A 288,358-nucleotide genomic window follows, 5' to 3' on the forward strand; every position below is an offset into this window, starting at 1 on the left:
GTTCATACCTAAGGTTAAAATGCAGAATAAAGGAGGCTGGGAGAACTAAACCATATTGTGTGTGTGTGTGTGTGTGTGTGTGTGTGTGTGTAAAGATGGAACTAGGAACATGGAAAGGACGGGTGGTGGTGGAGAGGTCGGAAAGAATGATGAAAGGGACGATCAAAGTGCACGGTCCTCAAGAGCTGAAACCTTTCTGCACACCCGAAGACAATAAAAGGAAACTTGAAAGAAGCGCAGGATGCGCGTTGACTAAGCATAAAGTCTTGCAAATGGAAACAGTGCCAGGGGAAAGTGGGAGTTCTCTCTCTCTGTCTCTCACCTCTTCTGCTCCCCTCCAGGGCTTGCTGAGCTCGGGAGGGCGTATCCGAGGCCCCATGGGGGTGGCTCTGGCCAAGTCGGCCCAGTGGAAGGCAGCCGCATTGGGGACTGGAACCCTGGAGATCACCCCACTGAATGAGTCGATATTGAAAGAGGTTATTAAGTTTGTGGAGACGTTTGCTTATAAACATCCCCAGGAGGCCAACTTTGTTTTCGTGGAACCACTTGAGTGGAAAACCAATTTGGAGCCCTCCGCATTTGATGCGGGCTACATTGTCAGGTAAGCCACCCCGTTGTTTCTAGAATTGAACATGGTCATTGTGCATGTTTTCCTGAGTTGCTGGTGGGTTTGGGGTGGGTCACTTAGCCTCTCTGAATCTCAGCTGTCCTCCACCCTGCGTTGAACTCAGGAACTTGAAAACTGGAGGCGATCGGATGAAATCTGAGGGGGCTGCACTGGGTCAACCCAGCTAATGTGGAAATTTAAGCTCCCTTTCCCTTGGAGGAGGCCACCCTTCCCAGCATTCTTTGCTGCCTCACACGCGGCCTTCCTCCATCCACAGGACCTTGCAGATAACCAGTCGTCTGGTATGGTGACTTCCGAAGTAGCTCAAGGCTAGTGTTCTGCCACTTGAACCACAGCTTCACTTTGGGTTTTTCTGGTAGTTAATTGGAACTAAGCATCTAATGGACGCTTAGAGTGCCGGACTGGAGCAGAAAAGGCTAAGGGACAGCACTCAGGCCCAGAGTTCAAGCCTCGTTACAGGGACACCACACACACGCACACACACACACGCACACACACACACGCACACACATGCATGCGTGCATGTGCACCGTCTGACCTCATCAAAAACAATTCCCGAGGGGCTGGGGATATAGCCTAGTGGCAAGAGTGCCTGCCTCGGTATACCCGAGGCCCTAGGTTCGATTCCCCAGCACCACATATACAGAAAATGGCCAGAAGTGGCGCTGTGGCTCAAGTGGCAGAGTGCTAGCCTTGAGCGGGAAGAAGCCAGGGACAGTGCTCAGGCCCTGAGTCCAAGGCCCAGGACTGGCCAAAAAAAAAAAACAAAAAAAAAAAAAAAACAATTCCCGAAGGAAGTCTCCTCTTGAGACCGATAAAATGATTCTCGAACTCCATCTAAGAGCTGATTCGTTCTTTCCCTGGGCTCTCCTCACTCTGAATTGTGGAAGCATTTTTAATGGTCCGCTTTCTGCGTCACTCTGCTGAGGGTCACTTTCCCCCAGTGGTGGTTCTTTCGGGGTGACTACCCCAGTCTTCACAGCTTCTACCTCTTCAGGCTTTCTCTCTCTCTTTTTTTTAAACCTTTGAAAGATGATCTCATCTGCAAAATCAGTTAGAAACGTATTAACTATTTTGCACAAAGATGACATTAAAGCAGATGACAGGAAAGAAAATCGAGGTTGTCACTGTATCTGGCTTCTGGACAAATTTTATGTTCCAAGTACAAACATGACCACATCTGCTGTCTCGGGAGGCGGGGCCACTCCTTGTGTGTGTCAGGTTTTCTTTTTCTACATTTGCCCAAATGCTCTTTCGTTCTCCTTCTCTTTCACGCTCTCTCTTTGTCCAGACCTGGGCTTGAAATCCAGGGCGCAGGCGTAAGTACTGTTGGGGATTTTCTGCCCATGGCTGTTCCTCTACCACTTGACCCATCATTCGAATCGTGAAGACTTTTTTGGGCCAGATTGGCTTCACCGTGTGATCTTTCACATCGCAGTTTCCTAAGCAACTAGGATTACAGGCGTGAGTCACTGGGGCTCGGCTACTTTTTGAAAACTATTTTGCTTTATTTCTATCTGTAATATCTACATGGAGTGGCTCTCCCTCCCTCCTTCCCCGCCCCTTCCCTCCTTCTCTGTCTCTGTCTGTCTCTGTCTCTCCCTCTCTTCTCTCTGTGCCAGTCCTGGGGCTTGAACTCAGCACCTTGGTGCCGTCACTGAGCATTTTTGCTCAAGGCTAGTGCTCTACTACTTTGAGCCACAGCCCCACTCCTGCCTTTGTCAGATTTGCCTGCCCTTTCTGGCTTTGAACTGAGATCCTCACATGTCGGGCTCCTCACTAGCTCGGATTACAGGCGTGAGTCACGGGCATGGCCTCTGGCCCGGATTACATTTAAAAAATAAAAAGGCAAAGGCTGCCGTTGAAATTCAGGTCATAATAGAAAATTACAAGTGTTTCCACTCTCATCAGACCAAAGAAGGTTCAGCAGCCTCTGGCCATTTTGTGTTTATTCCGTCTAGAATGTCAACCATCTTTCTGCCACGAATTAGATGCGACGATCAATTTAAAGGGAGGAAAGGGGTTCTACTCCTTCACAGTGTACTCGGGTGTTTTGGAATGAAAGTGGACAGCTCTTCTTGTGTAAATACTTGACCTCACACCTTCTTGATTCAGAGGAAGTTAGCATTACCTACCCTGACTCTGTGAAGTCGTTCAGCTACCCCTTGTGTTGGTCTCTGCCCACATGGATGGAAATCCAAGTATATTTGGGATCTCACTTAGGCTGTATGTCACTACACGATTCTCCGCAGAGCCCATGGAAGTTTGATCAGCCTTCTTCTAGATTAGGTCAATTCGCATCTGATACTTGAAACCTCTCCTTTAGTCTCGTACGGCAAAGGTTTTCTCTTTCATTAACCCCCTTCTTTCCTTTGTGTAGAGTGTTATTAACCCAGTAGACCGGCACAACACTTTCCACATGTTCTATGATTGACCCGTAGCGAGAAGGGCTCACCTGTGTGATTCCTAAGATCCCATGCAAACATCTTTCATGCATCTTCGTTGGCAACTTAGTGAATTATGAAAGGGGACAGAAATACAGACCTAGAAGACTCAATAATTTCTGTTCAGGAGAAGTCCATTTAGAAAAAACTGCTCTTATTATCCTAATTTTATCCAAGTTAGAGAACCCAGGGTGGGGCAAATAATCCACAGAGAATATCTAGTTTTTATAACGTTTTGGTTCCTAAATACAGTGTAGCCCAGAAAACCCCTAAACACTAATTACTGTGGTGTAAAGCTTTTTGTGATCAAAATATCAACTTCCTGCACCCCAGAATGAAAGTTGCACAGAACTCGTGATGTGTGAAAAAACAAAGAGAGGTATCAGAAACCAATGCACTGTTAAAGAACCCGAACTGATTAGCTGAGTCCGGTTGTGAATTCTAGAAACCACTTAATACGTTCTTCCTGGTTATGGCCCACCACTCATAGACTGACTGCAGGTGAGCCTGACTGACGGGGTCAAGTTTGCATGGAAGCAGGAGAGAGTACTGAGCTTCCAGGTAGAGGGATTTACATTTTTGTGTGTTTTATAATGAAATAGGGGAACACGTTGTGTGAGATCTTACATTTAACTTCCATGACATCTTGGTAGATGAACTTCCCCTCTCCTCCTCCACCCTTCCTTAGTGAAACAACAGTCCAATCAGAAGAAGTTGATCCGCATACACAGCCTTTATTAGAGCTGTGTGGACCACAGATCAAGGTGAGAAGCTTTGGCCAACTGTCACAAGTGTTGCGCATCGCCCAAGGTACACAGCTGGAGGAAGCCCAAGCATGTATTGAAGGTAATACTTACCCTCCACTCTGGAATGTGAACGTTTAGAAATATGATCTTGGGTAAGACCATTTATTGCAGTCTCTTGACAAAATATCCACAAGGCTGAAAGGTGAAACACAGGTACCCGGTTCATGAAAATGTAATTCATGTTCCTTGGCTGAACTGTTAGACTCATATCAAATTTCCACTTGCAAGTGAAAAGACTAGTCCCTTGCCATTCGTAGGAGTTCTAATTTTAGCCTGTATTTCAAGAAAACCTTCTCAGCTTTGCGAAAACCCGGCAGCCGGTAGCCTGCAGAATCACAAGAAATACCTAATTATAGGTAATGTGTGCATGCATTTTGTGCTGTTAGGATAACTTGACTAGTGGATTGTAGGCGTGAAGTACCCGAATTCTACCCATTTCTCCTGTGAGGACCGAAGATGTTCATTTTTTTTTTAAAGGTGTCAATTTTAGAAGGGCAGCTTCTCTTTAGCTCCTGACTCCTTTTCATGGTTTGGAAACAGGGTCTTACCATGTAGTCCAGGCCAGCCTCAAACTTGTGATCTTCTTGCACCTGCTTCTGGTGCTAGGATTATAAGCAGGCGCGACCATAGCTCTTCAGCTGTCTGTGCGTTAAAGCTGCTTTCCTGAGGAGGGCAGACACCTGAGCACAAAGCGGGATTCGTGATGGGAGTTATGAGGCGTCATACGCCCACCGGCTGCTCTAAACCCTTGTGTTGTGCTTGCCCTTCCTGGAAGAGGTAAGACTCAGCTGTAGCACTCAGGCCCACTCTGCACGTGATCTACATAAGGCCATGTGGTAATCAGGGTTTTTTTTGTCTTACCTTAGAATGTATCCACTTTGTTTTTTTGTTTCCTTTTTTTGCTGGTCTTGAGGCTCAAACTCTGGGCCTGCGTGCTGTGCTGTCCCTGACCCGCGTTTTGCTCAAGGCTGGCACTCTTCTACCTGAGCCACAGCACCACTTTTGGCTTTTTCTGTAATTAATTGGAGATAAGAGTCTCACAGACTTTCCTACCCTGGCTGGCTTTGAACCACGCTCCTCAGATCTCAGCCTCCTGGGTAGCTGGGATTCTAGGCGTGGCCCACTATGCATTTTTTTTTTATAAAGACTTGAGGTCACATCCATGAAGTTGAGAGCAAAGCTCCGGGAACAATGGCTGGTTCTGTGGGCTGCTTCCCCTCCCGCTCAGCAGCTCGTTCTTGCAGAAAGAGCTTGGAGAAAACTCTGGGGCCATAACCCATTCCAGCGAGAGAATTAACACCATCGTGTCAGTCATGTCACACTTCCTGAATTAGTCCCGTGGGCATTTGTCCCTCCCTGTCCAGTCAATACAATACGTGGTTTCAGTTTCTTGTATTGTTCCATTCCAAGATTCTTTCCCCCTGCTTCAACTGTAGTCACTGTGACACTGGCCGCATGCTCTTTTCAGTATCTTTAGGTTCGGATATCACAGGTACTTGAATATTCTGGTTCAAGTGTAACAGTGATTAAGTTTCCCAGTGGCAGCATCAGAGAGGCCTTGAGAATGCAGATTGCGGGTGGTAGGGAGGCTGGAGAGGCCCGGAGGCCGTGAGCGGCCTGCTGCCCAGGAAAGGAAGCCTGCCTGAGCTTGGAGCACCCGCGCGCGCGCGCGCACACACACACACACACACACAGACACACACACACACACAGACACACACACACAGATGTGTACAGTTTGAGTGATGGTTCCTCTAATGTGATGGGTATTTCTCTCTCTTCAATTTTGCATATATTAATTGAATGTCTATTATGAATAATACTCTGTAGAGAGTGGAAGGGAGGAAAGGGGGAAGGAAGGAAATGAAGGAAGAAAGGAAAGGAAAGGAAAGAAGGATGGAGAGAGGGAAGAAGGGAGGGGGAGAGAGGGAGGAGGGGTGGAGAAAAGGAAGGGAGGAAGGGGAGGAAGGAAAGAAGGAAGGAAGGAAAGGACGGAAGGAGAGAGAAGAAAAGAGGTATAATCCTAACTATTCAGGAAGGAAAGGAAAGGAAAAAGAGAGGGAGAGAGAGAGAGGTGGGAGGGTTGTAAGGAAGGAGGGAAGGAGGGAGGGAGGAAAGGTAGGCGGGTCCCTCTTGGTCTTGATCCTTTTGGGTAGGTGCAGCATACAGATAACATTCAGGGACCACTAAGGAAGTTTCCTAAGGACAGTAGACTCTCAGGAGTAGAGATGAATTGGCATTGGGTCAATCAAAGGGAGTGAATGAAAGAAACGCCTTTAAGGCACTATGATAGATGTCTTGGTCTTTGTGTTTGTCCCACTAGAAGACAAGAGATGAATGATTATGGTTTTCTGTTTGTTTGTTGCCAGCTAACAGAGATCCTGTAGTAAAGATTCTGGGTGCAGAATATGGTACAGGAAAAGAAGAATCCATGGCTCTGAGTATTCTTGGTTCCATTACTGGCGACGATGAGGAAAGTCAGATTAAGATGAGTCTTGCCATCCTACTGAAGCAACTTGATCTGCACCTGCTCAATCACTCCCTCAAACACATTGAGCTGTGAGTCTTCGTACAGGAAACCTTTCACACTTAGTGACAAAAATTGCTCTCAAGCGTTGAGAGAACAGAAAAACAAAACCTGAAGCTGGGCACCAGTGGCTCCCACCTGTAATCCTAACTGCTTGGTAGGCCGAGAGCAGATCTGAGGACTGCAGTTTGGAGCCAGCCCAGGCAAGAAAGTCCTTGAGACTTTTATCTCCAATTAACCACCAAGAGAAACCAGAAGTGGAGCTGGTGCTAGAGAGCCTTGAACAACAAGGCCAAAAAAGCTCAGGAATAGCACCCAGGCCTTGAGTTCAAGTCCCAGGACAATTCAACAGTTGCTACTACATTATCACACTACATTGTAATAGAACATTTACATTTTACTGGAACAAAACATTTGATTTTTGACAGATTTATTTGTTCTCAGTGCTACAAACGAGAACTTGCAGCTAACATTGCTTAAAGGGTGTAATGAGATTTCATCTAACCCTGGAGCAAGAGGATTTTCACACTCAATGTCATTACAAAAGCTTTTAAATTAAGGTCAAATATCATGTAAGAGTCTGAGTAATCCAAAATAGGTTCCTGTTTTTCTAGTGTGGGGAGTAGGATATTATCATTAATCAAGGATATGAATGGTTGAGCATTCCTAATGTTACATTCACCAGGAATCCCTTTACATTTTGACAATAGTTAAAAGTTTATAACAAATGCTGAACAATCTTGATTTTTTTTTTAAAAGAAACACTTTTTCCCTGGTATGGTGGAATAGGTTTATTTATTCCTGTAGGTTTTGTTTTCAAGCACTTAAACTCATTTTAAACATACATTTCAGAGAAATACACTTAAACCCTGGAACTGTTAAGGAAGATATAGAACTGCTGAGGAGCTGTTCAGGGAAAGGAGACCATACGGCCTTGGAATCTATCGAATATACCTCAGGTGTGCATCTTCTCAGATGTGTTTTGTATCGTTTATATTTTTATGATTATAATTAGGTTGCACTAATCCCTTTAGAATCTCAACAAATAAGCTTGCTGTGGTGGTATACGCCTCTAATCCAGCTAGGGGAAGGCTTAGGTAAAAGGATTGTGATCTGAGGCTGGGCTTGGGCAAAAACACGGGGCCCTACCTTAAAAGTAACTAAGGCAGAAATTAGCCAAGGGCATGCATGGCTCAAGCGGTAGAGCGCCTCGCCTACCACCTGTGAGACCCTGAGTTCAAAGCCCCAAGCTGCATGCTCTCCGCAGGTGACATTTTGACACTATTGATTTTGTTGAAACCCACGCATTTTACGGAACTCTTAAGTTGACTCCTATTGGCCCTTGATGATTGGTTTCAGATTATGAATATTCAAATGGATGTCGCGCTCCACCTTGGAGGCAAATTCACGGGGAAATGTGCTACGTGCTAGTCAAGCCACACGATGCGGAAATTTTGTGCATTACTTGCAGCGCAGAAGGAGTATTCTTAAATGGCGTAAGTAGGTTTTGGGTTGTTTACTATTACAAATGTTCCTAAGGAATGTACCTCAAATAAATACGGCACCTGCCCACTCAGATTCATGGCACCGCCATGCACAATTAGCCAAGCTATGGAAATAGTACACCTGCCTCACCGCCGATGAACGGGCTAAGAACCTGTGGTGTGTATGCACAGTGGAACAGTATTCAGTCATAAAGAAGAATGAAATGATGTCGTTTGCAGGGAAATGGATGCATGTGGAACCAGTAAACCAGGTTCAGAAAGATGATGGTCACATGTCCTCTCTCATGTGTGGATGCTAGACCTAAAATAGAAACATAAGCACAGACAGGGTCATGTGTGGGTATATGTGTGTATGTATAATCATCCACTGGCCTGAATACAGTGTGTACATGCACGTGTGGCACACCATGATAAGCATGTATAGGGACTCGTGGAAGGGGTGCAGAAGAATGGTGAGGGCGTAGTCCTGTTAATCTATGCATTTATGACAATGGGATGAGGCCGCTTGATGAGCGTGGAACCATCGAGCGCCACTGCTCCAGGTACACTGCCTGCAGAAATGAACGTGGCAACATGAATTCCTCTTGTACAGCTGATGATGCTAATTAAAAATAACTATGTAAGAAAACTTGTGTTTTGCACCGTCGTTGCTGATTTGTGTTTTAGTGACCATTCGAGACGGTGGCTGTTTATGAAACAGACACAGATTTCTTTGCTGCGTATTTTCCGGGCAAATCCTACAGTGTGAGGATCAGCTTTGCTGTTGATGGTCCCAGGTCATTAAACCAGCCTTCTAGGAAATGGGCGTGCTGGGGGCCAGTGGCTCACACCTGTAATCCTAGCTACTCAGGACTCTCACATCTGGGATCATGGCTTTAACACCACCCTGGACAGGAAAGCTCATGAGACTCATCTCCAATTAACCACCAGAAAGTCAGGAGTGGAGCTGTGGCTCGAGTGGTAAAGTGGCAGCTTTGAGAAAAACCACCCAAGTAAAGACTAGAGTTCAAGCCCTTGTACTAGCACACACACACACACACACACACACACACACACGAGACAGAAAGACAGAGATAGAGACAGAGACAGAGAGAGGAGAGAGAGAAAGAGAGAAAACAGAAAAGGGCTTTAAACAAGTCACCTGTTCCACTCTGTACAACTAAAGCATCAGCCAGGCATGGTTGGCTACTCAGGAGGCTGAGATCTGAGGCTCATGGTTCCAAGCCAATCCCACCCGGAAAGTCCTTGAGACTCTTATCTCCAATTAACCACCGAAAGGCCGGACGTGGAGGCGGCTCAAGTGGCAGAGCACACCTGCCTTGGGTACCACAGCTCAGGGACAGCCCCCGGGCCCTGAGCTCAAGCCCACTGAAAACCAGGGAGAAAAAAAGAAAACTGAAACATCTTCAACGTCATTTATGATTAATTCAAGGATGTGTTCTAGGAATGGAAGGAAAGAAAAGCAAGGGTCCAGAGGCCTGCAGAATCCCTCCCTGAGACCCGAGGGGGTGGGCATCTGTGCTAGACGCACAGGGAGGCAGGGCGTGGGGTAGGGAGAGGGTGGAGTGGATGCTGCCCAGGGTTGGTACCTCAGGAGCCCAGAGAAGGATCCTGGTAGAGTGGACAGAACCTTAGAAGATGGAGCCTTAGAAGAGGGGCCTGGTCTGGGCTTGGGGAATTGGAACCCACTGTAGCTATTGGGAGTCTTGGCACTGCCAGTGTTGTGGGGTGGCTTAGTGGGAGTTGGCAAACACAAGTATGCCCTTTCTCCATCTGCCAGCCTTTAGTCCTCCTTCAGCTTCCTGTTGACCCGGCCTAACCTGAGCTGGCAAAGGAGAAATTCTGTTTGCAGGTCCCCGGCCCGAAGGTCCCCAAGCAGTGGCTAACTGGGTGGTCTTCCAGCTGAGGGCTCTGCGACCCACAGCCAGAGTCTCTGGGATTCCTGGTGTTAGAGAGGAGGCGCTTAGCCGTCTCCTCTGCCACCTCGGCCCCCGCAACGTTCACGGTAACCTTGGGACTCAAGCAAATTCCCAGCAGGGATTCTAGCTGACATCTTGGTTGTTTGGGGAGAGCCCCCATTTTTGGCGTGTGTCCCTCTCCAAATGCTGTCTCCATGTTGACTGGCAGGCATCTTTCCCTGCACAGATCAAGTTTTGTTTCCATCAAAGGCTATTGTTTTATATGCACACAACTTGGTAGAGAGACTTCTAAAAACTAAAAGATGAAGATGATAAAAAGATTTGATCATTGCAAAGGAAGTTGAAAGCACAACAGTGTGTGTGTGTGTGTGTGTGTGTGTGTGTGTGTGTCTGTGTGTGTGTGATCTCTCTCATGGTAGATTAATGAGGTAGAGGTCTGATGCCTATCTCATAATAACCAGATCAAAAAAGGGCTGAAGGTGAGCTTTAAGTGCTGGAGCTCCTGTTTGACAAGTGAGAATCAAACTCCAGTGCAACCCAACAAAATTAAACATTCTAAAAAGTTAAAAGAACCAGGCCCTGCTGACTCATCTCTGTAACCCTAGCTACTCAGGAGGCTGAGATCCGAGGTTCGAGGTCTGAAGTCAACTGGGTGGAAACGTCTGTGAGATTCTTATCTCCAATTAACCACCAGAAAACCATACATGGAGCTGTGGCTCAAAGTGGTAGACTGTTTGCCTTGACTGCAAAACCTCAGGGGCAGTGCCCAGGCTCTGAGTTCAAGGCCCATGAGTGAGAGGAACAAAAGCTAAAAGAATAAAGGGACAAGGATGAGAAGGAAATGAGTAAGCAGGAATTGGGCTAGAGGTAGAGGGGCAGATGAATACCTGATGGGCAGAGATGGTCACTGTAGAAAATGAGCCGATCGCAACCACACTGCCCAGAGCGCAAGCGTGGAGTGCAGTGCACAGAAGTAGGCGTTTCTCCGGTGAGATTCCAATCTTGAGACCTTTTGTGATGTCACTAACCGAGGCTCTTCATGAAGCCATGATGCATTTTCACAGTAGAGGAGAAGGGAAGGAAAGGAGTTCCCATTTCTCTGCTGAGTAGCAGAGCTCTGTGTGCCTGTGGCAGGTACTTCTGTGCTGGATGGATGGATGGATGGATGAAAGGAGCGGCGGGGGAGGGAATGGGTGGATGAATGTAAGGAAGAATGGATGGGTAGGTAGAGGAAGGGATGGACGGGGCATGTATGTAGGTATGTGTAGATGAAGGAATGGATGGATGGATGGATAAAGGGTTAGCCTGTGCATCTCATTGACAAACATTCATCAATTCATCGATGACAGGCTTGAGGAACATGTTTCTTTCCAAGGGCCATTGGGGTATTGATAACTCCCTTTGAGGGCCATACAGAGTCACAGATGGGCCCTGGGCAGCTGACGAGAGCTTACGTGTCTGTCCTGTCATGTGACAAATGATTTCTAGAGCCTCTCTGCCAGGAGATACCCTGCTTCTGCTAGAGAAGAAGCTAATATGTATGCTTGATTTGTTATCAGTGGTCAAGTTCTCACCTTGCTATTATTTTAATCACATCACCAAACTTTTTCTCCCGAAAGGGCAAAACAGAAGATGAGGGAGAAATTGATTATGAGAGAAAAGGTGAAATTTACAAAGACCTTGTTGAAATTTTAAGAGACAAATCATCAGTATTTTCAGAAAACATGTCTAAACAGGTAAGTTTTATAGTCTCTTTTGGAGTTCTGCCATTTGATTTTTAACTTGACCATAACTTCATGTAATCTGAATATTTGAGAGTGATGTTTTCTTTTTATTTTTGGACACTCATTTTAATGTAAGATAATTGATATTGTAAAGGTAGTATTGTTTTAGGTTTTTTTTCTTTCAAAATCTTACTTTCAGGGGCTGGGGATATAGCCTAGTGGCAAGAGTGCCTGCCTCGGATACACGAGGCTCTAGGTTCGATTCCCCAGCACCACATATACAGAAAACGGCCAGAAGCGGCGCTGTGGCTCAAGTGGCAGAGTGCTAGCCTTGAGCGGGAAGAAGCCAGGGACAGTGCTCAGGCCCTGAGTCCAAGGCCCAGGACTGGCCAAAAAAAAAAAAAAAAATCTTACTTTCACAAGCTAGGAGCTGGGAAAACACGCCTATGAATTCTAGCTGCTCAAGAGGCTGAGATCTGAGAATCATGGTTCAAAGCCAGCCTAGGCAGGAAAATCGGTTACAATCTTAGCTCCAGTTAAGTACCAAAAAGCCAGAAATGGAGCTATGACCCTGTGGCCTAGGACTAGGAAGGAAGGAAGAATAAAGAGGAGGGAGGGAGAGAGGGAGAAAGAAAGAACAAAGAAAGGAGAGAAAGAGAAAAGGGAGAGAGAAGAAGGAAGGAAAGAAACAGGGGAAGAATGGAAGGAAGGAAGAAGGAAAGAAAGAAAAACAATGAGGTAGGGAGGAAAGGAAGGAGGGAGGGAAGGAGGAAGGGAGGGAGGGAGGCTGGTTGCCTTTAGGCATCTGAGACTTTCCTGGCAGGTAAGTCAGAAGTGACACCATTGTTAAAATGCTGTTTATGCTTTTATACAGGAGAGTAAACTCAGCGAAGAACAACAAAGTAACACCAATGAAACCTCGCAGAAGGATGAAACATCTACCTCCCAGAAAACTGCAGCTAGTTCAGACATCAGTAAACTAGAGAAGACCCAAATGGACTTTGAGAAGAGTCAAATGACTAAGAGATTGCAGCCAAGCTTAAACTGGAAGACCTCTGTGGATTTAAAAGAGTACGTGAGCTTTTGCATGGCGGCGGGGGGTGGGGTGGGGGGGTGGGGGTTCTGATTCCTCTGTGACCATCTCCCGTTGGCCTAGTTGTTCCTGGAACTTTATGTCATGGGAGAAGAATGTAAGGCACATCTTGACAGGTCCCTCCAGGGCACCCTGTCCCCTCTGCCCCCCTCTGCCCCCTCTGACGGCAGATTTCCTATCCATACCTCCACCTGACCACAGCAGTGCTGGTGTCCACGGAGGGAGGAGAGCATGGGAGAGAGTAGCTTGTGAGTCGGGACAAGTAAGCCATGGGGAAGGGATGCCAAGCCTGGAGAATTAACACTGAAATGCAAGCCTAGTCGATGACAGTTCCATGGAGTTAGTTATTCAGAGAAAAGTCTGTGGAGGACGTTCTACGGAGTTCTTCAGAGCAACTTTCCGAGTGGCAGTGTCTCTCCATCGGCACCATTTTCATACTATGGAAAAGGTAGTCTCCACAGCGTTGACAGGCCTAGGAGTTGATGAATGTATGATCTAAGGACTTCTAATACTGACCCATTCTAACAATGGTACCTCAGGGCTCAAACACTTAACATGTGGGCCTTTGGAAGAACACTCTAGATCCAAACTATAGCAAACACTTTTTAAAACTTGGCCAATAGCTTGCAAATTTTAGTTTATGTTTTTTTGGGGGAGCGGGGGCGGGGAGTGGGGAGTCCTGGGGCTTGAACTCGGGGCCTGGGTGCTGTCCCTGAGCTTGTGCTCAGAGCTAGAGGTCTACAACTTGAGCCACACCTGTTCTGGCTTTTCGGGTTGTTAATTGGAGACAAGAGTCTCACAGACTTTCCTGACTGGGATGGCTTTGAACCCCAGTCCTCAGATCTCAGCCTCCTGAGTAGCTAGGATTACAGATATGTACCCCTGGCTGTAGTTAATGTTTCCTATTGCTTTATGGTTGGGGTTGTAACTGATCCCAGTTGGTGACATGGAGAGCCCTACCTGCTGGAATTCCAAGACTCCCCGGCCAGTTCTGCTTTAGGAGTAATTTCCATGAGCTGCCAGGAAGAAGAGCTGCGGAGCTTTTCTGATTCTCATTGATTTTGCTGTTTGATCTTTGTGACTCTGTAAGAAATTGACTGACAATGATCAGCCTCTGGATCACTCTGCTAACCAGGATGTGAATTAAAATACTGCCTTCTCTGCTTACTCGTGTTTTCAATTATGCATTGCCAATATGAATATTGAATGAAAGCTAAGTGTGTACTGAAGACTGTGGAAATCCTCCCAGTACCTGGAAACCAGGTGCTCGCTGGGGAAAAGAATCCATAGGCAACTGGAAAGGAGAGAAGTCAGTACTCAGAACAGACATGGTGAAGAGCCCACCCAATAGCAGCTGGTGAAGGCCTCTTGCCATTACACGCACGGGACAAAGTGCTTCTTCAGTGTATGATATGCAGAGCTGTACTCGAGAACAGAGGTAAGGCTAGAGCTCACCCTTCTTGTGTCAGGAAAACCCAAGATGATGGACCATTTGTATCCACTTCCCTGTTATTTCTTACACAGTGGCGTAAAGTAATAAATGATACTCTATATGATAGGTATGCAAATATGTGCTATTTATTTTTATTATTTTTATTTTTATTAGACACAGAGGCTCTTTAAAAGACACTCAGGAGGAAAAACATGGAAAGGCTCGTGCATCCGTGTCCCTTGGAAGAGCACAGTTACTTCGGTATGTTTCTGTTGATTAGTACCTTTGAACAATGGGCTAATTATGCCGTCACAATGAAATGATAATATTGAATTTCTTTAAATACATGTGCTGGGTTTCTTTCTAAGGTAGGGTTATTTGCAACGGAGGGTCTGAGGGTAATTAGTTGACTCCAGGGAAAGAATTGCATTTAATAGAAAGGCCAGAGCAGTACGTGTTAGAGATAGGGGACTCCATGCTGATCCCTGTCTCAGCGTAGTCTTCACCTGCGGAATGATGTCGTCTCTCTGCACCTCCCGTGGCTCACCAGGAACCACGCTGGGAACATTGCATACCAGGCTAGTCTATGGCCTTGGAACAGTCAGGATGCACTGACTCCCAAAGCGACATCTTCTGTCTGCGCCTCCCTCGCGCACCGCGAAGTATTCTTCCAATTCTAAAGAACCATATATGATTGGTGGTTTAAAGAGTCAACATGAGACCAGTTAGCAAATATCTTACTTGATTTTCAGTTCAACAAAAAGTGCTATGTCTGTTGGCCGCCTCGATTAGAGTTTCATGGTGGTATTGGTAGAAATGGCAGATCCCAAATTGCAAAATGTGTGTATACCTGGGGGAAAAAAAGACTTTAAGGTGTTTGTGTTATTTTTACTTTATGGTTCGCTGTTATTAAAGTATTTACTTTGTTCTTTAAACTCTGTGTTTTGAAATAATTGTGGATAGGGAGAGTGCGAGAGTGATCTCATATTTGTCACCAATTTCCCCAAAGCATGGGGGTTAACCTTGGTATAATGCATGTCTTTTACCACATGGGTAGATTTGTACGATGAACATCACCAAATGGAACTTCTTCATGTTATTTCTCCTTTATACCCACTTGTGGGGCTTGAACTCAGGGCCTGGGCACTGTCCTTGAGCTTTTTGCTAAAGGTAGCACTCTACCACTTTGAGCCACAGCTCCATTTCCAGTTTCTAGGTGGTTACTTGCAGATGAGTCTCATAGCTTTCCATGCCTGGGCTGGCTTTGAACTGTGATCTACAGATCTGAGCGTCCTGAGTGGCAAGAAGTACAGGGGTGAGCCACCAGGTCCTGGTAATCTTACCCCTTCATTAACAAACCTATCTGCCTTTACTAAGCCATTTCTAACTCCCAGCAACTGCTAATCTCTTTTCCATGTCTATAATTTTGTCACTTTGAGACTGTCATACAAATAGTACCATGAATTTTTCATCACCATAATACCTTGGGATGTATCCAAGCGTTGTATGGATCAATACCTACCTCTTCTTTTTGCTGATGACTGGTCCCTGGAATGGGTGGACTGTAATTGTCTTAGCCATTCCCCACTGGAAGGATATTTTTGTTGTGGAAAGTTTTTGTTTTTGTTCTGCTCTTTTCTTTTGTGCCAGGCCTGGGGCATGAACTCAGGGCTGTGTACTGAGCCTGAGCTTTTACCACTCAAAGCTAGTACTCTATCACCTAAATCACAACTCCACTTCTGGATTTTTTTTTGTTAGTTAACTCAAGATAAGCGTCTCATAGACCTTCCTTCCCAGGTTGGCTTTGAACTGTGAGCCTCAGTGTCCTGAGTAGCTAGGATTACAGGTGTGAGCCACAAGTGCCGGGCCTTATTGGAAGTTTTTTAATTCTACAAATAAAGCTTCCATGAATAATCATATGCAGGTCTTTGTCTGAGTTTAAATCCCTAGAGTTGGTGCCTACCTCTTTTTATACCATATAAATTTAATTTTAGGTTAACTAATTTATTTACTTTTTAGTTGTATGGGGGTTTAAGTTCAGGGCCTCATGCTTGCTGGGCAGCCATTGTACCATTGAACAACACTCTCAGCCCTTTCCTTCCTTTTAAAATCCTCTTCGTCAAACATCTTTTGAATTGGCATATTTAGGTCATTTGCTGTTAATGTAATTATTGATATCTTAGGGCCTAAGCTTGCCATTTCATAATTGTTTTTTAATTTCTTCCATTTTTCCTTGTTGCTTTGTCTCTGTATTTCTGCGGAATTCTTGGATCCTTCTTAGAATTACACTCTAACTTGGTGATGCTTTTTGTGGGATTTCCCCTCCCCCCTGCCTTTTTCTGTATAACCATTTCCAGTGTATGCCCTAAGTATTATGTAACTGATACATAACTTACCAAAATTTACTAGTGTTGATGTTATCGAACAGAATGAGTTATGGAAACTTTGACTCCCTTGTAGAACTCTGTAGCCTGTCTGTTGCTTACATATGTGCTACAACATATGCGCCACACTGCAGATTGTATGTGGTGATTTCTTGTTCTCAGCAAGAGCATTGACAAGATCGAGGAGACCATCAGCGAGAGCTCTTCAGAGAGCGAGGAAGACGAAGAACCTGCAGATCATCGCCAGGAAGCCAATGCAGATTTGCCATCGGAATACTGGCAAATCCAGAAGTTGGTGAAATATCTAAAGGTAAGAAAGACCTCTTGTTTTTTTAAAAATTTTTATTGTCAAACTGATATACAGAGCAGTTACAGTTTCATACATTAGGCATTGGATACATTTCTTGTACTGTTTGTTACTTCCTCCCTCATTCCCCCCTCCCCCCTTCCCCTTTCGCTTCCCCACCATGAGTTGTTCAGTTCATTTACACTAAACAGTTTTGCAAGTATTGCTTTTGTAATCATTTGTCTTTTTTACCCTCTGTCTCTCTCTTTTTTTTTTTTTTTTGCCAGTCCTGGGCCTTGGACTCAGGGCCTGAGCACTGTCCCTGACTTCTTTTTGCTCAAGGCTAGCACTCTGCCACTTGAGTCACAGCGCCACTTCTGGCCATTTTCTGTATATGTGGTGCTGGGGAATCAAACCCAGGGCTTCAAGTATACGAGGCAAGTGCTCTTGCCACTAGGCTATATCCCCAGCCCCACCCTCTGTCTCTTGATTTTGGTATTCCCTTACAGTTTCTTAGTTCTAATACCTGTATACATGGTTTCCAGTGTACTCAGATAAGATACAGAGATAGTGCAGGTACAACCACAGAAAGGGGATACAAGAGGATCATCAACAATAGAAGCTACGGTTTCACATGGCATGTTGAAAGTAATTACAACAGTGATATAACAGTCGTTTCCATAACATGGAGTTCATTTCATTTAGCATCATCTTTTGTGTTCATAAGTGTATAGCTATTAGGCTCTTGTGATCCTCTGCTGTGACTAGCCTAAACCTGTGCTAATTATTCCCAATAAGGGAGACCATAGAGTCCATGTTTTTTTGGGTCTGGCTCACTTCACTTAGTATAATTTTTTCCAAGTCCTTCCATTTCCTTACAAATGGGGCAATGTCATTCTTTCTGATGGAGGCATAAAATTCCATTGTGTATATGTACCACATTTTCCTGATCCATTTGTCTATTGAGGGGCATCTGGGTTGGTTCCAAATTCTAGCTATGACAAATTGTACTGCGATGAACATTGTTGTGCTGGTGGCTTTAGTGTGTTCTTGTTTGTAGACCTCTTGTTTTGTACAGTGTCTATCTGAGTCTTTTCCTCAACATATATAGTATGTATACATATGTAATTTTTTTCTACGAACTTTATTACATTTCACTTTCAGATATGAATGAGAAGTCGTCTTTTTATTTGTCTGTCATGGGGCTTGAATTCAGGGCCTTGGGACTGTCTCTGAAGTTTTCATTCAAGGCGAGTGCTCTACTACTTTGACCCACAGCACCACTTCTGGTTTTCTGGTGGTTAATTGGAGTTAAGAGTCTCATGGACTTTCCTGCCTGGACTGGCTTCACACTGTGATCCTCAGATCTCAGCCTCCTGAGTAGCTAGGGTTACAGGCGTGAGCCACCAGTGTCTGGCTTCTTTGTTGAGAAGCAACGGGAAAGGTCTTAGAGTGAGGCTCCCGGGGCCCAGCCCTTTCTCCTGACATGGCAGATAGCATGCATTGTGATGTACCACCATTTTATAATTCGCAGTACCATGTGATGAAAAGAGCATAGATTTTGGAAGATGGACTTAGGATAAATTTTAACTGATATCACATTTGTTGCAAAGTTAACAACATTTTTGTCGTCGTTGTGTGTGTGCCGAACTTAGGGCTTCTTGCTTTCCCTTGGCTTTTGCGAATGAATTTACAAATGTGAAAGCAAACAGGCAAAGGGATTTTATGCAAATGTACACAAATGTATGAATCAAAATAGGGTATTTGCAGGGGAGAATTCAAATGGTGTAATTCCTTAGAAAAACAGACAGTCTGACGAAATGAATGCAGTTACAATATTCAATGCATATCCTACAAACTTAAGAAAATCGAGGGGACCATTTGAGTTGAGAGGGATGGGGAGAATGATGAAAGGAGAGGCATCAATCAAGATGCACATTGTATTAATAAATGGGTTTGTTGAGTGGTAACTCCTTTGGACAATGACGTAACAACAACAATGACAGTAATAGAACCAAATCTAAAAAAAAAAATATTTTTCTGTAACTTCAGTAAAATTAGCCAGAGCATTTTCCAGTAAGTTTGCATATTCAAAGATACTTCTGTGACTCAGACTGCAAAGAGCCATCACCACGTTCAACGTAGCATGCAAAAATAGCTTGTGTGCACAGGTTTTGAGAATGTTATAAAGGGCCGCTGCATTCACGCAGTCTCAGATGCATAAAATTGCTGGAGAAACTTCTCTTGCAAGAAAAATATACTCCTTTCCTCTCATGGACATGGTTTCAATTTGAATTCCAAGCATATTCCTCAAGGAAAAACAATAATAATTTTCCTGAATTCTAATCCTAAGAAAAATTAGGGAAATTGGGAAAATGGGAAGAAGTTTTTGAATCTTCCCTGGTGACCTCCAGGTCAGTAATAATCATAAGGACATGACTGACTCAACGGAATCTGCGGCCATCATGAAAGGGGAGAAAATCGAGTGGGTAGAGGGCCGAGTCACAGGCACACACATTAGGACAGGAGCTACAGGGCTATGGCTCTACCTGTCACTGTTTCTGTACCCTCAGTGTGTGTCTGCTACTAAGGTAACTTATTCTTGCAGACACTTTAATGTTTTTATAGTAGCACAGTTTATATAAACCCCATGAGTGATGTTTCAAGAGTTAAGTCTTTGCATTTGAAATTTGGGCTCAGGTGTCTGGTTTCAACCTGTAATTTATGGTGCACTTATTAAACTTGCTGGAAGCCCTGAATGTCCTGTTATACGGATCTCCCCAGTGTTTGCCACCATTTTGGTGTTTACCTACTTGCCACTTACTTTACACTGTATATTGCAAATCAGGCTTTGTGAGTAATTTGGTAGGAGATGCAGAGAGAAGAGGTGTGCTGTTGGAGTCCATTCTACCGTGAAATGAGTAACTGATTTACAGTCTGAACTAACAAAACAGATATAAAAATCTAATGATCTGAATTAGAGTAAAAGTGCTAAACCAAAGGCAAGGCAAGCAGATTAAAGAAGGGGCTTTTCTTTTGTTGTTGTTTGTGGTATTGTGGGCGGCACTTCAGGCCCTTGTGCTTGAAATTTTCTACCACTTGCATCAGACCCCAAGTCTTTTTAGTTTGCTTTCCAGTCTTATGCTAAGTTTTCCTTGGCTGGTCTCACACCATGACCTTTCTGCGTCTGCCTACCAAGTAGTTGGGATTATAGGTATACATCACCACTCTGGTCATTTCATTTCATTACCTGACTTCAATGTCTATTTCAAAAGTACACTTATCAAAACAGCATAACACTAGCACAGAATAGATACACTGAATGATAGAACAGGAGAGAGACAGAGACAGACAGGGAGACAGAGACAGACAGAGAGACAGAGAAGGAGACTGAGAGAACACCAAAAAAAAGAACCAAGTATGTATAATCAATTGATTTTTAACAGAGAAGCAAAGAATATACAACAGAGAAAGGATAATCTCTTTAATAATTGGTGTTGAGAAAACCAGAGACTCACTACAGCAAGAAACTGTGCCATTATCTCACACCATATACAAAGGTCAACTAAAAATGAATTAATGACTTAAAGTACAATTCTTTTTTTTTTTTTTGCCAGTCCTGGGCCTTGGACTCAGGGCCTGAGCACTGTCCCTGGCTTTCCTTTTGCTCAAGGCTAGCACTCTGCCACTTGAGCCACAGCGCCACTTCTGGCCGTTTTCTGTATATGTGGTGCTGGGGAATCGAACCCAGGGCCTCATGTATACGAGGCAAGCTCTCTTGCCACTAGGCCATATCCCCAGCCCTAAAGTACAATTCTTGAAATGGTAAAAATACTAGATGAGAAAAAAAGGAAAACTTTCTAGGACAATGCTAAATTTGGGGGGGTGGGTTGGGATATTACTGAAAAAGCCCAAGAACGAAAGAACTGATCAAGCAAAAAACCTCTCCACTGCAAGAGAAATAACAAAAAATGTTGAAGACATTCCATAGATCAGGAGGAAATATTTGCAAACCATGCACCTGATAAGAAGCTAGAATCCTGGGCTGGGGATATAGCCTAGTGGCAAGAGTGCCTGCCTTGGTATACCCGAGGCCCTAGGTTCGATTCCCCAGCACCACATATACAGAAAACGGCCAGAAGCGGCGCTGTGGCTCAAGAGGCAGAGTGCTAGCCTTGAGCGGGAAGAAGCCAGGGACAGTGCTCAGGCCCTGAGTCCAAGGCCCAGGACTGGCCAAAAAAAAAAAAAAAAAGAAGCTAGAATCCAAAGATACGAGGAACTCAAATAACAGCAAGAAAACAAACAACCCAATTTAAAAATAGGCAAAAAGATCTAAGCAGCCATTTCTCAAGAGAAGAACCATATTTGGGACGTAGCTTAGTGGTCAAGCACTTGCCTAGTATACCCAAGGTTCTGAATTCCATTTGTAGCACCATTATTCAATCAACCAGTCAATTCATCAGTAAAACTAATTTAAATAAGGGTTACAAATGGCCAGGAAGTCTATGAATAGGTGGTCATCATTACAAAGTCATGGATAAATGCAAATTTAAACCTATCATGAGGTATTGCCTCACTCAATTAACATAGTGACGCTATAAAAAGTTGAAAGCTAACAATTGACAACAAGGATACATGCACTGTTGCCGAACAGGAAAATTAATACGGCAATTATGAAAAACTCAAGCTAGAGTTCCAGATCATTTGACTGTCCTCCTATTGCTCATCTACCCAGAGGAAATGAAATCAGGAGATGGGTGAGACAGTTAGCTTCCTACTGTTCACCGACACGCTCATCCTGAGAGCCAACAGGCGGAGGAAACACCTAAGTGTTCAGAGATGAATGAGGGCCAGAAGAAAGTGTGATGTGCACAGAGAGTGGAATCCCATTCAGCTTCTAAAAAGAGGGGCACTCTGTCACTGGTGATTCTGGGGAGGGTCCCGGAGGGTTTTATATTACATAATGTTAAGACAAGCACAGAAAGGTAAGGGTTCCATGATGGCACTTTTCTGTAGACTCGAAAACAGTTGAAGCCGAAGTAGAGAGAGGAATGATGGTTAGGCCGGGAGGGAAGCTAGGACTTGATCAAAGCGTATAAAACTTCAGTGAGCTCAGAGGCCCGAGCTTTAGTGATGGAAAGCGCAGAATGCTATCCGTGTACTTAATAATAGTGCATTGCAGGCTTCAAAATTAAAGAGTAGAGTTTACAGAAAAATTAGGCATATAAAGTGACGAATTTGTTCATTTGCTTAATTTAATCACTCTATGAAAGTATACTATTTAACATTGATTATCAATAAGAAACAAAATAAGATTAAAACATTTTTATAATTAAAGGACATAGGCAACCTGGGCTCATATGGGAAATAATGCTTAATTCTATGTTCCTTTTAGACGCATTCTAAAGATTTAATCAACATCAATGCTAAGTGAACTAGACATACACACACACACACACATTTTATTCATATATATTTTTTCATCTAGACGATTAGTCATAAAGCAAAGTTCTAGACTATTAAATCACATAATTAATGATTTTGTGTGTTTTTAAATCTTAGGAGTATTTTTTAAATGTGTAACATTTTGTATCCTCCTTCAATGATGTTTACTTCACATTTGTCTTGTGTGAATGCTCCCTTGTTTAGTATCTTCTATTATCAAATATTATAAGAAGAGATCCTTTTTGCATATTATTGCAGTATACAATTGGCTCATGTGTTTCTACAGTTTGGAAATGGAATGTCTCTCACTGGTCTATTAGAGGCTTGGTCCCTACGGTGGTACTCTGAAGGTGTGTGCTCTCTGTGGGCCACTGGGAGACCTTTAGGTCATTGTGGGGTCTGTCCTTGGTGGGAATTGTATGAGATACCAGGCTGCTTCCTCTATACTTTTGCTTCCTAACCCTGAGATAAGTGAGTTTTACCCGAGCCTTTGTTCCATTCATAGCCTTAAAGAAATAGAGTCAATGATCATGGACAGAAACCACTAAAACTATGAGCCAATATAATACTTGTGTTTATGGGTTGATCATCCCAAATATGTGTTGGAGTAACAGAAGCTGATTGACACATCTATGCTGTTTACTACTACTACTACTACTACTAAACAATAATAAATGTTTTACTGATTTGTTTTGTGCCAAGAGTAGAACTCGGGACTTGACACGTACCCATCAACTTTTCTGTTCTTGGCTGGGGTTTACCACTTGGTGCCATACTTTTAGATCAGTTTTATGCTGGTTATTTTGGAGGGAATATTGCTAATTTTTCTGCCTGGGCTGGCTTTGAGTGGTGAACCTCAGATCTCATCCCCGGAGTAGCTAGGATTACAGATATGAGCTGCCAACGTCTAATAGTGATGTAGATTTTTTTTTTTTTTTTTTGGCCAGTCCTGGGCCTTGGACTCAGGGCCTGAGCACTGTCCCTGGCTTCTTCCCGCTCAAGGCTAGCACTCTGCCACTTGAGCCACAGCGCCGCTTCTGGCCGTTTTCTGTATATGTGGTGCTGGGGAATCGAACCTAGGGCCTCGTGTATCCGAGGCAGGCACTCTTGCCACTAGGCTATATCCCCAGCCCAGATGTTTTTGTTTTTAACAGAAGACCTACAACATTTTCAGCACTAACTCTACCACCAGTAAAATGACCCACTATTTATTATTAAAGAAATGATTTATTATTACTATGGACACTACCTTTTAAATTATGTAAGTAAAATGATAGGAAAAAACATGTAATAACATGATTTGAGGAACACCTGAGAATTTCTAGAAATTCAGAATTTTGACTCCTGAGTCTTGAAGGTGCATAGCTATTGGGAATCCAGAATCACGAGCCCAGAGTACAGCGGATTCGAGCTGTGTATTCCTTCACACCTCTTTGTAGGTGTCTTCATGCATAAATTGCACAGTTTCAGCACCGTGGCCCAACCTGGCCCGTACGGTAGCAATGGCCCAGCTTGGGGGCATTCGGGATAGACCTTGACAGTGTGCTTGCTCCTTGGCTAAGCCACAAAGGTTCCGTGTCTGCCTCTCCCTACCCCTTGCCAGGACATGAGCGGAGGAAAAACTGGCATCAAGGAATCTTGCCTCCTCCCACTCTGAGGTGAGGAGCTGAAGGGCCCAGACACTGTCTTCATTAATAACATGAAACAGAACCAGATGTAGAAGCATAACTTGGGCCAGGAAGCAGAGCACTGGGTAATTACTCCATTGATGTTGGAAAGCTATTAGTTGGATTGGAACTCTGCTACTTAGTAACGTGGTGGCTACTTAACAGCTCAGTGCCCTTGAGTGGATTGCATCCCATGTCTAAGCGTCTGTTTCCTCATTACTGAAGATAGAAAATTAACAGATTAGGAGTATTCTGCATTTTAAAACAACTATAACATTGGTAATGTACCGAGCACAAAGTCCTCAATAACTGTCAGGAATACTAATTATCCCTTCTTGCAAATGATTATTATCATAGAAGGTGAGTGGGGTGGACTCTTACTAACGTGCCCAAGTAGCCTCCAGTTTTTGCTTGACGTTTTCAAGCAACCAACAAAACGAGGAAAAGGCAATGAGTTAATACAGTGAACAAAACATAAGTAAAAATATAAACTAGTTTCTAACGAGTATAACTGGTCGTAGTGCTAAGAGCAGAAAGGATTTTTCTCCCTTATTGTTGAACAGGGCACACAGTCTCATAAGTAAACAGGCTGGGTGGTATGCAAGCGTATACGAAGATGTGAATGTATTAACTGAAATCCTGTGGCTTAAAGGGAGATCTCAACGAGCCTAAGTCCTTAGAGTGTCAAAATCCAAGTTCAGCAAAATAAAACACAAGGAAGTGGGTTCTTGGAAAGCGTGGGATGAGGGTCAAGGAGAAAGGAGTAGGTGGATGAAGAGGAGAAGGAGGAAAGGATCCAATGTGTACCCTAGAAAAGGAAAAAGGGGTGTTTAGGGCGGCGGTGGGTGGGAATGTTGAAAGGGGTGACGTTGATCAAAATATATTGTATTCATAAATCGCTGTTAAATGGAGACTCCTTTGTACAACTACCTAAAGGTAACAATAAATTTTTAAAACAAAAGAGAACTGGAAGGGGCAGGCAGCAATGGAAGGACTAAATGACACCCTACGCAACACCCTCCCAGTGACCGCAGCAATGAAAGTGTCTCATAATTGCCTGGTTATTGAGTAACTGTCTGAAGTTATCCAATTATTGAGGGTAAATTCATGTAGTATTAGGCCAAAAAGGGATTCACTATTTCTGTCTCAGGACAGCTAAGGAAAACATTTTATTGATGAAGTGCTACTTAAGCGTGCACAAGTTATTCATTAATAAATCATGTGCAAATGTGATACTTTTGGCCAGACAGTAAATTGCTTGGAATTCTTATAGTTCCCACAGGTAAACAGTCTTAACATAGCCAATAAAAGAAAAAAAGCGTATCTACAAATGATCTCAAGGTTTTTGACACAGGTAAATGTCTTTTATGGAGACACAAAAGGACATTGAAAGTCTCTGAAATGCAAAAATTGAATGTCTCTTAGGAATCTCAAAATACACACACCTGACATTTTAATTTATGGAATGATGGCTTCGAGGTAGACTTCAAGTAGCTGAGAAATGTGAATTTTGACTTGACTTTCTATACATCACTTTCCAAGTAGAGCAATGTCTGTGATTGTTGAAAAAAAGGTTTGATGGGCTCATTAATACCCAAACAGGTCAATGAGCCATAGCTTATTATTTATCCAAGAATGTGAGCTCAGATCTTGGCACATAAGTAAAGGGAGTTTGTGTTTAATTATTTGGCTTGGTATATGCTCTCTTTAACTTAAAGTCTTATGTATGTATATATTGTATCCATCTGGGATTTTAGAACACAATTTCGTTTTTAAATTAATGACCCCATTACATTTTTATTCATCAACCTTCCACTTTCTTTAATCCCCAAAGCTGTCCCCTAATTTTAAAGGAAGTACCCCCTTTCAGCTATGTCACCAATAAGTCCTTCTGATATCTGATAGGTTGTGTTGTCTGTTCTATCAGCTGTTCCTTGATGAGAGAGATCTGTTAAATTCATTTCTGCACTTGCTAATGAGCACAGACTTGATCTTTCAGCCCCCACTAGTCTAAAGGAGGCGGAGGGTCCCCAAAGGGCAGCTTATCTCAGCTCTTCTCAAGCTCAGCACTGAGAGCAGCTCTTCCTACCCTTACGCCAGAATTCTGCTGAAGAAAGAAGAATCCTACCTTCTTTCGTCTCTCTTTTTCTTCCTTCTCTTTTTCTTTCCCAGTTTCCTTTGTCCTTAGGGATCTACAATTTTATTAATGAATTTGATACACACACACTCTCTTTCTATGCACAAACTATATATGTATATGTATATCTCGAATGTATATACACATGCACGTGTATATATAAACATACACACATATGTATATATAAACATACATATACACACATATACACATGTTTATACACGTATGGGCATATATGTACTACATGATTACATACATATATGCACATATACAATATACAAACATTTATACGCATATGTGAGTATATATACATACACATACATATGTAAGTATATACATATAAACACATATAAAGTATGTATACACATACATATATACATATGCATACAACTATACATATATACATACACATATATGCATGTATGTGTATGTGTATACATGTATGTATTCATACATTTTCTCCCAGCTCTCGATGGCTTTAAAATCTTGCAAAGCATAGATAAATAAAATATGAAAAAAATTTGTAAGGAAGATACTTTGCTTTTTATCATTTCTAGTAATTAGAATGATTGTTTATTCTCTGTGCCAATTCTATGAGTCTCTAAAACTATAGTGAAGGTCCAGTAATATCTAAACAAGGTGTGGGAAGAACTGTTTCTGAAATAAGAGAATTGTGAGATACTTCATTTGTTTGGAAATGTGGATTTATTAGTCACAAGTATTATAATTTTAGAAAGTGATACAAATGGGTCGTATTTGATAATGTCTGATAAGATAAAGTATCTTTAAACTGAAGAGTAAATTGTTAGACCCAAGACTGAAAGTCTGAGAGAATCCAGTTCCATTTGGACTGAAGGTAGATGGAATTTAGTGTTGTCGAATCTATAAATTCAAAAGAAAACAAAACAAGAACTGAAGGAGGGAAGGCTATCAACAGCCTTGCTGGCTGGCTTCTTGGTAGCTGGAGGGCCCAGCGAGGCCGGGCCTGCGGTCGGTCATGCTTTGTGTCCTCTGTTGGTGGAAGGGCTGTCTCAGGGGCGGAGTAGCCTGGCTCTTCGTCCTGGCTCAGCTCGGGAGACAGCATGGCAGGCTGAAGACATCCGCACTCAGCTGGCCTTACTCCTGGTACATGTAACAGCAGAAGAATCTAGGCTTAATTCCCAAGGCCATTTCCCGTGTGTGTCTCCTCCCTCAGGATGCCTTTTTACGGCACCTGGAAGTTTTCACCGAAGCCCACCTGGGAGAATAGACAGACAGACGATGAGAGGCTCAAGACTCGTGCCTGGTGTACGTTGTGCTCTGCAACACGCATGCGAACCACAGTGAAGGAGAGGGCTCCGCGTGACCACACACCTAGCCTCCGCTTCCACCCGCGGTGGGCTGGCAAGCAGGCCCTGAATTTGCTCATTGTCTGTGATGCGATTCAGAAATGCTGGTCTCAGCTTCGCTTCTCTGATTTTGTGCGGGTCCTGGGGTTGGAACTCGCAGCCTGGGCACTAGCCCTGAAGTTTTGCTCAAGGATAGCATTCTGCCACTTGAGCCACAACTCCACTTCTGGCTCTCTTGGTAGTTAATTGGAGAGCAGAATCTTTCTGCCTGGGCTGGCTTCGAACTGTGGTCCTCAGATCTCAGCCTCCTGAGTAGCTAGGATGACAGGGTCCATGAGCCTCTTGTTTGTGAGGCTCTTATCTTCAAATAATCATCAAAAACTGCAAGTGGAGCTGTGGCTCAAGTGGTAGAGCTTCAGCTTGAGCACAACAGCTCAGATACAGTGCCCAGGCCTTCATTTCAAGCCCTGGGTCTCTCTCTCTCTCTCTCTCTCTCTCTCTCTCTCTCTCACACACACACACACACAAACATAAAAAATAAAGATTACTTTGTAGGGCCTAATCCCCCAATAATTTTACACAACTGATTCAAACACAAGCGCACACATTAGCCAGTTAAAGAGTTCTTCTAAGTGGTAATTGGGAGTTAAATGATTTTTTCATTGCAAGAATTTGATGTACTTTGCAATCAATTACAGTTAATTAAATTCCTTTCCCATTACTTGCCTGTTGGGGTATGGAGTGGCAGGAGGTTTGATCCTTGCTTCCCTGGTGGAAAAGCTGAGAAATACTTTGCTGCGGGCCACACAGGAGGCGGCCGCGGGCTGGACCTCCTCCAGGCTTCTATCTTTATTTCCTACCACTTGCCTGCTTACTCTGTCCCTTTGACAAAAAATCCAGGACCCAGGAGTCCTGTAGACCTTGCTCGAGTGGCTCCCTGCTCTCTCTCTCTCCTGTTCACATTGCTTTATTTGAGTAAGAGACTAGATGGCAAGCCCTTCCCGTAAAACAACTCAAGACTCAATCTTGGAAGGCAATGTTTGGCTCGTTCCTCGGATGTTACTTTTGGAGATGGAGAAAAATTGTGATAGCACGATTATTCTTGTTGGAAAGCATTTTTGAAACTGGGGAACAGCAGTCCCCTGTTCTTTGTATCCACTTTACCTCTGGGAGTGAGAGGGACAGCTCAGCTCCATTTTCTGGAGAATCTTTACGTTTACACCTGCCTCGTACGTTGAGGTGGGTTAACATTAAACAACCACGAAATATCTCAATGACGACATGAGTAGGACTTTGGTGCCTTAAAAAAAATCATATTTAAATGTCATTATTTATCAAAACCTCTGTTCTTTCTTTCTTTATTTTTATTTTGTGAGTCGTGGGGCTTGAACTCAGGGCCTGGATACCGAGCCTCCTGAGCCCTTAGAGTCAAGGCTAGCCTTCTACCTACTTTGAGCCACAGCACCACTTTCCTTTTTCCGGTGGTTCATTGGAGATAACAGTCTCACGGACTTTGCTGCCTGAGCTGGCTTTGAACCATGGTTCTCAGATCTCATCCTCGTGAGTAGCTAGGATTACTGGTGCGATCCACCGGCCTCCAGTCTCCCGTTGTTTTGCTGAATGATGAGAGACTCCACGCCGTCAGTGGGCAATCCCAATTCCCAGCCAGCCATCACCTTCACCGTTTTGAGCTTCACACTCCCTTTGCTTCTTGGCTGTGGTAGATAACGGTGAAGAAATGCAGTGTAATTAGATGAGCTTACTTATCCAGTGTGACTGACGCATCACGGTTCATGCTACCAGTAGCTACTTTTATGTGCCCACATCAACTTAGTTACTGAAAAATGGCAACATTAAACATTTGGGGATAGTGCTGGTGGCTCACACCTGTAATCCTAGCTAGTTAGAAGGCTAAGATCTCGGTTCAAAGCCAGCTCGGGGCAGAAAAATCCCCGGGAGACTTACCTCCAAATTTACCACTCAAACGCCAGGAGTGGAACTGTGGCTCAAAGTGGTAGCGCTCAGGGACCATGTCCAGGCCCCGAGTTCTTGCCCCTAACCACCACCACCTACAACAAATCTTGGGCTGGTCTAGGAGCCATTGACTCACACCTGTAATTCTAGCTTCTCAGGAGGTGGAGACTTGGAGGAACGCTAGCCTAGATAGAAAAATTTCTGAGACTCTAGCTCTAACTTACCAGCAAAATCTCAGAGTGGAGGCATGGTTCAAATGGCAGACACCCAGCCGTGAACAGGAAAGCCAAGGAGAGTTCAAATCTCTGACTTCAAGCCCTGCTACTGGCACAGAATAAAATAAAATAATTAAATCAAGAAAGTATTAGGCCAGGCATGGTGATGTATGCCTGTAATCCCAACAACTCAGGGTTGACAGTGTAGCTCTGTAGTGGAATGGATACTTAGCACTGCCCACAGTCCTGTGTTCAATACTTAGCTGCCCTTCAAAGCAAAATCAATAGTAGTAACAACAACAACAACAACAATAATAATAATGCCAATCAACTCAAAGGAGGCCTTTAGCTTTGCCTCATTCACTGATTTATCTATACTTCATTTATTCCTGAGTGGATACCATGAGCTGGGGCTTGATTAACGTAATTCACATGCATGCTGTAGTTACTCAGGGTATTTTTTGATAGGAAGGAATTTTGATGTCTAATGTAACAATGTGAAAATGTGAGAGATCTTGCCTGGTGTATTTAGAAGGGTACATTCATTTTTTTATTCCTCATGGTATGATTCCCACACCCCACACTTTTATTTAATGAAGTCGAATTGATTGAAGGAAAGTAGCTCTGCCTCGTTCACAGATTATCTACCGTGCAGTGCTGCTCGGCTTCTTGTTTCCAAATAGATGTATTCGTGTCCAGTTCCAAAGGTTTCCACGCTGCACAACTTCTCGTGTGTGAGCTAAGGGTGAGAGTAAAGACGTACCGGCTTTGGCTCAGCTCCTCGTTAGCCCTCCCCTGAATACCATCTGTTGTCATCAGGACTAGAACCTGTGTGTGTGTGTGTTGGGAAAATGTGGACGTCCTCCTTGCTCTCCCGTCCCCTCGCCTTTGAGATTCCTGCTGGCGAGGGCCGCCACTCGCTTTCCAGCTTTGCCGTCTGCACGGGTGTGGCTGTGTGGCGTAGGACGTGCAGGGGTGGGCATGCCTGTCCCTGTCTGACTCAAGTTCTTGAGGACGATAGGAAGGATGTGCTAGCAGTGCTTACGGTAGAAACGCAAGCTAGGTAGAAAGCAAGCAGTAAGGCCTCTTTCCAGATGTCTCCATTTGTGTTCGTAGACGTGCATAATTTGTATGTACAGGTGAAGTCATACTTTCTCATTCTGCATCTTGCTTTTCATGTTTGAGGATGTATCTCGGTGATAATATTAATCACAAAACTCATATTTGCCTCAGTACTTTTATTTACCATGTGGTATTTCACTATCAATATCATGAAATGAACATGTCATTAATGTATGCCATAGTTCCCTTATTGAGAACTTATTTGTGTGTATGCTTCAACTGGGGCTTGAGTTCTGGGCTTCTTATTCTAACTCAGCTTTTGTGCTCCAGCTGGTGTATTATCCCTCGAATCACACCTCCAGTCTGTCATTTTGTTGGTTGATTGGAGATGTATTATTTTCCCAGGCTGGCTTTTTAGATAGTTCCAAATCAACTTTTGTCACAACAACCATTACAGTACTAGAGCAAATATTTTTATGTACTCCTTGGATGTATAGACTTTTTTCTGTAGGATGGATTCTTCAAAATGCAGTGTAAGAATGAGGAAGAAGAAAGCCAAATTTGAATCTCTGATAGTTCTACTGAGGAGTTGTTTCTGGGTACAAAGTTTCATTTAGGCAACATCACTAAATTCTAGCAATCTTCTTTGCAGTTTAGAACCCTAACTATCTGTATGGTGTACTTAAATAATTTAAGAAGTTGCTGTCATATTAAATATGCCTAGCTGCAAAGAACTTGGTGCAGTGGTGATTTGATTTGAAGGGTATTTGTGCATGTCTAACTTCACCAAATTATACATATTAAATAGATCTGCATATCAACTATACCTCAATAACTTTTTTTTTAAAGAAGGATATATATGCACTAAAGCTGAAGAAGACTTACCTTAAAATTATTTTCACTTAAAGGGAAATAGAGAAGAGTAATCCCAAGACTGTTTTATATAAATAAATGTTGATAGTGTCTTACTGAACGCGTATGTCGGGGAACATTGCACCAATGCGGAATACTGAAGCAATGGATTTCATGTTTGGATATGGAGTGAAATCAACCAGAGGTCAGAAACATGAACACAAAAAAAGGATACCCTGATGCCCAGGAGTCACGTAGGTTGAATTAGCCTGGAAGTTTAGACATGCAGAGGTTTTAAAAATCGTCCTCAGCTGTTAACCTTATTTTAGGATTAGCATCAATTGCTGTCAATTGTCATGATGTTATAGCTCTTTCCATTTATCTTGGCTAATTTTGATAGAGGGAAAATGTATCTTGTTTGAATTTGCATATTCCTGATTAGAAATACAGCTGTTAATTTTTTTTCTCTCCTACAGATCGAATGACCATTGCTTTTGTATTCTTTCCTCCTTTTTCTGTGGAGTTGTATTGTTTTGTATTTTGCTGTGCTAGGGTTGGAGCCCAAGGCTGAACATGCTAAGCAACAGTGCTCTACCACCCCAGGCATGTCCAGCTGTGTCGTGGTTCCTAATGTAAATAATGGCTACTATATTAATGACAGACTTTTCTCAATTTGTCACATTTTCTTATGTACTAGATTGTACACCAATAACTATTTCTTCATTTTGTGTCTTTTTAGTGTGTATATGCTCATCCTCAGGCTTGAACTCAAGGCCTGCCTCTGTCCCCGAGCTTTTCTGCTCAAGGCTAGAACTCTACCACTGGAGCTATAGCTCCACTTCTGGTTTTTTTTTTTTTTTTTTTTTTGGTGGTTACTTGGACATAAGAGTCTCACGGACTTTCCTTCCCTGGCTTCAAACGGCAATCCTCAGATCTGTCTCTTGAGCAACTAGAATTACAGGCATTGGCTACTGGTGCCAGCGTTTTTTTTCTTTTTAAAAATTACCTTGAAGTAGCTGTACAGCGGGGCTTGAGGCATGTCAGTTTCTTAATAGAATGCCCTTTGATCTCTGCGTCACCCTTTCCATCATTTTGCCCCTCCCATCGCTTCCATACTCACGGGTCCCGTTTCCATTTTTACATAGGCATATTGAATATTGCCCGCCTTGCTTCTGTGTTCCTTTATTTGAGTTTTGACATTTCTAGTGCGCATTTGTGTGTGTTTCACTGGGTTCTCATGCAGGAAATGGTTGTTAAAGACTCCTCACAGGTATGTTTTGTTATTAGCTTGCTAACATTGCTGTTGGAATTTCTTCACACCTACTGCCGTCGGCCATTCTTCGGCAACGGAGAGCCGATTGGTCGTAATGGTCACTGCTGTATGAAACCACTTTACACAGCTATTATATTATCATAGTTATTCAGTTCTCACCTTTATTTTATTATCACACTTATTCAGTTCATGCTTCTTGCTCTTCATACAAGGCTATATTATGTTTGCTACAGATTTCCCTCATTGCGATGACTGGACCATTCCAGCAAATTGTCATTCTCTATAAATGTTCCAAGGCCGTTTAGAACATGTATGTTTCTTTGCATTGTTCCTTACCAATTTCTGATAAATACAGAAAAGAGCTTTGTAAGTTTGTCAGATGAAATCTTTAATTTCTGTAAAGACACACACACACACACACACACTCATACACACACGCACACCCCTTCTGGGAACAGTATTTTCTCTTTCCTTGGGGTTCTGTCGAGTCTTGGCTTCATGGAAGCTGAATCATCAGTATAAAATAGCTTCGCAAATAAACAGAAGGCAAAGCAATGTCTTTTACTACTCTTGACTCACGCGGCTCGGTGCCACTCTGAGCATCTTTTACCACTTCTGATCCTGGAAGAAGAGGTGTCTAGGGAGGCTTAGCCAGGCTCGCCTGGGCCCTGGCCTCTGCCATCATTAACCAACAGTCCCTGGCAGGGGCTCAGCTTTCTTGCTCTCTGAGTGCCATGTGTGGAGGAAAAAATTCTGAGAGTGTCCAAAACCAGCTGGATGGCGGTGTGGCGGCCGTGTCCCTTCCCAGGTCTCACTGGCTGCTCCTTGACTGCAGAGGATGGGGAAGGGGATCGATCTTGACGCCCATCATGCCTTTGCTACCCCCTCGTCTCCTGATGGTTGGTGTGGGCCTTGGACAAGGAGTACCAGGGAGGGCCCTGCACGTATGTGGCCCCCATTTTCAACTACCAGCTTTCAGTATCCATTCCTGAACAAGGAACACAAAGAAGGGAAAAATGAGCAACCTTTCAGTTCTCAAGTGCCTTTCTGGTGCCCGGTGAGTCATCTGGACTCGTGCTCCAAGTCCTCCTCCTTCCTCTGGGTCTCCTCGGTGAGCCGTGGTTTCTGCACGTCCGCACGTCTGCCTTCCAGCCAGGAGCCTCTGCAGCCCGAGGGATCTTTGAGAAATGTCACTGGCTCCTGTTAGCTGGGCTTGACATACAGGCTAAGATCTTCAGCCTCTATTTAGGGCCTCGCCACTGCGGTAGCTGCCTAAGTTTTAGCTCATCTCGTCCCCCTGTCCCAGCCTGGCTTTGTCCACAATAGCTGCTTTGAGCTCTTAGCCATGTTCTGCGTGCAGCGCGAAAGCCTCTCCCCGACAGCCACAGGGCTTCAGGAAAGGGCCCTGTTTGGCTTTGTTTTGTTTCAGGATCTCAGATCCGAGGGAAGTCCTTTCTCCAGGAACGGTGGCCCGGGTTAGGTTCACATTCTGTTTCCCACATCTCACACCATTCTAACACTCTTCAGCCTTTGTTTTCATTTCCTTGTATGCATTTGGAAAGTTGAAACGTTTCTCCTCTCTGTGGGCCCTAAGCTAAGAAGGCAGGGGTCTTGTCTATTTTGCTTTCTGTTTCTTCTAGAATCTGTCACCAGGCTTGGTAAATAGCAAGGGTGCAATACATTTATTGGATGAGAGCAACAAAAGAGATTTGATGCCATGGGAATATACTGTTTCTATCTCAACTTAGTAAAGCTTTATGTCTTCCTCTTTATAGTAAGAGAGGGACATTGCTAGCTAGGGGCAGTAGATTATAGACTCACACCTATAATCCTGGCTACTCAAAAGACTAAGATCTGGAAGATCAAAGTTCAAAGCTAGCCTGGACAGAAAATCCCTCAAGACTCCATTTCCAACTAGCCAGTAAAAATCTGGCCTGGAGGAATGGCTCAAAGTGAGCACCAGCCCAGCAGGCATGCTGAGTGAGCTCAAAACCTAGATTTAAAAAAAAGAGAGGGACATTATTCTCTGTTACCAAATAGTGTAATATTTCCTGAAGTCAAAAATTGCATTTAAAGAAATACATCATTATTTAAAAAAATCCTTGAGAGAGTGAGGGAAGGGTGGCATTATCCAAAAAGAAATGTTCTCATTACCTAACTTACGTAACAGTAACCAACCCTCTGTACATCGCCTGTATAATAACAATAAAAATTTCTCTGGTATCTTGCCTTTCAAAAATAATCTTTTAAAGTTATTGGAAGGAGAACTCCACTCCCATTCAATCTCTGCATGTTTGCAACTGGTAGTTGCAGTGAACTAACCCTTCCCGATTGTGGACAGGACTATATACTGCATAAAATGGAGATGTCTACCAGAAGCAGGAGCCGGAAGACAACTAGCAAAAAGAATTGCCTTGATTTCAGAAATGGAAAAGTTCCTTGGAAACATTTTTTTTTTCAAAACCCTTTAGGAGCTAGTAAAATAATATTTTATTATGTTTTCTCCAGCTCTTAAAATCTCACAAATGCAAATGTGCGACAAAATGTAAAAAAAAAAAGTATTGGAATTTAATTATGTTCTTGGGAGATTTAATTGAAAATGGAGTATATTTATGCTGCTTCTCCTTGGTTAGATGTTTATTGTGTCTGGTCAAAGTAGAAGGAGCATTCAAAACCCTTTGACATAGTTGGTATTTAAAGAATAGCAATTGGCTAACATTTGTGGCTCTGTATGTTGAATATTTTGGCTCCTACCTTCTGGTATTCATTCTGAAAGATTTATAGTCCTTTTGGGAGCGTGGTCAGTGACAAGAGTAGAACTAAATCCTGAAATGTGGAAAAACTAACTTTTCCTAATATAAAACTGTTCTAAAAAAATCCCTCAAGTCTGTGAATATGTTTCCAGATTTTCAAAAAAAAAAAAAAAAAAAAAAAAAAGAAGGCTGATTTACAGAATTTTTTTCTATAAGGATCTAAACGTAAAGTGTCAGTCTTGATTGCAAAATTTGTCTAGAAACAAAAAAAAATTTAAGAAAAAAAATAAACTCTTAGCTTTTGGGCAACTGCTACCATGAAGTGACTTTCAAAAATGACTACATGTTACTGATTATAGTATAAATAAAATAGAAATTTTTAGAAGTGAAAGACTAAGTCACCTTGGAAAAGGTGTAAGAAAATGGTTACTGAAGAAAGAATTATTATGAAGCAAGAATAGCAATGAAGAATGTCCCTGGCCTTGCACAAGTCAGAGTGTGGCAGTGCGTGTGTCCTTGACGAAGAAGTCTTGTGGGGATGAGGAGAGGATTTCTGGTCTGACTGAGGCCCGCTTCTTAGCCATGCTTACGCCTGGGTCTTCCCTCTACCGGAAGTACTTAATGTAAGTCTTCCCTCTACTGGATGTCTCCCCGCTGCCTGAAGCTCTTGGTTGAATCTTCCTCCCTCTTAGTACAGGAACCCAGCTCTGTTCCTTCAGAACACCCTGAGGGCCAGCTGGCTCCTTGTGCTCGTTTATTTGCTTTGCTTTTATAGAAGTTTATTGAAATTGGTTTTCTTCTCTCTCTCTGTCTCTTTCTCTCTCTCTTTCCCTTTTTGTGTCATTTCATTTTCCATTAGTTATTTACAGTTAGCATGTATACTTTTCTTTATGGTTCACAAAATAGATGCCTTTTATTTTTCTGGAGGATAAATGGACACTGGGATTCTAAGCTGATATGTTGAATTGAAGTTCCTTTGTACAACTACATAAAGGCAATTAAAAACATTTAGAACAAGGATATTGAAACAGGAGAGAGAGAGAGAGAAAGAGAGAGGGAGAAAGAGAGGAGAGAGGGAAGTGCTAACACGTGAGTCATGTGCTCCCAAGCAAGAGACAGTAATTAATACACAGAAGATTTATTATCTTAAATTTTGATATCAACAGTAGGAAAATGGTAATGTGGAGCAGGAAGACAGTCCTGAACCGCTCAGAGAGGGGTCGGCCCGCGAGGTCGCCCGGGGTTGATATTCTAGCACCTGGAGGAGTGGAAGAGAACGGCTCAAAAGGAACGCAAGGAAAGGCTCGTGACTGAAGATTTCTTTCTTCATGCGTCAGCGCAGAGTCCCGAATACTTCCCTTTCTGCTTCTTGTTTTAAAAATAATAAGTCATATTGAATTCACAGAGGATTTGCATATATGCCTGAGTGATCTAAGGAGAGAAGGCGGCAGCTTAGATGTGGCAGGCAAGGTGTACATATTATGTAGTATAAAAGTACAGTGTTAACTTTTATTTATACATATATATATATATATACACCAAAATACTACTCACATGGTATAACATGATTTAAAAATACGTAAAGATTATGAACTAGATAATGACAACAGAAAATGATCAGTGAGGAAAATAAATACAGTTTGAAGGTGTCTGCCTTTTAAATGAAAAAGAAGAGATTTGGAGTGCTTGATGTGGTTTGAAAGCAAGGAACCAAAGCTCCCTTTCCAAATGAGTTCATCGTTAACCCCACCCGGCCTCTGTTTCTTCTGCCAGAATTCCCACTGGAGTAGCAGCAGATCTCATGGGCACTCGGCCATGATCTTCAGAGGACTTGCAAAGCAATAATGACCAGTGGACATGGTATCAAAATGCCTGGAGTGAATTCTGCGTTTATCTCCCAGCTCCGGTTCATAGATCATTCAGTCATCTTTTTGTTGTTGTTATTGGTGATGTTATCTTCACTCTTAAAGGAACAGCTCACCTGTGCTTACCAGGTGCCCCGGTGAATCATGGGATTGATTGTGTTGGGCTAGCTTATCAAAACTGTGACGTTTGCTTCTTTCTTCATCCCACCTAGCCCCAGGTGTTAGTGGACCTATTTTCCCACAGTCTCCATTCTCGGCTGCCTTCCACACCGTTTCCCTTCCTCCAGGTTTTCTGCCGCCACTTTGGTGTTCATCTACATAGGAGGTGATAGCTAGGGCCTCGTCCTCCAACACTCAACCCAGAGACGACTTCTCAGAAGGCATGGTGATTGTTCCACAACACTTGCAGTTCTGTCTAGCCATTGCCCACCTGGATATCCTGTTACATGCCACACATCGGTGGCTCCGTCACCAAGACTGCCTTTCTCTTTCACGCTAACTGCCCAGCAGAAGCCCCCGTGCTCCTCACTGGCTGGCTGGGAGTTGAGCTTTTCACAACCGCCCTCAGGCTTGACTCCATGGCTAGAGCAGCTCACAGGACCTAGGGAAATACATTTTCGGTTGATCATAACCATCCTTCCACGGAGTGCTAGTGAAGAAGTTGGGTAAACTAGTGGGGGGCATGTCCTGTCTGGGACTATTACCCTCCAGGAATCTCCAAGAGTTCAGCAATCCAGCCAACCACGAGCCAACTTATCACGGTACAAAAGAGATGGACTACCTTGAGGATTATGGAAGGCTTTTAGGAGTTACATGCCAAGAGCCAGGGACAAAGACCAAATGCACATGGTTTTCAATATGACATGTAAGGATAATTTTCCGATGTGATCGCATTGAACAAGAACTGGGGGGCCATCTGGTTACCGGGACAGCTTCCATTCTGCAGCCCCTGTGGAGGCCTGCCCTTTGACTCTCGTTTAATATATTAATATCACTGCAGCTGTTTGAAAGAGACAGACCACCTTTAACTCCGGACTCTTAATTGGCAGAGCGTTTTATGATGTTCTGCACAGCTTTTCCATGCTTCAGCTCAACGTGATTCATCTCACAAATTAGAGCCCACTCAGAGGACTTAAAAAACAAAACTCAGTGTGCACAGTACATTAAACGTTTCCCAGTGTCACGCAGTCCCAAGCATCTAGGTAGTAGATTTCTATAGGAAGCTATTTTCTTGTACCCACCCTTTGGTCTTGCCTGTTTGTAGGGTGGAAACCAGACAGCCACAGTGATTGCTTTGTGTTCAATGAGGGATTTCAACCTATCCCAAGAGACCTGTCAGCTGGCCATCCGAGATGTTGGAGGCCTCGAAGTTTTAATCAATTTGCTTGATACAGACGAAGTCAAATGTAAGGTGAGGAGTTTTGGCCTCAGCGCATGTCTGGCTGTGTTCCAAGCGCTGGGCAACAGCACGGTGTATTGTCAGTTTCTCCTCTCCCTCTCCGCCTCTCTCCCCTCCCCTTCTCTTCCTTCCCTTCCTCCTTTCCTTTCCCATCCCATCCTTCCCCTCTTTCCTCTCTTTTCTCCTCTGCCTTTTCCCTCTCCCTCCCCTTCTGTTGCCTTTCTGTTCTCTCCCTCCCCCCTCTCCCCTTCTCCTTTTCCCTCTCCTTCCCCCCTCTCATCTTTCTCTTCCTCCTGTTATTTTTCCTTTCCCTTAATCTCTTCCACTAGTTCCTTGTGTTTCTGGACCCATGGTGTTTGTTTACACAAATGAAGGAAAATGTGGAGGATGTGTGCAAGCCCCAGGGGTGGAAACTACTTCTTTTTTCTTTCTTTTTTTTTTTTTTTTGCCAGTCCTGGGCCTTGGACTCAGGGCCTGAGCACTGTCCCTGGCTTCTTCTTGCTCAAGGCTAGCACTCTGCCACTTGAGCCACAGCGCGACTTCTGGCTGTTTTCTATATATGTGGTGCTGGGGAATCGAACCCAGGGCTTCATGTATACGAGGCAAGCACTCTTGCCACTAGGCCATATCCCCACGTCACTGAGGAAGAGTTGTAGGTAGGCTTAGGCTGTTTACAATCGCTGGCCTGGCTGTGTGTTCAGCTCATTCCTCTATCACGTTTTTTCCCATGTAGATCGGTTCATTAAAAATCCTGAAGGAAATCAGTCATAATCCTCAAATCAGACGTAATATTGTTGACCTTGGGGGATTACCAATCATGGTTAGTATCCTCGATTCCCCGCACAAGAGTCTGAAGTGTCTGGCGGCTGAAACCATTGCGAACGTTGCCAAGTTCAAGAGAGCACGGCGGGTGGTGCGGCAGCATGGCGGCATTAACAAGCTGGTAAGTAGGGATGGACGGGGCCGGCGGGCTTGAGCGGCCGTCCACAGGGCCCTCGCCTTCCGGGCCTTGGGGTTGCTTCAGAGGTTGCTTTAGAGACGCCACATCTCTAGAGTCCTCTTTGACTGTGGGACGTCGATAAGAATTGTTTTTGTGCACTTCCATTAGCAAGTGGCCATAAGGGCATGTTCAACCTCATTTCCAATGATAGAGAAATTAGGGCATTGGTAGGGATCTACTTGTGTGTGTGGACTGACATGGTGAGAAACGGCAATTCCAGGACTGGGGATATAATCAGTAGTGTGGTGATTGTCTACTGTGCACAAGGCCCTGAGTTCGATCCCCAGCACCACCAAAGTAAAAAGAAAAAATGAAAGAAAGAAAAGAGGAGGGAGGGAACGGGTGGGGGGGGCGACAAGATCGATCTTTGAAAAGTAGGAAGTGAGATGGTCACTCTGAAACTACTGATGTGGTCTCCGGGTGGGGGTCCCTTCCCCAGGGGACAGTCAGACCGAAAGCCCTCATTCAATGCATTGTAAGTTGCGATGGAGTCGGGCAAACAGCCTGGGTGTTCATAGCAGTGTGCCCATAAAAATAGTCTGAAAAGCTGGACGCCAGGGGCTCACGCCTGTAATCCTAGCAACTCAGGAGGTTGAGATCTGAGGATCATGGCTTGAAGCCAGCTCAGGCAAATAAAGTCCGCGAGACTCTTCTGTCCAATTAACCACAAGAAAACTGGTGGTGGTGCTGTTGGTTCAGAGTGGAAATGGTAGAGCACTAGCTTTGAGGGAAAAGCTCAGGGACAGAGCCCAGGGCCTGAGTTCAAGCCCCACAACTGACAAAAATAAACAGCCGTCTGTAGTCAACTGTCACTATTGTGTTTGGGAAGGACTAAAATGCATCTTATTTAATATATAAAATGGTAACAGGATTCCAACTGTAATCATGATCTTCAGTATTTTTGTGGTAGTGGAGTTCGCATCAGAGCTTTGTGCTTGCTGGGCAAAAATTTTACCACCTAAGCCACGTGTTTCCCCAGCCAGTGAGCCTAATTTTTAAGGAGTTTTCCACCCATCTAGAAACATATGCACAAATTAGAGATGCAGTCCAGAAATACACAAAATTGATCACAGGTGTTGTCACTAACATGATGACTGATATTTTGGTAAAAAAAAATCTAGAAATGCATTTTTCTACATATACAAATTTGTCTGTCTTACTTTTGTAATCATAAAAAGGTTATTTTAAGAACAACCAGCAAAAGAAAACAATTCTGCATTCTCCTCATCTTTGCTATGCCTGCAAAAATGCTGAAAAAGTCAATGTAATTAGAAATATAGCTTCCTCCTCCTTAGTCAGGGTCACTGGTTCTCAGGTTTCTCCTGCAGCCTTTGTCTTACAGATTGTCTCTACTTCGGTCCTTCCATTTCTTAACATGAGTGACAAGTCTTCTCCACAGTCCTTACCCCCATGAAGAAGTAACAAACATTTAGTAAATGAATATGGATTTTAGCGTGTGTGTGTGTGTGTGTGTGTGTGTGTGTGTGTGTGTGTGTGTGTGTGTCCTGGAGCTTGAACTCAGGGCCTGGGAGCTGTCCTTGAGCTGTTCTGCTCAAGGCTAGTGCTCTACCACTTGAGCCACAGCTCCACTTCTGGCTTTTTGGTACTTACTTGGAGTGTCTCCTGGTCTTTCCTGCCCAGGCTGCTAGCTTTGAAGTGTGATCCTCAGATCGCCCGTGTAGCAAGAATTACACGTGTGAGCCACCAGCACCCTGCTAAGCTATGTGTTTAAGTTTTTTTCTTTAAGTAACTATATAAAGGAGTTGCCAAACGACGAGGATGTTTATGAAGACACTGCATCTTGTTCAATGTCATCCTTTCCCAGGGTGAGTTTTGTTTGACCGCTGCCCATGTACATGCTATCTATCTATTCTAGGTGGCTCTGTTAGACTGTGGACAGAATTCAACTGAGACCTCTCTGCCAAGTTTGTATGAAACTAGAGATGTGGAAGTGGCTCGCTGCGGGGCCCTGGCCTTGTGGAGCTGCAGCAAGAGTCACTCGAGCAAGGAGGCCATCCGCAAGGCTGGGGGCATCCCTTTGTTGGCACGGTTGCTGAAGACGTCTCACGAGAACATGCTCATCCCGGTGGTGGGCACCTTGCAAGAATGTGCATCTGAGGTATGCCAACCACGGGAGGGTTTCCTTGCTTTCTTAGACAAAGAACAGGGAACCAATAGGACCTTTTTATGAAATCAGTATCTGTGTAATTGTTTTTCCACCGCTGATGGATTCTGACTGCTGTGTTAGATGTCTTCAGCGTTGACTTCTGTGTCTAAACCAAGAATGGTTGTTCTTCATAATGACGAAGAAATGTAACTTTCTGTACATTAGGTGCACATAAATATTTACGTTTATATGCCTAGGAAAACTATCGCGCTGCCATCAAAGCAGAAAGGATCATTGAAAACCTTGTGAAGAACCTGAATAGTGAGAATGAGCAACTTCAGGAGCACTGCGCGATGGCCATCTACCAGGTGGGAGCACCTGCCCTCGTGGCGGCTTCTCCTTCTCCTTCAATCCAGAACCGTATTCTGAACACATGATCGAGTCCTTCTCTGGGGGAGGGAGGGGGCACAGGGTCTTCAGCTACATATCCCCAGAACGTTCATGTCCATAAAGATCTAAGAACCATTATCACTTAGAGTAATAATAACAGCAGGGTTGGTTTCATCTGCGGCCTCTCTCCTGGGCTCATCGCCATCTTTTAGTGTCTTCCTGTGGATGTCTGCATCTTAAGTTCTTCTCCTTCTTATATAAGAAGGGCAGCCAAATTGGATTAAGGCCCATCCGAGTGATCTTATTTAATCTTTAATTTCCTGTACAAAGACCCAGTCTTCAAATACAGTTATATTTAGAGGTGTTAGGACTTTTAACATATGAATTTTGAGAAGGCACAGTTTAGAAAGAATATATAGCCTTTACACACACACACACACACACACACACACACACACACACACTTGTACAGGAGTAACCATTAAGAGTTGGCTAGACTGGGCTGGGATGTAGCTCAGTGGCAAAGCGCTTGCCTAGCAAGTGAAATGTCCTGGGTTTGATCCCCAGTACCAAAAAAGAAAAGACGAAAAAAAAGAGTTGGCTAGAAATTGTATTTAACTTTTATATTTTGCCATTCAATACAAATAAAATATTATACTCAGAGGGTAGAAAAGGCAGACTTACCTCTGTGGTGCATGGTGATAAGGAATTCTAGGGGCCTTCACCAGGCATTTGAAAACAACAACAACAACAACAATAGCAAAAATAATGTATATTGGGCTGGGGATATGGCCTAGTGGCAAGAGAGCTTGCCTCCTATACATGAGGCCCTGGGTTCGATTCCCCAGCACCACATATACAGAAAACGGCCAGAAGTGGCGCTGTGGCTCAAGTAGCAGAGTGCTAGCCTTGAGCGGGAAGAAGCCAGGGACAGTGCTCAGGCTCTGAGTCCAAGGCCCAGGACTGGCCAAAAAAACAAACAAACAAACAAACAAAAATAATGTATATTAACTTTATAACTTTATCATGTGCTGGCTCTATAGCCTGAGAAGATGGATCAGTTAGGAGTGTGTATATAAAGTCATATATGTGTGTGTGTGATAATATGTATATGTATGCAATATAAATAATATGTATATAATATATTCTAAATTAAATATATATTATACACACATATGTATATAATATGTTATATACATATATGTGTAATTATTTCAAAGAATGACACAAAGATGGGTAAGCAAGTTTGAATAAAATGCTAGACACTATTGGCAGAACCCAAGGCCACAAGAGTCTTTGTTGAGAACATTTTTCATCTCTAGACGAAGGATCAGAGTTTTTCTCGACATCTCTACTACATTTCCCAGGACTCTAGTTGTCTTACTGCAGACATCCGCACTCACATACAGGCTACTGTGGGCTTGTTACTGACTTGTCTCTGTCTCAGTGGGAGTCCAGGCTACCTCAGAAGCAGCTTGGGAGAATTACCAAATAGGTAGAAACTTCTACTCTTCCCAGAATCATGCAGGGGGAGAGAAGTATTGTCATACTGCTGCCAGCGCAGGGAAGAATTCTCTTCTACTCGGAGGCACCTTCCGAAAATACTAGTCTTTGAGAATGTGTTTGGTAGTTACCACAGACACACCTCAAAGTTTGATGAGGTGGCATTCTGGTGGACCCACGGTAAACTGAAAATATTGTGACTCACAAATTCTTTGTGGGGCTAAATAGTGGGGCTCGGAGATTTAGTACACCGAAGGGTGTTGATTGGTTGTTTATCATTGTAATCTCACACGATTATAAGCACCTGTGTGCACTTGTATACCTGGGATGCTGCCTCCAGCTGGCTTCGTGAGAGATTGAGCCATCTGTGATCCAGGAAGAGGTCAGAGTTCAATACTGTTAACATGAATTCTAATGTGTATCTGTAGCTTTTGTGCCATCCAGAAACTGGCAAATCCATAGTAAGTTGAGGACTATCTGTAGAATGCCAGACTCTTTAGCAATCATGGGAAACTCAAGATGTATGTATGTATGTATTTATCTATTGGTCTTGGGGCTTGAACTCTGGGCCTGGGCGCTGTCTCTGAGCTCTTCAGCTCAAGCCTAGCACTCTACCACTTTGAGCCACAGCGCCACTTACAGTTTTCTGTTGGTTTATTGGAGCTACGAGTCTCATGGACTTTTCTGCCCAGGCTGGTTTTGAACCACCTCAGATCTCAGCTTCCCGAGTAGCATGAGCCCCTAGCACCTGGCATTCAATGTGTTTTTACTTCTGACATCTCTGGTTCTCCTTCTGCACAGTGTGCTGAAGATGAGGAAACACGTGACCTGGTTAGGCTGCATGGAGGACTGAAACCGCTGGCCAGTCTACTGAAGAAGACAGACAATAAAGAACGGCTAGCTGCTGTCACGGGGGCAATATGGAAATGCTCCATCAGCAAGGAGAATGTAACCAAGTAAGAGAAGGCATTCCCGGCCAGGAAACACTGCCTATAATTTCATCTTGTTTTCATAAAGAGTTGACTCTACTGTTGCTCACAGATGCATATTCTGTGTTAAGTTGGAGGAGTGAAGGGCTTCTTAAGAATGGAAGCTCACTCTTCAGCATACAACTTAGACGTGTGTGTGCGTGTGTGCATGCGTGTGTGTGTGTGTGTGTGTGTGTGTGTGTGTGTGTGTGTGCTTGTCTTGGGGCTTGAACTCAGGGCCTGGGCACTGTTCCTGAGTTTTTATTTTCTCAAGGCTAGCACTCTACCACTTGAGCCAAGCTCTACTTCTGTTTTTTGTTTGTTTGTTTGCAGTTATTTGGAGATAAGTGTCTCACAGACTTCCCTGGCCAGGCTGTCTTTGACTTGCAATCCTCAGCTCTCAGTGTCCTGAGTAGCTAGGATTACAGGCGTGAGCCACCAGTGCCCAGCTTGCCAATGTCTTTTATAAGCCTCAGTAGAGCTTACTGATGTGTGATCTTCCTGTGAATAGGCTGTTCTGCACATAGACAGGTATTTAACCTAGACATTTCTGGTTTCAGAGTGAAGGGATGAATGGTTCACTGACCCTTTAGACACAGAAGTAGTTTCATTATTTTTTCTTTCCTAAGAAAAAGAGATGAGTCATCTGAATGCTAACCAACCACTCTTACAGGGTAGTCATTTTTACGAGGCAAGCACTCTACCACTAGGCCGTTATTCCCAGCCCCAGAGTAGTCATTTTTAGCTGGGTCTGGTGGCACACACTTGTAATCTCAGTACTCGGGAAGCTGAGGCATGAGGAGGATCATGAATTTAAGTCCAGGGCTGGATGAGCTACCTTGTTGAAATCCTGTCTCAAAAGAAAAGTCAAACAAGAGTTACCTTCAAATAAGACTGCATCAAATTTTATTGTAAATTCTATTTTAATCTTCAGATTGATCTCATCTATAGAGGCCACGTACTCCATGAGTATTCTGAGACAACATCTGCTTTTGTCTCTACCCGACGCATTCCTATAAAAAAAATTCACATGTGCTCACACAAAGTAAATTTGTTTAAGACTGTTTGGTAAAAGGATGAATAGATGAAAAAGGACAATTCATTTTCATCAAGGATTTAATATTCTTCTTGTAAAATGGTCTCTGTGAGACAGTGCACAGCTAGCCGATTGGAATCACAGGTGCTTAGACTTGTTGGAGGAAGCCGCAGCTGTTTGGAGCCTGTGGCGTTTAGTGACCCAGGGTGCCTGCCTCCCTGCATGGCTACGTATGGAGCTTCACGTTAGCCACTGAACAGTGAGATTACGCGGTCTCTACGCTACAGGGTTGCTGTAGGAGCATGTGGCATTTAGTCATTCTTAGCTGCTAATTTTATTAGTACTGATGTCACCAACTAACTTCCCCTTCCCTCTCTCTCTGTCTCTCTCTCTGTCTCTCTCTCTCTCTGTCTCTCTCTCTTCTCTCTCTCTCTCTCTCTCTCTCTCTCTCTCTCTCTCTCTCTCTCTGAATTCAGGTTTCGGGAATACAAAGCCATCGAAACCTTGGTGGGACTCTTAACGGATCAGCCCGAGGAAGTGCTTATCAACGTGGTCGGGGCTCTGGGGGAATGCTGCCAGGAGCACGAGAACCGAGTCCTGGTCCGGAAGTGCGGTGGCATCCAGCCACTGGTCAACCTCCTGGTGGGGATAAACCAGGCTCTCCTGGTGAATGTCACCAAGGCAGTGGGCGCCTGCGCGGTAGAGCCGGAAAGTATGATGTAAGCAGCCCAGGGGGTGGAGAGATCTTCCCTGAGAGGGGTGAAGGAGACATTTGGCCATACCTTAGTGGTCATAGACCAGTGTCAGCTCCTAGAACTGACAAATGCCACTGAAAAAGCCACGGGTTGTCCTATTAATCACCACAAGTAGTCACTAGAGCATGCGTTCGTATTGATGAGCCGTAGAGCCGAATTGGACATTCCGGAGGCTTTACAATAACCAGTCATCATGGGCCAATGTGGAAACGTTTATGCAATCAGCCCATCTTCTCTCTGCCTCGTAGAGGGCAATTACCTAGTGTTCGGTGTGCCTGGGCTTCTCGGCAGTTTGATGGGGTCTCGTGGGGTCTCCTCCTATTTCGTGCCAAGTCAGCACACACACACTTGGAACCCCAAACCGAGCTGATGAGGAAAAGAGACCATGTTGTAAGTTGTGATTGTAATGCTTCACATTTTTGTCCATAAAGAAGGTAGAATTTAAATCCAGACTGAAAATATTCAGGAAAACACTGTCTGTGTATTGAATATATATATATATATATAAATATAGATAGATAGATAGATATATTTCTTGTCATTCTTATACAATATAGAAGAATGACTATTACATTTATATTCCATTAGATATTATATAAAAAATCTAGATGACAGTCTACAGGAGCATGTGCAGAGGTAATATGCAAATGGTCTAGGGTTTAATAGAAGGAACTTGAAAATCTGCATATTTGGGAGTCTATAGAAGATTCTGGAACGAATTCTTCATGGATACTGAAGGACAACCGTATATTTTATCCACATGTTTACATAACTCTATTTACCTATCTACTTACATTCGTATAATATACACATATACATATTATATGCACATAGACATATTATATACATAGAATACACACACACACACACACACACACACACACACACACGAATCTGTCTAGGAAGGAGCAGTTTAAGCAGTTGGTTCACGGAGTTGTGAATGCTTGGCAAGCATCAATACTGAGAGAGGACAAACTGGTAGACTCTAGACTCGGACAGCTTCAGTGTGAGCCCCAGGCAGTCTGCTGGCAGAATTCCCTCTTGTCAGGGGAGGTCAGTCCTCATCTTTTCAGGCTTTCGAATAGATGATTCTCACTTACATTATGAGGTATCAACTGCCTTTGTCAATGTTTGGCCACTCTGAGTATTAATCTCACACAGTGCTAATCTCATGTCTCTTAGAAACATTCTGAAGAATATTTACCAAATACAGGGGCACTGGGCCCTAACCAACTTCACACTTAAATGTACCCATCACAAGCCAATCCAGTCCCTTGTCAATTTGGCACTCAGATACTCTAAATGATGATTCATATGGAAGTGAAGGCAACAGCAATCTCATACTTGTGTCTTACATTTTGTAACTATCCTATCCATACTGAACAATGCATTCATTATTTCCCGGGCATTTGTTCTTCCCTTCCATATCCCTTACCTAAACTACTGTTACATAAAGTGAATAATAATAAAAGGCAAAGATGTAAAGTTGACAAATTTCATTTTATATGGTGATAAGGGGTAAAGGAAGGAAGAACAACCAAGGCTATACATAAGCACACATAAAACAATAAAAGGAGACAGAAATTTTCTTGATAATTACAGTCCCCACTGTGGTCTCTGGTCACCTGGTCATGGCTGGCGTTTATAACCATGGCCAATCCTCGAGCACTCTTTCCTCTTCCCTTTGCCAGAACTTCATCTGGGTGTAGTTCTTTACCTGCTGAGCGACTCGACCCTTCATTCCTAAACAGTCTGAGCCTTTGGGAGGCATTGGGTGGTTGTTTTTCCATGGATGTTGTAATCATGGTATCACTAAGAGACACCTTCAGGGCCTCCTGGATTCCACACATTCTCTTCCTTACCCCTTGTAGGCACTAGGGTAAGTCTCTTCAGAGGTAGGCACCAGTCACTCCGGTCAGCCACTAAACCCCTTCTCTGTCTATTGAGTTCGAGGTAGGAATCCAGCTGTAACTTCCAATCCAACAGAACCACAGTCCTGTGTCCTGGTGGGCGGCTTCCTCCCTGTGGAACGAAGATCTCTACATCCTGGGGGCAAATGCAGTGCTGCAACTCCTCTGACTGCTGAGGCTTTAGATAAAAGGCTGAATGACTTAGACAATGTGCAACAGTAGAAACTTTCATATGGCAAGAAAATAGTTTCAAGTCATAATGTACATTTAAGAAATGGTGTGGAGTATAGAGACAGGGTAGCCATAGAGAGGTACTATATTTCTAGCAGATTCCATCTTTGTGAGTTACTTACTATTTTGTTTTTTAAGTATGTATCTAATCTCTATCATTTTATTCTGGTTCCCTTTGTTAACATGTGCGGCCGAACTCTTAAGGCTGCCGTGCGCAGATGTGCTCTGCACAACTCTACTGAGTGCCGTTCACACAGGCTGCTACAGACAGAACACTGTGCTGAGTGGCCGCAAGGAGAAGCGGCCAGGAATGGGTTGTACTGTTTGCTTCAGCATTTGATCACCACAGGAGATATACGCTATGCGCTCATACTCTGTTGGTACCTTCCTTCTTTCAGCCTCCCTTCTAGCATTTGGAATCAAGAACTGTATGTATTCTGTCACTCTCTCTCTTCAGCAGAAGCTCGAAACTCTAATCATCGAACTTGTTGAATCAGATTCGTGTCTGGGTCTTCACAGCTATGTCTAGTTGTGTGCCTTGATCATAGTTTTCAGTGATGCTGTAACTTTCTTCCAGTTTGATGTCTGCATCCTTAAGCTCAGATGCTTCAAGCACCGAGGGATCTAAATTGTCCACATAGTAACTTGAAGGGAGGCATCAAATTAATTAGGCTTATAAACAGTTAAGGTATTTTTCTTTTAGGCATGGAATTCATTAAATCCCGATAGGTCCTAGTCAGAAATGGCTTCATGAACTTTTTCATTTTTGTCTATTCATATGTACTCAATGCCATTTGCCTGGATGTGTTGGGTTTTTTGGAACAATTTTCTTTTCTCTGCTCTCGGTTCTGGTCTTTTATCTAGAAGAGATCCTATTGAAATAGGTCCTGTTGGATAACACTCTTAGGCTCCTCCCTCTCTTTCAATATCTGCTTACACAGCTATAAAGATTATTTCCCCAAAGCATATAACTGATCATTTTGCTCCTTTACAAAGAACCTTCAGTTACTTCTCAGTGCTATCAACACCAAATTGAAGTTCCTAAGCTTGGTACCCAATGTATTTGCCTTTCCGTTCTAATCCTCCAACTCATTAGTCAGCTTTTCATCACTGTGACAAAACACTTGAGGAAATCAATTTAAAGGGAGGAAAGGTTTATTTTGGCTTATACTTGTACAAGTTTCAGTGTTGGGTTCACTGTCTTGGGCTTTCAACAAGGCAGAACATCATAACCTACATATCTAAAAGAGCAAAGCAGAGCACTTCATGGTGGCCACAAAGCAGAGAGAGATAGAAGAAGGGGCTGGAGAAAAGAAATACACCCTCAAGGGTACAGCCTTTGATTTCCTTTCTCTCCCTAGCTGTGCATTCATGAATAAATTAATTCATTAATGAGGTCAGAGCCCTTGTGTCCAATCACTCCTAAAGGCCCCGCCTCTGAGCAAGGCTTGCAAATCAAGCAGGTTTGGGGGAGGCTGGTGTTAACACGTAAATTGACAATTGTAATTCAGATCTTTGTACTTAGGCTAAGTTTGGATTTTGTTTCACAGTCAGCTGAGAGGCACTGAAGGGTTTTAAGGATGAGTGGAAATAGGAAAACCCATGATCTTGGCAGGCCAGAGGCGAAGGTCGCTTACATGAAGCTCATTGGAATAAGATGCAATGAGAAATTAAGACAGACTAAAGAGCTACGAAGAATCCTATTGGTCCTAGGTACTCATGCTTGCTAGGCAGATTCTCCACCACTTGAAACCTGCCTGCAGTCCGTCTTTGCTTTAGTTGTTTTTCAAGTAGATGCTCACTTTTTGCCTTGGGCCGGCCTCCGATACCTGCTCTAACAAAGCTGGGATTACAAACCTGAGCTACCACACACCACACAGAGCTTGTTTTTTGTTTTGTTTTGTTTTTTTCAAATTTTTATTATCAAACTGATGTACAGAGAGGTTACAGTTTCATACGTTAGGCATTGGATACATTTCTTGTACTGTTTGTTACCTTGTTTTTTTTTTTAAGAAGGAATTTTGCTAATGTTTCCCCCCACTAGCCTAAAATTTCAATCCTCCTGATCTCTGCCTCTTGAGTGGCTGGAATTGCATGTGTGAGCCAGGAAAGCCAGTCTTGAACCAAGTTTTTAAGGGAACTACATGTACAGACACACAGACACACACAGACACACAGAGACCCAAGATAACTGTGGAGATAGTAAGCCGAATCATCTATGAAGTTGTGAGGGAAACTACAAAAGTGAGTAATTTTAAGGGAAAAAGAAAAAGAGAGTGTTTAAAGGGGAGAATCATTCAAATGTGTCAAATTCTATAGACAAGCATTTAGTATGCTAAAACTACCCTTTCTCATACAACATCCTTTTGTCCATATACTGTACACCATGTGTTTTTCCCACAAATAGTATTTATAAATACACTCAGGCAAGCTCAGAAAACAGCATTTTCAGTTTGGTGAGAATCCGAATAATACTTGTGGTTTTATATTTCAGACTTGGCTATTATGGCTAGCAGTTTAGGATTTATTGCATCTTGGGATTTTAAGTTAGATGTAAGGAAATGATAACTATCTCTCCTCTATGGAATCATCACACAATCCCTAGGTTAGAACTTGTGCTGATGATATTTGTAGCTGAGGCTAAAACTTCGGTTTCATATCAGGATCAGCATGCAAACTCACTGCAGTTTTATTAACTTTGTGCAATGGAAAACACAAGCAACTCTTATCCCTAATGTGTTTCTCACTAAGAGTGAGAACTATCATCCTTATAATAATAATTGAGCTACCGACACGAGTGATTTTTTTAATGACTTTGTAAAAATTTATTGGCTTCTTACAGTACTCTGGACGACTGCTTTGAAAAACAATGTAAATATTTTCATATTAATGATGCCCTTGGCTTTTAACTGTATTTTTTTGTCCTTTTTTTTTTTGGTACTGGGGATCGAACCCAGGACATTGTACTTGCTAGGCAAGTGCTTTGCCACTGAGCTATATCCCAGCCCCACCCTTAGCTTCTAAAGTAGGATAATAGTTATTTCCTAAATGTTAACTTTGCAAGAAGGTAGAAATTTTTTCCTTGTTGAATTTTCCTTGTTGACTTGGAATGTCTTCATTCAGTATGTACCCAATTCATCTGGAGGTAATTTGGCCTTCAAGTATATAAAAATCACAGCAATATTTCAAAAAAAAAAAGGTAACACTTGTGTTTGGGGGAACATAATTTTCTAATAAAATATGATACATTTCAAATAATCTAAATATACTGCAGATAAATACTCCAGAAATAGTTATGATTTATTTTCCACATCTCAAGTTCTTAAAAAAAATTCTTGTTAACTTTTCCTTTGAAATAGCATTAGACTTACTTAGAGTTGCAACTGTAAGTGCCAGAGGCTTTCTACACTCCTCCCAACCCTCAGTCTCCTCATCCAACAGCGCCATAGGTAGGGAAAGGTAGACACGGATAGATTTTCCTTCAATGGATGCCTCCCTGTTGGCTGAATAGTAGTTTAACAAGATTTTGGGTTTTTTTTTGTTTTTTTGACATGGATTTTTTTTTGTTTATTTCATTCTTAATTAATGAATCATCCTTGTTGATAGTGTAAATGGTTTAGACTTTTTCTACCATTAGAGGTCAAAAGAGTTTAGTCACTTTTCCATTACTGTAACAAATACTTGAGCAAATGGATTTATAAAGAGAAAAGGTTTTCTTGGGGAGACTTCCCAGTTTGGGAGGCTTCATTTTATGACTGGTGGCATTGGCTTTTGGACCTTGGAGTAAGGCAGAATATCACAGCAGAAGCATCTGGTGGAGGAGCTCCTGTCAGCAAACAGCCCCGTGCGGAAGAGGGGGCAGGGAGAGAATGAGATCAGGCTCTTCCGGTTCCTTTCAATGTCACACCCTCCAGAACCTATGGTCTTTCTTCCCAATACACCATGGGGTAGGTAGGGACCAGAGCCTCATACAAGGAACTTTAAGGCCATTCCAGATCCAGACTATAGAAATCATTGTGTTCTGCAGTTCAAAAGCAGAGAAACCATAATGTTTTGTTGTTCAAACTTGTTTTGAACCTCCATCCATGTGAGCTAGGATTGCAGACGTGAGCCACCAGTGGGAAGCCATCCTAGTCTTGTCTCCGTGTCCCTCTCTCTCTTCTTCTTTTGGCAGCACTGGGATTTAAACTCAGCAGCTCATGCTTGCTTAAACCATGCCCTCAGCACTCATTATTTAATTTCAGTGGCTGTCTCCTTTCTAGCAGAGAAGTAATTTAACAGAATGTTTTAATTCTCCAACTTAGATATTTTTTGTTAGATATTGCGTTTGAGCCGTAGTGTATAGGTTATCTTATTTCCATTTTAAGGTACATTGATGCTTTCTTTATGATGTACAAGGTACTAGGGGCTGAATATTTGTGAATGCATTCCTTGAACTGAGTTAAGCAATTGAACTATTCTTCTTAAAGATATATTCTTTAAATATATACGTGTATATGTATATATATAGTAAAGGTGATATGCAGACAGATTATAGTTTCATAAGTCAGGTAATGAGTACATTTCTTTTGGACAGTGTCACCCCTTCTCTCAATCTCTCCCAACGTTTCCCTCCCATCCACGCCCACAAGTTGTGTGGCTCATTTTCCACATAGTATCCAGTGAGGGCCATTTCTGCATCTGTTCACACGTTCTCCCTCCATCTCTGTGTCCTCTTCCATCCTCCAAAACATAAAGAAGCTTACAAACAAGAAAGAAGGTGAAGAAAACAAAAACAGCAACAAAGAAAAGCAAACCTCTTGTAGATCCTTTCCATAAGTGTTATTTTATATGATCCTCTGCACATAGCTATTGAGCCTGTGTGATTCTCTTATGTTAGGTCTCTCTCTCTCCATATTATTTTTATCTGTTTGATACTTCAAATGCTGCAATACAAATCTCTTAATGCACTTTTACCCATGTCTTCTCACATAGCATGCAGGGTCCTTTGCTTCAAATCACTCCTCACTTTAAAAGACAGGAGCTGTTGTTTTCCAGTACAGAAATACTAATACTCCAAGTGCTGTGCTTTATCCTATTTAATTCAGTCTATCTGATTTCTGCTTAGTGTAGCATCCACATGTTTACTCCAGCTCCCCTACTGTTGCCATTGACTTACTCAGTCTGGAGTGACCCTTTTATTTTTTAATCTTTGTGAATCCCTTCAACCACGGGTACAAAGCCAATGTAAGCATCCTTTTTAGTCAAACAAGTACTAATGGGTTAAACTCTTTTATGAGTATTTATTGGTGTTGCTAAATAGTTCGGTATTAACAATGTCATGATAGTACAAACTTTATTTTGTTGAATTTGCCGATCCTTTAACTAGATTTGCTGTCTTTGATCAGAACTTTCATTTAAAAGCTCTGTATTTTTTTTCTAGTGATTGTCTGCTTTTGTACCTACAAACATTTCTCATGCCTACATTTTTCTGTCTGCTTATATTGTCATTTGCTGTTAAATTTCTTCATTTCCATTGGTATCTTTATTTTTATCTTTTGACACTAATGATGATTGAACTTAGTGCCTCTTACTTTGAAGACAGGAGCTGAACCACACATTGTATCTTCTAACTTGTAGCTTTTTTCTATGTTGTGGGTTTCTCTTTCGTTCTTCCTTTTCTTTACATGTTTGTAAATGCATCATTTCTATTTTTCCATGATAATTAACCCTCAGGCATTATTTTCACCTAATGCCCTGCTTTTTAATCTTCGATCAACAATGACATGTGTGTATGTATGTGTGTATATGCATACATTTATGTGTGTAATCATCGAGTTTAATGCTTTGTGGCTCTTGAATGCATAGAAGTTCTTATAGGTTGAGACCGTTTTCCACACACACCTAGGGGAAACCTTCGTAGATGTAATATCTTTGATTCTAACTTTATTTCACTGAGTTAAAAAAAGAACACAAAACACATAACAACATTGCTCCAAGCCAGGTGCTGTGTCTTTCCACTACAATGTTAGCTACTCAGGAATTTGAGCTATGATGATGGAAGTTCAAAGCCAGCCTGGGCAGGATAGTCTGTGAGGCTTTTTATCTCCACTTAATGACCACAGAGTCAGGAGTGGAGCTGTGGTTCAAGTGGTAGAGTGCTAGACTTGAGTAAAACAAGTTCAGCAACAGGGCCCAGGCCCTGAGTAAAAGCCCGAAACAGCGTGTGTGTGTGTGTGTGTGTGTGTGTGTGTGTGTGTGTGTGTATGCACGTGCGTGCGCACCCCCCCCACACCACCACCACCACCACCACCACCAGACAAAATGCTGTCGCAGCATTGCCTTGCTTTATAACATTGAAAAATAATATGATTCTAATTTAATTTTTTCTTTGTAGGTTATTTGATCTTTTTTTTTCCTGAGGGTATTAAAGGATTTTATTCTATAATTTAATCATTTTACAATGTTGTCCTAGAACTGATAGCTCTGATATTTCAATCTTGGTGATTCTAAAATATAGCTAATATAGAAAAGTCAGGATTGATGTGTTTTTCTTTCTTTACCTGCTTAAAAAATCAATTTTGAAACATACCACTTGTCAAAGACCCAATAGTGATGAATGCTTTTGTTGAAAAAGAGCTTGAACTCATGTACCTTCATGATTTATTCAATCTCCAATGTTCTATTATAGTGTGTGTGTGTGTGTGTGTGTGCACCAATATTGAGCTTGAACTCAGGGCCTACACTCTGCCCCTTTGTCTTTTCACTCAAGGCTGGCAATCTACTACTTAAACCACTCCTCTACTTTTGGCTTTTTGGTGATTAGTTAGAGATAAGAGTCTCATGGCTTTGACTGCCCGGGTTGGCTTTGAACTGTAATCCTCTGATGTCTGCCTCCCAAGTACCTAGGATGACAGATGTGAGCTACCAGTCCCCAGCTCCAGTGTTCTTTTATACAAAGTCTGTGTACACAACTTAAAACATGCTGAAATCCTAATGCTGTAAGCTCTCTGTGTTATAAAAATAACCTTCGGATTGAAAGGTCAGCTTCCAAACATATTTTCTGTAAAGGTTCAATTTCATGTGCTTTTGGAGAGAACGATGGCAGCATGGTTTGATTAATATTTGGGAGTTCCTGGGAATCTAGGAAATTTTATGTAACCATTTACTTAAATGGTACACTAATTTCCCACAATTTATGCAATAAAATATTTTCCCTCCACACACTGTAAAATAAATGTTTGTGAACTGATTGTTACACAGTGCAGTGTTACGTGATCATGTAATTAAAGGCTCTTCTACAAATTAGACACACAAGGACACATGAAAACTTACTATGGGATCTATAACTTCCAACTGCCTGTCCTTTGTGGGTCAAACATAGATAATGCTGCATTTAGGCAGTTTTTAAAAGATGTTTTATATCGAGTTTATTTGTTCTTTCTAAAAGGAAGAGAAGTGAAGCGATGCTTGTATATGGAAGAGATCTCATCTCTGTGGCTTCCCGGATAACTTCTTTTGCCACAGAGCCCGTGTTTATACAGGGTTTGTACAGGACACGACGTATGTGTTTTACACGTTTGTAGAACGGCGCTGTTCCGCCACATTTACTTCCCATCTGCATATGTTTAAGGCAGTTAGTTGTAAACTGAGATACCAAACTGAAAAGTGAAAAGTAATTGAATTGTTTACTCTTACAGATCCCATTAACAACAACAACAACAGAGCGGTGGGCATTTCTTCCTTGAGGATTACTAGATTTTAATTCACCACGTTATGTATCCTACCTAACCAAGTGTACTATGTGCTTGATGTGAGAGCTGAATAAATGGGCTTGTTGAATGTTATTTGCTGTGTGTCCGAATATGTGGGTTTTAAAGTGAACCCAAAGCAATATTAAGCTTCGAATGTATATAATATCATCCATCCATACATATAATGTCAGTGAACATACTAGGACTGAGGATGTCTTTATCTGTCATCAAGTCAAAGATTAGAACATTTTCATTACCTCAGACACGGTTGGTGCCTCTCTTTATCAAGCCCCGTGGAAACAGGCTTGAGTAGAGCACACTTTGGAGGTTGTTCCTTTCTTGCCTTCTGTAGTTATTAGTATCTTCTTTTGTTTTCATTACTTTAAACTTTTAAAAAGCATCCTAAGTAAGGTTGGTGATAGTGGCTCATGTCTGCAATCCTAGCTACTCAGGAGCCAGAGGTTCAAAGCCAGCCTGGTCTGGAATATCTGTAAGACTCGTATCTCCAATAAACCACCAAAAAGCCAGAAGCAGAGCAGTGGCTCAAGTGATAGGTTGCTAGCCTGGAACAAAAAAGCTAAGAGATATATATGTGTATCCTGAGTTCAAGCTCCAATACAAGCTTCTTTCTCTTTTTCTCCCTCCTTTTCCCCCTCCCCTCCCCTCCCCTCCCCTCCCCTCCCCTCCCCTCCCCTCCCCTCCCCTCCCCTCCCCTCCCCTCCCCTCCCCTCCCCTCCCCTCCCCTCCCTCCCCTCCCCTCCCCTCCCCTCCCCTCCCCTCCCCTCCCCTCCCCTCCCCTCCCCTCCCCTCCCCTCCCCTCCCCTCCCCTCCCCTCCCCTCCCCTCCCCTCCCCTCCCCTCCCCTCCCCTCCCCTCCCCTCCCCTCCCCTCCCCTCCCTTCTGTCTTTTTTCCTTTCTGGATTGGCCCTGGGGCTTGATTCCAGGGCCTCGTACTGTTTCTTTGTGAGCTTGTTTTGCTTTTTCCCCTCTCTCTTACTCAAGGCTAGGGCTCTAGGGCTTCTACCACGTAAGCCACAGCTCTACTTCTGGCATTTTTGGTGGAGATAAGAGACTCATGGACTTTTCTGCTTAGGCTGACTTTGAACCATGATTGTCATATTTCAGCCCCCTGAGAAGCTAGGATTACAGGAGTGAGCCACCAGCTCCTGTCTTAAATTCGTGTGTGTGTGTGTGTGTGTGTGTGTGTGTGTGTGTTTTCTGTCATTGATTTTTTTCACCAGGTAATTCTATAGCTTCAAAAATCTTCCCTTCAAAATTAAGACCAGAAAAAACAAAGTTTAGATAGGGATCGCGTGGCCTTTCTCTTCTTGCCTCCTCCCAGTTCAAAATGGCTGCTTCTCTTAATGGCCAGCATCCTGTTGGATCTTCAGCTAGGCTCAACACATTCCAGCCTCCGCATGGCCTTCTCGGTGGTTCTACGCCTTCTTTTGGAATATTGGCTTTGCCTCCCACCGCTGCTGTGCTTCCGATCATGGCGCCTCTTCCCTCGGGCACGCAGGGAATCTGTGCCCTTCTGGCACCTGCCACACTTCTCACAGGAAGTGCTTTGGGTCTGGGGCACCTCGACCATCTTTGCAGTAGAGCTGTCGGGAGACTTGGAGACAATGACACCACTTAAATTCCTATTTTCTAGGAAGAGTTTGAGGGGCCTTTAGGCTGGTTGATTTTGTTTTCCTACCCGTGGGGAATGATTGCATGTGCCTAATGCAACCGGAGAGGAAAAGCCAGCAGAATTTTGATGTTCTTTTTTCTCCCCCAATCTGTTTAGGGCTGGATGTCTGTGTCTGCGACATAGCCATGTTTGTGGAATATATTAGGTTTTGTTCTGCTACCTTTACTTTGAACATTGTGTGGGCCTCACTACAAGGTTGTGCTACCACAAGGGTACATAAACAGAGGGCAGAGTGATTACTCTGACAAGATTCATTTTTCAGCTAGTGAAGCTATTTTGATTACAGTGTGTGTAAGTAATTACGACACTGTCTGCCGTGTTAGGCTTTCTGGGAAAGGAGCTTGCAGAAAACAAGTTCTGTGTTATTTGTGCCCAACAATGGATGCACTGTGGTGTAATGATTCTAATTTCTAATCCTAGACTAAGATAACTCAATTAAACATAGACAATTTTTTAAACACAGGTAACTAACTGCACAGATGTGAGGCATAAATATTTGTTTTGGAGTGTACTTAGGTGCTATTATAGGAAAGAAACCAGTGTTTCATTTCTTTTCTTTTTTTTACACTTAGGTAACTGTGTACAGCTAATTAAAAAGTTATGGGGCTTAGTGTTCAGTTGAGGGGAACTGTTAATGACCAGGTAGCTTGCTTTCTGAATCATGAACATTTCAAAGTGAAGTCAGAGTACAGGAGTCTCAGCCCCGTGGTATTAAATCCTGCTCTCCTCAAAGTTTGACACAAATCAAAGTCAATTGAAAGAGCTACAGCACACAGGGGGGGAAAAAAAAGCACAAAAGCAATGAAATAAATGTGAAGAAGAAAAACAAATAGGTAGAGGGGCTATTTAAAGTTCCATTTGGCTTGGGAATGACCACTCAGGTCACTTCTGTTTTGCCTTCACCACAGAATAATTGATCGCTTGGACGGAGTTCGTTTGCTGTGGTCCTTGTTGAAAAACCCCCACCCGGACGTGAAGGCCTCGGCAGCGTGGGCGCTGTGCCCCTGCATCCAGAACGCCAAGGTAGGAAGCAGGGGGCAGGAGGAGACGGCTTCCCGGTGCTCTGTTGGATGGTGGTACCCGAGGCTGCTGGCTGCTAGGGAGGCATTTCGGCCTGATTGATCGGGTGGAAGAAAATGGGAAATGATGTTGATGTCAGAATCATTTCCTTCCTTCCTTCCTTCCTTCCTTCCTTCCTTCCTTCCTTCCTTCCTTCCTTCCTTCCTTCCTTCCTTCCTTCCTCCCTTCCTTCCTTCCTTCCTTCCTTCCTTCTTTCCTTTTTCCTTTCCTAGGCTGGCCTTGAACTCACCATGTAGCGCACACAACCTCAAACTTGTGATCCTCCTACCTCAGCCCCCCCCAAGGGATGACAGTTCTGTGCCATCAACACTAGCCTGTTTCTTTAATCTTGACAACATTTTTCTATGTTTATATTTCCCTTTAAAGCTCTTTATTACCAAGGCTATTTCTACCTGTTTTTATCTGAATAATTTTATTTCTATAATAAATTTAACATAACTCTAGCTATCATCCTAAATATAAAAAGTGACATGGCATATGCTAGGGGTAGAAGAATCTGATTATGAAAACATTAAATGAACTACTTATATCAAAAAATTTAGATCTCAAATGTTTACCTACAAGAAAATGGACAATAGGTTTAGTAGTCTGTTTATACTGTATCCTGTAATTCAGATGTAAAAAGGAATCATTTAAGCAATGTATTCATCAACAAGATAAATCTCACATATTAAGCAAAAAAGGACCAAGTTTCAGGAGCACATATCCATTGTTATTCCTATTAAGATGTATAAAAAAGTTTAAGTGTAAAATGTAATGGACACTATTTAGGAAGCATTATAAGCCTGTAAGACAAAGATGAATGTGCTTAACTTGAAGCATAACTCTTATTGTTTTTCTCAACTAGCAGCCTCATCTTTTGTTCAAACCAAATACCAATACCAATACCAACCAATACCAAATATTTAAGAAACATGAGTAGTATAAAACAGACTAAGTTTGATAAGCATAATTAACTCCAAAGGAAATGAAGATAATGGGAGGAACAGAATATACCACTCAGTTTTAAAAATTAACATCTCCAGAGAGATAGAAGGAATAGTGTGGACAAATAGGCTATTTGTTAAAACAAAGTGTCTTTACTAGCATACACAAAAGGACAAGGGCTTTGCTTTCTTGTGTTGATTCTGTAGATGGAGACAGTGAACTTGGGACAAATTCAACCCCCCTAATAAAGTTCCACCATGCCCTTTTTTGTTAAAATTATAAAAACATTTAAGTATAGGGTCATACTGTCTATAAATAGGGATGATGAAGCTTCTTCCTTCCCTATCTGAATTATTTTTATTTCCCTCTCTTGCCTTATTGCTATGTTGAATAAGAGCAGGAAGGGTGGCGACCATTACTTCTTATTTACCATGATGTTGACCATAACTTTTTTCCTACATAGCTTTTATTATGTTGAGGTCTGTTCCTTCCATTCTTAGGTCCTTCAGAATTTTCACCATGCAAGGATGTTGAAACTCACCAAAGGCCTTTCTACATTGAGATAGTCATGTGATTTTTTTGTACTTGATTCTATTTGTATGATGTCCTATGCTTGTTGATTTACCTATGTTGAGTGCAGAGCCATACTTAAGCATCCCTGGAATAAAACCAACTTGATTACAATGTATGTTCTTTGTAATATGTCATTGAATTTGGTGTGTCAGTATTTTATTGAGATTTTTTTGTATCTATATTCGCCAAAGAAATGGGCCTATAATTTTCTTTGTTGTTGTATCCTATTGCATTTAAGTATTAGGGCAGTTCTGCTTTTATAGAATGAGTTTGGGAGTACCTCCTTTCTATTTCTTGGAATAGATTGTGGAGTAGTAGCATTAGGGCTTCTTCAAAGGTGTGCTAAAATTTGGACACGAATCCATCCAGACTCTTCTTTGTTTTGGAATCTCTTTATAACTGTTTCAACCTCATTGTTTTTTTTTTTTAATAGATCTGTTTGAATAGTTTAACTATCTTATTGATTCCATTTTGTGGGTCAAATGTATCCAGAAATGTATCTGTTCCTTCTAGAAGTTCCAGTTCATTAGAATACATACTTTCAATCTATTCTCTAATGACTTTTGGATTTCCTTGGTATTTGTTGTGGTATCCTCCTTTTCATACCTAATTTTATTAGTTTGGGTCTTTTTCCCTTCCTTTTGGTCCATTGGGCTAAAGGCTTGTCAATGTTACTTATCTTTTCAAAGAATCAACTCCTAGGTATTTCTTGAGAATTAAAAAAAGGAATATTTACAGAATAAGACAAGTTTTTAAAATTAAAAGTTATCTGATAGAATAATAAATTTAGTTAAAAAAAAAAGATCAAGGGTTGACATGGCCAAACATTTATCAGCAAGATAAAGCCTAGTTGATAACTAAAAATGTCAACACAGGAAGAAAGAAAATAGGATATGAAGACAGGTAAGAAGGAAGAGAGTTAATGAAGGCAAACGTACTATTTTTAATTTTTTTCTGTATTGTCAAAGTGAAGTACAGAGGGGTTGCAGTTTCATATGTAAGGCAGTGAGTATGTTTCTTATCCAACTTGTTACCTCCCTCATTTTTCCCCTGCCTCCCCTCCCCCTCCCCCCTCCCCCCATGAGTTGTACAGTTGGTTTACACCATATGGTTTTTTAAGTACTACTGTTGCATGGTTTGTCTTTTTATCCTCTGTCTCTTGATTTTGATATTCCTGTTCCCTTCCCTAGTTCCAATACATGTATATACAATATCCAGGGTACTAAAATCAGTTACAGTGATATCAGGGGTACAAACCATGGGAAAGAAATACGAAAAAATAGGGGAGGCACAGTTTCACATGGCATGTTGAAAATAACAACAACAATGAGATACCACTTGTTTCCATAACTCGAAGTTCATTTCACTTAGCATCATCTTATATGTTCATATGGACATAGCTATTGAGCTATTGTGATCTTTTGCTAGGACTATCCTAGACATGTACTAATTATTCGCAATGAGGGAAACCATAGAGTCCATGTTTCTTTGGGTCTGGCTTACTTCACTTAGTACTCTGGAAAGCAGTATGGAGGTTGCTCAGAAGGCTAAACATAGAGCTCCCCTACAACCCAGCAGCCCCACTTTTGGGCATCTATCCAAAAGATTATAAGCAAGACCACACCAAAGCCGCCAGCACAACAGTGTTCATCGCGGCACAATTTGTCATTGCTAAAATATGGAACCCACCCAAATGCCCCTCAGTAGACGAGTGGATCAGGAAAATGTGGTACATATACACAGTGGAATTCTATGCCTCTATCAGAAAGAATGACACTGCCCCCTAAACAGCTGTGGTAACCTGGCACACTTAGGATGCTTTTGCCCATATGAATCACGTGAGCATTTTAAAATAATCAAGTTCTTTTGTTTGTCCAGATGGTAATGCTGTAGAAATTGGACACTGTGGCTCACTGCCGAGAGCAACAAGAAAGCAGAGGAGGCACAAACCTGGCATCTAGCTCAGTCATCGCTAGTCCTGGTTCCTGCCACATCTGCAGGAAGCGTGTGGATACACCTGTTGCCCTTGTGGTGTGGGCCTGGTAAAATGTAACCTGCTGAGACAGGCAGTCTCCATTTTCACACTTTTGCCAGCACCTACACTAGCACACAGTTTCACATCCTTTGATTCGGAAAATGAGATGTGAAATTTGCTTCCAGTGAATGACGTTTTAGGGCAAGCGCGATGGTGCACACCTGTAATCCCAGCTACTTAGGAGGAGGAGATTGGTTAAAAAGTTAGCGAGACCTTTGTTTCAATAAATAAGCCAGGCATGGTGAGTGTGTCCCAGTTCTATGAGCGGTAGAGGTGGGAGAATCACATTCAAGGCTGATGCCTGGAGAGACTTGTCTGGGAAGACCAACAGACAAAAATGTTTTCAGCAGGAGACCAGTGCCTTCATTAGAGAGTTCAAAGTTTAACTTCATGCAGAAAAAGACATCTATAATAACTTAGTTATCCCTAAGTTATATACTTACACTAAGTGAAAAATATGATATACTAGGTGAAAAAAGGCTTTAGTAATAATAATCCATTCATTCCTTATGTAATTAGAAAACCAGAATGTGAAATGTGGATCTGAAAACTTGACAGAATATTTAAGCAGAAATAACCATCTTTGGTTAGACAGTTATTGTTTATTTCTCTCTCCCTTCCTCCCTCCCTCTCCTGCTTCTGCTTCCCTCTCTCCTTCCTTCCCTCCCTGCTTCCCTCCCTGCTTCCCTCCCTCCCTGTCTTCTTTCCTTCCTCCCCCCATCCCTTCCTTCCTTTCTCTTTTCTCTTCTTTCTCTCTCTCTTTTTTTTTTTTTTGGGCCAGTCCTAGGCCGTGAACTCAGGGCCTGAGCACTGTCCCTGGCTTCGTTTTTGCTCAAGGCTAGCACTCTGCCACTTGAGCCACAGCGCCACTTCTGGCCATTTTCTGTATATGTGGTGCTGAGGAATCGAACCCAGGGCCTCATGTATACGAGGCAAGCACTCTTGCCACTAGGCCATATTCCCAGCCCTCTTCTTCCTCTTTTTTCTTCCTTTCTTCTTTCCTGGTCTTTTTTTTTTCTGGGTGCCTGTCTAGGTGCTTGAACTCAGGTCCTGTGTGTTGTCCTTTACCTTTTTTTGCTCAAAGTTAGTGCTCTACCACAGCTCCACCTTTGTCTTTTTCTAAGATAGAGTCTCACTAACTTTCCTTCCCAGACAGGCTTTGAACTGCAATCCTCAACCTCCTGAATAGCTACAATCATAGATGTGAGCCATCAGCACCTGGCTTATTCTGTGCTCTTTAACAACTGAAGCACTGAAGGTCAAATTGTGGTTACTTAGTTACAGAAAAAAAATGCACTGGACATTTTTCTTTAAGTTTACCATTGAAGGTATTTTCAACATTAGGCTTTGGGAAAATATATTTTTCCAATGATGATTACAAACAGTAACAACATATCCTGGGATTTGACCCCCAATATGTTGGTGTTTAGTATGTTTCATGATCCACAAGTCTGGTCAGACTAATAACCGTTTCTCAAAAAATGTGAGCTATTTGCAGATGGGAGTGGAAAACCATTGCTTTCAAGCTCAGTGATCAAACACATTTTTGGAGGAAGCCGGTGGTGGAGCAGGTGTTCAGTATTAAGAAGTAGCACTGTAAAGAAGGCAGCCACCAAACCTGGCTAAGGCCCTGCCGTAAATTCTTTGTTCTTGAGAAGCGAAACGCTCTGCTGCAGAAAGTCAGCTCAAATTTGTGCTCCACAAGTAATAAGATGTTGAAAAATAACAGGAGTCATGTAAAGAATGTGGAATTGCAAATACTTTCATGTCTTCTGCCAGCCTTTGTAAGAGCTATGTTTCTGTACTCAAATATCATCGCATTTTTCATTTTATTTCTTTCTGTGAATGTCACTGAACAGAAAATTTCTGAATGCGGTTTCTTTCCATGAATGAGTTCTTCAAATGATTTTATGAAGAAAAAACAGCTTAAATATATATATGGCTTAAAAAAGAAATTAAAAAGTAATTCGTATCAATTTTGAATTGAATAATTGATATTAATTTATCACAGCCAATTCCTTATGCATTAGCTAGGACAGCCATTCTCCATTCTCATTGCAGAGTTAGTCACAGGTTTAGGAAGCAAACATTCTGTCATCTAAATCAGTCCTATATCTGCGAGACCATTTGACTTTGTGACCTTTTTATTTGTTCAGAAAATAATGTTTGGTTTTGATTTTTGATCTTGGTGGGAAAAAAAAAACCTGTGAAGTAAGTTAAAAAGCAGTGATGTTGTAAGGATCTGCTAACAAATAAACCACCACCACAGAAATCTCCAGGGAAGGGGAGGGGAGGGGAGGGGAGGGGAGGGGAGGGGAGGGAAGGGGGAAGGGGAGGGGAGGAGAGAGGAGGGGAGGGGAAGAGGAGGAGGGTGAAAGAAAGGGAGAGTACCTTACTGAAGAAGAGTAGAGTAGGGGGGAGGAGGTGGGAGAGAACAGAGGAGAGGGGAGTGGGAGGTGAGAGGGGGAGGGAAAGAGAGGGTGAAGAGAAAAGAAAAGGGAAGAAGTAAGGAATGAAGGGGAGAGAAGATAGGGTAGAGAGGGGAAAGGAGGGAAGAAGAGGAGAGGAAAGGAGGGACAGGGAGGGGGAGGGTAGTGGAGAGGGAAGTAGGTAGAGGAGAGGAGGCTGGAAAGGGAGGGGAGGGGAGGAGGGGGGGATTTCTGTGAGGGGCAGTTTGGGGCTGGAATGTTGGGCCCTGCGTGTGGAGAAGGCCAACTCCCTGACCACAGGTGTGGCGGACGCAGCTGACCAAACAGGGCAGGCATTTGACATCACTCTCTGAAACCTCAGCTGCCCAATGGGCCGTGCGGCCCCGTCCCACGGCCGGAGGACCAAGGCGTGTGGAGGCTTGAGTTTCACTCCGAGGACACCACTATAAACTCAGTTTATGGGTTTCAGCTTGGCCATGCTTGGGTTGTATAACATTGTGGCAAAAAAAAAAAAATAATGTAGTTCAGAAAAATATCCACCTAAACCTTCTTTAGAATGTAGTCCATGCTTGGGTTCCGTTGTCTGGGGTTTGCTGTCAGTTTTAGTTACAAAATGCAGTTCTAAGTCATTTTCTCATACATCCTCCAGTTCTAGAATCCTAAAAGACAGAAGTAAAGAACTACACTATCAACTTCTTTGCATGCCAGCTTTCCAAGTGGGCACATGCATGTTTAAAATAAAACATCTTGAGGATGTTAAAAAGTCTATCCCCCACAATGAATGTACATTTATAATAAGTGTGTGTGGTGTGTGTGTGTGTGTGTGTGTGTGTGTGTGTGTGTGTGTGTGTGCTGGTACTGGGTCTGGTAGCTGTCCTTTAGCATTTGTTTTTTTGCTCAAGGCTGGCACTCTACCTCTTGAGCTATCTATACCTTCCTTTCCCGCTTCCTGCTGGTGAATTGGAGGTGAGTGTCACAGACTTTTCTGCCCAGGCCGATTTCCACCTGAGATGAGGAGAGATCTCAGCCTCCTGACTAGCAAGGACCAGACAGGTGTGAGCCACCGGTGCCTGGTAGTTATGGATTTTTAAAAAGCTATTTTCTAAACGCAGCTGGGGATGCCACTCGCTGCATGTCCCTGTCTGTGGCTTTCACTCGGATTCCCACCCCCGAGCAGGCCCTGCTCCCCAGCACCCCTCCATCCACAACACCTGCAGTGGAAGTGCCCCATATAGAAAGTGCGCGCCTGACGAGGAAGAACCCATAAAACAGACGGTTACAACTGAACGTATACCTCATTCTAAACAAGTACCATATGTGAGAAGCTGCGCACTGATCATTTGCTATTTTTGAAGCATGATTAATATTCTTTGTCCGTGTGTGCATATGTGTTCATGCGTGTGCCAGTACTGGGGCTTGCGGCTTGAACTCATGGCCTTGCACTCTCTCCTGGCTGTTTTGCTCATACTTTGCCACTTGAGCTACTTCTCCACTCCCATGTTTTTGTTTTTTTCTGGTACTTTGACACGAATCTGGGCCTGGGCACTACCCTTTAGCTTTTTCACTCAAGCCTAGCACTCTACCACTTGAGCCACAGCTCTACTTCTGGCTTCTTGCTGGTTAATTGGAGAGAAGGAGGGAAAGGGAAGGAGAGGGTAGTGGAGATAGCTACTCACTAACTTTCCTGCCCAGGCTGGCTGTCAACCTTTATCTCTGACCTCAGCCTCTTGAGTAGCTGGGATTACAGGCATCTGCCAACAGCACCTGACATCCAGGTGATAAATCCAGGTGATAAATTGCTGATAAGTTGAGATGGAGTTTTTCAAACTTTTCTGCTCAGCATGGCTTTGAACTAATATATCTCAGTCTCCCAGGCAGCTAGGTGTACAGGTAGGAGTCATTAGTGCCCAGCTTTCGTTTAATTTGGTTATCTGTTAGCAGTTAATTCAGCTAAATTATGCATTGCATCTATCTCAGTTCCAAACACCTGCCTCACACTGTACTTTGTCTTGATGGAAATTGTGCCATGTTAACATGTACCACCTCTGCCTACAACCCCCTTCCTGCCCATTGTACCTGCTTGGCCAAGTCTCAGCCCCGAATGAAGACTCTCGTCCATCTTGTCCAGAACTATGGTCAAGTGACTGAATGTTGCTGGGGGAAAAGCATGTAAGCCCAATGTTTACCATCACTACCCTCTCAGGGTCTCCCTTCTCAGGTTGATAAGGACCTGGTTCTCTGGGGAACTTGCCTCCATCTGCAGGACTGCTTTCCTAGTCTCTTAAAACCCATACCTGTCCCTCCTCTGTGTAGGATTCCAGTTTGCAGCTTATTAAGAGTGTGGCACCCAAAGTGTGGGACCATCTTTGTTTTCACATCTATAAGCCTTCCTGAATCTGTACTTTCATCCTCTATTTCAGCATTTTAAGAGAGTTTTGTTGTTCTATACCCTTCACCATATCTTCATAAGAAATGATGATCAGAAGTAACTATTCTTTTTTTTTTATTATTTTGGTGCCAGTCCTGGGGCTTGGACTCTGGGCCTAAGCACTGTCCCTGATCTTCTTTTGCTCAAGATTGGCACTCTACCACTTGTGCCACAGAACCATTTCCAGATTTTTCTGCATCGTTATTGGAGACAAGACTATCACAGACTTTTCTGCCTGGGCTGGCTTTGAACCTTGATCCTCAGATCTCAGCCTCCTGAGTAGCTAGGATTACAGGCATAAATCACCAGCGCTGGGCCACTAATTGCCACTCTTATATTTCATTCCCCATGTCATCATCCCTTTTTAGTTTCTTCTAAGGCTTCCATCTTTATTTTCAGCTTTCAGAAACTGTGGTACGTCTGTTTCTGCTTCAGCAAGTTACTCTGCTCATGGTTCAGAACTTTCCAAATCTATGGGATGCTGATTGATTATAATTTGGAGAAAGTTTAGGTCATTTATGTTCAAAGAATGGTCTCCAATTTTTCCCCCTTGGATTTCAATTCCATTTATGTCTTCAAACATCTTATTGGTTTTAATTTTTTATATGTGTGTCTGTGCACACGTGTGCATGTTTGGCAATTATATATTTTTTAAATTACATGCATGACATATTAATATATACTATATTAATGCATATATTACACATATCCCTATTTAAGTGGGGGTAACCATCTTTCCTTAATCAGGCAGCAGAAGAAAGGGGTTAATCGGTTTGATGAAATAAAAATTGAATTTGTTGGGAGCAGGATTACAATTTAAACCATACAACCAAGACTTTAGAAATCGCATTTGTATTTTCAGATCACCCTCAACTACCTAAGTGTAGCCCAAGTTGACCCGAGGAGGGGAATGGTTGTACTCTTGGTTACATTCACGTTACCTTTCCCTCCAGATAGTTTGTAGGTAAATTGAGATAGGTCATTCCACTAGCCAGACCAAATGCAGCAAAACCTGAAGATTACACGACTGCAAGCTCTGCAAACCACGGGGCTATGGGGCGCTAGACTGGGAGAGGCAGCCATGGGCCAGGGACTCAGGTTGGAAAAGGATTGGTAGGATCAGAGAGTGAGGAGATGTCCACCGGTGCGGCTTCGCTAGGGGACAGCAGCATGCAGTCAGGGCCTAGGACAGGGGACTGGGACAGGACATAGCAGCAGGTGACACTTCAGAGTTGTAGTACTAGAAAGCCAGCCACCATGAGACTTCAACGACTTCATGCAGGGAGACAGGGAGATAGGTGCCCCCCCCTCCTTTTCCAGCCTGGCCTGTAGGATTCGATGAAAAGCAACTTCTGGGAACTTTGGATTTTTAATATAAATTCAAATTTGATATGCAAGGTTCATAAGAAAAAAATGTGATAGATTTCTGGTGTTCTGTGTAAAACTGTTTACTTCGCTTCCCAACAGCCTTTGCCTTTGCAGCTGACCCAAGTGTAAAATACAATTTTCTTCTGTCCCTTGTGTCACGTCGGATAGCCAGTACTATGCTGGATTAAGCCAGAGGTGAAATCTGTCCATAGTCCTGGTCTTAGAGACAAAGATTTCCATCCTTTTCTATCGAGAATGATGTGAGCTGTTGAGTTTTCATAGCTTTTATTTCCAAATTTTGAAATTGTTTTCCTCTGTATCGTTTGCTGAGCTTTCTTTTGATCATGACGAGATGTTGAATTTGGTCCTTGGCTTTTTCTGTGTCCACTGAGACAGTCATGTGTTTTTTAACTTTCATTTTGTTTATGGGATGTATTATCCAGCTTCATTTTCGTATGATGAAACGGCCTGAATTCAGGAATAATCTCACTGTGTTGTGTTGTGTTGTACAACTCTTTTAATATGCTGTCGACTTTGGTGGGCTAGTCATTTGGAGATTGTTTTCCCCATCAGCATTCATAAAATGATTGGGTTGTAGAATTCTTGTTCTTTCATATTTTTGGCTTTAACATTAGAGGGATGCTGGCCTTATATAAGAAAGTTGACAGGGACAGAGCCCAGGCTGTGAGTTCAAGCCTAATGATCAACAATAAATAAATAATAAACAAATAAAACTAAAAGTTGTCCAAAAGAAAAGAAATTTGAGAGTGTTAACTACCTTTATTTCTTTGGAAGAGATTGGGAGGAGTTGATATTAATCCTTTCTTCCTCCCTCCCTCCCTCCCTCCCTCCCTCCCTCCCTCCCTCCTTCCTCTCTCTCTCTCTCTCTCTCTCTCTCTCTCTCTCTCTCTCTCTCTCTCCCTCTTTCTCTTTCTCTCCCTTTCTGTCCTGAAGCTTGAACTCAGGGCCCGGGCACTGTCCCTGATCTTCTTTTGCTCAATGCTAGCTCTGTACCACTTGAACTCCTTTCCAGCTAGGATTACAGGTAGGAGCCTGTAGTGTCTATTTCCCTTGTGATTTCTTTATTGATTGTTTACAAACATGTTGTTTCATCTATTTCTGAATTTTTATCATTCTACCATAGATTTATAGCTTCATTCCACAGCAATTAGGACAAAAAGACTTTATATGGAATCTATTTTTTAAAAAAATTTAAGACTTGCTTTGTGGCCTAACAGATAGTCCAACCACAAAAATCTGCAATATACACTTGGGGAAAATATGTATTATGCTCATATTGGGTCTAGTGTTTTGTGTATATGTATGTGGTCTGATTGGCCCATGGTGCAGTTCAGGTCCTCTGTTTCCTTATTTGTCTGGTTGTTCTAGTCATGACTAAACATGGAATATTGGTTGCCCATTGTTACTGTAGGGAGCTATATTCTTTCAGTTCCTTCATTGTTGGCTTTATATAATTTGGAGCTGTTATATGCATATTTGCAATTATTATAATTATGAACTAACATTTTTCCTCTTCTGTCTCTTATGACATGTTTTGATTTAATCTATTTTATTATTTACATGGAATTTCTTTACTTAGACGGAATATACTTTTCTGTCGGTCTACTTTTACACTACACATATTCTTAGTGAATATCATTAAGTGAATTTCTTGTAGGCAGTACATTGTTGGATCCAGATTTTTTTTTAATTTTTTATTATCAAACTGATGTACAGAGAGGTTACAGTTTCATACGTTAGGCATTGGGTACATTACTTGTACTGTTTGTTACCTTGTCCCTCATACACCCCCTCCCACCTCCCCCTTTCCCTTCCCCCCATGAGGTGTTCAGTTCACTTAAACCAAACAGTTTTGCTGATCCAGATTTTTTAAGTTCTGTAATATTTAATACAGAGTTCAATAAAACATTGCTTTCATATATATCACATGATATATCTATATGCAACTATTAACACACATGGATGCACAAAATACATGTCTACTGGGTTAAAGTAAAAAATAAATCCTTCTATAAATTGTGAGTTATAATTCAAGCTATTTATTTATTTATTTTTAATTGTTATTGTAAAGGTGATGTGCAGAAAATGAGGAAAAATGTGGGAAGAGGTGATACTGTTCCAAAAGATACACACGTATTAGCTGATTTATGTAAATAGATTCCGATTTTTAATCCATTTTCCAGTCTGTGTGTTGATTGTGAGTTTGTTCCATTTACATTTAAAGTAATTGCTGATAAGGATGTACATACTTTAGTTGTTTTGACTTTTAAATAAAGTGTTTCTTTGCTTGAGAAGATTATCATAATTTTACTTCGGTTTTTGCCCATTAACATCTGCTTTGTGGGAGATATATTTTCACCAGACCAAGGGCAGCAAAACACTCAACAGATTACATAACTATCTGATGATAACATGGGCATCACCTGCGCCACATAATGGGTCTGCAGGTATTTAAAATTATTGGTTTCAAAGTTGATTTTTATTTTCCTGTTTTTGACGGTGGTTGGCCAATCTGCATACTGTCAATAAACAATTGGGGCATGACTGTAGTTACACCCTTTCTAAAACTGGGGACACGTCCAGCCATGAATTCTTCAAACAATGTCTTGGTCCTTGTCTTATATTCCTGGTTTTTCTTTCTTCTTTGGCTTGATTGCTTCAAATATTCATATTTATTGATTCTTTCACCTATGTAAGTCTACTATTTCACTATTGTAGTAAATGTTTCCACTCAGGCATTAACAGTTTCAGAATTTCGGTTTGATTCTCTTATTTTTAATGTAGAAAGTTAATTTTTCCTTGTTGACATTCTCTTTTTGTTAGTATGTCATTTTTCTGGTCTCCTTTAATTCTTTAAACTGCTGTAGCTCTTTGAGTTTACTTGAGATAATTATTCTTAAAGTATTTGTCTATGAAGTCTGATGCACTTTAATTCAAGTTTATTTTCTGGGAGCTCATTTTGTCCTTTTAGTCGATCAAGGCCTTTCTGTTTCTTTGTATGTCTTCAGATATTTGTTGACAGCTGGGTAATTGAGAAAATAATCATCTCTCCAGTGTTTATAGAAAGACTTGGATGATATGTACTAGTTAATAGGCTCTTGGACCTTTGACATCATTCTAGGTTTCTTTGGGTCTTTTCTGGGCATGTATACTATTTAAGCCTGTATACATCCTTTTGTTTTGTTTTGTTTAAAGCTCCTCATACATAGCTCCTTACAATGTCCTAATTTTCCAAAAGGGCTGCACTAGAGCTTCTTCTTGGGGTCTTAGAAGCTCTTTTGTGTCCCTATGCCTATGATATCTTGCCTTAAGATGTCCAGGTGTCTGTAAGTCTCTCTGTAGCTTTCGTGAGCCAACATCATCATCTACAGCTTCTGCAGCCTGGTTTTCTGATGGCGACCACGTCCTGTCTGAACTCTGATTGGGGCAAGGCAGAACCAGTCCCTCAGGCATCCTGCGGCCGGAGTATAGAAAATGACTTCGACTCTGCTCTTTTCAGCTCCTTGGGAAGCGAGCTGCTACCTCTGGGTGTGAGATGCTCATCTAGGAAAGGGGTGAGATAAGCAAAAGTGACAACATCAGGAAAATTCCTAATGGCTGACGTTCCCCTTGGTTGTTCAGCATTTACTTGTTTGTTTTGCATTAATTTCCAAAGCTCTGAGACATTGTTTTTGGTTATCCTATAGTTGTTTCATGGGAGAATCGGGGTCCGCAGCATCAAAATCATCATCCTAGTAACATCCAGGCTTTCTGGTGAGAAGTCAGCTGTTGACCTTCGTGAGGCTTCCTGGTTTTGGTCGTTTCCTCTTGTTGTTGTTGTTGTTGTTGTTTTGTTTTGTATGTCTTGGCTTGATCTCAGCGCCTAGGCACTGTCTCTAGTTTCTCTTTGTAAAAGGCTAGCACTCTACCACTTGAGCCACAGCTCCATTTCTGGAATTGCTGATAATTTATTGGAGATAAGAGTCTCATAGATCCAGGTGTGAGTGGCTCACTCCTGTAATTGTAGCTACTCAGGAGGCTGAGATCTGAGGATCACAGTTCCCAGCAAGCCCTGGCCAGAAAGTCTGTGACACTCTTTTCTCCAATTAACCACCAGAAAACCAGAAATGGTGCTGTGACTCAAAGTGGTAGAATGCCAGCCTTTAGTGAAAAAGCTCAGGGACAGCACCCAGGCCCTGAGTTCAAGCTGCAGGATCAACAAAAAAAGAAGAGAGTCTCATGGACTTTCCTAATCTGGCTGACTTTGAACTGTGATCCTCAGATCTCAGCCTTCTGAGTAGCTAGAATTACAAGTGTGAGCCACCAGAGTCCAGCTTCCTCTTGGAATTTTTAAGATTCGTTGTCTTTCAACAGTTTGCTTATGTGTTTAAGTATGGTTTTCTTCAGTATTATCCTATGTGGAATTTGTTAAGATGTTTGACCAAGTAGATTAAAGATTTTCATCAAACAGAAGGTGCTATTGACAAATATTTTTAAAATATTTCTTCTACTTATTTCTCTTCTCTTTTCTGAAACTGCCATATGTGTATCAAGGTGTACTTAATGGTGTCCCTCAGTTTCTGAGGCCATGTTACTAAAAAAAATCGTTTTCTTTTGACACTTAGACTGGATAACCTAAATTGACCTGTCTTCAGATTCACTGTGTCCCTCTTCTGCTTGTTCAGTGATGCTGTCCAGCTAACTAATGGATTTTCCATTTCAGTTATTATTCTTTCAACTGCACTGAAGAAATTCAACTCCAAAATTTCTACCTAATTCTTTTAAAAATAAAATTCAAATCCCTTTATAGATATTTTTTCTTCTGAGACACTGTTGTCAAAATTTAGTGTATAGATAATGGTTTCCTTCAGTTTCTTGAATATATTTATAATAGCTAATTTTAAATCTTTGTCTGAGAAGTCTGCCATTGCACAGACTTCCTTAGAGACAGATTCTATTGACTTATTTCCCCCCTGGGAAAAAGTTTACCTTGAATCATACTCATCTCTTTATATATGTTTGTCTCTCACTTTTACTCTTGCTGAGAACAATATTTTAAATAGTACAAGATGAGATCTCTGTAAATCAGGATTCTTTGTAGAGGTTGTGTCCTTGCCTTTGTTGTTTGTCACTGTGTTTTTCTTTTTTAATTTCTTGGACTATTTCAGTACACATTCTTTATCATGTACTGCTCTTGAGGTCACTGATTAGAAAGTGAATCAACCGGTATTTTTTTTTTTAATCAATTGCCTTGTCCAACTGGATCCCCTGCCCTTTGAAGAGAGTCACTCTTTATAGTTTATGGTATAGAGTCAACATCGGTTTCAAAGTCTGTCTTAGGTTCCACATCTCTTGCTTGCACAGAGCCCTACTCAGACTGACATGAGAGATTAAGACCATGCACGTACTTCCGTGCATGTGCGTGGTGATTAAGATTCCCAGCAATATACTGGTGTTATGCAAGGCTGTCTGTGGAGATCTTAGTTCCAAGGTTTATTTCTTCACTTTCTTTTTGCTAGCTTTTTGTTTATGGTGGTGGGCATTGCCACCCTAAGCAGTTACCATACAGCTCAAATGGTGACCAGTCACTTTACATGGTATTTTGAGAGACATTCAAATACACCTGTCCTACCTGTGGATGCTATGCTATGCTACAGATTTTCTCTGACAACATATTTGTAAAGTTTATGTTTTTCAAGGTTCGAGTGAGGAGTTGGGTAATAGGGAAAGTTAAAATGCCACAGAACTGTTCTTGATGACACCTAGTCATTTTTCTTGAAGACATGATCCTTGTTACAAGCTGAGGATTCTACCAAAAAGGAAAGAAAAGAAACAAAAGAAAAGAGTTGATTTTGCTGACTTTTGTCAGTGTTCCTGCTATTTTGGAGAATCTTATGTTTGAAAGGCCTTACTTTAGCCTTCTAAATGTGGTCCTTTTAGTTAATTATGTAGATAATGATGTTTCAATTTGGAAAAAGTGGTAACAAATGTTGGTAATTACCAGTTTAGGTGATTCTTCACCTAGGGTACACATTAAAATAGGTTCACAAAATACGGTAATTCAAGAGTTCACCCCTATTCAGATAAATGTGTAGAACTGAAATTATGATCTGAGCATTCACGTTTCTAAAATCCCCCCAAATGGGATGAGTATAATATGAAACCAAGTGTGAAAACCACTAATGGAGATCTTATTTTTGAATCCCACAACCTAACACATATGAATTACGCTTCTGAGGCTTCCTAATTTAACAAATGACTAATGTGTGAATGAAAGTGGCTTTGATAATTAAGTAAACACAAAATTATCTAATAACAGTCAAATATGTCTTTTTTCAACTCATTCTAATTTAGGTGTTAAACTAGCATTGAATATATAGTAAACTATTGCTGAGTTATGTATTTTGAACTAGTTTATGAAAGTGAATGATGAATGGAATCAAATTTCGGATGGCTACTTGATAGAGTGACAATGATTGCTAATAAGTACATTCCTAAAATAATTAAAAAATAAGAACTCTACCAACAGCTATTACCATCTTCTAATCACCTTGCTATAATATTCATACACACATAGTCTTTTAACAGTTCTGAAGACATAATATTCTTAGCTTCGTTTTCACATGAAATTAAAACTTGATGTTAGCAGTGAAAGCAGGATCTATTCACAGGTATTCTGACCAGGGGATTTCAACTCTTAATCCAGTGATTCTCAAACATTGAAATCACTTTAAATCTGATGGTGCTGTCTACCACGCCCATACATCCTTATCCAATCGGTAATGGATCACTACAACTTGAGTGCCTCAGTCTGTGTCTTCTGCTATAGCCAATACTTTATAGACTGAGAATTCATGAAGAATAGAAATGTATTGCTTACAGCTCTGGAGGCTGATAAGTTCAAGATTAAAACACTGGCATTGTTTGTGGTAAGGCTGGCACGGCTGGCTGTTTCTGCTTCTCGAATGATGCTTTGTGGGCTCATTTGCACATGGCAGAAGACAGGAGGGCTGAACACGGAGTTCTTCTAAGAAAGAACTATGCAGGGGAGCATTCCAACAACGTAACTCCTAATAGAATGATACCAGGAAGCTGGAACTTAAAGTGGAGGGTGGAGTGGGGTGGATTAAGGTCAAGGAAAGAGGGCAGATGAAGGAGGATGAATGGTAGGGGTACTCAGTCATAGTATTCAATTTATGGATGTAAAAGTAGAACTAATAAAATGGAGGGGGTAGGTGTTGTTAGGGGCCATGGAGCGAGAATGAGGACGCATTGTACTCAAAAACTGACACGCTGAATGGAAATCTCTTTGTACAACGACTTAAAGGTAATCCATCAATCAATCAACCTTGCTCTGACTCATTATGAGTCTACCTTTCTGTCATAATCATTGCCTAAAGGCTCTCCCTCTTCCTACCATCACACTGACACTCAAGGGTCACCACTTGAGTTCTGGAACCCAAACCAATGGATAGGGCTTAGGGAGCTTTAAGAATTCCCTAAGTAGTTCCGATATGTGAAGTTCGAGAACCACTATCTTAAAAAAAAAAAAATTGCTTCTCCAAAGAGCTTTTCAACCTGAGAATCACTGGATAAATTAAGGTATTCCAATAACTCGCTTGTTTTTAGTGTGTCACACACAAAATGATAAATTCCACAAAGAGAAATTCCCATGAAAAAGTGTATCGCCATTATAGGAAAAGCTTTTCATGCAGTAAAGGGTAGCTAGAAATCCCAAAACTGCAAAACAGAGGATCCTGCCTATAGGGTAAATTCACTGTAAAAGGGACAGGGATTTCAAACTAATGTTCGAGATCAACTGTGACCAAATCCAATAACATCACTGCTGCACTAATTTATGCAGCTGGTTGCACAAACACTATTATCTTGATGATGGATATAAGTATGCTACTGTACCATGCTGTGGCCACATCTGGCCATTTGGAAGTCTCTCTTTAAGTCTTTAGCCCACTTATTAGTTGGGTGGTTGCTGCGTTGAGCATTTATTTTGGGGGAGGGGTTACTTTTTTGAGCTCTAAGCATATTTTAGTTATGAGGCCCTTGTCTAATGTATAGCTGACAAAATCTTCTCCCATTCTGTGGGCTTTCTATTTATCTTGTTAGCTGTATCCTTTGCCATGCAGAAACTCTTCAGTTTGATGCAATCCTTTTAATCCAATTTTTCTTTGACTTGCTGTGGTTTTAAATCTTTACTTAGGAAGTTTCAGCCTGTACCTAAGAGCACTAGTGTTTCCCCTACGCCTTCCTGTAACATTTTCGTGATATCGGGCCTTATATTGAGGTCTCTGATCTATTTTCAATTGATTCTGGTGCAGGGTGATACATAAGCATCTAACTTTATCTTCTGTATGTAGACAGCCAATTTTGCCAGCACCATTTGTTGAAGAGGCTGTCTGATGCTGTAATAGGGAAAGCAATTCCATTTGTAGTAGCCTCAAGAAACAAAACTAGCAATTAATCCAAATTATGAAGGACCTCTATTGTGAAAACTTTAAAAATCTTAAAAAAAAAAAGAAATTGAAGCAGATTTAAGGAAATGGAAAAACCTTCCATGTTCCTGAATTGCAAGCATTAACTTCATGAAAATGACAATACTGCCCAAAGCTATTTACAAATTCAGTGTGATACCCCTCAAAATCCCAACAACATTTTTCAATGTAATAGAGAAAACAATCCAAAAATTCATATGAAATAATAAAATGCCCTGAGTAGTAAAAGCAATTCTTATCAAGGAGAACGGTGTTGGAGGAATAGCAAGCCTCCAACTCTATTACAAAGCCATAGTAATAAAAACAGCTTGGTACTGGCACAAGAGTAGGCCTGAGGACCAATGGAACAAAAATAAAAGATGCAGAAATGAAACCACAAACCTACAGCCACCTAATATTTGATAAGGGGGCAAAAAACACAGGTTGGAAGACAGTCTCTGGTTGTGTTTTAGGAGGAACTTTGGTAAATGAGGGAAGAGATTTACGAACACTTTTAAGATGGAAATTGGTTAGAGACATGCATCTTAGAAGAAGAGGGGGATCAGATATCATCCTTCAAATATTAGGATATCATTCATGAAGAAAGGATTAATGACAGTTAATACAATGTTATTCCACATTTATTATGAGTATCTTGATCACATATGTATAGAACAATAATGTATCATAAAATGTTTACCCAAAAAGTAGAGTTTGGTAAAACAATCTCTCCATTAATTGAAGACCTCTTAGTTTGGAGCACAATATTTCATATAATTATATATTTTTTTCTGCTAAGAATGATCATTTCAAGTGTTGTTCTTAATCTGATCCATTCACCTTCCACTTAGAAGCACCTATCTGAACCTAAGTAGGAATTTGCAGTGGTCATCTTAATCTGCAGATTGCCAAACACAAGCAGTGAAAGAACATCATATATATGTATGTATATATGTATATATCATATATATGTGTATACACACATATTTATATATATACATACACATATATATTCAGATGTGTACACATGTAGTTTGTAAGTACCAGCTACTTTATGGTAACATGAGTTTGACATATTTACTTAGCATCTTGTAGTTATAGTTATTTCCAATGCATCATTGGTTAAGAATGTCTAGTAATTAACTCTCTAAGCCTCTGGGTACACAATGGAGTGGAGCTTCTCAACGCAGACCTTTTTATCCGAGAAACATTGGGTCTGAGGCAGTGAACAGGGCCTGACTAAAGGGAAGAGCCGTAGTTTTCTGTGACATTTAAGCAAATCCTCTTGAGTTAGGTTAGGGAAACAGAGCAAAATCAGAATCATTAAATTACATTTTTCATTATTTTCAAAACCAATTGGATAAAAAGTACCTCAAAGGAAAATTCGTTGTTGCTGTTGTTGTTGTTTTGGTATATAATTTGGCACTAGAAGGAATGTATCACTTCTTCTATCTGAAATTGATTTATACTTCCTTCAGTTCTTGAGGGAAAAGGATAAAAATATTTTATTATTTGGGGAAAAAACTACCTTTGAAAATATAAGGTAATTCTAATTCAGTACTATTTTTTATAAGCTGTAGGGCTTGTTAACTACTGGGAACAGAACAAGGATCTTATTGTGACAGAGGACAGACAAACTCTGTTTTCTTTGGGCATGTACAGGTTATATTCAGGATTTGAAAAGGATTTAGCTTGTTGAATATAGTTGAAGGGTTAGATTTGCCTGTGCAGTCTTTGCTTTCTCTGACATGCTGTTCTAATGTGCATGTAGGATTTAAAGTTTAAACTTGTTTTATATGCAGTGTGGTGTTTTCAAGTCTTTTTCGAGTACTATATCATCCATCCCTTGGTCGCTATGTAGAAGTAGAGCAGTGTTTTTATAGCTCTTCTGGTTCAGACTTTTTGTCTTAAGTCATGTTATGCTTGCCTTGTATGTACTTTAAAGTTGTATTATGTATATATCACCTCATCAGAACACTGCCAGTTCTTTGTGCTGGAGGCAAAAGACAGAATTTCATACCCATTAATTTAATTGCTCTATGCCAAAGCACCCCGTTTTCTGTTTTATTCATTAGTCTGTAAATAATGTCTTAATGTTTTCCTATTACACAAATTTTCACCTAAGGTTAGTATTTTGCTATTTTATATTTTTCACTTTATTTGTGTCTTGGGCTTTGATTCTGCTTGATTAAAACTCAACACCTTTTCTTAATTATTCAACCATTTTGACTTCAGTTTAATAGCATTATGAAAGTGTTTCATATTCCTTTTTCCAGTGAGTGCTTTTGTCAGGATATATCAGAGGCAAAATAACTTTATATATTTTCAAGTTATTAATCTCTTACATTGTGAAAATTCTTCTGATTATCTACAAAGCAGACTGAATCTGATAAATATCATTTTAAGAAATCACATATAGGACGTGTTCATTACATCGGGTGAAAAGACTTGCTATAAAAAAAAATCAAGGAACTTTAGATTCTTTTTTTGCTAATTATTCATAAGCCTTGAGCTTTTTTTTTTTTGTCTATAAGATGAGAACATCATTCTTCCTTAAGGCAGTTTTGTGAGAATCAAACAGAATCGTGTGGAATTGAAACCCTTTGTCAACTGCAAAAAAGTAAGTCAGGCAATCATGATCATTACTACTATTATTACTAATAAGTTTCTCATTATATAGGTGGACATTTTCATGGTGCATAACCAATATTCTACCAGTGGTGCAATTGGCAGAGACAAGCCTTTAAGACATGCGAGAAGGTGGAAAAAGTGGTGAATTTGCCCAGGCGTTGAGCATTAGTGAAAGACGGTTTGGCAGAGTCATTATTTTTTCCATCCTCAAATATACTGTCTCCCTTTCCATAGAAGCTATGTGAAAGCAAGACGTCATGTATTTAAAAGTTTTAACTCTGAAAAGAGAAAAAAAGAGGGGGGGGGAGAGAAAGAAGTCTCACCTTCAAAACAAATAAACGGTGGAGGGGCAGTTGGCGCCGGAGGCTAACATTTCAGTGTCTCTTGCCTGTGAATGTTACAAGACCTTGGTGAGCTGGGCCCATGATCTCACAGAGAGACTTTGGCTCCCGGGATCTCATACCATGTACCTTAGGAAGTTCTTGGACCAGAGATAGCTGTGATCACATGAGTCATTTTTCCCAGTGCAGGGCCCCGGGGGCTGTGGTTTGCAGTCTCTAGTGATAAAGTAGGATGGTGAAGTCAGTGGATCTCCAAGTGTGTTGCCATCTTAACTATTTTCAGTTCCAGGTGATTCTTCTGGATTATTCTTAAGTCCCATTTGCCCACAACAATTGCCTGCCAAGATTTAAAGCCTGAAGGACTGACTGTCTCAGACCTGCCCAGATTTGCCCACCAAGATGTAAATGTTAGTCTCTTCTGGGCAGGTATCAGATTTTAACCAATCACAAGCTGATTGTGAACCCGAGCTCAGGCAATCTGACTGGAGAGATGGAATCAGCTTCCTGCCCTACCCAGGGTGCTTGTTCTATTTGAATTCTTTCCAGTGCCAGGCCCTTCTGCAGAAGTAAGCTTTGTTTTGCCAAGTTTCCTTCAAGTTACTGTCTTTATTCCTACCTCCATCTGAATATCCTGAGGCATTTCTAGCAAGGTTGATTCTACTCAAGAGGAGGGAGACTGATTCGAAATTTGGCCTTGATATTATCAATTCATGTCAACTCATATTCGATGATGGAGAGCCAATATTCTTTCTTGTGTATATGTGTGACTATGGTTATGTATTTAAAAATTGTAATCCTGGTCTTTTTTCTTTCGTTCATAATTCAATGAGCATTCTTATTAAGTTTCTTATTAGCATACATTAGTTGTATAATGGGGATTCATCATATTTCAGTGCCTGTATATAGTGCACCTGTCAGTATCGCCCTTTTCACCATTCCTTTATTTCTCCTTACCCACTTTTTAAAACAATGTCAACAGGTTTTATTGTTCTATCTTCACCCTCATTTCACACCTTCTTTGGTTCACCTTTCCTCCTCCTCCTGGTATCAGTATGGTAGATTACTTTGGCATCTAACAGGTCTGTGTTCAAACCCTACCTTTGTCACTTCTTATCTTACTACTGCTTTTCAGCGCTGGGGTTTAAACTTGGGGCCTTATACACTACTGCTTGAGCCACTGAACCCTATTGTCTTTTTGTATTTTGAGTATTTTTTCAGATAGCGTCTCATACTTTTTGGTTAGTCTGGCCTTGGACCATAATCCTCCTGTCTTTGCTTCCCAAGTAGCTGGGATTACAGGCCTATGTCAGTATTCCCATTCATCTTACTTTTTTTTCATATTAATTCCTCTGAAGTTTTTCTCCTCTCTTACATGAAAATAGTCCTACTATAATACCACTACTGTCTCAAGAGTAATTTGGATAAATTATGTTGATTCTTTGAAGGTTGATAAATTTATATCTGTAATCTAGGGTTACTAATACATAGAAGGCTGATAAAGGAAACAAAATAGGTGCGCTATGTTTATTTTTATATAACACAAATTAACTTATTTGTATTACATAAAATTCTTTCCTGTAGAAGTTTAGAAAAAGAGAGCAGTGAAATCCTTTCAAAACAACTAGACGTATTTTTCTATCCGAAATTGTGCAAATTTGGCGTTGAGAGCTAAGCCTCTCGTATTGTTCAAATCCACCGCCACAGCAACCAGAGAGACCATGTGAGGAGAAGCCTGCTCCTGCATTTGAGTTGCACCTGGCTGATGTCCTACCTTGGCTTTTTATTAGGAACTTTCTTTGGTCTGTACGCCTGCAGCCAAAGGTCCCTGTTGTAGCTGTAAGTTTGCAGTTCAATTAGTTGAACATGGACTAACTGCTATAACCAGACACAGTCATTAGGCATAGAGCAATGGACAAGACAATAAGAGCCTGTGCCCTCCTGGAATCCATACTTCCAGGTCAAGGACAAGCATACCATCACTACATTGGTAACCTCTGCCAAGGATTAGGGGAGAATCTGCTTAGCCCAGACTCAAGGCTCAGGAAAGAGAATGTCTATTTTCCTGTGACGCCCAAATGGCAAAGCACTTGTCTGGTATGTTTAATGCCCAGAGTCCAAGCCTCAATAACACACACACACACACTCACATACACACACACACACACACACACACACAGTATGGCTCCCAGTATAGTGTTAAAACACTCTCTAAGATTCTTAAGTGCAAGAAGACTTATGCAAACATGTGGGTTAGATAAGCTTCATTGCTTGAACCATAACACCATAGGCTATGAGTTAAATGTTAATAAATTAAGAATGTACATGAAATAAGGTAGCTCCAAACAGAAACGCACACCATTGTGATATATCGATCAGGTATTATGCACTAGGCTTACAAAGACTCAACTCCATAGTTACCCCAAAGCAGTGGCTCAGTGTCTACAATGACAGTATAGAACAAAATGATAGTGATCTCAAGAACCAACTGTATTTTATTAACTTGAATGTTTTCAGCAATTCCCATGGTGACTCTCATCTAATACTGAAACTGCAACTTGTAGATGTGTGTTGGGTATGTGTATGTGTGTATGTGTGTGTATACACTCATATTAAACACATCATGCAAATATAACACATAATATACACATGAAACCTCATACATGATATAGGACATGCATGTAATGCATATATAATACACTGCACACATAACATATAACATGTGTAATATAATGTACATGGTGCACCTACAGATTATATGCATTGCAAATATATATTTGCACTATATATACACATTTGTTATCATATTTACATAGAAATAATTTAAATTTACAGCTGAATTTGTCTTTCATTCCAAAACTATGCCTCAGAGACGTCTTACTTTCTCCCTTTTCTAAAGGCAGCCTTCCGTTGGTTACTGTGCTAGCACTATGTTCTGTTTTTACCCAGGATGCTGGAGAAATGGTCCGTTCCTTTGTTGGTGGTCTGGAACTTGTTGTCAATTTGCTGAAATCGGATAACAAGGAAGTGTTGGCAAGTGTGTGTGCCGCCATCACCAACATAGCGAAAGATCAAGAAAACTTAGCAGTTATTACCGATCATGGAGTTGTCCCTCTACTGTCAAAGCTGGCAAACACGGTGAGCTGCACTCGTGCTTCCTCTCAGTGCATGGTGTCAGATCGTGGGTAACGGGAAAACAAACATAAACTGGGACTATCGAAGACCCTTGTAAAGTAGGGGCTGGTTTTTATTTGTTGCTGATGCACAAACATGAGGCAAATGTTTGCAGGATTATGCCTTAACTATTGTCTTCACCACGGCTCTTGTTCATCATGACCCCAGCTGTTGGGGCTAACCTGAGGTGTTGGTCTGTACCTCCCCCAGCTCAGCAAGCTTGGGTTGGTGGCCTTCTTGAGCTAGAGGGCTTTGGCAATGTCTGCTGTGTTTATGTAGAGCAGTGCCAGATCGAACAGGCAACCTCAAGAAACAATGACTTCACCGTCACCAGAGGCAAGGGGGCATCGCTTGAACTACTATTTGGCAGAAGAGAGTCATAGTGCAGAAATTCAAACACTGGAAGAACAAATGGCTGAGGAGGCTTTGAGTTGCTAAGAGGATCAGGAAGATTCAATAAAGGACACCAAGTTATTAAATCAAAAGAACAGTACAGACTCGGGCTTCTAATCCGAGCCACTCAGGAGGCTGAGATCTGAGGGTCACAGTTTGAAGCCAGTGGATGCAGCAAATCAATGAGATTCTTATCTTTGATTAACCACCAAAATTTCAGAATTGGAGGTGTGGCTTAAGTGGCAGAGTGCCAACCTTGAGTGAAAAAAACACTAAGGAATAACATCAGACCCTGAGTTCAAGCCCCAGTACTGGCAGACAGACAAACACAGAGATAGATAGACAGACAGACAGATGATAGATAGAGAGGAGAGAGAGAGAAACAGTACAATTTGAAAAAAACAAACACAACATATTCTTTTCTGGTATACCTATATGTGGTAGGATCTAGTCTGCATAAAGAATGTAAGAAGAAACATGGAGACCTCGTATAGGTCATTGTACTTGTTGCACTGTTTTTTCTCCCTCTTGGAAACTCAGAGGTTACCATACCAAGATCCAGAAGACTGAAAGAAGTAGAGTGAATCCACATTTTCCAGTTTAGTGAAGCAGTCTTTGTAGCTGATCCAATAGTCTGTAAATATTTTGATTACCAAGCAACTCACTGATTTGGAATTTTTAGTTGTAAGTAGTTTTACTCAAAGGAAATGAAGCTTTGTCCATCACCAATATCAAGTGCCTATCTCACTGGCAAAAACACTGGCTACATTCAGGTCCTAGGAAGGAACCCCAGAATGGAATCTGCCCAGCGGGGGAGCGCAAACCATTTTAGTCTCACTGGCATCTGGCTGGCCAATCCATACACAGTGCCCGGACACCACCTGAAGGACGGGTGCACTCCATGCTCTGCTCCTCAACTCGCTTTTCCTTTGTGCAGAATAATGACAAATTGAGGCGTCACCTGGCCGAGGCGATTTCCCGTTGCTGCACCTGGGGTAAAAACAGAGTGGCTTTTGGGGAGCACAAGGCAGTGGCCCCGCTGGTGCGCTACCTGAAGTCCAGTGACACCAATGTCCACCGGGCCACGGCGCAGGCCCTGTACCAGCTGTCAGAAGACGCGGATAACTGTGTCACCATGCATGAGAACGGCGCGGTGAAGGTACCGTGGGCTGAGTGCGTTGGGGGTTTAGTCTGAGTGTGCAAAGAGAGGCTGGAAAGATTCGGAAGTTTCCGAAAAGAGGTTCTCGGGCTCACAGAACTGCTTCCTTTCTGGCTCCTGGCCACGTGTTATGATGAAGCAGTCTGCGGAAATAGAATTTGCTCAGATCAAAACATAGAAGTGGGCGTGGTACATAGGTACTCATCCCATAATTTGAGTTAGCTTCCATAACGTGTCCAGGACACGGGCCGTCAGCATTCAGAATTGCATCTCATACAAGGTTGACACAAATCGTGAAGAATAGACATGGCCGTAGGCACCAAAGCAACAGCAAAAACATCCTAAGAATGGCTAGGCTGAAAGTTTGATGACCTTAACCATTTTATCCAAGAGTCAAGTAAAGATAGTTATTTTGCTTTGTTTTGTTTTAAATATGGACATGGGATATTAGTTGCTTTTAACCAATATATAGTTAGCAGAGTCTCCACACATAGATCTAAGTGTATCTACCCTTCAGAAACCACCTAGAATAGGATGGTGGCAATAAATTAAAAAACAAACAAACACTTATAGCCAAACAACAACTTACATGTCTTAAAAACATATGATTGAAATATTAGTGTTTTTGCTCTTTCCTTGTTTTTTTTTTCCTTTCTTTTTCTCTTCTGTTTTAATTTTATTGCAGAGCTGAGGATTGAACTCAAAGTCTTGCACTTCCATTGAGCTAAATCCTCAGGCCCTTAGTTCTTTTTATTTTTCTTTTCTTTTTAAAAATTTTTATGTGTTTTTTGTTGTTGTTGTTGTTGTTGGTTGCGGGGCTTGAACTCAGGGTCTGGGCGCTATCCCCGAGCTTTTGTGTTCAAGGCTAGGGCCCTACTACTTGAGCCACAGAGCCCCTTCTGGCTTTTGGCTGGTTCATTGGAGATAAGAGTCTCACAGACCTGACTGTCCAGGCTGGCTTCAAACTGCGATCCTCAGATATCAGCCTCCTGGGTAGCTAGGATGACAGGCCTGAGTCACCAGTTTTTTTTCTATTGCTATTTCCATGTATGATGTAATTTTACCATTTATTATTTTAATTTGGAGTTTATGATAACCAGATGTATTTACGTATTTGAAATGTATGTCAAAAATCAACCCTTGGAGACAAGAGTTTAAATCTCTGGTTAATCATTTCTGTACTAATCTAGATACACCAAATATGTAACATCTTAGGGGGAATAATGCTCTTAAAATGTCAACTAGTAATCTTTTAAGCAATTATTTTAATCTATGCCTCAGACTTAGTTGAAAGATTTGATGTTGGTTTTCTGAAATTAAACCCAATTTACACTTGGAAATGTCAATCTTTCCACTATAAATCTGTTTTAATGGCACATAAAGTAGGTTTTTGTGTGTTCCTTCAAGCAAAAATTTTGCACGAAGAGTATCTTTTAAAGCAAGAATGTTAAAAAGTAAAATTTAAAAACATATGGAAATGCCAACCTCAAATTGCTGATGAATGATAAAAAATGCTGTCACTTCGATAGGAGCATGTTCACACTTGAAAAATAGAAGGGATGTCTAATTTAAAATGCTCCATTCTGCAGTTGAACAGGCTTGGGCAGACGAAGATGTCGGAAATATACACCCTTTGAAAACATGGAAACCAGAGTGAGACAAGGAGCAACATTATTCAGAAAGAAATGTACTCTTTACCTGACTTAGGGAACTAACCCCTCTCTACATCACCTTTATAATAACAATAAAAAATGACAACCCCCCAAAAAGTGAAGTAGCCTAGCTAAGCTACTGACATACAGCACAGACGGAGACAATTGCCAGTCAGTTTACAAGGAGTATTTCTAGACTGCTCTAGCAGGTTTTGAATTTCATGAGGCTCCCGTATCATCTTTCCGCTGACGTGGGCTGGCTCTCAATGCAAATCTGTGATTTCTTCTCCTGCTAATCAATAGATAATTCAATCACGCATGCATGGTATCCGAGTGTTGAAGTGTGAAACAGTTCACTCACTCTCACAGCTGGGATTTGTTAGAACAACAAGGCAATAAAAATAAAGAAGACAAGGAAGCCAGGCGCTGGTGGCTCACACCATAATCTCAGCTACTGACGATTGCAGTTTGAAGCCAGCCATGGCAGGAGAGTCCATGAGACACCTATCTCCAATTCCTCATCAAAAATAACCTGCAAGGAGAATGGTGGCTCATGTTTAGGTCTCTGAGGGTCTTTTATGTCCCATCTTCTTTTCTTCCAAACTGTTATTTCTACGGGAGGACAGCTGTCCAGTTCATCTAAAAATGATCTACAAACAGACCTTAGGGTTGGAGGTATGACTTGGTGGGTAGAGCACTAGCCAATGAGCAAAAGCATCGGGTTCTGAGTTTGAGTCCTGGTCTTACACCATGGCGTATTTCCAGCACCGAGGATGTGACATGGAGGTGAGTTTGCCCTTCTTCTTTCCCTCCCATACCTCATGGGGCCATGGGAGAAGTATGTTGTCTCAATTCTCTGACAGTCTGAAAGAAGGAAAGCAATGTCAGGGTGGTAGACTAGGTGTTGATAAGAAAAGAATAATAGTTGCTTACATAGAGGAAATAGAGAGTGGAGAAGAAATGACTCCAGACTTGAGGCTCATGAAGAACATTCTTCCACCCAAATAATGCCAGCAAATGCCTGGCACATTCAAATGGTTCCGTGACCTGCCATGAGCATGTCGCGTCACAAGTGTGCAACTACTAACACCTCTTAACTCGAATGCACTCACCCTGTTGGCTTTCTCTTTTGACACATTCTTGGCGATGGTGTTCCCAGTTGCTACTGCTCTGCTTGAGTCAAATACTTCATGTGTTACTGCCCAATCTTGCAACCATTGCTGTCCAACTGCCAAGGAACAAAGGTGGACAAGCTCCTCTCCCAGTTACCAGAGTTGCCCGCCACCCTGTTGATAGGTTGATAGGTTCATTCTAGGTTCATCTTCTGTCCTGCAAGTTCCTTTACTGCAGTGACTGGCACTGTGACATGAATCTGCCTCATGCCAACTGAGGTTTATCCCGTGGTAACTAGGAAGGAGCAGTTGTGAGGAGCTGACAGGGAATGGAGTTTGGATTCCAATGTGCTCAGCTTGGATGGTGGGCATTTGATGGTGGGCATTGAGGAATACTGTCCTGGAGAAATGTCTTGTAAGCCACTTAACAAAATATTAAATTAGCTAGTAGTCATTTTTTTAAATGATAAAAAAGAAATAGATGGGGGCTGGGAATATGGCCTAGTGGCAAGAGTGCTTGCCTCATATACATGAGGCCCTGGGTTCGATTCCTCAGCACCACATATACAGAAAATGGCCAGAAGTGGCGCTGTGGCTCAAGTGGCAGAGTGCTAGCCTTGAGCAAAAAAGAAGCCAGGGACAGTGCTCAGGCCCTGAGTTCACACCCTAGCACTGGCCAAAAAGAAAAAAAAAATCAGAAAAAGAAATAGATGAAATCAGCCTTAGGAATATGTTTTATTTATCCAGTTTATGTAAAATATTATTTCAACATATAATTATTGTAAAAAAATTTACCTTGGTTTTATACTGTTTTAAAATATAATGCGTATTTCACAAGACCTATTAGTACAGAGTAGCCATATTTTACGGCTTACGTACCAGACAGTTTAAGTCTAGAGATGTGGGAAGTTTCATCAGACAGGTCTGAAGCCAAAAATGAGAGCAAATGGGAGGTGAGGGGCAGAGTTTAGAGAAGCCTGGGGAATGTCTCCATTTTCACTTTGGGGGCATGTAAACGAGGAAGAAGAGCTGTCAAAGTAAACTTGAGAAGTTAACAGGTTAGCCAGGATTTCTAGAAGCCAAAAGAAGAGTGAGTTTCAAATGGCTTTGTGTTTAAAGGCTGCCAACAGGTCAACGAGGATTTCCTGATTCAATTATTTTGAAAGCGAATCTTGCACGAGAGGCTTTCCAGGTTAAGAGACTTTGGTGAGTAGACAGATCACTTCCTTGCGCTCCATGGAGTGGGAGTCACTCCTTCCTAGCAGCTCTGACTTCTCACACTGTCTTTTCCAAATGCATCAGCTCAGGGACTGTGTGGACACAGAGTTGTTGAAAACAATTTTGGAAATGCAAGAAGTCTGTGAGATATTTAATTCAAGACAGGAATTTAAAAAGCAGGAAAAAATGAGCAATGCACCCAGTGCCAATGGTTCCTAGCCATTCAGGAGGCTGAGACCTAAGAATCATGGTTCAAAACCAACCCAGGCAGGAAAGTCTGTGAGACTATCTCCAATAAATTACCCCCCAAAAAACCCACAAGTGGAGGTATGGCTCAAGTGGTAGAGTGCCAGCCTTGAGCAAAAAAGCTCAGGAGTAGCACCCAGGTCCTGCGTTCAAGCCCTAGGACCCTGCACTGCGCCCCCCCCCTCCGCCGCCAACAATGTAAGTCCTTTCTTGAGGCAAAAAAGAGTGAAAAATAATGAAGAACATCTATAAAAGTTATTAAGTTCCTTTCCCATGGTGATGTTGGGTTTGTTTGTGCAAATGGCTATACCAGGCAAGTGACAGCTACATTGCGGACATAACTTTTAGAAAGGCAGGAAACGGATGAGATTGCAGCAAATACAACCAGAATATGTGCCTGGGGTTGGCAGAGGGAGAAGAGATCCAGTTCAGTTTGGGCAGAGCCAAAGGGATGGTCTTGGCAGCCTCCAAGGCCCAGTTCATGTAGTGGCGAGAGACAGAAAGAAGAATTCAGAACGCATCCTCTACTCTGCTGAAGGCTGGCTAGCACAGGAAAGGAAAATGTGATCGATGTTTGTGAGTCAAGTGAATGGATTTTAGAGACCAGAGTCACCTAGGAACTCTGTGTGAAGTTGCACAGTGTTTCATCTATAAATGTATTTTCTGTTAAGTGAGAGTCTTAACTTGGAAGTTTCAGGTCATTTTCTCACATTGCACCTATTCTCTGGAACACTTGGGATAATCCAATTGATCATGTGATGCTAAATACAACTCATGAGTGTTAGTGAGTATATAAAATATAGAGAGTAATTTCATTATTGCTTCTTCTTTTCCTTTTTGTTTTTTTTGTTTTTGCTGGTGCTAGGGTTTTGAATTCAGGACTTCCCATTTACTTACTGGTGGCTGTTGCTTTACTGCTTGAACCATGCTTCCAGTCCTGCTTTTTGTTCCTTATCTTAGAAGTCTCACTCATTATCTTTTCTGCCTTGGCTGATTTCAGATTGCTGTCCTTTGATGTTAGTCTCCTGAGTGGCTCGGATGATGGGTGTGTGTCACTAGTTCCTAGATGACTTTAAAAAAAATTCTCTTTTAAAGTGAGAAGGAAAATTATGATTAAGGAGTATTCAGTAATATTATAATTCAACGTGTTTAATACCGCACATCTATCAAATGTTTCCATTATTTCCCTTTTGTTGTTTAAGAGATCTTAATAGCTTTGTAAAGGGATATTGACTTTGCACGTACATCAACTTTACAATTTGGTAAGTTTTGATACCCGTGATTGTAGATACACACACGTGTGAAATCATTACTAAGCTGATTGTCCCCTAACGTCTTCTGGTCCCCTCTCTGTTCTGGGACCTAATTTCTGTCACTTTGTGTTAGCGTCCACTTTCTAGAACTTACTACACGTGAGGTTATACAGTACTTCTTCGTTTGGCTTCTACTCAGCTCCGTTTCTTTCTTATTCACCTGTGTTTATAGATAGATGATAGGTAGACAGATAGACAGACAGATCAATATTCTTCCTTATGCTTCCACTGCATGGATATGTTCTTGAATCCTTCCTTGCACACAGACCCAGCTGATGCCTGTGCCTCTAAGAGCACATCCTAGGGTTCCCCTGAAATAGGTGGGGAGCATTTGGGAGCAGTTGTGTGCTAGTGGAATACTTCTCTCCTTCTCAGTTGTCTATGCCTACCAGGGCTACTTCACGGTAATAAGGACGCCATCACCGCCACTCCAACCCAGCCAAAGAGAAGCAGACAGGAGAGCTGCGTGGCCTGGGAGCCGGGAGCCGGGTAATGAAGGCATGGCTTTTCCCCTTATTCAGCTTCCTCTGAGCCAGACCCTAGTTGAACATCCCATGTACATGCAGCCTTTTATTCCTTCTTCTCCATAGTCCAGCGAGTTGGGAACTGTCTTTATCTTAGTCTTACAGAAAGAAATCAGCGTTCAGAGTCGCAATGACTTGCCACAGATCTCCTTGGGCATTAGGAAAGCACACAGGAAATCTGGTTCTAGCAACTTCCAGGAAACTTGAGGAGGGGGACTCGGTGCACGCGTGTGCCTGTGGGCGCAGGCTTTATGGTTAGTGCAACTGGACAGAACCTGGCTGAGAAATGAACTCTGCTTTCTGAGGCAGGGCAGGAAGGGGCGGGGACTTGGCCGGGAGACTTGCTTTCCCTTGTCCTCTCTTCCTCCGGACCCAGCGTCAAATCCTCTCTCAGAGGTCCTTCCCTGGGGTTCTGTTTGCTCTTTCATTTGAACAATTTTGCACCTCCTTTTGCTGTTCTTGTAACTTGTATATGTGTGTATGTGTGTGTGTGTGCGTGTGTGTGTGCATGTGTGTGTGTGTGTGTGTGTGTGTGTGTACCAGTACTGGGGTTTGAACTCTGGGCCTCACACTCTTGCTTGGTTCTTCTGCTCAGTCATGGTGCTGTACCATTTGAGCCATACCGCCAGTTTCAGCCTTTTGATGGTTAATTGACAATAATATTCTCATAAACTTTTCTGGCCAGATCGACTTTGAACTATAATCCTTTGATCTCAGCTTCCTGAACTAGCTAGGATTACAGGCATGAACCATAGGGGCCCACCTTCTATATTCTTAATTTATACTAAATAAACTTATTTGACATCAAGGTAGTGATATGTTAGTTAACAGTCATGACATTTTAAGTTGACCATGCTTCTTTGTGTATGTGTATATGCATGCAGTGTGTATATATGTATGTATGTATATACACCTATGCATATACATATATGTATACATACTTACATGATTATTTATCTGTTTATTTTTAGGTCCAAGACTTGAACTGGTACCTGACACTTTCACTCTGACTAGTGTCTACCAACTAAGCCAGGCCTCTAACCAAGCCCAATCTTTTTAAAATTAAGAAAGTTCAAGCTCCAAAACCTAAATGCAGGGCTGGTAGAGTGTTTGCCTTGCATTCATGAAGCCCTGGGTTCAATTCCTCAGCACCACAGGAAACATAAAAAGCCAGAAGTGGCGCTGTGGCTCAAGTGGCAGAGTGCTAGCCGTGAGCAAAAAGAAGCCAGGGACAGTGCTCAGGCCCTGAGTTCAAGCCCCAGGACTGGGAAGAAAAACAAACCTAAATGCATAGTTTGGGATTACTTTAATTATTTAAGAAGTTTAAAAGTCTACTGCTTCAATGAGCTATATTCTAGATCCTTCTTTCCAATCTCCTTTTAATTATCGTTTTTGCCTTTCTCTTTTAAAACATCTCTCACCAGCAAAGTCACACTTTGAGCCATTCTAAATGGCCGCAATGCTATTATAAAAAGGAAAATTCCCTAGTCAAAGAAATTTAGTAGAAAAATCTGAATTCAGACTGGATACACATAGCTCCCTGTGCCACTTCGAATATTGACAGCAACAACATCATTCTCAGAATGCTCCTCGTGGCTTGAAACACTCTGGAGTATTGTGGAGTCATTCCACTATTACTCATAGGTTGGGTTAATGTCCCGTTGCTCCTTGCAGCACAGTTTCCCAAAGTGTGATCTTTGATCTACCTGTCTAGAATCAAAATGGGACTTGTTGAAAAGTCTGCAGCGCCTGGCTCACGCCTGAAATGCTGGCTTCCCAGGAGGCTGAGGTCTGAGGGCTGCGATTCCATGGCAGCCCATGCAGGGACGCCTGGGAGACTCTTGTCTCCAATTAACCACTGGAAAATCGGAAGGGGTGCTGTGGTTCACAGTGGTAGATTGAGCAGGAAAAGCTCAGGCACAGAGACCAGGCCCTGAGCTCAAGCCCCATGACCAACAACAACAGCAAAAAGTACACAGGTTGCTATCCCGACCCAAGACCCACTGGTGTCGTCTGGTATACTCCCCATGAATAGCACCGGGAATGTGCATGTTAACCTACCCAGTGTGCCAGTCCTCGGGAGTCACTGACGCACGGGCATTCCGAGGTGAGCGTGCGGACCATCCTCTCCATCAGTCACCCACACGCTGACCACACGGAAACCCAGCCGACCCCTTCCAAGGGAAAAGCTAGAGAGGCCCGGGCGATGAGGAAGCCACTGAGGAGGATGGAGATCGGCTCAGCAGACACGGCCAGTGTGCTCAGCAAGTCCCGCACGCAGGACTGGCGATGGCGCCAGCCCGCGGGGAGCTAGAGGCAAGGAGTAGCGCGGAATTTTAAGACAGTCTGTCTAGGACATTTTACATTTTCTCAGCACAAAGCGAAGCAGAAACCAGGCCTGGTGGCACATACTTCTAATCCCAGTTTTGTAAGAGACTGGCCGCCGGGCAAAGAGTAAGAGACCACGTTCAAACAAACCAACAAAAGCAAACGCGAACGCATCCGAGTGGTGGTGCTCACACCTGTAATCCTAGCTACTCAAGAGGCGGAGATCCCAGAATCTAGGTTTGAAGCCAGCCTGGGCAGAAAAGTCCTTGCGGGGGGGGGGGGGGTCGTATCTCCAAATAATAAATACAAAGCTGATGTGGTTCAAGTGATAGAGTACCAGCCTTGAATGACAAAGTTAAACAAGAGTGTAAGGCCCTGTGTTCAAACCCCCAAAACTGACATCAAAATAAACCAACCAACCCAAAGCAAGAAGGGCTTTGGAGTGTAAGGAGGATTGCAGCATGGCCCAGGTAAGAGAGCAGTTCTCCAACAAACACAAGGTCCTAAGTTCAAAACTGCAGTACACACACACACACACACACACACACACACACACACACACTCACACACACACACTCACACGAAGACATGAAAAAGGACAGTCTTAAACCTGGGAGAAAACTGTATTTTCATATTACCTAGTTTTAAATGCTGTGTTCAAAGATTACAGCTTTGAAAGTAGGAAGTGCAGGTCTAAAACAGGGTACTGGATCTCTGGTATCCAATTTATGTTATTCTCTTTTAAAACTATGTCCAAGGAGTCCGTGGCCGCCTTCTAGAATGTCAGACCCTTCCTCCTCCAGAGGAGAAGCAAGCACTGCTTGTTTGGCAACCTGGGGCAAATGGACAGGAGCCCTGTGCTGGGGCAGCTGGATGTGCTTTCCTAGCTTTCCAGCTTCGCAGGCTGCTCCAACAGCAAGTCAACAAAACCCTGATTGGCCTAGTTGAGGAGACGTGCTCACTCCTTGGCCAGTCAGCTGCGAGAGTATGGAAAATGGTGGGCTAGGGGTGGAGCACCAAGAGCCTTTCCCGGAGCTCAGAGATACTTTGTCAGGTGTCTACCAATCGGAAACGCAGGTATTGAATTTCTAAACTGACTGGAGTGAGGCATCTGTCTTTTGTCATGCTGTTGTTTCGAGTGTGTTCAGAGTTTTTATGAGCTTGCTGCAGTCTTAAGAAAATGCACAGAAGGAATTTAGCCTAATACTTAACCTGTAAAATGTTCTGCCCTATTTGTTAAAATGGCAAATTCTTACTAATAGCTTTGGCCAGTTGTATTTATTGTTGTTACTGTATTCTGATGAAAGAACTTTCCTAAGGCAAGCTTGGTTAAGTTAAATGGATGTAAATGATAAAATGTGAAAGATAATTACTTATAACTTTTGCTAAGATTTCACCACACTGAGTCGCTGCCAGCTGCTAGTATAGACTTAACAGTCTAACAGAGTAGCATTTGGTTCTTTTTCCTCTTCTTCATTTCTTGTCAGATATGTTGTGATTATATAAAGTATACTATTATTCTGTCAGCTTAAGAGAGATACTCTTTCACCATTTTAAATATATGCAAATGAGTCAGTTCATGAACACATCATGTTGTAAGGCATTTGCATGTTGTTTGGGGGGTTAAAACTTGGAAAATTGCAGAAGCTTATTTTTATATCTGTCACTATGGGCTCTACATTTTTGGTTGAATTCACAGGGTTTGTCTGGCACTTGGACAAGCTAAGAGACTCTTCCCCTTGCTGTCAATTAGCGGCTACTTAATGATGAGGGAAGGGCAATGGATAGCAAGATCAACACTAATGACACGCACAAATGATCATCACTGACACAAAACCTGCTTGCACTTGATGCTTTCCAAAATCTAGCTGGGCTCTGGTGGCTCATCTCTGTCATCCCTGCTATTCAGGACATAGGATTTTGCACTGGAGATTTATCTTTTTTTCTTAACATCCTCATGTTAAACAAGATTAAGATTGCAGGGTAGTAGGGCAGGTTTTAATCAAAAACAGAAGCCAGGTAAAAGCCTTAGTAGCTGATCTTGTCCAGGATGGCTTAGGCTTAAATAGGCTTGAATACTAAGACATTAAGTCGGCAGGAAAGGGTGCTGTCACCTATCAAAGAGATATCTTTCAGTCTTAAAGAAAGACATTCCAAAGCTGGAATGCCTTGCAGTTCCTTTGGTAGTGTTCAACAGTAGCTATGTCTTATGGTTGTTCCTGTTTTTGTGTTTTGAGAAAAATGAGTTGTTTTAAGCAAACGAACTAGTAGCCAGCATTGCAGAAAGAATCACTTTGGGAAGCTCAGAGAGAAGCCATTTTAGAGGGTCAAAATGCACCGACGGGAAGGTAAAACATAGCTAATGCTCCTATAATGGCTACTCGTGCCAAATTCAATCAGAAGGCCAGAAAGTCGAGGAATCTGGCAGACACTATGAAGAACCGCTCCATCTTTCATCTGAATTTCATTCCTGTATTTATCTAGCTTTCGAAAATGTTGGGAATGTCTTTTCCTTCCGACTTGGCCCTTTTGCTAAACCACAGAAACACACCCGCAGCTTCTCGTAATTGTTTGGTTATTGAGCGCAGTCGGTATTTAAGCTTCAGAGAAAAAGTATATTCTATCCACTGAAACTGGCAAAAATGCACCAACTGCTTTTTCTTTTCATCTTCTGAAATTTATCTCAAGAATGAGAAGAAATCACTTTTATTAACTGACAGCTGTTTCACTCGATACACAAAGGCAAGATGCCTGCTCATTATTTTCGGCCTTAAGTTGACCCAAAATAGTTTTCTCATAGAAGCAGCTATTCACAGATGCTAAATGTGAGAATTACTACTACTAATGATCGTTCAGCATTCAGGAAGAAGTAGTTTTGGGCACTCAGAAAATCTCTTCTGTTTTCCCTTTGAATACAGAAATACTGTTATGTATATAAAAGTAAACAGTGCTTGACTTACTAGTTGGAATCTTTAATAGACCAAAATATGCATGCATTAGCATTCTTCTAAGGCTCCTTTTTGTGTTTTGCTGTGTTTGGGCTCAATCAGATCTCATTACTAAAAAAATACAAAATATACATTTACATGCTGTCCTTAGAGCTCTGTAGATAAGTGTTCTCTGTATTTCCTAGGCCATTGCTGTGTATAAGATGTTTGTCTGTAGGTATGTGTCAGTAAGTTTTACCTGTAATCCTGTCTACTCGGGAGGCTAAGATCCGGAGGATGGTGGTTTGAAGCCAGCCTGGGCAGGAAAGTCCATGAGACTCCACGTCCAATGAAGTGGCAGGAAGCTGGACTACAAGAGTGGTTCAAGTGGTAGGGCACCAGCTAGCAAGAAAGCTGAGCAGGAACATTTTTTGAGGCCCTGAGTTCAAACCCTGGTACCACAGAAAACAAAACAAACAAAAAAGCAACGTTTTTCTTTGAAATATCCTTAGATACAAATTTAAAAGTAGACATGCTAACCAAAGGATATATTTGAAAAATTTAGCTAATTCTAACATTGGAATTTAAATTTAAATGCTTCAGACTCAGAACTGATCAAACCCAAAGGTTTATTCTTAAGAACATGTTTTTATACTACCTTAGTTTGCAACATGTTTATAGAACAAATCACTTAAGTTTCTGTGTATTTGCTTACCCATTAGCACAAGCAAGGAAAATATTTCTAAAGTTTATATTGTCATTCTTTATCATCTGAGTTTAAGGTTTGAATCCTTGAAGGGGAGAATAATAAGAAAAATACCCCTAATATGTTGTATACTGCAATGAAAAATAGGATTCAGTTTGATGGCTTAGTCTGTATTTATTACCTTTGAGTATTGTAATAAGTTGAACTATGCATACAAACTACTGCAAATGCTGGTATTTTTCACTAAACCATGATTTTCTGATTGTGGGAAATCTGATCAGATTTCTGTGAAAACAAATTTCTATGGTATTTTCCCTTAGATGGTCATTTGCCAGGGAAACTACTTGCCAGAAATATCAACCCCGTGTTTTTCATTCCATTTTTTTTTCACACAGAGAAATAAAAATGAAAATCTCGGGGCTGGGGATATGGCCTAGTGGCAAGAGCACTTGCCTCGTATACATGAAGCCCTGGGTTCAATTCCCCAGCACCACATATACAGAAAACGGCCAGAAGTGGCGCTATGGCTCAAGTAGCAGAGTGCTAGCCTTGAGCAAGAAGAAGCCAGGGACAGTGTTCAGGCCCTGAGTCCAAGGCCCAGGACTGGCCAAATAAAAAAAGAAAAGAAAAGAAAAGAAAATCTCTTTGAAAATCACTTATCTTTGCCAACAAGGGGTAGAAATACTCGTCGGAGATATGCAGTAAGCCGGGGCCCTGGGGTGTCATTCTGAGAGGGCGGCCAGTCACAGCGGAAGGGTCAGGGGCAGCAAAGACGGCATCCTCTCGGTGGCTGTTTCAACGAGGGGGCAGCAGGGGGTACTGGTTTGTGCTCAGGTGAAATTGTGTTGACAACTAATTATTCCTCTAGCTGAATATGCCTGGCGCCAAAGTCAGCTGTCAGAGATGCTGAGCTAAGTCCCAGACATTCTCAGAGTCGCTAGCTCGCGAGAGCCTGGCTTAAACCATGTATCAGTCTGTTTTCAGTGGCTGTAACAAAATATACCTGAGACTGTATAAAGGGAAAATATTTATCTGGCTCTAGGTATGAGAAACTGGAAATGCACCTGAGTAGCTGACGGGAGGCCGGAACCACCACGATGGGGGGCGGAGGTGGGGGGGGGCAGCTGCCCTTGCACCTGTCCTAGCTAGAGAGCAGAGCAGGGATGGCTGGCACTGCCGTGTTCCCCGCTGTGAGCCGTGGACCCTCGCCACTGGCCCACGGGAGGCCTCTACTCTTCCCTTCCCTACACGGCACCCTGAGCAGGCATGTTCTGCTCTCCGGTTCCAGGTCTGCGCTTGTTTTCAAGGATGGCACCTCCCCCTCCCCCCCCCCCGTAGCCTCCATCCACGACCTTGAATGTGTGTACACCTCTCTCTCCTTCCCTAGTGTCAAGTTAGGATTGTGCATTTCAGTGAACAAGCGAGACCCCCGTCCTCCTGCGTCTGTTTCCCTGGCGTCCAGGGTCTGCCGCTGAGCCGCACGTCCCATTTACTTATTGAACACAGCAGTGAATTGTTTCCTCTTGCCACACAGCCATGATATCTCAATGCCAAGGACTCTGCAAGTGTGACGACAAAATAGAAAGGCTTTGAGGAGAGATAGATGCTCACAACGTGTTTTTCTTCTGCATAGCCACCAAGGCCACAGGGTTTAAGTTGTTTAATTTTTCCACAATCAAGCGGGGGGTGAGGGTGGGGCTAAATTCCTCTAAATTGATTTTTCAACTCTGTATTTTGCCTGGAGAATTTTAATTTCATATATGTGCACATGCATATATGTACCTACATGTATGCGTGTGCATGCACACTTGTGTGCACACATGTACCGTATATGTGCATGTGTATGCCCATATATGCATCTGTATATACGTATATATCTCTATATAAGGACATATGAGTACACCCATACATAGATACATATATACATGTATTATACATATGAGAAGTTTATGCTTTGGAATTCCAAAGTAAGGTTGATAAATAGGGACAAGCATTTGTTTTATGATGTCTGGCTACTGCCAGGTACTAATGTTTTCAAATTGCTGATGATTTTTAGGGACACCACAAACTGGCCACAATGTCAGAAGCATTTGGCAGTCATAACTGGCAGCCAGAAGACAAGCTGTAAATTGAGAAAATGTTGCACCATACTTTAGAATGCACCCTAACGTCACCTCTAAATATCTCGTGATACTGCAGCTGAGTTATGAGGAAACTGAATTACCTTTATTAAGCATTTTGTGATATAGGAACAATTTTAGAAAGCATGGCTGGACAAGGGAGAAAAACCAATGTTTTGGATCAAGGTAACAATTCCATTGCAGATTCCACCTGTCACTGCCAAGTTGGAAAAGCTATTACTGTGCCAATCCTACCTTATTTTTTCATTTAAAAAATTGTCCTTAAGTACTTGTACAAAGGAGTTGTCATTTAACAAAGCAGTGTATAAATACAATATGTCTTGTCTTCTTGTGCCCTTAGACATCATGAAAATGTTGTGTGTCTGCCAGTACTGGGTCTTGAACTCAGGACCTTGCTCTCTTACTTGCATTTTTCACTCAAGGTTAGCTCTATCACTTTAACTATGCCTGCACTTTCAGATTTTTGCTAGTTAATTGGGAATAAGAGCCTCTTGGTGTTGTCTGTCCAGGCTGATTTTGAACTATAATCCTGAGACCTTAGCTTCCCGAATCACTGAGATTACAAATGGTTGCCACCAGCACCCACCAGGAAAGGATTTTAAAATTATTTCTGCAGTGATTCCAAGATAAGTTTCTCAGCAATTGCTTGTGTCAGAATAAATTGGAATGCAGAGAGCTGTTAGCACTATACAAGAACATCACCATTATTTCTTGGCATGATGGGTAAAATTTGGTGACTGGATCTTGGCAGAATGCAGCCTTAAGTCCTTCTGGCCTATGTATTAGGGAGTAAAGCATAAGGAGAAAATGGCATCGCAGGTTATGTGCATTCTGACATACAATAATGAATAATTCAGTCTCCTGTAGTGCTATAGCTCACAGGCGCATGCAGGCTACCGTGCAGATTTCCGGGGTGGTTCTGACAAAGATCTGTGTGTAGCAAAGCAGTAAGGAAGAAACTATGCAGCGATCCACTGCTAGGTATATACCCAAAGGAATGTTAAGTCAGACACCTGCACTGCCACCTGCTTCTGTTTTCTGGCTCCTCTGCCCTCCCCCGAGCCACCTGTCTGCTCACGCTGGTCCTTCAGCTCTCCTGGGGAGGCTGGGCCACGTCTGCCCGGTGGTGCCTTTGATACTGAATCACGCATGGTCAGCCCCATCTTACGTGATTTCCTTCACTCGGTGGAAAGGGCGACGGATCTGTTTACTCGTCCTAGCCCCAGAAGACATAATGCCAACAGATAATTAAAAACAAATTTCAGCTATGTAAGGCTTGCATGGCAGACAGCTACACTGGCCCCAAATAAATAGCGACATAAGCAAGTGACTTGAGTTAGCTGGGGCAGGAAAGTCTGTGAGACTCATATCCAAGTGGTAGATCCGTCGCTTTGAGTAAAAGAAGCTTAGACAGTGCCCAGGCCCTGAGTTCAAGCCACAGGACCACCACCACCACCACAACAACAACAACAACAGAAAAAGTTGAAAGATGACTTTATAAAGTCTTTGATGAGATGCTCCAAGTCAGTTCTGGCCTATGTTAAAAGGACAGGATTCACTCCTGTGTGTGTGTGTGTGTGTGTATCTATCTATCTATCTATCTATCTATCTATCTATCTATCTATATATCTGTATATACATATGTGTATATGTATATACACATATATCTGTATATATGTATATACATATGTGTGATAGGTATATATAATCTGAAAATATTTCCCTTCAAAACATAGCTTGCTTGGCTCCAGCTCTGAAGTTCTTGGATATTAATTGGCAAAAGTCAATCAAGACCAGGTCCAAAATGAACAGTTTTGCCAGAGAAGAAAGAAGGACCATTCTATTCTAGAGTTCATGAACTGTGAAGTCCTTCTTTAGGTGAAATTGAGGAGCATTATTGTATACAATTTTAGAAAAAAGACTAAAAATTATTTAAAACTTTTAGGGAGTTATCAGTATTCTTCAGTTAATGGAAATATTGCTTTGTAAAATTTTGCTGTAATATTTTTTGGGTTCTATTTTGAAAGATTCTAGACAAGCTCCATTAGGAATAAGCTTTTTAAAGGTAACTCTGGCTGGGAATATGGCTTAGTGGCAAGAGTGCTTGACTCGCATACATGAAGCCCTGAGTTTGATTCTCCAGAGCCACATATATAGAAAACGGCCAGAAGTGGTGCTGTGGCTCAAGGGGTAGAATGCTAGCCCTGAGCAAAAGGAAACCAGGGACAGTGCTCAGGCCCTGAGTCCAAGGCCCAGGACTGGCAAAAAAAAAAAAAAAAAGTAACTGACGACATTTGATATCTTCAGTCAATTCTTTCTTTTGAGAGAAATAAATTACAAGATAAATTTCTAAAAGAGATAAAATGGCACAATCTATAGCTAAGATCCACTTGATACTAAAGATTGCAATGAAAGGAGGGAAATGTCCAGCCTGGAGGATGAGTATAAATGAGAAAAGTATCTATTGTACCCATACACAGTGAACAATTTTTATCTGTATGAGCTCAGTTCTAATTTAGTAGGAGCAGTGGAAGTTATTTCCTTGACATTGAAGAAAAATTATTGCATTTCTTTTCTCTCTAGCTATGGGTTTCTTGTTTTGTGGGTGCTTTTTTTTTAATTCCAAAGCTGAAATGGATTGAAAGCTGAAATTAAAAGAAAGCAGAAATGAAATCAAAGTACAATGAGGAAAAGAGGCCCATTAACTCGAGGGTTTTATTCTTTTCAGTTTTTCTTTTCTTCATCCTTTCTGGATATTTATTTTTCTACCCCTGTGAGGGCAGAATTCTACATTAGCAGTGTAATAAATGCCATTTTTATATCCAAGCAGAGGTAACAGGTAGGCAGTTTAAGGTTGGAGATGCATATTTTGGCCCCACAGTTAAATCTAGTTTTTCTCATTATGATCATTTGCTTTGTACTATACCACCTTCTCCAAGAAATTTCGTTCTCATTATTCTCTCACAAAACATCTAAAAATAGGGACAGACAACATGTAGACTTTTAACCTCTCACTAGTGGGTGAAAACTCGAGTCAAATGCGGGCACTGCAATCACAGTTGATATTGAGAGAACATTTTTCTTAGAGTTTGGAAGAAAAACCTATGGATTGTTCCAGTTAGATGGGAGATCAAACTTCTGAATGCAATTTCGCTTCCTTCTCAAATATCACATTCCATCCAAGAGACTGAAAGGAATAAATAAGGAATTTTTAAAAATGTATAGACTGAAAGGGAGATTGGAGAGAAGACAAAAGCCACATCCATTTTGTAAAGTGAGTTAGCCGTACATGAGTGGCTGTTAGCTAGCAGACCTGAGGAATCAAAGCCCGCCGTCCGCAGAGGGGAATGCTCAGAACAAACCCGGTTTGCCCGTTGAATCCTTCAAGCACACCGCGCCTAGCGGTGCCTGGTAATTCCGGAACTGGTGGGTGGGGTGAAGGGTGAAGGCGACAGTAAGGAAAATCAAGTGCAGGCCAGAGGCCCTTCCCCAACTCCACACGGCCCACTCGCTAGCCTTTTCTAGAGATGTCTAGAGGAAGGAAAGCACGCTGTCTAGGCTAAGGACCAAAGCCATCGTGAGGAGAGAACTGTTCACCTTGCTGGGTTGACAGGCCTCAGCACCTGCCTGCATACAACCGCTACAAACAGACCTGGATCTGGTATAATCATTTGAGTGCAGAATGTTCCCCACAGTTGCATGCGCTGAGGTCTTGATCCTTGGCTTGGGGGGATGTTTAAGGGGAACATTCTGGAAGCCTCATGAGGTAGAGCAGAATGGAGGGCATGTTTTAGAGAGACAGATCTTGAACTTGGCCACTGCTGCCTCTTCTCCCTTTTCCTCCCTCTCTTCTTCCTCCTCCCTCCTTCCCCCTCATGCTTCTCCTCCTCTTGCCTCTTCCTCCTCCTCCTCCTCCTCTTTCTTCTAGTTCTTCTTCTTTCTCTGTTCTGCTGTCTGTCTCGATTCTTATCACATGCTCTCTCCTCTTTCTCTCCCTCTCTGCCCCGCTCTCGTTTCTCCCTGTCACTCTCCTCTTCTCCACTGGCTTTCTCTCCCTCCTTCCTGACCATCAAGAGATGATTCGCTTCCACCACTTGCCACGATGCTTTGCCTCACTGTGGCAGCCCAGAGGCAATGGAAGCAATAACTATGGCCTGAATTCAATGACACTGTGAGCCCAAATTCACAGTTCCTTTTTATGTCAGGCATTTGGTCATAGTTGCAATAGACTGACTAAATTGACATCGTGAAATTTTAAAACATACGCACCGAGAACAAAGATTTTATAATATTCAAAAATACTAGAGAGGGGCTATCACAGCTACACATCAAGAGTCAGAACGACTCTGGACTTTGTAATGGCAACACTGAAAAGCAAGGCAACAATGAAGTAATCCTTTCCAAACTCTAAAGAAAAGTGACTCTGACTAGAATACTCAACCCAGAAAGACTTGATCTTGGGGATGAGAGCTGACATATGAATCTCAAGTTTTCCTCGCTTGCACAGTTTTTAAAGACAGGCCTCGCTGGTGGTGTTCTGTGTGCCTGGGTACTAATGCCCTCCTGTGGAAGGCGCACGAAAAGAACATTGTGGAGAGAAACCCACAAGACAGACGTCCCCAGTAATTAGAACCCACTTTCAACCTCTGTGGAGGTGAACCTTAGATCCCATGCACATGGTGTCTTAGCCCAGTCTGTTGTTGTAATGGAAGGCCGCAGATGGAGTGGATTCTAGAAGGTATACCACCACGTGGCAGCCCCGGGGTGAGATTCGCCGACTGGAGAGACTCCAGAGAAGCCTGAGGCAGACAGGACATGGCGTGGAGAGACGCCCCAGCTCCTGCCACGCCTCTCTTCTTAGAAAGCCCAGTGGGATTTGCTGCCGGTGCCTCACGCCTGCGAGCCCAGCTCCTCATGAGGCTGACATCTGAGGATAGAGGTTCCAAGCCAATCAGGGGGAAAAAAAAGTTCCCCCAACTCTTATCTCCAATTAACCAGAAGAAAGCCAGAAGTGGAGGCGTGGATCAAGTGGTAGAGAACTAGCCTTGAATGAAAAGGGCAAGCAGAAGCACAAAGCCCCAAGTTCAAGCCCCAGTACCCACATGAAAATAAAAAAGAAAGAGGGAGAGGGGACGAGAAATAGATAAAGAGACCGAGGGGGAGAGAGAGAGACAGAGAGAGACAGAGAGACGGGGAGGGAGAGGGAGAGCCCAGTCCTACTTGATTTGGACAGCCTTTATGGCCTCTTTAACTGAAATTATCCCCCCCCCCACTCCTGAGGTTCCACCTCCAGATTTCATAGTTAGATAAGTTTCCACCCTCTTATTACCTCTCCATACAGATTGTATTTCGACATGCGTTTTGGTGGTGGTGGCAGTCATTCAAACATTAGCATAAAACATGCTCTTCTGTCAGCTGCAGAACAGACACCACTCGAGACTCCTTCCAGTGACCAAACACAAGCAGAGATTTTGCCCCAACCAGCAAAAGTGGTTCTGGTGCAATGTGTCATATGAAGCGAATTACTGGGGCTCAGAGTCTGGATGCGAAGGAAACCGCAGTGGCGTTTCCCTTGGAACAGTAGCCGAGGCCCAGCCAAGCGGAGTGGTTGGGAAGTGGCTCTGCAGGCAGATAGTCCAAACCCATCTCTTGTTACTGCGCTGGGCCTCCCTGCTACAATCACACCGTGCCTTGCAAATAGGAAAATAGCAGAAGCCTTTCCAGTTCACATCAACTCTGGGAATTTAGGATCGTTTTTTTGGAAAACACCCCGAGCTGACTTTGCACACGTATCCTTCCCAAGTTCATCCATCTCTAATTAAAACTCCTATTTCCAGCCTCTGCCCACTCAGCGTGGAGTCAAACCACAAGAAAATCCGTTATCACCCCAATTGGAAACACATTTTCCTTACAACTGAAATGTATAAAATCATGAGCTGTTAAATACATAAAAGTAAGAGCTCCCTGCAGATAGCAGTTCCCATGGTAGGAATGGGCCCCCTTCTGGGAGATTGGAGCCCTGGGTAGCAGCTGCGTGTTGAGGGTTCGGGCCTGAAGATCAAAGGCTTGTGATCTGGAGGAAGTGTTCCTGTGAGTCCAACCCACAAACCTCCCAGTGTGCCCTTCCCCGTGTCCTTGTTCACGCCAACATTGTAAAAAGTTATTTGTTTGAATGATGTCTTAAAGTGCTCTGTGCAATTAAGTTTTAAAGCAAGGGGACTCGTTTTCTTTCAATGTATATATGAAACTCCCAATAAATTTCAAGTCCTTGGGTGTGTTTGGGGGCAGGGGACGATTAAAAGGAGGAAAGTCTTTCAAAAGACCAAACACTTCAAAAAGTTAAACCTGAGGTGTTTTTCCCCCTTATAATATTAAAAGTGTCTTTATAGTCGGAAAAAGCTGATAGATCAAATATACATCTACGCCCACTAGAAAGTGTCTACAGATCCACATTTCCTTGTTCCCAATTTGCATCTTAGTTTCCCAAGGAGACCACTCCTTTGAGGTGTAATTAACACAAAAGATTATAAGCTGCTTTCACCTGGCTCTGGGTTTTAGGCATTGAAAAACATGTGCTGCTCTTGGTCTGTGAAGTGCTCACCAAATTCCGGATTCTGTACCAAGTTTCTGTTGTGTGGATGTTTATGTTCCTTTTGAAGCATTCCTCAGAGTGGCCTAGTTTGCTTGTGAAGCTCTTAGAAAAGTAGAAACATATTCTCGAGTCTGATTCCTCACCAAGACACAGATTGTGCAGATGGTGGTTTGGGAGCACCTCCTATCCTTATTCAATTTGTGAAATAACATTAGATGCATAGCCGCTGGGTGGTGAACAAAGCAGAAAGTTAACATTCATTGACAATAAAATAAAAGTCAAGAAAAACAATGGGTTGGGGGGTGGGGTGGAGGAAGAGAAAGAAACCAGAGAGAGAGAGAGTCGTGGGAGAGCTTCTCAAATATCAAACCGTTCATACCCTGAGCCCACAGAAAATTCTACACTTCCAGCTCTGTATCCTTGATTGAGAATGTTCCTGGCTAGGTAGAAGGGGCAGAGCAGGCTACGTTCACCGGCAAGGAGGGAATAAATCACAGTACCTGGCACTTGGTACGCTTGGTAGCTAATCAAGTCATGTCACGTTCTGCAAGCATTAGGTCACCTGCAGGCTCCAGGCCAGTGGGAGACGAGGTAAATCTCAGCAAGCCGCGCTCGGGACGCACCGCGGGCACTGTGTTAGACCACACACTTCCTCCTTTTTTTTCTATTCATTTCCTAAACTGTTTCTACATGCCCAAGCACTGGCTTTTTAAATGCTACACTGCTGAGTTCTGTGGGTCTAAGTTTTGGGCTAAGGGGAAAGGGGAACCTGTGCTAATGAAAGTGAAATGCCTGAAGGCTCCGAGAGTTTCTCTTCCAAGCTCCACCTGACTGACTTCGAAGGCGGCCAACGCACTGCAGGCTCCCACGCACCCACCGTTCCTTGGATTCTGTGAGGTGGAATTATATAACTGACATCTAGGTTTGGGTTTAAAGACTATTGGAAAGCTCAAGGTGGCGGGGGGCGGGGGGGGGGGGAGAATCACAGTACAACTCAACACAACACACAACAAGCAACACTCATTTGATAGACATCAGATCCCGGGGCATTGAAACAGGGCCTTGGAGCAAGTGCTAAACAGGACCTAGACTGACCTCAGGGCCCACACTACTTCTTCATTCTTCCCAGCCTAACCAGGACTGGCCTCCAGAACGAAAGAAAGAACCAGACAGACAGTCACCAGGAGCATGAATGCCATTTATGGTGTGCTTGTTTGGTATTCGCATAGGGCTACTCAATTCAAATACATAACCTATAGAATGCCAAACTACTTCGTGGTCCGGTCCTGTCCTGGACATGTAGCCAGAGAAACAAAAGTCTGAGCATATATAGCAACTAAACACAATTTTAATTCTAGTTTAATAGTGCAACAATTGTGCCCTATTCATCTGCTTTAAGATGTTTTTGTTTTCTTTGTGTATATGTTTATACCTCTCACCCCAGGCTTGCTTCCAAAATAGTCTTCCTAGTCTAAGACGTTCAAATTCTCGTTTCCAAATAAGATGGGAATTTCCCCTACTCTTTCTCTTTTCTTCCTCCTTTTCTCTTCTTTTCCACAAGGGAGTCTATGCCCTTAGAGGTATAGAATCTCCCTCCCTGGGCTGCTTCAGGCTTTTCTCTCACAGCAGACTTGTGTGGATTAGCATAACGCTGGGGGGAATAATCAGACAGAAGAGGAAGGGGGAAGATCAAAGGATGTGACCGAAATGGGATGTAAGTGCAGGTGTTCAAACAGGTATTCAAGGTATACACTGCTGCCTCCTTCTTCACAGGGATCTCCGAGGTAGGTAATCCCATTAAAGCTATCAGAAGGTAAGGGTAAAGAGTTCAGGATACAAGTCCAAACGTCCTCAAAGCCCAAACTTTTGACTTTTGATTGACATGGATTTTTCTAGAAAGGAGCTGGATGGAATAAAGCAAGTATAGTATCTTTCCCAGCTAGCTGAGATTTCTAATAGGGACTCCTTTTTCATCTCTTCCAGGCTTAAACAAATGACAGAAATTTTCATGAGGGAGTAACAGCCATGCAGGCTGGCCCTGTAGATAGACAGTAGGTAGAACTGTTTATAGCCACCTGTGTATTTTTCTAAAATTAACAAGAAAGATTGGACAACTAGAAATGAGATTCTGCCTGCCTCTCATTTGCTTGTGGAATATCAAGCTGTCGGTGTGGCATCAGAACTTTTAAACCCACGGCCTGAAGAAGCTACCACATTCATTTTGGCAAGAATACTGGAATTTACACAATCACAAATAGTGTCGACTAAAGCAATTTTAACTATGGGAGAGTTTTGCTGCCATATTCATAAGACAGTGGAATCAATGGAGGGAATCATACACTATGGATGGTCTACTCAGGAAAAGGAGTGAGAATATAACTCATATGCAGGGAAATGATTAGCAACTTTGTAAAAGTCCTCAAGAGTTTATATAATTTACCCAGAAAGTGATTAGTGTGTGTTGGGTTTTGTTGTTATCGTCGCTGTTGATGATGATGGTGAAGAAGATAGATTGAACCCAGGGCTTGATGAATGCTAAGACAGGCTCTACCACTGAGCTGTACCCTTGGCCATGGGATATCTTTTCCTTCCCTCCCTCCCTTCCTTTTCTCCCTCCCTCCCTTTCTCCCTTCCTCCTCCACTCCCCACCTCCTTTTTCCCTGAGGTAGGTATGTAGCCTTGTGTGGCCAGGCACTCAAAATCCTTCCGCCTCATCTCTGAGTGCTGAAATGACATGTGTGCCCAGAGGAGCACTGTAGAATATTCAAGAAATAGCTTGACAATTGGAAAGGAGAAATGATGAATCTTTAAGTAGTGCTCATTTCCAACTCCCATAGCATCAAGGCCTTCTTAAAGATCAATAATGACATGGAGAGATGAAATTAGCACTTAGTATCCAATGACACTGCAGATTACCATGGTGGTGGGGGTAAGATTGGGAAGGCTGTGTAAATGTGAACAGAGCAGAGGATAAGCTGTGTGAGAAGTGTATTCAGAAGAAAAAAATACTTCAGACTTCATAGAGTTGAATCTGCTTTAAAATCTATATTATACTATATATGTATATATACACGTATATGTGTATACATATATATGAGACATAAACCTATTAGCAGAAATACTGAAAACAGAGGAATACACTGAATTGTGGGTTCAAAGGTACGAGCCACGAAAGGAGCTTAAGTACAAGTTGCTTTACAAAGACAAGTCATGTGATGGGAAACCAAGGAGATGAATATACTTTTCTTCCCATATTTCCTCCCCCCGATTTATGCAGAGAAAGAGGAAAATATATAAATGTATGTGCATGGTGTGTGTAGTATGTATGTGTAATTCCGTAATTATCTTATTTCAACCTCATTGCCATAGGTACACTCTGAATCTTGACAATACTGAAAACATTTTAACTATGAAATCTTAAATTCCACATTTTCAGGTTAGAATCTTCCGGTTTCACCTTTGTCCTATGCTCCTATTCCATGAAAACCACTTTTCCTGCTTCTTTGAGGTCTTGATTAGTACTTCCAGCTTATTAGTACATTCCTCTACTTTCTTTCAAGCCCAACACAGCCCATGTGGCTGTTCAAATAAAGTATAATCCTAGAACCAAAGTTTGTTGAATAATGCTGGGGAAATTCAAGGGCATAAAACTGAGTTGACATGAGTCTCTTCAGCCTGCCCTGTTTTCTCGGGAGATGAAGAATCCCTGCGCACTGGGCTCCAGGACCCCAGCTGGGTCAATCCACGAGCTTGCTTTGATAGCATAATGTAGTAATGTCAGCTTCTTGGGATGCTGAGATTTGAAATTTTCAGTTTAAAATCAGACTGGGCTGAAAACTCTATGAAACTCTTATCTCCAATATACTACTTTAAAAAACAAAGCCAGAAGTAGATCTGTGGCTCAAGTGCTAGTGTGCTAGCCTTGACCAAAAGAAGCCCCAGGACTGGCAAAAAGAAAGAAAGAAAAGGGTAGTATTTAATTTTTAAATGACCCAGCATGTGATTGTGCCTAGATGACTTTTAATTCTTAACATGATATGAATGTTATTTAAATAGTTCTACTGTACTGTGTCGACAATAAAGACCAGAACCATGTGTCTGTACATGTTCACATAGACACACTGTTTTTCAAATACTTTTGATCTGCAGCTCGTTGAATCCACATGGATTTAGAAGACTGATCAAATTCCCTTCCCTTTTGCCTCTTTAGATTTTACGTCCCTCTTATTGGTGTAATTCTGCTATCTGGGAAATCCCACTGGATGTAGTATGACTAATTGAGGCAAATAATTTACCAAGATAAGGCACAAGGGCACTGTGAGATGGCTGAAGGTCCTCCAGGGCCGGTGACAATGGCACGGCAATAGACACGAATGCCTCTGAAAACTAGGCAGGCAGCTGAGTGGCAGGGTCTGAAGTGGGTGGGCGAAGGAGAGAGGAGGTTGTGTGGAGAGGGGTATGAGGCCCAAGATTTCTGGTTTGAGCAAATAAGTGATGATGTCTCTTATTGGTGCTGACACAGGAAAGTACTAGAGGGGCATGATGACCAAGGAAAATTAGATTCAATTCGGAACATATCAGATTTGAGATGCCTCTGCTGCTTCAACATAGATCTGAGAAGCATGGCGTATGAAGTGTGCCATTCCAAAGAAGTGAGTGTAGGGGTGCCCGTGGCTCAGTCCTGTCATCCTAGCTACGCAGGAGGCTGAGATCTGAGGAGTGGGGTTCCAAGCCAGCCTGAGCGGGAAAGTCTAGAAGACTCTATCTCCAATTAACCACCAGAAAACTGAGCTGTGGCTCAAAGTGGTGAGTGCTAGCCTTGAGCAAAAAGAGCTCAAGGACAGTGCCCAGGCCCTGAGTTCAAGCCCCATCACACACACACACACACACACACACACACACACACACACACGCAACTGATCTGGAGAGATCAATTTTAAAGAGGGCTTTCTATAAGTGACATGGGAATTCAAGTCGTAAGAGCAATTGGCCCTAGAAGGAAAAAGGAAAAGGGGAGAAGAATTTGTTCTGAGATTGTGAACAAGTGGTGGGTGGGAGAAAGAGGAGGAGAGCCATTGAGGAGCCTTGAGAAGAAGACACAGGAGCAGAGGCAAAACAGGAGGGGATTGCAGATGAAGGCAGTGGAGGGAGAGGAGGAGGGTCAGGGGAGGGAGAGGAAGAGGGTCAGGGGAGGGAGAGGAGGAAGGTCAGGGGAGGGAGAGGAGGAGGGAGAGGAGGAAGGTCGGGGGTAAAGCACGCGCTTCCCGGGGCACAGGAGGCTCTGAATAAGAAACACTTATAAACAGAGTGTTGTCAATGCTATCGAAGTCTGTTAAGGAGTCAAATGAGTGCCCGTTGCTCGGGCAACTGGGAAGTTGGTGCTGAGCTCTGGAGAGCTGAGAGCGGGAGCCGGCCTGGGGCAGGTTGAATGGAGCCTAAGGTTGGAGACAGTATTGGGTCCAGACAATACCCCATTCAAAAATTAACTGCAAAGAGGGGAAAAAAGAACTCCACTTGGAGTCTTCTTGTGTGTGTGTGTGCATATACCACTACTGGAGCTAGAACTGAGGGCCTGGCACTGTCCCTAAACTATTTTGGCCAAAGATAGTGCTCTACCACTGGAGCCACAACTCTACTTCCAGTTTGTGTGTTTGGTTATGGTGTTGCTTTTGGAGGTGAGAGTCTCATGGGGAACTTTTCTACTCAGGCTGATTCCAAACTGAGACCCTCAGATCTTAGCCTCCCGAGTAGCTAAAATTCTAGACATGAGCCACCAGCAGCTGGTGGTACCATCTTATTTTTAATGTGAAAAATATGATGATGGTAAAGAACCATTGAAAAGGAAGAGGTTAAAGATAAAGAACTGGAAGGCTTGGTAGTAAACTATTCAGAGAGGAGACGGGAAAGATCAAAGTGGAATGGCAGGCTTTGCACAGAAGAAGGAACATCTAGGGAAGGGCAGAGAAGGAGGAAAGATGTGCTAAAATGCTGTGGTTTTAGAGTAGTTCTTCTTTTAGAATAAATAGTTCAGGGTTGTGATTTTAGAGTAGTTCTTGTCTACTGGCTTCTAGAAAGCTAGTAGACTGGGCTCTTGAAGGAGCCCAGTCAGGTTACCTGCTAAGAACAGCGTACAGAAGAAAGCAGGAAAGAATAGAGAAGATTTAAAAGAGGTGCCCAGGGGACAGACCCATGACTCACACCTGCAATCTCAGCTCCTCGGGATGCTGAGATCAAGAGCATGTCTGTTTGAAGCCAGCCCAGGTAGAAAAGTCTGGAGATTTCACTTTTAATCAAGCAGCACAAAGCCATGCTATAGATATGACTCAAGTGGTAGAGTATCATCTACACAGTCACACCAGCCAAGCAAGTGCGAGGCACTGTGCTCAAGCCCTAGTACTAGCAAGAAAATAAAAGAGAGAAAGAGAGAGAGACAGAGAGGGGGGAGAGAGAGACAGAGAGAGAGGAGGAGAGGGAAGAAGGAAGGAAAGGAAGGAAGGAAGGAAGGAAGGAAGGAAGGAAGGAAGGAAGGAAGGAAGGAAGGAGGAAGGAAGGAAGGAAAGAAGGAAGGAAGGAAAGAAAGAAGGAAAGAAGGAAGGAAGGAAAGAAAGAAGGAAAGAAGGAAGAAAGGGAAGGAAAAGAAAAGAAACTAAAGAGTGAAAATGCATAAAGAAAGGCATATTTAGGTTTCTGGGCGGTGAGGAGAATATAGTTGTGGTAGAACTTATAAGTGATTCACTCCTTTATTGTTTATGTACCATAAGCAGGACTCAGAAATAGGGGAAGGCCTGGGAAGACAGAGGTGGATTGTAAGCCATTGTGGCTTTCTTGGATGATGTCATATGAGGTTTAAGAAACTGGTTTTTAAAAAAAACAAGAGTGGCTGCAAAGATGGATTATGGAACCGTAAACTGCGGGAAAAGAAGACAGACACTATTGAGGGAAAAGCATCGGGGCCAAGGGGTATGGTAATGATGAGAACCAACAGGAGTTGTGAGCGGTCACGTGGGCAGAAAAGACCTCATGCTCAGACTGGACTGGAGGTGGATTAATGGGGATGATAACTGAGCGGGGTGTAAAGGGCGAAGTCAGACATGAGAGACCAGACATCAGTCCAGAGCCCGAGTTGATCTAAATGGCCTTCTGCACAATTTTCTAAAGGTTTTGTGGTTTTGCTTTCTTATTTAACCCACTTGGAGCTGGTATTTATGCATGGTATGAGAATACTCTGTTTATACCCTTCTGTTGCGTAACCAGTGATTTGTAAGTCAGTTGTTACGGTTCTGTAGCCTCCAATAGCCTGTGGATTCCTTCCACCCTCATGGCTCCTGTCTTTTATTCAATCCTTATCACCTCTAGTGTGAACTAACGCAGTGCCTTTCTGCCTCTTTGTCCTATAGCTCTTATGTTGCAAGTTGCCTTTCTAAATATGAACGAACTATGGCCCAGAACTCCCCTAACTAAAGGGCGTCTGTAATTTTGCTAGTAGATTTGAATTCAGGGGCCTTTGGCTCTTCAGCTTTACTCGCGGCTAGCACTCTACCACTTGAGCCAAGCATCGAGTCCAGCATTTTGCTGGTTCATTAGAAATGGAGTTCCTCAAACTTTCCTGCTTAGGCTAGCTTTGAACTTCAGTCCTCCAGATTGTGGCTTCCTGAGTAGCTAAGATTACAGGTCTGAGGCACCATTGGTGGTCATTTTTTTTTATTGCCTAGAGAATAAAAACCAAAGTCCCAAGTACAACAAATCTAGGACTTCACGGTAGTTCCCTTTGTGTTATTTCTTTTTTTTTTTTTTTGCCAGTCCTGGGCCTTGGACTCAGGGCCTGAGCACTGTCCCTGGCTTCTTCTTGCTCAAGGCTAGCACTCTGCCACTTGAGCCACAGCGCCACTTCTGGCCGTTTTCTGTATATGTGGTGCTGGGGAATTGAACCCAGGGCCTCATGTATACGAGGCAAGCACTCTTGCCACTAGGCCATATCCCCAGCCCCTTTGTGTTATTTCTTTACTCATTTCTTTGCTCCTCGTTGTCTGGTATTATCCACATTTGTACTCAAATACTGTTGTATTGATGAAACTATATGATGCAAGTTCACTTGAACAGAACTATTCCTTAGAATCATATTGGTAGATATGAGATAGGTTCTGATTATTTACTGGATAATGTTGGCATCTGTCTATGTTCCAGGCACTGGGTAGTGTTTGAAGTTTACTTGAGCACTTCCAGTCTATTGGGCACAAAGCTTTAGCCCATGCATTTGTCGCTGCGGACTTGTAAATGGCTAGGAAGACCCCGCCAAGGTCACTGAAGGGAATCCGTGAGTGGCAGCTTTCCAGGAAAGCCAGCTGGATCCATCTTGAACGATGGATAGAATTGACCGGGTCAGAAGAAGGGAATAGTGGGGCATTTGAAGTAGAGAGTTGGAAAAGTGCGACCCCACAGTACTTGATAGAGCAAGAGACAAGCAAATGGCAGGAAAGGTAAACTGAGGCCAGAGACTACAGATCTTCCAAGAATGGGTTAATAGATTGAAGTCCAGTTGTTTTATATCAGGAGTCACTGAGAGTGTCTGAGACATGATTCATATCAAGAGGAAGTGGATGATTAGCTGGGTGGGAACTGATGGAGATGCAACTTAAGGGGATGCCCTACTGGACTACGGGTGGTATGGTGTTGGTTTGCTTGAGAAGGTGGAAAAGCCAGAAAGGGTGCAAGAGAAATTCCAGGGCAGACCCTGAGCAATCAATGCCCATAGAAAGTGGTGGTTTTACTTCAGGTCCCCAAATAAAAAGGTAAGAAGTACATAAAGAATTCCACATCTGCCTAATGATCATTTATATTTGCCTCATGCTTTTTTTAGTGACTTTTAAAAGTACATGTTTGGCTGGAAATGTGGCTTAGTGGTCGAGTGCTTGCCTAGCACACATGAAGCCCTGGGTTCGATTCCTCAGCACCACATACACAGAAAAAGCTGGAAGTGGCGCTGTGGCTCAGGAGGTAGAGTGCTAGCTAGCCTTGAGCAAAAAGGAAGCCACGGACAGTGCTCAGGTCCTGAGTTCAAGGCCCAGGACTGGGAAAAAATAAAATAAAAGTATATATTCTATTGCTGGATGTCAGTTCCTCCCACCTGTAATCCTAGCTGTAATCAAGAGTCTGAGATCTCAGGATCTCGATTCAAAGCCAATCCAGGAAGGAAAGTGCAAGTGACACTTATCTCCATGTAGCCACTGAGAAGCAGGAAGTGGAGGGGTGGCTCCCGGCTTGAGCAAAAATACTATGGAACAGTGAACAGGCCTTGAGTTCAAGTCCAAGTATAGCACACATATGTGTATTTTAAAATATATTTTAATATGTATATGAATGTATTAATATATTATTTATATATAATACAACATATAAATTATTGTATATGAATATAATTATAAATATAAACATTTATATAATATATACAATATAATGTAACAATAATATGTAGACAAATATTTATATAGTATATAAAACATATTAATATATTTAAAATATATACTTGATCTATATTCGAAATGGTTGCCGTTGTGTCTTCAGCTGAACGGTCTTTTCTTGCTCTTCCTCTCCGTGTGTGACAGCTTCTCCTCGACATGGTTGGGTCCCCAGATGAGGTGCTCCAGGAGGCAGCTGCCGGCTGTATATCCAACATCCGCAGGCTGGCCCTCGCGACAGAGAAGGCCAAATACAACTGACTCTCACCTAGATCCTCACCACCTGCCAGATCTTGCCTGACACGGCACGCGCCACTCCCAAGGCCAGGGGGCCTACGTTGGGAAAACATGGATTCATGGATCAGTTCAAAGGTGTCGATGGAAATCGAAGGACTGAACATGCAAATGCTACTTTTTGTCTGAAAATGACTCGTACAATTGTGTCCTAGAAAATGTTTTGGGGGTGGGGGGGTGGTAAGCCATATGATGAGATGTAAAGCCAATCAGTCTGGGATTGTGTTTTCGAGCATTTCAGAATATTTGTGTGCGGGATGCTTTTGTATTCATGGAGATTTTAATAAAGGCTATGGCTTTCGCCAGCGTGCTGGTTCAAAGTTGCTCGTGAATGTCTGTAGAATTCCCTTTCTGTTAAACCTATCTGCCGGGTCTGTCATTAGGCTTCGGCTCTGTGATCAGCTGCAACCCACGGGAGAGTTCTGCAGAGATGGGCTGATTTCACAAACAGTGTTTAAATAGAATTTAGAGCTCAGCAGCTGGATTTCAGGAGATCAACCTGGGGTCACCCCCAATTTCTGCCAAATACTATCAAACATCTGAGAAGATGACATCTAACTAGCACCACACCAGATAATGCAAAAAACAAACACGTAAGCCCTAAGTTTTCTTTTCCCTTTTTCTTCATATATTTTTTTACTCTTGGACACACAGAGTATAAACACTTTTGTTTCATCTGCCTTGTAAGGATCTCCCAAACACTTTTATAGAAAGAAATTAATTTATATTGAAGTAAAGGCTATTATTTCACAGAACATTGAATTTCTGAATTTACTTTCAGCACATAGCGTGCTTTTAAAAAAGTGTCTACGAAGGATTAATAGCATTTTATCGGGTTAAGAAGCTTAGAATCCACTTAAAAGAATCACAGATGTAACCCTTGTGTGCCGAAATGTTTGGGAACCAACTGTCCTGAGCATCTAATACCAGCCAGAAAAATAGTTTTGTATGCATCAGCTTGGTAAGCCAAAGATCTCGTTTGTGCATTAAAGGAGAGGCAAGGCAGTTTTATTAGAAAATATTAGGTACTGTATATGTTTGTCATAATTTAGAGAAGACCATAAACTTAATTGAATTAAATGTAAATAATTTGTACAAAATGAAAAGCCTGTACAGGATAAAAAATTAGACCAGTAACAGAAACTCCAATAAAAAGATGAAGTACTTCTGAGAATTTTAAGGTTTCATAAAACACCCTTTGGTCTTCACTATTTTGCAAAGGACAGTACAAATGCAGAGACTGTTACAAAAATGGTATTAATGCTGGGAATCGAACGTGAAGAATGGAGGGAGAATGGCAGTAATAATATTCAAGGCATAACTTATGAACTAGAAAAATCGAGGGGAGGGGTTGGCAGAGATGGAGGAAATGATAGGGAAGAATGAAGAAAAGGGTAATCTATAGCAAGATGCATTGTATTTATAAACTAACCTGTTGAGGGGCAACCCCTTTGCACAACTACTTAAACATAATAAGACTGGATACAAAATTAAAGAATAGAATAAAACCGATAGCTTCCAACCATTGCTGTTGCTCAACTGTGGTTCTCTCCATTTCACCTTGTTTCACAACATTCAAAAACACATCAAGAAGCCACAGAATCCGATGATGACCATCATATTGCCATCTGACGGCTAGAAAGGGACATTTCCCACAGTTGTCTTGGAATTTGAAAATAGCCTGGAGTTAGTCGTTCCTGGGAGTGAAGGGAAGGAACAGACTAAAGAACAAACAACAGGAGACCCACGTGGGTGAGGAGATGGAAGAGGTGTGTGTGTGTGTGTGTGTGTGTGTGTGTGTGTGTGTGTGTGTGTGTGTGTGTTCCTATGTGTTCAGGATAGGAGATTTGGCATTTCTGTTTTGATGGTTAGCAAGTGCATGAAATAAAAGTAACGCTGCCATTTGAAAATAACAAAGGACTCTGAAGACTCAGAAACAGAGAAACCTGAAGTGAAGATTGCCGTGAATATTACTAAGACATTTGCGTAACCTTTTTCAACACCGGCAATGAGAAATTGACTTTAAGGATCAATTTTTTGGCTTTTTTTTTTTTTGGTGAAATGTCCTAATGAAAAATTGTTCTTACTAGAAAAATGGCAATGCTGGTGAAAGTCCTCCCATCTTGAGGACCACAGAGACGGCTCACACCACTGCTAGCCACTAAGGGATAGGAGAGAACTCTTCTTTCTTTTTCAAATTAATTTTGTGTGTGAGTTTTTGTTTGGTTTATTTTGTGCTATGTAAGGCTAAAGACTTGATTGTTTTGTTTTTTTACATTTTCAGGGACATTTCTTTCTTAGGCTTGCTTCTTCAGGGTACCTTCTAAGAATGCAGGATGCTCTGTGGTAATAGATTGGTGCAGTTTTGAAAGGTGGAAGGAACTTTCAGGAGACTTCTTTGATCTTGCAATTTTTTTTTGCAACTTTGCCTTTCCGATGTCTATCCTTCCTGTAACCTTTCTGGTGTTCTCTGGCAATGTGCTTTTGCTACTGAGATAACTTGTATTGAGGCCATTTCTTAAAACAAAACCTTTTCTAGCCTCTGAAAGTCAGTGGAAAGTTCCCAAGGCCTGGCATTATGGATTCTGTTATCCTGATGGGCTCTGGCATTGCTAGCCAACATTTCTAATGCATTCACATGCAAATGACAGATTAGGATTTAAAATATTTGGACAGTTTCCCCTTAGGCAAAGGAGAATCTCAACTGTTGAGAAACAGGCAAGCCAAAGCTACCTGTAATTTTTTTTCTTTTCAATAAGAGGATTAGGTGGACAAGATACTTAAAAACTTAAAATGTTTAATTTTATTGCATAAAGATTTGGGGTTAGAATAAGCATCCTGGTAATTTAAAGAAAATCTACTTATTTTTAAAAGCCTATCTCAAATGTTCAACAAACCAGTCGGCCAGCATGCTCTTCAGCATAAAAAAATGGAACTCTCTTTCTAAACAAGAATGGACTGAAAAAAAGGAAACCAATTTCATAAGTGCAGGCACGGTATTCAGTGCTTTTGATTTTGTTCAAAATTTTAAAGCTTTATAATTATGTATGCCTTTCAGATTGTGTCCAGGAATTTGTCTCTAGCGGGGGCTCTGCTGCTGTCGTTTGGAAGCTGAAAGTCCCAAAGAATGTGTTCAAAGCTTGGTCCCTAGATTGGCAATATGGGGAGAGGGCAGGGGAGTGTAAAAACTTTCAGAGGTGGAGCCTAAAGAGAGGTCTTTTGGTCATTGGGAACATGTCTTCAAAAGGCATTGTGGGGCTGTGGCCTCTTCTTCTCCCTCCCTTGCTGCGTAGGGATGAAGTGAGTGATTTTGCTCTGTCCCCATCATGATATCGTGCCCTGCCGCAATGCCCAAAGCAATTGGTCAACAGACTATGAACTAGAACTTTCAAAACTATGAGCCCAAAGAAGCCTGTTCTCTTTACGAAGTCTACTAACATACTCAGTACACCTTAGAGATAGAAATGCTAGAAATACTTTGGCAAAGTCAGTCGTGGCTCAACCACACAGGGAAAGCATGGTTTGAAATAATGACACAGCTTTTCAAAGCGCACTCTGTTAAACTGAAAACAGGTTCTGAAACAACATATAAAGGGCGAGCATATTTGCAAAATTATATGCAATTAGCTCGGTAATTACAATTAGAAAATGACCTGTCATGTTTAAGCAGACAGTAAACAAGTGATTATTGCTAATTGAGTAGAAATAAACTGTTACTTATTTTTCAACATTATTTTCTAATTTATTTTGCAGTGGATACAAATTGCTTAAAAATAAAAACAAAATACTACCAATTTTACCTTTTATCGTTTGGAAACATTGAAAGCTGACATCCTTCCCTAATACTGTAGGATCTTTAAAAAGAGATCTTCCGCTTAGAACTAGAATCCAGAACATACACCGAGGATAACAGATTTCCAAACAGGAGAGAGGTTACATCAAGAATATCCTTAATCTACAAAATACACGTTTGAAATGGGTTTGAATGACAACTAATAATGTTACAGTATAATTGAGACATCCGGTGGTGACTCATTTTGTAAGTTCTGACCATTTGCTTACTCAGATTCTGTGTTTGTACATGAGAAACCCGTCCTTGGTCTTTCTCTCTCTCTCTCTCTTTCCCTTGCTGATCCTGGGGCTTGAACTCGGGGCCTGGCCACTGTCCCTAAGCTCCTTTTCGTCAAGGTTAGCACTATACCACTTGAACCACAGCACCACTGCTGGCCTTTTTTCTGTGATTAATTGCAGACTTTTCTGCCTGGGCTGGCTTGGAACCACAATCCTTAGATCTCAGCCTTCTGATAGCTAGGTTTTATAGGTGTGAGGCCCTGGCCCTGGTGTGTCTCATTATTATAAGTACCCCAGGCCTGTTGGAATAGGACCCTGCCTGTAAGACCTCATGTAACCTTAACCATCTCCGTGAGAATCCTGTGTTCAAATATGCCACATTGGAAGCTAGTGCTTTAAGACAGGGATTTGATCAAAATGGTTCTGTAGATCAGACATGGCCCTTGGTTCACGAGTCAGAAATGTCATCATGTTTTATTATTAGAGTGAGAGTATTGATGAAATCCTGATATATTACCAGCTGGTCAACACGTCACTGAAGAAATAATTTGTGCAAACTATCACATCAAACTATCTTGGCTAATACAAATTTAAATTATGATCTCCACACTATAAAATGCAGCACTGAACGGATTGACAGTCTTGTGTCCAGGCAGAGGGCTGAAAGTGTACATAACTGTAATGAAATATTTCAGTTGATAGGACAATAGAGCTGGTGAGAGCTAACTCCCTGCTGTCGATCAGGAATGAACCGAACTGCTCAGAGCAAAGGCCTGTTTTCTTCCAGGTGTCTTCTCAGGACTGCTGATCCGATCCTCCCTCAGATAAACAGGACCAAAGCTAAATATGAAAGTGGAAAAGAAAAGAAAAGTTCCTTGAAAATTATTTGGAGGAAGTGCTTTGTGGCCGTGGTACTGGCTTGTGCCTGTAAGGCAAGTGTCCGCCCTCGGAGCTCTGTCCTCAGCTCTGCTTTGGGGATTTCTCCATTTAGTCTTACAAACCTCTGCTTAACACCTGTCTGAGTACCTGGTCAGATGCAAAGACCAGGACCCACCTGGACCTTCTGAGTTAGAATCTCTCAGGACCCTGATCTGTAAATCCCCCGGGATACAGCCACTGGGGTTTGAACATGGAGTTTGTATATGAAGGTTTTCTAAAAGCTATTCTGGTAGAGATCGATTGGAAGGGAGTTCATAGAGATAGATTGGAAGGGAGGAAATGAGATCACTAATGAACATTGGATGAGGATAAAGTTGAAGGCCAAAACAAGGGACGAGGAAGAGCAATAAGTATGAAGAACAATGTTAAGAAAATAATTGGTACTGCTAATGAAGTCGTAGAAATAACCAGTAGTGTTGGCCTTCTGCTTTTGTGGATGAATTTGCAGCTAAGAAATGACCTCTGTTTTTATACTGTGACTCCCAAGAAATACCCTGGCCCCTTTACAGATCAATTGCCCAACAGAAGTAGAAAATGGTCCACTATTTCCATGTAGTAGAAATGTTCTTTACTACCCATGTTGACAAATCAAAAAGAAAACAAATAGAATCAATATGTCTAATCCCATGCATTTATCGTTTTGTCTTGTGGTTAGAAGCTTGGCTCAGGTGCTAGAGAGCCAGCCATTGAGCAAATGTGTCAGACACCAAGTTTAAATCCAGGCCTCGGACAAAGAAAAATAAAATAAAAAAGACTCTCTTTATAAATTTAATCAATAAAAAATTATTAGTGAGATATCCCATGTTTTATTTTTTCACTATGTCCTGGAAACTTACACAATCCAACTAAACTAGCTGCATTTCAGGTGGTGGGCAGTCATGTGTGTGTAATGGGTACCGTGTTGGACAAATCTTAGTCTATCCATGTGGTTAAATGGTTTCCTCGTTAGCACAATTGCTTCCATTTACATGAGTTCTTATTTCTCCAGGTTCGAACAAGTCATTAGCCTTTTGTTTCAGTGCCATTTTCCTTCCTGGCAAATCTCTCAGGGTCATGTTCTAGAACAATGGCTTATTGAGTTCAAATCTGTATGAAATTGTCAAATTTATACTGAGGGTAAGTTGACATTTTTTATGGTGATAAAACATACATACGTGCAATTTGCCACTTTATTTTAAAGTGTACAATTTAATTGCATCAAGTACCTTCAAATTATTATGAAACCGTCATCCAACTCCAAAATTTTCATCCTCTCAACTTGAAATTCCATGCCCATTAATTAAATAACTTCCCAGTGCCCCTCCTCCTGGCTTCTGGTAGCCATTATTCTACTTTCTCTTGATGTCTATGATTTAGCTTAGTCCCAGCGACTCAAAGTGAAATCATATATTTTTTGTGTGTCTAGCTTTGTTCACTAAATACAATGTCTTTAAGATTTCCCCATGTTACAATGTGTAGATTTTTCTATTTGTACCTGTATGTATGCGGCACATTATCTGTTTACCTGGTAAAAGACACAGAGGTAGTTGCCACCATTGGGTATTGTGAACATTGGTGCAATGAACATGGGTGTGCAAATGCCTAAACAATACTCTGCCTTCAGTTCTTCGCAGGTACATAGCCAGAAGTGCAAATTGGGGACATTTGTATTACTTTTTGCTCTAGTGGCATTTTTACTTACAAGCAGCAATTTCCACTGACGTTGCACCACAAAAAGCCATTTGTAAGCAGGAAACAAGAATTCAGGAACAAAATTAAGCAGCACTGAAATATTCATGCCACAAATCTAAAACAAAATGAACATGAGAGTAAAATATCATTTGAATGAACAGCCTTAACCCCATGCTATGAAATGATCCTTAATGACAAGTTACTAGTTGATACAGCATCTGCTTAGCTAACTTCCTTTAGTTCTCATGGCAATGAAGTGTGGGGTTGTTCTATTACAAGATAATGACAAGGTGTTAAGCCATTCACCTTGCTCCCTCATTTATAATGGAGAACAGTGTTAGCCCTACCGACACAGTGGTTGAGAGAGTCGGTTTTCACATTAGAAAAATGGTTATTTTCAAACAAATTATGTCTACCTCTTAATCTAGCCAGAGGTGTGGGTCACAAGTCCAAAGGTGGAATTCAGAGCATCCTTGTCACCGTGGGGCTGCCAGAGGTCTTGTTTCGTGACTCTGCCATACAGAGCCCCAAGGCCACAAAGTCGACTCTGGGACTCGATGAAGAACTACAGTAGCCCTGCCCGGCCCCTCCAGGCCCCGGAGAGAGCCACGCTGAGAAGCTGAGCACCAGGCAGAACCCGAGGGACCACTCCCGCATATCCTAAAGAAGACACCTGTGAAGTGGGAACAAGTATTTGAAAATCTAAGGAAAACTTTTATTACCTGTAAGGTCAGTGAAGCTGAGCTAAACACATCGTTTCTAGAAGCAACTCTATGAAGTGCTTCAAAGGACAAGAGTTCCCGGCTAGCGTCTGAATGTTTGTGTCCCTCCACGATGCACCTGTTGAAACTTAACCCCTTGGAAGAGATGAGAAGGAAAGCCTTGGCAAAGGAGGCTGTGGAAACGTCGTGTTGCTTTGCCCTGTGGCCTCGCGGGCAGGCAGGGGCAGCATCTGTGACGATGGAGTCCTAACAGGCCATCCGTCTCCTTGGATTTCCCAGTCTCCAGAACTGTGAGCAATACTTTCTGATTGTTTATAAATTAACCCAGCCTAAGCATTTTGTTATGGCAGCTTGCATGGACTAAGACACCCCTTCAAGTTACTTCCGTCAATTGAGTCCATGTTTTCCTCTTTGTTTTTGGGCAGCATTTCACTATGGAGACCAGATCTCAAATTGATGATTTTCCTACCTCAGCCTCCTAAATATTAAGATTACAGCCATGTGCCACAATATTCAGCTCTTTAATTCCGAATGAGGCTCATCTATCAGAGTATTATTCAACAGGTAAAAGTTGGGGACTTAAGAAAGAGTGCTCTTATTTTTGGAACCATGGTAAGGTATTGCAACTGGGCCATTAAAAGTACCAAGAAGGCCTGAAAAACGACCGCTTCTCCCCCAAGCTCTACTGGGATATATGGATTGTGCTAGAAGGTCAACGCACGGTTTCGGTAACTCCTATGTGTAACCTGGTGATTTTTAGAAAGGAAAGGAAGCTGAGGTTTGTGCTGGAAGAGCATCTGGGGTAGGATGCTGCTGTGTGTATTTGCTCAGTTTGCATTGTGAATGTAATCCAGGCTCACACAAAAAGGTGGTGAGACATTTGCCTTAGCTGTTTACAAATGCAGCTGTGGCTGCTCTGTGTCTTCCTCTTCTGGATCTTACACACATACCTATCTGCAGAGGAACTGTGCCCCAGTTACACTTCAAAGTTGTACACACATGCCGAGCATCGAACAGTCGGACCTGGGTTTTGCTTTGAAGGAGACGTGCGTCTTTTCTCGAGCTTTGATGGTTGTTCCTAATCTTCAGTGGCAAGGAGTAAAACATTAAGGGATCACTGTAATTATTCTGTCCTGTAGGAAGCCATAAACAGCTGCTGACACTGATGTAAAACAGAAGACAAGCTAGTGCACATTTTAATCTGGGAGGTCAATTTGTTTTGGGTTATTCCCTAAACTGAAGTAATTATGAGCTAAAGCAACAAGCTGAAAGGTGTCGAGCAAAGGGTAGTTTTGTCATCTCTGAGCAAGTGTGGTGCATGTGCAAGACAGATGTTTGAGACAGATGTGCTGAACCGGGAATCATCTATCTACACAGAATTCCAATGCACAGCCTCTTTAAGAGCCCATCAGAGCCTAAACTGACTTTGCCTGTGTTGTGGTAGTATGGGGGTTCCTTCTCTTGGACAATATTGTTAATAATTTCCTCAAAAAAGAAGAAAATTTCTTATTTATGCCCTGTAGGCAGATGAGTTTCAGAGAAGGAAGGAGACATTTTTTTAATGAGCACTAGAGTTTCCATTTATTCTTGGTTTATCAAACACAGTTCTGATCCTTCTATTGAAAGAAAAATCAACAAAATTAGCACGCATGTCGATCCTTCCTCTCTCCTCAATTTAATTCACTCTAATTTTAACCTACCTCCCAGTCTTACCTCCCACTATTTTCTTTCAAATATATTCTGCATGGACTCCAGTAAAATAAATAATAAATAAATCACATATGTTGACTCAGATGTGAACAAATTTACGTAACTTCCTTTAATTTTTACATGTCTTTCCAGTGGTGAGTTTAAAAAAAAAAAAAGTCCTTGACTGCCAATTAAAAGTGTTTTGACTTGAAATAGCTCTTTTGAGTTAACTGCTACTTCCTTTGGAGATGTTTCCCTTCTAGAGTATTCTGCTGTTCCTTCCCTCCTCGGCCTCTGTGTGTTCTGTTGAGGAAAGTGGAAATCTCTGAGCACTTATGCAGATCAGCATGGAAGTCACCAGCCTAATTCTTGTTCCTGGTGTCACCTTGGCTCTCCTGGTCACCAGGCTTTCAGTGGCAGCAGATGCTGCCTGATGGTACTGCCACTGTGCTGATACTTGGCGTCTCTCTCATGGCTCCTGATCAAGAGATCCCTACCTGCTGGGTGCAGTGGTACACACCTGTAATCCCAGCAGACTGGAGGCTGAGGTAGAAAGGATCACGAGTTTGAGGCTATCCTGAACTATGGAGGGAGTTACAGGCTTGTCTGGGCTGCATAGAGGAAATCCTTCTGGAAAGAAAAAAAAAAAAAGCAAAACAACAACAAAAAGAGGCTCCTACCACTGCAGCCTCTCTAGAACCCACCCCAGTGGGTCTGTGTCTGGGCCTTCCCGGGAGGCTGGGAGCCGCTGGCTACTTTCCCTTGCTCGGGAGATCACGAGTGAGGGTTTGTGAGCTGCTTTGAGCTCAAGAGCTTAGCAGCTTCCCTCCGCCCAGCCAGACTTGGTGCTGTGCAACAATTAGGTTTCTCTGAGATGTCTACACCCCTCCAGACTCCTCTCCTAGTTTCATTTCTTCCACCTCCAGAGGAGCCTAAGCTCTCACGCCCTTGTCTTCCTGCACGCCGGCATTTCCCCCTCAACAGAGCATTCTGACTCTTCTTCGTGGAAGGAACTTTTTCTCTGGCAATCTCCTTCAGCCGTCTCTGAGGCCAGGCCTGCAAACTTCGGTTCTTCACATAACAACTCTCCTCTGAGAAGACTGAGAAAACGATTGCTGCTGCCCGGTAGTCCACTTAGAAGGACGATTATTTGCAGACACGATTTTGTAAATGTAGTTTGTAACTCTGAGCTGAGCAAGGACTTCTTTTGTTCTGGGTGGCAGACTATCTTCCTGTCTTCCTTTCCCTGAAAAACATTGTTTTCTGGCCTCTTGGCTTCAATTGAATATAGTATGATTTTCAAACCAGACAACTAACCAAGCAAATACACAACAACAAAAGCAAAATCAACCCTGGAAATACTAAGGAGGAGAAACACATCATATGGTATTTCAAAATATTGCCTCCTACCATCAGCAAAATTAAACCACTTTCTTTCTAGAATATGCTGGATCTTCACTTGCTTCTACTTCTTGCCTGGATGGCTCCTATTAAATCTTGGTTTTTTTTTTCCTCACTTCTTTAACTTTATATTTTATTGTAAAGGTGATGTGTAGAGGGGTAAACATTACATAAGTCAGGAAGTGAGTACATCTTGTCTAACGTTGTTACCCCCTCCCTCATTTTCTCCCGCTTTCCCTCTCCATGATTCCCCTCCCACCCAAATTGTAAAGTTCATATCCAACATAGTGACTTTGAGTATCGCTGTTGTACTGGTTCACCCTTTGTCCTTTGTCTCACTATTTCTGTGATTCTCCTTCCCATTCCCAAATCAGATACTTGCTTTGCCATTGCTTGGCTTAGTACATTGGTAGAGGTAGACCATTCCTCCATCGGCTTCAAGTTTATTAAAAGGTAAAATAAGCAAAGACATGAACTGTTTCTTTTTACTGATGTCACCTCAGAATTTGGGTAGCTCTTGTTTGCTTGAGCATCTGCCTTCCACTGAGAAACAAATGAAAATATGAAACATTCTGCACGGCAGATGGACATTTTGTACCACCTGATGCCAGCTCCCCGTTATGGAACGTTCTCTGGCTTGGGGAGTAACTTTATGCACTAGGATTTTGATTATAAAATTGGCTTGGACCAAATAGATTGAAAAACTTAGCCCTCTCTACAGTATGTCCAAGAATTCTTGAGTGGGCCATAGCTTTCCATGTTACCTCATAATTCTGATTATTGTCTAGTCATAAATTACCAACTAGTCTCTCTCTTCTCATCACCTCTTTAAGCTATAAAGTTACTGTCATTTCCTTCCTCCATTCACCCCCTTGACATTTCAGACATAACACAGTCCTGCACACAATGTGTATGTGTGCGTGCGTGTGCACACACGCACCAGTCCTAGGGTCTGAACTCAGGGCCTGGGATTGGTCCCTTAGCTTTTTTTTTGGCTGCCTTTGAATTGTGATCCTCAGTTCCCAGCCTCCTAAGTAGCTAGGTAAGGCACAGCTGTTAGCCACTAGCACCCAGCCTCTCCTATTTTTTTTTTTAATTGTGAAAAATACCTCTTGCCCAAGGCAATCTTGTGTGGGAAACATTTACTAATGAGAGCAGGCCTGAGGAAAGGATTACTCTGCAATCCCACACCTTGCTTTGGGCCATTTTCAAAATAAGAGCCTCTCAGGGTCACCACCTGCCTTTTCCGACTCTTTACCTTCCTCACCATGAGTCTTTTGTCCTCAGTGTCTCCTCATTCCCAGCACCCTCTTCTCGACAATGCCATCCTCCTGTAATTAATTTTTACTCTGTCAGTAAGCCTTTTCTGCTTCAACAAACCATGGCTATCAGCTGTTTGGTTGGCACAGAGCTTGGCTCCTCAGCAAGTAGGACTGGATTAAGTGGACACCTTTGTGAACCTGGTGGGCTTTGCTCTTTTTGATTGGGCTGTCACATAGTCTCAGCTGGGACAATGCTCACCTGAACCTGTTTGATGCCGTCTTTTGTCCTCTAGTAGGCTATCCTGGGCATATGGAGATTGGGCTGGGTTCCAAGAGAATAACCAGAAGCACACAAGGATTACAAGGACAAGTCCAGAAACATTATCCAAGGAAGCATACAAAGATTAAGCCAGAAGTGATACAAGGATTCTTCACTGCCAAGGACAACTGGTCGACCAGATCCTTTGCTCTCTTCCGTTGGCCTCCACTTGGGAATAGCTGCAAAAATATATTACAAATGGTGACACTATAGTGGGGTTGAGAAGGGAGACTCACAGGACAGAGCCTAGGGGCTGATTTTTTACTAAGAACACAGCTCTCTCCATTCAGAAGAATTTTGCAGCCACCTGTTCAATTTAGATTCTTTTTCTTTTAAAAACACACATGGAAACAATGTCAGTGTGTGAAGAGGGCTCATGGGGAGAGACTGTAAAAAAGAAATACGTTTTGCTTCTGAAATTGTGGTGGTAATTTCATATATATGTATATATACATATATATGTATTCTTTTTGTGTGTATGCCAGTATTGAAGCTAGAACTCAGGGCCTAGACATTGTCCCTGAGTTGTTTGTTTTTTCCTCAAGGCTGTCACTCAACCATTGAGCCACATCTCCACTTCTTTTCTGATTAAGTGGAGTCTCACAGATTTTCCTCTTGGGCTGGCTTCCAAACTACATCCTCAGATTTTAGCATTTTAAGATTATAGGTATAAACCACCAACCAGTGCCTGGCTCATTTTTTTTAATCATTAACCCTTGATATTATAGTGTTCTTAAAAATATCAAACAGTACACATGCATATTTATTTCCAATTTATTCTGGTTTGTTGCATGTAGAATTAGGTTAGGATATATATCCTAACACTCTAATGTAGAGATGAGGCAGGCTTCTAATTACCCAGATATTTGCTGGAGAAAATGGATGGATCAGCCACAAATGGACATAAATTTTCAAGTACACTAGAGAGATCATTGTTTTATACAAAATGTACCATAAGTTAGAAATAATTTATAATGTGATTTTCAAGGATAGTAGAGTTAATAAAGAACTCAAAGAGGATTGAACCTTCTGTGAAAGTAATAATAATAAAAGCAGCATAGCCTTCTTTTCCTAAGAAAAAGGAGAGAATTGATGAAGAAAAAAGAATCTGTTCTGGGAAAGCAAATTTCATCAAGTGTAGTGTACACTGGCAAGAAAAAGAAAGACAGAAGAAGGAGGAAGAAAAGAAGTTCAGAGAGTTGGATACTCTTTAAACAAACAATTTTGGCAGGTAAACAAACTCGATGGGAAGTGCAGGACCGGGAACAGGGTGCCAAGTTAGCAACACAGAACTGGGCAAAGTTCTAAAAGGCAAATTATAGGAACACAAAAGGATGGATTGCCAGATCACCAAGGAAGAACAAAAAGAGACACCATAGAGAGATGTAGGGACTACAGCAAGGTGGGAAGATAATGTAGTGTGGGGTGAACATAAAAGACACCAGGAAGCCATTAATCAAATGCATTAATAAAATCCAAATTATTACTGACAACCCAACTAAGTAACCAGCTCTGGATTTCATATATTTCTCTTGAGGTCTGTTGTCTGGATCTATAATCAAACCCAACAAAGATTCTTTTTAGTTTCATATAATAGGAATCTTAACTGAAAGTGGATTAATTGTGTGTGTGTGTGCGCTTGTGTGCATGCATGCACGTGTATGCACATACCTACTGAGTTTTGTAAAGATTGAAAGTTTGTGATAACCCTGCATCAAGCAAGAGTACCAGGCCTATTTTTCCAATAGCTCAGGTGACTCATTAGCACTTTAGCAATCGTGTGTCTTCTAGTGAATTTATATTCGTTATTTTGTAGACATAATGCACCCTCACTAGACTGTAGTGTAGTATAAATAAAATTTCTCTGTGCACTGAGAAATCAAAACAGTGACTTATGAGACTCACTTTATTGTGATTTGGGGGATGGCCTGGAACTGAACTTACCACTTCTTCCAGGTATAATACACTTGTACATTGGTTTTGTTCTCAGGTTGTCTTCCTTTGTGATTGCAAACTGGCTGCTGAAATTCCAGTTCTCATATCTTCACACTATTCAGAGACATTTCGCCTCCCCCAACCACAGAGCAAACCAATTCAGCTTCACCCAAACTTGAGCTGAAACAGAGCATTTTCCAAATAGGTTGGGTTAGGTTTCCCTGTATCAAACCATCCCTGAGGACCCAGGGACACAAGCCATGGGAGTCCATCTCCTTGGGTCGTGCAGAGACTAAGGCTCCCTCAGGCCCAACCAACATGGCTGATTCTTAGTGGGATAGTGTTCAGAAGAGGGAGCCAGTCAAATGTCTCTCCCTGGAGGAATTTGGGCTCTGGAGGTGACACCAAAATTGAGTCCCCTTTACCAGCTAGCTCTGGGTTGAGTGAATAGTCAAGGAGTCAGAAACAAGATTATCAGGTAGCCAGCTATGACAGGTTACAAAACCTGCCATGTGTTGAATCCCTACCCTGGATTCCTCCCCCTTCTGTCATGAGGAAGTGACATTTATTTGTTAGCAAGCAGCTGCTAGGTAGCCATCTAATCTACCTCTTTATTTTCTGTTGATACTAAATTTTGGCGGATGTGACAGCTGTCTCTCACCTAAGGTCCTTTTCATTTTCCATTCTTCCATTCTTCTTCCTTCCTCCCTTCCCTTCTCCTTCCTTCCTTTCTTTCCTTCCTTCCTTCCTTCTTTCTTTCCTTCCTTCCTTCTTTCCTTCCTTCCTTCCTTCCTTCCTCTTTCTTTCTTTCTTTTCTTTCTTTCTTTCTTTCTTTCTTTCTTTCTTTCTTTCTTTCTTCCTTTCTTTCTTTCTTTCTTCCTTTCTTTCTCCCATTCTGTCTGTCTGTCTTTCTCTTTCTTCCACTCTTTCTGTAATAGGGCTTGAACTCAGGGCCTGCCTGGAAGTGTCCCTTAGATTTTTTTTCTCAAGGCTGGTGCTCTAAGCCACACCTCCAATTCTGGCTTTTTTTTTTCTGATTAATTGGAAATAAGAGTTTCACGGACTTTCATGCCCAGGTTGGCTTCCAATTGCTATCCTCGAATCGCAACCTCCTAAGGAACTAAGAGAGGGCCAGCTGAGCCACGGAAGCCCGGCTTCACGTGAAGTCCTTGAGCTGTCAATCTTGTGCTTACAACTCACTTTGTAATAAAGCTAAAAACATGCCAAGGCAAATTCAGTTCTTCCAATTGTAATCATGGTCAGAATAAATCCTTATTCAGAAAAAATTAATTGTGGAGTATACATATGTGGGATATTTTGTGCTCTTGAGTAAAAGTGAATTTTTTGCTCTATTTTCTGTACTATTTTTATAATTACTACCCTGAGGTCTTTGAAATATCTAAACAAACATTTCTACCTTTGAGACACGTCTCAAGTGAATCTCTAGACCTCTTTTGTAAAATTAGAATTATTATACCTACTTTATTAGCAAGACTCCATCCCCAAAACAAAACAAAATACAGGGGGAAAAAAGTAAGAATGGGACTTGACTTAAGTTATTGAACTTAGCATCCAGAATACTTTAGGTTCAATCTCCAATAAAACACACACACACACACACACACACACACACACACACACACACACTACAACACACAAAAATAAAACCATAGCTAATAACATTGGATTCACCCTTTGACCAGTCAAACCTTCTTAGCTATGGCTACTTTATCAAAACCGAAGTTCTACTAGGAGTTGGTGGTTCAAGCCTGTAATCCTAGGTACGCAGGAAACTGAGATCTGAGGATCGCAGTTCAAAGCCAGCCCAGGCAGGAAAGTCTGTGAGACTCATATCTCCAATAAACTACGGAGAAAAAAATCGGGAAGTGGTGTTTGTGGCTCAAGTGGTGAAGTTCTAGCCTTGAGCACAAAGAGGCTTAGGGATAGTGCCCAGGCCCTGAGTTCAAGCCTCAGGACTGTCAAACAACACAAAGTTCTACTGGAGAGAAGATGGGTGGATGATTTTGAGTTGGAATTTAGTGGTGAGCACAATACCAGCAGATCAATGTTGACCAAGAAGATGCCGCTATTGTTTTAACTATAATTGTTCCTAAAAACACAGCTTCAGATCATCTAAAGCAAAATGTAAGTGGAACTACAGGGGACAGGAACAATCTACCATTACAGTTCACAATGAAAGAATTTTTAGCATATTTTTCACAAAGAGAAATTGAGCAGAGCAAATTTGGTAAGAATTAAGAAAATATTTTGAACAACAGAATTATTACTCTTGATATATGTATACATATATATGCACATACTCAGAATGCATGTAGTTCTATAAACAAAAAAATAGTGAATACATTATTTCAAGTGCATACTGGCCATCTTTAAAGATGAACATATATCTGACCATAAAGTTGAATAATAAAGCAATAAAATTACAAATGCAATCAATATCTACAGATAGCCTCAAATTAAAAAAAATTTAAAACCCACTTCTAAATGATTCATTAATCAAAAAAGAAACGGCAGAACATAGCTGATTGCTATGTAGACCGTGCCTATTACAAAATTTACATGGGATTCTTTGCAAGGATAATTCATTCTGAGACAAGTTGGGCCAGCCTTTCTTTCAAACTGGCCATCCAAAATGTTGACAGAGAAAAAAAAAATTGATAGGGAAATTCACTTCTTCCATACATATCAGGAGAATTACTTTTTTCTCTCTTTCTTGGGGTGTTTTCATGAAGTCCCAACCCCAATCCATATGCTGACCACTCACTTTTATCAACCATTCTGTAACAATTGGAAACACACAGTGCGTCCCCATTGCCTTTCTATCCGAGCCCCAGAGACTCGGTTTGCCTTATGCTAATCAGATGACCACCAAAAAAATGTCCAAATGCTCATGAAGAAATTTAAATTGCTCCGAGTATTGTCCCCTTGACCTTCTCCTGGTGGAGCTCATTGTTCCTTTAGCCACGGTGCATGTGGGTAACCTTCCCTTTCTAGAACACTCTCCCATGTGAGTTTAAATATCCACACCAAGGCGATAACTGTGAGGAATGGCTAGTCTGAGAGCTGTGTGCGTCCTGCAAAATCATTTGGTGCTCAGTGAGGCCGACATATGCTTCTCGTATGCTTCTCATCGCTGCTCATGGCTGTCTGCCTCGATCGATAATTTTGTATGGCCCACGAATGATGCTATAAATATCCGAATGGTCCTTGGCAGAGGAAAAGGTCCCCACCCTTTGCATGACTTCCCTTCTCGAAGTAACTGAAATGAATTGCATGCGTCACCTGATTCCAAGAAGGGAGAAGGAAGAAATTAACATTTCATTTCACTGTCTGCCCAGGAGAGACAGTGTTGGCAGAAAGCCTTCCACCTGACTTCTCTGATAGAGATGATAATAAACCCAAATAAGAAAGACAAATACAATGATTGCAGCTTCCAGGTATGTTATAAAAAAGAACACATTACTATTTCATCTAAAATGGGGCTTTTCTCCTGGGCATTTAACAAAGCACAAATATTGTTACAGGTCGTCCGTTATAGCAAAGAATGATTTTGCACATGGTCGCATTAAGGAAAACCAATTTTCGTTTTCTTTGACTTCATTTTAAGATCACAACTGTTAGCACTCTTAACCGAACAAAGCAGGGACTTCCTTAAACATGTCTCAGGATAATAGCTTTCATTTTGTTTGGATTGGCTAGACATATATTGCCTCTTGGAGACCTCAATTATATAACCTGGGATTTCCACATTGTTTTTGACAGAAAAGTAGAACAAAAATAAGTTATGCAGACAAAATTTGAAACACATGATATGGAATTGAAAAGACTTAAGCGGTGAAAAAGTTGTCTGAGTTTGTGGTAATCAAATCTTGAAATAGAGTGCTTAAACAAGCAAATGGTTCAAACTATTTGGCTATACGTCGCAGTTGCTTTAAGTCTCAAAAGATGATATTGCTCTCTCCTTCAGCTATGGTGTATGTACAGCTGAAATGGAGACAGTAAACATCAAACCCATACTCTGGTCTTAAGTTATATTTGTACCAAGCAGCACTGGCTTGAGTATCATGATGAGCAAGCAAGAGTTTGCAAAACTGAGGGACAACAACAGGTATTGCATCAAGTGCACTGTTGTACCAGCTGTTCAACTTCTACCGTTTCCGTTGGGTTAAGATACTTTCGTCTAATGCTGTCCTAAGCTTATATTTACCACTTATAATTCAGTACTTTAGAGACAGTCTATTTGAAGGCTCATAGATCCTTAGGTGCATCTAGTGGAAACAATGGATCTTTATCAAATTATAAGAATCCTAACCACAGAATTTTGACTATCATTTTAGTAGACTTGAGGGCCAATAAATCTGCTCATGGATCCAAAGTAAGAACTGAGAATCTGAGAATATAAACCCTGGTGGAAAGATCATTTAAAGTAATTTATCTTTTCGAGGAAGATCTCCTCTTATTGAAGAGTTGGTATGGGGCTAGGGATATGGCCTAGTGGCAAGAGTGCCTGCTTCATATACGTGAAGCCCTGGGTTCGATTCCCCAGCACCACATATACAGAAAATGGCCAGAAGGGGCGCTGTGACTCAAGTGGCAGAGTGCTAGCCTTGAGCAAAAAGAAGCCAGGGACAGTGCTCAGGCCCTGAGTCCAAGCCCCAGGACTGGCCACAAAAAAAAAAAAAAAAAAAAAAAAGAGTTGGTATACATAGACAACCATCTACTTTGGGTAAAGTTTTTAGAAAACATGATTCACGAACATTTTTAAAGAAAGAAACTTGAGGCAACTGTTAGAAGAATTTAAACATTTGTAATTTTGTAACCAGAAATCCATGTTTATGTCTAAAACGGATAGTGTCAGGTCAATTTTTATGTCCAAATGATTTTTTTAAAATTGTTTCTTCTTTATTCTACTAGATAAGAAAATTCTAATTTTTAGTTAGAAATCATCACCACTAGAAGAAAATATTTTGTGGCTCTAATGAATTACTGTAGAAATTTGGATAGAAATTATGGAAATGTTTTCAAGTGAAGACTACTTTTAGCATACTGCAGAGATGACACTGGGGAGAACAAAGTAGGGGCTTGGCATCTGAAGGTCTATGATTCCAAGACCACCACTGCCAAACAACTCCTCATACTCGGATGCATAGACTTTCATATTGTAGTTAAGATCCAAAACTTTCTCCTGGATTCAAGTCCTGAGAGAAGACTCTACAGGTCAGCACTGTGAGCTGAAATGTCTCCTTCAATTCCTGCATTAGGATCTTAGCCCCACTATCCCAGAATACAACTATATTCGGACACGGGTCTTTGTAGAAGTTATTAAACTCAAATGAAATTATGAGGGTAGGTATCCTCATAGGGAGGAAGCAGTTTTTACAAGGCAAAAAATTATAGAGTAAGAAGGCCATATGTGCACAAAGACGACCAGTTAGAAGCCAAGGAAATGGGTTTGAGAAAAAAAAAAAGAGAAACCTGTGAACACCTTGATCTTAGACTTCTAGACTGATTTTAACCACCAATGCTATGTCACTCGCAGACAGCAAACTATGACATTTGGTTATCAATTGTCATCAAGTTGCATGTAATAAAGCAGGTAGAGTTTGCCAAATAATAGAGAAAGAAGGAAGAGGGAAATGTGTAAAATAGAAACTGTGGTACTTGGTAAGGGGTATATAGCATAGTGATTCTACGTTTACCTAGCATATACAAAACCCTGAGTTTATTCCCCAGTCTAAAAAAGAAAAGAGAGGGAAGGAAAGAAGAGAAAGATATTAAATTTATTACATATTACTCAAGAAAAAATTAGCAAAAATTGCAAAAATACATGCTATAAAATAAGCTACTGCACATTGACTAGAATGGAATTATATAATGTAATTGAAATGGTTATTATGATGAATATAGCTCACATTTATTGAGTGAGACTACATTCCACAAACTCTGAGGGTACTCAGAGATTTTTAATATACTCAAGAACCTCATAAGCAAGTGACCACCCATTTTTGTGCCTGTCCTGGGGCTTGAACTCAAGGCCTGAGCAATGTCTCTGAGCTTCTTTAACTTTCTCAAGGCTAGTGCTCTACTCCTCGAGCCACAGCTCGACTTCTGGCCTTTTGGGTGTTTAATTGGAGATCAGACTCTCACAAACTTTCCTGCTGGGAGAGTTCCCAAGCTACTAAATTTGAGTATGTCCCTGCTCACGCTGGAGGGAAAAGCCCTAGAGACAGGCATTCACGTGCTTCATACTTTAAACCATTAGGTTCTGCACCAGGTTGGACTCAGGGTGGGAGTTTCTGAAGAAGCCTGAATTGTGAGAGAGTCCAGTTGAAACCAGCTCCTCTGTAAAGCAGCCATTCCTCTTAAGACAGCATTTGGAGCCCAGGCTATGTGTGGAACACCTGGGAAAGCAGTTAGTAGAATATAAGCCTGGGCCGTCCTCCCGTTGAAATTAATTCAGTTGGTCTGGGATGGAAGCGAGACACATTTTTAGAATACTCCCCACTGCTTCCAATCAACAACTAGCATTGGGAAGCACTACCTATGAGCTAGATGATCCAACTGTCCTTTAAACTAACAATGGATCTATTTTTCTATATGTCTTGCCTGGATTCCTTTCTTTTGAAGACCAAAGCATCAAATTCTGCCCTGTCTTTGGTTCTTTTGGGTCTTATTGTCTTAATAAATCCATCTTATCAAACAATGTGTATGAAACATTTTCTTGTTCCCTACCAATAGTGCAGGGCATTCATGATATAGTCATACACACAAAAAAAGACAAAATCGTGTCTATGCCTTTTAGTGCTACATGACTTTATTTTTCAGTATTTTTTTTTTTTTTTTTGCCAGTCCTGGGCCTTGGACTCAGGGCCTGAGCACTGTCCCTGGCTTCTTTTTGCTCAAGGCTAGCACTCTGCCACTTGAGCCGCAGCGCCACTTCTGGCCATTTTCTGTATATGTGGTGCTGGGGAATCGAACCCAGGGCTTCAAGTATATGATAAGGCAAGTGCTCTTGCCACTAGGCCATATCCCCAGCCCCATGACTTTATTTTTGTTACAGATGGTCCCTGGTTTATGATGATTGATCTTAGGAGTTTTTCAACTTTCTGGGTGCAAAAGTGTTTAGTAGGAATCCTACTTGAAGTTTAGTTTTGATGTGTGTATGTGTGTGTGTGTGCATGCATGCACAGATGTGTGTGTGTGTGTGTGTGTGTGTGCCTCTCTGTGTATACCAGTCCTGTGATTTGAACTCAGAGCTTGGCCACTGTCTGTGAGCTTCTTTTGCTCAAGGCTATCATTCTCCCATTTTAACCCACTTAGGGATTTTTGCTTGTTAATTGGAGATAAGTCTCATGGACTCTCCTGCCCCAGCTGACTTTCAACAAAATCCTCAGATCTCAGCCTCCTGAGTAGCTAGGATTATTGGCATGAGCCACTAGCTCCCAGCTCTATACTCTGACTTTTGAATCTTGATCTTTACCAGAGCTAGCATAGGTGATATGATACTCAAGATGAATCTGGGTAACTGCAGCAAGCTACAGCTCTCAGTTAACCACATAATCAGAAGCGTAAACAATGACACTCTACGGAACACTGTGTTACTAAATATGATGCTGGGTAAGCTTCATGTATTAAATGCAGTTTCAATTTATGATATTTCCAACGTATTTAAACTCCTGGGTTTAGCAGGGTATAACTCCAGCAGAAGCCAAGAAGAATCTGTATTTTGTATTGTTACTATTTTTTTTTTTTTTATACATGGGGCTTTAGTTAACATGCCTGGTGGATCACCACAATCTCACTGCCTAACAGTCTCAAACACTCACTGGTGGAGAATGTTAAGTGTTTACTGCTTATGCATCTGGAATGAATTGAGGATTGGCTTAAAGGCCCTGCTGATCTTGGCTGGACTAATTCTAGTTTGCACAACTGGGAGTCAGCAACCATTGTCTGGTCTGGGTAACGAGGCAAGATGGGAGTGGCGGGATCCAGCTCACATTTCTCACGCGCTCTACAAGGCTAGCTCAAAGGTGTTCTCGTGGTACTGGCAGAGGGGGCAGAGAGAGTCCCCTAGGCAGGCCCTTTGAACAACTTTGCTTGTGCCAGGTCAAGGGGAATTCCGCTCACTAGCGAAAGCCAGCCACGTGGCTGAGCACTGGAGTAAGAGTCTGGCAGTCATCACATCTACTTGCAGCAGGAGAACAGAAGATAGAAATCCAGGAGGAAAAAAACCTGGAGCCATCCTCCTCCTAATCCATAATGGTTAGGAAAACAACATAGCATCATGAAGCCCTGCAATGGATTATGGGAGCTAAGGGAAGATGATGATTTGGTGGGGCAAAACATTGGAAAGACAACATGTTTAAACAGAAAAGTGTGACGCTGTCAACAACAAACTTGCTAATGGCCAGAATATGAAAGAAGGGAGCAGCTCCCACTTTTCTCTACCCTCTTTCCACCCCAAATGTGACTGGACCCCCCAGAGTGTGGCTAAGTTATGATGTAATCAAGGAAAATTGAATATGTGTAACCATGGGTAGATTGTAAATTAATCCATTTTATAGTATCAGAGATTATTAAGGTCCTGTAATTCTTTTTTTATTAAAGTTTTTTCTTTATTGTCAAAGTGTGGTACAGAGCGGTTACAGATTCATATGTAAGGCAGTGAGTACATTTCTTGCTCAACTTGTTAGAGAATAAGTATGTATTTGAGTCAGAAATATATTTGTTAGATAAACGAGCTACATTCTTAAGTATCTTGAGGATTTGAAAACACAACTTTGAGCTACTATTTTATCAAATGTCATCTCATTTGATTACCTGATTTTAGAGAATAAAATAAATGTTCTGGAAAATGTCATTAAAATAAAAATGCTGTCATCTTCTTAATTAAACCATGTCACAGTTCCTTGAAGTAAATTTCATATTAATGCAAATATAAATAAAACTGGTTCTTGGACCTTTAGCCATGCTTTGATCTGGGTCTGGTCTGAATAACCAGACACAATCTTTTTACTTTACAAAAGTACCTCATGTTATTCAGAAGTTTGGGAATACAAAGGATGCGTTTCTATGCAAATGTAAAACAATGTTTCCAACTTTGGATGCAATTAATTGCAGAAACAAAAGACGTATCAGTAACAACCTTCACATGAGATCCAGAAAATAGATATCTGTGGCATAATTATAAATTTTGGCATAGCTAAGCTAATAATGAAAGGTAGTATTTTTAAGTTTACCATATCTCTACATTAAAGAGTATTTTTCTGCAAATGTGTCATACATACAAATACATGTGTATATGTATACCTATATGTCATATTGCAGGAGAATACTTTTAAACAACACTTTTTGTATTTCAAGAGAACTTAGTCACGTTATTTAGCCCTTCAGTTTTTAAAACTGGAAAGGAAATTGTGAATAAGTTGTGATAGTGTTTTATCCCTGAATATACAGCACCCCCATGACAATACCTAATAGTCATATAGCAATTTATATCAATGATGTCTATTAATTTTAGCAACTATGCTCAAAGAAATGGGGTACAGATGTATACAACTTAGGCTATACCTCTAGTCCCTTTGTTCATTGGTTATTTTCAAGGTGGCATCTGTCTTTAGCTCCTGGCCAGCCTGGGCTGCAGTCTTTCTTCTTATACCACCCTCGTCACTAGGGGTAACGGGCATCTTGCCACTGTGCCCAGCCATTGTTAAGATGGAGTCTCCCCATCTTTTATGCCTTGGCTGGCCTTTAATCACTATCGCTTCATCTCTGCCCCCAAGTGGTTAAGATTACAATCGTGAGCCTTTGTGCTCAGTTTTGATATGATTTTTAAGAAAGGGCTTCACTGTGGTACCCAGGCTACTTTTGGATGCCTTGGTGGCTCAAGTGAGCCTTCTGCTACCACAACAGCATGATATAGTATGATTTTTGTCATCTTTGTTTTTGCGCCCTTACTGAGACTTGAACTCAACACTAGGCACTGTCCTTTAGCTCTTTCACAGAAGGCTGGTGCTCTTCCACTTGAGCCATAGCTCTGCTTCATATTTTTGCCAGATAACTGGAGAGAACAGTCTCATGGACTTTCCTGCCTGAGCTGGCTTCAAACCACGGATCTTCAGGTCTCAGCCTCTGAGTAGCTAAGATTACAGGTGTGAGCCAACAGTGCCCAGCCATCTTTATTTTTGAGGTGAATAGACCAAGGCACAGAGAAGTTTTAAATAATTTATCCCAAATGCACAAAAGTAGAAAGGGATACAGTTTAGTTGGCTTCTTTCAGGTCAAACTGGCCCAGTTGGAAATACAGTGAAAGCCCTAATATGTCAGTGCTTGTCTTTTAGAATCAGAATGTCTGTATGCAAAGACACACAGCATGTCCAACACAGGTAAGTTGGTGAGGAAATAGATGAAAATTGAACCTTACTGGTGTGGGGGAAGGAGGACATGGCACAGCACTTCAGAAAACATGTGGCTAGTTTCTTTAGGAAGTCAGACATACAGGCTGGGAATGTGGCCTAGTGGTAAAGTGCTTGCCTAGCATGCATGAAGCCCTGGGTTCGATTCCTCAGCACCACATATATAGAGAAAGCTAGAAGTGGCGCTGTGGGTCAAGTGGCAGAGGGCTAGCCTTGAGCAAAAAGAAGCCAGGGACAGTGCTCAGGCCCTGAGTTCAAGCCCCAGGACTGTCCAGACAAAGAAAGTAAAACATATGTCTACCACTAGTAGGTCCTCATCAAAGAGAAGAGAAAGGTTACATTCATACAAATCTGCCACAAATACCCATGTCAACTTTCTTAAAATGACACCAAACTAGGAATGCAGCAAGACAGGTGATAATTACGCTTGTTAAAACACAACAATAACATACACAGAAAGAGGGGTATATACTTTATAATTTCACAGATTAAAATACTCTAGAAAGTTTAAATTACCCAATAATGATAAACAAACAAGTTTAGGTGATGGAAAGGTAGGAAGGGTCTGGAAGGATTAGAAGGGCCAGGAGGGAAATTTCAGTGGTGAGGGAATTTCCATTCTTTTTCATTACAAGAATCATTTCAAACAAAATATGTGTGTGTAAACATTCATCAAATTTTGCACTTTAAGATACTGAAATCAGGCTGGGTGCTGGTGGCTAATGCTTATCATCCTAGCTACCCAGGAGGCTGACATCTGAGGATCCTGGTTTGAAGCCAGCCCAGGCAAGAAACGCCATGAGACTCTTATCTCCAATAAACTACTCATGAAAGTCAGAAGTGGCGCTGTGGCTCAAGTGGTAGAGCACTCGCCTTGAGCAAAAGAAGCTCAGGGACAGTGCTCAGGCCCAGAGCTCAAGTCCCAGGACTGGCCAAAAAAACAAAAAAATAAAATAAATGAAATAAAATATTGAAATCAGCCAGGCACTGGTGGCTTAGCTACTCAGGAGACTGAGCTCTGAGGATCGTGGTTCAAAGCCAGCCGGGGCATGAAAATTTGTGGGATTATTATCGCCATTAAACTACCAAAAAAGCTGCAAGTGGTGCTATGCGCAATTGGTACAGCATTAGCCCTGAGTAAAAGAAGCTTAGGGACAGTGCCCAGGCTCTTGACTTTAGACCCCAGGACCAGCAAAAACTAAAGAAATAATTGAGGTCAATATTGAGATCATATTATATCAACATATTGTGTTTTTGTATTACTTATCCCTTGATAAAGCTATTGCAAACAAACACTCGTCCAGCTAAAGCCAAGATTCTGAACTGTACTCTAACTCAGCTTTTGTCTAGGTTTGGATTGAAATAAACCCTAAGAATCAGAAAGTACACAGCTTGTTTTATTTTATTTTTTTCCAAAGATACCAAAAGCATTGTCACACCTGTATGTTTTTAAAGGCAACTTCATTGACTTTTGTGCTCTTTCTAACCATCAATACTCTAAATGCTGTAAACAAGAAGTTAGTTGTATGCGAGGGTTTTGTTGTTGTTTGTTTTTTGTCAGTCTTAACTCTGTCCCTGATCATTTTGATCAAAGCTAGTGTTCTACCACTTTGATCCACAGACTCACTTCTGTTTTCTTTTTTTTTTTTCTTTCTTTTCTCAAATTTTTATTATCAAACTGACGTACAGAGAGTGTTTTCTTAAGTGGTGAATTAGAGTTAAGAGTCTCATGGACTTTCCTGCCCAGGCTAGCTTTGGACCATGATCTTCAGATCTCAGCCTCCTGAGTGACTAGGATTACAGGCTGAGGTACCAGCACCTGGCTGGCTAGTTATGTGTTTTGTTGATTTGTTTTCTATTAGTAAGAGTGTGTCCCCTGACACACCCCATGCTAATGATATGCAAATTCAGATTCTCTTTTGGACACACGGTTTATGACAGATGCTTCTAACACTATAAAATCATCCTATCCCATGTCTGGTAGTTTAATCTGAAGGGAAAATCTCAAAACAACATAAGCAGCAAAAGTCTTCCCCAAAATTGCTTCTCCCAGCATTATTTATGATAGTCACAAATGGAAACAAATTCAATGTCCAAAAATAGGGACGAGTTCTTAAATAAATGATGTTATGGTCACTCAGTGGACTATTACATAGCAGTTAAATAAGTAATTTGTAACCAGTTATTGGAAAATCACTTGAAGACTATTCCGGAAAGAGTGGAAGCAAATCACAAAGTAGTTTTCTCTTAAAATTAATAGAATGAATAGCAATAGGTAAGAAGGAAAAGAGGGCACCCTAGTGCTCAGAAAGACAATGTCCCGTAATGATCATTGAAAAGTGTCAGTCAGGGCTGAGAAATAATGTACTTGCATGGGCTGAGAGATAAGAAGAGAGGACTGGGGGCAGCTGAAATCCTGACATTTCCAGTAAACTTGCTCAATTTACAGAAGAGAAGGGAAAGAAGATGGGGAGCGCAGAGCAGGAAACCCCTACAATGCTTTTAGCAACGGCGGCCAATGGCCATAGCTCACTCTGCTTGTTTTTTTTCTGAATCAGGAGATCACTGGAGGCCACAGTGAAAGAATCCACGGTGAAACAAAGAATCACTCAGAAACGAAGCAAGGTTTGACCAGCACAGAACCTAAAGGAAAAAAGAAAGAGGAGACATGGTTCTTTGAATAGGAAAACAGAGCAGAGAGGCCAAGAAGAATCTTAAGAATCCCCTGCCTCTTTGTTACAGGCCTAGAGCCCTGCTGCTGGCTCACACCTGTCATCCTAGCTACTAGGAAGCTGAGAGCTGAGGATCGTAGTTCAAGGCCAGCCTGGGCAGGAAAGCCTGTGAGACTCTTATTTCCAATTAACCACCAAAAAGCCAGAAGTGATGCTGTAGCTCAAATGGTAGAGCGCTAGCCTCGGGCAAAATAAGCACAAGGACTGGCACCAAAAATAAAGAAATAAATGAAAAGAATGCCTAGACCCAAATCATTGTGATTTTCCCTCTCTTAAAACTCCTGAGCCATCACAGCCATTCAATATAGCCAGTGTACAAACATTTCAGAAGTTCATTATCTGATGACTAAATAATATAGTACATATAGTACACTATTGTTTGGAAACACAGTCACGGATCTCATCTATCTCAGACATAATATGGACAATAATTGTCCATAGAATATGATGGAGCTGACAAGTTCCTACCACGCAGCAATGCTTTGGACATCATAGCATCATAACACAATACGCTATTTATATATCCGTGGTACAAACAAGTCCATGGCACTGCCAAGCATGTAAAAATCATGGCACAGCTAATTATGCCCTCAGCAAAATACCCGATGGTGATAATAACACGTAGTTCTTAGTTTATGTATTGATTCTATTGTACACTTCATCTTTCTTTTTGAAGATTTGACTAGCACATGTTAGTTATACAAGCGTGATTTCTCTGTGACATTTTCCTATATGCACGTAATACATCCCTATTAAATTCACCTCCTCCATCTCTCTCCCTCGATGCACTTCACCTTTTAAAAACAATTTCCACAGGCTTCGCTGTTCTAGTTTCATACTTACACATGAAGTAGTTTGGCCAGACTCATCCTTTTTCAGACTCTGCTGGCCGGCCCCCTGCCCCCCCCCCGTTCTGTCGCTCATTTATTCCTGCTTTATTAACTGCACCCAGGAAGCTCATCGTAGCAGTTCACATGCACATATGCTATAAATTAGCCACATTAACCTCCTCTATTGCTCTCTTCTTCCCTGCTCTCCCTTCCTCCTTATTTTTCAACACCATTCAGTGAGTTTCCTTATACTATGTTCATATACAAAACAATGTATTTCAGGGTTATTCTTCATTCATTATTATTTTTCACTCTACCCAAAGTTCACTGACTCCAGAGAAAATTCTTACACTAATCACCTCTTGTGGCCATAACAAAATATCATGCATTAAGGAGCTTACACAACAGAAGTTTGTCTCTCAGCTAGATGACAGTGGCTCACACCTGTAATCCTAGCTACTCAGCAAGCAGAGATCTGAAGATCACAGTTCAAACCCAGCCCGGGGAGGAAAGCCCATGGGACTCTTTATCTCCAATTAAACACAGAAAGCCAGAAATAGAGCTGTGGTAGTGGTAGAGCACTAGCCTTCAGCACAAAAGCATATCGACAGCTCCCAAACCCTGAGTTCAAGCCCTGGGACCTGAAGGAAGGAGAGAGAGAGAGAGAGAGAGAGAGAGAGAGAGAGAGAGAGAGAGAGAGAGAGAGAGAGAGAGAGAGAGAGACAAAGAAAGAAAGAGAGAAGGAAAGACATACTCTTGCTTTCTACTGTCCTCTTGGAAAATGACCGCTGTGGTCGCCATGGCCCCATCTGGACAGACAGACAGACAGACAGGTTGGGAGGAGCTGGGCTGTCTGAGGTTGGCCATCGGTTCCCATCAGAAGGTGGCGGTGATTAAGGGCTCAGACCCTCAATCCTCATCCTCCCCAACAGACCCCAGGGCTCCCAGCGGCCTGGCTCGTGGATGTTTTATGAAAACCACCCTAAGAAGCTTGTGAGAGTTTCTTCCATTTTTAAAGGGCCTGTTAACACTGAGCCACATGAAAAAATAATACTCGGAGGATTTTCCCTCCCTCCATAATGCGACTAACATCTGAAAGCACTCAAATGATTCTCCGATGAGGAAAACTTAAGCAAATCAGCTCTCTTGGACATTAAAAGAATCTACTTGTTTTGTAATCTGTACTTTCATTTCTAACAGTTCTTCCATTCCAGGTCTAATTCTGAGGGGGGCCTTTCACCACAGCCTTTCTTCTTTTCCTTTTTTTGTTCAGGCCGCACACTTTGATGTGAGTATCAGTCTTATGGCTGGATGGTCACAAGTTTTTGAAGTGTTTTGAAGGCAGACTTCTACTAACAGCGGAGACATCTGACTTTGCATGTCGATCCTTTGATGGAGAAAAAGCCTAACAGGATTTGGACAGGACAGCTTTGCTTACAGTTCTTCTGCCAAGCTTCAGCGTCTACATTTGGCAATTTATCTATTTTTTCCCATTTTCCTTTTCCTTCTTTAATTTTTTTTCCTCTTTCCTTTCATCTCTGAATGAAGCTATCTCAGATTTTAATTTAGCTGTTATCTACACCAAAGAAGAGCTATTTAAAGCTTTAAAAACAAAAAAGAGGTACCTATGCACTTGGACAGTGCAGAAACCTTCCTATTTCAGGCAGCAGAACAAATCAGACTCTAGGGTTTGAAGACACCACCAAACTCCCTAGCCACAAATTGTGGTTAATCTCAACTAGAGAAGAAAACATAAAACTTCCTCACCTTAACTGGTTCCTGAGCTACCTCACCAGCCACTCACATTTCTTATTACAGTTCTTCATTCCAGTGCTACGAAAACAGTGCTGCCTAACTGAAATCTTCCCAACACTTGCAAATGCAAAGCAGGATTTGTGTTTCCTAGTGGCACAAGCAGATTCTACTCCCTGTGTCTCCGTTCTGGGATCGGTGACTCAATGAACTGTGTGTGGCTCCACTCTGTTGGTAATGACACATTACAAGATGGCAGAAGCCAAATCAGCCTGTAACTGTCACTTTCAAGCCTCTTTTTGTGTGATGCTTGATAAGAGTCTAGCCAAGGCCAGCCTTGGTGGGGCAGGGGAAATTCACTCTGCTCATACTGGTGAACGCTTAGCAAAGTCCCCTGGCTAAGGGCATGGAGGCAGAAAAGAACTGGCAACAATAGTTCAGCCTACCACAATTTCTTTTAGGTCCGGATGATCCCCTTTGTTCCCATACAGAAGCACAAAGTTATCTCTCATCTTTGCGAGGTGCCCCAAAGCCGCATCTAATCGACACTGGAGACGGGTAGGGATCTTCTTCCTTCAGATATCCTTAAAAATAAAAAAAAGATGAGGGCCAGGCGCTGGTGGCTCACACCTGTGATCCTAGCTGCTCAGGAGGCTGAGGTCTGAGGTTTGCAGCTGGAAGCCAGCTTGGGCAGAACAGTCCATAAAGCTCCTATCTCCAGTTAACCACCCAAAAGCCAGAAGCGGAGCCGGGACTCAAGTGGTAGTGTAGTAGTCTTGAAGAAAAACCATCAGGGATGGTGCCCCAGCCCTGACTTCAAACCCAGGCCTGGTGTAACAATAATGCATTCATTCATCATTGCTTTCAAATGATGAGGAGTGTGTTACCCTGTATGCCCAGCACACGACCGTGAGACGGAGAGCGGTAAAAGGGAGAAGCCTGGGAATGCATGCTGGTCACTGGGCCATCGGAATTCCGAAATCCTATTATAAGAGAGGGGTTGGCCCGCTTCTCCACTGGGGTTGAGAACAGCCCTGTATTAGGCTCAGACTGGACCTCTTTCCCACTTCATGGTTCTCCGTGGTGCAGCCCTGTCCCTAAACTAGTCGGAAAAAAATAATAGAGAATATGAGAGGAGCTCATATTCCTGGAGAATGAGCTTAGAAGCTTTTCTTCTTTGATTTGGAAGTCAATGTCTTCTCATCCAGTGCTTCTGCAAACCTAGCTCTCTCAGCCCTGTCAGGTGTTGATGCATGTAGTTGTGCACAATTCCATTTGCAAAAAGGCTCGCTTGCGCTGGGCTCCAGTGATACACATCTGCAGTCTTAGCTGGTTAGGCGGTTAGATCTGAGCCTAACAGGTCAAAGCCAGAATCAGCAGAAAATCCCACGAGACTCATCTCCAATTAAGCATCAAAAAGCTGGAAGTGGAGATGCGACTCAAGTGAGAGAGTTCCAGTCTAGATCAAGAAAACCAAAGCCCAGCATCTGTCTTGTGTTCAAGCTCTAGTACCAACACACACACACACACACACACACACACACACACACGTCTTTGTGAGGCATGCCCCTTGTTTCTACACTTCATTGAAAGTACTTCCAGTGCATCAGCAATCGCGCCTTAGTAAGCCCATGAACTCAGCCGCTTTTCTACAAGTCGCTTTGTCCAAGTAAATGTATCTATCTACTTTGGGCTTTGCCTTACTAAGATTGCACCTGGCTTTTGTCATTTTCCTGGGGCTCTTTTAGCAGTCCTCTCAAAGGTAAAGTACTTTTCAATTTTTTACCTTTTGCTGATTGGAAATTAGAAGCCAATTTATTTATCGCTGCTAAGCTTCTGGAACTTCTAGGCTCTCTGCCTTCCTTACACAATTTGCTTGCAAGCTGGCTGATTCTTGTCTGAGTTTATCTCTTACCCTTGCTTTTCAAAGAACTATTCACACCACCAGCACTCATTCAGAACTTCTTTGTCTAATGCCACAGCTCACCAGGCAGCCTTTTTGCCTTCTGTGTAACTGAAAATGACAGTCCTACTAATTTTACTACCACATGATATAGGCATCTGTCCAGCCTCCAAAAGCATCATATCTTCTCTCATGAGACACACCTCTGAATCTCAGGACAAAAGTATTGGCTGCAGAATTCTAGAACAGAGAGGGAGTGAAGAATTTAGAAGAATACTGAAATTTACTAAGACCTTTAAATCCAAGGAAATGTATAAGTAAACACTATTCTAGAGACAATCAAGCTCAGGAATGGATGGGGCGGCATGGTTTAGATGGTAGAGTGCTTGAAAATGTGATACCTTGAGTTCAAGCCCCACTACTGCCCAACAAAGAGAAGAAACGCAAAGAAATATTTCAGAGTGATGATATTTTCTTACATCAAACCTATATCTCAAAGTATGAGTAGACCACCACTCTAATGCTTGTCTGTGGAATATCATTGCTGCCATATACTAGGTGATGACTTAACTATCGTAGCTACCATCCAAAATTGAATACTTGGCAACCCATCCTTCATTCCTACACCATGTGGTCCTTTGGCCTGGACTTGGTGTTCATGTCACTAACACACTAAAATGCCTTTGTCCCTTCTCTCTTAGTCTACTTCCCCTAAAGTAGCCCAAAGGCTACTGCGAGTGACTCTCCGATGGCAAGTGTTTTAATTATAAACGCGTCTTCCCCTTGCATATTATTCCTGACACAAAATGTAAGCGTTTTAATACCAGTCTGCTTTTACATTGCTCAAGACCCCCAAGCTGAGAAGAGTGTCAGAGGTTTACTGGCACTTTTAAAAGACATGACACTGTTTGAAGAGCTAACCACAAGAGTTGAGTAAGTGTTCAATGGTTTCCTTCCCTTCTCTTTCCACTTTATAGATTAGCTTTTCGTGGTCCACTGTGAACACTAATTCTTTCGCTCTGCCTCCAGGTGGAACAGCTGTGTAAGTCCAGCGTGGTGAGTATTTTTAAACGTCAGGATTTTCCATCTGTTTCGGAGTTATAGCAGCCCACATTATCCTCACTTGAGCCCTTAATGATATGGATGTGATGGAAACAAGACGTTTTAAAATGTAACCGCTTATAGCCTCCCTCAGTCCTGTCTGTGCCGACTCCACCCCACCCCCCGCCACCCTAGGAATTCCTTCTTTGCCAGGCTGGCTGCTTCTTGGTATTTTTGTAATACAATATTTGGAGACAGAGAGAGCCACAGGGCCAGAAGTGTAGGAAGAAGGGGAGAAGGATTTTTTAGCTTTGTGGGTCAGCCTAGTCCGGGGTTCTCTCTTGTGGTGAATCCAAGTAATGAACGAAGCAGAAATGAAGCAATGAAAAGAAGCCCCAATTTTAAATCAATATGAATAAGCAAGTGTTTCAGGGGAGGGCGTGAGGGAGAAGACGGAAAAGCCATGGTGGACCGACGTGAGAAGCTGGGGTTCTGAGGAGACATTGGGCAAATGTGGAGGTGGAAAAGTGTGAAAAGGAGGACTTTGTGTTAGGGGGAGGAACTGGGGCTTGAAATCAGGATCTCACACTTGCTAAGCAAGCAGGAAAACCCTGGAGCCACGCCTTCGGCAAGCTCTTTGATATTACTTGGCAAATGCATATAAGATATTAAAATCCATGGTCATTTGCTTTTGGCTGTCGGAGTGTGAATTTCTCTAAATGGGACATTGCTGAAACGGATTCGTGTGAACCAGGCACAAATATACACATATACACAAATATACACACATACACACACACACACTTGATATTTGGGACATATATAGTCTTTTCTAAGTACAGAATCAACATCATAATGACATATGAATTACTCACTAAAGCTCAACTAAATTACTACAGTTCATTATTTAGTTGAATATAGTTAGTGTAAGGTCTCCATTCTCCACTTCAATGTATGATTGAGGAATAATTATTAATAATAATATTACTTATTTTGCTGTGTGCATGTGCGTGTGTGTGTGTGTGTGTGTGTGTGTGTGTGTGTGTGAATTCAGGGCCTGGACATTGCCCCTAAGTTTATTGCCCAAGGCTAATACACTACCATTTGAGCCACAACTCCACTTGTGGCTTTTTTGGTAGTTAAGTTGATATAAGAGTTTCAGAGACTTCCCTTCTTAAGCTGGCTTTGAACCTCAACCCTCAAATCTCAGGCGTGAGCTGCTGTCACCTGCCTTGTGTTTGGCTTTTTATCTGACTTCAAAGTAAGACTTGTATACATATAGAGTTCTGTGGTGTTGAGATAATTAATTGATTCTCCAACTGTTCTTCCCTTGTCTAGTCACACAGTTAGAAACTAAATCTCCCAGTCCTCCCTTGTAGCGGCTGGGCCACTGGACTAAGTTTTGTGTCTGGGAGTGGACAGAGGTAAATGTGAACATTCTAAATCAGATACTTATAAGAGAAATCTTGTTCTCTGGGTTTCCTGTGTCCCTTTCTTGTAGTCCCAATTGTAGGTAAGTATTGACACAATTTCAACCACTTACATGGCTACAACAACACAGGAACAACAACACTAAAGCAACCCAGGGTTGCTATTGAACACTATTGATCACTGCATTTGTTAGTTGGTTGTTTGACATTGTAACAAATATTGTAAGTGGAAAAGGTTTATTTAGGTTCTCAGTTTTATTCCTTGATTGAGTGGCTTTATTGCTTTGGGGCATATGGTGGGGCAATTCACCATGGCAGAAATGTTCATCTCCTAGGCAGGACACAATGGACAAGGAAAGAAGGCACACACCCAATAACCTAAAAACCTACCATCAGGCCTTACCCTTAAAGGCTCCACACCCAGCGTGACAAGAGCACCCAGCTGACACTAGTGTATTTTATAGCCTACCCCAATGTTGTAGTAGAGCTTAACTGATCGGGAGGAAGCCCACACCAGCTCATAATCTTCTTCTCCTCCTAAAAAGCAGGAAGAACACTGAGAAGTCCCAGATATAGGCCCACTGAAAGACATCTATTTCAAGGTATAGAGAAAACCCCCTCCTCCACTCCTTACCCCTTCATCAATGGGATTCTATCAATTGGGGCATACAACTGACAGAAGTGTGCATTTATAGTGTTTACAAATAGTCCTATTAAAAACATAGTAATACTAAGTCCTTATTACATACTGGGCAATAGTCTATTTTTTGAAGACACAGGGCTGTTAAACAAGAATGCTTTTTATCAAAGAGCTTCTATGCCCATAGAGAAAAGAAGAGAAATGAGACCATTTCCATTAGTGATAAGTGACAAGAAAAAAAAATAAGGTCAGGCACCAGTGTCTCACACCTATAACTCTAGCCCACGCAGAAAAGTCTGTGAGATCTTATTTCCAGTTAGCCAACAAACAGCCAGAAGTGGAGCTGTGGCTCAAGTGGCAGAGCACCAGCCTTGAGAGAAAAAGCTAGGCAAGAATGTAAGGCCCTGAGTCGAAGCCTCACAACTGACACTAAAGTTAAAAAGAAGGATGAGAAGAAAGAGAAGAAGGAAGAAGAAAACGCAGAGGAGGAGGAAGAAGAAGAGGAGGAGGCAGAGGAAGAGGAGAACAAGAGGAGGAGGGAGAAGAGGAGGAGGGAGAGGAGGGGGAGGAAGAGGAGGAAAAGGCTGCTTCTTGTGCAAGTGACATCAGCCCCAGGCCTGAATGCGTTCAGCAGTTCGCCTTCCACCTTGGGTTCCTGATCTCGGAGGCTTGCATGAACAAGCACTGACCTCAGAAGAGCTGGGAGCGACCGAATGAAACCAAATCCAGTGTGGCAGGAAGGTCAGTCCTTGCCCCAGGACTACGGGGAAGGTAGATGAGAGACTTGGGGAGCCCCGCCAAACAGCTGGGACCCTACTGCCCCCAAAGGGCTCATCAACTTTTTTCTGAAGCAATTCCATGTGAATTTTGTGCCCTCTTCTTCCAGTTTACTTTACATAGAGGGGTGGTTGGTTTCTTACGGTGTATTTTAGTAATGCTCTCTTTTTGAAACAAAGGATGCATGTAAATTATAAACACATTTGGAAGTGACTCACAGGGTCATATGCACATATACACAAAAGCATGGTGTACACCAGAAAGGAATCCCCTAGTGTTACTCATTGGAACAACTAGCTTATAGCTTAACAAAATGAAATCCAGGAAGCTGAAACGTGTTGGCCGTGGAGGAGTAAAGGAGGGGGAGGGCAGATGAAGGACGAGAAGAAGGGTGGGTGAATGCAGTCATAATATGTGTTATTAATATGTATTAACTATATATATAATTACATATATGAAAATGGGATCAGGTACCTTGAAGGTGGGATTAGGAAGATGGGGGAGAATGATGGAAGGGTGACAGTGATCAAAGTGCGCCCTTTGTACATCTACTTAAGATCATTCTAAATAGAAGAATGGTCCCCTTTCCACAAAATGTTCTGCAACGTATTCATCCACTTTCCTGTTGATCTGAGTTGTGTGACTCAAGTGATTTCTCTGTGCTAATCACATAGTCTATTTCTAGCTGACTAAACATGGCATCTATACTAATTTTATTTCAGGAGCTATGCTTTCCGTCAGCAGCCTTAGTCTCCATTTTAACAGTGTTTGTATGGAAAATTCAGATCCAAGCAATATCAAATTATATCACTGACAAGTAGTGTCCTTTTTAGAAAAACGAACCTGGAAAAATATATATATATATACCTACATATATAATCATCTAAAGGTCTGGAAACAATGGTTTTCATACTCCTTCCTAGTGGTAGGCATACCATAGGTAAAATATAAACTCAGCAGAACTGTTCTCAATGACTTATGGTGAGAGGTTAGCACCCCTCCCCCATCTCCATCTCCAATGAGTAGCAATCATTCCTGGGTTTCTATTTCATTCGTTTCATATACAATTCACTGGAGGCTTAATAGCCTCCTATACTGGTTTACGAATGGTTCTCCTTAGATATAGTTGTCTGAAGTTGCCCTAGAAGGTGGGAAGAAAGGAGAGAGAGAGAGAGAGAGAGAGAGAGAGAGAGAGAGAGAGAGAGGGAGGGAGGGAGAGGGAAAGAGAGGAGAGAGAGATACCAGAGAGAGAGAGAGAGATGGAGAGAGAGGGAGAGAGAGAGTGTGAGAGAGAGAGAAAGAGAGGACACAGAATGTATGACCAAACCCATATTTGCCAACAGAGCTACGTATGTGTCATTCCATAATGTGACTTCCCATTCCACAAACACCAGTGCAGATGAAAATCCAGGGCCCTGCTGCCATCGGCAGTTGATGTCACTCTGTCGCTACAAAAAGTCCATCCATACTCGCTGCAATAGGAAAGCAAGAAATAGGGGCCAGCTTAGAAATGACACGTTTCATGGGTCAGAATGCAGTCAACATGAGCACCTCTTACATTCAAGACAGGCCAGGAGACGTAAAAGTTCCTGGAGTGTCCACAATCTTCCTGCCACAAAGCCTGACTGGTACACCATGACAACACCTACGTCCATTCACCCGTTTATAATAATTCTGAAAAAGCTAAGATAAAATTATGAAATCCTTGAGCTAATGACAAACAACTATTTTGAATCTAAGATGGACCAATTTGAGTATCCTGAGAATGTAGAACTTTCATGATTCCAGCACGTTGAAGGAGAATTTCTTTTCTATTTTGTGGTACTGGGATTTGAACATAGGGCCTCATGCTTCCTAGCCATGGAGCCTACCAGGTGTGCCCAGTCCTCGAACACTTTTTGCATTACTTATTTTCAGAGAGGACCTTCACATTTTTGCCCACAGCGGGCCTCTGATAGCGAGCCTCCTAGTTAAGGTTTCCAATGGATCTGGGATTCTGACTCACACCACCGTGCCAAGCCGAAGGGGAAACGTGGATCACCGTAATGTCCTGGCTTGTGGAATCAAGACCTGCAGCGCACGGTGGTCACAGCTCCAGGAGAGAGACGGGAGTCTTTGTGGTGTTGGGCTCTGTCGTATGCTTTGAGTTGTGAAAACTACCATAGAAGAATTGACTTGCTTAGTACCTCTCTTTTCCTAAGATTTTACTTTTATTTGTCCTTTCATACTAATTCCTTGCCTGACTAAACCAGCTAGAATGGATTCCGGTAACCTTTGGCTGCTCCGTAATAGGAGACGATGGTAGAGTACAGAAGAAGTCACGCGTGGGTCGTGTTGTACTCGAATGCTCTCCTAACGTCGTTCGGAGGATCGGGGCAACTGTTGTGGAACCACTGGCATTTCTTCCATTTTGTGGGAGCCCTTGCATTTAATAACCGAGTTGAGCCTCACTGAAGAGGAGAAAGGAGGGGGGAAAATAATCCCAAGAAATATGACAGAGGCTGCCGGCTGCCTTTCCTTCCCGTTCAAGACAGGAATCAGCAAATATTTTCTATAAGTGGCCCAGAAAAAAATACTTTAAGCTTTTAGAGCCGTATTTTCACTTTTGCAACTACTTAGGTGGTAATTTTAGTGTATAGCAATTACAGCCAAAGATTTTACATAAATGAATGGTGTGATGCTGTCTTAACAAAACTTCATCCGTAAAGAGAGATGAGTCAGTAGGCCAAATCTGGCTTACTGATCCTTCTTCCTTGGGAATAGCATCTGCAAATTTAGAACAGCCCCAAGCCCACTGGAAGGAAAGCTACATTTCCCAGAGTTCCTTGTAACTAACTACTGTGATCATGTGTTCAGAGACGACCTATGGAATGCAAGAAGTCACTTGGGCAGCTTCCAGGAAGGGCCACTGAAGGAATGGTGAGGACGAGGAGAACCTGCTTCTCTCTCTCCTGCTCCCCTTTCTACTGGTGAAATGTGGGGGTCATGATGTCGGAAACTCCAGCTGCAATTTGAAACCAATAGTGATGTCAAACTGACGGCCAAGAATTAAAGAATGTGAGTACAGACAGAGGGGTGGCTAGATTCTTGACATCAGGAATGTCAGGTAGACTTCTTAAATAAGGGAAATAAACTTCTCGCTTGCTTCACACCATTTTTGAATCGCCATGAATCTAAGTACTCACTACATGAGATGAAGTAATTGTGAGTTGGCCCCCCAAAATGTAATTATGAACTTGAGGTAGAAAGTACAAAGTTGCATTTGATTTATGGTACTTGCGATGCCACGTTTTCGTACACAAACTTCCCTAGTAGAAAGTTACTTGGTTCTTTCATGATATAAAATAGAAGACAAATTCCATTAAAAGGAAGTAAAAGAAGTGTAAATCTGGATGCGAAGGGTAGATTAAAATTTATAACTGAGTCACTGGACAATTATACAGAAAACTGCCTCTGTATGTAGAGATCCTATTTGTATCCCTCTTGTAGTCACAGGGCTGCAGAAATAGCTTTCTTAACCAGACTTACAAATATTACTCTGTGCCATATAAAAGAAGAAAAAGAGTATTGCCCTTCTATACCTCCGTCCCTACTCTTCCCTATGATGAAACTAAATCATTGGTGCTATTTGCTTTTCTAGGTTACGAAGAAAAAGACTAAAGTTCCTCACAGCAGTGCTATTTAGAGAACGGTCCTTTGACCATCAGCCCAACCTAGAGCTTGTTGGGAATGTAGAATCTCAGGCCACACAAATATTAGCATCTGACTTGAACAAGGTCCCTGAGGCAAACTGCCTTGCAATTCTTTGTTACTGGCATCAAGAAACAAATACTGGGAGCTGCTGGTGGCTCACGCCTGTAATTTTACCTATTCAGGAGGCTGAGGTGGGAGAATCTATGTTCAAAGCCAGCCCAGGCAAATCCAATTAACAAGCAAAAAAACCCACAACAGAGGCATGGTTCAAGAGGTAGAATGTCGGGCTGGGGATATAGCCTAGTGGCAAGAGTGCCTGCCTCAGATACACGAGGCCCTAGGTTCGATTCCCCAGCACCACATATACAGAAAACGGCCAGAAGCGGCGCTGTGGCTCAAGTGGCAGAGTGCTAGCCTTGAGTGGGAAGAAGCCAGGGACAGTGCTCAGGCCCTGAGTCCAAGGCCCAGGACTGGCCAAAAAAAAAAAAAAAAAAAAAAAGAGGTAGAATGTCACCCGTGAGCAAAAATAAGCTGAGCGAGAGCATGAGGCTCAGAGTTGAAGTCCCAATACCCAGAGCCAGCACAGAAGGTGGGGGGGATGTGAACACCTCAATAAAATTCTTCAGTATTCTTAACCACCAAAACTAAACCAGAAGGAAGCCTAAAAATATATGTCCCAAAACATCATCTCTTTCACTTTTACAAGCTCTCAAAGCACCTTAGATGAGGTTCATCTCTGCTCCTGCAGATAGAGGATGATATTTGAGTCCCAAATCCTAGCAGTAATACATCATGCCGGGAGAACCCTTTGGGGATTCTGCAGCGTCTATTAGATGTTGATACACAAAAGTAATCATTTTCTCTTTGAGGCATCAAGAACCTCTAATAGTACAATACATTATTATTGAATACCATGCTTGACTTCATACAAAGCAGTTTCATGAGTGCTACGAAGGCAATGAAAATTGGCCCAGGTGCCGGTGGCTCACACCTGTAATCCCACCTACTTGGGAGGTTGATATCAGGAGGGCCACAATTTCAGGCTTACCTGGGTAGAAAAGTCTGCAAGACCCTCTCCATAGAGATACTCGGCGCTATGGGGGACGCTTATCATTCCACCTCTGCTGTGAAGCCGAACTTAGGTCAATCAGCGTCCAGCAAGAGGGAGACCCCATCTCCACATAAGCAGAGCAAAAAAGAGGCTGGAGGAGAGGCTTAGCAGCAGAGCACCTACTGAGTGCAAACCTCAGTACTGCACCATAAAGAAAGAAAATTGCAAAAAGAAAGAAAACTATTACAAAGCACAACTCGTTTCTCTCCCAAAGTCCTACTTGCTTGTGGAGAGAGGGAGGAGAGCCAAGGATGTAACAGAATGTCCAGGTACAAACTTTGAGGAAAAGCTTGAAATTTCTAGAATGAAAATCCTCAAAGGGGATGTAAAAAAAAATCATCTCTCATCTTTGTCAAAGAATGATGCCCAGCTCTTCACGGTTTCTAAGACCAGCTTGGAATAAGAGAAAAACTTCCATAGAAAGCATGGGACTGTTAAGTGAGAGGTAAAATCAACGGAAGATTCGCTTGAAAATCTATGAAGGAGCTGGGTATCTGGGGCTCACCTTTGCAGTCCTTAGGAGGGTGACATTTGAGGATCCTGGTTCAAAGCCAGCCCTGGGCTGAAAAGTCGTGTGTGACTCCATTTCCCAAACTTGCCAGGCTGGAAGCATGGCTTACGTGATACGGCTCCAAAGGAAGAAACGAACGCAGTGAGCGCCAGGCCCAATACTAGCAATGGCCTTGACTCTCTGTATAAGTAGTACTTACTGCCGTAAGGATCTCTCCCCTCCTCACTCTCCCCCGCCTCTCCCTTTCTTGCCCTTTCTCCTCTCTCTCTCTCTCTCTCTCTCTCTCTCTCTCTGTCTCTCTCCCATTCTCTTCCTCTGCAGGACTGGCAGGATCACAGACTAGAACCTCTGAAACTACGACCCCCCACACACTGTGAGCAGTCACAGAAACGTTGGCAAGCCCACTTCCTTTTTGGAAGAAGAGGCAGGCAGAAGCTTCCTGGGCCCTTCTACACTGGCAGTTTGCAATGCATTTTATTGCATCCCCATTAGCATCTTAGAATTCCTATCCTTAGGTGCTTAAAACATTATTTTCCTGTCAGTTTGACACCCCCACTAGTGTCTAAATTGCAAGCCCATTTAAATGTGTGGGTCAAGTTCAGGAAGATACACCAGAGCTGTGCTGTTTGAATTACACGATGTCTTTCTTTTTTTTTTTTTTATGTGCAGTACTGGGATTTGAACTCAGGGACTATGCATTTATTTGCAAGGCAGGTACTCTACCAGTTGAGCCATTGCCTCCGCCCTTTTGTTTTGGTTATTTTTCAAAGAGAGCCTCACTTTTTTTTTTTTTTTTTGCATGGGTCAGCTTAAATAGCACAAGAAAGCCAGATCTGAGCAATACCTATCAACTCATTAAAATACAAAAACCTAAAGTTTAATGTCTATGTTGTTAGGTAATAGAGAAAAATTCCCAATACAGAGACAGCTCATCGTGCTGAGGATACAGATGAACGGTTCTAAATGTTGTTCCTTTTCAGTATGTGTGTGTGTGTGTGTGTGTGTGTGTGATGTTCCTGGAGCTTGAACTTGGGACCTGGGTGCTGTCCCTGAGTTTCTTCTTTTGAGCAATCCATTCATCTCTGGTGAAACTGTTCTTCCCCTCCCCAACTTTTGTCTTTTTCTGGTGATATGGATTTTGGACTCACAACCTCTTACTTGCTTGGCAGGCATTACACTGAAGTCTTGTGCCCCGCTCTTTCTGCGTACACTACTATACCTAGACGTCTTTGAATCGTTCTTCAGAACCTTCCTCTACCTTTCCAAGTCTGCATAGCTATTGGTAGTCATGTAAGTGATCCCAGCACATTACACTGATTGCCTACCCACTCACCTGTTTCCACATTTAATCATCTTGAAAGTAAACAGAACTTGGAAAACATGGCTTCTTGAGCACCTAGCACAGTCCCGGGAAGAGAATGGATGCTTCGTCATGAGCTCCTTCAGATGAAGGCCTCCAAGGCCACAAACTGATACTCATAACAGTCCACGAATATGGCCTAGCCACTAAATACTCTGTCTACACACTGGAAAAATTAAAGCAACCTTAAGGCAAACAATATCCAAAACAACCTAACAGAGGACTCCCACAAAGATGCGCATCGACTTTAGGAACTCAGTGCTTGATTGGCTTCTGTCCTAGGCTGCTCTCTTCCCAGATGTGAGGTCACCAGGTGGGGGTAGGGCGTCCTGGACAGGAGGAAGAGCTGCTTCCTAGGAATACTGGGTGAGATACTCAGGAATCCTGGTGCAACCCCCTGCCTCACTCGAAGCCAAAGTGAAACAGTGGCAGAGCAAGGGCCAGCCAAATCAGCTCTTGAACGCCAGCCCCCTCCCACTGCGGCTATCAGCATCAAACCTGCGGGACTCCCGGCTCTGGACAGTCGCTGTGGACCGCTGAGCTCGGATTCACACGTATGAAAGGTGGATATTCTTGTGTATTTTAAGTGAAGTGACACACGCCCAAGTCCTAGAGGTATGTCTGGCATCTGAGAGCTCCCTAAAGACAACCCTTTTCCTGTTGTTCTACCAAGTGAAAGATCCCATTACCCACCTACTCACTCAGGGCTGAAAGTCACCCAGCAGAGCCCTTGCTAAAATGAATCAATGGTGTTCACGAATGGCATCTATGATCCTTCCTTCCTTCCTCCCTCCCTCCCTTCTTTCCTTCTTTCCTCCCATCTTTCTTTCCCTCCCTCTTCCTTTCCATTCATCCTTTCTTTCTACCTTTCTCCATTATTTCTCTATTCCTTTTGTGATCCCTTCCTTCCTTCCTTCCTTCCTTCCTTCCTTCCTTCGGGGTATGTGGTTTCCCTATGTAGCTCGGGCTGGCTTCCAACTCTCAACCCTCCTCTACCTCAGCCTCCGAATGCACCACCAAACCAAAGTAATGTCTTTAAGGTACAGACCCCCCCACCCACCAATAGCCAGTCTTTGGCCATTTCTTGGTTGTCTTATAATTTGTACACTTCCGGGTTGTCCTCTAAGCATCAGCAGTAAGCCATAATGATTTCTTCATCTTTTCAAGGATGTGACTTTCAATGAAAATCTAACCTATAATAATTTAAAAACAAAACCAAACATAAACATAAAACATTCTCCTTCTGCCCCCTTCAGGTAACGATGACATTTAACAGTCATTGAAACACGTTTGCCTTCTGGAAGGTGCTTCTGATTGCAAATGGTATCAATCACTGCACAGATTTTGTTTCTGAAAATAAGTTGTACCACCGACTGAAACTCTTCTAATACTTTGATCTGCTTGACAAATCTTTCAAAGAGTTTCAGTGAAGTATTAAAATCTTCCTTAAAAACAAAAATACAAGCCAGGTGCCATGGCTCATATCTGTAATCCTAGCTGCTCAGAAGGCTGAGATCTGAGGATTGTGGTTCAAAACCAGCTCAGATGGGAAAGTTCATAAGAATCTTATCTACAGTTAATAAGCAAAAAGTTGGAAGTGAACCTGTGGTTCGAGTGGCAAAGCACCAACCTTGAATAAAATAGCTCAGAGACAGTGCTCAGGCCCTGAGCTCAAGCCCAAGTATGTCACCAAAACAAATCAAAATGAAAGCACCCAACAGTTGCCCACTAGTTTACAAGAGGAATGGATTAATGAGAAGGAAGACTTGAAAACACAATTTCATTGCAACCCTTTGTACCATCTGTGGTGGGAGCTAGACACAACACACAAATAAAGTCAGAAATGCCCTTTCTGTGTAAACTGGAGTCTTATGATGACGAACTCATTTAGAGATGATAGCATCATGGAAGTAAGGGATGCTGAGTGACTTGAAGACATGAGTGTACGAAGCTGGAAGTGAGCTGTAGCTCAAGTGGTGGAGTGCTAGAGCTTTGAGCAAAAAATGCTCAGGCACAGTGCCTGGCTTAGTCCCCAAGTTCAAGCCCCAGGACCAGCACAAAAAAAAAAAAAAAGAAAAGAAAAAAGACTCTCAACAAACCAAACAGCCACTGCTTGGATCTGGGTCTTTAAAGTGCTGTATAGTGCACGTGCACACACACACACACACACACACACACACACACACACACAGCATTACAGAACACACAGGTGCCTTTGTTGTTTGGGATTGGGTGACCCAGCAGGACTCTGTACAACTTAAACCCCACACATCTGCTCGTGTGACTAACACAGAAATGCTTCTAGACCTCATGGCCTTCTGTGCTCAGAGTCCAAGGTGATCACACTTAAATGCAATGTTGTGGTTGCACTACGAAGAACACTGGAGTGAACACTCTTTCTGAGAGGAGAGCAGCACTCAAATCCACCAGGTCATCGGCCTGCTTTTCGCAGAGTGTGAACAGCGCGAGCTTCGGCAGCCTGGTCGCTCGTTAGTCCCTGGCCTCGTTTTCCTGCTCTTTCAACACCTGTGTCTGGAGACATGTATCAAATCCTTGCAGTGCTTACAACCATCCACCACAGGACATTTTGTAATGTTGCGCCACATCACACTTAACTCAATAGATGTGCAAATCCAGACAAATTCATTCATGAAGTCACGACAGATGCACGGAAAATCTAGACAAGGTATAACAGAAGGGATGCATTTGATAAAAATGTGTTTTATGTGTTCATGAAGATACAGTGCCAAAACCACTTTGTTCAATTTCTATATGCATACCAAATAAAAGCAAACACTAAAAAGAGGAAATGATGAGGAAGATGATTCTAATATCCATATATTACAAGGTAAATCTGATACTTCGCACTGAAGGCAATTGTACATTGACTGCTAACATTTGATTTTTGCTGAGAGGAAGGTAAAAAAATAAATTTAATAGAAAAAAATACATAACATTGTTATTCACATTCCCTTAATTGTACCACTCACCTAAGCCTCCTATCACAAGATAGCCAGGCATTTGCAAGCACAACTGAGCTTATTTTTCTTTGATATTATCCCAACAAAAATCCTAACTTTACTAGTCTTTGATTTTTCAGCACAATGGCTTATTTGTTAAGCTAGAACAATGGGATCTCATCAATTCTGTGGCATTTTAGAATGTTAGCTAGAGCTATGCTATGGGAGTTCATTTCTCCTCTGGCTGAAGGCTCCATAACTGTTAGCAAAAGGCCTGACAATTCTAATGAATGAAAACAAGACAAAATAAAATGCAACAAAAGACAAGACAACCCTAGAGAGACCCTGAGGCTGTGGGAAAAGCTACTATCTCTGAAGGGTTCTCCACGAAGGCTACTGGTTTTCACTCCTCTTCAGATTAAAGTCACAATCATACTGTGTGTCCATAAAGAAACACAATTTGGGGATTGATGGGCTTCTTCTAAAATAAGAATTCTTTTACACTGTCCAGTGCAAGCTATGTTCTCCAGGTTGAGAATGCTCTTACAGTCTTCAGCAGCTATTGGCACGGGTGTGAGCTCATTCATGAGAGAACTTGGCATGCAGCCTTTGGACCACCTTGTTGAAGATACATAAGCCTATCCTGTTCCATATGATTCTACCTGGTTCTAAATCTTTTTTTTTTTTTTTTTTTTTTTGCCAGTCCTGCGGCTTGGACTCAGGGCCTGAGCACTGTCCCTGGCTTCTTTTTGCTCAAGGCTAGCACTCTACCATTTGAGCCACAGCGCCACTTCCAGCTTTTTCATATACATGTGGTGCTGAGGAATCAAACCCAGGACTTCATGTTTATGAGGCAAGCACTCTACTCCTAGACCAAATTCCCAGCTCTACCTGATTCTATCTGATTGCCTCCTAGGGAAGAGGTCACCTGCAGAATGAAGAAGAAAACATTGAACTTCCTATTGTTATCCACAGAGCTCAAAGGCATACAATGAGGTATTGATTGAGTCTACCTGTGCCTGGAATTACATCGTCGACGTTTAAGCTTCTCTATCTCTGTTCGTTCCATGTGTACTTGTTCACAGAATCATTCAGTTAGATGGCAGCCCACGAGCTCTGGGACCTGTTGACTTGGATCAAGTCTCAGCCAGCCCTACCACATCGCGTATTGGGGCAATTCTATGCCTAGGTGTTCTTTTCTAAAAACAGGTACTAAGCATTTCTTACCCCATTGATAACTGCACAAGTCAGTCCTACACATCCAATAGTAGATGGACATATAATAGAAACTGCATGTAAAAATATGAATTTTTAAAAAGTATCTTTAAAGAAACTTTATTTACTGTCAAAGTGATGTACAGAGAGGTTACAGTTTCATACGTAAGGCAGTGAATACATTTCTTATCAAACTTGTTGCCTCCTCCCTCATTTTCTCCCACCTGCCCCCTACCCCCCACCCCAAGTTATACAGTTGGTTTACAGCATATTGTCTTGTAGTATTGCTATTGCATTGGTTTGCTTTCTACCCTTTGTCTCTCTCTTTTGCTGTTCCCCTTCCCTTCCCTGGTTCCGATAAACATACATACAATAGCCAGATGACCAAAATCAGTTACAGTGACATCAGAGGTAGAACCATGGGGAAGAAAGACAAAAGAAAAAGGCATAATTTCACATGGTATGTTGAAAATAACATCAACAAAGATGAGCCACTTATTTCCAAAACTCAGAGCTCATTTCACTTAGCATCATTTTATGTGTTCATATGTACATAGCTAGTAAGCTATTGTGGTCTTCTGCTAGGCCTATCCTAGACATGTACTAATTATTACCAATGAGGGAGACCATAGAGTCTATGCATCTTTATAAGAATCTAGAAGAGCAGTATCAGGGCACATATTTCAAGTAACATTTCTACAAGTCCAAGAAGAAACCATGCCATTTGGATGTTGAAAGTCTATAAAGTCTAGACTTTATTGCCTTTCAATTGCACAATTACTTAGTCTACCACCTTCTCTGTTTTTTGTTCACTGTGCTAGTTCTAAGACTTGAGCTCAGGGCCAGGGTGCTGGCCTTTAGCTATTTCCATTCCACGCTGGTGCTCTACTACTTGAGCCACTCCGCTTCCAGCTTTCTGCTGGTTAAGTGGAGAGACTTTTCTGTCTACGCTGACTTCAAATTGTGAGCCTTCGACCTCAGCGATCTGAATAGCTAAGATGCCAGGTGTGAGCCAACAGCACGCTGCTCACGTTTTCCCCTTTGTAAAGTAGCCAAACTACCTTCCAGAGCAGATTTGTGGTAGACTCCGACACCATAGCCCATTAAACAGAGATCACCGGAAACCAAAAGATGGCTGATGACTTAGATTCTCCTGATGAGTCCTTCTGTATCTCCTTCTTGCTCCGCAGGTCTGTGTCACAGATACTGGGGGTCAATGGAAACTTGTCTTTGTAAGCCTTGCCAGTCACATCCCTGGTATATGTAATACTTCTCCAACAGAGGAGTGACAAGCAGGGTAGAACGAGGCAGGATATGGGGACGGAGGATAAAACGATCAGGAATTCACTTCAGTGAGTTTACTGTTACCCTATCCCCCCACCCCAACGGAAGTCCTAAAAAAACTTCTCTTAAAATTCAGAGTGTTTTTGGCTCCAAACCTGAAAAGGCCTGATGTAAGAGGTGAAAATACTTTTTTTCAATCAGGCTCAGGTTTCTGAAATAATGCTCTCTCTTTGCATGTTTTCAGGAAGGATGCTGGTAATACGGTCACAAAACGTTTAGCAGACACATAAAATGGTCGTTCTGCCGTCTTCGAGCTCCCTCATGCCTTCCCACAGATGATTTGTAGATTTACGGGATTTAAGCAATCTTTATATCAGATACGCTAAGACATTTTAGATGAGGTATATTTGTTTTCCTGTGTTGGCTTAACAGGTTTGTAAGCCAGGCAAGGATCATGACTTTCAAATCAAATCGGATCCAGTTCTTGGCACAATAATTTGTATGCAGGTGCTCTATAAATATTTATTGTTGATTGTTAAGAAGAAAACAGTAATTTGGCTTTTGTGGGTGTCTTTTGGGGGGGAGGAAGGGCAAAGTAATATGACCAGCCCCAAACCCAATGATTCTTGAAAATAAATCACCATGATCCATGATTACCAAAAATATAATCATCAACCCCCAAATACAAACATCAAAATTGTACTAGAAATTAGTATATGGCTACCAAGGAAAATCAGAGGAAGAAAGGAAGAAGAGAAGAATGAGAAGGATACGGAACATACGCTAAAACGATGTAAAAATAATTAGGCTGAGTCTCTAAGCACATGCAACACAGTCAGAGGAGGGGAGGGAAGAAAGCACTTTTCCTGCTTTTTCCTTTCCACTTCCCTCCAGGTCTTGGCAACCTCTGGTCATTCAGAAAGCATTTTTTTTTCTTTCTAATTGTTGTGCTGGTACTGGTGCTTGAACTCAGGGCTTTGGGCTCCCACTTGACCTTTCCATTCAAAGGCTGAAAGCTCTGTCAGGAGAGCCACAGCTCCATACTTTTGGCTTTCTTGTAGATTAATGAGAGACAAGAGTTTCATGTTTTGTTTTGTCTTGTTTTTCTTCCTAGGCTGGCTTCGAACTATATGAGGCAAGCACTCTTGCCACTAGGCCATATTCCCAGCCCTGGCTTCGAACTATAATCCTCGTATCTCAGACTGCTGAATATATTATATGTATGCACCACTAGTGCCCAACTAAATGGCATTTTTCTTAAGCACATGTGTGGCCACTAAGCTAAGTTGGCACAAGAGTGTGTTATGTAAGTTGCAGGCTAAAAACAGTGATAAAGGGCTGTTCATTTTCAGTCACCAATATCTTTTTCCCTTGGGCAAAAGCAACCTCACTCCACTGCCTGTTTCTATGACTGTGGTGATAATAGTTTTTTACATTGTTAAATAGCTGCAAAAAGTCAAAGGAAGAATAACAGTTTGTGGCATGGGAAGATTAAAATGTAATCCTTGGTGTCCATTTAAATAAAGTTTTATTAGAACACATCAGCCTTGACTCGTGGACTAAGATGGCCAATGGCTGCTTTTGTTTTACAGAGGCAGAATTAAAGGAGTTTCAGTAGAGAGGAGCCTACTAACAGTTACTATACAGCGCTTTTACAGAAGCTGGTTTCTGAACCTAGTTCTACGATAGCACGTACCAGTATGGCAAGCTTGTTCCTTCCATCGCTGACTCTGTTATTTCTTAGATTAACTGCTCTGCAGTTAATGCAGATGCATTTTGTCCTCTCAAAATTTCTCTGTCGAAGCCCTTCCCCCTCAATGCAATTGAACTGGAAAACAGTTCTTAATAAGATAATTAAGTTTACTGAAGTCTTCGAGTCGTACTATAATCTGTCTCCTTTCATTTTCTCTCTCTTGGCATTAGCACAAAGGAGAGGCCATGAGGAGGCAGAGGCCGCCAAATGAAAGAGAACTCTTCCGAAACCACCAACATGTTGCACACGTACACTGGATTCCTTGATGAGCTGGCTCAGGTATCCTACACATAGACAATGATAAAATTATAACATTAAAGCAGGAAACATGGATTTGGTTAAATGAGAGCTCCACACCACTTGAAATGTGGGTGGAAATTAAACTTTTGAAATCTGATTACCACCAGAGGGTATTTTCATGCAACTTCTAGACTCAGCAATTGGGGGTTACTAAAAACACTTTGGTATCAAGGGAAAGATAGTACTTCAGGTCCTCTTTCAATCTCTGTGAAGTAGAACAAACCAACACATTTGGATCGCAGCTCTATGACATGTGTTTTCTGCACATGCACACATGTGATTTTTTAAAAATCACAGTAAGAAGGTATTTGCATTTTTCTTCAGGTCCAGGGTGAATTTGATGCATGCATAATCATTGCCAAAGATTCCTGTTTTCACTGGCTATTTTGTGAAATCATAGTTCAGATTCCATAGAAAACGAAGCAGAGGGAAAGATGACATTTGTTAGTCACTTTTCCAAATGGTCTTGTGCTGCTATGGCAGGTTGTAACTTCCTTGTTATGTGATATGTTAGAAAAATACTACGTGTAGCTTATGCCCATGGTTCTAACTACTTGGGAGCTAAGGATTGGGAGGGAGGATGGTAGTTCAAGGCTAGCCCAGGCAAAGAGTTATAGAGATTTCATTTCAATCATCAAACGTGTGGCTAGTGCCCGTGATCCCAGTTATGCAGAAATTAAAACTCTACCTGAAAAATGACCAAAGCAAAAGAAAGGAAGAGTTGTAAGCTTAGCTCAACTGGTACAGCACCTGTCTGGTGATCACAAGTCCCTGAGTTCAAACCCCAATACCACACCCTCCTCTGATTAAAAGAAGAAAGGAAAGCTACAAGTGGAGGCATGGTATTCTAAAGCACCTGGCTGCCCAGAAACTGCTTTCCTACTTGAGATGCTGAAGGGTAAGTGCATTCTAGAACATTACTGAACCTTTCATTTTATTAAGCCATATCCAGGCAACACACATTTCTCCGTCAATATGGACAAGTTCTGATACCAGAAACAATATAATACTGGAAATCCTGTAATATATAAAATGGGTTTTTTTAAACATTTAAAGATTCAACCAATTAGAGCATCTGGGGCATTCTTCAATATCTCTCATAGTCTTGCTTGGCCAACCTACATATGCTAAGGAATTCACTGTGTAGAGGAGAAAAACTATTTTAAGTACTGGGAGGAAATTCATTAATAAATTATATGTGAATAAATGATTTGTCAATTGGCAAATCTTAAAATTCAAGTCGATTTTTACTTTACAACCTATAAGAATGAATTTCAGAAGCACTGAAGGACCAAGTATAAACAAAACTTTTAGAATATTAATTAGAAGAAAATACAAAGCTTTCATCTTCATAAGCAAGATAGGAAACCAAGAATCCAAAAAAGAAAAAGAACTAGCACCACCTAGATCTATGTTTATGTTTAAACCTCCTGGAAGGCAAAAAAAAAAAAATAGAACAGGTGAAAGATAACAAACAGGCAGAAAAGATAACAAATTTGCAGTATGTAAAGCATATATATATATATACACATATATCATCTACAAGCTTTCTAAATCAACAGAGCATATCATAAAGACATACCAATAGCAATTCATTCAAGAAATACAAGTGGCTCATGAAAGAACACACTCTCCACGAGGCATTGCTCTGTTCACCCATCTGAGCAAACATTGTAAGAACTGTACACATGCAATGCATATAGCAGTGGGGGTGAAGGAGGAAGGGAAATTAGGAAGTATCTTAAAATTTAAATACCAAGCTTTATTCGACTCAACAATTCTTCCATATAGCTATTCTTAGATAAATACTCAAAGTGCGTACAGGAAGAATCCTATACCAAGAGGTTTAACAAGTTTATATTAGATATAGATGGCTCATGACATCATCCTAGCTACTCAGGAGATCTGAGGATCAGGGTTCAAAACCACCCTGGGCAGAAACTAGTCTGTGAGATGCTTATCTCTAATTAACAACCATAAAGAGCCAGAAGTGAAGCTATGACTACAGTGGTAGAGCACTAACCTTGAGTAAAAAGCCCAGGGACAGCACCTAGGCTCCGAGTTCAAGCCCCAGAATGGGTACGGAAACAAGGCTTAGATAAATAAGAATTGAAAGGAGAAGTGTTGATAGAGAAATGATTAAATCGATAGGGGAACGTTCTGTAACCATCCAAAACAGAGTTGCAGTCTTTCACGGGATGAGGAAGTTAGTTTCATACTGTGTAAGTGTGTACAATTAGATGTAGTATGGTCATGTTTATTTAAACTCATAAAGCAAACTATGATTTGTTGTTTATAGTCCTGTGAGTACATATAAGCAGTTACAGGGATGTATAGCCATGGGCAGTGGAGGTCTCTCGGTAGCTTTCTCTGCAAAACATGTCTGGGTAGATGTGACCTGAATGGGCTTTCATTTGTACTGTGTTTTGTGAGTTAATATATGGAAAATCTGCCCTCTTATAGAAGGCACTACTTGTGGGGTTACAATATGTTATAAACAGAGCAAGAGTGCCTAGTGAGATATTTTGGGGTCACCCAACCCACTAGCTTGCTTACTAAGTTTCTGTGTCTTTCAACCACTCACTTTGCTGGACGTACACATTCCAGTACATATAGCACTATAAGTTAAATTGGTTAAGTGAGAAGTGAACTTGTTAACTGTCCATAAATTTATCATTGTATAACCTTTGAACAAAAACTCAGAGTATACCATTTTGATAGTCCCTGTGTTTAAGCAATTATTGGGAAAGGATGCTGAAAATCACTCATTCTTTTCAGACATTTGGGGGCTAATATTTACTCTGAAATGTCAGGGTCCCTTGATTTTTTTTTAAAAGATCAATATGCTAAAACTGAAGCTTTCCGTTTTTCCTTTTTACTATAAAGTAAAAATAGCAGGAGTTTGTAACTGTGTTTTAAATCAAGACCATAGATTAAAATTTCTGCCAAGTGTTTTTAACATCTTTCTAGCTTTAGCGATAGTAGCATGTTACCCTCTCACATCAAAAAACAAAAACACCACAACAATGACGTAAGGCAAATTCATGGAAAACTTACTGTCTTCATTTTATACTTTAGTAAATTCAGGCTAAACCAATAGCAAGCCAGCCAGAATCGAGTTTAGGAATCAAGTTTTCCAACTTCTAATCTAAGGGCTCTCCCTCTCTGTGTGACCATTTCTCATCAATTTTATCCAAAGCCCCAAATTTTCTAACAGTGCTGTCTAAAACAGGAAGTTTTACTTCTTATGATTACAATACAGCATTTCATAGACTGAGTCTGGAACAGAGAATAAGAAGTTAAGTAAAAATCAGTTTAGAACAAAGGTAAATTTTAGAAGAATGACAAATATATTTGAACTGTGGGTAAAGAAGAATCTTCCTTCTTGCACTGGAGATGAAACTAGAAAAAAAAACAACTTTGATGTGACATATAATAAATGCCCATTTGGATATTAGATGAGGATTCCTCACACTGTTTCAGTTATAAAATGGACCCTCCATTGCTTTCATTTTAAAATGGATTCTAGTTATTCAACTACAGCCTAAGGAAAATACATATTATCTTTTCAATAACTGCATATGAAACATAGGCAAGTAGGTATGCAATATTCTGACAGAAAATAGCCATTTTTTTTGCAGAAAGGATTTTTGCTTTATATTTTATTTCAGGCTTTTGAAAATCAGCTTGCATTTCAAGATCTCGTCAATGTCTGAGTGCATGAAAACTGTTGTCAGTACTGTTAAGCACTAAAACAATTCATTTGTTCTAATGATTAACAAATAAATAGAATATCGTGAAACCGCATGCATCTATGCACATGGCTTGTTGTGTAATACCTGGGTCATTTTTTTTTAATCAAAATCTGTCCGAGGTGCGTGTGACAGCTGATTTCATGATGGTGAAGTCTGGCGACTGTCGCCCCATAGGGTTGCAGAAGCGCACGGAACTGTCAGACCCGCTTCTGTTGTGGAACTCACTTCACTGAAGAACCAGTGGCTGAGGCGATCTCCCCTGCCGCGTCCCTGCCTGAAGCCGGCCCTGAGCGCACACGCCACGTGCGGCTCCACGCGGGGCACACGCGAGCGTCCCGCGAAGACAGACTGCGCGATCGAGGAGCACGGGGCGCACGCACCCCAAAGTGTGATCGCGGGGTGGTCCGCATCTGTGCGCACAAGTGCCAAACGTGCTCTCCTTCTGCTCCCGGTGGTGCCCCTGCTTGGGTGGTTGGGGAAAAGAGCAGATTTGAGAACAATCGAGAATCTGATTCGTCCCGGAATCCACAGGTTTGGATACATTATTTTAAATCACGTCCAGACCACATGTAAATAAAGCTGATTTTTTTTTTTAAGGTGGGTCCTGGCTCCCAGGACGGATCAGACATCTTTAGAGGAGAAGAAGGAAAGTGTTGCTATTCTTCCAGGTTTGTGAAAAATCCACTGTCGCTCTTTTAAAAAATAAAATAAAATAAAAAGAATAAGGTGCGAGGCCGGGCCTCAGGCCCCGAGCCAGGGCGCGGGCGGCTCGGTGCCCGCGCCCGCCCGGCTCGGTGCCCGCGCCCGCCCGGGGGAACCTTGTCAGTCGCCAGAGTCTCCAGTTCGCAGCCGGGCGCGCACGTCTGGTGGGCAGCAAAGCCCCGATCGCCCTTGGGAGACAGAGACAGAGCCATCCCTGCTTTTGGCACCCTCGGTCCCAACTCCAGATTCTTCTCCGTCCCCTGTGCTTCCGCGGGGGCCCATCCCTGACCCCCAAGCTCCGGCCGCGGCCTGCGCACGTGGATCGCCGGCGCTTTGGGGGGCTCGGGGTCCCCCGGCCCCCATCTTCACGCGTCGCCACGCGCAGTGGCCAAGGCAACCTCTGCTGCCACAGTCCCGGGGGTGGGGGTGGGGGTGCATGTATGTGTGCCATTGACCCAGGGACACCCACCAAAGGGGCTCCCAGGGGTGCCTCTCGCGTCCCGGGGCGCGGACGCCGCCGGGGTTCAGCGCCGCTGCAGCTCGGCGGGAGGACAGCGTGGGGCCCGCGGCCCCGCCGCGCGTGGTGAGATTTCCGGCCCTCGGCTCGGCTAAGACGCCGGATTTGCACGGCAGCCGCTCAGCCCCCCGAGCCGCGGCCCCGAGTCCCAGGCCGCCGTCTCCGATTTCGCCCCCTCGGAAATAGCCCCGTTGGCGGGGCTCCGGCGAGGCCGGCCGGAGGATCGGGGGGGGGGGGGAGGATCGGCGGGGCCGGGGAGCTCCCCCCAGCGGGTCCCCGGCGGCGACTCCCCGGCGAGGGGGTTAACGGCAGCGCCCGGGGCCGACGGGCGCGGACGCTTCCTCCCCGCGCGCCCGGGAACCTGGATAGGGCGCCGGCAGGATGTTCGCCGGCTGGGCCGGGCAGTCCGGAAACATGAGAAGGCCCGGCTATTCCGGTTCCCGGGCCCCGCGCGCCCGTCCGGGTAAATAAAGCCGAGCGGCCGGCGGCGGCGGCGGGGAGCGCGCCGGAGCCCGCGCGGAGAGCATGCGGCGGGGATGGGAGCGCGCCTAGCCCCGGGGCGGGACAGCCAGCCGCCCCGCCGCCCGCCGCCCGCCCCGCCGCCACAGGTACGGCCCGCGGGGAGGGCGCCGCCGGGGCGCCCCGGGCTCGGGGGCGCACAGAAGGGGAACGGAGGCCGTGGGCACCCCGCGCGGGAGGCCCGGCGGGACCCCGGGGCCGCGGAGGACGGGGTCCCCGGTGCGCCGCAGCCACCCTAACCAAGCTCTGGGACCGGTGCCGCCTCCGGTGCCCGCGACCGTCCTGGGTGTGTCCCGGCCATCCACGCAGGGGAAATCCGAGGTGGCCGAGGCGCCCTGGGTCCCGCGGGAGGTCAGGGCTGGGGCCAAAGAGGGGCCGAGCCCGGGGGGGGGGGCCCACACCCCGAAAGCGCGCGCCCACGCACACCACCGGGCGCGCGGGTGTCAGAAGCAAGCCAGACTCCCTTGCGCGGGCGCGGGCGCGGGCGCTGACCCTTATCCACGTGGCCCGGGCACGCGCGGGCACGTACCTGCCTCGCGCCGCGCGGGGTCCCCGCCGCGGGGGCCGGAGGGCGTGGCGGGGGGCGTTGGCGTCGGGCCGTGTGCGTGCGTGTGCAAGGCGGGGGGGGGGGGGCGCTCGGCGCGGAGGTGGCGAGGGCCCCGCAGGTGTGCCCCGGCCGCGCGCGGGCCGCCCTGGAGGAGGAAGCTGCGGGCTTCCCCGCCCCGCGCGCTGCCCGCGGACCGCACTGCCTCCCGCTCCAGACCTCATCCCTCCCCAAGCCCGGGACGTGGAGTTGAGACCCAGGCTTGCACCCGCACGGGAGCGCGACTCTGCTGACACTTATCCGGGGGAGGGGGGGGGACCTGGGCGGGCGGGGGTCCCGGACCTGCCGGGAGGGACCCGGCGCCCTGGAGCGGGGCGGGCGTGCCGTAGATGCGGATGAGTTGTGCGGGGATGAAGTGCGGTACCTGCACTTTCCAGCCATCCAGCCCATCCCCAAGGTCCCCCGCCCCGGCCCTGACCCCGAGGGACTTTAGCCGGAGGGCTCAGGGGTCTCAGCCCAATCATCCAGGTCTGGGGGGTGGGGGGGAATACAAGGAGAAAAACCCTGAACCCGGGCGACCGGGGCTCACGACTCGGGGACGGCGGATACACTTGTCCCCCCCACCCCCCCACCCCCGGCGCGCAGGAGCCTCGGGTCTAACTTGCGGCCCCTCCGGCCCCGGGGTCCCCGGCGAGCGTCTCCCGGAGCCCCGGGGCTGGGTTGGGTGTTTTCCTTTGCTTCCGTGCGTAATTCTTCCTGGTTGGAGTTCCAGGGGGTAGAGTGGTTTGTGCAGTGGGGGGGGGGGGGGGGAGAGGGAGGAGGAGGGGGGAGGACGCGGTCGGCCAGGTGGGGACCAGCCGGGCGTTCCCAGTTCCGAAGCCCCGGTTCCGCTCCGCCCCCCCGGCCCCCCCCCCGGCGCGGCCGCCCCGCGCGTCCCGGCCCAGTTCAGGGCGCGGGGACCTGCGGAGGCCGGAGCGGTGCGAGCGGGTAACGTGATGCCCCTTGGTCCCCTAGAAGCCGAGCCCCGTCCCGGAGCCGCCGGCGGCCGGGCCCCGAGGCGCCGCGGCCGCGCCACGCGTCCCCGCCGGCCCGCACCATGAACACCCTGGTCTTCGACGAGCTCAGCGGCGCGGTGCTGTTTGAGGAGCGGAGCGCCGCGGAGCGGGAGCGGGGCGGCCGGGCCTTCGGCGGCGTCTTGGATCATCCGCACGCCCGCCCGGAGGTGGGCATTGCCGACGGCCCGCCCCTCAAGGACAACCTGGGGCTGCGACACCGGAGGACGGGGTGAGCGCACTCTCCCGGGGACCCTGCCCGCCGGCCGCCGCGGGGTGGCGGGCGCGGGGGGCGGCCGGGCGCGAGGACCTGGGGCTGGGGGTGGGAGGGGGTCCGAACCGCCGGGCGCACGGCTGAGGCTTTCGCTTCCTACCACGCCGGGCGGCCGCGGGGTCGCTTCTCGCCCGCCCCGAGCGCGGGGCCGCGCAGGATCCGGGCGCTGCGCCGTGGCCGGAGGAGCCCGGCCCGGGCCCCAGGTCGCCCCGGAGCCCCCCGCCGTGACCTCGCCGGCCTCCGGGTCCGGGACGCGGTGCTGGCGCGCTGGGATCCCGCTTGGAGAACGGGGCGCGCGCGCAGCTCGGCCAGGCCCGCGGCGAGCCCGGAGGGGAAGGCCGCGCGCGGACCCGCCGGCTCGGCTTAGCAGAGCTGGGGGGGGGGAGGGGGGCTGGGGGGGGGGCTGGAGCTGGCCAGGGGGGCCCGGGAGGTGATGGGCAGTGGGTGACCTGCGCGGTCCGAGTGGGTCCTCGGGGGAGGGAGGGGAGGGACGGCCGCCTGGGCCGCCTCCACCTGGAAGGTCGCGTCCGCCGCTTGGGGTGCGGTTAGTAACCTCCGGATTGGGGTTGGTGGAAATGTTACCGCCACTCGGTCCGGCTGGGATTGCTTTGCAGAGTGAGCGGAGACCCCGAGGCCCCGGGGCCGGGGCGCAGGCGCGCGGGCGGCCGCGGGCGACACCTCCCGGGGCCTCCCGGGAGCGCAGCGCCCGGCGCCGGGGCTCCAGGCTGGGCCAGGCTGCTTCCCGGGGCTTCCCACTCGACGCGATGATCGTCTCGCTTAGTGGGGAAAAGGCCCGGGGGGGGGGGGGGACTAAGATCTGCTCTCGTCTCCACGAAGCTTTCCTTTGGGAAAGGTCCTGGCCGTCCCGAGGGCGGGAGCACCGAGGGGGACCGTTTCCCGCGCGCCCACCGCTGGGAGTGTAGGGTGCCCCAGTGGCGTTCCCCCCAAAGAGCTTTGGGGAGGCGGCCGACCCAACCCCAGCCCGCCCCGCAGGCCGCGGCCCCTGGCGCGCGTGCGGTGGTCACGGGGAACACGGCGATCCAGATGTGCAGCTCGACGCGCAGGTTCCTTCCAGTGTCCTTTAACCCACTGCCCTCGCCTAAGGGGGCTCACGCCCCGAGCGCGCGGGGGTCCCGCGGTCCAGGAGACACCCGGCATCCCGCGCCGATTTACGACACGCACACAATTCCAGGGACACCCGGACACCCGTGGGGCTGTGCTCCCTCTGGTCTGTGCCCAACCTCTGGCCGGCTGAGGACGGGGCGCACCGCGGAATCGGAAGCCCCGGGGGCGCAGGGCGGGGCTTGGAGGCCGATCCCTCCCTTGCCCTCGACGGCAACCCCAGAGATAGGCCCTGGTGTGGAGGCCCCGGCCCTCTCTCACGGTGGCCTCCTCTTTCCCGGCGTCGTCCCAGGGCCCGGCAGAATGGCGGGAAGGTGAGACACAAGCGACAGGCCCTGCAGGACATGGCGCGGCCCCTCAAGCAGTGGCTGTACAAGCACCGTGACAACCCGTACCCCACCAAGACCGAGAAGATCCTCCTGGCCCTGGGCTCGCAGATGACGCTAGTGCAGGTAACCGGGGGCCCACGGAGGCCGCTCCCGGGACGGGGCGGGGAGGGGGAGGGCGCAGAGGCTTTGGCTGGGTGCTGGCCGGCCAGGCACCGGTGCAGAATTCTGCTTCAGGAGAAAGGTGTCCGAATGGCCTCTCTTCCCGACCTACCATTTCAAGGCACCCCGTCCTCCAGCCGGGAGGGGTTGCAAGCTGGGCCTTGAGGAGCGGTAGGTGAGCTTGTGAAAACACACATGGTTGCATCCCCCGCCCCCCAGAATTCTTTTGTAAACTTAATTTTATTGTCAAGGTGATGTGCAGAGGGGTGACAGTTCCATACCTAAGGGAGTGCATGCATTTCTTGTCAAACTTGTTACCTCCTCCGTCATCTTCCTTCCCCACGCCCAGAATTCTTGAGTCGGTGAATCTGGGGTTAGGTCAGTTATTTGCGTGGAACAAGTGTCCCAAGCCCTCCGGCAATGGAGACATGCTGACCCAGGACCTCGCTTTTCAGAACTTCAGCGGGACATATTGAAACCCTACATTAAAGCTCAAGGACAGAATAACACTCACAGTTACCATTATTAATAGAGGCAGGTGGGGAGATGGAAACGTAGGAAGTGTGTGTGTGTCCCAGAAGTAGCTGCAGATGGACTGACGAGTTTTCTCATCTCTTCATGCCATGTAGTACAATATTCTCTCCTTGTCTCTGTCTCTCCATCTCCCTCTCTCCCTCTCCCTTTCTAGTTCTGGGGCTTGAATGCAAGGCCTGCGTGCTTTCTAGCTTTTTTTACTCAAGGTTGGCACTCTACCACTTGAGCCATAGCTCCACTTCTGGCTTTTTGGCAGTTAGTTGGAGAGAAGAGACTCCCAGACATTCCTGCTCTGGCTGTCTTTTGTGATTCTCAGATCTCAGCATCCTGAGTAGCTAGGATTATAGGTTTGAGCCACTGGTACACAGTGAAAGTGGCTTTTTAAATGCAGAAAGAAAAGCAAACAAAGAAAGAAGAAGAAAGAACCATCCTATTAGCTGTAACTAACCCCAACTCTTGTTGTGGTTCCGGGTTTAAGGACAGGAGTCAGGATTCAGATCTCAGATGGTTGGGTTACATTGTCTAGTGTAGAAAGATGGTACAAGCCTGCTGCTTCCCTAATGAACACACACTATATTTTACGTTTTTATGCGTTCCCATCTTGGGGCTTTAACTCAAGGTCTGGGCAATGTCCCTAGGCTTTTTTGCTCAAGGCTAGTGCTCTATCACTTGAGCCATGGTTCCACTTATGGCTTTTATAGTACTTAATTGGGGATAAGAATCTCAAGGGTTTCCTTGCCTAGTCTTGCTGTGAACCATCTCAGATCTCAGCCTCCTTAGTAGCTAGAATCACAAGCTCTAACTTCTTTGAGCATGATTTTATTTGCCATTTCCCAAACTTGGTAATGTATAGACATTATTATCAACACTTTACTGATGGTATACCCAAGGTAAATGGAAAGGGCAGAGTAGGCCTGGAAATAAAAACTAACAATAATAATAAAACCTAGTGTTTTCTCCATTAGACCGCAGTGTTCATTAATAAGTATGGTGGTATGAACTTTTACACCCACGGCTAAAGAGATATATTAAGAAAAGAGAAGGAGCAGGGTGGGCTGCATATTTTATATTGTAGTAGAAATTTCAGAAATATACGTTATAGTTAATTGCACAAATTATTGCATTTGGGAAATTTTGTACACTCCATTAAATTTATAGTAAGGGGTTTGCTTTTATATCTGCTTAAGATAAAACTATGATCTTTGCAATGATTTACAAATGTTGTTGCTAAGTGAATTACTACAATTAGGAAAATTTGACACAAAAATAAATACATAGTCCCCAATTTCAGTTAAAACAGGCATGCTATTTATTTTGAACACATACTAATTTATAGGGTTATTTGAATATTTAACAGTGATGTCACCAACAAAACATTACATTATTTTGGTTGATTATATGGTTTTATATTTAATGCTTGTCATGTTTGTACATAAAGTAAAACATTGGCATATTTTAGAACATTTAAAAATTATGGAAAGTAACACTTGTTATGAGGAGAGACATAAATTGTGTTTTTCTTTTGGGTGGTATTGGAGTTTGAATTCAAAGCTTGGAGTTTGCTTGGCTGGCACTCTACCACCAGCCTGAAATATTTAAATTTTCATGCAGTAGTTTTGCTGAGCTACAAACACAAGTAGTTAACATTTCAATACAGAATTAACTTTGAATGCAAATGAGAATTGCTTTTGCTTTTGGAGCTTGTTAAAGTTATTACGTTTTTCTAATTTATGTGAGTTTTTATTTAAACTCCTTTTCTTCCTATGGCACTAGTTCTCAAAAGATAAAAAGGCATAAAATACCTTGTTTTTTAATGAGATGAAGATTATTACCATACTTATAAAAGTGAAACCAGTATGACAATGATTTCCAAATTTTACTGTAAATGATGTTGTTTGTTTAAGCTTCAATGTGATAAATGGGAAAAATTGAAATATATATATAGGATAACTAAGGAAAGTACATCAAATATAGTTATTTTCAGCTAAGCATAATGGTATGTCTATGTAAAAATATACATATATTGCATGTACCTATGTATAAATGCACACATCTGTCTATTTTGATATGTAGAGGTTTGTAAAAGTCAAACATAAATTAGATATCCAAAGCAAATTCTAGCTGTATGGAACATTGCATAAATTATGGAAATATTTTATCCTTCTGGAGAAAAATATATAAAGCTGTGATCTAAGTAAAGCTTTTGATCCCTGGAAATTAATGAGTCAGATTCTCCCTGTGAATAAGCTTCTCCTATGGAGCCAGACTTCTAGAGCAAGCAATCATGTGTGATGCATGGAGTTTTACCCGTGGCCTGGTGCTTTCCATATGCTGAACTGCCCATATGGGTTTTCAGAGAGTAGCTTTGTTTAGGATAATAGCAGGATAATCAGCACATAGATTCCAGGATGCCTAACAATTGAAGAATGCCTTGAACCCTAAGATAGTCTAGTTTGAAAACCCATCATATTGTAGGGAATATGCAGAAAATAGTTTATTATGTTTTACGCTGCATGATAGTTCTGTAAAACCAGCTACAAGTATAGCTCATTTTAGTTTCAAAATGTCTGAATGGATGCCATATAGCCATGTCTGTAAGCAAATAAGGATTCTCTCATTTACTTCTGTCTGTGCATTTCCTGTTGCCTGTAGTTCTCCTAGCTCCTGTTTCTCATGGTTTAGATTAACAAGTTGTCAGTGCAACTGTTTTATTTCTCAACAGCAGCACAAAAATACCTTATATTGGGGGAATTTATTTTACGCTTAAAACTTTCCTTGTGGTTATGTCTCAGATTTTGCGTACCAGGTAATTTGACCTTCCTTTGCTAGGTAGAAACCACCCCATGAAGCCTAGAAATAAAAAAGATAGGGTCATTTTTTTTACAGCTTTGAAAGCTATTTTTTTTCTGATAAATACAAACTCTGTGGACGTTAATCAACACTTGCTTTCTGTCATCCTTGGAAAATGAAACCAAAAGGAAAGTTAGACAGCTTTTACTTCTTTCTGTCATCTCAGTTGGGAGTGTGTCCTAATTTACTAGACGTATGTGTGTGGCTCTCCCCTGCATTACCAATCTCACATTTTCTAAATAGAATAATGAGTGGGTTTTTTTTTATAGAATTAACAGGAAGTTGGTTTCTGTGTGTGCATGCTTTAATTAGATGAGTGTGTGCATACATGCACACCCGTGCAGTCCAGGAGGCTTGAACTCAGGGCATGAGCTCTATCCCTGAGCTTTCTTTACTCAAGGCTAGTGTTCTACCAATTAAGCCACAGTTATATTTCTGGCATTTTGAGTGGCTAATTAGAGAGAAGTGCCTCGTGGGCTCTTGTGCTCAGGCTGGATTCCAATCGCCATTCTAAGATCTGAGCCTCCTGAGTAGCAGCTAGGATGGTAGGCAGGAACCACCAGCACCCAGCTCTGATTTGATTTTAACCCACCCAAATAGTCTTCCATGGTTGATTTTTATTGGCTGTTGTTCAAACATTATAACCATCAACCAAATAGAAAAGACTTTGCTGTATAATAACACATCGTAGTATAGGATTGGAGTTGTGTGTTATTGCAAGATAGGCAGCTTACCAAGGAATAACGACTGGACTTCCTCCTCCTGTAAAAGAAGCTCTAAACTCCTGTGCCTTGTGCTGCTGGCCAGGTCGCTGTGGGCAAAAACTAAAGTGTTACAAGATCGCTACCCCTATTCAGCGAGAGCTCTGTTATATCTGGGCGTTAGGCTCTCCTGCTGAGTAAGTCCATCTTTAACAATGGCAAGGCTGCATTCATACATATGTTAAATGTTCAACAGAGTCTGAGATTGGCTTTTAGACATTAATTCGCATGTTATTCTACTTAGTATAGAAATGAAGTAGTCAATATTTCAGCCGAATAATCCAGAATAGGTTTGTTAATTCAGTGTGTTGGACAGATGTTGTTTTATTCTTCAGGGTTCGTTACAAATATAATGATTGATCTGTCAATGTGATGAATGCAAACACTTTGGTGTAAGTTGTATGAAAATGACTTAGCATTCTCTTCCAACTTCTAGATATTTAGCATTCTAAATATCCACCATAAAATATACAGCTTTCAAAGCATTTGGCTTGGCATTAACATGGTGTTCTAGAATCTACCTTTGATAAGGAGGCCTTTTTGTGTGCAAAATATAACTTGAAGAGAATACGAAAGGCATCCTGAAGGAATCCATAGTAGATGAAAGTTAAAACTTGAACTGGTATTTTTACCTTCAGTGTGATATAGGGTTTGCATTCATCAATCAGAAAATTATGCAAATGTAAGTTATGCAAATTAATTTACCAGTGTTTTGTCTGCTGCTGCCTGCTGGCTGCGGTGCAGCCTCAGACTGAGGCTGAGATCTGGGGATTAGGGTTCAAAGCTAGCCTGAGCAGGAAAGTCTGTGGGACTCACCTATAGTTAACCATCAAAAGGCTGGAAGTAGAGCTGTGGGTGGATCACCAGTCACCAACCAAAAAAACTCAGAGACAGCATTGAGACATTGAGTTCAAGCCCCTGTACCCGTACAAAAAAAAATAAAAATAAAAATTAACTAATTACTAATAAATGCCTCAGACTGTATCCAGGTGTTGGATTGTACAGTAAACGTATGGCAATAAAATACTGGCAATGTAGATACATTAGCAGATTGGGTGTCAGTCTAATTTATGAAATTAGTTTTGAAATAGATGGTGGTCAATATCAACAAAACCTTGCCTGAAAAATCTCCTCATAGGTTCCTATTTTAATATGTCAAGAACTGTGAGTATATAAAACATTGAAAGGGATATGACCCCTGTTTATGAATGGTTAATTAACCCCCCCCCCATGACATTTAGAGGGCTCCTGTTTATGTGCACTAGAACTGTAGTGTTCTAATGCTTTCTAAGTTAGAAGACCATTCTGTTTTCACCACATAAACATTGTTAGGCATCTTGGAGTTTTACACTATATTATTATGTGGGTACAGTATAAGTTAGATACACTTAAGATTAGTTACTAGTTAGCCAATTACATTTGAATTATGTGCTATTTACTCAAGAAAGCAAGAAAAAACTACTGGGATAATACTCAATGTACGTGTGTGAAAATGGAGCTAAGTAAGCGAAGGGGGTGAATGAATGGGGAGGGGGTGAATGAGATGGGGAAACTGACGAAAGGGGAGGACATGGATCGAGATGCACTGTACTCATAAATGGACCCACTGAACCAAAACCCCTCTGTGCAATTACTTAGGGATCATGAAAAAATGTCTTGGAGATGGGTTTTTCTGACATAGGAGTCATACTGACATAGGGGAAGTTGCAGTTGTCCTAGGTGTGAGAGGAACAAAGGTGAACACACTGCAATCTGACTGCTAGAGCAAGCCGTGGTACGCGCAGGGCCGGTCTGGACCAGCCTCGGGGACTTCACACTGATAGGGGACAGCTTGAGCTGCACTGGCACGTTTCAGTTCTTACAGGTGGCGGGGACACCAGAAACCCGTCTTGAGGATCAAACCCAGTCCCTGGTACATGCCAAGCAATTCCCTCTCACACTGAGCTACACCTCAAACATAACCGAAGCCAAAAGATCTATAGGTCAAATAATAGAGGACTGGACTAGCAGGCCTCGGGTTCAATACCCAGTACTGGAAACTAAGTAGAAAATATGTAAATAAGTAAGAAATGAATGAAAACATAAATAAATTAAAAAGTCATTTAGGTGTCGGTGGCTCGGGCTTGTAATCCTAGCTACTCAGGAGGCCAAGATCTGAGAATTATGGTTTGAAGCCAGCCTGGGCAGACAAACCTAAGAGATTCTGGTCTTCAATTAACCAGTCAAAAGCTGGGAGTGGAGATGTGGCTTAGGCAGTAAAGCATCAGCCTTGAGTGAAAAAGCCAAACAAGAACGTGAAGCCCCCATGCCTAAGCCCCCATATCTGCACAGAGAAGAGAAGAAGTTAAGTAATTAAAAAATGATGCAGGCACGCTTGAATTGGATGCCATTGTTTTGAACATCCACTTAAGAGCACAGAATGGAGGGAGAGACTTTTAAAAGTGGCGCGATAGATACGCAGTTCCTGCTTAGCAGTCATGCGGATTGGATGAACAGTTCAGCAGCGAGTTGGAGAAAGGTAGTCAGGGAAGACCAGGTGCGTTGTGTCTCCATCCTGAACAACCACTTATGTATCCCAGTTATTCATGGCTAGTTGTTGATGTGATTGGGTGGGGCCATTTTCCAAGGGTGCAGGGGACCAAGCTAACCCCCCACCCCCCGACACTCAGTACCACCGCCAATATACAGCAGCTACACGGAATGTATTTGTTGAGTGAGTAGCCCTGTCTGCGTGCAGAAGGTGGAAAGACAGAGGCAGACGTCTCCGTGCCTCATAGGAATCTATGCTCAGCGTGACAGGCAGAGACTCTGAGGAAGAATAAGGTTTAGGAGGGGAGGGGGCTCTGGTGAGATACGATGTCATCACACCCAAAGGTCAACAGGACAGTTCCTGTCTTAGGATGGAAGGGATGAATATTGACTGTGTGTGGAAAAACTACCATGGATTACCATAGGGACGGGGAAAAAGAAAACGGGCTTTTGCTTTGTTTTTTTTTGTTTTTTTTTGTTTTGGCCAGTCCTGGGCCTTGGACTCAGGGCCTGAGCACTGTCCCTGGCTTCTTTTTGCTCAAGGCTAGCACTCTGCCACTTAAGCCACAGCGCCGCTTCTGGCCGTTTTCTGTATATGTGGTGCTGGGGAATCAAACCCAGGGCCTCGTGTATCCGAGGCAGGCACTCCTGCCACTAGGCTATATCCCCAGCCCCTTTTGCTTTGTTTTAAAAAGGTACAATTCACCACCATTTCATGCAATCGTTATGACTTGATTGTCGTGTGCAAAATGTGTATTTTTAGCCTAACTCTAAAAAAAGAAAGAAAGAAAAGAAAGTTCTAGTGAAAACATTGACACAAACTATTGTAGCAATCTGGGGCCATGTAAAGGAACAAATCGGGGGCTGGGAAGAGGGAAGGTTTCATTCTTTTCCCATGGTTCGCTTCCAGCTTTTGGATGGTCAATTGGAGATCGGAAGCTCACAGACTTTCCTGCCCAGGCTGACTTCACATGGTAACCCTCAGATCTCAGCATCCCGAGGAGCTAGGAATGTGAGCCCCTGGTACCTGGCTACCTGTACGTCATCCTGACATCTCAGAGTAGCCAATCTTCCAAGCAAGCACATCACCTCATTCTCAGCAAGTTACAGCCTGATTGTTCAACTAGTGCTTCCCTTCTCCTGGATACACACTTTGATAGCATAAGGTCATCCTTATCTCTGTCTTCCTTGTAGACACCCTGGGGGAATGTACTTATCCTCCTACCTCAGGCTCCTGCATAGCTGAGACTATAAGCCCGCACCACCATACCCGGCTTCATTTTATTTTAATGCCTTGTGTGCCATTTGTCACACTTTTTTTTTGTTACCTTAGCTATGTCTGTACTCTCTTAAGTCTCTGGCTAGACTTCTCACTAAACTTTTTAATCATCAGGCCTTTTTATGTTCCTTCCTCCCAGATGTAGAAAGAAGTGTGAAGAACTGTAGTAGTGTTTCGCATGGTAAAGGAATGAACCAATATGAACCTCTCAAACCATTATGTCCTAAGACTAATTAATGATCAAAGATGCGGAGAGAGGCTTACATCATTTATGAGAAAGCACTTGCATAAGGGATCGTGCTTTAATATTTTCTTAATGAAAAAAAAATGCCGTTTTAGGTCTCAAATTGGTTTGCTAATGCAAGACGCCGGCTTAAGAATACTGTTCGGCAGCCGGATTTAAGCTGGGCCTTGAGAATCAAGTTGTATAACAAGTACGTTCAAGGAAACGCAGAGCGCCTCAGCATTAGTAGCGACGATTCCTGCTCTGAAGGTGGGTGAAGACTTCTGTTTTGCTATCTTTGCTTTGCCTTTGTGAGAAGGATATCTCCTCAATTGCGGGTTTTAAGGTGAACCCTAAGAAACATTCTAGTGCCCAAACTGCCCTGTACATTGCCTGAGGTCACTCTGTTTTTTACAATCCTATGTTTATATCAGCAGAATTCTGTATTATATTTCATATCAACAGAACGACGGCTGTTTCCGCTTGATTATAAACCTATCTTGTCAGAAAAACATATCCTGGGGAAGTCATTAACATTAAAATATTAGCTTAGATTGGGAGGATTGAGGTTCAGAGCCAGTTCTGGCAGAAAGTCTGCAAACGTCCATCTCAATGGACAAATTTGTCCCCTTCAATTAGCAAATAGCTGGACTGGAGGTATGGTTTCCCGGAATAGATTGCCCACAGAGCAAGGAAATTAAGTACATGTAAAGCAGTAAAGATCAAACTCTGGTACTGGAAACAAAGCAAAACAAAACAGGTACGGAGAAAGTACAGAGATGGTGATTGCTTTCCTTTGCCTAAGAGGTAATCTTGTTTGTCGATGATAATTCTACACATTGCATGTGTTCTTTGTTTACCTGTATTTTTAATGAATGCATGTGATCACTGAACAATTGGGGAACAGTACATTCAAGTGTATCTTCGTGGTATATTTTTCCCCCTTAGATGGGGAAAACCCTCCAAGAAACCACATGAAGGAAGGAGGCTACAGCGCTCCCGTTCACCCTGTGATGAAAAGCGAGAGCTCGGTCATCAAAGCTGGAGGGAGGCCGGAGTCGCGGGCCCCGGAGGACTACGTGGCCCCTCCCAAGTACAAGAGCAGCTTGCTGAACCGTTACCTTAACGACTCTTTGAGACATGTCATGGCCACAAACACTGCTATGATGGGGAAAACAAGGCAAAGAAACCATTCGGGGTCATTTAGCTCCAACGAATTTGAGGAAGAACTGGTGTCGCCATCGTCATCGGAAACGGAAGGCAACTTTGTCTATCGCACAGGTAAGTGTGTGGCTTTTTTTGTTGCTGTTTTTGCAATGGCTGTGATAACTTGTATCGAGGAGGTATAAAAAAAATTCACTGGATTGTTCATCCCTTGCTCATAATTCAGTTTTAAAGCTTTTGCTTCTTTTTGTAAGTTTCTTTTAAAATGTGTTTATGTATTTTCTTATTTTTATTTTTTGTCACGTTTGAGTAGTTGTATAATAGAGTTTCATTTTTAATCGATGATATGTTAGGAGATGACAGTCTTCTTAGAGATAACAGGGATTTTCAATGTTTATAATAATAAATATAAGCTTTAATTCTTTGTGTGTATGTGTGCCAGTCCTGAGGCTTGAACTCAGAGCCTAGGTATTTTTCCTGAGCTTTTGTGCTCAAGGCTAGTGCTCTACCACTTTGTGCCATAGCTGAACTTTTGTCCTTTTGGTGGATAATCAGAGATAAGAGTCTCCCAGACCTTCTTACTTGGGCTGGCTTTGACTCATGACCCTGAGATCTCAGCTTCCTGGGTAACTAGGATTATAGGTGTGAACCACTGGCACTGGGCTGAAGTTTTTGGTTTTTGTCCTCTTTTTAAAAAAATATTGTAAAGGTGATGAACAGAGGAATTACAGTTACATAAGTTAAGAAGTACATTTCTTTTTAAACACCATTATCGCCTCCTTTATTTTCTCCCACTAACCACTCCCCACAAGTTTTCATTCGTGAGACAATTTTTAATCATAATGACGGCAATGTTTAGAAGAGGCTATATGGCCTTTATTTAATGGAATAACTTACGATGGAAGAACGTTCTGGATTTTAGCCAATTGTGTATAGACTTCATATTTATTCCATCTTTTCTCTTATATGCTTTGATAGTTAATAGTGACGCGAAGTGAAAACAAATTCACATGAATACCAGGCTTTTTTTTCGAGAGAGAAAATATAGGTCTGGTTTCAATTGCATTAGAAATTTTACTTTCATTCCTGGAAAGCAATAGCTTTGAAATTTTTACATTCACCCCAGAAACACTGACTCCATTTCTACCTCTCTAAAACATTTGTATGGAATAGCAGGTTTGATTAAAAAAAAAATTCCTCTCTCGACTTCGGCTCCCAGGGAGATTTCCTTCTAAGAAGTGTTGGAGCAAGTAGCTTTAGAATAAGGGACACGTGTGACCTAAACCTGTTGTAGTAGAGGCTGAATTCTGAAAACGCCAACAAAATGAGCTTTAGTGTTAGAGCTGGAAACAACATCAGAAAGCATTCAGTCCAAACCTATTGAGTCATGCCTAAGAAAACCTAGACCAAGAACACATAGGCGCTATTCTTCACCTGAAGGTCCAGTGGGACCAGCAGGGAGAGGCCGGAAAAGCCTTCCAATCCAGGCAGCTGGGGATGTGACTGTCCTACCACAGCCAATCAGTAACCCGATAGTTAGGATGACATCAGATACCACACGGTCGATTCCATACTCCATCCTCTCCATACGGAGGAACGCAGCAAGTACGGGAACAGTAGGGGTTTGGGAAAGAATCCACATGCGGAATATTGAAAAGGATATTCACATGATTTCTCAAGATACCACATTTTCAAGTGTCTACAAACGTAACGAAGGTTCTTTTATCTATCAAGACTTAGAGCAAGTGTCAGCACAGTCTTTGAGAATTAAATCAACCCCATTTTCTGTTGGTATGTCTACTCTCTACATTATGTATATTAAAAAAACAAACCTCCAAGCCTTCAGAAATATAAGGACATCTAACAGGGCATAGCTGGATCCAGGAAGAAGTAAGAATAAAAGTCCTGTCGGCAAATAGAAGCTACATAATGAATGAGTAGCTAAGGTGAGAGCTAGGTTGAGAACATAGGAGCTTTATGAATTCTCTCTCAGACAGAGAAAAAGAAACCAGGCCATTCAAATACAAATGACTGGGAGAAGAATAAAAATAGTTTTTCAAAGATGAAAGGAAAAGCTGAAAACAAGCAACTAAATCAAAACTTGACTCTGAAAGCAGTAATAAAATTAACAAGCAAAATGAGCACAAATGGATGTTGGAAATAACAAAGGAGGTATTGCAACCCATGCAGTCACTAAAACTGATTTAAGAATAGGAAGTCACATTGATTGACAGCATACTATATGTAAATATATATATAATAAATTAATTGGTATTAATCACACAGATAAATTGCACATTCATAGTGAAGAAATATTTTAAATGACCAATCACTCAGGAAAAAGTCAGGCTTTTAGTAAATCCAAGACCAGAAAACATGACTTCATCCATCCACTGACTTTTCAACTTTTTCCAAATCTTTGAAGACATAATTAATTCCCAGGTTCAGTGCGTTTTTTAGGACATATAAAATTACAGGAAGTTGCTCAGTTTTCATAAATGTAAATGTTATCCTAATCTCAAACAAGACTAAGCATAAAAACCATAATTTTTATGATACTGTTATGAAAGAATATGAGCAATATTTGTGAAGTAGCAGTAAATGGAAAACAGTTCAAATTATGGACATGAAAGACACAATTATGGAAATACCAATGTATTTAAACAAAACCAGCAAAGTCTTCTGGGAAAAATGGAATTAATCTTAGAGAGCCAGGTTAACCGGCAATTGATAATTTAACAATAATTTTCCTTGTAAATGTCTTGCTGTTGCAAATAAAAACAAAGTCACATGCCTATAGAATGTACCAGTATGTCGAGTCTCCTGAGAAAATGCATGCTTTTTTCAAAGGCAACAAAATATGAAGTCAGGAAGAATTAGCCTGTCTTCAATGGATGCCTTGCAAAGTTAAATATCTGGGCTGTTTATTTTTATTAAAGCATTCCAAATGCAGTTGGTCCATATTAAAGACTATTTATTTGCCAAGTTCTATTTTAAAATAAAAGCCTTTTTTTAAAAGTTATACAACCAATGAGAAAGCAACTTGGACATGCAAAATTCTGTTTGGTTTTTTTTTTTCTTTTCATGCATGTGTATAAACTTAAAAAGAACAGTCTGGATTTTTTTAAACTTTATTTTTAGAGACGGAGAATTAAGAAAGCCAGTGATGGCCTAAAAATGACCTGTTAGGTTTCAGACCAAACAATGAATGAATGTCTTGTCTTCTGGGGACACAGGGTGACAACATGTACCAGAGATGGCATGCTTTTATAAATAAGAAGGCAGCAGACTAAGAAATACTTTCTGATCAACTGTTATGGTTGTGTTTGGCATTCTGGCTCATTCTGAATTCCTTCAGTTCCTTCAATTTAGATCTTTCTTTCCACACTAAATAGAAATTTTCTAACCCTGCTATTGGCTCATGCCATTATCCTTACTGTGCTTATTAGTAGAAAAATTTTAACTTGAACTGTTTTAAGAGAATTATTTATTCTTTTTCCTTATAGATGTCCAAAGAGGTTACATTAGTCTGACATGCCAATTTAGAGCACAAGTATATTGATAATTTTTAAACAGAATATCTCTAAGTGCACTTTGTTCATTTATCTTTGTTAAGATATTTTATCCATCCATTTTAGTACGAGTTGCCACCTAAGAATGCATTTTATTAAATATGAAGAATTAAGAGAAAGAAAGTTAACATGTGGAAGGATAGTGAATCATTGACCTTTATTTCACTTATCACATCTTTGGAGAATTATTCAATAGCAATCCTAATTCAGGATATTATTAGGAACTATCATCTCAGACAAACATACTTCTTGTAGACCTTTCTTCTCTGTAGTCTTCAGTCTTTGGCCTAATGCTAGGGTATGCAAAGCCCACAATAAATATTGATTGATACATTTCTGACAGTAGTAGTTATTATGACACACATCTGATCAGAATCTCTATAAAGTCATTGCTTCTAAATACAATTTAGGGCAGTAACATTCAAGGAATTAGATATATCATTCAGTCTGTCCATGCACCATGTTTGATTAAATAGTCATTTTCAGATGTTTGATGGAATGAATTCCCATTGGAAACTGACAGCCGGGCCTCTGGCGTCTGCGTGGTCTGAGGTGTCAGGTCAGGATAAGGCTCCACTCGTCATGTCTGTTCTGTTCCTGTTCCCCTTCCTCATTTTCTCCAGGTGAGACCATCCATGTTACTGTACAGACTGAGCTCTCAATGGGATCTTTTGAATGTGCATTTGAGTCTCTGTACTGGACTGGACTGACTCTGTAGAAAGGACAGACATTTCTAAGAATTAAACTGATAGTGAGCAATCAAGCAGACCTTGAAATAAAATATGTAGATTTTTATCTTTCTGCTTGGGTTGATGACATGTCCTCATGAGTGTGTGTGTGTGTGTGTGTGTGTGTGTGTGTGTGTGTGTCTCAGCTAAAAAAAAAACAGCTACCAAGTGGCTAAAACACTCAAGAGGTTATTGTCTGAGCCTGGCTGCCAGAACATAATTCACAAATGGAAGCTGCTCTCTAGGGGCTGAATATTTAAATGTCATGTTGTTAAACTGGCATAATTAGACACCTCTGTAACCAACACATATAGGCAGATGGGGCCTATTTTTTGTGTTAGTGTGAATTCATCAGGCCAGCTTCCCTTCTGCTTGACTGAGGGATGTCCCTGAAGAAATAGAGATTTTGAAGAAGAGTAGAACAAGCTATTTATTTAGAACAGGGGACACTTTGGGAGCTGGGATCTGTTTGGACTGCCTGCTATGGTTGGAGAGAAAGTGAGATGCGGGGAGGCACCTGGGTTAATAAAGAAGAAAGAAGAACTACTTCCTAGTAGAAAATGCATGAGGATGGGAAAGTCCAACTGCCATTTCTAATCATTCTTTGCTGGCTAATGATGACCCTCAGAAGGAGATGTTCTTGTCTTCCTTACTCTTTCTGCATGCTTTTACATTTACATTGGTATCAGTATTAAAATCTCAGTGTGTTCATGATTCACCACACCATTGCTCAGCCCGGGATTTCATCTCAGCTGATAGCATAGTTTCTCTGGAGAAATACACCCTGGGTTCTAAACAGATGGAACAAATACTCCTCGGGACCCGTCCTTTTGCCCCAGATCTGCTCTCACTTGTATTCATTCATAGACTGTTAGAGATCATTTTTTTTTCTTTTTTAGTGTCCATCCTGTGCTTCAATTCATGGCCTTGGCACTACCCCTCAGCTTAGTCCCTCAAGAGTGACCCTCTCCACTTGAGCTACAGCTTTGCTTCTGCTCTGGTGATTCATTGCAAATGAGAATCTCATGAACTTTGTTGCCGGGCTGGCTTTGAACCGTGATTCTCACATTTCATCCTCCTGAGTAGCTAGTCACTATTACCTGCCTATAGAATATTTGGAAGAACCAGCCCATGCTGGAGGCTGGCTACAGTCCTGAGCTTTGTGCTAGGCCACTCACCAATGAAATAGACTGGAAGAGCTGAAGAAAGCTTTTAGAAGGATATCTTTTTTGTTGTGTGCTTGTTTTGGGTCAGTCTTGGGACTTGAACTCAAGGCCTGGACACTATCCTTGAGCTTTTTTGCTCAAGGCCAATGCTCTACCACATTGAGCCACGACACCACTTTCTGTTTTCCCCAGGCTCAAAGGAGATAAGAGTCTCATGCATTTTTCTGCCCAGGCTGGCTTTGAACTGCGGTCCTCAGACCTCAGCCCCCTGAGTAGCTAGAATTACACCTGTGAGACACCAGTACCTGTCAAGCACCTTTTGAACAGTGAACAGTCACTTCTGATCGCCCTGTGGCAGCAACTTCAGGTTTTGTGTTTGGAAAATAGATTAAAGCAACTGGGTATGAACTCAAGAGGGGTTGTGGGAAGGAGGGCTGGGACTGGATCATGCACACTAGGTTTCTTTTGGGATCTTGTTGATTAGTGAGTCTACCTTGGGTCCTGTTTTCTTATTTTAGTTCCCTTTTTGATGTGTCTCTTTCTTGTTTCTTAGCAAAAAAAAAAATTAAGCCTCACCATTCTGGATTGTTCTAAACATTCTTTTCCTGGCAGGCAACTCTTGACACCCATTGGTAAAAAAAAAAAAATTATAAAATCCTCTATCATCAAGCCAGCTAGTGGCATTTAAAGGACACTTGCAAGATAATCCAGTTTCTCGTCTTGTACTGACTTATCAGCTGCCATCTGGGAATGAGGTGTTCCACACAAATGAACTTTCCAGATAGCAAACATTTCAGCAGCCATTTAAAAATAAGAGAATTTTATTTTTGATCCCTGAATCTACCAAGTTCAACAGTGCTGCTGGGATACACTTTCAGAACCAGTTTAATGTCAGTCACAGGTAGCTCAAACCTGTCACCCTAACTACCCAGGAGGCTGAGATCTGAGGGTCACGATTTGAAGCCAGCCTGGGCAGGGAGGTCTGTGAAACACTTCCAACTTGTCCCTAAAACTTTTGAGTAAAAGCCAAGGTCTTCTCAGTAGTCTCTGAAAGAAGGAACTTCCCTAGCGACTTGTTTCAAAGCAGTAGTCTTTTAAATGAAATGTATTGAACGTTTGCCCCATAGGGATGTGTTAGATGACTCGAGACATATAAAACCTGAAGCACTACTTTGAACACTGTAGATTCTGAATAAATATTTGGTGATGGTGGCAGGACATATTTATATAGATCCTGAAATTCAAAGCCATGTGATTTTGACAATAACATTTACTACATAGATTTTCTTAAGAAATCTAAGTGGAATTAAACCAATGTTCTCACTCATCGTGAAGAACTGAGAGATTGATGGCCAACTGTGTGTGTGTGTGTGTGTGTGTGTGTGTGTGTGTGAGAGAGAGAGAGAGAGAGAGAGATGATTGAGAGACACAGAGAGAACCAGAGACACACAGGGAAAGACAGAGTCCAAGACACACAGAAACAGAGTCAGAAAGACAGAGAAAAACCACACAGAGAGACAAAGACAAAGAGCGAGAATAGGAGGATTGAAAGAGAGAAGGAATATAAATATTGATAGCCTGAGCAGTTGTTCGATCTCCGCCCCCCCCCCTTTGGAGGGGGCAATGGTGGCCTTTTCACTAATTTTTCTGTTGCTTGACATCAAGTTAGAGCTTAGAAAAGCTTAAAAATAGGGTCTGGGAATATGGCCTAGTGGCAAGAGTGCTTGCCTTGCATACATGAAGCCCTGAGTTCAATTCCCCAGCACCACATATACAGAAAACAGCCAGAAGTGTCGCTGTGGCTCAAGTGGCAGAGTGCTAGCCTTGAGCAAAAAGAAGCCAGGGACAGTGCTCAGGCCCTGAGTCCAAGGCCCAGGACTGGCCAAAAAAAAAAAAAAAAAAAAAAAGGAAAGGAAAGAAAGAAAGAAAAGCTAAAAATAGATACTGATTCTTTCAGTCTCAAACAAAAACATAGCATCAAAGCACAAGGCAGCTAGTTTAAAAAGGCACAAGATTTGCTTTTTAGAGCTGTGTTGGATCTGGGTATTTCTGTCCTCTTACGGTCTAAGGAAGGTAGCAACACTGAGGTCACTTCTGTCTGGACGTTATGGTCTGCAATACACATTCCTCATCTCCCTTTGGTACTGATTTCCACGTCTTGTATGTATCCAAAGTCCTTATAGCCCTAAAATTGGGTTATATTAATTCAGTTTTATAGTCTTTCTAGCACCTAATTTGGTTTCTTTCACATATTTGCAACATAAATAGTGCTTAAGTGAATGAGTTAGTGTTTTAACTAGTCTGTCTGTTCTTTAAATCATGTAAGACACTTTAGTACACACAGGTATATGTTGATCTATTTCTGTCAATATAAGACCAAAATAAAAGTCCTGAATAAACTTAAAATTTTTAAGAAGGAAAATGCAACATTAAAAGGAAAAAAAGCCAGGTATGGATACCTCACATCTGTAATCCTAGCGTCTCAGGAGGCTGAGATCTGACAATCATAGTTTGAAGCCAGCCTGAGCAGGAAAGTCCATGAGATTTCAATTTCCAATTAGTCAACAAAAAGCCAGAGGTTGACCTGTGTCTCTAGTGGTAGAAAGCTATCCTTGACTGAAAAAGTTAAGGGACAATACCCAGGCTCTGAGTTCAAGGCCCAATACTGGGACACACACACACACACACACACACGGAAGGGAAGGGAAGGGAAGGGAGAATTAAACAGAATGAAGCGGAAGATAATGAAATGTTTAAGAGGCTACAAAATAAAATTAAATTTTAAGTATAAGAGAGAAATTCAGATTGGAAAAAAAAAATCTACCAGAGAAGAAAAGATAAAATGAGTAAACCAAGTGCCATCCTCATCTCACTATACAGCCACACTGGTGAATCTTGAAGAACAAGTTTGGACCCTCTCCGTCTCCTGCCACAGGGACTTCCAGACTTCATGAGAATCCTGAGATAAGTTTTGACTCTTTAAGAATAGCTTGGACTGGACGCAGTTCACATCTGTAATTTTAGCTACTCAGGAGACTGAGGTCTGAGGATCTCGGTTCAAAGCCAGACCAGGCAAGAAAGTCTGTGAGACTCTTATTTTCAATTAACCACCAAAAACAAAAAACAAAAAAAACCAAATAAACCAGGAAGTAGAGCTGTGGCTCTCCTAACTCTGCCAGTTTCCGCAAAAAAAAAAAAAAACCAGCTCAAAGACAGTGCCCAGGTCCTGAATTCAAGGCCCACAACCAACTGAATAACAAACAAACAAAAAGCCACAGAAAGACAAAAGGACAGCTTGGAACTGAGAATACAGCTCCGTGGTAGATCAGTTGTCTAGGATGTGCAATCTCACCAAAGGATACAGTTTGTATAGAAATCTTACACTTTCTCTTTTCTGTGTAAGAGTAGAGATCTCAGACATTTCACATGTTTGCTTGCAAAGTTGCCTGACGTCAGTCTTTGCTTCCACACAGCAGTGCTCTGAATTTTGGCCTTGTTCTTCTACTGGTGTTCATTAGCAAGCCCGGTGCAAGTGACTTTCTGATTCTCAATGCACTTCAGTCTTGCAACAGCAGCCAGACGCATGGCAGAAGAGCTTGCTCGTGTCCCTGTATTTAAGACTGTGTCAATGTTTCCATTAAAAGACTTTTTTCATTCCCTGGGGCTTCTAAATAGGTCATAAAAATTCAAGCCAAACTCAAAGCTGGCATAAAAGAGTCCTTTTTCTTCTCTGTATAAGGAATATAAGTGTATAACTTCTATGTTTAGTTAAGTTTGTAAATTCTTTATACACTAACGAGACCAAATAAGATGGATTGACACCTCTGTAGCCTGAAACGAAGAGGATGTGAGAAAGCTTTTACTATGAAATGAAACCTTCTACTTAATGAACTTGAACGTGCTTTTTCTTCCCTTGTTTATTTCTCCTCTTCCATCTTCCTTTTTGCTCAGTTACAGTTAGTTTTCCTTTTTATTGCCCCTCCTGTTGTTTCTAAAATTAAACAGGCATTTTTCTATGTCAAAATTCGTCTTGTCACTGCTAACTGGAGTATTACTTGGAATAATCATGTGTTTTCCTCTAGTCATGAATTTTGGAACTTTTCAATTTTAGAGTATCTTGTGTTCTTGTTTTCTATGATAAATGGTTGCATGGATAATTAGGAGCTTTGAGGAAATAAGAAAGGTAATAAACTTGTCTACTGCTGCCCAATTTCTTTGAGAGACTTTGATTTTTTTTTCTTTTCAGTTTAAATGAAAGATGACATATTTGACAGTTGTATAATGAACCTTTTTGCCTTTTCACTGGCAGCTTTGTACCTAATTTTTCTCAATTTGCTGGTTCTAAAAGAGAAAAAATAATCAGGGATGTTTGCAAATCCAGTGGCCAGTTTTTCAAAGGTCTTTCAATTCAGTCCCTGCGTTCACAGATAAAGAAATTGCTTAAAATTTGAGAAAAAAAAAAAAAAGAGAAAAAAAAAGAAATTGCTTTATGCTCTGCTCCAGGCACTGTAGAGTGGTATTTGGATATAACTCACTTAGTTGCTTGGAAATGCGATTCTGGTGTTTGGTACAATAAGTCTGATTATTTTCTATTTCTTGCCAAATTTAAGCACTTAGTTGACTATTATCAAAATGTACTTATTAATTCTAGGATAGGTGTTTGTGTGCATTTCTCACAATTTCTAATCCAGTGTTTTAAGTTGCATGATGATAACCATGGGGTATTTGGTCAAAATCCTTTATGAAACAGGATTCCTAATAGTTGCTACTGGTAGGCAAAGGCCTCTTGCGGGGGGAGAGAGAGAGAGAGAGAGTGTTAGTAGTAGCCATAATTACCACTGTAGTAGAAATAGAACACATTCGCTTTGGAAAATGACTAAAGCTCATCCCTGGAGACAGCAAAGTCCTTGGAGGGAAGTGGGTTGAGATGAGATGATTGGAGTTGAACAGCCTCTCCAGGGAAATCAACTTGGAGAAGGATTCATTCCGTTTTGAGCAATGCCATGCTCACCGGCTACTCCAAGACTTGAGTCTTCCCATCAGAAGTGAGCCAGGCATTATCTTTCCGTAGCCCAGTAGGATGAAGCAAAGCAGTCTACTTGAGGTGTTGCAGGTGGAATTCGTTTGTAGTAGTTCCTCTGTTCAAGCATCTAGTGAGAAACAAACTCAAAGCACTGACTTCACTATCTTGTGGATTTCCTGTGTTAACTATGGGCACTATAGCCTTGATGTTCTTAAGAGAACATTGTTTGTCCGAACTTCTGTATTTCAGACAGGATTAGAAGTACCTCTTGTCTACTGACTTTGAGGCAATTTTTCTTTTTCTGTATTAGGACTTGAACTCAGGGGTTTTGTGCTCTCATTTGGCTTTTTTGCTCAGAGCTTGAATTCTACATTTTGAGCCAGATATCCATTTCCAGCTTTTGGCTGGTTAATTAGATACAAGAGTGATGAAGTTTTGTCTGCCTAGCTGTGTTTGAATGAGGATTTTCAGATCTCAGCCTCCTGAATATCTAAAATTATGGTCATGATCCACCAGCCCCCAGTTTGGGACCATTTTTTTTATACAATGATGTACATATCTTGTGGAGAGACTATATATACACACACATTCATTTATTCATCACAAAACAAAATTTGTCTTTGATCAGTTCGCATTTAATTGAAGATAACAAGATCTTTTTCAGTAATGATTCAGAGAGGAATGTTTTGGTAACATAAAATTCAAACATACACACACGCAGTGACACACACACACACACACACGCACACACACACACACACACACACACACACACACACCAGAGTAAAATGAAACCTTTGAAACCACTGAAAGGTGTTCAGAGACAGCCATTCATACAGTGAGATTTCCAAGAAACAGTTTGCTCTTTGAGTTTTCCCCCCACACAGCTGCCTGTGTGTTCAGAACTGGTTGTCCTTTAGTAGCGCCAGACGCAGATTGCGATGGACAAAGCTCAGTATGGCAGAGACATTTTCAAGTAAGAATGCCCTGTTCTGCCAAGACTGTCATTATGACACTGAAATGTACCCTTTCGCTAAGGGCCAAAATTCAGAGGCTATCCTTCCAGTTTCTACACTGATTTAGACAGCAGATGCATTAAAAGGGCAAGTGGTATTTAGGATCATTTGTCACATGGCTTCAAGGCAAGAGGATGGTTGGCTGGCATGACCAAGAATTCCTTAAATGTTACTGGGTCTTACATTTCTAAGTGTAAAATTCCTAGCCAGAGGTCACTTGGTGCCAAGTACCTTTGCTATGATGTCTTAGCCTACGCCTCCACTTAACTGCTAGTTAGAAGCCAAAGTTGAGTGATATTGTTGCGTTCCACAATCTCTTATTGTTTTGGTTGCGTTTGTGTGTGCTATAGATTTTGCTTATGTTAGAATTCCCTTCAGCGCTGCTGAATCTGTCCATTTCCATGAAGAAATTTTTACAACCTTGTCTGTAATGCAGTTGGTTTTTTTTTTATGTTTCCTGCATTTATTTTTGTTTTAGACTTCTTTTTTGCAATACTGAAGTTTCTGTTGTTGTTTTGTTTTAAAATATTATTGTTTTGTTTTTATCTATAAATAGTTGGTTTAGGCTTTTAAGAAATATACCACTGAGAAAAATATTCTCATAACTCATAGAGCCCCCAGTTGATCTAACCTGTACACGTTTCTTTACATTTAGGAGGTTTCTTTTAAATGCATACATTTTTCTTAAAGTGTATTTAGAAAAGTATAAACATAAATCATCTGGAATAGTAATTCCCAACAATCTTGAGCGGCATTTGAAGCATATTGCATGGTTACTATGATTGAAATAGTAAAATTTGGTTTATGGTTACAATAACTTTCCTCTCATTAGGAGAAATCCAAAAAGTGAAAGCTCAACTTTATGATTTCATGACAAATTACCAACTCCTAAATACCGTTCCTAATCGTCGCTCCCTGACACACACGCAGACTTGGTGCAGTGCCGAGAGGAAGCTTGGAGAAGCAGCATCCTGCACCTGGTCACCCTGGGCTCTTTTATCTCTCTCACCTGCCCTTCTGTTACTTTCATCAAAATAATAGTATTAGAGACCCAAAGGGAGGCTCCCTTGAAGCGCTGTAAGCTCCATCTGTGTTTTGACGACTGTAGTTAAATTTCTTCTGTTTCAATTTGGGTTTAGGGAAAGATTTTCTCTCCATCCTCCTAACCTGGCAAAAACATGATCAGGCTAGCCACCGGCAATTCTAATATGAAAAGAGTAGAGCGCAATCCCTTAGGTAAGGATCTCTGTGTGTTCAACCAAAACTGCTACCAATCAGATTTGTGCTCCAGGGCAAGTCCCTTTATTAACCAGGATGGCCGTTCCTGAAAGGTGTGTGTCCAACCTGGGCTTGAGTGAAAAACACAGGAAACCTCCAAGCTTCCAGAATGTCATGGATAACTGCACATCATATGATCTTTATGAGGAACCAAACGTGGCTCTAAGAAACAAGACAGGGACACAGCAAAGGACCATTGGGGACCCTGGTGGCAGTGAACCTCCATAATAGTTCATTTCTAGGCAGTGCAACCTGCCTAGAGTGGGTGTCGGGTCGCACATTTAGGCGGGTTAGGACACAGAAAGAAGCTGAATCTATTGTCCTGTGTTATGTGTCATTTTGGAAGATCTGTAGAGAAGTGTACTTCTCTAATATCGGAATGTTTTTATTATTTCAATTGTATAGGATATAATCTACTTAACATTTATTTTTGTCAATTATATAAAGTAATGATTGGACTTCTATTTTCCCTCAAATGGACAGACAATTGTCTCAACAAGATTAACTGTATGCTTCTGCCATTGCTTGCTGCCAGTCACCATGCCGACTCTGTTACCTATAATGTTCATTTCTAGACTCGATTGTATTCCAGAAAAATCTCGTCTTTGTTTTGGGACTTGAACTAAAGGCCTGGTGTTGTCCCTTAGCTTTTTTGTTTAAGGCTGGTACTTTACCACCTGCGCTACAGGCCCACTTTTTGCTGGCTAATTGGAGATGACAGTCTCACAGACTTTCCTGCTTGGGCTGGCTTCAAACTATGGTCCTTACATCTCAGCCTCCTAGATAGCTAAGATCACCACCACAAGCCACAGATATCTGGACCAGCAAATGTATTCTTCTAGCAGTGTACCATTTTTTGGTGAATGTGAATTCCTTGTACATCTGTACATGAGAGTATTCATTCACTTTCAGTGTTATCGAAATATTCTCATCTAGGCTATTTCATTTAATTTTTTAGTTAATTTTTTGAGTATGTTTGACAAGCCCTATTAATAAAAATCTCATTGGAAACTAATTTGGAATTGCATTAACTATTAGGGTAAACATTAATATTGAATATTAGTTTGGGGAATATTTTTGTCATTACATCAAATCTTTCTAATCAGGAATATTTATTCTGGTCATCTTTTATGATATTCTATATTTTTTTGCAGTTTCTTTTACAGGATTTTTATTTATTTTTCTTTAAGTTAATGATTACATATTTGAATAGGAACTTGTTCTGATTGTAGTGTGGATGAGTCTTTGTAATAGCCATATAGTATAATAATTATAATATTATAATTATTCCTGATTATAGGAAAACTTGGATTGTCAATGTACACAAATATATCATCTTCAGAGAGTAATCTTTTTGTGCATTTATTCTTTTCCTTCTCCTGGCCTCTATTCATTGCCATCTTATTGAAGTTCTATAAGATACCACTGGACAACAAACATTAAGGATATTTTTTCCCTGTGTTTGCTATTAAGCCTATGCTTATAGAAGGTTTCTGATAAGAGAATTATGAAGTTAAAGGATTCTCCTTCTATTCCTCTGACAGTTAATAAGAAATTATAAGAGAAAATCTCCCTCTTTTCCCTTCCCCTCCCCTCCTTGTACTATTTTAGTATCAGAGTTTTGCTATTTTTTGTGGAATTATCTAGAAAGTATTTCATCTTTTTTTCCCCCTCTGGAAAACTAAATGAAGTAAGATTAGCTTTACTGAAGAATTCATCTGTGAAATGGCATTGGCCTGAGATGCCTCAATTCTCCTCTTTTCTTCTCACTTTTTTTTTCATTTTTCCCTTAAATGTAATGAACACTTTAGTCTGCTTCTTCTTCCAGATTACTAGCTCAGATTTTAACTGTTCCCTTCTATTTTTCCCCTTCTGTTTTATCAATTCAGTTTTTAAGTCTTTCTTTAAACTTTGGTATCTTCTTTTTTTTTTATTGTCAAACTGATATACAGAGCGGTTACAGTTTCATACGTTAGGCATTGGATACATTTCTTGTACTGTTTGTTACCTCCTCCCTCATTCCCCCCTCCCCCCTCCCCCTTTCCCTTTCCTCCCCCACCATGAGTTGTTCAGTTGGTTTACACCAAACAGTTTTGCAAGTGTTGCTTTTGTAATCGTTCGTCTTTTTTTACACTGTGTCTTGCGATTTTGGTATTCCCTTTCAGTTTCCTAGTTCTAATACCTGTATACACGGTATCTTCTTTTGATTCTCCAAGAGTGTCTTCTCTTTATCTTATGTCAGGCTTTAGATCTGCCTGGAGGCAGGGCAACCTAGTAGAAGGAAGTTTGGTCCTTGAGGAGTGCCCCACTGAAGGAACGAATGAGGCCCTTGCTCCCCTGCACCTCTCTTCCAATTCCTGGCTAGCAAGACTACGTTTGGTCTATCATGCTGCCACAGGACCCAAAACAATGGAGCCAGCTGATCACCGACTAAAACCCTGAAACTGGGAACTCAAACAAACCTTTCTTCCTTTTAAGTTGATTTTTCTTAGCATTTAGTCAGAGGAATGGGAAGCTGACACCTTAAAAAAATTTTTTTTGTGGCACTCTTGACCCTCTAGAGAGATCAGAAGTTACCTGAATCACCACTCTGTATTTTTTTTTTGTTGGTAATTGTTATAGGGATTAAACCCAGGGCCTCACTCATGCTAGTCATGGGCTCTACTACTGAGTTTCATCTCTCTCTTTCTCTCTCTCTCTCTCTCTCTCTCTCTCTCTCTCTCTCTCTCTCTCTCTGCACCTCTGAATGGCTTTAAAGCCTTTTCCAGGAGTCCCCACTAAATAAGCAACCATTATGTTTCTGCTGTGTGTATTGCTGAAGTTGACTATTTTCTGCATCCTGTTAGGAGAAATAGCTCTTATTCTGCTCTGGTTTTGCCCTCTACCTGCTTTGAGCTGTTGATCACTGTTTAGATTTCCCCACCAACATGATACCTTATGTATTTCATCTTTTATGAAGTCCTCAGCTTTTCTGATTTGATAGCTTTCATTGTTTTCAAGCCCTGCTGGACATATGTTTAACTTTAAAGCTGCATCTTATAATTTAATGGAATTTGGAAAGGAAAATGAATTGAGCATGTTCATTGCACTATCTTAAGAGAAAACTTTTAAACATTTCCCTATGGTTTTATCATAGGAAATGTTTCCTTTGTTTCTGTTAGTTTTCAGTGAGAATTTGCACACATTTGAAATTATGCATCGATTCCAAATGTCAAAGAAAAATGTGTTACAGACTTTCTGCTGAGGAAACATGAAGAATTCCTTATGGTTTTTAATCTGCTTGAACATGACATTGTCATGATAGGTAAGATTTCCTAGCCTACAGAGTATGAAGCAAAGATCTAGATATAATTTGATTAAGTTAAAAAATACCCATAAGAATAACAATACAATCTGATGTTACTTGGCAGTTGTACATCCAATAAACATAACACTTTGGAAATGTGTTTAGAATCCCCAAGGATGCCATTTTACTTGGTAGTCAAGTATGTGGCAGAAAATGCTAGACACAAACTTTTCTTTTTGTCTTTCCAGTGGAAAACTTAAGTTCTTTGTGTGAGTGATTACTGGTGGGATTTTTTAAGTAAAAGCAAAGAGCTAAGAATTCCACTTCTTTTTGCCAATCTTTCCATCAAGTACAATGATCAATTAATGGAGCATTAAATACCATATGTTTTGTGGTGTTACTATTTATCCTCTTGTACTTTTATAATTTTTAGCTAGTGCTACAAATGTAGTTGACTGAAAATGTTCTTGATTTAAATCATACATAAGAATGAAAGCGGGAGGGGGGAATGAGGGACAAGGTAACAGTACAAGAAATGTATCCAATGCATAATGTATGAAACTGTAACCTCTCTGTAATTCAGTTTGATAATAAAAAAAAATATATAAAAGAATGAAAGCAGCATAGTGGGGGAGAAGAAGGATTTCATCTTCCAGGTACATTCATGAAATTACATACTGAAATTTTTCTGTGTGATTTATTTTGCAAATGTCAAAACATATTTGCTTTTCTGTCATGCCTTTCCATCCTTCTTCCCTTTGCCTCCTCTATTCCCTTTTCTGTCTCAACAATAAAGTGTACCTTGTCTTGCCCAGCACTCTTGTTCAGATTTCCGCCTCAGTGTGTTATTTCCCAGGACTTCCATGTCTTTCAGCACTGGTGGATGACCACAGACAATATTCTTGTGAGTTTTCTCTCTTCCTTTGGGATACGTTTGATTGTCCATTACTGCTGACATATAGAAACTGTGTTATGGAGCGAAGATTTATTTGTTTGTTTATTTGTTGCCACTGCTGAAGCTTAAAGTCAGGGCCAAGGGGGGCTGGGGATATAGCCTAGTGGCAAGAGTGCCTGCCTCGGATACACGAGGCCCTAGGTTCGATTCCTCAGCACCACATATACAGAAAACGGCCAGAAGCGGCGCTGTGGCTCAAGTGGCAGAGTGCTAGCCTTGAGCGGGAAGAAGCCAGGGACAGTGCTCAGGCCCTGAGTCCAAGGCCCAGGACTGGCCAAAAAAAAAAAAAAAAAAAAAAAAGTCAGGGCCAAGGCACTGTCTCCTAGTTCTTATTGCTCAGGGCTCGCACTCTACTACTTGAAGCTCCCAGTTTCAGCTTTTTGTTGGTTAATTGGATATGAGAGTCTCATAGACTTTCCAGCAGTCTGGCTTTAAACTAGGTTTCTCAGATCTTAGCTCCTGCATCACTAGATTACCCGCATGAACCACCAGTGCCTGGCTAGAAATAATTTTTTTTTTTTTTTTGGCCAGTCCTGGGCCTTGGACTCAGGGCCTGAGCACTGTCCCTGGCTTCTTCCCGCTCAAGGCTAGCACTCTGCCACTTGAGCCACAGCGCCGCTTCTGGCCGTTTTCTGCATATGTGGTGCTGGGGAATCGAACCTAGGGCCTCGTGTATCCGAGGCAGGCACTCTTGCCACTAGGCTATATCCCCAGCCCCTAGAAATAATTTTAAATAGGCCACTGCCCATAAGATCTTTCTAAAGACCAGCAACTTATTTTGTTGGAGTCATTAACATTTCTAGAGTCTTTTGCTTGCACTGGATTTGTCATTATATTAGGTAAGATCTATGACACAGTGTAGATATTTACCAGGAAAATGTAACTACTATAATATATAATATATTATTACATATAATATATGCTAATGTATATAAACTCTCAGTTTTAGCTAATAATTGCAGCATGCCCTTCACAAGACTTCTCCCTTATAAGTTAGGCTAACCAGAATATCTGTCACCTCAAATATTTATCTCATTTTAATGTGCTGTCCCTTGAAATCCTCTCAGCTATTTAAAAAATAAAATACATTATTGTTATTACATGATTTAATTTCTTGGGGACTATAGTAAGGGAGAGGTGCAAACTTTGCTTTTTTGATTTTTGAGGGCTCTTCACACTGTTTTCCATAATGGCAATAATACTTTCCACTCCTGTCAACAGGGTGAGGGGTGGCTTTTCTCTACAGCATTGCTAATACTTATCCTGGTTCGTCTTTTCGGGAAGAGCCAGTCTCAGGGGGTGCCGTGAGTCACTGCCCTGGCCAGTGTCACCAAGCTTCTCCCCTATATTTTCTTCTAGTAGTTTTGTCATTCCAGGTCTTACATTTGTCTTTAGTTTTCTTTTCCTGCATCCCTTTGGTTGGGTGCAGCAGGCTATCTACTCACTCATTCTAGGGGAATATTAATGTGCACTACCTAGGGCAAGAAAAATGCCCGAAGGCCAGCCTCAGGTCCTGGCACATACGCTGTCAGGAGTGTGTTCAGGAGCAGGAAATACGATACAATGTTGTCTTCATTTAACAACTTCTCACCCATCACTGATGACTACTGTTACAAATCAGAGATCAGTTTTTAATGCCTGTATATCCCTTTTCTGTTGCTGCATAACAAATAACTATGAATTTTATAGATTGAAACACCTACTACCTCCTCACAGTTCTGTAAGTCTCAAGTGTGGCTGTAAGTCTGAGGCGCTGGGATCTCAGCTCGAGTCTCACAATGTTGATGGAGATGTTAGCCACATTGAGCTCTTTTCTAGTCGCACTGGGAAAACTCCCACTGACAAGCCAGTGGCGTAATTCATCTCCTTGAGGCTACTAAGCCTGAGGTGCCCGTTGTCTGTCGCTTTTGGCTTCTGGAGGTAGCTCTTGTCCTTCTTTATGGTCCCTCATATTGTCCAACCAGCAGTAGCACATTGAATTCTCACTTATTCAAGTCTCCGAATTTCCCCTTCCACCTTCAATCATGAAAAAAACAAACTGCATTTAAGAGTCCACGCAATTCCAATGAACTCACCTCTAAAATCTATTTTCAAGTCAGTTGATTCCTAATCTTAGTTATAATTTCAAAGTCTCTTTCCTCATGTAACATAAAATATTCATACATAGCCTACCAGTGGTAAGAATTGTGGAGGGCTATAGATCACATAGCAAGGGGATTTGGACAATAAACCTTATCATTAGTGTGATCTTTTCATTGCAAATTATTATTATATATATGTATACATCTTGTAATGCTTTTGGTGGACCATCTGTAAGTTGAATAATCAGATTCTGCCAGCATAAGTGAGTTTGACTTTATATACCTATCTGTAAGTACAATACCTATACATTCGTGTTCTCTGTAGGGTAACCATGCTTTCCCTAAGGCTGTGTAGGTATTTTAGCTACAACACCAAGTAGGCACACACCTGATCACACAGCCATTGACAGCATACTCCTGAGCTCGTGGCTAGATTATTCCCAGAAGTCAGATGCATGCCACACATTTTTGCTTTACATAAGGATAAAGCCACCTTTTGTCTTATAGTTGCTCTGTGCCTAGCATTCTATTAAGTGCTTTATTTAGATGGATTATATTTTATTTAGTCCTTCCAAAAGCTTTTGACACATATATTACTGTTCTTATTTTAAAAACAAGGGAGCAGACCTAAGTAGTAGCTGTACATAGAGTGATATTAGAGTTGGATTTCCAACTCAGGTCTGCTTAACTCTAAAACCTCGCTCTTGACCCTAGTCTTTTTTTCTTTTTCCAAACTTAAAAAATGTGACGAGCGGTAGTTTATCTTTCTGTAGGGTCTTCTCACCCCTTTTCTAAGTCTCCTTTCTACTTCCTGGCTCCTTTTTTTTTTTGTCTCCCCACAAAGAAACTGTGTCCTTCATCTTTGTTCAGTTCCACCCATCTCAGGAGGTCATTTGTGCCTCCAGAATTGCTGGTCGGCCCTGTCGTGGTTCAATACCGCAGGCTCCTATCTTGGGTAGCAAAGATGTATGGAAACAGCAGTGTGAACGTAGCTTACACTGGGGCATAATAATGACACGCCGAGCTGAGGACGGCTGAGCCTCCTACACTCATTTCTCTCTACCATCCTCTTCCGACTGTGATGGAGACGCCATCTTGAGCATCCTTAGTTCCCGGAGAGTACTTTGAGAGCAAAACTTACCCATCTCCAAGGGACCGGCAGTGTGCTAGGATTTTGAGCCAGACTCTCTGGCGACTCTGAGCCTCCCTAACCTCTCATCATTACAGCTTAAGAGCAGACATGTAGCTTCCCCACCGTTAGTAAAGACCTTGACTTCCAACGGACTTCATTCCTCCTCTATTTTACTGAAAAGCACTCCGTCACAGCTTCCATGTGGGCATCCGAGTCTGCACGCGAGTCCGAAGCTGTGAGGAGACCGACCTTGCCGTCGAGAGCAAGGTCACAGGCCCGTCATCTGGAAAGCTGATCCTTCGCGAGGGGTGGGAAGTCCGTTGAGAAAGAGACTGGAGCCCGAGTCCTTCCTGTGGCCCCACATCAGAGAGGCCCAGGAGGCCAGGGGAAGGAGAGGAGACTCTACGTGGCTTTATTCATTTCCCTTCTTATAGATTTCACTTAAGAATTCTGCTTCCTATGTCTCTACATCCACAGAAAACCAGACACTGGTGGCTCATGCCAGTCAGCCTAGCTACTCAAGAGAGTGAGATCGGGAGGACCTTAGTTCTAGGCCAGCCTGGGGAGAAAAGTCTGTGAGACCTCATCACCTCCAAAACCAAAACCAACACACACACACACACACACACACACACACCTAGCAAAAAGCCAAACTGGAGGCAAGGCTCAAGTGGAAGTGTCAGCTGACAAACCGAGTGAGGGCAAGGCCCCGAGTTCAAATTCCCATACCACCAAAACTACAAGGGAACAAGTAAATGAATCCACAGAGAATAAAGATGTGTCTTGATTTTCAGAAGAGATATGTTCCAGAAACATATCAGTTAGAGTGAATCAAAGTTTAAAGACTGAATTTTAAGAATAATCCTGCAAGGAGTTCCTTCATTGAATGACGGCGCTCTCTCAGCTTCTGTATTTTTTTAAAGTTTGGATTCTAAGACATTGGAGTGTTTCTTATATTTAGGGTGAACTCCACCAATGCTGAAAACTGTCCTGTATTAGAGCGATCATTATTTCAGCGGCAACACCCATTAAAACACTCCCTGTCACTTCGAAAATGTAACTGAAATCACTGGAAAATGCAATACTCCGTGGACAACCAAGACTAGCATGGTTTGAAAGCCACAGAAACTTTGTCTTTGTGTGTGCTTGTGGGCTCGCCCAGGTTCTCCTCTTCCTCTACCAATGAAGATGGCTACATTAAGAGAAGAATTGATTTTTTTTTAAATGCTTTCCCCAACCCTGGGATACCATAATATTCCTTTCAAACAACTTTCACTCTTCATCTATAATGAAAGCCAAAGTTTTAATTTTAAAAGCCTGTCCTTGAACTAAAATAACATGGAACATTTTAAAACATGGCTCCAAGCTGCTGTAGATACATTTTATTTAAACCACAGAGACTGCAGTTAGATTTCTCAATGCCAGACAGGCTACAAATTATAACTGTAGCAGAACTGACTGAATTTCTGGAGGTTAGAATACCAGCAAGTCTGGATATGTTTTTGGAGTTCTTCCTCCCTTTTGGGCTCTACCCACGAATCACTTAATCCCTGCATAAGATCAATTGTCATGCCCATTGCCATGCAGAGAGGAATCTAATGAAGCTCCTTTGCCTTTGCACAGCTTTTTGTGCTTACTGACAGAGAAGAAAATGGGTTAAGAAAAGGTCTCTCTACAGCAGTTGTAAAATGAGGTTAGAACACAGTGAAACTCCAAGAGTTGGATGTAAGATAAAAATGTCAATTGTAAGTAGAATGTCATTGTTTATCATGGCACTCAACGGAAATAGTATCTGTGAGCAAACTGTAAAAGTATTTTTATGAAAGTTCATTTTTGTACTTACTATTCTGGTATTAGATTAGCAAATGGAATGCCAGATTAGCTCTAATAATATCTTAGACTCTGTAGCGCTACGTACTGAAAAGTGCACAGACAGCTGTTATTTTATTTGATTCTCATTACAGAACTATGAGGTAAAAATAAGGATAATGATTCCCACTTTCTACAGGGTGGAAGGAGGCAACCTGCTATAGCACAGTGGCAGAGCCACAAAGAGAAGATCAAGTTTCTCAGCTGCTGGTTTAGACTCTTTCCACTGGATTTGCACAGTGCTTTTCATCCTGGTGAAGTGCACTTAAAATAAAAGAAATTATTTGCAGAGTAGAAATTTCTAAAGGACTTATGCTTCCTTTGGTATGTGGACTGCTTTAAACATTGGATCCAAAAACCTTTGGAGCTAGTCTCTCATGGCTCAGGCCTGTAATCCGAGCTACTCAGGAGGCTGAGATCTGAGGATTTGCCATTTAAAGCCAGCCCAGGCAGGAATGTCTTTGAAACTCTTACCTCTCGTGAACCAGCAAAAGCCTGGAAGTAGGGCTGTGGCTCGAGTGGTAGAGCACCAGCTCAGAGCAAAAAGGCCAAGAGAGAGAATGAGTTGCTCAAGTCAAGCTCCGGTACTGGTACAAACAAAACAACAGAAGACATTTTTTAATTAAAGAAATTATTGTCAAGGTGATGTACAGAGGGGTTACAGTTACTACCTTACTAAGTAAGGTAGCGCATATATTTCTTGTCAAACTTGTTACCCCTTCCCTCATTTTTTCTATTTCCCTCCCCCTCAACCCCCCTCCAAGTTGTACAGTCCTCTTCCAACATACTGTCAAATGCAAGACATTTTGTATCCAGAAAAGAATACACATCCATCTCCCTCCAACCCCCGAATGTATGTGTAACCAGATGGTGATGAGGGTTTATCTTAGCCTTTAGATCTAAGCAGGATTTCCTTGCACACGTTGTAAAAAGCTGAGCACCGTAGATCCCTTAGGGCTTTATCGTCAAACATAGGGTACTCAGCCAGCCACTGGTGGCTCACGCCTGTAACTCCAACTACTCAGGAGACCGAGAGCTGAGGATCACAGTTCAAAGCCAGCCTGGACAGGACAGTCCCCATCAGACTCTTATATCCAATGAACCAACATAAAACCTGAAAGTGCAGCTGAGGCTCAAAGTAATAAATCTCACTCATTTTGTGTGTCCCTTTGCCCCTCCTTCCTCTTCTCCTCCTAATCCTCCTCTCTTGCCTCAAAATCTCCCCTTCTTTCTGGGCAGTGCAGTACAGTTCGGCTCTCTCCACATTTTCCTTCCAGACTGTTCCAGGCCAACCTTTGTATCTCACACCACCCACCAAGATGCTAAGTGAACCCAAGGGTCTTGTAGTTCATGACCTTCACCTTCCCAGAAGGCATTTGAGACGTGAAAGGGCAATCTGTGCCTGCTTCTGATGTTAAGGGTTTATTAATTTTCTAAAATCTAGCCGTCCTCTCCTGTCCCTCAGTGCAGAAACCCATTTGGAAACAGTGCTGCAGTCTGTTGGGGTCCGTGTTCATTTAAGGCTTTATCAAGGTTCTTTGGAGCAGAATTGATCCATTTTAGGCTCTTGAAGGAATTTGTAGTGCTAATGGGCCTGGAAACAGTATTGTTCTTTATTTATTGAGAACTATGGGATCTGTCCACTCTTATCCCAGAAGTCCACAAGCAAGGCACATAAGTGAGGACATAAAGGTGAAGTGGACGTTGCCTTAGGAAAATCAAAGACTATTTCCTTCTCCTAGGAATGTGGGAGCTTAAGGTGAGCTGGTGAGACAGCAAATCAAGTCACTCTGAATCTGGAATAAGTGCACCCTTTAAGCTAGGATTTAAAACAGGAAGCAAAGCACGTAAATCGGAGTCAATTCCTAGCTCATTTGTAAGCTAGCAAGCTCACCACCCTGAGTTCAAACTGTAGTACCGCAGAAGCAGTCGATAATTACATACAATTTTAGTTGTCATTTCTTGCATTTGTACTTCTTATTAATGTATTTACATTTACTAAAGTTCCAGTTTCTAGTAACATAACTTTCAAGTTTTCTTCTCTTATTTCTGTGGTCTTAATATCTTCCTTAACTCTTCAGTCTATTAGCAGCATTTCTTAGAGGTATAGTCAAAGAGACCACGATGAAAAGATCTCTTTATTTTTTCTGTATTGTTCTCCAAATGTTCTTATACTAATTATTGATGCCTCTCCTTCCTTCCTGGTTGGAAATAGCATGTTTTATACTGAGTCTTTATTGTCCATTCATTCTCTCCATCGATTTTTTTTCCCTTTTATTCCTGCTCCAGTCCTGCACTGCTTTAATTACTGAGACTTTAGACATGGCTTCGTATCTGGTTTGGCTCTCCCTCATCATTCTCCACCCTCATCATTCTTTTTTCATAGTTCTAGCTATTCCTCCTTGTTTATTTTTCCATATAAATTTTAGGACCAACATGTCTACTTAAAACAATAGAACCCTGTGGTTTTTATTGGGACAGTGGGATATTTATGAGTTAATTGCAGAACATAGATATTTTTGGGATGTACAATCATCTTATCCAAAAACTTGATAGGTCTACCCATGTCTTTTATTAGTAATGTTTTAAGATGTTCTAAATTGGTCTTGCACATTTCTTGTTAAATTTTCTGAGGCATTTTATCATCTCGTTACATTGTTGTTACACGTGGAGCCCTTTCTTCTTGGCACTTTCCATTTGAGTCACAATTCCACTCCTGCATCTTTTGCTGATTAATTGGAGATGGAATCTCTTTTTCCCATTGTGTCCTCACACTCTGACCCTCGAGTCTCTGTCTCTTGAGGAGATAGATTCCAGTCATGAGCCACCAGCATGTAGTCCCATCCTATTTGCTAGCTATTTTTATAGAGAGAACCACTGTATATTCATCTTCTCCTTTGTATTGGCCAAAAGTTTACCTATCACTTTTGACAGTCTTTTAGTTTATTTCCTTGTGTTTTCTAGTTATGCAATCATATTATTTGCGGAGTGGTCATCTTACCTCTTTTCTGAAATTTTTTCCCCAACAGCATCTTTCCCCATCCTATTGCATTGAATTTCACCTCTCCTGACCTTAGCAACACATTTCTAGCATTTTCCTATTACATCAGATGCTAGCCTCCGGTTTCAATCACTGCCCACTCAGATTATAGTTTTAGACTTTTTGAGAACTGGGTTACTTTCTTTTTTTTGCTCTGCCACTTACTATCTGAGAAACATGAGGTATGCCATCTAACTTTTCTGTTTTATTTCAAAATCTAAAACATGAGGAAAATAAAAAGAACTACTCCAAAAGCCAAAAAGCTGGTGGCTCATGCCTGTCATCCTAGTTACTCAGAAGACAGAGATTTGAGGATTGAGGTTCAAAGCCAATCTGACCAGACAAATCTGAGAGACTCTTTTCTCCAGTTAACCAGCAAAATGTCAGAAGTGGAAGTGTGGCTCAAGTGGTAGACCACCAACCAGCCTTGAGTCAAAAAGCTAAGAAAGAGGACTGGGAATGTGGCTTAGTGGTAGAGTGCTTGCCTAGCATGCATGAAACCCTGGGTTTGATTCCTCAGCACCACATAAACAGAAAAAGCTGAAAGTGGTGCTGTGGCTCAAGTGGTAGAGTGCTAGCCTTGAGCAAAAGAAGTTCAGGAACAGTGCCAGGCCCTGAGTTCAAGCCCCAGGATTTTTTTTTAAAGGCTATGAAAGAGACTCTGAGTTTAAACTTCAGTACCTGCATACATACACAAAAAATAACTACTTTCACTGCTGCTGTAAGATTCAAATTGACAGCATCTTCAGTCCACAACACTATATAAATATTCTGTGTCTCCCTTTATTTCCTCCTACAGAAAGTACTTCCCCATCTTTCTCTTTTAGGAATTATAAAAACTGGATTTCCCTTTGTTGGCTTGGAGCCTTTTTGTAATTCCATTCACAACAACAGTTTCTACATTTACTCCAAGGTTGGAAAGAAAAAGTGTTTTTTGAACGATGAGCAAATTCCTTTGCTGACATTTAACCAAAATGTATTCCAAACCTGAAGCTTTTTGGAAGTCTAAGAAAATGTTGGTCACCTTCTTGCTTTAAAAAAAAGTGAAATAAAAAATGTTTCTGTACCTCAAAGCTTCCTGACTGAGCTGGAAGTAAATGCACTCGATGGGTTGTTATTTTGTGGTGTTTCAGTTCTGGGAAAAATGAAACCAGAAAAATATAGGAAATTTGTCCAGATTTTTTTGGTTGGGAATACTTTCTCTTTTTTTTGTTTGTTTCACACACACACACACACACACACACACACACACAGGTTAATAGTAAGAAAGCCATGTAAGTTTGGTTCGACTCCATATTGTCTGAAAATTAATTCTAGCTGGTGACTGAGGCACATTTTCTTCTAAATTAAACTGGTTGTTGCAGAGAATAGACTCCTATCTGGAGACTGCAGAGCTCTCCCTTTCTGTTAGACACAATACTACATGATAGCCTTGAGCCAAATGGAAAACAATTGCAGACAGTAGGCTCTTGTGCTCCTTCTTAAAAGTGAGTTTCCAGAACTACTTTCTGTTCTGAGTTCTGTGTCTTGGTCCAATCTGATAAGATGTGCAGATGTACTTTTCCTTCATAAGCAACCGCCCAGCCAGTGGCTCCACTTCTGCAAAGAGGGCTTAGCTCGTTCCTTGGAGTGTCATCTATCCCCTGCCTCCTTGATGCCTGTCCTGCCGCCGTGACAAGTCAAACGGGTGTTCATTTGTTTGCCCCTTGTTTCACCTTCCCGCAGACTCCCAGCCCAGAGGCAGGCCGGGGGAGTGAGCTTTCCCCCGTGGCAGGATCAGCTTTTGCACTTGGCTCCCCAGCTTGGGGATGGTAGTGGAGATACCGATGGCGCCCCCCTGAGGCTGGGTCTCAGAAGACAAGTTCATACATCCCTCATTTTCCTGGATTCCGTGCTAGGATAGGACTACACTTTCTTTCTTTGTTGTTGTTGTTGTTAATTCCCTTTCTGTAGTTATACGAAGGAGCTTTCTAGTCAATGTAACAGATCGTGAGCACAATGCATCGTGACCGGTGTAACCCCTTTCTCTGCTCTCTCTCCCCGGGCTGGGACGACACTTTGGAATCTGCTCTCCCTAGGGTCTGTGGGTGCGTTCTGCACTCACAGTTACTGAGGCCTTCGTGTATTGGTATGGGAAGGGGACACATGTTATGGATTTGCTTGCTGACCTTGAAGGCTTGCGCATTTGAAAACACATTCTTTCTTTTACACACACACACGTACACATCTGATGTTTTATATGCTTACATATAAAACATTTTACGTATATGTAAAATCCTTCATAGATTCTATAATCTTATAAACTAGTATTTATGCAAACCCATCTTTTGTGGGTCTCAATGTAAAATCTGGATGAGAGAAACGAGTGGGAATGGGACCATAGATATAGAATGGCCCCCCAAAATCTTCATGTGAAAGGTAAGCAATGCTGGGTGCCAGTGGCTCACACCTGTAATCCTGGCTATTCCTGTGGCTGAGATCAGAACGTCACAGTGTGAAGCCAGCCTGGGTAGACAAATCCATCAGATTCTTACTTCTAGTTAACCACCAAAATGGGGGAAAAAAACACTAAGGGACATCTCCCCTACCCTGAGTTCTAGTCCTAGTATGGGTACCTGCACACATGCGCGCGCGCACACGCACGCACACACATACACACACGTACAAACAGAGGGGATGGATAGAGTTGGGAGAGGTGAGGAGAGATCAATGGAAGGAGTAACATTGATCGAGATTCATTGTAGTGATAAGCGGACATGTTGAATGGAAACCTTTTTGTACAGCTATTTAGAGATCATTAATAACTATATATACAAATGTAATAGTATATCACAGAAACAGTGCTGTTGCTCATGTTCGTTTCATTCATAGAGTGCTCCCAACCAAACTCAGTCGAACTAGAGACGCTCTGATGTATCACTAGGGACTCAGCCCTCTAGACACCATGGGGATTGCTAGGGGCATGTGGCTTGACGCAGTGCAATGGCTCCCCGAGCAGACCGCCAGTCCCCAGGTCGAAGGAGCACTTCCAGCCTCGGTTCATCCAGTGTCACAACAGGACTCAGGGAAGAAAAGGGATTGACTTCCAGGAGGGGAGAAATGGATGATAATTGCGTGAATTCCAATGACAGGAAATGACAGTCATTTGATCCGTTTGGGGGGACAGGGACCCAGCCCCCCTGTCCGCGCCACTGTGGTCCTAGCTGTTAGTGGTAACAGCCGTGAAAATCTGCTGATTGGTTGGCTTCTTGATTGCTCATTGGGGAAAAAGATGCTTTTACCGTTAAAACAATCTCAGGAGAGAAAAGCGTGTGTATCTTCTGCTGTGCAAATACAACAGCAAGCAACGTAAATATGATGGGCCAGAATGAATTCCTGGCTAACTAGGAACAGATTCTACCGGGTGGAAATGGTTTATGTTACTCTAATAAGCAATATTTTGCATTTAGTGTAAGATATAGTGGTAAGACACACAGCTTTTGCTTTCTGCCCATAGTGTAAACATCTTTCCAAGACATCGTCTCTGGAAATAATTTACTTAACTCTTTATTTTTATATGCCTGCTCTGTTCTGGAGACTTGATGCCAACATTGATAGAAAAGTTATTTTCTCTAAGTGACAGTGTGTTTACAGAAATTCCTTGAAATTCTTGGTGGTTATTGATTGAAATAAACGTGGCCTGTTAGAGACCTCTTCGGTACCTTCCAGAGTCGCCCATACTTGGTGAGTAAATCACCTCCAATCTGCAAAGGTCATAGAGACGGCTCCCTTTGTAAAAAAGGAGATATTTATGTTTCCCTCCTCCAAACATATTGTGAATCATTTTGGTGTTTTAGGTTGAGGGTACGTCATAAATTATTCCGAAATTATGGGGGCCAAATGTCATCCCCTCCAAAAGTTTGTGTAATATCTATTTATCTGTGGGCAGATGACTGCTCTGGCTAATCAGAGTCAGGCTTTGTCAAGTTAGGTCTAAGTAAACACAGCTGATCATAAGCAAGTTGGACTCCAAGGATTTTTGTTTTTTGAGCTTTGCCAGTGGCATATGACCTTGGAGAATTCTGAACTTTTTTTTATAACTACAGGCTGCTTTCAATGGAAAGAAAAAGAATTCTTTTTTGCTTCAATCTAACAAGTGATGATTAGGAGCTTGTTATGTCCTAATTTTTAGATCCACGACAAATGAAAAGCATGCATGCATCCAACAAAAAGCCACACCCCTGGGGTAGTAATTCTGATGTTCAGAAGCTGAATATAAACTAGGTAGATGAGGGTAGAAGCCAACAAATTAGAGTTTCTCTCTAAAAAGAAAGCCCATTTTTGTTGCTTTGTGTTTTTTGTCTTTGTGCCATGACAAGAGTTTAAAATTGTGGTTCCAAGTGAACTTTATTGATCTCTCCTCTGTCAAAAGCATCTGTCCTCAATAGGAAGGGAACTTGGTGTGGTTGTTAGTTTTCTGAAAAGAAAAAAGAAAACCCTTTTGGTTTTTAATACAAATTCTGATTCACTGTTTTCTGCTTTCCACAAATCGCTTTATAATTCTCCTTTAAAGATACACACACAAACACACACACACGCACGCACACATACACACATCTTTAGTCACTTAAGAACTTCTTTTAGCCTAGAAAGGAATCCAATTTAAAAAATTAAGAGCATTTTGGTGCTAAACTTTCTATTAAATATTTCAGTCAAGAAGTGGGACTCGAGTGGGAACTCGATAGAAAGCGGCTTCGTAGAGCTTTGCCTTGAGACCTGTAGCTTTTCAATGTCCTCTTGACTAGCTCTCAGCCAGACATGTCGTCTGTTCCTTCTCTTCCTTCGCTTAGAGGATGCTTCTTTCCCTTTATTCCTTGAGGATAAATGAAAGACAAAGTAAGAGTATTCAACCAGTAAAGATTTTTAAAAACTGATCTTTGAAGATGTTAGTAGGTGCTGGTGGCTCACGCCTGTCATCCTAGCTACTCGGGAGGCTGAGATCTGAGGATCACAGTTCAAAGCCAGCCCAGACAGAAAAGTCCCCATTCACCACTCAAAAACTTGAAGTGGCCCCGTGGCTCAAAAAGTAGAGTGCAACTCAAAAAGTAGACTGTACTCGGGCCCTAAGTTCAATCCCCACAACAGACAAAAAAACAAGTTGACATTTTACACATTCTTTCTGCTTTACCATCACATTTTGATTAATACTAGTTGGCCAGAGGGACAATATTTAGCTCTATATAAGATATGATATTATTCTGCAGTTAGATTCATATAAAAACTAGGTATTTGTTTATTCATATAACTCAGGGCCTGGGTGCTATTTCATAGCTCCACTTCTGACTTTTTGGTGATTAATTAGAGATAAGAGTGTCATGGATTTGTCTGCCTGGGCTGGCTCTGAACAGGGGTCTTCAGATCGCAGCCTCCTAAGTAGCTAGGATTAACAGCGTGAGCCACTGGTGTCTAGACATATCGCTTCTTACATGTAACTGGATTTATACATTGTAAGAAGGATTTGAGCAGGAAATATTAATCTCTACAAACATTACTTTTATACTAAGAGCTTTGTCTTTTATAGTAAGAGCTGCCTTGAATGACACATCAGTATCCATGCTTGAAGATCAAGACACCTAGTACTTTTAACATCAGACATTTTAGGTTGCTTCCTCCAATAGGAAATATACCCTTCTTTCTTTCCTCTCTGGCCTAGAGAATGCCATTGCAACATTCTATGTGATGGGCCCCTCCCTATCTTCTCCATCAGACCTCATGCTAGGGTAAGAGGTGTCTTCCTGACCTCAGAGTCTGATCCGTAAATGTCCCTTCGTGTCTCCCTGTACCTTTCAAGTTCCCATTCTTTATCTTGTACACAAAGCCCCGGGTCCCCAGTGTCTGGCTATTGCTAGAAGGTCCTGAACATCCACCATGAACTTCCACTGCACCAAGGAGAGATTCCCCAGTGGTGTCATTGTAGCTAGAGCTCCGCCCTTGAGCCACTCTCTGCTAGCTTCTTCACCTCAGTGACTTTGCTCATCAGTCTGGATCTCAGGCATGTGCTTTTCCGTTCTTCTGTATCTTAGTACTTGGATGGTAATAGCTCCTGTCAGGCTCCTGTTCTTTCCTGACAACTTGGCCTTAGGCCTGTTAGCCAGCTGTCTGAGTTCCATTTTTTCCACATTATAAAACAAAGACTGTTATGAAAATAATGCAGATGTGCCCAAGAAATGCAGTAGCTCACACTTGTAATCCTGGTGACTTGGGAAACTGAGATCTGAAGATTATAGTTAGAAGCCAGCTTAGGCAGAAAAGTCCATGAGACTCATGTCCAGAAATCCAGAAGTACAGCGGTGGCTCAATTGGTAGTACGCCATCTTTGAGCATAAAAAGCCAGGCAAGAGTTGGAGCCCTGAGTTCAAGCTCCAACACCTGCGCCAAAATAAATAAAGGAAAGAAATGAAATAGATTGCGTCTTTACAACTTTCAAGTTGCTTCCTCAATTAAGGTACCATATGCTCTAGTTATACCAAAAACAAGAGAGGCAACATAGCACCAAGTAGAGATTCCCTGTGACACTCAGAAAGCAGTCATTTAACTTCTACTTGGGTAAGTTCAAATTCATTGTAAGGTTATACATTCTCTTCCAAAGTGTCAGGCATTTAACGATGACTAAAGAAAAAAAATATCAAAAAAAAAGTCAAGTATTTCTCCCTTTCAACAAAGGAAACTTGGGGTTGTCAGCCTGTTGGTAAAATATTGAGTGTACTCAAAATAATGTATATGTTCTTGCCCCAAGTAGTGATACAATTTAAAGTCTTGTCAGTGTGTTTAAGTAGTTAACTAGCATCTCCCGTGAAAGGCAGGCATGTCATTTTTTAGATTTCCATAAGAAATCCTAGAAAAGCAGATTTAGAAATTAGGAACTTTCTAAAAGTGTTTCTCCAAGTTCAGCTGAGATACTCTTCTGTTTTGTTTTGCTTGTGAAGATTTTTTTTGTTGTCTTGTTGAGACAACATCTTACTATATAAGCCAGGCTGGTCTTGAACTTATGATCTTGCTACCTTAGCCTCTTGAGTGCTCAGATTACAGGTATGCATCACTGAGCCCAGATTATACTCTATCTTAAGTAAGGATTTTTACATTTAATACTTTCTCCAAGAAAGTTAAAGAGAAATAGTCACTACGGGGTGCAGCTCAGTAGTAGAGATCTTGACTAACATGCACAAGGGTTCAATCCTGAGGACCAGAAAAGAAAGAAAAGAAAAGAAGAAAGACGAAAAGAGTAAACTGCTCTAATATAACGGTATGATTAAATAACATGCTCAAGATGCTAGTATGATGATTGCTAGCTGCACCAACCCATCAAGCCCATGGGAGCCGATTAGCCACTGACATGAGCCTGGATTGCTTTAGTAGGCTGGTTCTCTCTGTTGCTCTAGGTTCCGTCCTGATGTGTTCCATATTATGACTACTAACCAACTTAAGTGACCTTCTCCAAGCTGTTGCAAAACCAAAGCTTCCACAATTATGCAGTTTTGCCCTTTTGAGAATTTTCCACACTAGCGTATCATAGACATAACATGGCTTAGGCAATTCAAATACAAAGTTCTATTTTGAATTGTTGTCTTCCTTGCTATCTGTTCCATTTCAAGGTAAGCCTTCAGTGGACATCAAAAGTTTGCTGCCTCTACAGAAACAAATCTGTGCAATTGTGGGATCCTTATTGCTACTATTTGATATTACTGTGCCGTGGTGTCCTTCAACAATCATTTCTAAGTTTTGCAACTGATGTCATTGTTTGCCATGCTTCTGTCTATTTCACATATTTAAAAGATGACACTCAGAGAGACTGAATGACTTACCCCAGCCACATTTACATAAGTAATAGAGTTGTTATCCAGAGCGCAGACTCTTAAGGCCCCAAATCAGTTCTCTTTCTAGTGTTGGGGGGACCAAATTTTCTGTTGGGAGGGTCACATATAGTTAAGTAATCTCACCCTCTGAAATTTACAGAGTAGCATAAGTGGATGTGTCCAATGAAAGATAAACCACAAAAAAGCTGGAATCCGATCGGAGAGATCTGAAAGCAGCGTTAGGAATTTGAGTAACTAATTGACATTCTCTTTTTCTGTGCCCAAATGACTGCAAATGTTGGTGTGGAATTTCCACCCAAAAACATCTTCAGTTTTATCATAACAGACTCAGATTCTCAGTTCTGAAGTACAATAATCTCCTCCTTATTCATGAAGAATGTGTTCCAAGTCTTTGTAGGAGATGCTTGCAGCCATAGGCCGACATAGAGCATGGTTTTCACTGTGTGTATATATACCTGTGATGAAAGTGTAGTGTAGCAATTAACCAAGAATCAAACGATGTCATTACAGAATATGCTAAAATAAAAGCCTCCCATCCAAGTAAGAGCCAGGTCTGACCCTACGTAGCTTCCAAGCGCAGACAAGATGTGGTATATTCCGGATGGTACACCCAGTGACTATGCTACAATAAAAGTAACACTACCACCTTTCCAAAGTGCTTCCTTTCAGCCCTCCAGGGAGCACTTGGGGGTTGCTTGCTCTTTGGCATGTTGGAATGGCCATGGCGAGGTCAAGCAAGGGCAACTGGACACAAGTACTGAGCTATGTAGCGGACTGACAACTGAGCACCGCGGACACGCTGGGAAACAGTACTGCATGGCCGCGGAGCGGGAGGGAGATTCCATCACAGGACTCAACAGCAACGCAAAACTCATAAACTCTTTCTTTCTGGAACTTTCCGTTTTGTATTTTTCAGACTAAAGTAGACTGTGGGTAATTAGGACTACGGAACACACAGGGGAGATGCCTTCAACACCCATCCTACTTAACTCCCACTACTTCTTCCTTTACTCTCATTTTTTTTTGGGGGGGGTGTATCTTCCTATCCAAGTAAGGGCACAGTATTTATTAAATTGCTTAGTAAACTATCTCCAAGAGAGACTTTATACTATAAACCTGAAGTAAGCTGAAAACCAACCAAGGTGTCTCCTTGTTTCATGCTGAGGGCATTGCAATCAAAAGTAGCGCTGGGCCCCAGGACCGAGGTTCCCGTGAGGCTTTCTTGGGGGCTTTCTGGGGTCCGCTGTCTGCTTCCCTGTGGGTGGCCTGGGAGGGAGCATTTCCCCTTCTGCAGATGCTGTCAGCCCCGCGCCGAAACCGTCCGCATCATCAGAAAGGCTGGCCCTCTCCCGCTGGACACGGCAGCCTGGGGCAGTCTGGATGCACATCTGAAATAATAGATGATTGTGGCCAGTGCGAGGGTTCCCAGCACTGGGGTTTCTGGAGAGACCTTTCCTGCACCCCGTGCTGCCCCACACAAGCCCCTCTTGCTCCCACCCTCTGAGTGGGGGCACCCCTCGAATCAGTATTCTGGAAGGGAGGAAGATGGCTGTCTGCCTGTAAGAGCTTAGTAATCTCGCAAGGAATGGGTCATTTTCCTGGCTGTTTACACACGCGCACACACAATGTATTTGCACTTCTATGACAAAAATATGCAAGTCTGCTTACGGCAGTATATGAGAGCCAGGCTCTTTCTGTGTAACTTTGATTCAAAACAGTAGCTGTGATCTATTCCTCATTGCCCAGCCACTGTCTCGTTCTGCCTATCTAGGGAGAATTTGGGATTGAGAAATTTAATTTTTTAATTTTCAATTTACTAATTTTTGGGGCCAGTATGGGGGCTTGAACCCAGGGCCTGGGCACAGTCCCTTAACTTTCTCAATGAGGGCTCCCATTCTCCCACTGGAGACACAGCTCCACTTGCATCTATTTTGATGGCTAATTGGAGATAAGAGTCTAATGGACTTTTCTATCCCCACTGGCTAGAAGCTTGATTCTCAGATCTCAGCCTCCCGAGTAACTAGGATTACAGGCGTGAGCCACTGGCACCCAGCTCAGGAGGTATAATGTTTAAACTACTTCTGAATAGGTGCAGAATATGTACCATCACCAGACCCAGGATGTGGGAAAAGATGAATCTGGTTTGTTCTGGAAATGCAGCCCTTCCTTCCTTCCTTCCTTCCTTCCTTCCTTCCTTCCTTCCTTCCTTCCTTCCTTCCTTCCTTCCTTCCTTCTTTCCTTCCTGCCAGTCCTGGGGCTTGGACTCAGGGTCTGAGCACTGTCCCTGGCTTCTTTTTGCTCAAGGCTAGCACTCTGCCACTTGAACCACAGTCCCACTTCCGGCTTTTTTCTATATATGTGGTGCTGAGGAATCGAACCCAGGGCTTCATGTATATGAGGCAAGCAGTCTACCACTAGGCCATATCCCCAGCCCACTTTTCTTTCTTTTTTTTTTTTTAAAAAAATTTTTTTTTTTTTTTTGGCCAGTCCTGGGCCTTGGACTCAGGGCCTGAGCACTGTCCCTGGCTTCTTCCCGCTCAAGGCTAGCACTCTGCCACTTGAGCCACAGCGCCGCTTCTGGCCGTTTTCTGTATATGTGGTGCTGGGGAATCGAACCTAGGGCCTCGTGTATCGAGGCAGGCACTCTTGCCACTAGGCTATATCCCCAGCCCCTTTTCTTTTTTGAATAACTCCTCTCTCTCTCTCTCTCTCTCTCTCTCTCTCATACACACATTTATCATTTATTTTAACTTTGTTCAGATTGCAGTTCCAGTTATTGTTAAAAGCATACATTTCTCTTAAAAGTCATGAAAATATATATGATAAAAACATAGAAAAGACAAAAAGTAGCATAAGATTTAATTTTAGTCTAGGAAAAAGTACTAGGTGCCTTTTTCTTTTCTCTCAGTAAATCAAATGTGTTTCTTTTTTAATTTTCTGTGTCTTATTTACTTACAATAAAATGTGGTATCTAAAACAATATGGCATCTTCTTGGAATTCAAATGTATTTAGATTGCTTGAGCTTGCCATTCTTTTCTATCTAAATTTCCAGGAAATGGCTTCCTAAGAACAGATCTGAATATTCTATTTACTCTTATTTACTGGAAACCCTTGTGCTTTGGTGGTGATTTTGCTGTTTATCCAAGATCTTAAGCATGCTTGCTTTTGTGCTCTCCCTGTCTTTATCATTTGATTCATGTTTAAAGTACTATGCTTTAAATGTCTTGAAATGATAACAAAATTGTCCCCCTGAGTATTAGACTTCCTAAGGCTGCAGTGTGGAGGTTTCTTGCTTTAGACTGGCCTGGCCATGGGTAGGTTTGGGTAGGACACTAGATCCCAGCACGGACTGAGCTTAGGCCCCTGTATCAGCTGACAGCCTGACCCGAGTCATCCGTAGATTTCAGCCTCTGTCCTTGGAACCGTAAGGTGGCTTTGAGAGGGTCACTGCGAACAATTTGGTCCTTCTGCTGTCATGTTTTGCATTGATAAACTAGAATATCACAGACTGGGTAATTCATAGAGAGAAGCCATTTCCTTCTCGTGGTTCTAGAGGTGGGAAAGTCCATTATCAAAGTACCCGCGCCTGCAGAGGGGGTCGAGGCTACCTGAGCCCGTGCCAGATGCCCGAAGGGCAAGAGGGCACCGGGGAGTTGGGAAGATGGAGCTGAGCTCATGGCTTGGTTTGGTTTCTAGTCAGAACCCACACTAGCATTAGCGAACCTACTCCTGAGACTCAGGGATTCGTCTGCACAGGCGAATGCAGAGCGCTCCTCTCGTCCCCGCCTCCCAACGCTTCTGTGGTGGGCCCCAGGCCAACCGTCGCTGCCATCGTCGGTGTGGCACAGGTGCCATTACAATCCACTCAACAGCCCAGCTAGGCAATCCCATCCGGTATCCGAACCCCGTGCCTCATCCCAGTGTCTTTTGGCCTTGATGATTGCCTGGTCCTTTTCCTAGAAACTCTGTTTCTTTATCCCTAGTCCTCTTAAGAAACCAAACAGCTCCGACTTCTGAGGCAGAAATACCGAATTATAAATAATTCTCTGTGTAAAATGTTATCATTAAGTCGGTGTACAATGAAACCATGCTCTGTTCTTTTGGAGGCAGCCATGAATAAAATATTTTTACCAAAAACTTAAGCTTACTTTTTGTTTATAAAAGCTTATTATCCTTCCCAAGAAAGAAATTCTATTTTAGGTTGAATAATTTGTTTTTGATGACCCCTTGTGGATTATTATTTGTCGCCTTATTTTCCCAAAGGAAAGATTAAAAAAAAAAAAAAAAACAGAAGGCGCTACCACCACAGCAATGTAAAGCTCAGCCAACATGTTTTAATTTCCAAACAGAAAACACAGATCTTATAACAGTGTATTATTACCACTGCTGTGCCAAGGAGAAGAATGAGAGATGCTCATTTCCAAGTGTTCTCTTGATTATTTTATTCTGAAGTTTGTGTTACTAATGACACTTCCTGAGTCCGATATCCTAGCACATTCAACATTGTAATAATTGGGCAAAGGTAATGAAAGGAAAGTGGAATGTTTTCCTCCTAGTGATCATTTTTAGTATTCTGGTAGCTATGTGTGGTAGTTTGTGGAGTTGGACACTGGCTTCAAAAGTGTTCTGCTACTTGAGCTGTGCCTCCAGCCCTTTTGTTACCTTAGTTATTTCTTGAATAACCTCACATTTTTGCTTGGGCCAGCCTGAATTAGGGTCTTCCTATTTCCATTTCATGCCTGGCTAGTATGATAAGCATGAGGTAGCACATCCACATTTTTCTTGGTCGAGATAGGGTCTAGTGAACTATTTTCCCGTGCTGGCCTTGAACTGCAATCTTCCTAGTCTCTGCCTCTCAAGTAGCTGGAATTAAAGGTGTGAGCCACTGTATCCCACTAACAAGAAATATTTGGAAGCCAGAGTTCCCCATCGCTGAACAATAGGCTCTTATTAAAAAACGTTAAACCCTCGCCAGGCTCCGCTTGCTCACACCTGTAATCTTAATTATTCAGGCAGTTGAGATCTAGAGGCTTGAAGTCAGCCAGGGCAGAAAAGTTTGTGAAACTCCAGCTCCAAAATAACTGCTGAAAAGCTGGGCTGGAGGCATGGTGCCATTGGTAGAGTGCTACCCTATCAAATACAAGTCCCTGAGTTCAAACCTGGATACTGGGGGGAAAAAAATTGCTATCTCCACTATGCCTAATGAGGCAGAAGCAAGAACTTGGTATATATTGTGTTAGTTAAAACTAAGTCAACCCTGTTGGAATACTAGGAATCCAAGAGTATTTTTTTTCTTTTTATTATGTTATTTTTAAGGAATTGTATGAAGGGACTCCCATTTCATAAGTCAAGTAATGAGTGCATTTACTTTTGTTTAAACAATGTCACCCTTGACCCCTTCCTTCTCTAGACCCCCTCCCCTCCCCCCTCCCCCTCCCCTCCCCCCTCCCCCTCCCACCCCTACCCACAAGTTACATAGGCCATTGTTACACAGTGTATATACAATGCCTGCATTTCCTCACCCTTTCTCCTTCTATTCCTGTGCCCACCTTTTCCTACCTACCCCACCCCCAGAAGAAGGAACAACAAAACAAAGGGGGAAAAAGCATGTTTCCATTTCTTCACAACTTTTTAGAGCAACAAAGAAACAGTGCCTTGCATTGCAACAGTGGAGAAAAGATCTAGGAGTCCCTGCTTTTTTAAAATAAAAAGCCACCCACGCCTAACAGTTTTCCCCCACAAAGCATTGTACCCCTGAGGACCCCGTTCCAGGACAGGCTCTGAAGCCTGTAATCCGTCTCAGGCCATCCAGAGGCCTCCCCTCTGAAGTTCCCCCATGAGTTCTCGATTCTTCTCAGCCGCCTCCCATGGAAATAGGCCGAAGCCTTAAGGGACAAGAGGAGAACCGTGTCATACCTTGGCCCCCGTGGAACTTGAGCTAGCACCACCTCACTACAGCATGGTTTCTTCACTTCAGGAATGGGGAGGCCATAGGCTCCCTCTGGGTTGGGTCCTGTTCCGGGGACTCTCCTTCACACAGCAGTCCTGGGGAAAAGGCTGGGGTTCCTGTTACCCCACCTTGTAGTCACATATTGAGCCCATTTATTCTTTACTTGTGGGTTCTACTTCAAATCCAGTGCCTTGAGTAAATTATTTATTGCAAGTGATTTGTGCTCGATGCAATATTTTTATTAACCATAGGCCAGAAAGATCACCTTGTTAGGTTTAAGCAACTTGCTCCCTACTTCTTTCTTTAAAAATCTCTTTTACCATATACTCAGATATAATAATGAAGTAGGTTCTGTATGCCAGTGGAATTTAATAAATGCATATTTTATGTAAACTTATTTTGAAACATACGCATAAACACTTCACAGTTGTACATATTTATGGGGTGCCATGGGATCATAATTATGTATCGAGGATTTTATAAATGTACTTTATTTCTGTTTTTTGTGCTAATATTAGGGCTTGAACGCAGGGGCTGGGCACTGTCCCTTCGTTCTTTTCACTCAAGGCCAGTGCTCTACCCTGTGAGCTACAGCTCCACTTCTGACTTTTTGATAGTTTTTTGGAGATAAAAGCCTCATGGACTGTTCTGTTCAGGCTGGCTTCCAACAGTGATCTTTAGATCTCAGCCTCCTGAACTGCTAATATTACAGGTGTAAGCCGCCAGCACGTGACTTCATAAATGTATTTGAGTTTAAATTTATTTTAACACATAGCACATAAAATGGCACATATCAAGGAATTTCATGTAGTGACTACATGGGTTTGTTTTTTGTTTAGGTGCCAGTCCTGGGGCTTGAACTCTGCCTAGGTAGCTTCCATGTGCTTTTGTACTCAAGGCTAGCTCTCTCCTACTTGAGCCACAGCTCCACTTCTGGCCTTTTGATGGTTAATTGGAGATGATTCTCACGGATTTTCCTGCTCAGTGTTGCTTCAAACCATGATCCTCCAATCTCAGCCTCCTGAGTGTCTGGGATTACAGGCATGAGCCCTCAGTGCCTAGCTATGGCTGTGTGTTTTGTAAATGAATAGGAGGATGTCACTTCATTCAGCAGCAGCAGCCGTTCTCGGGTATGCTGACATGGCTTCCTTATGCCAGAGCTAGTTCTCTAAGTAAGGAAATCTACCATTGGGTACAAGGAGCGGCTCTAATTTTTTTTTAAAGTCCATGAGACTCTTAATTTCCAGTTTACCACCAAAAACACAGAAGGGGATCTGTAGCTTAAGTGGTAGAGAGCTAGCCTTGAACACAAAAGCTAAAGGACAGTCTGTGCCCTTGCCCTGAATTCAAGCCCCAGTTCCAGCACACAAAATTTTTAATTATTTCTTTTAAAAATGCAAAAGAAAGGTGAGAACAGAGACTACTGACATACTAAGTGCAATTTTGAGGTTCAAATCTATGAAGAACATTAGAACATATTTGAAACATAGCAGAAAGATCAATGACAGTGTTCATCTTATATCTAAAATATCTTTTTTCTTTTGTAATAAACACAGCAGTTGAATTGTGAGTACAGCAACTGTCAATGGCTAGTCTTCTGAAATAGTCCAGATGTTTGTGAACATTCTTTTTTTAATATACTGCGACATTTCTGTTGTTAATGCAGTCAGACAGGTTTAACACCAAGATCTCCTAGGCTGGAATATCATTTCTGGAGCCGGTAATGGGAAGAATTTGAGGAGCCTATAACGTAACAGCAACATATGCCAAATCAAAGACACTCTGCGGTTCATATATCTGGGGAGAATAAGATTTTTGATGGGTTTTCAGAGATATTGAAGAGTTCAAAATTACACAATGAGCCTGACTTTCCAGCCCAACTGTAGATTATAATTCGTGCACATTTTTCCATTTAAAGAGCTTTGTTGTTTTTTGAAGAAAGCCATAGTAGTGCTTTGTAGCCTAACACCATTCAGCTGTGTGTTTATTACACAGCTCAGCCCTTTGAGAAGTGTCCCACCATAAAGTTCATCTTGGGAGACAGGGCCTTTGGGTGACTGAGTGTGCACGATGGAGATCAATATTAGTATGTTGGGACATAATTACCGTTTAGCTACAATCAGAGTAAGTGCATCTGGCTTTCACAGCCGATGCCCAACACGCACGTGAAATGGGACAATTACTCCTCTGTACAACACACAGACACACAGAAGTTATTCATGCATAAAGTAGGAAGTCATTTTCTAAGACTTTGGCTGGAAGCTTAGCTTTCATGGATGAAGCATTTTGGGTAAAGATCTCAAATATTCCCCTTGAGAAAACAAAGCAACAGAATCCACCCGACACGAGGGTAGCAGCTACTCTTTAATGTGGCTCCCAGTGTTCTTTGTCTTGGCTTATCGTGGGACGTTGGCACAGAACAGTATTAAGAAAGCTATTTTATTTGAAGATGACGGAGTCTACACACTTAATCCATTAATCCGAGTTGATGGGCTTTGCCCAGAGCTAAGTATTTTGTCCTTACATAATTGTTTTCATGTTAACTCTCTCAACAATACTAATTTTCCTGGTGACTTGGTTCATCCACATGCAGTAGATATAGAAAAATGAAGCAGTAGGGGGTTAATTTTTTTAAGGCAAGGACTTATATAGTTTTAAAGACTGTAACTCTCTCCTAACAAAATTCGCAAATATTAAACCATGGGATCCTCCTCACTACCTTATACCTCAGTTGCCTTCTTGTGGTAGGTGGTAAAGAAAAAGCAGAGAGACAGCCAGGCACTAGGGGCTCACACCTCTAACCCTAGCTACTCAGGAGGCTGAGATCTTAGGATCACTGTTCAAAGACAGCTTGGGCATAAAAATCCTCAAGACTCTTGCCTCTAACCAGTAAAACATTAACAGTGCAGGTGTGGCTCAAGCAGCAAAGTGCCCATCTTGAGTGAAAAAGCTAAGGCCCAGGCCATGAGCTCAGGCTCTATAATGGTGGGGGGGGGGGGGGTATGCGTACGTAGCAGCTGGCCAGCCTTCCCCTCGGTAGTAGAGAGCAGAGGTCTGGCTAATGCTGTCTGGCTTGAGAATCCAGCTGTGCCCGCTTCACTTACTGCCTCTGTGACTCACTGGAAGCCTCCCTTACGGTTAATATGAAGAGCGAAGAATAGAAAAGAGAACTCCTCACACCTCAGACCACTGTCTGGTCACCATCCACCAACACCTTCCTCTATGCAGCTTGGCAGGGAGGGGGGTCTGTGGAGCCTTTGAGCTCACAGGGGGACTACATTGAAAGAAGGGACTCTGAAGAATAATGGAGCCTCCAGACTATCTAAAGCAACTAGTGCACAAGACTGAAAGTGAATCAAAACATTATCACCGGGTGCTATTCTGTTATCCTAAGAAGTGTCTTTCACGTTACAAATCCCACTTCCTGTGCTTTCAGAGCAGCAGCCCACGTGGATGGGGCCAAAGGGGCTATGCGTTCTCCCAGCACAGAGACGACAGAGAAATAAGAAGGAGCCACAAGCTCCCCACACCCTCCATGAGGAGGAACCTGTCTCAGGGTTCTAGATCTGTGATGAACAGGGAACCAAACAGCCCTTCCACAGGCACTGGAACTCCCGTGTCCTCCGTGCTGATGGCAACATAGTACATTCTGCAGCAGGAAGCTCTTCCCCATTGGCCCAACATAGAGAGGTGTGGCTTCTAAGTGCAGGTTTCTGGCCTGAGCTGGAGGGGCCAGTGCACTGACAGAAAGGCAGATGAAGGTGGGATTGCACCGGATCCACATCTGGGTGTCATTAGCCACGGTGAGGGCCAGCCCACATGAGAGAGACGGCGGGAAGGAAAAACAGCCTGGGCCAGATGGTGACAACCATTGCTAGAGGAAACACTGGCTTCACTTTTGGAAAAGATTTTTCTACAAACTCTGAAATGATTTTGGAAGCTACTTATTCCTTCTTCCCCAGGATGAATAATTTAGCTAGTCTATGGCAATAGGACCAACCAAAAAAAAAAAAAAAAAAGAGAGAAAAAAACAACAACTTAGAGTCATCCATAAAGATGAGGGTAGGTTACATGTTATAATTCTGACTATTTAGAAAGCTTCTCAAGTTCCTCCATTGTAGTGGCATCAAAACCAGTCTGTGGCATGTGGGTAAACCCAGCCAGCTCTTCTGCTGAGCAGAAGTAGAGACCCAGGGGGCAGGGAGTCCAGGGACCACGCGATACAGTGAGGAACAATTAGAGCTGTAGCTATTCTGTAATCTTCCGTGAATGTTTGATATCTACCCTATTCCCAGGAGGCTGGATCCTTTCATCATTTGTCCCAAGTAGATGGATAATTGGATAATTCCAGAAGCTGATCTGGTGTCCCAGGGATCTGTGTTACCTTGGATCCGGAAATACAGTCAACTCCAGCTGTCCACACCTTCAGTCTCAGTCTCAGCCCTCATCTGAGCCACGTGTGCAGACGTGTAGAGCAGGGATCTCTGGCTTGATAAAGGGTGGGGAACCGTTTGTCTGTCTAGGACCATTGCATATGTATAACATCATTGGAAGGCCATACAAAATGATCAGTGCAGGTCAACCTCCATAGACAGCAGAGGAGAAGCAAATGAGAAGCCCCCGTGTCTGGCCTGCCACGTACCCAATGATAGCCCACTGTTTGCTCCTTCCTGCCCATAGGCTCGCATGCCCAGCGTCTCCACGAGAGCAGCCTGCCCGGCCCAGTGGGTGCTGAGAACCCCTTCTTTCATACTCAAGGATGAGAAATGGGTGGGGCCTTTCCCCCATGGCGGATGCCAGTTATCTATCCTTTCCTCCAGGTAGACCCACGTCCCTGGTGATTTCCCATTCCTCTACCTCCCTCTCCCCCAAAGCTTCCTGTTGTCCATCTTCTGCCTCCATTTTAATTTAAGGAAATATGTATTATATGGTTTTTTTCAGAGTTTTTAGTGGAAAAAATACTCATAGGCTAGTTTTCATGTTATTTACGTTTCAGTGCGCTGAGTGCTAGTTTATAGAATGCTTAAAAAAACATTCCCAACTTTAAAGTTTGCTTACTAAATTTGAAAAATTAAAATTAAATAAAATCTTAGACAAAAAAAAGGTTCAGCCATATGGTTTTTGTCTCTTTTTGTTTCAGCACTACAAATGTTACTTCAGGAATAGCTACTAGAATTCATGTGCTAGATTTTAAATGGCATTATTTTTAATCAACGTTGGAGGAACTTTGGCTCACAAAATTATTGTCTAATACATCTTGAATTGCCTCCCCCCAAACTTTTTTTTTTTATAATTGTTTCTCAACTTTTATAAGGAAACATGCCCAAACTGAAGCTAGCCCCATTTTCTAAGTTTCAGCATGGTTTGGGGTTTTACAGCATCCAAAATTTTCCTAACTCTCTCTCTCTCTCTCTCTCTCTCGTCTTAAGACACACTCTTTTGGCTGGTTTGACCAGTTACTCCTGCCAACCAGTTGCTTTTATGGTAATTGACAGCATAGCTGGTTTTGGGGGACTTCAGGAGCCAAAAAGACATTTCAGCTGAGACTTTGGGGAGACTGCGCCGAGCTCCTTGCAGAGCAAGAGACCCAACTAAGCAAGCGTGTGGCAGTCAGACCCTAAGTCACTGTGTGCTAAGGAACTTCAACCTGACAGTCTACAAACCAGAACTAGCGCAGACTCCCAGAAGTTGGCTGGGTTTCAGCGACATCCCTCTTTCTCTCTCCTGTTTCTGGAGCCCTTGCACCACTCCCGGAGGGAGCTAGTAAGACCACCCCATTTTCAGTGGCAGAAGTGGCCTGGGCCCGGGGACCCAAGTGACAAGGACAATAGCCTCACTACTCTACGTAGTGCAAAGACACTCTAAGGCTGCAAAGACACAAGATAGCTGAATTAGAAAAAGAACCATTTTTTACTTCAAAAATAAAAAAAGAGGGGCTAGGGATATGGCCTAGTGGCAAGAGTGCTTGCCTCCCATACATGAAGCCCTGGGTTCAATTCCCCAGCACCACATATACAGAAAATGGCCAGAAGTGGCGCTGTGGGTTAAGTGGCAGAGTGCTAGCCTTGAGCACAAAGAAGCCAGGGACAGTGCTCAAGCCCTGAGTCCAAGCCCCACGACTGGCAAAAAATAAATAAATAAAAAATTAAAAAAAAAGAGCATGAGAAAAGAATAGTACAACATTTAGGACCAGTATTTAATATAACCAGTGGATTGTAAATATTCTGAATTGCCCCCACATGATATCAGCTGTTTAAAATACCTGGGATGCCTCCCAGAATATATGTCAGCATAATGAATTTAAAAATATGTCCCCTAGACCATGTCTTGCATATCTATTTGCTACTTTCCTTTTGCCAGTTCATCTGGGAACTAGAACTCTACCCTGCAGGATATCCTTAGAGATACCAGGCAGCCCACCAGTAATAGTAACAGAGACACTGGGCTCTTCTAGTAATACCGTGTGTGTGTGTGTGTGTGTGTGTGTGCACTTATGTACATGCATGGCCCGCTCTACCACTTGGGTCATACTTTGACTTCTGGCTTTTAGCTGCTTTCCTGGTGATAAGAATCTCACAGACTATCATGCCCGGACTCATTCTGAACTGCCTCCTGAGTTGCTAGGATTACACGCGTAAGCCTGTAGCACTTGGCCATAGTAATACTTTCTAATTTACTTTTGAGCTCCAACTGCCTTGGACACAGAGAAACTCCAGAGTGGTGATCGTTAGCCTTTCTTGATTGATTGAAAACATTGAAATTGACCCTTGTGATGTGGTTTTAGCACTGACTATGAATAGAGATCCAAGATGCTTCTATTCTTGGATAATTTGTATGAAGACTTTCTCTCTGTCTTCAGAACCCAGCCCATACCTTATGACACCAGGTGTGCCCAGCTACTTTCAAGTAAAACTGAAAATTCAGTCTTCTGAAGACTGCCTGGGACCTTGTAAAGATTTTGTGAAACTAATTTAGAATACCAGCATGGGGATTAGAGCCTGGGTTTTTACACTTCAAAGTTATTTTCCTAGGCACCAAAGAGTAAGACACATATACCCCCAAGAATAAGCAGAATTTTATAATTTCACAGTTGGCTGCAGTAAACGTGTTTCTTTGTGGCACAAGTTCAAGGTGTTGGCCCCAGGGAGTGCTAGCAGGAAGAGGCTTCAGATCTCACAAGTTCCTGCCTCCTCTCAAACAAGAAGTGCTCCCCGAGCCCGCGGAGGACATCTTCCCCCACTGGCTCCATGCACGGGTGTCATTTCCAGGTTGTGTTCCATTACAACTTGGGACAGCCACAGGCTACCTTGTAGAGTTAACCTTGGCATAGGCGAGCCAGCTTTGCTTGTGAGACAGAGCGTGGTTACGTGACTTTACTGAACTAGGCCTTGTTATTTGCCTAATGTTCCCGGAGCTTCAGAGAACTTCTGCTTTTGTCCCATCTTTCTTTTGAATAAATGTCTCCATAACCCCATTGCTTCACTTTGGCAGCAGGGTTGTTACGATTTGTGGGCAGAATTAGAAAGAGGCTGAAATTCTCTCTCTCTCGTCCAACAATGCTACTTTCCTTCCCCTAGACAAACACTTTGATTTGTTCTCCGGGCTGGTAGCCCCCTGTCCCTGTGATTGCTGAGTAAAGATGTATCAGTTCTAGGAGTAGGCGAGGAATAGAGTATAGGTTCCAGAAACATGCTCTCGTGGGCCAAGTCACTAACCCTAAATCAGTTACCACACGAATCACTTCGAATAGAGCCTGGCACACAGGAAATAGTCTATCAACCAAGACGGTCAAGATCGTATAAACTAAAACTCAACGTTACTTTCTCCTGTGTACCTGGGTAATTTTATAACCCCAACTTATCAAAAGCAACAAAGGCACAGTGGACCATGTAAGCCAACTTCATAAGATCCTAAGATTCAGCTGCTGGCAAGTCTCCAGACAACGACTATTCTAATGTTCACAGAGCCAGTGTCCCCCTCCTCCCCAGGATCCCTGAAACCTTAGTCAAAGCCACCTGTCATCAATGAAAGAACACTGAGTGAGGAACTTGCCTTGCTATTCTTCACCACAACCTTGTCATTTGTTTACTAAGTGCATTGTGCTCAGAGTGAACCTTTGTAACCTGACCTGACAGGATGTATTAGTAGGTAGTCTTGATGGGTTTTTTGTTGTTTTTTCCCCCCTACAGAGGGCATGGAGACTTAGCTACCTGGCCCAGAAGGCCGTAGAGCTCTGTTCTGTTCTGTTCTGTTATATTTTTTTTTGAAGAGGCAGAGAGTTTAATAGAGACAGAGAGCAAGTGCACTGTTAAGGGAAAGAGCAGGCTCACACTGGACGGCTCAAGTGTCAGGCTAAATGAGAGGGAGAGAAGAGACAGAGACACCCATAGAGAAACAGAGAGAGAGAGAGACAGAAGAGAAAGACACAGAGACAGGAAAATATTCTGCTCCTAGTGCAGGAAATGGCAGCTAAAGAAGATGTCGTTTCTCTCGTCCAGCTCTGCACTGAGAAATCCTGCTCTAAGGGTGAAAAAAGAATCAGGCAGAAACATGACTGAGAAAGAACATGAGTTGGATGTTAATTTTTTTTAATCACATCCTGACACACCGAGTTAGAGGAATGACTCAGTAGGATCTTGTTGATCCCAATCCCCTGCAGTCCACAAAAAAGAAAAACCTGAGTCTGACCATCCAAGGCCATGAACTCCCTTGCCAACATGTGGGAGGACTTGATGACACACCATCCTTCTCCGGGAGGTAATGACACATTAACCCAGTTTTCCAGGACCGGCCATCTCATCTCCACAGAGCCCTCTGAAAACCTGAGGCCTTGGCACCTACAGGCCAGGTCTTGCCCACGCCCCTCTCTGGGGAGTACGTGTTTATCTGTTCTTGCTTTGCATCAGTCAATCTGCTCCTGCTTTCATCATCTCTTTGACCATCCTTGAATTCTCTGTTCAAGATTTTCAGGCCCTAGCCCAAGTGACCGAAGCCCATTAACAGCCAGACTATATTATAGAACAGTTACACTATAGTCCAAGAGATCAATAAATATTGATTCTCTCATCAAATCTCTCCCAGTTCTAGATGGACTTAGAGCTCAAACTTAGAGGAAATGAAGCTGCCCTGCCTAAGGAGCCTTGGGCATTACAGAGAAAACGCAAAAGCATCATAAATAGTGAGCTGGCAGAAGAAAAATGGGAAGGCTGAGGACAAGATGGTGTTATGAAAGCCAAAGAGTGGGAAAAGGGTTGCGCGTCGATTCTGTACTCTTCATGTTCTTCTCGATTCTGTACTCTTCATGTTCTTCCTGTGCGCGGTGATGTCTCATTCTGTAGCTCCCAGATGTTTGCTGTGGTGGACAACCTTCCTTCCTTCCTTCCTTCCTTCCTTCCTTCCTTCCTTCCTTCCTTCCTTCCTTCCTTCCTTCCTTCCCTCCCTCCCTCCCTCCCTCCCTCTTTCCTTCCTTCCTTCCCTCCTTTCTTCCTTCCTTCCCTCCTTCCCTCCCTCCCTCCCTCTTTCCTTCTTTCCTTCCCTTCCTTCCTTCCTTCCTTCCTTCCCTCCCTCCCTCCCTCTTTCCTTCCTTCCTTCCCTCCTTCCCTCCCTCTTTCCTTCTTTCCTTCCCTTCCTTCCTTCCTTCCTTCCTTCCTTCTTTCCTTCCTTCCTTCCTTCCCTCCCTCCCTCCCTCCTTTCCTTCCCTCCCTCCCTCCTTCCCTCTTTCTTTCTTTCCTTCCCTTCCTTCCTTCCTTCCTTCCTTCCTTCCCTCCCTCCCTCCCTCCCTCCCTCCCTCCCTCCCTCCTTCCTTCCTTCCTTCCTTCCTCTGTGAGCTTGGGATGTGTTCCTGTTCTGACTAAGAGAGCAAATGTTACCAAGCCAACATCCTCCCTGCCTTCAGCCCCAGCAGGGTTCAAACACTTTTGGAGATTCGGGACTGGTAGGTACTTGCTCATGGCGGTGCTCCTGAACTCCGAGTTGCTGTGCGCATTAGGTCTCTTACTCATCTGCTAACTAACCAGAAGCAACGACCCACGTGTCAATCCTGCTTCACCAAATCACAGAATTGTGAGCTGTAGATAGCCTCAGAATCTGCATGGAAGATACTATCCGAAGGACGCAAGTCCCATGGCTTGTGAGATATTATAATCTGTTCAAAGTTACACAGCTAAAGAACAGCAGGGCAAAGTTAACAACCTGATCCCAGACACAGTTGATATCTTCTCCCTAGAAACTGACTCCTTGTGAAAAGGCTCACCTGCTGTGTATCTCTTCAAGCTATGTTGGGAGGGGGACAGTGCACACGTGTCCATGCACTAGTACCAGGGCTTGGACTCAGGGCCCCAGCTCTGTCTCTGAGCTTTTTTACTCAAGGCTAATATTCAATCACTTAAGCCACAGCTCTGCTTCTGGCTTTGGGATAGATCATTGGAGTAAGAATGTCCTGAACTTTTGTGCTTAGGCTGGCTTTGAACTGCAGTCTTCAAATCTCAGCCTCATGAGTAGCTGGGATTATAGGCATAAGACACCAGTGCCCAGCCAGAGCTACTTTTTTTAATTTATCAGCTGCTTTTGTCTTATTCTCTCTCTCTCTTTCTCTCTCTCTCTGAGTCTTAATTCAAGATGCATAAACAAGCTTAATAAGCTATTTGCTCTTTGCTGAAAATAGGGCTGGAGGCATACTTCGGGTGAACAAGCAGTTCTGGGTTCATGACCTAGTATTGAGAGAGAGAGAGAGAGAGAGAGAGAGAGAGAGAGAGAGAGAGAGAGAGAAGTAATTGATTATTTGCTTCTCTTCACAGACACTCTGGAAAATGGATCCAGTAAGGGTGACAGGTGAGCAAAACCTTTTTTTGTTTGCCATTCATGCGTTGCCAAGATGTCTTGTCGAGTGCAAACTGTAGTGAGTTTGATCATGTTCTGTCTGTTTTGCTTAAATCCAGTGCAGCTCACAGAAAGGGACAGAGCAAAGATGACACGTACTGGAGAGAGATCAACGCCGCCATGGCCTTAACAAATCTTGCACAAGGAAAAGACAAACTACAGGGACAAACAACGAGCTGCATCATCCAGAAGTCCTCGCACATAGCAGAAGTAAAGACGGTCAAAGTGCCACTCACGCAGCCATTTTAAACACGCGTCCAACCCACGTGGTTCCATGCCAGTGTGTTCTGCATAAGTTCTCGTCCTCAGAGCCGGAGCAGGAGTGAAATCACCTCCCTTCCAAACCTCTTATTTTTAATTACCCTAAATGTATCATGTAGTTGCTTCTCTAAAAAAGACATAAATTATAAAAAAAAGAACTTATTTTAAGCAAAAATATTAACTTATTTTATGTTACTCCAACTATGCATAAAGACACGTCTGCATTATCATTACAGTAAGTGCCTTGCTTTCTGAGGGAAAAAAAGACGTACGCTTTAACGTGGGCACAGTGAAAATAGCTGTGCCTCAAAATGCCAGGGCCCTGTGTTTATTAGTCAGTGGGCACCGTAGCAGACAGGACTAAGCATTGCCGGACTGAACTGAGAATTGCTCGAAGCCATTGAAATAGATTCAGTCATTCACACACGACAGCTCGGAAATTCGATCAGCCCATAGGAAGTGTTCTTTAACAAGGACGGCTACAGGATTAAAAGTTGTTCGTTGTGCTGTTGGGAGCCAGGGTGGAAATTTTGTGCATGTATTTTTGTCTGTCTACCTGATGTTTCAGACTCCCCAAATGAAACGTGCAGTGATCCATGCAGTATATATGTTTAAGATTCCTTCAAAACTACTTTAAAATTGCAGTGAGCGTATTGTGATCAGGAAAGAAAAAGAAAGCTAGTGAAAAACATGGCTTGAAGGCAGCACGAAAGCTCTTTAGATCTAATTTGGATTTTCTTTCTCTGAAGGTTTTTGGTGTTTTTTTTTTTTTTTAAGTTTACTGTATAAACGGCTGAAAATGTTCCTGTGTAAAACTAAACCTACAGTTTGGTTTGAAAGCATAATCCTGTTTGCATTAAGAGTTCAGTGTTTTTCTGTGATGGAAACTTTTTTTCATATGGAATGACTGAAAGGTTTTTATTTGGTTCATTTCAAATTGCAATTGCTGATGGACAATTTGTATTGCAATGAGAACAAGACAATGTAGGAAATGGATCTCTATAGGGTAATCCATCTACATGCATAAAATTGATTCTTTTTAAAAATTCGAAACATATGGAAAACAAAACATTGAACCATCTCTGAATTTTGCCAAGTGGGATATTTAAGTAAAAATTAAGTGAAATCATGCATTCAAAGAAAGAACATTTTGTTTCTAAATTAAACTACCATTGAGTGAGAATAATCAATATCAAGAAAGAAGAGTATCTCTTTCAGTCAAACAATAATATTCTAATCAACTTGGGAAGATTTTTAAACCTAAATAAACAGTGGAGACGCCAAATATACCAGTGTGTGTATGCAACCGAGACACGGACTGGACTATATTGTGGGATTTTTTTTTTTCTGGGTAGGAATCTATTTTGTAGGTTTTTTTTAAAAAAACTGGAAAGCATTTTTTGTGTGTATGAATATGAACAAGAGCCAACAAACCGTGCAGCCATATGGTGACATTTTTCTTTATTTTGCAAAATGCTTTTCAAACCAAAGGCTGCTGTGTCTTCTCTACAAACAGCAACAGTCTTGATTTAAACTGTAAGACACTTTTTCCTGTAACATAGCATTTGGGGAATTGGGTTTATTTAGTGTGATGAAGATGATTTGATATAAAAATATTTTGTATAGATATTTTTTACTTTTGTTTTTTTTTAAATTGCAGTTTGCAGTAACAGTAAGTTCAAAGCAAAGTCTGTAAGTTCTGACTGTATGAGCAATGATGTACTAGGCTCTTTTGGTATATGTCTTTCCATAGTTAGAGATGCATGATGAAGACATTGGAATTGTGACAAGACAATTTTGCCAAAATGTGAGCATGTCAATGAAAACTAAGGACAAAAGACTTCATTCTTCCTCATACTATTATAAGTTATTCTGGTATTAAATGTTTTAATAAAAGTGTTTTTTTGTTTTAACAGATTTCAAACAGATGAGTCAGTGCTGGTGGTGTTTTATCTGAATTCGTTATGATTCACTTTTTTACTCTCTTAAAAAAATAAATCAGACGTTTTGTGTTCTAAACTATAGGTACGGGGTCAGAGGTGTGGCTCAGGTGGTAGAGAATCAGCCAGTGAGCAAAAGACACTGAGTTTGAGTTCAGGTCTTGGACCAGAAATAGAAAAAAAAAATTAAAAGAAAGAAAGAGAGAGAGAAGAGAGAGGGAAGGAGGGAGGGAGGGAGAGAGGGGACGGAGAGAGAATGGAAGAAAGAAAGAAAGAAAGAAAGAAAGAAAGAAAGAAAGAAGGAAGGAAGGAAGGGAAAGAAAGAAAAAGAAAGAAAGAAGGAAGGAAAGAGAGAAAGAAAGAAAGAAAGAAAGAAAGAAAGAAAGAAAGAAAGAAAGAAAGAAAGAAAGAAAGAAAGAAAGAAAGAAAAGAGAAAAGGGCAGCTTCCAGACCAGTGTCAGACAGCCAGCTTCCTGATTTCATTAAAGTACCAAACCTTGGCGTCTGGTCTCTAAGAACATTAAAAAGATTTCATAATTAGCATCTCCCCAGCGATATCTGCAATTGCAATTACTTTTTCATTTAATTTACTTCTGCTGCTTTCATACTTTCTGAGAACACAAGTCCCCTCCGTGTTTCATTACAAAGAATCTTGAACAACCCTTGAGTCAGCAGCTGAGAGTCCAAGTCATAATTTATGTGGTAGATTACCTCTCTTCTTTATTTTGCCATATTGTAAGCATCTTAATCAAATTAATAACTGCCAGGAACCCTTGACAGATTTAAAATAAAAATTGATCGCTAGACTTCAATGACCACATGGATTCTTCTTTCCTTTGCTAGTTGACCAGGCAGAGGAAGTAGTGTTGGGCCCAAATCCTCTTTTGCCTTGTAAGGAACAGAACGTGGGTCACTGCCTTGGTAGGGAGGATTTCACCCCATGAGACCATCAACCCACCTCCACAAACCCCAAGAAAAGAGAGTGTGACAGTGACTATCGAAATACATCACTTGAAAAGGAACATGCTCACGACATTCCTTCTTGGAGTAGGAACACATCAGCATTCCCACAGGTGTGCTCAGAAGCCAGGCAGATCTGATTCCTAGCACTGTCCCTACAGATGTGGCCACTAGTCTCTCGTTTCTTTATCTACTGGATAAGCAATAGTACACCCTGTCCCATCTGCTGGAAAATCGAGCAAATGGACAGCTTACATGATGTCTACTACAGTCCCAGACAGATAACAGATGCTCAATCAATGGAAGACACAGTCACTTAATTTTATCATCGCCTATATGCATAAGAAAATAGGCATGGCAATAGACTATGAGACATAAATAGCAGAAGAGAAAGCTCTGGGGCTGGGAGGATGTCTGACATGGAAGACAGCTGGGAAATGGTGAAAGCTGTTATCAGAGTGAAAGACCTTCAAAGAAGATGAGTCCAAAGTAGGGCAAAGGTCAGTAGGGACCCATAGAAAACACAGGGTGTGCAGCCGCTTCCTTCACTTGGATAAACTAAGAATCCCTTTTCCCCTCTGGCCAACTCCGCACTGTGTCAGAGAAGCACGAAGTGCCGGTATCCCCTGCCTACACCAAGCAGCAACCTTTAGCCAACAGTGCTGACAGCCATGGTCTGCCTTTAAACTCCTGCAGCTCAGTGACATCCCAGCGCATAGATGAAGCCAGAGGAAGAGGACGCCCGCCGGCCTCTCCTGTGGAGGAGCGTGTTCGCGGGCCATGCCTGCAAGCGCGGAGTGCATGGGGAAAGCCTCCCACTTACTAGTACCTCCTGGCTTTTCCACTGTGCTCCACGGGGACTCGGGAATGAGCATAATCTGTTAAGCCCAGCATTTCCATGGGTAAAATTAGGCCCCCGGTATTTCCCTCCTCCAGGAGCCAGTTGGGAGATAGTGCGACCGAAAAGTGCTTTGCAAACGGCATGGAACTCCCGGTGTGGTTGGAGTGTTCCATGGAAGGCCCAAGTACATGACTCCTACTCTTTCTGGGGCTATAAATTGTGTTCTCCATGGAGCATCTCATCAGCTCCGTATTCTGGCCTCTCATCTTTGGGTCTTTCTAAGTGTAAGACTCTGCGATCAGAGTTCAAGGACTATCTTGCTGCAAGAACTGAATACAATCTCCACATGTCCTACCATCCAGACCCCATCTTACAGATGGACGAAAAGGTTGGTTTTCCAAATACATGCAATGGCCGTAAGAACTGTGTGTGTGTGTGTGTGTGTGTGTGTGTGTGTGTGTGTGTGTGTGTGTGTGTGTGTGTGTGTGTCTCCTGGGGCTTGAATTCAGGGCCTAGGCACTGTCCCAGAGCTTTTTTTAAATTTCTCTCAAGGCTTTTGTGCTCTGCCAATTGAGCCGCAGCTCTACTTCTGGCTTTATTTATTTTCTTAGTAGTTTATTTGAGGTAAGAACCTCGCAGACTTTCCTACCCAGGCTGGCTTTGAACTATGAACCTTAGATCTCAGTCTCCTGAGTCTCCTGGGGTAGGGTTCCAAGCATGCACCACAGCTACCCAGCTAAGGACTATTTTTTAAGGTGAAAGATCTCTGGATTGGGAAAAACCAGCCGGTATGTCCTGTTTTGCTTTTCTTTTTAGTTATCTTGAAGTAATTGTACAAAGGGATTTCCATTCAACATGTCGTTTATGAGGCCCATACAGCTTGAACCACGCCATGCCTTTCCTCATTCTTCCTTATTTCTCTCTTCTGTCTTTGCACGCACGATGCCCGGGCATTCATCCCAGGTCAACCATGCCCGATGGCAATGGCTGGAGGGGTGACTCCCGTCTGCAGCCCCAGTTACTTAGGAGGAGACAGGAAGGTCGGAATCAAGGCCGGCGCAAGCAAAGCTCGTGAGATGGCCTCCCTAACCAGGCATGATGACGCATGCCTGTAATCCCAACTGCTCAGGAGGGCAAAGGGTCAGGAGCACCGTTCAAGGTCAGCCTGAGCAAAAATGAAAACCAAACTAAAACCAAAAGAAATGGGGATGTTATTTGAAGTGGTTGGACACTTACCTAGCAAGCGTGAAAACCCAAGTCCAGCCCCCAGTGAGACACACACACACACACACATTTTGCACAAATATGTTTTTTAAAACAAATGTTAGCCCAAAGCTGCCATTCTATAAATTTGACCAGCCGTGAATCTAATCTGATGACTACTCATTTTTTAAGCTTAATTTTAAGTGCTATATAATAATTGTACTACCGCTTAGAGGTGCAATGTGATGTGCTTCCACAATGGAAAAGGAGCGAACCAGCATAACCAGTGTGCTCATCAACTCCAACATTGACTTCCTTGTGGCATAAACCATCAGAATCCTGTCCTGCTAGCTGTTTGGAAGTACACAGTGTTATTGAGTATTGAGTAGTATTGGGTACTAAGTATTACTGAGTGTAAATATTATTGACTCTAGGCACTGCAGGCTTCTAGAACCTGTTGCTCCTAGCTGATCCCACCTTAGTATGCTTTGACAACCATCTCCACTTTCCTTCCGCCTCCAATCTCCGGACCACTGTTCTACTCTCTGTGCCTTTACGAGCTCAACTGGTTCCCAGTCCACTTGTGAGAATGTCTGTTGTTTTTTTGTCTTTCTGTGTCAGGTTTATTTCCCTTAACTTATTTTCTAACTCCATCCATGTCATAAACAGAATTTCCTTCTTTTTAAAGGTTGGATCGTAGACTGTCATATATAGTAAGGACATGTTTTCCTTAGCGGGACACCCGGTAATAGACGCTCAATTGTTTCCATTATCTGATTATTGTAATTAGTGCTACCACAGACACGGGAGCACAGATTGGTCTTCACACTGATTTCATTTTCTTCAAAGTCATACCCAGTAAAGGCATTGCTAGATCACATTATGCGTCATATTGTATAGCTAGCCTGAAGTATATGCTGTTTATTTTCATTGATTTTAGATTTTAGGGAATCTATTGTACTTTTTCCAACAGTGAGTGAGAGCTTGCAATCTTCTGTCTTTTTCAGTAAGTCATTCCTACAGGGGTGAGGTGTTTTCCAGTGAGGTCTTATGTTATTTTCTAGTGAGGTGCAAGAATTCTTTTTTCTGGTTGGTCATGGGGATTGAACTCAGGGCCTTGGTGCTGACCTTGAACTTTTAATGCTCAAGGCTAGCGCTCTACCACTTTGAGCCACATTGCCACTTCTGGTTTTCTGGTTAACTGGAGATAAGAGTCACAGTTTCCTGCTTGGCAGGCTTTGAACTGTGATCCTCAGACTCAGTCTCCTAAATAGCTAGGATTACAGCAGTGAACCACCAGTGCCTGGCTTAGATCTTCTTTTGAGAAATGTCTTTTAGGGTTTTTCACCTGTTTTTTAATGGACTGATTTGCGTTTTTCTTTTGTAGAGTGGACTTCCTTATGTAGTCTGGATATTACCCTCTTTTTAGATGTAGTTTGCAACTATTTTCTCCCATTCGGGAATTCCTTTCTTCACTCAGTTAATCGGTGGTTGTGGATATGCTTTTTCGTGTGTTATAATTCGATTTCATTAATTTAGAATCACTTCGAATAATGAGATATTTACATAATAATAGATGGTAGTTTGATATCTATTCTTTTAAAAATTTTAAGCATTGTGCATTTTTTTTTCCTAGAGGTTGGAGGCGTGGATCAAATGGCAGGGTACCGCCAATGAGCAGTTAGCACCAGATAGCAAGGTTGAGTCCTGGTCTAGGGACAACAACAACAACAAAAATTCTAAAATGGATGTTGAATTCTTCTATAAGCCTTTATATTGCATTGTTAAATTTAAAAAAATCACAAACTAAGAGAATCTAACAACTTTGTTAACAAAGTAAATGTAATTGTGTATCATCTTGATCAAGAATATTAGGAATACTATACTTATTTTTTTTAATTCCCAAAGGTAAACTCTCTGACTTCTACCTATCTTGAAGGTAAACAGATGCAATCCTGGTGTCACGTGGGTATATGTATTTTCTTTTGTTCAATACTGTGTTTGTGAGGTTAGTCTATGGTGTTGCGCATCATGCCTATCCCTTCTTTTTCATGGCTAAATATGGTGCCATCATCAAGTGATTATATCACAAATTGTTCATGTGTTCTGTTGATGGACATGTGGGACTTTTTTCTCTTTTCTTTTAGGACATTCCTACATATTCATTTCTGATAAACATATGTATGAATGTCTGCTTAGGTTTGACTTTTTGAACGACTTTCACTTCCAGTGAACACCCTCAATGATTTTCCTTGGTGGTAATACCAGTTTACATTTCCACTAAGAGAATCTGACAGATCTAGCTGCTCCATAAACTTGCCAATTTGGGAAGTTTAGCTTGAAATGTTATCTCTATCGTGACAGATTTTCAAGGCATCTTGTGGGTTGAGTTTTCGTTTTTAATATCAAAACAAAATAATATTTATCCTGTATAGAAGTATTATTTAACATAAGTAGTCCATTGGCTTTTCACTTGTGATTTCATACATAATGGCTATGTAGGTATGAAGGCAATAATCGTTCAGGTTTTCTGTGAGTTTTTATCTGGAATGATCTGGTCTTGTCTGATAGTGTTCTTTAATATACTCTGGCTATGAGAACTCTGTCGTACATGGACACGAACATGTATACATGTGTACATGGGTGCACACAAGGTTTGTCTAGCATAATGCTGTTCAAAATGACTAAGAAGCTACTCGGAGTGTACGTATAATAAAATGAAACGTAAAAATGATGAAGAAGGAATCACAGTGCTCACTTCTGCCCAGTCCCAGTAGCACCAGTGAATAAATAGAAGCCGCCACCATCTGTTTTTAAAATCACATTCTTCCAGGAAAAAGAAAACTTGCAGAAAGCGGCCCTCACATCTCCCTAAGTGCACTGGTGGAGTGGCCCGCCTGTTTACTGTCAGGCGGTTCTGCTCCCCCCCACCCCACCCCTCTCCCTGTGTCACCAGAATCTGCCTGCTCTGGTTACTGTCTTCGTCACCCTCTGGCTGCTCAGTCAGGGTTACTCATGGAGTGGCCAGGACTTTCTTCATTGGGAAACCCGGGTTCATCTTGGACAGTGGAACGCTTGAGAATTAAGCAGTGGGGAGGGCGGGTTGGATACTCTCCGGGTTCGTGATCAGGAGACAGACAAGCTGACAAACTGCCACCCCCTGTCGAGGCAACCGGGGGGGGGGGGGCTCAGCAAGGCTGAGGCCGGGGGGGGGGGGGGCCTTTGGGCTCCTTTGGACGCTGCCATTGGAGGGCACCCAGGCCACACCGTGGGCGCTGCCTTCTGCTGGGTAGCGAGCTCTGCTTCTCCACAGGCCAGCCCTCCCTACGCACTTAGAGACACCGCTTCGCCTCGGGGCACTCTGAAGTTCTATTGTGGACTACAGATGACAAATGAATGACGTTTCTCGCTTTCCCCTTCCTTTTCCTCTTCCCTTCCATCCTTTCCTTCCCCTCGCTTTCCTCCGCTTTCTTCCCCCATCTTCTTTCCAATCCCTCCCCCCTCTTTCCTTTCGTCTCCTCCCCTTCTCTCCTTTCTCCCTTTGTACATATGACTTTGCCCAGTGATATTTGCAGGGATAGAAGAACGCAGTCCGTATCTCTATTCACCCCAGAACAGGTGGACATTTGAGACGAGCAGCCAGCTCCTTTTTCTGAGCAGATTTGCTCTGTGGTATACCCCTCTCCACGCCAAGCAGTCTGCCAGGCAGGCGAAGCAACTCACCAATTATTTCTTTGTTCAACTGAGACTCACTCAGGTCATCAATTGCTAACCAGGTTACTGTTTCCTCTCATTTTACCAGTGAGTCACTTTTAGTCCATTTCTTTCTGGGAGAAGTCATTCATCTCTGATTCCCCTTTATCTCATGGAACTATACTCTCATGAGGGTTTACCCTCATGCGGTCTACTTACGACCAAGTCCGTCTTTCTAAGTAAGGGGTTGTTCATTGGATATTTTAGCATTTTTGTTTCACTGATTTTTGCAGCAAACCATATCCTTCTGAAGTTCATCAGCTCTTACATTATTCCTCAACTTGGGCAAAATTCTACATCTAATCAATATACCCTTCTGAAGTTCATCAGCTCTTACATTATTCCTCAAGTTGGGCAAAATTCTACATCTAATCAATATTCTTCACTGGGCCCAAACCAAGTTTCATTAGAAGTTTGCTGCTGTGTTCTCTGCCTCCTCCTCCTCCTCCTCCTCCTCCTCCTCCTCCTCCTCCTCCTCCTCCTCCTCCTCCTCCTCCTCCCCCTCCCCCCCTCCCCCTCCTCCTCCTCCTCCTCTTCTCCTTCTCCTATTCCTCTACTACTCCTCCTCCTTATCCTCCCCTCCTCCTCTTCCTCCTCCTTCTCTTCCCTCTTCCTCCTCCTCTTCTTCCTCTGTCTCTTTCTCTTCCTCTTCCCCTTCTACCTCCTTCTTTTGCTTTTGCCAGTATTGCATCTTAAACTCAGGGCTTCGCTCTCAATCTCCTTTCTTACCCATAGATGATACTCTGTCCCTTGAACCATGCTTCCAGTCAGAGTTTTTCTGATTATTTGAAGCCAGAGTCTCAAGGAATTTTCTACCCAGGTTGGATCTAAACAACAGTCTTCCATCTCAGACTCCTGAATGGCTAAGATGACTAGTGTCACTAGCAACCAATGTTTTTCTGCTTCTTGGTGCTTGTGCTTGTTGTAAGAAAAATACAGAATAAATGTAAGTGCAGTTCCATCTGCAAAAGTACCATGGGAAATTATCCTGTGGGTCACTTTCTTTATTATAGTACTGTAAAGTCATGTGTTGATCCTTTTCTTATTTTACCTTTGTTTTCGTACCTTCACTCGTTTCCTCCAACTCTCGAACATGGTCTGTCTCTCTAGCATGTTTTACTATTTATTTGACTTGGCATCATTGTTCTCCCTCAATGATTTTCTGATTGAAGTAGCTTCAGACTTGACATAAAGTGGGTCAGGAGAGCCCTGGAAGTCACTAATGAACAGTGTAGCTATGAAGAAGCGATAACTAATTCCTGTTCACTTTCTCAGGTAGTTAAGCTTCAGTGTGTGCTATAAAATCTCCTCAACCAACATTTATCACCATAACTTTAACTACCTCTGCCTTTTGGATATCAGAACTCCCCAAAGGAGTCAACCTAACCATAACTACCTAAGGCCTGCCAAACCTCTCTTTATGAGCTGCTATTGAGAGTTTAGCTATTTAAGGCTCGTTTTTAAGAAATTTTTATTGGCACTTCATGGCATTTGCTTGATTTACAGTGCTGTAAATAACCACAAATTAGGAAAATTGCTTTTCCTTTAAGGTATAGGCAAAGTTGAAAATGGATACTGGGCCATCTTTCTCTCTATAGTTAAAATCCCTTCTGGGTCATTCTTCCAAGGGCTTGGATGAATAAGTTAAATGAGGTCAGTTCCCAAGGAGGTGGAAGACTTCTTAGAAAGAAAGACTGGCTCCATTAAGATGGGAGCTCCGTGTTACCCCAGGACTATAACTCTTCTAATCCTGAATCGTCCACTACAATGATGATTTCTGACATCTCATCAAGTACTCAAGGTTGCAAAAATATTCAAATTAAGAAGCTGGGCACTGGTGGCTCACAACTTGTAATCCTGGCTACTCAGGAGGCTGAGATCTGAGGATTTCAGTTTGATAGAACCCTGGGTAGGAAAGTTTATGAGACTTTTATATTCAATTAGCCACCAAAAAAAGCCAGAAGTGGAGATGTGGCTCAAGTAGTAGAGTGCCAGTCTTGAGCAAAAACAAAGCTCCAGGACAGCACCCAGGCCCTGAGTTCAAGCCCCAGGACTGACACACGTAGATACACGCAAAAAAAACTATCATTAGGAAGAAAATGTACAACTTAAAAAACCCAGCCATTATGTATCATGCTCGCCAAAGTCAAATGCATGGAAAGGTTTGTGTTTATCCACTGTCGAGAATGCTCCATCCACACCTACTGCTGTTGACCAGTGGAGAAACAGCCTCTGCTTTGAGACTCAGTGGATAAAATCTCATCCCATGGGGAAAATCCCTAATGGCCTGAAACCAGTGGAGCTATCAGTTTCCTGGGCTGCATCTGTCCCTAAAATTACCACTATGCTCAAGATTCTGCAATCACACTCACTTGCTTTTCTGCCGTTGCTGTTCTGCAGGAATATTTTACCTGTGCATGAGTTTCATGTAACACAGCTCCATGCCTTGATTTACTATCCCTACTCCCCACTCCTTTTTCTTTTCATCCCCTTTTCCTCTTTATGGGGCTGTGCGATCATTTGTTTCCAAGTCAAAATCAGAGGGTTTTTTTTTTTTTTGTTTTGACTACAAACAAAAACCACAGAAAAAGCAAAGCCAGCAGCCGAGGCATAAAATTTCTTTATGCCAACTCAATTTTTGTTTACCATATGAATGCTACCCTATAGCATGAAAATTGACGAGGTCGTATTGGACCCTGTGCAGTTTTACTGTTGAATCAGGAAGGGTCAGGTTGCAACCGCATTGGCAGACAGATGGAGAGATGGGATGGTTTCCGGGCTAACTTTGAAAGTGATGCTCAAAACTTGCTCAGAGGAAATTAGAACCAAAACATGAATCTAGATAGGTATCCTAGGGTAGAGTTTTGTCTCTGTGGCAAATATTGCAGAGAAACCATTTAGGAGAAGGAAATACTACTTTTGGCTTATGGTTTCCGAGTTTTCCGTTCACCTGGCTCCATTCCTGTGGATCTAAAATGAGGCAGGATGTCATGGTGGTGGGAACTTTAGGGAGAAAAACTGCTTATCTTGCAGTGGTTGGGAAGCAGAGAGACGTAATAGGAGGGGGACAGAGCTACGAATGGTTCACCCTCAGTGACGCACTTCCTCTAGCCAGACTCCACCCTTCCTGCTTCTCACCTCCCAGTCACCTGTTCCAAATCTGATGGCTCAAGCCAGTGAGGTCTCTCTGTAAATGCATTCACAGTCACACTCGGAAGTGTCCGTCTAGTCCAGTTGGTAGTCAAGCTTAGCCATTGTACTAAATGGAAGAGAACATTGCATTTTTCTCAGTCGACACGTTATATGGTCTAATGTTGAGGGGCCCATCCCAGAATGGTGGGTGTCAGTATGGGTGCTTCCAAAGTGCAAGGCTCAAACTAAGGTCAGATTTGATGCCAGAATGGTGAGTGGGGCTGTGACCTAAAGACCCTCTCTCCCCTGGAAGTGGACTGCCACTGTTTTAATCGTTTCTCTGTTTGTCTTCTTATCTGTGCGTCGGGCATTGGCCTCACGGAGCCAAGGGAAGGGTCTCCTCACCAAGATGTGGCTCTGAGAGTCTCAACATTACGGGGAACCCCCAAGTCCAGCCTGACCCCACGGAGAAGGGACTGGGGGAAGAACAGAACTGGAAACGCCTGCTCTGGAGCTCATGGCTATTTTTTTTTTTAATTAGGGAAGGTGATGCTTTCTTTTCTTGTCTAATTTACATAGTCGTCCAATTCTTCCTTTCCAGAAATTCTGCCATCAGTCATTATTATGCTTTGCTAAATAGAATTAATTCAGTTGAAGAAAAAAAAGGAATCAGGTGCTATCTTAACTAGCAACTGCCTAGCTATCTCTCTTTCTCTCTTGCAACACACACACACACACACACACACACACACACACACACACACACACACTTGCAAGTGGGGTATAATGCCACCAGATGGTGCAATACTTCAACTTTGCTTTTAAAATCAGTAGTTAAAAGCCTTGAGCAACTGAAATCAGAATGAACTGAGATGATCTTTGTAGATATACATTCTCAGGCCACGACTCAAATCTGCTCAATAACGTCTCTGAGAATAAGAGACAGGACATGTCTGTGTGTGTTCATAGTTCTCAGGTATATCTGAGTGGCAACTGACTGGTTTTTTTTAAAATTCCTGATACAAACTCCAACATGCATATACATTTTGCACATCATTCAACTATTTCGTTCTTTAATCAAAGGTTCCTTGGATTTACAATAGAGTTCCCAACTGTGTTTACTAAAATAAATAATTGTTTACTAAGTGTATAAAGACAATTACCTCAATGATGTTCTCTCAAAATATTGTTTCGCTTCTCTCTCCATTCTAGGAAAATGTGTGTGTGTGTGTGTGTGTGTGTGTGTGTGTGTGTGTGTGTGTGTGTGGGACCTGAGACTTGAACTTAGGGCCTAGGTGCTGACCCTGAATTCTTTTTCTCAAGCCTAGAACTCTACCCGCTTGAGCCACAGCTCCACTTCTGGCTCTTTTGGTAGTTTATTGTAAATAAAGGTCTCAATGAACTTTCCTGCCCAGGCTGGCTTCAAATCATGATCCTCAGATCTCAGCCTCCTGAGTAGATAGGATTACAGGCATGAGCCACCAAGTCTCAGGCTTCCTTGGGATTCACAGCTTGAGGGAAAGTGGTTGTTTTAAAGCTGCTTTACGAGGCCTGTCCCAAGCACAGGATAGATTCCTATGAAAAGACATGAAGTGACTTGAGGATCTCTGGAGAGGTTTTTGATAGCACACTGCCCTGACGTGCCCGACTTGGCCATATTTGCTCGGGGAGAGCCTTGTTTGGCCTGCGTGGTGTTGCTGAGCAGAGTTTCCTGAGGAGCCAGCTTCCTGAAGGACTGTAGAGAGGGAATCCTGGTGCGCCTGTGTTGTCTTGACGGGCTGTAAATCTGTGTCCTCATCCTGGCTTCAGAGTTGGGGACTGTGACTGGCTGTGTCTCATAGTGACCCCTCAGTGTTATAGGTTAGAAGTCACCTAGGATGAGGACACAGATTTACAACCACTTTCCCTCAAGCTGTGAATCCCAAGGAAGCCGGCTCGCCAATATTTCTTAAACCAAGTTCAAACAGTGCATAGCCTTAGGCGACCCCACTGGCCCAGTGCTGGTTCCTTCTGGGAAGAGCATCAGGCTGCCTTCCCCACAGGCTCAGCCCGGCCGCTTCAGCTTTCTCTAGAAACAAGCTGTGATGGGAATTGTCCATACTCTTGGATATGTGAGGCCCTCTGGCTCTGACTGCTCAAAGCATGCACTGGAAAGAAGCACAGGAAGGGTCAGGTGAAGATGGGTTTGTTATGAAAACTCCATGCTTTGTTTAAGAAGTCATCACTGAACTGGGTGCCAGGGGCTCTTAGAATCCTCGCTACTCAGGAGGCTGAGATGTGGAGGCTCACAATATATGGCCAGCCAGGGTGAGCTGTGAGTCTCCATCTCAAAAAAAAAAAAAAAAAAAAACACCACCAAACAGCAAAAAGCAGAGTTGGAGGTGTGGCTCAAATGGTAGAGCAACAGCTGAGCGAGTAAACTGACTGAGCTCAAGGGCTTGAGTTCAAAGCCCAGTACCATCAGAAAAAAAAAAAGTAATTATTGAGCAACTAAATGCTCGTTACTGTTAGAGGTGCTAGATATGAAGGGGTGACCCCAGGTCACACAATTACATTTCCCTTTATTCTTGCCACCATACAGATCCAAAAGACAAAAGGAAATGGAGCCTTGCCAGTGTAACATTAGAAAATTGTCGGGAAGTAGTGGGTTTTGAGCAGTCAGATTCAAGCTAGAGGATGATACTGGGTGAGGCACAACAAAGAAGACCCCTGAATTTATTGCTAGGTGTAGTGGCTCCTGCTTGTAATCCTAGCTGCTCAGGAGGCTGAGAATCAAGGATTGTGGTTCAAAGCCAGCCTGGGCAGGAAAGTTTGTGAGACCTTTACCTCCGATTAAACACCAAAAAATCCAGAAGAAGAGCTGTGGCTCAAGTGGTAGAGCACCAGCCTTGACACAAAAGCTCAGGGGCAGCACCCAAGCCCTGAGCTCAAGCTCCAGGACCAGCATACACAAGAAGAGAAGGTCACGTGTTTCTATTTCAGGCGGGACCCCAGAACAGAGATGCCTTTCCATAATTTATAAAAGAAAACAACTTGAAAAACAGCAACTGCTAGGAAGCAGTCGAATCTGACTTGCAGAGTCACCATATATGACCAAATTCAAATGACCATCCTTAAACGCCAGCTGTAACAAATCCCACAAGGCATACTAAGAAACTGGAGTGGGTGGTCCATTCAAAGAAACAGGAGTAAGTTGAAAGAAAACGAGAAAGACCAGATGGTGGACTTACTAGACAAAGATTTTTAAATATCTGTCTTCAAAACTTCTCAAAGTGCAAAGTAAGGCACAAACAAGGTGAAGAAAAAGACGTATGGACAACACAGATAGCAGTGGCTCACATCTATCATTGTAGCTACTTGAGGTAAAGCATGGGAGACCACGAACCCATTTCAACAGGAAAAGCAAGGCCTCTGGGGGTGCATGCCTGTGATCCCAGCTAAGGCAAGAAATATAAACAGAAAAAAATCACACCCATCCAGACAGAAAGGGAGATGATCCCCTTCCCCCGACATCAAAATAACCAGCGGGACAAGAGCTATGGATTGAACTCGGGGCCTCGTGTTTGCCAGCTAAGCATCTACCCCTTGAGCCATCCCCTTAGTCCTTTTTTCCATCCGTTACTATTTTTCTGGGCCTCCCACTTTTTGCCTGGGTCTAACCTAGTCTACGATCCTCTTGCCTCCCCCCCCCCCCGCCCCCCGACCTTCTACACAGCTGGGATTACAGCTCTACGAACCATAATCTGATTATCTGTTGAGCTAGAGTCTTGCAAACGTTTTCCCTGGCTGGCCTTTAGTGGCAAACCTCCTAGTTTTGCTCCCCCACAGTTGGAGTTACGGGTATCAGACGCCACAGCTGATGTTCGCATCACCCTTCGTTAAGTGCTTTCTTCACTGCACTTCTGAGACAGCATCTTTTGAGCCACTGACTTTTCAACATCGATTAACCCAGTTCCACATCTTCAGGCCCTTTTGAAAAAATTATTGTTATCCCTAGGCCTCCTTTTTTATTTACAAAGACTCCTTGTGTGATCATGAATTTACTTCTGGTTTCAAATTCCATCCATTAGAATGGTAACTCCCTGCTTTATTTCAATGGTCCAAACCCGTATTACCTCATTTATATAAATGCCAACAGACTGTCTCATTTGGACACGTCACTAAACATAATGTCTGAAATGAATTCTTGATGCTCTGTCTAAGCCCACACCACCGGCCCTCTTCCCTGACTCAGTTGAGGGCAATTCTATCCTGCCGGGACCCCAGGATCATCCTGGACTCCTCTGATTCGCTCCATCTTCCATCCACGGGGCCGCAGATCAACCCAACTTCTCCCTGAAGTAAGCCACAGTCCCATTTCTCCCCCACCCCCACCCCCGCCACCCCGCTGCCACCCAGAAGCAAATCTTCATCCCTGGTCACCTACACGGCAGCTTCACAACTTGTCTTCCTTCCTCTTCCCTTGCCTTCAGTCTGCTCTCCTGGCGGAAGCCAACGTCACTGACCTTGAGTGACATTGAGTCACCCTGTGTCCCGCTCTCTGCTTGCATCCATCCCTCCAGGAGCGTCCCACCCCCCACACAGCAAGAGCCCTGAGAGATCTCTCCCACCCCCTCCACCCGGAACTGATCTGCAACCATCTCCCTCTGCTGCCTTCTCTCTTCCCCAGCCTCTCGGGGAGCCCCTAAAGCTGTCTCCCCAGCTTCTCCTTCGACTGAAAGACCCTGGCATGGTTGCTCGTCAGGTGCCAACTGAAATCCCACCTTCTCAGCAAGACCTGCCCCCACTGCCCGCCCCGTCTACAACGTCATCGACCACATCCATCGCTGTTGTCCATTCCAATCCCAGCTTCCCTCCCCCTTCAGGGCTGTGTTTATCTCCACTGGACTGCTGGTGGCTACGAGACTATGGCAATAGCATCTCTCTCTCTCTCTCTCTCTCTCTCTCTCTCTCTCTCTCTCTCTCTCTCACACACACACACACACACACACACACACACACACACACACACGAATAGTGGAATGATGTTTGGAGCCAGGGGGAGACCCGTAAGGTACTTGAACACCTCCACATAGACTTGAGATCGATTAGGGAAAGGAATCTCAATACGTCTACCAGTGGTCAGTTGAAAAGGGGGAGCCTGGAGTCTTTTTGTTTGCTTGTTTGGTGCTGGTCCTAAGGCTTGAACTCAGAGGACCTGTTATTTTAGATATTGATTGGTTCTTGGCTTCCTTGTCGAAAAAAAACAATTAGTTGAATCTGTGAAGGTTTGTTTCTACACTATCTGACTGATCTATATGTGTTTATACGTCGTACCATTCTATTTTAATCATTGTAGCTTTGTAGTCAGTTTCGAAATTAGAAAATGTGCATCCTCCAAATCTAACCTTTTATTGTGGGTATGCCAGTCCTGAGGCTTGAACTCAGAGCCCACGCACAGTCCCTGAGCTCTTCTGCTCAAGGTTAGCGCTCTATCACTTCAGCCACAGCTCCACTGTTGGCTTTTCTGGTAGTTAGAGATAAGAGACTCACAGACTTTACTGCTCAGGCTGGCTTTGAACTGTGATCCTCAGAGCTCAGCCTCCTGAATAGCTAGGATTATAGGCAGGAGCCACCAGAGCCCGGCCTGAAGTGATTTTGAAAGGTATAATCATTTCAAAATTCAGCTTTTCTTCAGAGGCTCTGCAAAGGAGGGCAGGAATGAAATTCCATGGGTAGTATTTTATTATTTCTTTGTTTGTTTTTGTACCTGTACTGGGGCTTGACCTTCTCAATCAAGGCTAGAGTTCAACTACTTGAGGCACAGCTCTACTTCTAACTTTGTGTGTAGGGGTGTGTGTGTGTGTGTGTGTGTGTGTGTGAGAGAGAGAGAGAGAGAGAGAGGGAGATTAATTGGAGGTAAAAGTCTCACAGATTTTCCTGCCTGGGCTGACTTTGAACCACTGTCCTCAGAGCTCAGCCTCCTGAGTAACTCGGATTACAGGCATGAGCCACCAGTGCCTGGCTAGGTAGTGTTTTAAAGTGATATTTTCCATTGAAAAAAAATTTTTTTGCTGTATTGGGATTCAGGGACTCAATGACGAACAACATGCAGCAGAGAGAAGGTCCAGGAGAAAGGAGAGGAGACCCAGTACGTGGAGTGAAAAACGGTAGGGCAGAGCCAAGAGGAAAGCCAGAGAGAACGGCTGAGAGAGATAACAACCCTCGGCTCTCTTGGCAGAAGCCAAATGTAAGTGGAATCCGCTTGGCCTGGCTTCAGCACATACGTTTTGATTCAAAGAACCACACTGCTAAAAAATTGACATGAAGTCAGTTCCAACAAGCAGTTAGACAGGGGAGAATTTGCCAGGAAATGTGGAGGGAACGACACTTCGAGTGCATAGCCAATCCCCCGGGATCCTCTCTCTCTCTCTCTCTCTCTCTGGGGTGGAAAGCGCTGCCAACCCCAGAAGTCTCCTTCTCTCTCCCCCTCAGCTCCTGGTCCACATGGCCACGCCCTGATATTCTCTCTCTCTCTCTCTCTCCTCCCACCCCTCAGTTCATCCTCTTTGCCCTCCTTCTCTTTCTCATGAATATTCTTGTCCTTTACGATGCCAGTCTCAGGTCCTTGCTTGTCCACGCGCCGGTGTCCCGCTGCTTGGCTTCTGGAGGAGACACCGGGCTCTCCAGATGACCAAGCCGGAGCGATCCCGACAGGAAAGGGGGTTGTGACCGCAAAACACGAATATCATTTTCTTCCCCTGTCACAGTAGAATCGAGTGTCTCTTCCCTCTCTGGGTTGCAAGGGTCTTAGAATATCTCATTTCAGAAGGAGGAGGAGGAAGAGCCCCTTGGAAAGACAGGCATGCTGGTGGAGAGACAAACCCCTCTCTCTCGCTGAGGGAGTCTTGCCAAGTGAGCTCAAAGGCCAGAATTTTTTTTTTGTAACAGTCCGTGCCACAAAATGTAAACGAATCTATTTACTCAGCAAAAATATTTCCTTATAACATTTTGAGTAATTTCCCATTGAAAACAAACAGTGCATGTCAGAAGCAAAAATAAAAAGAAGAAGAAGGAAAAAAAAAAAGAGGAAAGGAAAAAAGAGAACCAAGCATCCTGGAGGCCAACGAGGCTTAAAATGGACCCAGCTCAGACTTTCTCCATACTCTTTTTTTTTTTTTTTTCCCCAGCCAGTCCTGGGCCTTGGACTCAGGGCCTGAGCACTGGCCCTGGCTTCGTTTTGCTCAAGGCTAGCACTCTGCCACTTGAGCCACAGCGCCACTTCTGGCCTTTTCTATATATGTGGTGCTGGGGAATCGAACCCAGGGCTTCATGTATATGAGGCGAGCATTCTTGCCACTAGGCCATATCCCCAGCCCTCTCCATACTCTTTTAAGAGGGAAAGACAGACATGTTTATTTTTAGTTTTGTCTTTCCATTTTGATTTACCAAAAAGGTACTGCCCAATTTGAGATTACAAAAATAAATAAATAAATAAAAGCTTCAGCCACCTTGGTCTGGGATGAATCGGAACCTGCTTAGCAGGCAAATGGCTGGGCGACTGTATCTCATCTACTGACGAGGAAAAGGCTCGGCCAAGGTTACTCACCTCGCATGAACGTGAACTATCTGCCTCCATTCAACAGGGCGGATTATGAACTCAGCTGAGCCCTGAAAAGAAGGACAATTCTATCACCTTCCTTGTTCTAATAGTCATTAGCTCAATCTCTCTCTCTCTCTCTCTCCCTCTCGTGTGTGTGCGTGCGTGTGGGGGGGGGGGGCACGTGTGTGCAGGCAGGTACTGGGGCTTGAACTCAGAGCCTAGGTGCTGTTCCTTAGTTTGTTCACCCAAGGCTGGTGCTCTAGCCTTGAGCCACACCTCTACGTCTAGCTTTTGGGTTGTTAATGGGAGTCCAGAGTCTCACAGTTTGGCTGCAATATTGAATGCTTAGCCTCTTGAGTAGCTAGGGCTTCAGATACGAGACTTCGGGCTCAATTTCATTATTTAATTCTTTGACAGCCTCCTATTTTCCCACTGTTGCAAAATGCGATATTTATAGTTTGAGATCGCATACTTTATTCAGTTCTAGTCTGTTGACTTCTACTATGTGCTGCGTATATATAATTATATGTACAATTATATATGCCCTATACTATATAGAATTTCTCGTGTTAATTATCTTTAAGTGGGGGTGCAACCTGTCCGTTTATGACTGCCGTGCATCTTGATCAATTTTACCCCTTTCCCTAGTTCTCCCCCATCTCTTCCAACCCCTCCCATCCTCTCAAGTCACGTGATTATTTCTAAGATCCCCAAGGGATTTGTATTTTCGAGGTCACCTCCACTTACCCGGGGTCCTGCTGAGAGCTATCTGCTTGGTCTCCTAGAGCCCAGGGGTCTGTCAAGAAAGGGTGAAGAAAATCTGTTCCTTGGGGCTGGTGACATTCACCCCAAAAGAACCGACAAATCCTCTCTTGGGAAGTTCACTGGTGCTGCTAATATTCTGGGACTTGGTCAGCACTGAAGAACGCCAGTCTCCTGGTGGCGGACGTTCATGTGAACGTGCATCTGACCCCTCTGGCTCTGCTGTGTGACCCGGGACTCACTTCCGGGCACCTAAAGTCCACAAATCATAAACGTATAATTGAACAATTGTTATGTGTACACCTGTGTGTACCCAACTCTTAAATCAAATGACCGAGCCATTCCAGGACGCTATCGGTCTTTCCATGAAGACATTATATATATATATATATATATATATATATATATATATATATATATATATATATATATATATATATTGGACTCAGGGCCTGATCACTGTCCCTGGCTTCTTCCCGCTCAAGAGCTAGCACTCTGCCACTTGAGCCACAGCGCCGCTTCTGGCCATTTTCTGTATATGTGGTGCTGGGGAATCGGACCTAGGGCCTCGTGTATCCGAGGCAGGCACTCTTGCCACTAGGCTATATCCCCAGCCCCCGTGAAGACTTTTTAAGATCAGCCTTGCTGACTCTCTCTGCTACTTCCTAACTGGAATGCTTGCTCTGCACAGACCAGGCGAATCAGAGGCAGGTTTTTCTGTCGTGGATTTATGCGATCATTTCAATAGCAATTTGGAAAGGGAGAGGAAATTACCTGCTTTCTTAACTGCAGGGTAATTTACCTGCATCTTGAAATAGAAATCCACTCATTAACTTTTACCCAAGCAAGGCCTCTTACTAAAACTCATTGCTTAGATTATTCGGGGTCCAATTTTTTAAATATAAATCCATTCTCCCACCTCCAGTCCTACGTAATTTATTCTATCTTTCTCTCCCCACTTTCCTCGTAATCACAATTAAGCCACTATCCCTTCTTTTTGCCTAGTAAAAGTGAATTAAAGGAATAATATTCCACTAGTATTTAAATTTATTTGGATAAATAAAAATATTCAAATTTATTTGACTATTCCCCCAAGTCTGTTTTTATTTTAAAATGCCTACAAACCGTGTAACACAGAGTTTATTCCTAAAACTCTGTTTAAAATTGATTTTTTTTGGTAAATTAAATGCACCAGCCACCCTGTTATTTAAAGGAAGTTTTCAGTGAGTCCATTTTGCAAATGAAAGGAGATTACTTTTTTTTGCAATGTGAATAAAATCCTCTCCCAACCCCTTCCCACCTCCTCTTCCCTACAACAACAATAAAAAAAAATCTGTTTTAGAAATTTGGATTTCTGAATAGCAAATGGAGCTTACTCGATTTCATTTAAAAACCAAATATAAATATTTACAGATTCTGCACCACGGCCTTCTCCTATCCATATAAATAATTTTGCATTTTTCTCAAGTTGAGATCTTACTGCTGCTGTTTCAATGGGTTTCCTTTCTTACTTCTTCATCCCCATTCCAGACTGTGCTGATACTCAGAGTCCAAATGAGATGTAAGAAACATCAAAGAGAAATCGTGTTTTGTTTTGTTTTTCTCTGTAAATGTTGCAAGCCTCTTCATTTTTCCTCCTGGGCTTACAATTCCTTTAACTTTGGGTTAACTTCGGTTAATGTTATTCCTGGACTCTCAGAGATAAAGCAATCCCAGGCAGTAATATGTGTAGACTCGTAGGTCTTACATTTGTTGTGCTTTTAATCCATGAAACCATCAAGTTAAAAAAAACAAACAACAACAACAAAAACTCAATTTGTTTGCTGAAGTTGAACTTTCTGGCAAATGCCCCTGGTCCAATGCAAATATCCTTTGCAGCTCAGGAATTTTTTTTTTGCAAGGTTCTTTTATCCCCACTTTACTCTCGGTGCAGTTAATAATGGCGGTGATTAGGAGGGCAAAGGTTCCAAAAATGAGAAAACCTAGCAGCCCAAGATAAGCCTTTGCCAGTTGTCCAAGAAACACAGTAAAGCGTGTTACTGAGCCGAGCTTCTGCTCATTAAAGGAGCCGACTTCTGATGGCTCGGGCGGAGCCCTCGGGAGGCTTCATGCTGAAGTAATTAGTGGAATTCTTGATTATTTTCTGACAAGTTCAACACGGTTGTTTGGTTACTTTCCACAATCGCAACACATGGGAAACACATGTGGCGGGGACTGAAGTGTGTTCTACTTTCGAGGTGTTGAGAAAATATTTTCTAAAACGTAATTCACAAGCCTGTAACCTTCCCCCAAACCTCCTTCTGTTCCTTCCCTCACTCTCGCAAGAGCTGGGTTCCTGGAAGCAAATCCCCAGGCTTCCAGAAGAATGCCAGGTTTCGGTCTTCGAAGGCAGGGCCTAAATAATAAGTGGACATGAACGAAATAACACCATCTCCTCCTCAAGGGTTTTCCTCCTCAGTGTTTCTCAGACATTTGACGTTATCTGCCATTACACTCCCTGACGAGCTAAGTCTTTACCTTGGATTAGTATGACCATCTTCTCTCTTTAAGGTTACGTTCAGAGTGTTTTGTGTTGTGCCCACCAGTCACAACCGGGTGAGAGGGAGGGAAGGAGCTCATCACTAGCCTGGGACCATAGATGTGAGTAGTGACCATCTCAGGGCCTACCTGGCATATATGAAGCCAGGGCACAAATGAACAGAGGCTTCATGGTCTGATCCCAGTGACTCCTTGCACCTACCCCCCATTCGGCTTAGTCCCCAAGGGCTATGTGCTAAAAGCTTGGTCCTTAGTCTTGGTCACTGTTAGGAAATGGAGGATCCTTTGGAGGGTGGAGCCTTGGGGGAGGAAGTTAAGCCATTGGGAGGAGGGGGGTGCCCTTGAAGGGGATCATGAAATCCTGCCCCCCTCCTCTGCTTCTCAGACCTTCCTCCACTAAGTGTCCAAACTTGCAACACAACGCCACAAAAAACAAACCCTGTCCTCCCTTTAAATTGATTTTCCCATCTATTTTTGCCACATCGACAGAAAGCTGATGGACACACTTCCCTCTCCTGTCTTCGCACACTCTCGCTGCCTTGATTTCCATGAGCAGCCTACACCACGCCTCTTGAGTGTGTGAGGTATCTGTGTAAGCCTGTTGTTCAGAACGCCTGAGATCAAATCAAGGGCCCCCCTGGAGAGCTTTCCCGTCGACTGTGCTTGTTCTGACCTGGCTTCCTTCCTCACTCTGGGTAGTGTGCTGTAGTCTGTAAACACTGAGATCCTGTTTGACTCTCAGTCGATATGCGTGAATTTGGACTTTGGAGACCGAGACCAGAAGCCATGTGGGGAGGTGGTATTTGAGTAGGACGTGAAGCCTGAGAGGCATTAGTGAGTCTGAGGGGAGACACCGGCCAGGCCTGGGAGACTAAGCTACCACCACTAGAGACAGCCCCAAGGCACCTAGCACATTATGGTATTGGACACTTGCGTTCACTTGGCTCCCAGTCCAGTACATCGAGAAAAATCACTGATCTCTTTAGTGACTGAAAAAAGAAAGAACTCAATTGAAAGTGCAATAGGGAGCCAGACCGGGGGGCTCTGAGACCTAAGGATCACAGTTCAAAGCCAGCCCAGGAAGATAATGCAACGGGCACTTATCCCCAATGTATCATCAAAAAGCTGGAAGTGGAGGTGTGGTTTTAGTGATAAAGTGTGGGGCTTGGAGGCCTTGAGAGAGTCTAGGGAGAGCATGGAGCCCTGAATTCAACAGCGGCATGAGAGCAAATAATAAAACAAAACATAATATATAAAACAAAATAAAGGCAAGAAATTAAGTTCTGAGAAGGAATATCAATAACACCTATGGAATATTACTAATCCTGGTTCATGGTGCCACAAAGATGGTCAGAAAGGAAGAAAACGTTCTCTATGTATATTACAGCAAGTTTCACAATGAGATCACCGATTCCTCTTGAAACTCCTTTTCCAGATTGGGCAAGCGAGATGTCAGAGGACATTAAATACAAGCCGTCCAGTTGTCTACCCTTCTTCCCCTGTGATAGCTTGAGTCTGGAAAACCGGCCGTGGGACTAGAAGTGTCTGAAAAGTGCCAACACTTCAAGACGGTTAGTAAACAAGAATGAGCCAGCTTATTCATTCTGAGGTGCAAGCTTAATTCTTTTAAGAGACGCTTTCATTTTTGTTAATTGCGCATATGTTTCCAATGAAAGAATTTCCAATGTGTATTTGAGCTCACCACTCTGTGGGGAATATTCACAAACATGCCTCAATACATCCTGTGTATGTGCATTAGTATTCAGTCTAAAACCCACGCAGACAGACATGCATATTTATGGTATGCGTCTCTGCTCGGGGGACCCGTGGCCCCCTTCCCCAGCCCCGTGACCCTCATTTCCATTGCTGTTTGCTTGGAGGTTGACAAGATGTCTGGGATCTTCCCCCGGGGAGGGGTTGGGAGGACCCAGCCCCGTGGTGTGCTGACACCCAGTGGCGGCGTGACTCCATTACAGATGTGTATACAGATGTGTAGCTGTCTCAACGTAGGCCGGGCCCCATCCGTGTGTAAAGGGAGCTCTGACCAATGCCCCTCGCCCCCCACAGAGGGTTGATGGCTGCTGCCCCGTTGACAGCAGAAGGTCTGCCTTGCCTGGAATGTTCCATGCTGTCAGGCTGAGGGACACATGGAGAGCCCGCCCCCGAGTGCTGAATGCCGGGTCTTAGACTGGGCCTTGTGTGTCTCCCTCTCCCTCCCTCCCCCCTCCTGTCCCCTGCCCCACCAGCCCCGCTTCCTGTACCTGAAAGACCTATGGGGAGTCATTTCCTGACAGAGAGCTCAACTGCAGTGGGGAAACAGAAGCTAGTTTCACAGACCTCGGCTCTGGGCTTTATTATTTTTCCAGGGGACGCAGGTTCCGCCTTGGCCAGGACCGGGTGGCGCGGTAGGATATGACTTGTGACAATTCTGCAACGCATTCAGAACAGTAAACGCTGGGGGGGGGGGGGGGGCGCAGCACCCTAATTCAAACCGGGGGCAGGCCGTGTGTCCCCGTGCGTGGCCTTCGAGGGCAACACAAGCGGGCTCGCTTCTGAGAGTCATTCCTCTTCAAGCTGACACTGAGGGGCGGGGGGGGGGACGGGGGGGGGGAAGAGAAGAGAAGGAAAAAGTTTGGTTTCAATATGGGCCACCGGTTCCCCTGGGGGGAGACTTTAATTCTTGTCAAATGTGTTAGGGAGAAAGCAAGTGGCAGCTTTCCACGCTCGCAGATGTCGCCCCTGGCACGTGGACTCCCCACTGGCCGTGCTTCCTCGGGGGGACACAGGGCTTCTGGAAGGTTCCAGCCCTAGACAGGCCTGGGAAAGAGGAAACAACGAGCCGTCTGACAAGAACGAGATGCCCCCCCCACCTCGGCCTGCAGGAGGGGCAGGTAGGCAGGGACGGGGATGGGGAGCAGAGATGGCACCCCGAGAAGGCCGCTGCCTCTTGCCAAGAAGGGGAGAAGCAGAGGTGGCGAAGCCCGGGTGACCGCCTCCCGTGAGGGGGCTTTTTACCTCCCTTCTTACCCCCACCCCCCCAGGAGGGGGCAAAGCACAGAGTGCGCCATGGAACCCGCCAGGCTGCACGGCGCCTTCAATGCAGGGCCCTCGGGAGAGGGGTCGGAGAGCCAATGACAGCAGGGGACTCTGTGCTTTGAAGAGGAAGGGGACACTCCGTGGGGAGAGTTGGCAGCTCCGGCGACACCAAGGAAGCCCTTGCAGACATCTTTCCTACCAAAAAAACTGTCCTTCCAGTTAGGTAACTATGCTGTAGATAAACAAAGGCATGGCAGCCCTGGTGTGTGAAGCGAGGGGAGGGTCGAAGGAGGTCCTGTGGGGTTCTCTTCCTAAACTGCAGGCTGACGCCCAAGTCCTTGGAAGGATCCAGATGGGCTCCGGAGATGCAACGAAGTCTGGCAGTGGTGGCCACCTAAGGGCGCTTTGCGGAATGGAGGGATCCACGAGCCTTTGTGCTGGATGAGCAGAAAGAGATTGGAAAAGGCAACGGGAGGGCTGGGAATGGGGCTTCTTTTCTTCTTTCCTTCCTCCCTGTTTTCCTTCCTTTCACATAAAAACGTTACCAAGCAACGCGTTATTGCGATGTGTCAATCTCTGAACACATGTGCATGCGCAAACCACGGCAAGCAGACGAACCGCAACACTCCCCACGTCTGTGTGGTGCCACGGTCAAGAGCCTTTATTCTCCTTGTCTGAATCGGGCTGCAGCTTGTGGCTGTGTTCCTCACCGCACCAGGCAGCAGTGCACCAGCCTCCCCTCCCCCCATCCCCGCTGCTTCCCCAGCCCCTGGAGGTCCCTTTCCATACGAGCTGCAGAACTCGGGGACCCCGGGCTTGGGCAGGCATGTCCCTTGGCCCGTGTTAGTAACCCCATCCCCGATTAGCTTGTGGTGGACAGGGCTCAAGGTGGGCCCTCGGAGCAGAGCGCTTGCCTGGCACCTGCAAAGCCCTGGCTTCTACCCACAGCACCTGGCGAGGAGGCACGGAGCGTGGGCTCCAGTGGAGGGGCGACATCGTGCAGGGCGAGGCAGGGAGGTTACACAGATTCTTCGATGATCCCCAAAAGTCATCGTGGTACTTTGAACTAAGACCAAAGACATTTTACAGAAGGACAAAAAACACGAACAGTACTTTCTCCAGAACGCGACAAGCTATACCAGATGGACCTAATAAGAATCCTCCTTCCCGGGAAGACCCGCGTGGACATAGCACCGGAACATCAAAGGCAAGGGCTTGAGCTACCGGGCAGCCATTGAGGAAGTTCCGTACTCCGTTTCTGGGAGTTCGGAGGAAAGGTGACCTCTCAGCTTACAAGGCCTCCCTCAGCCTTTTGATTCTAAGTCTGTGTTTTTCAATCCTTCCCCCCGCTCTGTCTTGGCCAGGACACACATCATTAGGTCTCAATTCTTCTTTGTGAATCACTCACAGGGCAAGCAACTGCTCTGCTGTCTCAAAAAATATCTTTCTACTTAAGGTCACAAAAGGATCTGCAGTGAATGCACAGATTCCTGACCTGTTCTTTTCTGAATTGGTCAACAAGAGTCCGAGAAAGGAGGAGAAAAGTGGGTTTCGACTGTCTGAGGCACAGGCCTGCTTTGGGCAGGCCGATCCCATCCGTCTGGCCGAAGCCTTCTTTTTTGTCCGTCGTAGGGCTGTGGAAGGAGGCAGAAGGGAGATTTATAACAACAGTTGTTCATTCCAGCCCAACTGGCTTGGCACAGGGAGAAGCTATGTTTTTTAGAACAGCTTTTCGACATTCCTGCATGAGTTGAAATGCATGAAAATGTCAGTTTGGAACCAACCAGATGTTTTTGTCCAGGAAGAAATAGATGACCCAAAGGAGACTGACAGGATGGTTTGGGGGAGAGGGAGGAAAATGGTACTGCAGAGAGCTCGTGGCTTTCTCCGTGGCTCCATAGCAGCCATTCGCCAGGATTCACCTACTTGTGCTGAAGCCAAACTCCATTCAGCGTTTTCTTGCCAGGGATTCCAGTGCTCTGACTTCCACCGGAAGCTGTGTGGCGGAAGAGGACAGATCTGTGACTGGGACACCGCATGAAGCTAATACAACAGGTTGCACAATGTGCTAGAAATAATGGAGGACTTAGAAGGGGGGAGGGCATCCTCAGTGACTGAATTTTTTTTTATCATTTCTTGGAGATAATCTCATGTATCAAACGAGGGGCTTGGGACCGATCATTCTCAGGGACTTTGCTAGCCATGCCTGGCTTCTTAACCCTTCTCTTCCTTACAAACTAGACGGCACACTAAGATAGATAGGGAGAAAAATAACTTCTTTACAGTCAGTGATTGGAAAGGCCCAATATTACTTGCTCTTAAATTTCTATTTATGGGCTGGGCATATGGCTTAGCGGTAGAGTGCTTGCCTAGCATGCACAAAGCCCTGGGTTCAATTCTTCAGCACTACATAAACAGAAAAAGCCAGAAGTAGCACTGTGGCTCAAATGGTAGAGTGCTAGCCTTGAGCAAAGAAGCTCAGGAACAGTGTCCAGGCCCTGAGTGAAAGCCCCAGGACTGGCAAATACACACACACACACACACACACACACACACACACACACACACACACGGTCTTATTTTGTTTTTTACGTTTTTATTATCGTTACATAGTTGTACAAAAAAGTGTTCCCTTTAGCATATCAGTCCACGGCTACAATGCATCTTGATCAAGGTATCTCCTTGCCTCGTCCCCCACAGAAATTACTTTCAATAAAGGTGGAACTATTTCTGTTTCCTGTGTGTTTGTGTGTGTATGTGTGTGTCAGTCCTGAGGTTTGAGCTCAGGTCCTAAGCACTGTTCCTGAGTCTCTGTGTTCTACCATCTAAGCACAGCTTCACTTCCAGCTTTTCGGTGTTTAGTTGAAGTTAAAAGTCTCATGGATTTTCCTGTCCAGGCTGGCTTCGAACCACAGTCTCCAACTCTCAGCCGCCTGAGTAGCTAGGATTACAGGCATGAGCCACCAGTGCCCAGCAGCAAGGGACGCCTTCTAATTTGAAAAATCATAATCACTGCAGTTCGTTTGTTGAATGAAACCTATGACCAGTGACTGTACACACACATTTCCCCCCCAAAACAGTCCCATTTTGAAGATTCTGACTCACCCTCTTAGTTGGGAGTTCGGATACGAATTTTTGTGAATTCTGTAAAGAAAAGTGCGGGTCGAGAACTTAAATAACAGGTGGGGAAATGAAGAGGAGCAAAGTAGCAAAGAGACGTTCAGGGGACTGTCTTTTGCCCGGAGTGTAAGATTGTCTCGTGTCTTTCTGCATGAGTCTCATTTGAGCTCCAAGAGCTCCTCACTGGGTCTGAAGGACTAGGCACACCTAACGAGCTCTCCAATGCCCCAGCCCGGGGCCTGGGCTCCCAGCATCCTTCCTGATGTTCTATGGTCCTCCAGCACCTACTGCAACTTCCACCTTGCTGCCCGTTGGCTCCGCTTCCCCAAGCCTGGCTTGGTCCCGGGGCCTTTGACCAAAGGATACGACCGAGATGGAGGTGGACGAGGAGACGGATGCTGCCTGCCCTGTTTCACACTGCCCACAGTCTGTGCTCAGGGGACCCCCACCAGCCCCCATCAGCCTCCAGGGCTGCCCCTCTCCCGGCCATCCTCAGCTTCACACGCAGCTCCCCGCGCTTTCCAAGTGCTACCAGCACCTGGGTGATTTGTTTAACATTGCTCTTGTAAAGTTGCTGCCTCTCCTAGAGCCGCGTCAGCTCCCCTCCTTCTTCTTCAGACACGGCCAAGAGAAACTATTAAAAAATGTGTTTGAAATTACACATTCCCCAGTCTCCTTGACAGAGGAGCTCTTGCAAAGCTCGTTAAGAGAGCTGGAGAAAATTCCACAGCACATTTCTGGGGTTTATGGTTATTATTTTGCATGTGCTGTTGAGCTAATAGAATACGACTTTGACGATCCACGATCCAAGAGGGAGGGGGAAAAAATGGCTGCCTAAATCTCAAGGCTTTACTACCGGAACAGCCAACGTGGCTACCATTTTGGCCATTCACCTCCACTCACTGGACTTGCAGACTTAGTGACAGAAAATGAAATCCGAAGACAAGGAGAAAGGAAGAAATTAGGCAGGATTTGGGAAGCAGTCCTCCCTCCCGCCCCCATCCCACCCCACTCCACATCTGTCTCTCCTTGCTTCCCCCCTCCTCTTCTTTCTTGCCTTTTCAAATATTGGATGGGCTGAACTCAGCTTATTTTACAGTTTCCCTCTGACTCCCTAAAAGTAACATGTATCAGCTCTACACACTGAGCATTAAAAATGATGTCCGTAAGGAGCCTTGCTAAGTGGAATCCGCGTCTTCAGTTCAATTTTCTCCCCCGGTCCCCATCAATGACCTCCAGACCTCTCCGTGTCTTGCGTAACCTTCCAGCAAGCAGAGCCACTAGCGTGTTGCTTCTGTTGGAAGGAATGCTGCCCTTGACCTTCTCCCTTTCTTTGCTGGCTTGACAATGGGGGTTCAGCCTCCCCAACAGGAGCCACGCATAGCAACTCCAGGCACAGGACTCATGTGCTCGCTTTTCTCCAGAAGAATCTGCAGGCCTGCCTAATCAGAGGCTGAACACACCGAGGAGGAGTGACATTCTCTACCACCTTGTGGGAAATGATCTTTCTCTATAAAAAACAATAAAGTCCAATGACGTTCCTGTGGAGCAAAATGAGAAACAACACCATTTGACCTTAGGGCATGTAAATAAGCTTAACAAGAAAAAGCTCACGCGTGCTGAGTACTGCTAACGAGAAACATGCACTGAGAAATGTAGCACGTGAGAACTTCAGGGGTACATTTTGAATCCACTGACAATACCTGATTTCCAATGCGCTAGAAGTTTCTGAAACAAACAGTGTAGGCCTTCGCCTATTATGAAACCTTCATTTTGATTTGGGGTATCATTACAAAGTCATCATTTAAAGGATGGACGCTAGACGTTTTTAATACTGATATAAATTCTCTTGGTCTAAACAAACTGGAGGAGGAAGAAAAATATTCTTATGCTAGTGGAACCAATGTGTCTTTTTATAAAACACACACTAAAGATTTTACAGGACATCATACCACTAACATGAAAAGGATTCTTGTACTAGAGATTGAACATAGGGTTCTATCACTTGAGTCATGCCTCCAGAGCCTCTTTTTGCATTGGTTAGTGTTACTACCATTATTATTTGTGTGTGTGTGTCTTTGTGTGCACACACACACATGCACGTCAGTAGTGGGGCTTAAACTCAGAAACTGGGCCCTGTTCCTCAGTGTTTCCTGCTCTAGGATAGCTCTCTACCACTTGAGCCGCAGTTCCATTTTCAGTTTATTTGCTGGAAGGTCGCAATCTCAGGGCCTTTTCTACCCAGTCTGGCTTTGAACCATTATCCTTAGGTCCGGAGTAGCTAAGATTACAGGCAAGAAGCCCTGGTACCTCAATCACATTGGTTATTTTTGGCTACAACCCTCGTATTTGTGCTTCCTCTTGTTGCAGAAGATGACCAGCAAATGTCATGGTAGCCACCAGCTTCCTTGGTAGCTGGCCTAGCAGCCCATCCCACCCAACCCCAGGTGAGAGGGAGATTCTCTGGCCCCGGCTTTGCTCTCCTGATCTCGGCCTCCCAACTAGTGAGGCATATAAACAAATTTGTTACTGTGCAAAATTTTAAGCACATAGGATAAAGTACTTAAAAAAAAACTATTTGAAAAATGAGTCCCTAAACTAATCCATGTATCTTAAACACAACTTTCCACAACTCTATCATAAGCTGTTGGTTTATCTGGATATTTTTCTTTCCATTTCAACAATTTTTAACCCAAAGCAAGGACCATACTTTTCTGACAAGACCTCTGTTAGGATTTTTTTTTCTCATATTGATTTCTAAACACATCTACCAAGTCGGACCCTTTTAGTTTGTGAGAACTGCCGCCTACAACATGTGTCTTCTGTACCTCGAAATTTGTGCTTTGCTTTTCAGCATCGACTTGAATAGATATTCAAATAGTAGTTCAAAGTTCACAGACTTTGGACAGAGGAGGGAGCGCCTCACAATGACCTTGTAGCCTTTAGGAGGAACATAAGAGAGACATCACTGTTTTTATTTGAGGCGGTTGACCTGGGGCTCGCAGCTCCTGAAAGCTTGAGTGTCTGGTCATGACACAATGGCTTGGCTCAGATACAGAGCTTCAGTGCTTTGTCTTTTCCCAACTGAACTATATTGGTTGATGAAATAGGGCTATGGGAAAGCAATGAACACTGCATCCATTGTAACAGCTGGAATTTGAACTATTGGTTCAGAGTCAGACTAGCAGTGTGTGTGTGTGTGTGTGTGTGTGTGTGTGTGTGTGTGTGTGCATGTGTGGGTGGTGGTAGTGGTATTGGGACTTGAACTCAAGGCCTGATCACTCCGTCTCGTAGCTTTTTTGCTCAAGGCTGGGATTCTACCATTTGATGCATAGTTCTACTTTTGGCTTTTCAGTGATCCGTTGAAAGTAAAAGTCTCTTGGGCTTTCCTGATCAGGCTAGCTTTGAAGTGTGATCCTCAGATCTCAGCTTCTTGAGTAGCTAGGATGACAGGTGTACCCAGCTAAGACAAGCGTTTTATAACCTGGCCATAAGAACGCTCACACCTGTAATCCTAGCTACTCAGGAGGCGGAGATCTGAGAATCGCTGTTGGAAGCCAGCCCAGAAAGGAAAGTCTGAGAGACTCTTATCTCCAACAAACTACTCAAAAAAGCCCAAAGTGGCACTGTGTGGCTCAAGTGGTAGAGTGCTAGCCGTGAATAAAAGAAGCTCAGGGACAGTGCCCAGACTCAGAGTTCAAGGAAAAAAGAAAGAAAAATGTCTGTAATTCAGTACAGGAAGTCTTTTTCTTGAAAAGCACAAGCCATCCAGGCAGGAATGGTGACTTCTGTGTCTCATTCACCTCTACGGGGAGACGAAGCTAGAAAGGCTGCAAAGCCAGAAGGCAGGAACCGAGGACGTTTCCAGGTGGGATTACCCAACATCTCAAGCAGCTTTTCTATTGCCGAGCTTCATTTGATTCTCCTGCGTTCCATGCAAATGGGCTCTGAGAAACGCACGGGGCTGAGACTCTGCAAAGCAAAGGAAGTAAGAGCATATAGTCTGTCGACTGGGAGAAAGTATTTGCAAGCCACACATCCAATAAGCAGCCATTAACCAGATTATATAAGGAGTGCAAACACCCCAGTAACAAGAAAATCAAATAATAAATAACATGTTAAGAAGTTGGCAAGACACTTGAATAGATATTTCGCAAAGGAAGACATGTAAATGGCCAACAAGTAGATCTGTAACATGGGGGAAATGAAAATGACAGTGATATAGTTCCCAGCCTTCAGATAAAAGTTAACATTGTTGGTGAGGAGGTGGAGAAAATGGAGCTTTTATATACACTGCTGGTGACAAAACTACAGCCACCATTATGAAAAAACAATATGGAAATTCATCCAAAACTTAAAAATGGAATTGTTATGTGATCCAGCAATACCACGTCTGAGTACTTAGCGAACCCATTTGGAATCAGTTTGTTGAAGAGATAGCTACACTCCTCATTCTTTTCGCATTATTTGCAATAGCTAAGTGACAGGATTAACAGAGGCATCCACCTGTAAATGAACAGATAGAGACAGTGGGGTGCAAAAGATTACTGTTCAGCCATAAGAGCAAAGGAAATGCTGCCCTTTGTGGCAATGTGGAGGTGATTGAAGAATATCACACTAACTGAAATAACCCAGGCACAGAAACACAAACTCACACGTTCTCGATTTCTGTATGGAACACACAATAGCAATTCAGAGAGCAGCAAAGTGGTGATGGAGATTGGGAGGTGAGAAGAATGAAGAGCTGATATTCAAAGTACAAAAAATTGCAGGCAAAGGGGTACAAACACGGAATGTGAGCTTTTAAATATATCTGTTGTTCAATATAATGAATCTAGTTAATAATAGTTTGCTGTACGTTCCAAGTGTTCTTCCAAGTGTTGGTTATTTGAGGTGATTCATATGTTAGCCAGCTTTCTGTAATTATTCTGCACTATATTCATAAATCATAACATTGCTTTCTCCCCCAGAAATATACACCATTTGTCAGATTTCCATTTAAAATAAAAACTGAAAAGATGCCAAGGAACTTACTGCCCTTTGAACGGCTCTTGCAAACAACTTCCTAAGGAGCTGATTTAAATGGAGAAATTTCCTTTGAAGGGCAGGAAGGTTCTCAGGAAAAACAAAAACATGCCTGGCAGAAGCCGCCGGTGTTCTGATCAGTGTTAAACATAACAAAAAGATCTAGCTAGGTGAGAAAGATACTGAGGCTTGAACTCATGCCGTCTGTGCTCACTTAGCTCTTTCTCTCAAGGCTGACACTCTACCGCTTGAGTCCCAGCTCCACTTGCGGTGTGTACTGGTTAATTGGAGATCAAAATCTTTCAGTATTGCCTGTCCCAGCTGGCTTCAAATCAGGATCCTTACATCTCAGCCTCCCGAACAGTTAGGATTACAGGCATAAGATCCCAATGCCTGGCTAGAAAAGCATTAGTATTGAAGTATTCGTAGTGGAAACACAAACATTGAAGGGGCAGAAAGCAAATGTGTGTGGAAAAAACAACAATTAGAATTTGGTAAAGAGAATTTCTTAGTGTTTTACAGAAAAACAAAAAGGAGAGAAACATCCGGTGCCAGTGGCTCACGCCTGTCATACTAGCTACTCGGGAGGCTGAGACCTGAGGACCACAGTTCAAAGCCAGCCCGGGCAGGAAAGTCCATGAGACTCCTATCTCCAATCAAATACTCAAAAAGCCAGACGTGCAAGAAATCTCAGGGACAATGCTTAGACCCTGAATTCAAGCCTCAGGAATGGCACACAAAAAAAGGAGAGAAACAGGAACTGGAAAGAGGGAAGGTACGGCACCGTGCACTCCCAATGGATTCCCCTTCTGTCAATTATCATAACAGTCTATGAAGCAAGCTAACACCAAGTTACCAAGTCGAAAAATTCTCTTCCATGTAGGATATCTTTCAACTTTGCGTTCCCAGGAAAGTGTCCATGGCTCTGTGACAGCTAGAAGAGGGTCCTGTTAGAATTTGTCACATGCCCTGAGACTTTCTCCCCCAGCACTTACCATGGAATCGTATAAAGAGCGAACATTCAGCTTTCTGTCTCCTCCAACTGGCATGCCAACCACATGAAGAAGGATGGTGTCCCTTTCTGCTCATTGTTGATTCTCAGTCACCAGTAGGGTACCTAGCTCATTCATTCATTCATTGATTCATTCATGTTCACTATTGTTATGGGGGATATTATAAAATATCCCCCCCCCCACGTTCCTGAATGGCACCTGAGCTGGGGGTTCCAATTGGGAGATGGTAGAACTTTCAACAAGTGGGGCCTAGCAGCACGAAGTAGGCCATCAGGACACATTTTTGGAGACATTTCTTATACCCATCTTGATCTGCCTTCTGGCCAACCTGAGGCGAGAAAATGAACTCCACACCCACTCTTAGACTTGTGTCTCATCACAGCCCCCAACCCCCAAACAAAGACCGCCCAGCATGGATTGAAACCTCCACAACCATAGGCCAGAATAAATCCTCTCCAGTACTCATCACAGTGAAAGGAAGCCATGCACTTCCTACGTAATAGGAGCTACCCCAGGCATGAAGAATACCGAGCAGAACAAGGCAGAAAGGCCTTCTTTCCTCCCTTAGTATTTAAATCCACCCCCAGTATTTGAATTCTGGGGATGAGACAGAGGGAGGGGAAGGACAATATATTAGTCAACAATGGAGCAAGGTAACTTCCGATCCCATTAAGATCGATGAAGAAAGAACAGGTGACAGGGTAAGGGCAGCTCTGCAATGGAAGAATGGGGGGGAATTGATGATTCCGTTACAGAAGCCTCCCTGCAGGAAGATGCACGAGCTGAGATGAGTAATCAGAAGTCTACACAAAACACATCCCATGCCGTGCACACTCCCTAAGGTAAAATGAGGCGACTCCCAAGAGTAGGAGAGGACCTCCATGTTGGAAGGAGGAAGGCAGGAAGAAGCCTGTGGACCAGGGCAAGCCGTGGTTAGGCGCTTGGGTTTGTTCCCAGGTCATGGGAAACCATCAGGAAGACTGAGGTGAGCAGGACAATAGGTGGTTTCATTGGATTTTTTTAAACGATGAACACGTTTAAAAGGTGGAGGTGTGGACCTATGTAATGTAAACCAGAGCTATTCCAGTGTGTAGACTGAACTATCTCCATAACCAGGTTGCGGAGAGGCGCGGTGAGCCTCGTGGGACAGAGGCCAGGTCATAGCATCCTTTGGGGGAGAAAATCGGGAGCAAGATCCAGAATTCCTTGTGTGTAGAGCAATCCTTCGGGAGCCTAGGATCCCGACTTAGCCGTAGTGGCTTAGACTGCCGAGTACCTCCTCTTGATGACACGCCTCGCCCGTCTGCTTTGCATTTCGAAATTATGGGTTCACGTATGTGGCCCATACAATGATTGCTCTTTTCCCTCCCAAGTTTCTGGTTCTGAAAAGATAAAACATCCTTCCCTTGAGGCGGTCATGGGACCTGCACGTCATCGCCTAATCCTGACAGCTCTCAACGGAGAGGTCAAGTTCTAGATGTCTCAGTGCCAAGAATCCCCAAGCACCCTCCATCACACAGGAGGAAACGGAGGCTCTGCCTGAGAGGAGGAGGCGGGAAGGAGAGGCCCAGACCCTTGCTTGGGGGTGGCAGAGCCCATTTGGAGCTCTGATGATGCTCCAAGCTCATTCCCTCCACTCTCTGCAAGGAGAATGCCTGCCTCGGCCGCCTGCAAGCCCGTGGGCCAGTCTCGAACTCTGCACCTCCGGCTTCTACCCGACCCACACCTTGTCTTGTCTAATTATGAAGAAAGGCCATCAGCGGCTCCTTCGCAGAACAGAACACAAGGGCCCCGTGACTTCCGGTGTCCTTTGGGATGGGTTTTCCATCCAAGTCATGTCCGTTCTTCTGTGTTGCACAAATCAGTGCCATTGTTCCATCGCGGAGCCCACACCCCGATGCCAGCCGAGTCTGTGTTCCACTGTTATCTTTTTAAAACTTCAACTAATGAAGTTCTCTTGTGTTCCTGCAATGTCTCAAAAAGTTACTTCCAGGCTGACTCTGTGCTTGCCAGTTCTTATTTAGAAACACATTTTTATGTATTCAATTCTCTGCAAGGAGAAAAGGGCCAAGAAACAGCAAATAGAGCAGCGGCCAAGATGACTATCCATCATCCATCTCCAAGCCTTTGCAGGAGGTGCCATCAGCCAGGCCTCTTTCAAAACAGGGCCCTTGTTGCCTTTGAGGGCTTAGAATTGAAAATGAAAACTTGCAAAGCTATCAAGAAGTAAAAAAAAAAAGGGGGGGGGAAGTGTATCCACGTAGCACAAAAGTGTCAGAATGCATAATTTGGGGTCATAAATCTTTTTGCATTGGAGCAAAAATAAATAAGCTCTCACGAGCACAAACCTAAAAACAGCAGGCATGTGCACACACAGCAAGTGTCAGCTCTGATTTGTTTCCTCACTTGGAAAGGGAAGACTGAAAGCTGCTTCATCCTCGACTCTTCCTTCGGCCCCAGACGAAGGTTGGAGTTGTTGTAGGGACCAAACCAAAGAATAACTAACGCAGGAAGCACTGGACTTCTTATACCGAAAGCATTCTTCAGGAGAGTGGAAGGGAAAAGAGAGCAAAATCTCCTCTATTCTGATGTCTTTGGTGGAATCCAAAGTGCTTGTCACATGGAAAGTAACTGCTAGCAAGAGAAAACTGAAGAAAAGGAAAAGGCTGAAAAATCTGATGCCGTTCGACCCATCTGGAAGGGATTTTTACAGGCGACATTCACGAACCATCTCAACTGCATTGAAAATTTTGCTGGGACGACGACGATTCACGTCTAAGTGTGTACACCGTTATTCGCACAACGCAAAGTGTGGAAGTCAGAACACACAATCGTTTCCCTTGTGAAGAAGAACAGCCTGACAGCGTTAACACTAAGGGCCTTTCCTGAGTGCCTCCCATGCAGAAAGGTCGGTGGGAGTGGTACCCGTGGGCCTGATGGCTTGTCATTCGATTCGGTGGTATTTCCAACAAATCTCTTCCCCTCTCTCCTCCCGTTGTAGGGCATCAGCCTAGGAGCTGCAGATAGAAGAGCAGGAAGACTGTGTTGTTGGGGGATGTGTTCCACGGCGATCTGTGAGCATGGGAAGATGGCGAACTGCTGCAACCTGGCCTACGTAAGCGGCCTGTCCACTGGGTCAGCCAGAAATCAGGCTTCGGGTAAGTCACCGGATTCCTGGAGTCAAACCTGAGTGTGTGAGTGTGTGTGTGTGTGTGTGTGTGTGCACGTACCATGCACCAGTACCGGGGGTTGGACTCAGGACCTGGGCGCTGTCCCTTAGGGTTTTTTGTTCAACGCTGGAGCTCTACTACTCGCGCAACAGCTCCACTTCTGGCGTTTTGCTTGTTAGTTGGAGACCAGAGTCTCCACGGACTTTCCTGCCTAGGCTGGCTTTGAACTGTGATCCTCATACCTCAACCTCCCGAGTAGCTATGGCCACAGGCGTGAGCCAGCACTGGTGCCCCCCCATCTCTGAGCCTTCGATTCCCAGTTCCCTTGTCTAGTCAACCTACAAATCCTATTCCTTTCTTACTGATTCATGTTTATATTTAAGATGAAATTAGCTACGGTATCGCAAGGTACTTTCCAAGCATGAAATGCTTTCAATAGTGAGGAAACGTGTCGCGGCTGGATGGCTCTGATGACTCAAGCGAGGTAGAGGACTCGGGGCAGACAGTCACTCTTCCGTCTGGCGTGACTGGCTCTGCCCGCCTCTGAGGGCCACCAGGAGACGGAGCGCAAGGTGGAGAGGAGAGCATGATGGCTCTGGACGTGTGCAGGGAGCTGCACCAGAGCGACCAGAAGTCACTGCTGGAGCCTGCTGGGTAGTTTTCCACGTAGGCAACTCTGGGAGCCGGTCCTGACAGCCCCCCCTGACTCCCATTGTTGAGAGAAGCTAGAGAAGGACATTCCCATTTCCAGTGACTCTTGGGGGAGGAGCCTTGGGCTCGGTCGTCCTTCGTTTCAGAATACCGAGTCCCCACTTGCTATGGAAGGTCTACCCACAATTCCAATGGCCAGGAGGAAGCAGGTGCTTGGGACCCAGCCCGACTGTGCTAACTTCTTTCTGTGGGTGACAGCGCTCTCAGGAGGATGGAGCAGAGAAATCCCCGCCGAGGCCTTGGGCTTGGCTGTTGCTGCGTATCACCCCTTTACCATCAGCTGTCTGCCCTGCCGGCTGCTCAGCTCATGTACATCTAGAGGTTTGTATTTCATATAACAATCCAGGCATTGCAAAGTGTTATTAGACACTCCTCAAATGGTATCAGGTCTCGATATCCTTGGGTTCGGAATCTGCAGCTTTGACCAACCTTGATTGAAAATACATTGGGGGGGGGAAATGATCTATACTGAGCACGCACTGGCAAATTAGTTTTCCTTGTCATGATGCTAGTCTAAGCAATCCTTGTAGTAGGTTTGCTATCAGTCTAACCTCAGAGGTAACAATTGGATCTAGATATGTTATCACACACCTGTCATCTCAGAACTCAGGAGGCTGAGGAAGAAGATCCTGAATTCAAGGTCAGCCTGGACTAGAAAGCAAGACCCAGTCTCGAAAAAGAAAAATCAGTAGCAATGTATCACTTGAGGAAACTTACAACAGCTAAGCTCCAAAAGGAAAACAAAACAACTAAAATGGGCAGTATGAGGGTTTGAACCCAGTGACCTACGCTTGCTGGGCAGGTGTTTCGCTGCTTGAAACACTCTGCAGGCCCTTTTTGTGTAGGTTATTTTATTTTTTTATTTTTTTGGCCAGTCCTGGGGCTTTGGACTCAGGGCCTGAGCACTGTCCCTGGCTTCTTTTTGCTCAAGGCTAGCACTCTGCCGCTTGAGCCACAGCGCCACTTCTGGCCATTTTCTGTATATGTGGTGCTGGGGAATCGAACCCAGGGCCTCATGTATATGAGGCAGGTACTCTTGCCACTAGGCCATATCCCCAGCCCCTGTGTAGGTTATTTTTGCCACTTTATGCCCAGGCCAGTCTGAACTGTGGTTCTCCTGTGTGTGGCTTTGGGGGTCAGTGGAATGGCAGAAACAAGCTACCACACCCGGCTATCGTGCTCCCTTCATTTTGGCTTGGGATGACAGGTGCAAGCCACAAATGGAGGCTCATGAATTTTTTTATTTTAATTGTGTCTGTGCTGATCTTGAGCTGTAGACTTCTGATCTTCACTTCTCAAGGTATGGGTGTGAACCACACTAATCTAAAAGTCTTCATTAACTAGGCAAGGTTGAAGGAGAACAGAAAGAGAAGACAAGAGAAGGGAAGAAAAGAGAGGAGAATTGAACATCCACCTTCATTTCTGGCGCCTTTTCCTATCTGATCTTAATTAAAGAAAAGCAGCTTGGCCAGGGCTGGACACAGAAGCTGAGCTCCCAGCATCTTAGTGGTTGACACAGGGTTTTAGAGCTTCCTGGAAGCAAAGACCCAGTGGGTTTTAATGCGTGAATCCCTCCTACCAACATGACTCCTTACCCCTTCCATGTCTGCATCCAATTTGACAGCCTTTGCAATGTTATACATTCTAACCGTCTAGTCATCAGCTCAGTAATTTTAGACTTGAGAGCCAGAGCCGGAAATAGTCCTGCCAAAGCCATGGAAATCCAGACTCGGAGGAAATGTGGATTGAGGAGAGTGGCTTCCCTTTGTGCCTGAACTCTGGGGCTGGATGGCTCCCAACACCGTGGGAGGGAGGGAGCCATGCTTCATTGGAAGTGCAAAAGCAAGGGCCTCGCCTTGTGCAGAACGCATGATTGCCCCCCCCCACATCCTGCCCCCCTTGCCCTTTGACCTTGTACTTCTCCTTCACTCTGGGCTCTGCTGTGTGACTTGCTGTACCTGGCAGCCTCTTAGCCATGTGAGACCATCACAGACAGCCCTGCTACCGTGAGCCTCTGTCGCGGGAGGTTCCTGCCTGGTAGCTCAGCAATCCCAGCAAAACGGGGAATGCTGAAAATGCGTTCAAGTGGGCCAGAGCTGCTGAATCGGCCTGAAATGTGACGCCAACTTGCTCTGGAGCCCATCGGATTCCTTTACTTATTTTTTCCCCCCCACTGAATATAGGGTGACCTGTTATGCCCTGATGCTTGACTAATACAAGTCCCCCACTGAAACTAGAATAAGCGACAGATTCCAAGTGGAACCTGACGTGTGGCATCCACTATAGGATTTCTTTGTACAGCTGCAGGCCTTGGAAAGTGACTCGTACCCTTGTGTCCAGATTGGACCCCTCTGACATCAGGTTAGCATGGGCTCCCTTGATCACTCAGATACCAAACGTCAACTGCAGAAAAGAAAAATGACCATTTGAAAAGGGTTTTTTAACATGTCTACTGAAAGAAAATTGATCGGTGAGCCCTCATCCAACCAGAACTCAGCCTCAATAGTGACTCTCATTTGACAAACGTGGATGTTCCCACTTCACTTACTGTTTTCTTGAAATGCAGATATTGTGAATTCTAGAATATACCTTCAGTAAGCTCCTAGAGTCCAAGTTAGACAAACTTGATTTCAAGAATGCCCATGTGTCTTGAGAAATACATGTAAAGTGTGTGTGTGTGTGTGTGTGTGTGTGTGTGTGTGTGTGTGTGTGTGTGTATGTATGTATGTATCTCTGGATGAGATAAGCATTTCTACCAGGTTCCAAAAGCAAATCCACAATATTACAAGGTCAAGAGCAGCTCTTCTCTTCCCGCCCATCAGAAGCCTCCATCTCACACCTTCTATAGGCAGAGACAAGCCAATGAGGATAAAGGATCTAGTCTCCTCCGCCCAGGAAGATAAGCGTAGCTCCAGATGGCCGAATACCTGAGGTGCTTATGTAGGGAAGGAGGAGGAGGAGAAGAGAGAGGAGGAAGAGGAAGAAGGGGGAAGGAGGAGAAAAGAAGGAGGAGGGAGAGGAGGAAGGGGTGGATGGGGAGGAGGAGGAGCAGGAAGAAGAAGAAAGAGGGGGAGGAGGAGGAGGAGGAGGAAGAAGAAGAAGAAGAAGAAAGAAAGAAAGAAGATGAGGACAACAATAATAACAACAACAACAACAGATCAGTTTTAAGTTCAGCCATGCTGGAAGGCACAGCATTGAAGGACCAGGAAGAGTCGCTTGGCGATGCAGGGAAAGCATCTGGTATGGTTTAGGACTCCAGGTCCAAATCTCAGCTGCCCTAGCCCTTGGGGTGTGGCTGCCAGCCTGCTTCACTGAACAGAGGGGACAGGTTTGGGGGAGCTCCACGGAGTCCAGTACAGTGCTTCCTACAATATAACATCAATTTCCCAGAAGCCTTTGAGATCTGGATTTCTGATTCTCATGCCAGACCTACTGACTTAAAGTCTCTAAAATCTGCATTTTCGATAAACTCCCAGGTATGATTTGGTGTGATTTATCCAAAGGCCGCCCTCTGAGATGCTTTGCCTGGGGGACCCTCACCAGAAGCAGGAAGGAGGTCATCCTTCCTAGAATTCACAGTTCCCTCTTGTCTGTAACAGGAAGTGGGGGGGGGGGGCGGGACAAAGCCTTCCCCAGCCTGGCAACCTGTAATCTCCAACACTTGGCATTTAGTCTCTAATCTGGAGGACGGCTCAGGTTCTGGGGGATTCTCACTGACTCAGCTTGGAGAGAGTGGGACCAGAGCCCGGCCCCAAGGCCTCGGAAGTGAGTCAGGCTCTGTGGGTGGCAAGGGCAGGCATAGTACAGAGAGTCCATAGCCATGGAGACTCTAGAAATGTCCTTCAAACACAAGAAGAAACAAGGTAAGAAGGAGGAGCCCAGAGGACGGGAACCACAGCTCCCTCTCCACCCGCCTCCTCCTTCCCTCCTTCTCTCCCCTCTTCTCCTCCCTCTCCCTCTCCCCCCTGCTTGCTCTACATCAAGGCCCTGGGTGCAACGTGGGTTTCATTAGTGGCTCAAGGACAGTATTTCAGAGTTATAAGTTCAAGATGTGATTGGAAAACCCATATAGTATTTTTTTTTTATCTCCACCTACCCTCTCCCCTGCCCAAGGGCTTTTTCTCAACTTGTTTTCTACAAGAACTTTTGGATCGAGTTCTACCCCAAGGGCTCCTGTTTCGAAGGGCCGGGGACAGTGCACAGCACTCTGCTGGAAGGATGATGCTCTTTCCTCCGCCTCTCATGGGGAGAGGGCAAAAGCTGTGAACCCATTAAATACATAAGCAGGACTGCGTGGGTGGCCACAGAAACCGACACCTGTTTTGCTACTAAATGCAAGATCACAAACACAAGTTTTCCATCATATTATCCCATGCAGAAGTCAGCCAGCATTCGAAGGCGAGGGGAATTCTAGAGGAACTTAAAGCAAAAGCCCCCGGGGTCTTGGGGCATCATCTTGGTATTAAAGAAAGAAGTCTGTGGGCACGCTTTTTCATAGATGCAGACTATTTCCTGGTTGACCTACGCTTTATTAGTGGACACTTAGGTTGCTTTTTCTTTTTGTCTATTTTAAACAACTACATGAAGAGAAATCAATCCTCTCTCTCTCTCCTGTGCACATGCATTTTTATTATTGGAATCCTGCAGTTATAGTTAGTGGATTAAGCCTACTCATTTGACATTTTAATAAATATCTCTGTGTTATTCCAATTTTTTTAAATCAATAAGGCTGAAATCAAAAAAAAAAAATAAGGCTGAAATCCACCAGCGGTAGAAACAAAGGCCTGTTTATCCATACTTCTGTAAGCACTGATGACTTCTTTAAAAAAAAAAAAAGAACTTATTTTTTACTACTTTGATGGACATAAAATGATCTTACTGCTGTTTGCTGTTTGAGTTTGTGTAATTATTGGTCATTTCCCATGCAAGATCTCTTCTGTGAACTTGTATTCCTTCCTTCTGTTATATTAGCTTGTTTGTTTAACTAAAGAAGCTTGTTTGTAGAAGCTGAATAACATTAATTCTTGGTCTTCCACATATGCTAACAAGTGTTTTATTCCCAGACTTGTTTGTCTTTTAGCTTTTGCTTTTATCTCATCTTTTGAAATCCAAAGTTTTTGTTATTGTTGTTGTTTTAGTTTTAGGTAGTTCACTCAATAGAATCTAAGGTGCCTAAAGACAACCATTCAGATTTATAGAAAAAAAAAGTCTTAAGTTTTCCTTGAAATATTTACAGTTAATATATCTAGAACTTTTATCCATTCATCTTAAATTATTTTTGTGTGTGTATGGTATGAGATTTGGGACAATGTCATCTGCAAAATCCTATTGCCTTAACCTGGAGCTAGTAGATCACACCTGAGAATCACAGTTCACATCCAGCCAGGGTAGAAACATTTCTGAGACACTTACCTCCAATTGTCCAGCAAAAAGCCAGAAATGGAGTTGTGACTCAAGTGGTACAATGCCAACTTTGAGCAAAAAAGCTAAAGGCCAGCACCCAGGCCCTGAGTTCAAGCCCCAGTACTGGCACAGAAAACAAAACCAAATATAATACAACAAAAAACAATGAAAACAAATAACACCCTTGCCCCCTCAAGAAATGAAATGTCCCTGTGGTCACAGAAGACATCCACAGAGATCTGTTCTAAACTCTTCCTGGTATTCCTTTGCCTGAGACACATCATTTTTCTCTAATATTTTCACAGTAACTTTCAATATTCTCCCTTTTCACCCTAAAGGTGTGGGTGTTTCTTGAATGTTTGTTATTTGTACTGGTCCTGGGGCTTGAACTCCAGGCCTACACACTGCCCCTGAGCGTTTGTGTTCACAGTTAGCACTCTATCACTTGACCTACAGCTCTACTTCTAGCTTGTTTTGCTGTTTAATTAGAGATAAGAGTCTCACTGACTTTCTTGCCTGGGCTAGCTTTGAACCACAATCCTCAGATCTCAGCTTCCTAAGTAGCTAGGATTACAGGTGTGCGCCACTGGTGCCTAGCTTTGCTAGCTTTGCATACTTATTTTTACAAAGGAACTTTGAAAATCATTTGTCTATTAAAAGAAACTACCCATTGGAATGTGATTGAAATTACATTTTAAGTTAAACCTGCCATCCAGAATGTGGCAAAGTTTCCTTTTTTTTATTTTTCAGGTCAGGCTCATTGTCCTACATAATGTTTCATATTTATCTTTATTTGTGCTTTTAGTCCACAATCTGGGTTGTGTTGCACATAAGAATGAAATTTGCCAGTACAGTCAGTCCTTGGTATTTCAAGTTTTGAAGATTCTGCATTTGCAGGTGCACCATCTGCTAAGGTGTATTTGCACTTCTAAACCAACATCTATTTCACTTTTGGAGTCATTCACAGGCCTGTGTAAAACCACACAGTGGGAAGAGAAAGAAAGATGTGACAAATGTATCCCGACATAAAGAAGAGCAATGTACAACTGCCTCTTGTTTCAGCTTTCATGATACAAACAAGGGCTGTGTGTGTGTGTGTGTGTGTGTGTGTGTGTGTGTGTGTGTGTGTGTGTGTGTATGTATTGGTCCTGGGGCTTGAACTCAGGGCCTGGGTGCTGTCCCTACGCTTTTGTGCTCAAGGCTAGAGCTCTACCACTTGAGCTACAGTTCCACTTCCAGGTTCTTTGGTGGTTAATTGGAGATAAGAGTCTCAGACTTTCCTACCTAGGCTGGCTTTGAACTGTGATCCTCAGATTTCACCCTCCCGAGAATCTAGGATTACAGATGTGAGCCACCAGCAATTAGTTCAAACAAGAGCCTTTTGCCTTACATTTAGAGCCACCGTTTTTGCACTCTTGTGATTTTGCTCCAATGCCACTGTGAGCACAAAGCCCCTACGGTGTGCCCAGTGGGGAGAAAGAAGTATAAGCAGGCAGGAGGTATGGTAGAAGCTGGCCGTCAGTCAAAACTGCTGAGTCAACAACACTTTACATGCATCTGTTTCCAAACAGAAATGCACACAAACAAGGCTAGACGTCCATTTATTGCCCAAAGTATTTTGACCAGAGATTCCAAGGAACTTAACCTAGCCAAAGTGCTTCAATAATTGCTAACCAAGTTTGTAGAACAAAACTAGCACCAGTTAGGGTTAGCATGGTGCTTTAGCTGCCATCTTTAGAACAGATTTTGCTATGAAGGCAATGTTGACTTCATAAAACTAGCCAGGAAGATTTGTATATTCTAATGTGGTCTTGAAGAGCTTTAATACATGAATGCCTTTATCTGGGCCCATCTGTGCTCAGAAATGAAAACTGAAGTCCTTAGTCTAACCCGCCCCCCCTCCAGAACACCCCTGCCCTATAGTCTGTGATTAATGATGTTGTGATAGTCCAGTGATTTGTTTGGATCTGATCTTTTATTATTTAAATTAAATAAGAAAACACAATTTTGAACATGAAATCCATTGCACATTTGCACAATGAAATCCGCAGACCCGAAAGGCAAGCATCATCCTAGGAAAAGTTCCCTTCCTAGCCCAGCGTGTACTGTTGCTGAAGTCCAAAGCCAAAACCCACCGCAGCCTAAGAAAAGGAGGGGAAGGAAGATCTTGATTCCGCTCCCCAGGACACGGGCCTGACCATCAGTATTCATAGCTTTGACCCGATCATCTAAATTCTTAGAAGAAATAAGCCCCAGCAATTCCTCTTTGGCACTATGCATCAACACATCCCCGAGAGGAAGTGCAGGTTGTACCCCTTTTGGACAGTGGCACGTTTTTAAAGTCCACTGTGGTTGGGAGGTGGAGCTGTGGCTCAAGGGGTAGAGCATCACCCTTGAATAGAAAAGAAACTAAACAAGAATGCAAAGACCCGAGTTCAAGCCCCAGTGCCAGCACACACACACACACACACACACACACACACACACACACACACAAATGAAAGAATACTTAGCGTCTGTGGTTCTACCACTGTGCTGTGGTTCTAACTCTGGCCGCCAGGTCTGATTTGAGAAGCCTTGGTTCTTCCATCTGGGATCGTCCGCCATGTTCACGTCTGCTGTCCCTTTGCACCCTGCACGAATGGCCGGGCATGTCTCCTCGCAGGGATGCGGCTCTGTCCAGAACACAGTGTTCTTGTGGGGACAGGGAAGTCCTGCGCTGTGCGTGGTGCTGACCCACGGCAAGACTTGTCTTCCAGCCTTGGCTTGCTTACTTTTCATGGTCCAAGTCTGTCTAAGATTGTCTTGAATAATTGTGAAGTCTGAGCTCCTCCATCTGTCGAGAACATCAGTTATTCTTCAGAGAGGCTGTGGCTCAATACAGCATGTCCAAGTTGGACCTTGTGTATGTAAAACTATGCTAATAGGCTGCTGTATCCACCAGACAAAACATAGTGCACCTAAATGACAGATTAACAACAAGTACTTGCTAAGATACTCCAAGTATTACATGAGATATGCGTACACTAAAAAATTTCTGTTTCTCTGAAATTCTGATAGTTTACCTGTAAGCCCATCCCCCACCTGTGCCCTCAGAAGCAAATCAGTCAAGCTTAGCCGACTGCAGAGCCGGAGTCTTCCCAGCAGGTCAGGTCCCATTGCTCTGAACTGAGGCCAAGAATGCTTGCACTCAGGACCCGATTCTTCAACCAGCCCTTCAACTCTCACTCCCCCCATGCGCCCCAAAGCATTCCTGAGACGAGAACCCTTTCAGGGCAGCTTGAGACCTGGAAATCCACCTGCTCACCGCCCAGTGGGACCCAACTTCATCTGCACTCCTGGTAATGGTCCGCCATCTGTACACTTGCCTGGAGAACCTGAAGCTGACATTGTTCTAGTGCCAGTCCTATTGACAAAGGTCCTTTCCGTGTCATCCTTACCGAAATCTAAAGGGCAATTTTCTCAGAAATAGAGAAAAATGATCCCCCAAATATTATGGAACAGAAGACTCCAAATCGTTATCTTGATTTAAACTATCTTCCAAAACTGTAGTCACACAGGGAATATGGCCTAGTGGCAAGAGTGCTTGCCTCATATACATGAAGCCCTGGGTTCGATTCCCCAGCACCACATATATAGAAAATGACCAGAAGTGGTGCTGTGGCTCAAGTGGCAGAGTGCTAGCCTTGAGCAATCAAAGAAGCCAGGGACAGTGCTCAGGCCCTGAGTCCAAGGCCCAGGACTGGCAAAAAAACAAAAACAAAAAACAAAACTGTAGTCATCAGAACAGTATAGCTGGCATAAACACAAACTCACAGACCACTGGAACAGAAAGGAGAATCTAGAAATAAATCCATCATTTTCAGTTAGTTAATGTTTGACAAAGGCACCAAGAAGACACAACAGGAGAAAGGCAGTCATGTCAATAAATAGGGCTAGGGTGATTGGATGTACACGTATAAGGAAATTGCACCTTGTCTTACTTCCCCCAAATCAATGCTATTTTCTCAAGCTGGTATATTATTCCCCTTAGTTTCACACCCAAAGTATCAGTGCTCCTCTAGCAAGGTATTCATAAAAAAAAAATCACATAATTATGAAGGGCAAGTCTGGACACTGGGGTTGTTGGGACAGACAAGTTACTTCACTTAGGAAAAATTCATTATGTTGTATGAGAGCAGAGTTAGTCAATGAGCCAACTTACAAATGGAAATGTTTCTCAGGATTTCCTCAAAGAAATAGAAGTGTATCTGTGTGTGTGTGTGTGTGTGTGTGTGTGTTTTCACACAAATGTGTGTAAGGAGACTTATAACGAATTTTCTCATGCAATCTTAAAGGCTGGTTAAGTCCAGAATCTACAGAACCAATGTCCCAGTTTGAAGATAAAGGCAAATAGACTATTGTAGATATGGCCATCAGGCCGGGGCATCTATTTATTCCTCAGAGGAGGTCAGCTTTTTATTGTAATCAGATCTTCAACTGACTGGACAAAGCCTACTTACATCATGGGGTGGGGGGGTAAATCTGTTTTACACAGGCAACCTATTTAAAAATTACTTGTTTCTAAAAGCATCCTCCCAGAAATAATGTTTGACCAAATATCTGGGCATCCCGAGGCCCAATCAAGTTAATACATAAGATAAACTATCACAAGAGAAACAAGGTTGGAAAAGAAGTAAGACAGTTAAGGACTACAGAGAAAAATAAACCTGGTGAGCAGACTCTCATGGTGATATGAAAGTGAATGCAAAAGAAGCTAATTGAGGCATGGGTACAATTCCAATATTGTCACAGACTTTAAGCACGTCAGAATTCAGATACCACTTTGTGGCTAATAGCTCACATCGGGTCCTATTGACTTGCAGACATTCAACTCGCCATCTGTTATAACAGTTTTTTGGAATCCGTCGTGTGGTGTATGTATAGCTCCGGGGCTTTATGTTTCTGTGTGGCTGGTACTACTAGTAGCAAGGCCAAGCCTGATGCATCTGGGCTATTGAAGCTGTGCCAAGTTCAAATGCCTTCTTTGATTGTAATGTATTTAGTTCACAGACATGATAAAACAAATCATTCATGGTTGGTGTACATAAAGGACTCCATAAAGAAATAGTTACACATTCAATCTAGCACACAACATGTCTTTAGGACCCCTATGCTTAGGACAATAACATTACATACCATAAACAGGACTGAATTATTACCTCAGCCCTGGGTCTCCATAAATCTAGCTATGACCTGACATTATCATCTTTGCTTAGTAAATTCAGGCAGCCTACGAAATACTTGTTATAACCAAGGTCTCGAGAACTCATGGTGTATCTTTAGGACACGTTGGCAGTGCTGGGTGAGTGAGATCCTCACATTATTTCACATCCCACAATCCCTATCAGAATGGCTCAGAAGACACTGAAGTCAAGACAATTAATTGCTGACTTCCTCTTAGTTTAAAAAAGGTGTGCTAAATCATAAAAGCACTCAAGAGTATTTATAACGTACAGAACTACAGTGACATAAGTACCTGTGTGTATTAGTTTCTGATCTGCACATTATCACAAATTAGAGAGTTTATATTGCATATAGAAAGCTCCAACTCCAATAAGGTAAATACTTATGTATATTAGTTTCTGATATGCACATTTTCAGAAACCAGAGAGTATTTAAAACATATGCAATCACAATAATATAAATACCTACATGTACTACTTTCTTTTTTTAATTTTCCCCCCTTTCTTGTCAAAGTGAAGTACAGAGGGGTTACCATTTCATATGTAAGGCAGTGAGTACATTTCTTGTTCAACTTGTTACCTCCTCCCTCATTTTCCCCCCTCTCCCCTCCCAATTACTTTCTGATCTATATATTATCACAGGGCATTTATCGGATATACACCTACAACAATAGAAGCACCTATATATATTAGTTTCCGGCCTATACATTCTTACAAACTGGAGAGTATTTGTAGCAGTGCAGCGTTACCCTCATGGGAGTGCTGGGTAGCCATGCCTCCTTCCTAGTATCCTAAATTAGTAAGATGCAAACTGCTGTTATGCCTTCATATTGGTTACCTGCATTTTCCTAAAGTGACTGTATATTATTTGTTTAGAGTAAAAATAAATTTTGCCTAACTTTACTTAAAAATAAATGTCTTTTTTTTAGGGTTATGGTGTCAGTGAACATAGACTCTAATGCATGTGAGGCAAATATTCTTCTCATACCAAATGATGCTACATTTCATTCACGAATTTCACAATAAATTAGTTCTTGCAATAAATAATTACAGTTATAAAATACTTTAGGATGATGCTAGCTAAACGATCCCGCTAGCTTCTTTCCTTTACTATTACCCTGACAGCTTGGCTAGCCACCTGGAGTGCATGTCTGCCCAGAGAATACCAAAGAAAATGACATAGTTGGTAAGGTTTTGTTCTACTCTAAGGCACTTTCTTACAGTCTTTCCCACCATCAACTATTATTTTAAAAAGTATAAAACAGTAGCCTTTAGATTAACAGCTGGACTTTGTTCACAATATTTCCTCAATTATAACCTATTTAATTTTGTGCAGCTTAAGGGCATTTTTCTGTTGTTATTGTTGATGAAAAAAAAACCTCTTACTTGTGTTTTTTATACAACCATCTTGTGTTTCTAGGCTACAGAGCTGAAAAGTCTGGTGACAATTGCTCTGGGCAGCTTGTCTTCTTATTTTGCTCTCTAAAGCGTTGTACCCAGACAATAATTCTCTTTAGGATGGGTCTTGAAAAAGTCCAGTCTCCTACAGCCATGAAGAAATCAGTATCCCCATGACTGGAAAGAGCTTAATGAAGCGGGGTGAGGACCACAGACAGACAGCAAGGAAATAGGCCCAGGGTCGACTTCCTCCCCAAACTTAGAAATTCTTGAGCAACATGAAAGTCGGGATTCTGTTCTTTTTCTTTTCTGCTTTTGCGAGACTGGAGATAAAGCTCAGCTCTACCCAGCCCAACAAGAGTTCTCACGGAGCCAAGTGAAGCATTGGATCCATTTTGATGTTAGGACTGAATCCATGACTCAGACTGAAACCATCAGAGAGCAAAGACTCAGAAAGCATCTTAGTCTCATTCCCATTTTGACTAACAAAAATAAAATAACAAAATAAAAGCATATGACGCCAAAGGGAAGGAAAGGAAAAAAGTAACCTGAAATATAAACTAAAAAATATCAAATCACAGGAATAGAGCTATTTTCCCAAGTAAAGCCATAATTTATTGAATGTAAGTGTACTATTCTAACTAAAGAATATTGACTACCAGATTTGGTTTTAAAAAATCAAAACAGCCAGATGCCAGTGACTCACGCTTGTAATCCTAGTTACTCAAGAGGCTGAGATCTGAGGATTGTGGTTCAAAGCCAGCCTAGGTAGGAAAGTCTGTGAGACTCTTATCTCCAACTAACCACCAGAAAACAGAAAGTGGTGTTGTGGCTCAAGTAGTAGAATGCTAGGCTTGAGCTGAAGAGCTCAGGGACAGCGCCCAGGCCCAGAATTCAAGCCCCACGACTGACAAAATAAAAGAAAGAAAGAAAGAAAGAAAGAAAGAAAGAAAGAAAGAAAGAAAGAAAGAAAGAAAGAAAGAAAGAAAGAAAGAAAGAAAGAAAGAAAGAAAGAAAGAAAGAAAGAAAGAAAGAAAGAAAGAAAGAAAGAAAGAAGAAAGAAAGGAAAGAAGAAAGAAAGAAAGGAAAGAAAGAAAGAAAGAAAGAAAACAAATTATTTGCTATTTACAAAATTTTGAAAAAAAAATACAGAAAAATGTCCCATTCAGTAAAAAGCTGGTGTGTCTCTGACATCAAAATAGACTAAATAAAGAGGGAAATTACAAGAGATAAAGTAAACTATTGCATGATAACAAAATGGCTAATTAACCTCAAAGACTAACCTTGGGTGTTTGTACACCTAACTTCAAACTATATGAGGCCAAAAAATATGGAACTAAAGGGAGAGATGAAGAAATCCACAATAGATGGGAGGACGTGACAATGCTCGAGATGAACTGTACTCATAACTGATGTATTGAATTGAAACCTCTTTGTACAACTACTTAAAGATAAAAAAAAAAGAAGTCCAGAATAATAGCTAGAAATTTCAACCCAGCTCTCAGCAATTAGTAATTGGATGGACAAAAATATTAGTCAGGTATAGAACACAAAATAAACTATCCGTTACATTTACCTGAATGGGCATTTCTAGAACACAATCCCCAGGGCACAGATAGTCACTAAAAGAGGTCATACGTGCTAGGATTTAAAGTCGAGTAAATGTCCAAAAAACTGAAGTTTGATCAAAAGCATCACTCTTTGACAAAAATAGAATTTAATTCGAAGTCAGTTTCAGAGGCCATCAAAAATTTCTTTAAATATTGGGAAATGAACACACATTTGAATTCTTTCTTGTTCTCGGATGAATAAGACTTATTTCTTCCCCTTTCTTGCAGTTACTGTGCATGTCCGTGTGTGTGTGTGTGTGTGTGAGAGAGAGAGAGAGAGAAAGAGAGAGAGAATGAGAGAGAGTCACGCTTGTCAATTTCTCATCTCCTCCTATAGATACCCTGTGCATTTTCATGTGTGGATGTATATGGATAAATGCAAGCATGCCTTCATTTCTTCATTGAATGAATCATCTGGAAATTTCTTCTACAGTTCCTATGTTCAGTGACGCGCCTTTGCACTCGTATAGCTAAGCCACATTTTGTGTACCCAGCTTTCTGTTTAGGTCGTGCCCCAATTGTTCTGCTACTACTAGTAGTGAAATTTCTGGGGTCAAAGGAAGTATGCTTTTCAAAATGTGATAAAAAAAAATTCCAAACTCCTTTCTCTTACATTGTACCAATTTGTGCTCCAACCAATAATGCATGAACATATATAGCTCTCTTCTAAAATATCTATGCTCCTGGAAAAGTATCCCAGTGAAATTCTTATCAGAAGCAGAGTGATGGAATGAGTGACCACAAATACCAGCTCGTGAACTACGTGCACATCTCAAATTCCTATTACAAGATGGCCTGGCTCACTAAGCACACATACACAGTCATTGTTTTTCACTGATACTTCCATTTCGAGTGTGAAGAAAACTCTAAAGTTGATCCATCCTTCATTCTAGTGGGGCTGAAAAGTCAAGGGCAAGATGCCACACCCCACCTTGTCCTTGTGCCCGGAAGGCTAGCCTCCTTCCTAGAGAAATAGCCTGTCAGCAGAGGTGAGTCAGAATATCGCTGATGTGCGTGACATCGCTCAGCTGGAGTCCAAAGATGCTAGGAGCTCTGCGTGGTCATGGGACCAACATTACTGTGGTCAATAATTTAATTGGAGAAGTTGCATTAAAATGACATCCTTGAAATTACTTTTCAAGCCTCCAGTAACTCAGAAAGTAAGGGAGAAACGAACAGTTACTTCCAATTAAGTTGCTGGTAGCATTGGCTGTCAGTTATTGAACACTGATCTGTACCACCTGTATGATCTGCATAAACGAGAACCAACATTTGACCCTAAAGGATCATAAAGAAATGCATGTCTAGAGATGTCATAGTAAGTCAGTCCAGTATAAAGGACAAAGAGAGAGTCTTAAATGCAGCCTGAAAGAGAACTTCCTGTCGAAAGGACAACAATTAGACTGCACATTGACTTCTTCAAAGTAGCAATTAGATGTCAGACGACAATGGACTAATATCTGTCATATGGAAAATACATTTCACCTACTACTTCCCCCCAAACTCAAAACACCAATTAAGAACAAGTATGAAGCCAGAAACAGTGACACAACCCTGTAATCCCAGCTTCTCAGGAGGCAGATAGCAAAAGGACCATTACATGAGAGAAGTGATTTTGGATCTTTGTTACCATAGATGACCCTGACCCCTAAATGACAAAGCTGTGGGAAGGACCCGGCCACTCACTGCGAGGACCGAGGAGGCGCTGCTCAGCGCTAGCATTGCTAAGGGTCTCCGTTACTGAGGATCACGAAACCGTGGCAGGGATTAGGGTGAAAGACGAAGCAGCATCAAGCTGGCAGGCCCCACCAGGAACACGAAGAATGGGATGGCTTCGCCTGGGGTGGCAGCAGAGAGGCGTAATCTAGTTCTGATCACCTTGAGGACTTCCTGATTGAAAGAGAGGAAGGAAGGGAGGAAGAGAAAGCATCAAGAATCGGGCCTGGGGCTGGGGATATAGCCTAGTGGCAAGAGTGCCTGCCTCGGATACACGAGGCCCTAGGTTCGATTCCCCAGCACCACATATACAGAAAACGGCCAGAAGCGGCGCTGTGGCTCAAGTGGCAGAGTGCTAGCCTTGAGCGGGAAGAAGCCAGGGACAGTGCTCAGGCCCTGAGTCCAAGGCCCAGGACTGGCCAAAAAAAAAAAAAAAAAAAAGAATCGGGCCTGACCAGCTGGCTGGGAAGAGGAGGTCTGGACAGGGTCAGGCTGAGCCAGGGTCT

General features: G+C 43.0%; 2 protein-coding genes and 1 pseudogene across 2 annotated transcripts; 2 read left to right on the top strand and 1 right to left on the bottom strand.

Annotated features, from left to right (window-relative positions):
* Positions 1 to 377: 377 nt before the first annotated feature.
* Odad2 (outer dynein arm docking complex subunit 2) lies at positions 378 to 115,542 on the top strand. Its single transcript, XM_048367706.1, has 19 exons — positions 378 to 601; positions 3,761 to 3,918; positions 6,248 to 6,437; positions 7,258 to 7,364; positions 7,765 to 7,901; positions 11,449 to 11,565; positions 12,428 to 12,624; positions 14,253 to 14,339; positions 16,625 to 16,772; positions 38,584 to 38,730; positions 39,452 to 39,661; positions 41,595 to 41,837; positions 42,083 to 42,193; positions 44,520 to 44,674; positions 46,199 to 46,441; positions 58,952 to 59,066; positions 83,291 to 83,479; positions 84,846 to 85,067; positions 115,429 to 115,542. Exons 1-19 carry the CDS (start codon positions 378 to 380, stop codon positions 115,540 to 115,542), a joined length of 3,114 nt encoding a protein of 1,037 aa, XP_048223663.1.
* On the bottom strand, positions 49,112 to 57,941 carry LOC125367316 (annotated as a pseudogene).
* Positions 115,543 to 172,445: 56,903 nt separating the features above from the next.
* Positions 172,446 to 233,702, top strand: Mkx (mohawk homeobox). The gene is made up of 6 exons (XM_048367819.1): positions 172,446 to 172,633; positions 174,090 to 174,249; positions 182,578 to 182,731; positions 183,410 to 183,742; positions 233,372 to 233,405; positions 233,513 to 233,702. The coding sequence occupies exons 1-6, from the start codon at positions 172,446 to 172,448 to the stop codon at positions 233,700 to 233,702; spliced, it is 1,059 nt and encodes a 352-aa protein (XP_048223776.1).
* The last annotated feature ends 54,656 nt before the right edge of the window (positions 233,703 to 288,358 follow it).

Source organism: Perognathus longimembris, chromosome 18 (genome assembly GCF_023159225.1).
Source record: "Perognathus longimembris pacificus isolate PPM17 chromosome 18, ASM2315922v1, whole genome shotgun sequence".
NCBI lineage: Eukaryota > Metazoa > Chordata > Mammalia > Rodentia > Heteromyidae > Perognathus > Perognathus longimembris.

Coding starts and splice junctions, on each gene's coding strand:
- Odad2 (XM_048367706.1), top strand. CDS start 378: ATGGGGGTGGCTCTGGCCAAGTCGGCCCAGTGGAAGGCAGCCGCATTG. Junction 11,566..12,427: donor CAGAAAACATGTCTAAACAG/GTAAGTTTTATA, acceptor GCTTTTATACAG/GAGAGTAAACTCAGCGAAGA. Junction 83,480..84,845: donor TGTCAAAGCTGGCAAACACG/GTGAGCTGCACT, acceptor TCCTTTGTGCAG/AATAATGACAAATTGAGGCG.
- Mkx (XM_048367819.1), top strand. CDS start 172,446: ATGAACACCCTGGTCTTCGACGAGCTCAGCGGCGCGGTGCTGTTTGAG. Junction 172,634..174,089: donor CTGCGACACCGGAGGACGGG/GTGAGCGCACTC, acceptor GCGTCGTCCCAG/GGCCCGGCAGAATGGCGGGA. Junction 174,250..182,577: donor CGCAGATGACGCTAGTGCAG/GTAACCGGGGGC, acceptor ATGCCGTTTTAG/GTCTCAAATTGGTTTGCTAA.